We start from the raw sequence: 288,358 nt of genomic DNA, 5'->3' as shown, positions 1-288,358 counted from the left end.
TGGGTATTAGGTAAAAATGGACTATGGTTGTATTGACCTGCACTCAGGAATGGCATTGAAAGGCCGTGGCTAGAACACATCCTCCTGGGATGAACATCCAGCAAAGTTTTTCTGCTTTGTGTGCAATGAGAAGCTGCCTTCTCTTTATACAGGTTATAGGTGTAGGTTATAATACAGTTAAGGAACTCCAGAGTAGTGGCAAATGGCCAGAAAAAAGATTGGAAGATTGCAACTCACTTTGCTTTCTTTATACCAATAGAAAAATTTGAACACTTGTTTAATTGTTTCATCATGGAGTCAACACAACTCAAAACTCTGTTTTACCTAAAATCATTTCAGTTGAAAAAGACTTACAGTGGTGTTGGTAGTAATCCCAGGATTACTACCAAATTTGTTTTTAGCCAGATTACTATACTTGTGACGAATAAATATTGATAAAATGAGCTAATTTGCACTTAGTGCCTCATTGCATCAGATATCCATGGAGCTTTACAATCTCCTTTGCTCTTTTCATTAACAAGGTTATGCATGTATTGAGAGAAGACTTCTGCTTATCCCCCAAAGTCCTCTGGCTAGCCTCTGGACACAGAGGATGTCTCGTTTATTTCTTTGTCTAGGTAAATAATCTAATCAAGTACCAGGGCACTCAAATGTTGTCAGATGGCTTTTTAAGCGATGTGTCCGAAATTTTACTTACAAAACAGATACATTCATCTTTGACTTATATAGATTTGGGAAGCTAGAATTTAAAATAATCATATGTTCTTTAAAACAACACTCAGTGTTTCATATTTTTCTAATAAAAGATTACTTTGACCTTTTGATTGGTAACTGATAGTTTAATGCTGATATTTAATGCTTGCATCAAGAACTCTTCTTAGTCTTGTGCTGTCCAGTATGGAACCCACTAGTGACACATGTCTATTGAGTGCTTGAAATGTAACTCATCCAGATTGAATTGGGCTGTAAGTAAAAATTATGAATTGGATTTCAATGACAAAGTATACAAAATGTAAAATATTTTATTAATAATTTTTGTTTTAATTATGTGTGAGATGATAATATAATATTGGGGGTATATTGAGTTAATTAAGTAAGTATAAACTCCTATAACTACCAATTGTTTAGGGTAAGGTACAAAATATCTGCACACGCTGGGCTTCAAATTGTGATCCTATCATTTATTTCATCATATTTCCTACCATTATTAAGTATTAAACCCCAAATTTTATACTGATTGTGATTTGTATCCTCTTTACTCCTTGATCCTCATGCTAGACCCACAGATGTGTTAAGTGAAATTTATGGGAAGGGCTGAGGGATCGTCCATGAATGGAACAACAGTGACAACAGAAAAAGTATTGAGATGTGGTTCTACCTCGACTATAGTGATAACATAAAGGCATAAATACCACTCAGGCATCCATTCCAGAGAACTCCATCCATTCCAGGATTCTCCTCTACTTTTTCCCTTCCCCACTTTCCCCCCTAGCCAACCATTCCCACCATTCTGCCTCCCAAGTAACTCTCAAATGTGTGCTTTACCCTCACATCTGTTGCTACTATCTTGGCAAAACCCCTTATTATCTTTCCCGGGATTATTTCAGTGTCCATGGCTTGGGTCCAGAATTCCGAGTCCCTTTGTCCTACTATTTATTCTTCAAAAGTGGACCAACTGTTTTTCTCCTAAAATGCCAATCTGTTCAACTTTTTAATTGAGTCCTGCAAAAAGCTGACTGCCCACACGATAAAGTACACACTGCTTAGAGAACATTCCCTTGTGCCGTCTCTCACCATATCATCCCCCGTGTCAGCCATGTTGGACTGGTGTACATCCCCGACAGGCTGTTGCTGCCAGAGACTTTCAACCTATGCTCACTGGCATATTTAATCAGCCTTTAGGAAGTAATGAGGTCATAAGAATGGGGCCCTGATCCCATAGGATTAGTGTCCTTATGAGAGGAGACACCAGAGAGCTCTCCCTTTCTCCCTGCCTCGTGACAGGGACGAAGTCAGAAGGCAGCCATCTGAAAACAGGAAGAGAGCTCTTGCCAGAAACCAGCTTTATTGGCACCCCGATCTCTGACTTTCAGCCTCAAGAACTGTGAAAAAATAAATGTCTGTTGTGTAAGCCATGTGGTCTATGGTAATTTTTTGTGGCAGCCTAAGCTGACTGATAAAAAAGGCTCTGCTCAAACTGCGTCCCTGGAGAGTGTGCTCCAGGATCCAGGCTAGGTGTCTTTCCTCTGCTTCCATACAGCCCCTAGCCTCTGTCATCAGAGCCCCACATCCTTCTGTGGTTATTGTCATTTTCATCTTCTGTCCTACCTTGTGAATTCCGTGAAGGCAGAGTACAAGTCTTTTATTCATCTTTGCATCAAAATCCTTGGCACATAATTGTTCATTTTAATGTTGAAAGAGGTACAGAACAGATATGATGTTTTGCTGGTTGAGCATTTAGGAATATTTTGTAAACATCTTCCAAGGCAAATAAAGAGTGTTTGGGGGAATACATTTCATGCAGAGTTCTCACAAGTAACTTCCACCTTGAGGCCACCTGGACAGAGGGAGCAACAGGGATCCCGAGCTGGTCAGCTGGTGTGTCTGGGGAGGTCTTGGGGAGCTGTGTTTCTTGGGAAAGGTACCAACCACACAGTTAATGCTCACAACAGGTGGAGTTATCTCCATGAGACATCCGTGTTAAAGGGATTTGCTCACTCCTTCTGTGACCTCAAATGCAAATGGTTAAAGACAAGAGAGTAAGGAAGAATCTTTAGTCATCAGAACACGGTGATCCAATGCCTTCAAGAAGCAAATGGACTGTGTCTTTCGGAGGGCTCCGTTTCTGCAAGCACAAGGAATAAAACAATGCCGTAGCACAGTTGTTCAGTTTTCACACGTTCCCACTGCAAGAATAACGGGGGCGGTTTTCTCAGGCTTCACTAGGGCTGTACTGTTTATTTCTCCCTTCAGATTACTTTGTGAACCCAGTCAATTCTGTGCAATTTTATGAGATCCTGGGTAGTGGAGATATGATATGATATAGTGTGTGTTCATTGATCTTTCACTTCCATTTTTTTATCTGTCTTTGTCAGTTATCTTTCTCTTTTCATTTGTGACCTACTTCTTTGCTGATTTTCCAGGCGTGCCGTGTTACATTGTTTGTACAAATTAGACTTGGCAGGGTTGGGGGATGTCCTGGAGAGCTTTCAGGAGTGGAGGGGTAAGCCTCCAACAGTTACTACTAGCTAGCCTGCTGGAAGAGTGAAAAGGCATGGTTTATCCATGGGGTCACACAGACTTGTTCATAGACAGTCCTGGGTTAGAATGCTGAGTGACATTTATTTGCTGTGTGATCTTTGATAAGCTTCTTGACTTCTCTGAGCCTCAGAATCTGTAAACTGGAAATAACTATGCTTACCTTGCAGTGTCGCAAAGACGAGAGACAGTAGGCACTCAATAAATGTGAACTCTTGTTAATAATGCCCCTTGCTGCCCCCTTGTCCTTGGAAGGTATCTACCTCTGTGGCAAGGAAGAGGTAAAGATGACTAAGGCATATAGGAGACTTGGGACATGGAAGGAGCCTGAGAAATTGCTATTTTCATCTAAAGGGATGTCTAAATCATTCACGATAGATAGTTTTGATTTTCTTTAATATCTCTGGGAAAGAGATTTAACTTCAACACTTCACAGCAAAATTCATTCTAGTGTTTCATCATCATAATGAGTAAGAAGCTCTTCCTTATATTCAGCAGAAATCTGTCTGGTTTTAAAGCAAGCTCATTTCCTCACATTCAGACCCTGGGGGAAAGGGAGAAATCTGTTGAGTCTCTCAGTTGAGAAAATCTTCACATATGGAATCATCGCTCTTTTTCTATTTCTCCCCGAGTCTGAATGAGCACAGGGCTGGGAATGGGTCCTCATGGACACGGGTCCCCATCGCTTTGTCATCTTCCACCTTTCATGTGAGGTGGGTTCATTTTCTTCACATCTGGTTAAACGCGTGTCTGTACTCGGCAGAGTCAAACTACTACAGAATAGAAGGCAAGGATGTCTCCTCAAGGCTGCAAAAAAATACAACTTATTTTGATGGTGTACTACCAAATCCCAGAACTTTTAGAAAAGAGTTTCCTTCATAATCAAGGCCTTTACAGAGGATTCTGGTATCTTTTGTGATGGATCATAATAACAGCGTGGTGGTTAAGATGAGAGTTCTGGAATCACACAGGCACAGTTGCTGTGTGTGTGACCTGTAGCAGTCATTGAACTTGTCCAGCTCAGCTGTCTGCTCTCTACAATGGGACAGCACACCTAGATGCCCCCGGGGTCTGGAGGTGACCGTGTGTTCCAGTTACCAGGACACTGCTCCAGGGTGCTTCCTGCAAGCATCCCTCCTTCACAGTGCGCACCGCAGGGGGGCCCAGAGGAAGGCGGGGAAGCACTCCCTGGGGTGAGGGCTAGGAGCCGAGTGAGCTCTGCCCCAGCCTCGTGCCCAGACCCTCCTCCTGCCTGGTGATCACCCTCCCACCACTCCCTCCGGCGGAGACCAGCATCCTGAGGTCTCCTGCCCACACTGGCGCCCCGACTCCGCCTGCTGGCCCCGTGGGTCTTGCCTATGCCTGGAAAGTTCCTTCTGAGCCACACTCCGTGTGCACCCCCATGGCACCAGTCGCTGATCGCAGGCACCCTGCCTACTCCAGATGGCTGCCCTCTGCTCCCCGCGACAGCAAACAGCAAACTGCCTGTTATCTGAGGAGCTGAGCTATTCCCTCTGCAGAGAGTCTGAGGCCCCAGCCTTGGGGACGGGGTCTTTCCAGTCTGTCCTTCCTTGGTTTCTCTCTGAACCATCTCTCCCCAAGGGCAAAATACAGAGTGTCTTTGTATCTTATAGTAACACTTTGATTAGAGTTTGATTCTTCTTTATGTTAAACCTCCCCCGTTTAACTCACTGTGTGGTTTCTCTCTCCTAATTGGACCCAGGCTGATCAAACATGAAACCGTCCCCCTCAGACCCCTGACTGTAGGAGGTGGTCCTACAGGTGACCCAGCTGCTGTGCTCAGATACCTGTCGATGTACCAGAGCTAAGGAACAGCTTGGTTTTGTTTCCTGGTGAAGAAGTAATAATTATTGTTCTTCTAATTACCATCATTTAGGGACACAGATGTGTTGAGTGGTGACAGCCCTGATTGGTTGTATTTCTAAAACTTTTCATTCATCTTCTTTCTTTACATCTGACCAATAAACACAGAGCCAGCAAAAGCTCCGTTTAGCAAATTGGAATGCTGTATTTCTGTCTCTGGGCTTACTACCATTTTGTTCTGATACATTGAAGAAATATGCAGTAACGTGGTGAGACCTCAGCTTCACATGTTACAACCCACTCTGCTCATCTCAGAAGCCGTTTCTAATTCTTGTTCCTCAGACTAAAACCTAGCAAAACCCAGTATCTAGGTTCTGTCCTCTCTTAGGCTCCCATGGTCCTCATCTGGCATCCCTAGATGATTAGGTATTAGTTTACCTTTTTTTATTGGTAGAAAAAACATGTGAGTTGTTCACAGTGTTTTTAAAATTAACTATAAAATCATTTGCTTTCGTGGTTGTAATTCAGAGTTAACAATGGGACTTTCTTCATCTCTGGAAATAGTATACAGATCCGAGCATGTGATGGACGTTTGTCCTACCTCATGGAAGGAAAAATAGACAAGAAATTGGAGACAGTTGGTCTGATCCTGTTTAATGTGACTTCGATACATGACACTGACTAGTTTATTATTCCCAAGACTTCCCCTCCTTCGGCTCTAAAATATTCTTCAAGGACCCAGGCTACTGAGGGATGTGCAGTAGCTCTCCTGGCCCCATTCTGACATGATTTGTTATATTTCCATCTGTGCAATATTCGGCATCCAGTGCCTTGGTGGCCCGTGTGTGTGATGTATGGTGTCCTATGAATAACTGGTGCCCATTTTCCACTAAGGAGCTGATTGCAAGAGATTTTGCTGTAAGTGAATAAGAATAATTTCATAAGGTTTGATTCTCCAGGGAGCCCCACTGGATGCATTTGGGACTTTCTAAATTAATTCAGAGCCAGAGCCAGAGAAGGTGGCTAAACATTTTGGCTGATTCAATCACGGCCTGAGTGTTGTGACAGGCAGTGTTCAGAGAGCAACAATTTAACCTCAGCAAGGTAACCTGGATGAGGTGTGCTATTATGGTAGTTTATTGGTTCGGTCATATTCTCGTTGCAGGAGAAGAGATAATTTTGGTAATTGGGAATATTTCCAGACTTATATGCTCAGCCACATACACCATTAACATAAATGCTTCTTTCGCTCAGGCCCTGGAAATAGTAGCTGTGATTAATATGCTCATCCATATGCTTTTTTACACCCTTTAAAAGAGAAAGATGAGTTTTAAGGAATTAAACATGGACTGGAATTCATTCTGTAATCGCTCTAACAAATGGCATTTTAAAGGATCTAACAGGAGAACGTTTGTGCTGAGAAGAAATGGCAGCTAAGAAATTGATTTCTTATGACAAAGAGAAGCTTTTGCCGTCTCATTTTCAATGGAATAGAAAGAGAATTCTAAAATATGCAATATAATCAGGCTCGCTCTTGCCTTTGGCTGAAAGCCAAATCTCAATTTTATACCGTCATTCTGGATTCTCTTTTCTGCCTATGCTCCCTTCCTACCCTGGCCTGAGCCTAACCCACAGAGACTCCCTCTTTCCCCGGCAGGAGCATGCTGGGATTTGCAGAGATGTTCCCCTCATCGTGCCTTTACACGACCAACATAGATCTCCAGATGTTTCCAAGTCACAAAGGGAGCTGGGCGCCCTGGAAATATAAACTCACCTCACCCAGTGGGTCGAGGATGGACTCAGGGTTACTTAAATGCCTCTTGAAAGCCCACGAATAGACTTATGCTGAAGCAAAGTTCAGGTGGGCAAACCACACTTTAAAAATTGAAGTAACAGTCAATCAGTAATATATTCCTGAATATATTTTTTTATGCTTTCTTTTATGCTCTGGTAAGCCTTGTGTGCCCATCTGCTGCTAGTGTGATTCTTTGCCAACGAGCCCATATCTAGTAGACTGTCTTTGATAAAGGGCATGTGTGCTTAGAAAGGTGTATATTAGAGGAAAAAATATTCAATTTAAATGAATAATACACTACAGATAGGGAATGTGTGTATAAGAGATATTATTTTTGTCATGTCCTGACATGAGAGTGGCCTGTGATTTATTACTGCAGAGAGTGGGAGAGGACAGGCCAGAACAGCACATGATGCAGCTTCAAATGTTGCAAATTCCAGTCTGATGTGCAAATGGCAGTGTCACCCAAAAGTTTGTCAGTTGGCCTTGGCTGACCTCTGCTCCCTGGTCTAGATCAGCTCTTCATGTCCTGTGGCCCTCATTTTAGGGCAGTCCTCAAATTTGTCATCCGTGTCCACTGCTGGTGGCACAGGACAGGCTGTGAGCCTCACGATGGCAGGGCTCTGATTTGCTTGTTGCCAGATGCTCATAACTGACACGTGCCTGCCTCTCTAAGTGCTCAATCCATGCTGAATAAGTGCCATTAATAAAGGTGCAGAGACCTAGTAGGCAGCGATCCATGGGGAGGAATGTGGAAGGTCAGAGTAGAGGCAGGTCATGTGTCCCAGGCTGGGGACGAGACTCTGCATCAGTCGCTGAGAGGGAGCTGCCCACGGCATGGCCAGGAGGACTCAGCTTGGGGATCACGGGGATCGGAGACCAAGGCAACGGCCAACCCTGGGCTGATGGCAATGTGATGATCCAGGGCAAGGGCAAGTTTCTAAGTGGAGTTTAAGGAGGCCCAGCTGTGAGAGAACAAGGGATGTAGGAGCTGAGATCCAGGCTCAGCCTGATGCTCTGCCTGTAATGAAAACCTGTACCAACATAGATGTGGCCATGCTAATTCTCAACTGGTAGCAAGAGGGATGCCCTCATCACCAGATTCTTTGCCTCCCAGTCCTGGCTCCATCAGTAACTAACCACAAGTGGGTCAGTTAGCCATGCCTAGTCTCAAGTTGCTCCTCAGAAAAATGGTTCCAGTAAAGCGCTTCTTACCAAATGAAATAATAGCTTATGCCTGTTTTCAAGACTCTGTAAAAATTAAAAGGGAAAATTACATTATAAGAAAATATTTTACAATATTAATCACGATGCACTCAATCATCCTCTCAAAGCCACAAATGGCTCAGAGGTCAGTTCTTGCCTAGTCCTATTGGAAAAGCTGCCTTGACCCTTCAGTGCCTCTGTAGCTCACCTTCAAGCACAAGGATAAACCTTGGACGTGTGCTCAGAGCCTGGTGGGGTAGAGAAGCAGGATGGAGGGAGGGTGTACAACCCATGCCTGAGCCGTATTCCCAAAGACCAGTGGAGAGGAGTCAGGGGGCCCTGGGCAGGAGGGTCTTCCTGTGTTGCCTCAGCTGGCTTCCCCCCTGCACCTCTGCCATTCTGTGGGCAGCGAGGCATGCGAGCATGTGAAGATGCAGACTTCCCCAGGGGTCAGGACTCATCTGTCCAGTCATCTGTTCACTTGCTTAGGCACAGATATTTGTGAACTCCTGCTACGTGCCAGGCTGGATGGTGAGCCCCGGTCCCAGGCCCAGGAAGCACCACAAATACTCCTTGTGAACCTTCACCAGTGGGCAGATGGTGGGCTTCTGTCTTCTCTGGAGAGATCATCCCATTCGTGCTTCCATTTTGGGTTCTGTCATCAACTCAAGTTATTTCATGGAACGCTTTACCTCTCTTACATATTTATATACATTTTAATCCTACCCCTCTTTTCCAATTCGTGCCCTTACCTGAGGAAAATCTCTTTTTTTCCCACAACCTTAACTATAGCTGGTAAATATAAGGCTATCAGTGATGATCCACCTATGTGAGGGACAGGGAAACCATATAAAATTAAAGTCCCTGTAATTGACTAAATAGATCTCCATCATTTTCGTACTGATCTGTTTTACTACTTCTGATTAATTTATTTCTATCTCAAGAACCAGCCTTTAAGATAATCTATCTCAAATACAAATTTAATTTTTGTTTTGTCCTACTTTTGTTTCATTTAAAATGTACAGTATTTTGGCAACTCAATGATTGATCAAGGGTTTTAGGGCTCCCCTGAGGTCCCAGGCATCATTTATTACATTAGTTGAATGGAAAAATGTGTTTTAAATTTGAAATACATGCCAGTAGGAAGCAGGAGTTTAAACTCATTGTAGACTAAATTGTGAAATTTATTTGCAAATTCATGGTTATAAATCTATAAAATACTGGCACTTTCAGGCTGTTTTAAAACAGATCTCTCTTTTATGTATTAATTCTGTTTTCACATTCCTTGGGCCCCAACAGACTCCTCATCCTAACAGCTGGGGCAACAGTAGCTCCAGGACTACATGATACCCTGGGATAGAAAGTTTAAAAAATTTCAAAATGCAATCTGCCAAAGAATGTCCCCAGTGTCCTCCAGAAAGAAACAGCTGGTTGATTCTAACCTGGATCCAACAAACCCAGAGTGCACAATTTTCTGACTTTCTTTTGTGCTCAAATAGATATTTAAGTACTCTATGGATTTTTGTTCATTCAACACTGAAAGTATAAGTTTCTGAGTCTCATAATACACATTGTATATACTTTTTATTTAACAAACACTTCAAATAGCATGTTGAAGCAAGAAAAGCTTATCTTCTGGAGTTTTCATCATTCCCTCTCTCCAGATGGATCCCAAAATACTTGCCAGGAACACTGCCTTATTCATAACTTAGAATAGAAATACATAGAGAACCATAACAATTGTCCCCACTAAAACTATTTTCTGCAATTATCAACGGAAATAACAAAAATGCTAGGAAAACACATTTTCATCAAAATAGCAGATTTTTTTTTTCTTTGTGAGCTGTAATTAGTTTCTGGGCCAATTTCCATTCTCTGAATTGCATACTTGATGATAGGCATTTTTATTTTTATTTATTTATTTTTTTGCGAGAGAAAAATGAATGTATTAATTCATAAGCACATCCTGACCAGATTACAAATTTGTTTCTCTGGAATGCCTCAGCAATAAACAAAGTCTTTCTGAAAGAGAAGTCCTCTTTCCTAGAAATGTTTATTTGGAAACATTAATTGCCATTCTTCACGTATCACTGCATTTTTTGGTGTATGTTAGTCCCTACAATGTCAGAGAAGAATACAATACACATGCATTGCATGTTGATAGCAGTCATTTCAGGGTAAAATAAGAATTATTTTATTGCAGTAGCCCCTTCCTACTTTGCTCCCCGCTTGGCTTTCACGCCAGTAAATAGAGTGTATAATGAATATGGAAATTTTGGTTCTGTTTTACAATAAAAATTACTGAGCATTTCCCATTTGCTATGCACTCTCCTAGGAGAGTAAAAAATAAACACAGTAAAATCCCTGCCTCAAGAGCCCCTAGTTTAGAAGGTTCCTGCAACCAACTCCTTCCAGACCCTCCAGGGTTGGGCTCCCCCCAGAAGGACAAGCATTTCCCAGGGGGCTTCAGCCTGTGACTTATGTCCACCTGCAGAGTGAGAATAGGGTAGGTCTGGTAGTGCTAAGCTGCATTTCTCTTATTAAAAGTGCAGCTGAACACATTCTCATGCTTTTGTTTTAAGAGGATTCGTGTTTACTTTTTTTGTGAACCGACACTGTATTGGCCCATTTTCTATTATACCGTTGGTTGTTCTCTTGACATATTAAAGAAATTAGCCCCTTGTTCAATCTGAAGCTGAAACCCCCTTCAGAGCCTTCTCTCAAGGTTCTTCCCCCAGAGTCTTCTCTCCCTGATGGCATCTGAGTGGAGGAGGGGTTTATGGTGGCAGCAGAAGGGGTCTCTGCACAGCGCGCTGCCTTTTCTGGGCATCCTGCGCCAGTGCCCCCTGAGGAGCCCTGCTCTGGCGCCCCTGCCGACCATGTGCCCTCAGCATCTCAGGTGGTGAGGGTCCTGCACTCTGCAGCCTTCCCACTTACTCCAGGCCTCTGCCAGCGGCATCTGTTCCTCCTCTCTTGGGGAGGGAGTAGGTTTCTGTTCTCCCTGCAAGAGTGGGTGGCACCCTCTAGCCACCCCCAGGTGTCTCTACAAGCTCACCTTCCTTTGGCTCTGCTTGTTGGGCACGGCCTACGCCGGGGCCTTGACAGCCTCTCCGAGTTTGGCCCAGAGGATGCCTGGGCTGTTCCTGGATTCCTTTTATGTCAAGGCTCCTTCATTCCGTGACCTTGTCAACTGACTTAACTTCCTGTGCCTCTGTTTCCTCAGCTGTACAACAGGTGTGAACATAGTACCTAAATCATCATGCCATTCTGAAGAGTAAATATAAGCACTCCCTAGATATTTGCTGTTTGGAAAATTGTTCCACTCTGCTTCCACCTTGAGGATTAGAGAAGCTTCACCTCCCAGACACTTATTGATTGACTGGGCATCTTTAGTGATTTCTTTCAGCAAGTGAACAAGATAGCTTCCTTAACTCCTTCCTTCTGGTACATTTAGATTTAAAAGTGTTTTTAAAAAAATACTTATAATTGAAGCTTTTCATCTGGGTGCAAAATTATTTTAAAAATAAACTTAGGCAGAAACTTCCCCTTCTGGGTCTGACAGACTAAGACCCTCCCTGCAGGATTCCCTCTCTTGGCAGAAAACAACCATGAAAGCTGGAAATAACAGCCTGAGGTTCTAGATAGTGAACAGAAGCAGACAGACCCTGCTGGCTAGTGCACGTGTGCTTGCAGGAGAAGAGACGTGGATCTATAGAAGTAAGTTTCCATCTCCATGGCTTTTGGTCTGGGGCTTAAGTGTAGTCTGCCTGGCTCGCATAGTGGTGGCAGGGGCACATATAGAAAACTCAGTTTTTCTGGCCTGAGAAAGTATAGTGAAGCGAGGAAACTGAATGCTGGAGAGAGTAGGGGTAGTCCTGGAAGGAAAAGAGGCAGAGAATGGATCCCCAATCTCTGTCCACATCTCTGATGGACCCCAGAAATATGTGTGCATGGGAACAGACTCAAAGCACCTCAGCTAAAGACAAGAGATCCAAGCTGAGACTGAACTTCCACCCAGGAAACAATTTTCACTTCAAGACCAGCCAAGAAAATTATCTGCTAAAACAAAGAAAACAGCACTATCAGAGAAAATAACAGTATCCAGGATCTGTTAACATTCATAATGTCTAAGTTATAGTCAAAATTATCCAACTTTGTATCGTTGTATAGATACAACTTTGTATCTTTCTTGGATACAAAGATCCAAGAAAATGGAACACATTCTCAGGAGAAAAGAAAATGAATTGTATCTGACCAGGAGATGAACCAGATGTTGGAACTAACAGATAAGGATATTAAAGCAGCTATTATAGCAATAGCCAATGAAGTAAAACAGAACATGTTTTCACGGAACGAGAACCTCAGGAGAGAAATGGGAAATCTCATCAGAGAAGTAAAAACAACAAAATGAGAACAAATGGAAGTCATAGAAGTGAAAATTAGAATTATGATAAAAATATTCACTGGAAAAACTTAATAGTCAAATAGACATGACAGAGGAAAGAGTGAGTGAACACAAAGATAAAGCAATAGAAATTGTCCAAGGTGAGAACCAGAAGAAAGATTTTGGAAAATGGATGATGTCTTGTTAGATTGGATAAAATAATCAAACATATAATAGGAATATCAGAAGGAGAAGAGAAAGAGAGAACAGAGCAGAAAAAAATATTTGAAGAAATAATAGCTGAATATTTTCCAAATTTGATGAAAGTTAGAAATGTTTAGATACAAGATGCCATACAAACCAAACCACAGTGAACACAGCAAATCCAAGGCTAAGTTACATCATGGTAAATTGTTAAAAGCCAAGGATAAAGAATAAATCTTGAACACTGACACATTGTATATAGAGGAACAATGATGATAAATAGCCACCTTCTCATCAGAAACCATGAAGGACAGAGAAGAATGGAATAACCTTTTGAAAATGCTGAAGGAAAAACAACTGTCAACCCAGAATTCTATATCCTTTGAAAGAGTCATTTAAGAATGAAGGCAACTTCCCAGAACAACGATATATTCACTCAAATCTCTTTGCAAAGCCTTGCACCTGGGATCAGAGCCAGACGTTGTTTCAAGGAGAATCGGAAAGTGTTCTGGAACTGTCTCGAAGAGTTTCCAATTCTGTTGGAGATTCTGTTTATTCAGATTGTCATGGGTGAAGGACCAAATGCAAATTCAGTACTAACTCTCTAAAAGAAGGGAAGAGATAAGACCATATATGTAAATATAGGAAAGATAGATCTGCAAAGACCTCATGGTGACAGCAATGGGAAATCACATGAAAAATTCATTTGTTAAGGAGGTCACATAATTGGATCAATAAACAAAAATGTAGTTGCATGCTGAAATTCTAAGTGGAGGGTAAATGGAATCGAAAGTAAAAAGAAATGTTCAAATACGACTTGCTGTCACTTAGGACATCCTTACCACCTGAGCTTGTGGTTTGTTCTTTTTCTTCTTGAGATTTAATATATATTCTATAAATATGAAGACTAAGAAAATAGCACTACTCTGGCTAGCACCGTGAGCAGAACAGCGAGCTCTTCTTCAGATAATAAAGGAAAACTTCACAGTAGAGATATCTGATATTGTCTATCAAAGTATGAGGATAACATTTCCACTCAAAGGAGGGGAGGAGAGAGGAGAAAACACTTATCATATAGGAAAGAAAACATATGCAAAGCACAATATCATTTTAATTAAGCACTCTACCTCATTAAGAAGTTTAGAAAGTCCTTAAAGTGAAGGCTTCAGGTTTCACCTTATTCTGTATTCCTCACACATGGTATTTTTCAAAAATGAGAGCAAAAAATACACTTTCAGATAAAAGAAAATTAAAATAATTTGTCACCAGAAGACCTGCATTACAATAAATGCTAAAGGATGTTCTCCAGGCTGAAGGAAAGCGACAGCAGATGGAAACTTGGATCCTCAGAGGAGAAAAGGAAGAGCATTGGAAATGATGAATATCTGGGTGATGCAAAAGACTAGTGTTTGCCCCCTTTCCTTCCAATTTCTTTGCAAACAATTGAACTGTGTAAAATCATAGTTTTGTCTTGTAGCGTTATAACATATGCAGCTGTAACACAGATAACAACTATGACTGTACTCCAGTGCCCTTCTTGTGGTGCCCACCCCACCCCCTGCCATGCACCTGGTGAAATCAGACAGTGGTTTTGCAGAATCATACTCTCAGGTCATTGTACCACCAAGAGAAATATGTTGCTGTACATGCCTCAAGGTGAACCCAGAAGCTGGCCATGCTAAGACTGCAGAGAAGCCATCTGGACCCACAGCAGAAAAACCATCTGTATGCACCTTCCAAGTCCTCTTTGCTGCTAGGCCATTAAGAGGAAATGTGGCCCAGGAAATACTGCAGTAATACAAGCACAAAATAATCTCATAATGGCCTTCTCCTTTGCACGAGAACAATTCTTTCCCCGTATGTAATGTTTGTATATAGGTATATATGTGTGTATGTATATATGTACATATATATGTATGTGTATGTATGTTTACATACATATAATTATGTACGTATGTATTTTTATACATAGTTACATGCACACAGATTTCACTATCCATCAGTCTAAGCCAGTTAATACTGACTGAACATTTGCTATGGGTGAAGCACTGTTCTAGTACTTTGTATCTATTAACTCATTTCACCCTCACAAAAACCATATGACATGGTACTGCATTCACACCCATTTTACAGCCGAAACAGGCTGCTTCTCAACTAGGTACACTGGGCTCCAAACACCATTCAGGATTGTATATGGGAGTTTAACCTTGTCTCACTGAAAATTGCTCTGCATAAAAAATAAATTTAAATGTATAAAGCAAAGTAATACCTGTTCTACAAGTAATTTTTAACTCTTGAATACATCCATATACTATGTCCTGGTATGGCAAACACTTGTTTTTTCCCCATACCATCCTCCTCCATCATGTGTTTCCATGAAAAAGGACCCCAGCTTGGGCTAAATGGATGGAACATCTGAGTCAGGTTGGGCCAAAACAAAATCTGATTCACTCCATATTCTTCTCCAGGACTTCTGTAATCATAAGTGGTAAGGAGAGGGTGTCTCTCCCAGTTAGGGAAAGAATGTGGGACTTGTGAGCCAGAGACAGCCATGTTTTCTTCCATGTGTTGGAATTCAATGTTCTTTGGGGGAAAAAAGTGAAACCAACGCCCATTGGTGTCAGAGAGATACAGAGGTCTAGCTGTTGTCAAGACGCCGTTTCCCGCTCTTCTTGAAGACCAGATGTGTGTCTACCCCGTCTGTAACTGAGTTGTTCATCCTTTTCTTTGATTATATGGCATGCCCCCATATAGTCTCTTTTAGCAAATTCCCCTTTTTTGCCAAACTACATTAAGCTGTTTTTGTCACTGGGTACACATAGTAAATTGCATTGTTGTCACAAATCTTCACGGCTCCCTTGAAAAAAATAATTAAGCATATATATCCTTTGCTATGTGACTTGTGTTGCTCCTGCTGGGGATATCTATCCCTGCCCCACTGACTTTGTGCTTGGCCATGTGAACCACATGGGCCAGATATAATGTGAGAAGCGACAGGGGTCGTATTTCACCACTACTCTTTTTTTTTTTTTTTTTTTTCTCTGCGGTACGCGGGCCTCTCACTGCTGTGGCCTCTCCCGCCGCGGAGCACAGGCTCCAGACGCGCAGGCTCAGCGGCCATGGCTCACGGGCCCAGCTGCTCCGCGGCATGTGGGATCCTCCCGGACCGGGGCACGAACCCGTGTCCCCTGCATCAGCAGGCGGACTCTCAACCACTGCGCCACCAGGGAAGCCCTCACCACTACTCTTGAGTCTCTGCCCTTCACCGTGTGGACGTCAGGCGTCAAATAGGGGCCACTTCTCGAGCCTGGCTCCCAGCGTAAGCAGACGTGTAGAGCTGACCCATCATCCACCTGTTGCCTGCAACATAGCCTCAGGCTCACAGAGCAGTAGTCAGCCAGTTCCGGAAGCGTAACCTGAGTGACAAATAAGCCTTTGTTTTCTGTAAATCTCTCAGATTTTAAAGTTGTTACATGGCATTGTTGCAGCAAGAACTGACTGATATGGGACCTTTTCAGTCTTGATCAATTTGCCTGGTGCAAAGTGCTTTTATCATATGCCTTAAATCTTTCAGGATAGGACTGTTACTATCTCCCATTTTGCAGTTGGGGAAACTGAGTCTTAGAATGTATAAGCAATTTCCCCAAGACTCCTCAAAGAGGTAGGAATTAAATATAGCTAACTCCAGAGCCTGTGCTCTTAAAGATTTTTATACTGCTTCGATCTGTATCACATTTTCCCAATCTGTATACATAGTACATTTAGTTTCTATGTGTGGGGAATATATCTGTGTGACTTGGAATATATCTAAATGAGTGTACTTAATTACGAGATTCTAATAAGTGACTATATGCAATACATACATGCATCCTTATAAGGTCATGCTATTTTATATAGGTGTAACTAGCTTTAAGAAATTCTAAAGAGTAAAATACTGAGAAAATAAAATGGGAAATTTTTATGTGGAATATTACTTTCTTGCTCCTCCTTTCAAATGGACTCAGCATGGACTTTTTTTTCCGATAGCTCTCCAAGCCCATTTAAAATATTATACAGTTTACAAAATAAAATTAATATGCTTTTCCCCAAAACTTACGTAAAAATTATGTTACATCTGTAACAGACTGAATAACTGCAACAAGTTACGTCAACAGAGAAGGTTTTATGGCAGTTAACAGGTGGCTTTAAAAAAAATAATTGATGACTCACTAGCATTCCCAACTATTATTTTTGAAAGAGTTTTAGACATTTTAACAAGCAATTTCCGGGGTAATTGTTACTGTTGTTATTTTTAGAAACATGGCAGAGTCTAAGTACCAATTTGTTCTGCTGTCTACATATTTGCCTAATTTCTACAAGTGATGAAGCGTCTCTGTCCTCACAGGAGTTGTCCTTTGGCAGCATGCTGAGATTTCATTCAGGAGGAGGAGAGGAAGGGAAAAATTTGTCCAGGGCAAAGCCTAGCTCTCTACGAATCCATTCATCTATGCACTTTTTGGGATGAAAGCACACCATGTCAAACAGCTTTATAGTGTGCTGATGGAAGGGTGGAATTCTGAAACCACATTTAGAATCCTCCACTCTTAAAAACTTGTCCCCAGAATGTTAGTTCTTTTCAGAGTATCTTGGAAGATTGCCAGAGGCTCTCTACTCAAACTTGTTCTTCCTCTAGGTCAGTAGGATGTTGACTCAAGGACACCAAATCAGTATTTTTTTAATGTGCATTTTTTTACTTGCTGTTGACTGTGTTGATAACTCTTGACTGCCTTTCAAGTTCTTTGAGCCATTAGGGATAAAGTCTTTACTACATGTAAGGGAAGAGTTAATACTTGGTGATAAAACACAACAAACAAGTGAAGGTCTTGAGGCAAGGATCAGAAGGGCTCTGCAGATGGGTTGGACACTAGAAATGTTGGAGCTGGGAGTTCTGATTCTATTATCTATCTGTCATCTATCTATCTATCTATCTATCTATCTATCTATCTATCTATCATTTATCTATCTGCTGTCTATCTATCCTCTATCTATCTATCTATCTACCTACCTACCTACATACCTACCTACCTATCTATCATCTATCTTTGCAGTTGGTGAAATATCTTTGCAGCTGGTGAATCAGGTGGATCTGGGAAAGGCATTCTTCTCAGATGGGTCTCTGCACAATCAGAGTTACTTGCTGTGGTCTTTGATCCAATTTTAGGCAAACATCAGACAATGGAAACCAGTGCAGACGTGATTGCTGGGCTACAGAAACAGAATGAGGCTAATATTTGATTAAAGACTGGAGGAATCTAGTTGCAACCACAAATGCAAATGGTAGCAGGTGAAAGATATTAGCAAAGCATGCATGAATTTGAATAAGATATAGTTGGGAGATGGAACTTAGGCATTAACACAAAGCCTCCTTATCCGTCCTGGCATCACTATTTAGGCCACTTTAGGACTGTGCCAGTTTTTCTCAATGGAGCTTTTCAGGATCACACACAATTTTCAGTTCAAACAACCAAACAAGCACTTGTAATTTTCCATTTTTCACGGTCACCTATAGAATGTATTTGGATTTTTCTTTTAGTTGAAGCGAGCTTTGTATCTCTGTTATCTGTTTCATAAGATTTGCCACATCTAATTACTACTTAGAGTTGGGTTTTAGAGAAGGAATAAAAAGATTTTGAAACCATTCTCTTCATTGTCAGTAATATGTTGAAAACATATTGAACATATATATTGAGAAATATATTGAACATCAATTTTAAATGGCAAATTTTCCACAGGTTTGGCCATAAGCTTATTTTCTCAAAACAAAGGAAAATGTTATTATTGTTATACTTAAGCCCTGGCATTTTATCTTAAAAGAAACCAAGACCATTCTGTGTCTACTCCTTCAGTCTGGAGCCCATGAGTCTCGCTTTCTAATGTTTTCTAGAAGACTTTGTTTGAATCCACATTTATATTGAGCTAAACTGTGGTCTCACATATCTTTAGTCTTTTATTGACAGTACCAGGCTCCAGGAAAAGTGATCACTTATCACATACACAGAACAACAGCTTAACTGAAGCTGACATAGAAAATATGCAAGGAAACTAGTCAGAGTACAGACAAGCTCATGCCTGTTCTAGTAATCGGTGACATTTTAAACAATAGAGCTGTCAGACCCTCCTGCGAATAAAGGGGCTTAATCATAGCAGGAATTAGTACACATGACAGGTGATTATGTGTTGGAGGCATGCCAGGACCAGCTGTGATGCTTCACATTATTTGTAATCTCAGTAAATGCAGCTTTGGAAAAAAAATTATTGGAGATTGGAGAACCCAAGGTTGGGGGGAGAAGGAAACAAAAACCACATACAACCCATTTATTTCCACTATAAAGGTCTCTACAAATGGGAAAAGTTCAACCCACATTATAAATTTAAGTCCATCCCCTTTCTCTCCAATTCAACAACATTGCAATATAATCATGTCTTTTCCCCCCCTTTTTCAAGTCCAGTTTTAGTGGCTCCTTGCAAATAAAATAATCCTGCTATAATTTATTGACTAATTTGAGATGAGAATTCCTTCTAATATTATTTAGGCTACAATATCTAAAGACACCCAGGAAAACAGGGGACCCAGTTGAGAAAGCATTTTCCCATGAGGAATGTTCTGCTATTTAGCTATGATAAATATTTGATTTCTTTCTGTTGGGGTTTATACAAAGAGATAATTCTTTAACTCTGAAATCATTTGTAGAAAATGATCCAGTTGGAACCTGTGATTTGGAGAGTTACAGACATGAGAGGCTGGAAAGCAAAGCAGAAACATGGAAAAAAGGTAAGTAACGAATTTTTACAAGATTAGGAAACAAAATTCCAGTTTCATGTTCTAGTTAACCTGGAAGGACAAGGCAGAGTGTAAAAAGCAGCTTTGTCTTAGCTGTTTATCTTTAGTCTAATTTGTTGATTGCTTTTCAGTGGAAATAATACCTAAAGCCTTTTTATTTTCTTTATACCCATGTGGTTATTACTACAAATGTGATCTTGGAACTACAGCTTTCCTTTACATATGTTTTGTTTTCTTTTTGTAACTTTTAGATTTTATGATAATTTCAAACTTTCAGACAGGTTGCAAGAATAGTGTTAGGAACTCCCTTATCCTGTTACCCAAATTCACCAATTGTTCACGTTTTGTCCCATTTGATTTATCATTCTCTCAGTGTGTATTTATTGACATCTGCATATTTTTTCTGAGCCTTTGCTAATGTGAAGACATTGAGTCTTTTTGCTTCTAAACATTTCAAAGTGTTGGTTATATTTCCCAAGAGCAAGGATATTATCCTATAGAACCACAGTCCAATTTTAAAAAATTGGGAAATTTAACGTTGGTACACTACTATCATCTGATCCACAGACAAAACTGTCAGTTATCCCAATAATGTCCTTTATAGCTAATTTTATTTTCTCTTGTAGGATGTAATCCAGAATTACAAATACTTTGTTGTCATGCTAATTTACTCTTTTATCCCCAAACAATCCATCAGCCTTTTAAAAATCTTTTGGACATTGCCATTTTAAAAGAAAACAGGCATTATTTTACAGAATCTCCTTCATTTGGGGTTTGGCTATTTCTCCTTGATTAGATTCTAGTTATGTATATTGTCAGGTTTACCACAGAAGTGATGCTATGTCCCTCTGAGTGCGTTTTGTCAAGAGGCACTTGGTTTGTCCCAGTATTGATGGTGTTGACTTTGATCCTTCAATTTAGATGATGCGGTTCATTGTAAAGTTACTATATTTCTCTATAATTAATAATCCCTGGGGAGATACTTGGAGACTAGACTGTAAATATCCTGTTCCTCACCAACTTTTATATCCGTTGATGTTGTAGTCATCAGTTTGAGCATCCATCAAGGATTTTCTACCTACACTATTTCTTTTACATTTGTTAGTTGGCATTCTACTGCAAGGACAATCATTCTTAACTTCACACTTCCTTGTATTTATTTATTTACCTATTTATTTATTTATTATGTTAGTATAGTCACATAGATTTTTACTTTCTTCAGTGAGTTTTAACCCATTATTTGTTTTGATGCCCTGAATTCCCATCTGGGTAAGTAGAAGCCTCTTCAAGCCAGCTGCTATGTCTTTTTGATATGTTGCCATCATTTTGTACTCTGTTACCGTATCAATTAGGGTTCCACCAGAGAAACAGACTCAGTAGAAGACAGGTAGATGATAGATAGATAGATAGATAGATAGATAGATAGATAGATAATGTATTGCTAAGAATTGACTTAACACTGCTGTAGGGCTGCCTAGGCAAATCTGAAATCTGTAAGACACTCTGGAAAAGTAGAAACTCTTGTGCAGGAGCTAAAACAGCAGTCCATAGGAAAATTTCTTTCTTTTCAGGGAAACCTCAGTTTGGCTCTTAAATCCTTTTAACTGATTGGATCATGTCCATGCAAATTATCCTGGATAATCTCCTTTACTTAAAAGTTAATCACGTCTACAAAATGCCCTTTCCATGACACTTAGACTATCATTTGATTAAGTAACTGGGGCTAGAGTCTAGCCAAGTCGATACATAAAACTGATCATCACACTTATTTTCTGACAGAAGATCTTCCAATTTCAGCTTGTTTTTTCTCTGCCAATCCTGGAATCAGATTTTTCTTGAAGAAGGCTGGCTTCTTGAAGTGGGCAAGGGTACTTAGAAACCAAGATCTAGGTGTCAGATGTGCTCGTTGTCTTCATATTATAATTGCTTATAGATTTCCTGAGCAAATAGAGCTAGGAAATATGCGTGTGTGTGTGGGGGGGTGTGTCTACATATTCAGAGAGAGAGAGAGAGAGAGGAAAGAAGAAGTAGGAGGAGGAGAAGGCAGAGACAGAGATGAAGCAAGAGGAAAAGGAAAGAGACAAAGTTCTTTTTCTTTCTTTCTTTCTTTCTTTATTTTGGCCGTGCTGGGTCTTAGCTGTGGCACGTGGTATCCTCGTTGCGGCATGTGGGACCCTTAGTTGCAGCATGTGGACTCTTAGCTGCGGCATTCAAACTCCTAGTTGTGGCATGTTGGATCTAGTTCCCCATCCAGGGATTGAACCTGGGCCCCCTGCATCGGGAGAGCAGAGTCCTACCCACTGGATCACCAGGGAAGTCCCGACAAAGTTTTACAAGAAGTTAGGAGTACAAGTTAATACTGATACATCCAATTCCGTGAGAACAATAAAACACCAGAGGATAAATTCTAGTCCTTACCTTCCTGCACTTGTAACTCTCTTCTTCAGCAGGGGGAACATGACCCCCCCACCATTATATGTAGCTGCTCGTTTGCTCATTCCTATAATAAACACAAAGTAGTTTCCAAATTGCTAACAATACTATTGTGCAAAGCAGACTTACTAACTAGAGTTTAATTTTTGCTTAGAGAGTTTTCTTTAACATAAAATTTATAGATAATGATACACACAAGTCTTAAGTGCACAATTTGATGCGTTTAATTAATACATACACCTGCCTAATACTTTATCCAGAAATGGAACATTTCCATCACCCTAGAAAGTTCTGTCATGTCACCTCCAGGTGAATTCCTCCCCCTGCTCCCCCCGCAGAGGCAACAGTTTTTCTGATATTTTTTAGACACAAATGAGTTTTGTCTGTTCTAGAACATTCTGTAAACTGAGCCACATCTGGGAGTGAAATTTCTAGTTGATAGGGTAGGTAAACGTTTAACTTCATAATAGGCTGCCAAACCTTTCTCCAAAAGGGGTCACAGGAAGTTTTCAGAGATATTGTGGGTTTCATCCCAGACAACCACAATCAAGCGAATATCAAAGTAAAGCGAGTCACATGACTTTTTTGGTTTCCTAGCACATATAAAAGTTAGGTTTATACGATACTGTAGTCTACTGAGTGTGCAATAGCATTATGTCTAAAAAATGCACATACCTTAATTTAAAAATACTTGGTTGCTAAAAAATGCTAACCATCATCTGAGCCTTCAGCAAGTCCTAATCTTTTTGCTGGTGGAGGGTCTTGCCTCGATGTTGATGGCTGCTGATGGATCAGGATGGTGGGTGCTGAAGTTGGGGTGGCCATGGCTGTTTCTTAAAATAAGACAACTGAAGTTTGCTACATTGATTGACTCTTCTTTTCACGAATGATTTCTCTGTAGCCTGCAATGCTGTTTGATAGCATTTTACCCACAGTAGACCTTCTTTCAAAATTGGACTCAACCGCCTCAAACCCTGGGCTGCTTTATCAACTACGTGTATGTAATGTTCTAAATCCCTGGTTGTATTTCCACAATCTTCACAGCATCTTCACCAGGAGTAGATTCCACTTCAAGAAACCGCCTTCTTTGCTCACCATTCATTAAATGAACTCCTCATTTGTTAAACTTTTATTCTGAGGTTATAGTAATTCAGGCTCCACTTTTAATTCTAGTTCTCTTGCTGTTTCCACCACATCTGCAGTCCTTCCTCCAATGAAGTCTTGAACCCCTCAAAGTCATCCATGAGGGTTGGAATCAACTTCTTCCAAACTTCTGTTGATATTGATATTTTGATCTCTTCCCACAAATCATGAATGTCTTTTTTTTTTTTTTTGTGGTACGCGGGCCTCTCCCTGTTGTGGCCTCTCCCATTGCGGAGCACAGGCTCCGGACATGCAGGCTCAGCGGCCATGGTTCACGGGCCCAGCCGCTCCGCGGCATGTGGGATCTTCCCGGACCGGGGCATGAACCCGCGTCCCCTGCATCGGCAGGCGGACTCCCAACCACTGCGCCACCAGGGAAGCCCATGAATGTCTTAATGGCATCTAGAATGGTGAATCCCTTCCAGAATGTTTTCAATTGATTTTGTCCAGATCCATCAGAGGAATCACTCCGTATGGCAGCTACAGCCTTACAAAATGTATTTCTTAAATCATAAGATATGAAAGTCAAAATTACTCCTTGATCCATGGACAGCAGAATAGATGTTGTGTTAGCAGGCATGAAAGCAACTTTAATCTCATTGTCCATCTCCAGCAGAGCTCTTGGGAGACCAGGTGCACTGTCCATGAGCAGTAATATTTTGAAAGGAATCTTTTTTTCTGAGTGGTAGGTCTCAACAGCGGGCTTAAAATATTTAGTAAACCATATTATAAACAGATATGCTGTTATCCAGGCTTTGTTGTTCCATTTATAGAGCTCAGACAGAATAGATTTAGCATAATTCTTAAGGACCCTAGGATTTTCAGAATAGTAAATGAGCCTTGGCTTCTTCTTAAAGTCACCAGCTGCACTGGCCTCTAGCAAGAGAGCCTGTCCTTTGAAGCTTTGAAGCTAGACACTGACTTCTCCCCTCTAGCTATGAAAGGCCTAGATGGCATCTTCTTCCAATAAAAGACTGTTTCTTCTACATTGAAAATCTGTTGTTTAGTGTAGCCACCTTCATGAATATCTTAGCTAGATCTTCTGGATAACTTGCTGCAGCTTCTGCATCAGCACTTGCTGCTTCACTCTGCACTTAGATGTTATGAAGACGGCTTCTTCCCTTAAACCTCATGAACCAACCTCTGCTGGCTCCAGACTTTTCTTCTGCAGCTTCCTTACCTCTCTCAGCCTTCATAGTATTGAAGAGAGTTAGGGCCTTGCTCTGGATTAGGCTTTAGTTTAAGGGAATGTTGTGGCTGGTTTGATCCTCTGTCCAGACCCCTGAGACTTTCTCCATATCAAGAATAAGGCTGTTTTGCTTTCTTATCATTTGTGTGTTCCCTGGAGGAGCACTTTTAACTTCCTTCAGGAACTTTGCATCCACAACTTGGCTAACTGGCACAAGAGGCCTAGCTTTTGGCCTGTCTTGACTTTCCAGCCTCCCACATTGTGCTTAATCATTTCTAGCTTTGACTTTAAAGTGAGAGATGTGCGACTCTTCCTTTCACTTAAATGCTTAGAGGCCACTGTAGGTTTATTGATTGGCCTAATTTCAATACTGTTGTGTCGCAGGGAACAGGGGGGCCTGGGGAGAGGGAGAAAGACAGGGAACAGCTGGTCTGTAGGGGAGTCAGAACACACACCACATTTATCAATTAAGTTCGCTGTCTAATACGGGTGCGGTTTGTGATGCCCCAAAACAATTACGATAGTAACATCAAAGATCACAGGTCACCATAACAAATACGTTAACAATGAAAAAATTTGAAATATTGTGTGCATTACCAAAATGTGACACAGAGACACGAAGTGAGCAAATGCTTGATGCATGGCTGCCACAAACATTCAATTGGTAACAAATACGGTACCTGTGATGCACAATAAAGAGAAGCACAGGGCTTCCCTGGTGGCGCAGTGGTTGAGAGTCCGCCTGCTGATGCAGGGGACACGGGTTCGTGCCCCGGTCCGGGAAGACCCCACATGCTGCGGAGCGGCTGGGCCCGTGAGCCATGGCCGCTGAGCCTGCGCGTCCGGAGCCTGTGCTCCACTACGGGAGAGGCCACAACAGTGAGAGGCCCGCATACTGCAAAAAAAAAAAAAAGAGAAGCACAATAAGAGGAGGTCTGGTCTGTCTGGACTATGCCACCAGTGAGGTATTTGATTTCCAGTCACTCCACATCTTACCTACATTTGGAGTTGAACTCAAGGGTTTTGTTTTTGTTTTTAAAATTTTAGCCATCACAGTGGGTGTTAGTGGTAATAATTTGCATTTCTCCTTTGGCTAACAGTGTGGAACACTTTTTCATGTGCTTATTGGCCTTTTTAAAATACATTCCATTTTAAAGTGTCTTTCTTTAAAATTAATTAATTAATTTATTATTATTTGTTTTTTTATTGGGGTAGAGTTGTTTTACAATGTTGTGTTAGTTTCTACTGTACAGTGAAGTGGGGTTCCCTGTGCTATACAGCAGGTTCTTGTTAGTTATCTATTTTATACATATTAATGTATATATGTCAACCCAATCTCCCAATTCATAACCCCCCAGCCTGCTTTTCCCCCTTGGTGTCCATACGTTTGTTGTTGTTTCAAGTTTATTTTTCCCCCTTATTTTTTTGGAGTTGTTTGTCTTTTCATTGTAGAGTGGTAAGAATACTTTAAATATTCTGGATATCTTATAACTATTATAATACATAATGTAATGTTTTTTTTTCTGGTGTGACCTGTCTAGTCATATTCTGATAGTGTCTTCTGATGAGCAGAATTTTTAATTTTGATGAAATACATTTTACCAATATTTCCTTACATGGAGAATGCTTTCTGAATCCTAAGGAATTTTCTCCTACCCCAAGTGTTTGGAGATATTTCTCTATGTTTTCTTCTAGATGTTCCTTTGGAGTTTTAGGTTTACTTTTAGCTCTATGACCCAAATTAAATTACTTTCAGCCAGTTTTTCCATCATAATTTGTTGAAAAAGACTTTCCTTTTCCCACTATATTAATTTGGTCCCTTGGCTAAAGAATCAATTGATCTAAGAATGGGTCTGTTCTATTAGGCTATTTATCAATCGTATATCACTGCCATACTATCCTGATTAACATAACTTTGTAGTAATTCTTGAAATCTGGTTGTGAAAGTCTTCCGAATTTTTTTTTTAAGACTATTTGGCTATTTTAGGTCCTGAGCATTTCCATATAAATTTTGGAGTTAACTTGTGATTATTTACAAAAAATATCCTGCTGGGACTTTAATTGTAATTGCATTGACTCTATAGATCACTTTTGAGAGAACTGGTATTTTAATAGTATTGACTGATCTAATCTGTGAGTATGGATGTTAGTTGTTCCATTGAATTCTGTCAAGGTTGCTTTGTATATTTTTAAGCTCTTCAACTATTGCATAGACTTGATAATCATTATGTCTTTCTGGTGCATTCAGCTTTTATCACGATGAGCTGTCTCTCTTAATCTGTGGTAATAATCCTTGTGAAGACGTCATTTTTCTCCACGTATTAATACAGCCACTCAGGTCACTCTGCATGGTATATCACTTTCCATCCTTTTACTTCCAGCCTACTCAGGCCTTTATATTTCAGGTGTCGCTCTCATAGATGGCTTTTTAAATTCAGGCTGATACTTTCTGCTTCTTATTGGGAGTGCTTAATTCATTTATATTTAATGATTATTGATATGCTTTGATTTAGGTCCATAAATTTTGTTATTCATTTCTCTTTGTCCCATCAGCTTTATGTTCACTTATTTCACCCTTTCTGCCTTCTTGGATTTACCGAATACTTTTTAGTGTTTCAGTATAAGTCCTCTATTGACTTTGTAGCTATGCTCCTTTGCAGTGTGTGTGTGTGTGTGTGTGTGTGTGTGTGTGTGTGTGTTTGCCCTAGGGATTACAGTATAGATATTTAATTTATCACAATGTACTTAGTGCTAATAGTGTAGCCTTTCATGTAAAATGTAAGAACCATGCAGCAGTTTAGCACAATTTATTGCCCCACCCTAAGTGCTATTGTTGTTGTGTGTCTTACCTCAAGTACGTTATAAATTCCACAATACAGTATTAGTACTTCTATTTTTGCTTTAAACATTCACATGACTTCTGAATATGTTAAAAAAAGCAAAAAATACCTGGAGAGATACACACATACATGCACAAAAAGAGCAAGAGTTTTATATATGTACCCGTCTCAAACACTCTATTTCTTCCTGTAGATCCTAGTTTTCATCTGGTGTCATTTACCTTCCAAGAAAAGAATTTCTGTTAGGATTTCTTATACTGCAGGTTTGCTGGTGGAAATTTCTCTTAACTTCCTTTTATCTAAAAATGATTTTCTTCCAATGTCACTTTGTATTTTTGCCTGACATAGTGTAACTGAAAGTAAGGTCCGGCTGCTCACCATTCAAAAGCCAATAAAGAGGCAAGGTTGGTGGAAAGGAAAGTTTGCTTTATTTTGGATGCCGGCAGTGGGGGTGGGGGGGGAGGGAAGATTTCTGTCCAAAGGCCGACTCCCTCCACTGACAACCAGTGGGCAAGAGATTTTATAGATGGAGGGAGGGGGCTCCATGCAGAAACAGCACAGTCAACTCTGACCATCATCTTGAAATTGATCCTCGGTGGTCCGACCAGCATCGTCTTGATTTATTTTAAGTACAGTTAATCTTCAGTTCCAGGGCTGGTTTGCTCCCATTTCCTTAAGGCCAATTCTTAGAACTGTGGCAGCTTATGTCATGGCTACAGTCTGCTCATCATGTAGTTAACTTCTTCCACCCGGTGAGGGTATCAGTACCTATAAGACAGCTCACAGGATACGGCTCAGAATATTATCTATAGCCCTTGAGAAGGAACTAAAGGTCCTTGACTTTGCTTACTGACTGAACTATTATTATTTAGTCTTGTTGGACTGTTTTCCTTTGTTTCTGCATTTTCTCACTTCTCTGATTAAACTTATTCTTTGGCTGAAGTTTTTCCACAGACAAAAGTCAGGCGGAGGACATGGTAGGGAAGGTCCATAAGGTCTTGCTGTGGTTCAGTAGCATGCTGGGCATTATTGTTTCTGATGAGAAGTCCACCATTAGTTATGTTATTACTTACTTACACATAACAGGACATTTTTCTCTGACTGCTTTCTAGAGTTTCTATTTACTCTTCAATGTTCAGCAGTTTAACTGATGTGTTTCATATTTACTTCCTCCCTTATTCTCTTTCCTTCCTTCTTTCTTTCTCTTTTCTAAAAATGCTTGGGGTTTTCAGAGCTTCTTGAGATCTATGCCTTGCTGTTTTCAGTACAATTGAAAATCTGTTGGTCATTATTTCTTCACGTTTGTTTTGCCCCACTTCCTCTGTCCTCTCCTCTGGTACTCCAACTGTACATATGCTAATCATTTGCTGTTGTACAGCTAGGCTCGTTCACACTCCTTTCACACTCTTTTTCTCCTTTTTTCACTTTTGATTGATCTTCAGGCTCACTACCATTTTCTTTGGCTATCTCTGATAAGTTGATAAGTGTATACAATAAATATTTTTAATTCTATATGTCTTACTTTTTCTCTTCTAAAGTTTCCATTTGGTTCTCTTTTTATAGTTTCCATTGCTCTGAAGATTTTCTCCTTGTGTTCATTTATAAGGATCATGTACTCCTTTAAGTCCTTGACATATTTATTACACCAACTCTAAAACCCTTGCCTACTAATTACAACATCTGTGTTATCTTGAAGTCTGTTACTATACGCTACCTTTCTTTTAGCAGTTGTTCACGTTTTCCTATCTCTTTCCATGTTTGTAGGGCACTGCCCATTTTCAGTGGTACATCCATTTGTAAAGGTAGAGATTCTGGATATTTTGGTCCTTCTCATATAACTGTCGATCTTTGCTCTAGCAGTAACTTAACTTTGTCAGTATTATTGGACTCAAACCCTAATCTCTATCTCCCCTGGAACTGATAACAGCTGAAAATGCTCAGTTCTTCCAACTTCCAGCTGTGGCTTTTCACAGGGAATCTTGGTGTTGCTCCATTGCATACACAGTTCAGGGCTCAGCCAAGGTTTGGACAGAGATCATATGCAGTTCTGAAGGTTCCTCTTCTGTGGCTCCCTAATTTCTGGGATTTCTTACTTATTCCCTATGCGCTCTAGCCTCTCCCAACTCCATACCTTGACTTCTTAAGCCAGTGAGACCAGGTTTCTGCTGTAGTTCTTCTGCCTCGTGACACACAGATGGGGGTGTGCCCTTCAGAAAATGTCATACGAGCACAAAGTTTTATCCAGCAAACTTATTGTCTTTCAAGGACAGACTCCCCTCCAGGTCCTGTGTGCTTTTGGTCAGTCCCCACTGCCTACATATAGTTTATTTTTTAAAACACTTTGTCCAGAGTTTATCATTGTTGTCTGCAGGAGGGTTAGTTCCAATAATACTCCAATAATACTCCCAAAATACTTTGCCATTACCAGAAGTGGAACTCACCAGAAGTGGAGCTCCCATTATATAACTTTTAAAGATGGTATTTTTGGAGGTTAGATAATGTATTCAACTAAACATATAGATCAAAAATGATGCTATTACCTTTTAATGAATATCTGTCACCCATCCAATTATAAGCCCACTGAGGGTTGACTCTTGGTCTTCTAGCTTTTTGTGGTCTTATTCCCTATCACTGGTACTCAACCAAGGTTTTGTGATAATGAAGAATGTTTATATTCTTCGTTATATTGCTAAAGAGGCCAAGTGAAGAGTTTTAGTTTTATTATATTCTATAACCAGAAAAAGAGATCTCAGTTTTGAAAATGTGTGTCAGATTTTACTTATAGGATTAGAGATTTCATAGCTCTAGTTTACAAATCAGCAAACTGTAGCCCACAGGCCAAATCTGGCCCACTGACTGTTTTTGTTTAGGGATTTTTATTGGAATGCAGCCACGCTCATTCGTTTATGTATTGTCAGTGCTTGCTTTCACACTACGATAGCAGAATCGAGTAGTTGTAACAGAGACTGAATGGTTGGCAAAGCCAAATATATATAGGGTTTGCTCCTTACCGAAAAGGTTTGCTGACCTCTACTTTAAATCAATGTGAAATAATCACCAATATGTAAAAGAAGCAGTTCAAAGTGCATGCTCTATTGCATATCAATATTTTGAGAAGCATCTTCTTTTTTTGTCAATGTGCCAGACAATAGCCTCATTGCAGCAGGCAGTATAGTGGCCCTTTAAAGACCTACGTGGCCTAATCGCTGAAACAGCTGAATGAATATGTTACCTTACATGGCCAAAGGGACTTTGCAGATGTGGTTAAGAGTATGGCCTTGAGATGGGGAGATTATTATGGATTATCCAGGCAGCCCCAATATAATCAGAAGAGTCTTTAAAAGCAAGAATCTCTACTGGCTGTGAAGTGATGGTGGAGGAAGGACTGGGGAGATGTGATGTTGCTTAAAAAAGGGATGAGGGGGTACTGAGCCAAGGAATGCAGGTGTCTTCTAGAAACCGAAAAAGGAAAGACAATGGATTTTCCCTTAGAGCTTCCAGGGCAGTATGCAGTCCTGTTGACACCTTATTTTAGTCCAGTAAGACATGTATCAGACTTCTAACCTGCAGAACTGTAAGATAATAAATGTTTGTTATTTTAAGCCACTAAGTTTGTGATGATTTATTATGGCAGTAATAAAACTAATACATTCACATACTGTAATGCACAAAGGAATGAATTCACTTCATAATTATTGAGAAATTGTATACTAAAATTAGGAATATATTAGCTAACCACAGAACACAGCAGAGTATCTCTCGCTGAATCAGCTTTATTTTTGCAGCGACACTGTTGGAACAGGTACTTTTGTAGCTGTTTCTGCCATCTGTGATATCTGAAGTAATTAGAAAAGAATTCATGTGCAAAAGAAAGGCAGTTCTCTGGGCTTTCATTGAGTTATGGTTGCTGGAGAAACCATTTTACTTAGTGATCAGTATGTCCAGTATGTCTCTATTGCTTTGTGCTTAACTCCCAAAGATACCAATGCAGAGGGGGGGGTGGGTCCATGGAAAACATTGGGGAAGAAGAAAGGAAAACCTTGAAATATTAACTTCAGTGAAAGAAAATCTGGATAACTTATTCCCATGAAAGTAAAATAAAAAAATTGAGAAAATTAATGGCTTTGACTTTTGTACAAATTGAATAGGAATGGGATTTATTTTTCTATAGCAAATTGGCAGGTCCTTGGGATTCTCTTGTAATGCCATGAAAGCAAAGGTGCAGCTCACCCAGCAGCAAGCCAAGCCCTTTCCAACATTTTTTTTCTCTGAATTGTCTTTCAATTTAGAAATATGAAAAAATGAAATGGACTTGTAGTTTTGAAGGACTCTGATCAATACAGGATATTAAATTCTGTTCACGGTCCCTTGAATCATAGACTGCTTTATACAGCCAAGGAACTGGAGCCCTAGAGAGACAGAGTAACTTCCTGGAACTAGAGAAAATCAAAGAAATGCTTAGCGAGGGACTCTGAGCACCAAGGGACTGTTTCATGTACTATGTTTTGAGGTCATTAAAGTATTTTTGCTTAAAAAACATGAAGTTGGCTCTTGTCTGCTTGATCACAGCCAGACAATTTCAGGTTGGTGGATAGCAATTTGAGAAGAGAGGAGAAGCATGATAGAATGACACAGTGACCCTTTTATGCAAACACTTTACAGATTAGCAAAGGCTATTTCTTGAGACATAGTCCAAGTCTTGGAACCTAAGGGATTTAACATTTGCACATCAGTGCAGTTGCTTTTACTTTTTGCATGTAAGTCATGTTGAAATACATTATTGTAAGAATGATTAAATTTGAAATTATCTTGGTCAGAGTGACAGGCAGGCAAAAAAAAAAAGACACAAAATGATGAAGTAATAGAAGAACAAACATAAAAGAGATTTTCAAAATCCCTCTAAGGAAAGTGGAGAATTAACAAGTTCATAAATACATGTATTAGTATCTATGTTTATCCACTTCAATAAAAATTTTACTTTCACATTACTTTTTTTTTTTGAGCGCAGTGAAATTCTTGAGCTATGTTGTTATGAAAGATAACAGGGTAAAATAAATTGATCTAATTTCTCTTTCAAAAGACGACAGCTAATAAATATAAAAGGTGGAATTTAGATCTGTACCTAATTTTAAGATGGCCCAAAAAGGATGTCAGAGACAGTTTAAATGGGGACACACTAGTAATAAGATTTCTGCACTGTTTAAAATAAAGAGGATAAAAATTGCTTACAAGATATTATATATAGGTACTTAAAAGTTACTTAAAAATGTATAGTTATGTAGATATATAGTTCCCACATGAGTGTCCCCTGGGGTCTTGCTTTTTAATGTCAGCATCCTCTGTCTTTTAATTGGTGTATTTAGACCATTCATATTTAAAGTGATTATTGATTCTGATGAGAAGACCGCTGTCATCCCCATCCTTGTTTCTCTATAGGTAAAGTGTTCCATTTACCCTAGCTTCTTTCAGGCTTTTTTCTTTGTCTTTGGTTTTCTGCAGTGTGACTATGATACGCTTAGGTGTAGCTTTTTGGTATTTATCTTTCTGGGTGTTCTCTGAGCTTGCTGACGTTTTGATTTGTTGTCTATCATTAATTTTGTAAAATTCTTGGCCATTTATTAGTTAAAATATTTCCTTTGCTCCATTTCCTCTTTCTACTAGTTCTGATATTTCCATTGCATGTAAGTTATACTTTTTAAAAACTGTCCTACAGTAATTAGATGTCCTGTTTTTGTCATTCTTTTTTTCTATTTTCATTTCAGTTTAGGAAATTTCTATTGACCTATCTTTAAGTTCACTGATTCTTTCTTTGCTGGTGTCCAGTCACCAATGAGCCCATCTAAGGCAATTTTCATTAATTACAGTGTTTTTGACCTGTAGTATTTCCTTTTGATTCTTAAAGTTCCATTTTTTTCTGCTTACATAACGATCTTATCTTGTTGCCTACTTCTTTCATTAGAGCCCTCATAATCTTGATCATGGTTATTTTAAATTCCTTATGTGATAATTCCAAACTTTATGTCCTATCTGAGCCTGGTTTTTATGTTTGCTTTTTGCCTTCAGACTGTGTTCCTTCTGGAACTTTAGCATGTCTTGTAATTTTTGGTTGTTGAAAACTAGATGTGCTGTATCAGGTCATAGGAGCTGAGGTAAATGGCACTTTAATGTGAGGTTTTATGTTAATCTAGCCAGGATTTGGGCTATGTTTAATGTTTGTTGTAGCTGTAGTCCAGGGGCTTTAAATGACTCTATTGTTCTTGTCTTTGTCTCCCTGTTGTCTTCGGGCTTCCCTAAGTCCTCTTCCTCAGACACGTGCACCTTCCAGTAATGCTGTATCACACAGGAGCTCTATAGTGTGGTGGTAACGTGGAGGAGGGGCAAAGCTCTATAATCGTATGATTAAATTTTAGGTTTTCAGTGAGCTTGTGTCTGTGGGCTAATACCTTCACAAGTGTTTCTAAAATTACAAAAAGAAAAAGATTTCCCCTTAGGTGAGACAGGAAGACCAGAAGAGGGCTGGGGTTGGGTGATTCCCTTTCAGCTTCCAATAAGACAAGGCCCTGGTGATGTCCTTTCCCTGGAGAGGAGGCTTTGTTATCAAGGAGACTTTTTTTTTTTTTTGTGGTACGCGGGCCTCTCACTGTTGTGGCCTCTCCCATTGCGGAGCACAGGCTCCGGACGCGCAGGCTCAGTGGCCATGGCTCACGGGCCCAGCCGCTCCGCGGCATGTGGGATCTTCCCGGACCAGGACACGAACCCGCGTCCCCTGCCTCGGCAGGCAGACTCTCAACCACTGCGCCACCAGGGAAGGGAAGCCCTCATGGAGCCTTTTGACATTTCACAGTGGTGACTCCTCCCCTCCCTCTGCATTGTTGCTGGGTCTGCACCAGGGGATCCTGGTGAGATTCCGGAGTTAAGCCCGCAGAGTGGTTCCGTCTCACACTCACCCATGCTCTACCTCCAGTAACTCGTCAGAGTTGCCGTTTAGCTGCCCCTCACCAGCTCGTGACCCCTGAAGCTTCTGATCCAGGCAAGCGTGACTCTCTGGATTCTCTGTTTCTCCAGATTTCAGGGTGGGGCTTGCTCTGAAATCTCAGTTCTCAGATGAGCCCAAGCAAAGTCATTCCTTTTCTGTTTGTCTTTATATTAAGAGCAGGAGTGACAAACTTCTAAGCTCATTTCATGTCAGAGCTGAAACCAAAGTGGCTTCCTATCTATTTGGTTAAACCTAATCTTTAGTTCAAGGTTGCACCTATTGAATAAAATTAAAAAGAGAAAAAGATACTACACAGCCAATTATAAGCCGCTATTTTCAGTATTTTTTGGTGGGGACACAGGCCAGCTCACAATCACATTCTCCTCTTTTCTTTAGGGAAACAGCCTACTGTATAAATTGAAAAATTGTTCTTAAGCATTTCCCCTTTTTTCTTTGCCCCTTTTCCATCTCGTGCCTTTGGTCTCTGGTTCACTGGAATTTGAATTTAGAAAACTGACATTTTACTAGATTTTATTCTCACGTTCACAGATTACCAAAGGAGTCTCTATCAGTCTCTATGATTCTTTCTCAAGAAAAGTCCTCTTTTGCTGTAGCTGGCCCATTGCAGACTCTGCCAGGAGTTCAGAGAAGGCAATTTTCAACGGCCCTCGGTCATTTCGCCTTCAGAGCACCTTGACCTTTATCACTGCTTGTACATTTTCCTCTTAAATTTGGATGGAAATTTTAAACAGTGAACTTGTTAAAGCAAACTTGTTAAAGACCCTGTGTGCAGCTTTGAGTAAAGACCTCTAATCTTCACCTTCACAATGAGATTTTCTTTGTGAGATGAAGTTTCTACTTTTTCACAGAAGCCCCTATTTTTTATGCCAAAAAAAAAAAAAAAACTAAAGAAATGTCACAGCTAAGGAAAAGCCTTAGTATGACACCGTTTTCCCTTATATGATGTAGTGTCACTTAATGCTTCAGCCCATTTCATATCTCAGATAAACAATATCCCGTCTTTCAACTTTTCATCTCTTTGTTCAACCTGGTCTGGCCCACTGATACCGTGTGAGAGAATCTGGCTACAAAATGAGCTGAAAGAAAACTGCTTATGGCAGAATTTGCGTTTTCCTACAGCAAAAATGAGAAATGGAAAAAGCTGTAATAAAATTAATTGTATGTGCGTATTGCTAAGAATCTTGATGCTGAAGTGCTTAGCATTAGAAATTCTTCAGAAAGCTCAGCTCTATGAGGAAAAGGGATTTTTCCCTCACATAGCTTTAAATATAATTCAGTCCCCATCAACCCTCTGAAGCTTCCAAAAGCACATTAAAAATTGAAAGTTTTTGAAACCTCAACTCCGTGTTGTCAAATGCTAGACTCTGCATCAGAGCCTTTAGAGTACAGTCAGGTTAGGGGAACTCATTATGGAAAGGTTAAATAGGTTACAAAGTTTTAAAGGTGATGGAAAAGGGAGAGGGGTACAAAAAAGTGACCAATGATATGCTAGGATTATTCATAAAGAACTTTTCAAAGATGACTATGTCTCTCTCTATAAAAGGTAAATGTGGTGGCATTAAATATGAGTGACTAGCCTCACGACTAAAATAGGACCTTTCTCTATCCCGGTGATTTAAGGCCTTCCAGCCATTACCACGTGTGTCTTCCCAGTGTTTCTGCGAGGGGAACACGGGAGGTTCTACCCCCTTCTTAAAGCTGGAGAAGTGAAATTCACCCCACAGGTCTGCTTGTCGATCCATATTTTGGCTCTCACAGTTAAATCTGTTGTAGCCCTGTATTTCCTAATCACTGGTTTGCAAGCAGCACTGGTCTAAGATAGTTTCCTCAAGACCTTGAAAGAAAAGAGTTTTCATAAAGCCAAATTCATTCCACTTGGAAAACTGACCTCTAAGTTGCACTTATGTCCTTTTCCTACTTACTTGGTTCTAGGAAACAAACAAACAAAATCTCTAAACATTAAAAAAAAAAATTACCAGTCCTGAAATCCCAAAGACTATTTATTGATGCCTAATCTCCAAATTGGAATAGCAATACTGACTTACCTGACAATCAGAAGTAAATAATGAAACACATAGAAGAATACCCACACGTATTACCATAGGTAATGCTTTTCCTACTGATGTTTCTAAGGGCCTGGTCGTTACCTAGTGGACTCTTCTGCTGCTTGTGGCTACTGTATGCTAAGTCAGGTTGTGCCCCTGCTCAGAGAACTCCAGGCCCCAGGTACTCTCCCCAACTTCTCCTGTTACTCTGCCCATCTCTCTCTGCGCCTGCCCACTGCATCCCCACCCTCTTCCCCGTTGGTCCACGCATGCTCCTGTATTTGCTGTTCCTCCTTCTGGAAGCTTCCTCCCCTGCGAGCTTCAGGGCTTGTTCCTTCTATGTTTGAGGTCTCCACTCAAATGTCACATTCCTAACTGTTCTGTCTAAAACCCCAGCTGCCCTCCCAATGTGTCCGAGGCACTTGCCTTGCTCTATATTTCTCCTTGGCACTTACCCCTATCTGATTCGCTTGCATTTTCCTTATTCATTTTCTAGCACCACAGTAGGATGTAAGCTTTCTGAGGGCAGGGAATTGGGTTTCACTAGTGGGATGCCTGGGGTGTAATAGCACCAATCAAATATCTGTTCAGTAAATTAGTATATGAACACTCTGTGTGGAATATTACAAGTAGCATGAAAACACGAGCAAAATAAATGCATAGTGAACAGATAAATTAGGAACTGTCGGGCTTCCCTGGTGGCTCAGTGGTTGAGAGTCCGCCTGCCGATGCAGGGGACACGGGTTCGTGCCCCGGTCCGGGAGGATCCCACGTGCCACGGAGCGGCTGGGCCCGTGAGCCATGGACGCTGAGCCTGCGCGTCCAGAGCCTGTGCTCCGCAACGGGAGAGGCCACAACAGTGAGAGGCCCGCGAACCGCCACCCACAAAAAAGAACTGTCATTGAAAAGGTCAACAGAACTAAGGTATAATTATCATGTGAACAACATGATGATTACAAATAAGATTACAAATTGGGCTTTCACTTTAAGAAAGATCTTTGTGCCTCCCACTTGATATAAAGCCTTCACTTTCAGTATTTCACGTGTCTTCAGAATGTCTCTGGGAGGTGGACCAGGAGCTTTTTTCTTATTTCCTTTATTTAATTGTCAGAGTTCCTTAAAATGCTAATTGAGTCATCCAGATTGTGACCTTGATTTTTCCCTTTGTTTCTGTTGCGGACACAGGCCAGCTGGTTCTTAGTAAATTGAAAAGTGGCCTCTTCAGGGACCCAGGTGATCTTTACAACCTCTTGATCAGAAACTTGGATTCCTGTCTCAGGGTGCAAGGATGGTTTTCCTCTGCTGGGGCTTTCCACATCATATCACTGCATCCTCTGACATCAGGCTGATCCTCTCCGCCGGATATAAAGTTAGTAAAAGTCTCTTTGTCGACAGAAACCAGCTTCCGTTTCAGTTTTACAAAGGCCAAAGTCAGAACGAAAAAGTACAGAGGCATGTGAATGAATATTATGACAGAAACAGAGTCTTCTGAAGGTAGAAGGGTGAAAATAACACTAAAGCCAAGGTGCAGACGACACTGTTAGTGGACACTTCCTTGGTGACCGTGCTAAGTGCACGTGGTCAGAGAGGGACTGAAGCAGTGTGGGGATCCCAGGCCAATGACAGCACAGCTGCGGAGTCTCCAGACCAGAGGGAATGACTTCACCTTTGATGCTGCTAAACAGCTTTGCTATCCGAGCATCCTTTCTGGGGCCTGTTTTCTAAAATACCTACGTGAGGCCCTGGCGACTAGAGTAAAACTGAAGTCATTTGACGTCGCTATGTTCTATCAGAAGACTATTTTTTTCCCAACTCGATACACATTTTCTCCTGTATTTGTTGGGTTTGTGGGACTAAAGGGTTCATTCCAAGCCCCGGACCCATCAGAAGGCAAACTGGACTGTCTGCTTCCATTTTGCACATTTGCTCACATTTTGAGGGTTTACAAGCAACTCTTTCTTTCCCAATGGACCTTTGGTTATTAGATATTAGAATAAATAGAGCTGGATTGAATGTAAATGATTTAATGTTCTGGGACATTATGACCTGTTACAAAGAAAGCAAGTTGGTAAGCTCCTAAAGGGCACGAAGTGTATGCGATGCAGGCTTGTCTCCCAGGGCGCAAAAACAAATAATAAAGGTGTGTTTTCAGTGAAGAATGAATGTGATTCCCTGTGAGAACAGTGAGTGTGAGGATGGAGACTTGGAGGGAGGGAGGGTGGGAGGATATGGGGAAAACAGCCAGAGCGGAGAGGCCTGTGTCCAGGCCGGGGCTGGCCCGCCTTAGGGAGGCTGGTCCGGCAGCAGCAAGATTCGACCTGATGGAATTCCATCGCCCTACATGAGTCAGGGGACAGTGCCACCTGCCACCTGGGCAGGCACGTCCTGGACCTGTTGTGTCCTGTTAGAGGAGGAACCAGAAGCTCCAGTCTGTTTCACTCATCACTGGGGCTATTCTGGGAACCACCGGCCTCGAGGAGCCCCAAGATGAGCTTTAATTCCAAGAGTCGGGACTTAGTGTTTTCAAGGTTACCAAAGGCAACTCTTTCTCCGTCAGGAAGGCATAGCCCTGGTCAGAGGGGCCTGAGTGGGAGGTAATGGTGCCCATACTCAGGCTTCGTCTATAGCGAAGTTGATGAGGGGAAAGACACATGCAGAACATGACCCACAAACGTAGAGACCTGAGCGAGTGCATTTGTGCGTGTGTGTGTGTGTGTGTGTGTGTGTGTGAGATCGACAGAGTCAGAGTCAGAGATGAAAACAGAGACACCCGTAGTGCTTAAGATTTGGTTTTCGATAAACTCAAGTGTTTCAGGTTCCTGCTTCTCAGTGGTACTCAGACCAGAAGTAAGACTCAGATGCGAAGCTGCCTCCAGAGGTTTACCTGTCATTGCCCAGGGGGCTGATGTCTTCTCACTTCACGCATTCATTGTCTTCCCTTGGTAGAAAAAGCAGGGCAACCAAACTGGCTTGACCAAAAGCTAAACAATGAGTTACCTGGTCACCTACAGCGGGAGGCCCAGTTTTCCTTTATCGCAGTGCTTATCACTGAGGGAAACAGTGCAGATGGGCCCCTGAGAGTTTCGCATTCTATGAATCACCACTCACAGACATTTTACTAAGTGCCAAACTCTTCTCTAACTGCTTTACGTATGCATCCCATGATGTAGAGCCCAGGACGACTCCAGGAGCTCTGCTTTATTATCCCTTCATTGAGGAATTTGGGATCAAATGTGGGGGACTGCCTTGTCCAAAGTTCCACAGGTGGTAACTGGAGGGTCCAGACAGTGGGGCCCCAGACACCATGCTCTTAGCCACCATGCTGAAGGGCTTCTCCATCTTAGTAGTGTTTAAAAAATCAGAAGGCATAACTTTTGAAAGTAAAACAACCTTGGAGTGTGTAAAGAAAATGCCAGTGTTATCCCCCAGCTATTCTAAGTTAACCTGTGACAATAGATTGGTCTGTCTCTTTCCACACTATTGTCGATGAAAAATTAATCAGTCAATCTAAGAAAGAAAAGGAAAATTATATTTGAGCCAAATGTGAGGATTATAACCCGGGAAAAGCATCTGAGAAAGCTGTAAGAACTGTTCTGCCCATTAGAAGTCAAGGCACAGTTTTTTGAGATGGAGGGCTGTACAGTAAATGACGTATTGTTGACAGTTTACGCAATCCAGATCTAAGCGTTATTGTGGCCCCTTACAAGATCAAGAAGGAAAGTCATTTTTTTCCCTTGACTTAAATATCACTAATGTTTTTGTCAAATTTGCTTTTCTTTACTTTCTTTTATTTTTTTAAAATTGAAGTATAGCTGATTTACAATATTGTGCCAATCTCTGCTGTGCAGCAAAGGGACTCAGTTATATACATATAGACATTCTGTTTTGTATATTCTTTTCCATTGTGGTTTATCATAGGACATTGAATATAGTTCCCTGTACTATACAGTAGGACCTTGTTGTCTATCCATTCTATGTATAATAGTTTACATCTGCTAATCACACACTCTCAGTCCTTCCCTCCCCCATCTCCCTCCCTGTTGGCAACCACAAGTCTGTTCTCTATATCTGTGAGTCTGTTTCTGTTTTGTAAGTAGGTTCATTTGTGCCATATTTTATTTATTTATTTTTAAAAATAAATTTATTTATTTATTTATTTTTGGCTGCTACTCTTTTTTTTTTTAATAAATTTATTTATTTTTATTTTTGGCTGTGTTGGGTCTTCATTGCTGTGCGCAGGCTTTCTCTAGTTGCCGTGAGCGGGGGCTACTCTTGGTTGTGGTGTGCGGGCTTCTCACTGTGGTAGCTTCTCTTGTTGCAGAGCACAGGCTCTAGAGTGTGCAGGCTTCAGTAGATGTGGCGCGTGGGCTCAGTAGTTGTGGCTCGCGGGCTTTAGAGCACAGGCTCAGTAGTTGTGGCGCACGGGCTTAGTTGCTCCGCGGCATGTGGGATCTTCCCGGACCAGGGCTTGAACCCGTGTCCCCTGCATTGGCAGGCGGATTCTTAACCACTGCGCCACCAGGGAAGCCCTGGCTGCTACTCTTCGTTGCGGTGCATGGGCTTCTCATTGCAGTGGCTTCTCTTGTTGGGAGCATGGGCTCTAGGCGCGTGGGCTTCAGTAGTTGTGGCACGTGGCCTCAGTAGTTGTGGCTCGCGGGCTCTAGAGCACAGGCTCAGTAGTTGTGGCGCACGGGCTTAGTTGCTCCGTGACATGTGGGATCGTCCCAGATCAGGGCTCGAACCTGTGTCCCCTGCACTGGCAGGCAGATTCTTAACCACTGCACCACCAGGGAACTCCCTGCCATATTTTAGATTCCACATGTAAGTGATATCTTATGGTATTTGTCTTTTTCTTTCTGACTTCATTTAGTATGATAATCTTTAGTTGCATCCATGTTGCTGCAAATGGCATTATTTTGTTAGTTTTTGTGGCTAATATACCATTGTATATATGTACCCCATCTTCTTTATCCATTCATCTGTTGATTGACACTTAGGTTGTTTCCATAGCTTGGCTATTGTGAATAGTGCTGCTAAAAATATGAAACTCTTCGTGAATTTGTGTGTCATCCTTGCACAGCAGCCATGCCAATCTTCTCTGTGTCATTCCAATTTTAGTATATGTGCTGTCGAAGCTGGCACAGGAATGTTATGTTTTAAGGAGTTGTCTTGTTGATGCTGGGAGAACGTTGGCAGTTGAGCAGGTTATTTCTGCCGATGGAGGAGTTTGGTCGATGTATAATATGCAGATACATAATGCATAGCTGGAGAGAGAGAAGAGGCCAGAGGGCAGAGAAAAATACTTATGTTTAAATTTTTCTTGTCTTGCCATAAAATATGAATTTTATTTCACACCATCTTTACTCCATTTCTTTCTGCAGATGCCCAAATGTAAGAATTTTGTTTTCTGTCTTTGATTTTACAGAATGAGATGACATGATACACATTAAATCAATATTTGCTTTTTGACTTAGCAGAAATAATATGGATATTATTTCTAGTCAATAATCATAGATCCAATTCATTCTTTTGGATAGCTGAGGAGCATTTTTTTAAGGACAGAGGTGTGTCATAGTATATTCAATCACTCTTCTACTAATAGAGATTAAGGTGTGCGAGTTGTTTTTTTTTTGGTGGGGGTTGGCTTTTTTTAAAAACCATTGGAAACAATACTGAAAAAAATTCTTTGTACATGTGTCCATAAGTACTGAAATATTTGTTTCTATATGTGGAGCCCACAAATTGAAATCATTAGGTCAAATAGTAAGAAATTTTAAGGTAAAATTTTAATAGATATTGACAAATTTATGGTAATGATGTCTATTTATTTTAGTCTTTGTACAACTCTTTTTTCTATTTCAAAAGGTAACTGAAAGAAGTTTTGATTCTAGAAGACTCTCCCATCTTGTTCTTGGGAAATGAGCAAACAGATATGCTATTGTGAAAATATTTGGAGTATAAATATTAGTAAGGGTTGGCTAACTCCTATACAAGCAACCCCAAACCTCAAAGACTTAACCAAGCACTTTTATTTCTTACTCATGTCACAATCCAATGCCACTCAGTAGGGGACGGGAGGAAGGGAGATGTGACATGTCGTGCCCCATGTAGTCACTCAGGACCCAGGCTCCTTCGATCTAAGGCTCCACCCACTTCTAGGTCCTCTGAATTGTCTCCATTTAGTCAGTGAATAGAAAACAATAAGAATTGGGAGTAGGAGGACTTACTTGATGTGCTAGGCTTGGAAGTGGAACACATCCTATTCCATTGGGTAAGAGTCCATTGTCCCAGGGCAGCTGGAAAAGTACCCCAGCTGAGTGCCCAGAAAAAAAAGGGTGCAACATGGGTATTGTACTTCATTTTCAACCTCGATGGGAGTGAAAAGAGTAGTTGTGAGAACAGGATGGAGAGTTATCATGGTAATCAGTAATGAAACTTGCAATAGGATATAATTTACTAGTGGTCGAAGACAACAGAGGAGATTTTTTGTGTTGGCTGATTTAGGTGAAGATGAAAGGGAAGGTGGGCTAGATGGTGCTAGTGTTGAGCTGAAAATCTAGACATAAGCTCTTCATCTTGGCTCCACCATGAGTTCTCTGGGCAAATCACTCCACTTCTTTGGGTCTCGAGTTCTTCAGCTGGATATAGACTTGGAACAGAAATAGGTAAACTCTAAGATGTCTCACTACGCTTAACAGATTGACTGCTAAAATATGTCCTTTTTACCCATTTAGGTTGTGATATTATTAGCTTTTTGAACAGATTTAGAGACATACACTCCAAAGTTACAAATAACAGTAAACAGTCCAGTGTGCCATGTTTACTTCTTGTCGTTTGTAAATTTAAAACACATTAGTTCAAGGCTTAAAAGGACATTGTCTTTTCAATTTAGCTTTCTACTTTGGTTTCTGATCATAATACCTACCATTTATTGAGCACTCACTCTGGGCCAAGCCCTTTACTTAGGATGTATCCTTACAAAAACCATCGGAGGTAAGTGCTGTTGCCCCCATCCTCAAGATGAGGGAATTGAGGAGGGGAGATTGAGGGGCTTGACTTAGTGTGCCACAGAGCAGGGTTAAGGAACAGGCATGTCTAGACTCCCCTTGACTTGGAAAGAGTTTCAGCAGCTAACGCAGAGTTACTGAAGGTTCAAGGTGGCCTTTCCATTTCTGAGCATATTTTCTCATACATGTGTTTATTGTTGCTTGTATTTTTCATTAGTATTTTTTAAATCTAAAAATGTTGCTATTCTTGATGCTATTGTTTATAGATGTTTATCAAGCTCCTCACTCTTATTCATGTAATATCCAATATCAATCAATTTCAGGGATGCAAATAATAATCTTACTTAAATCATTACTCTAAATGCAAATTTGAGAACCCTTTATAAAATCAGAACTGTCTAAATGAAATTGGAACTGATTATCTTAATAGTTTAGCAGACAAAAATTCTTGAGATAGGAATATAGATTCCATTGCTTTGCTTTTCCTAACCAAGTCATTTTTTTTTAGTACTGGTTTATTTAGTCTGATAACATTTCCAGAGGAAAAATGATCCTAAAGAAAGTGGAGGCTTTGGTCCTTTTTTTTTTTTTAAGTTTTTTTTGTTTTTATGTGGATGATTTTTTTTAAGTCTTTATCAAATTTGTTACAACACTGCTTCTGTTTTACGTTTTGATTTTTTGGCCACGAGACATGTGGGGGTCTTAGCTCCCCAACCAGGGATTGAACCCGCACCCCCTGCATTGGAACGTGAAGTCTTAACCACTGGACTGCTAGCGAAGTCCTGAAGCTTTGGTCTTTATAGTTATGATTCTTTTGAGATATTCCCCACGTACATTTAAGATTGTTCTGTAGGGAAAGTGAAAGTGTAGTTGAATATTTCCAATAAGTAAGAAAATGTTAGATGCTTTTTAAAGGAGTCAGTGGATTTTGCATAACCAACTAACTAGCTTTTATTTGTATAGTTGGATAATAATATATTGGTATTTTGAATTCTGTTGAAACAGAGTAGCCAATATATTCATTCTGTCTAAAGAAGACCCTTGCTCATACTTTACCACATTTAAGAGGTAAATTTATGGCTAATTTTCTGTGTAACTAATTGCTTTGGCTTATTTAATTATTGATGCACAAAAGAAATGTTCATTTTTCTGCCTTTAGAGACACCCCAAGTAAATTACTCTATAAATATTGAATTGCCCAATTATTTATTATACGTTTTTTGTATGTTTACTTAAAATATAAATATTAGCTACAGGAAGATGTATAGTTGACCCGTATACCCTTGAGCTCACATGTGAAGTTCATTTTCTAAAACTTTCAGAGGTTGCAGATTTAATCAGCCTTCCGCTATAACATTTTCTATGGAGATTCATAATCGGCAGTACCATAAAGTACATCACATAGTTCTTGAAACTAGGCAGAGTAAGAACAGCTTAAATTGGAATTATGTCTTTAGTTGAAATATAGTCTCCAGAGTCTAATTAGTGTCATTAGAATGTGGGGTTGGGATAAGCAGTACGACCACTGTCTGTTGTTGGTGCCCAGACTTGCTTTCCAGGTCATACATCCCTTTGATTCAATCTCTTTCTTGACCGAAAAGGGAGCTGGCCAAGGAGCTGTTTTTACTGTCTATTTTCCATTATCACAATCACACAACCGTAAAAAACTAAGATAAGAAACATTTCAACCCTAACAGTGTCTCAACAATGAGCTACTAAATTGCCATGTTCATTTGTTACCTGGCATGAGACCTTCAGATTACTTTACTATCCTTTCAAACTAGTAAGGATTGTGTTTTTGAAGAAAAAAGGGGGTCTTGTACATTTTGTTTCCCCCTTGGTTAAAAGCATCAATATCAGCAATTTGTATCAGTCAGGAAAGAGAAGATTAAAATTATCTGGGGTCATGGAGGAAACAAAATCAGCTTACAATTGAAATGGCAAATTCATGCTTCTCTCCACACATTTGTGAGGTGCCTCATTCCCAGACTTCTAGTCATCACCTCACTGCTCTCTGATGCCCACTTGGCTTCACGCTGAGGTCTGACGGGTATTTGTAAATACAGATTTAAAAACATGAATGAAGTTCTGGGTCCAATGAGAGGCAGTATAAAACCTGCCACCATGTGTTAGAAGAAATCTGAAAGGCTGATAGGATAGTAGAAATGTCTTCTTCCACATCACTTGGGGAAGCCTACACTTGTCATCAGAAAAAAAAACAAAATAGCCCCCTTCTGGGCTTCCCTGGTGGCACAGTGGTTGAGAGTCCGCCTGCCCATGCAGGGGACACGGGTTTGTGCCCTGGTCTGGGAAGATCCCACATGCCGCGGAGCGGCTGGGCCCGTGAGCAATGGCCGCTGAGCCTGCGCGTCCGGAGCCTGTGCTCCACAACGGGAGAGGCCACAGCAGTGAGAGGCCCGCGTACAGCAAAAAAAAAAAAAAAAAAAAAAAAAATAGCCCCCTTCTTCAACAAGAAATCTTGGTAAGAATCTTTCTAAATACAGCATTTTTCTTCAGCTCACCTCAGAGTGACAACTTTTGTACTCTTTTAAAATAGCATTTACTAGAAGAAGAAGAAATAATCAGGGATAGAGTTTTTGTTTGTTTGTTCTTGTCCTTCTCTTGGTCTTTGGTTTTGGAAGAGCCAAGACTTTGAGAGTTAAGTAGAGATGGTCAGGTGAATTGGGGTGATTTGCTAGAGCCTACGTAGGGCATCTGATAGGCGCAGTTTTCAGCCGTCTGAGAAGTGGAGGGAAGCGGGAATTATAAGCACAGTGGTTACAGAATGTCGTCTCCCCTTGAGCTAGAGCCGGCCTGGAATCACCGAACTCTCTCATGCTGAGTGTCCAGAAGCTGCCGGCAGGATGAGGCCGGGAAAGCACAGCCGCAGTGCCAGCTCCCTGTGACCACCTATGAGATGGGGGCGCAGAACGCACTTTGCATCAAAGACCTTAATGCGGTCTGTGTCACCAGCAAGAAGAATACATGGGCCCGGGAAGCAGGTGGAGGAGAGTTGGCCCTGCTTACCGTCACTTCCAGTGAGCCGCTCTGGAAATTTGTGCTTCCTGTTCCCACAACTCCAGGTTATAGAAATTTAGAGAGCTTGGTTCTTAAAATTGGATTATTTCCACTGGAGGATACAGCCTATGTCCATTGAATTGTAAGCTGCTTCTGCCTCCTGGACACTTCAGACTCCTGTACCAAGGGACCAACAGGCAAGAAGATGCGTCAGTGTCCTTGGTCACCAGGAGGAGGGAGGGCTGCCATTACACAGCAGAACACAGAGAGACACATTTGCATCAGGTGGTCCCCTTGGGTGCCCTTTTGTACTGTTGCTCAGCTTTGATGGTAAACGGACAAGTGCACAGCCCTGGCCTGAGAAGTGCGTGGTACCCAGGGGCCGAGGCCTCTCAGGGATGAGAGTCTTGGTCACGCCATCAGGTAAGCTACCGAGACTAGCAGAAGTTCTAGTTGAAGGTGATGGAGTCCAGAATGGAGGGCGGAAGAGGGAAGAGGATGAGGTTCAGTTGCAGCCCTGAGACCAGTGGTCCCGGCAGGGGCTGCGGTTCATGCAGCTGCCCTTCCTCTTCCTCCAAAACCCTGAAGGAGCTGCTTCTCAAGCTGGTATGAAGCAGTAGATCTAATGGGGCATGTACTGCAGAGGACCTGACGGGACACCACCCGGATTGCTTCTGGAGGGAGGACTTGCCAGCCCGTGGTCAGCACACAGCCTCCGGCTGCCAGCTCCTCCAGAGTTTGCTCAGCTCTAGAGGCGCCTCCTTCTTCTGCTTGATTCTGCTTCCCCGCCCTCCCACCTCCGGGTGACGATCCCCAGTAAACATCCTGCATGCCTGTCTCCATCGCAGCATCTGCCTCTGGCGACTCCGCCAGTGGCATTTAGCATATCCAAATGCTTTTAAATGTCTCTGGGGAGGAGTTTGATTTCAAATGGCACCTGATCATTGAGCCATTCACACTTCCATGGAAATAACCATGCAGACAAAGCAAAGAATAAAAGTGCACAACATTGATAAACAAACTCTTACCATGTTAGGAACTTTTACTGACTGTAAGGCCAGTGAGACTGGATTGAAATGTTGGGTTGGTACAGTTGAAAAACCTCACGCGGTTTCCTTGGGTAGGTATGGCAGTGGCCGATGCACGTGATGCACTAGCATGGTCCTGGCACAGCGGTGTGGCTCACTAACATCTCAGCCAACTGTTCAGGTAAATTACTAAACTATGAAAATGAGTACCTTGCTAAGCCTTGCATTGCTGGACACTGAGGGCTAGTCCTGCTGCAGACTTTAGGGAAGGTCCATGGAGTGGGTCATTGGGTCCTAGTAAAGGCTTCTTACTGGGGGGAGGGGTGTTGTTGCAGATCCTTTTGAAGGTTTAATAAATGCTTTTGACCTCAGCCATGGACAAATGTACACACTCACCTACTTTTACATAAAACTGAAGTTTGTCTATGATTCTGCCAGGGATCCACGGATCCTTGCTTAAAGAATGCCTGCAATAGGAATTTGACCATTTTTAAGTGTAATTTTCCAATAACAGATATTAATAAAAACTGATCCTGAATTAAGGAATAATCTATTAGATGCTATTTTTCATTTGATATTTTTCTTGGATTCAAATCCTGACTCTGCCATTTACTTATGGTATGACCTTGGGCAAGTCAGTTAACCTCTCAATGCCTCCGTTTCCTCAGCTATAAAATAGGGGTGATAATCATTCCTGCTTCACAGGGAGAGTGTAAAAATAAATGACAATACAAGCTTAAAACAACGTGGGCTCACAAGCTCTCCCAGGCTGTCGCCCCCGTTGTGGCTGGCGGTGGGTTGTGTAACCTGCTGCCACTCCTTCTTTGTCCAAGTGAAGATAAAATGCACTTGTAAATTCCTCGTATGTGACAATTTGTAGAGAAAAGGCAATTCTCAATTCCATACTTCACTGCGGTGTTCTGTTATTCAGGACAGCATAGTAAATAGGACCTGGTTTCCATGGACACTGTGCAGGGAGGTTCTGCAAGACGGTACACGTGGTGCCATCAACTACCTCGATGCAATACCAGAAAGTCCAGATTTATTGCACTCCACTCGCCACGATGCAAGTTAAGTGGGTTTACACAGTGATGTGGCAGGTTTTCTGACATCAAACTGAAGGTAGGAATTAGCCATTTACTAAGTCTTCAAAGGTTATATGAGGCATTAGAAGGGATTTAGGTGGTGGCTTGTTTATTTAATATAACTTCTAAGAAAAAGAAGCCCCTTCTTAAATTTGTCCTTGGGATAATGTGGAAGGAAGCTATCACAATACAGATCTTTTGATTGAAGAAAATCAAACAGAACCCAGTTGGTAAATGGAAAGAGGTGGAGATTAGCTATGATATTAATAAGATGTTCTTTGATTTTAATTATTTATTTAGTTCTCTTCCCCCTGAAAAGGCTTAACTAGACATGGTCTATATAGAAACATTTAGAAATAAAATGAGAGTTTCCAAGGCCTTCAAGATTGTCCAAGAGCACAGAGAAAGAAACGGCAACGAATATCATACCCACATTTACCTCCAGAGGGAAATGGAAAAGACAAAATTTCTCTAATTGGATTTTCTCCAGAACACGTTAGGAGTACTTGCTTTTGCAGAAATGTTCATGGGCCATTAATCGTAACCTGAGAACTGTATCTCACCTGAAAACCAAAAGATCCTCCTTTGGCCGTGGCCCAAATGAATTCCAAACAGCATAGAACGTTTTGTTTTCAATTCCCCACGTGCTTATTATCGACACAGCTCTGAACATCTCCAAAAATAAATCCCATTTACCCACACGGCAAGCACTTTCACCCTAGAACATTTTTTTCCTTGGCATCAATAGCAAAACCACACTCTCTTCAAATGTTCCCAACAGATAGATCCCTTGGGACATGAAACATCAGAAGTGGACCAAGCCCTTCCAGAATGTTCTAGCACTAAGGCCCTGAGTGCCCAGAACCATGGCAAAATGTCAGCTGGAAGACACCCTTCCCTACCTTCTAAGGTCCTGAGAGCATCCTGTTGCTTTCTGAAGAGCTGTGCCTGCATGTTAGGCTCTCCAAGGACCCCTCCAGAATGTTTATCCTATTCTACAAAGACATCATCTAAGCCATGGGGAGTTTGGCTCTGACCCTTTATTCCATACCCCTCCCAAGGGGCCGGGATTTGGTAGAGGCAGAGGTATTTGAACCTTCCCTTGACAAGCCTGTGTATCCTGTAGAGTAGCAGCTTCTTACAGTCACATTTTGTGTATTTTTAAAGCCACATATTTTAAGCTTGTTTCCCCAAGTTTTGTCTGAGATGGTGCCTACACTCTTAAGATGGATATAAAATAAATTACATGGAACATGAAAGTGTATAGTTTAGAGAGACTTTTATATTTTATAGTAAGAGCATAGTTTTGTAGTATTATCTTGAACTTCTAGAACCTTCTATAGCTATTTTATAATCATAAATATTTTACAATCATCTTAATTAGTAATTCCTCTTAATAGTTTGACAAACCACTTATCATCTGCATCTTGTCCTTGTGCAAACCGCATGTAGAACCAGAAGTAGAAGTTGTGCCTTTAAGCTTTCTCCTTGCAATTTATTCCGTTATGCAGGGGTACCTCAGTGTGTCGCGTCTGCCCACAGATCATCACAAAGAAGGTCTCTTCATTCCCCCAAACCAGATTCCCCTATAGGGAGGCAGTGATGAGGGAAAATGTCAGGACTGCCCATTTATGTTTAAATATTATCTTTACAGGAGCCTGTAAACGAAACCTCCTGGGGTTTCTGGCTGCAAGCAGCTGGAATTTACAATGCTTGAGTTCAGGTCTCTTGATAAACAAGAACTAGGTATGTGGGGCAGTCTGGCTACACTGATTTGTAAGATCAGAAAACACCTAGCCCTGCAATTTGAAAAATGATGAAATGCTGTTCCTCCAGACAAGGGTTGTGGGTTTATGGCCTATGCTGTCTGTGCTCAGGGTATTTTCACAGATGGTACAAAGCAGCGAATGAGGTTTCTTCTCTCCAGCCCAGACACACAGAAGTGATTCCTTTCTCCTTTCTTGTTGGTAACCTAATTACTTTACGTCAGACCCGTCTTTAGCCTAGCATGTTTCACAGCCTTCCGTGTGAGGATGACAAACAGCACTTATTTCACTTCCCAAGTAAATGTGAATCGCCCCCTAGTCCCATCAAGGGAGATGTTGCACTTTTGTGCCCAGTCTTATTTAAATGAGCCTTAAAATCCTCAGCTGCGTAGCTAATATGGGTCACGATATTGATTCCCTTGGTTTTGGCTGTGAGTGGCTTTTTTATGAAAAGCATTGACTCAGCTGTTCAACTCAGCTGAGCTACTTTACATGCTCTGAATGTGTTGCTATTGCTGCTGAGTAGTGAAAATCAAAGCGGATCCTCTAGTCACTGCAAGTCTCTTCAGATTACTGTGGAGGTTTGAGTTCTGGGAAGATAAAAATGATTGCTTTCATCACCCTGGGGTCTGGCTTCTCCACTGCAGAAGCACATATTTTGAGGAAAGATTTTGCCATATGTGATTTATTATAAGCTTTCAGGCAGGGTGTTTATAAACCTTTCACTGACCACGTTGGGACCACCATTCTCTTGCACAGATAGCCAGCTCAGCCGTGAAGATGAGCTGCTGTGACTTTCTTTGGTTGTCGCTTTTTGATAAAAAAGTTGATCAAAAATTACTGATTAGTCAGGGTGCAGAGATCTTGATAAACATGATTCCACAGTGTGAATAAACAAACAAAAAAACACCAAACTATTCACTTTGGGGATGCAGATGGTAAATTCCTTGGGGTCAGAGATGGCTGGGTCAATAATAGTTCGGTGGATACCGGAGGATTCAATAAGCATCTTTATCATTGACATCATGATCAAGCTCTTAAGTACTAGTCTTGGGACCACTAGTGCTAGTGCTCTCGGAGACACTAGTTACCATTAACCATTCTTTGGGAATCAAGCAAGGGCAGTGACTTCTTGCAAAACATTAAATGTAGATGGTGTAATTGACTAAATGATATCAGGTCCTCTGGGAATTCATTCATCTCCCTTGGCTGAGCACTGGCCTTAGGTCCTCAGGGACTTAACAATAAGGTAAATAGCTGGTCTTGGAGAGGCTCATTTGCTCTTTCTTATTATGGAGATCACATCCTTGAATGCCAAAAGGTTTCCCACTGACAGTTCCCAATAAAGGTTCAGAAAAGTCCAATCTCAAAAATATATACACGTTTCAAAACCTACACAGAAGTGATATGCTTCAAATTGCCACAGGGCTGGACGACACAGCCTGGCATAGGTCTAGGAATGCCTTCACTTTATCTGGAATATAGCAGATGCTCCAGCGTTAGGATAATTGTTTCTAACCGACTTAAAAACAATAGCTGTACTACAGTAATCTACCCTGCTGCGTTCCAAATATTAGCAGCCATTTATTGGAATGACCACAGGACAGGCACTGTGGACAGTTTCACATACAGTGTTTATTTTAATTGTCACAAAACTCCGGGAGTTAGATGTTATTCACACCATTTTATAGAAAAAAAAAAAAAGAGAGAAAGAAAAGTTAAGTCTCTGGCCTAAGGCCACATAGCTAATATGTATACAGTCATGTTCTGAATAAAAATTGATCTGATTCCAAAAATAGGACTTTTATGCTAAACCTGTGCTGTCTGATGTGGAAGCTATGTGACCAATAGCCACCAGTGGCGGCTGAGCCCTTGAACTGGGAAACGTGGCTGGTCCAAGTTCAAATGTGCTGTACACACTGGATTCAAAGACTTAGTATGAGAAATCTATATGTAGTATCTCAATAATTTTATGAGTTGACATTTACTAATGTTGACATGATAATATTTTGGATATATTAGGTTAAACAAAATGCATTATTAAAATTAATTTCATGATAATCAGGGGACTTCTACGCTTTTCAGCCCTCTCCCTGACGGTGCTTTATTGTGGTAAACTGAGTGTTTACTCCTTAAGACTGAATCTGAACCACCATTTTAAGGCATCTTCAAAAACCTCAGCAAATTTTTCAGATCAGACACCCTGCTCCGTTCAAAAAACCATAATCCTGAACCCTTGCTGATACCACCCGGGGAGACAGGCAATAAAGATCAGTGAGACATGTTCGCTTATCTCTGAGTTGGACATTCTATCTTCAGAAGCATCTTTAACCTGATTCTTAGAGAAAAAGACATGCCCAGGATAAGGCACGGCAAAAAAGCATCACTCTCCAGATTCCAGGCCAGTTGTGTATCTGTCTTCTATCATTGATTTTATTGTGCGAGGAGTTTGAGTTTCTTTATTGTCATAATGCATATTTTTGCATGTTGTTTATTATTGTTGATCAGATAATTTAATCTTGTTCCACATTCAATCACAGAGGATGAATCCAAGACTTCCAATAATAATGAATCCCCCAAGTTCTGTAATGGATTATTTTCTCTTTACTAACAAGTAATGTGGATGAGGCAACTGAATCTGTCTTATTGCAAACCAATCCAGACCAGAGACTCACCAGCGTGGTCTGGTACAAAGGACTAAAGTGCTAGGTGACTTTCTAAGTCCATGCATAGTAATCAACTATTTTCTAAATAGGAACAAGCCAGCTACCAGAAAATTGAGATTTATTGCCTATAATCCAGGAATATAGAATAAAATCTATATTTTCTAATACAGACTAGTGTCCAAGCTAAGGTTCTGTGTGGGGTTTTTTCAGTCTGAATGTATGATTACTAGCGTGAATTTTTTTTCCCAGAGAAATATTGGTTTATAAAATGCTTTCAACTAACTAAATGGTCAGGCAGCTCCTAAAACAGTTGCTTTGTCCAGCAAGTGCTCATATGATGCTCTCCCTCCAGAGGGTTTACTTCTGAAAAGGAGTCCCATAGAAACATTAAACAACCTATTGACTCTAATCTGCAATTAACAATTCCTATGATAAATGATAAATATAAGTGCAATCCCCTTAATTAATTCTTATCACAAAATCTACAGATGATGGGATAGAATATATGAATATTTAACAAGCAGTTCTTGTGGTTGAGGGTTGGAGGCTTGGAGTGATTTGCAGTGTTTAGCTATGTTCTTGGTGTAAATAAACCCACCATGGCTGATTCCAAGCTACCGACATGACCTCACAGATGGTGGAGCTGGGGAGAGATGTACAGTGGCCACCATTAAATAGTATTTCTACCATCTAGATGCAAGTAAAAAGTAAAGAACCTCAAGAGGATAGAGCAGAGTAAAATGACATTAAATAATTAGAAAACGTTGAGTTTTAAGTGTTTGTACCTTTTTATAGAATATAACAATGTAATATTATGTAATCATACAAATTACGTGACTTTTAATGATGGCCATGTCTAACAACCAGTTTGAAAATTTCCTAAAGATTTAGTGGTCGGTTCTTGTGCCCTAGAGTGAGCTGGCTCCAGCGTATCATGACTTTCAGAACTAAGTAATATTCTTCTTACGAAAATAAGGTTTCATTTTTAAACGATGAAAATGTAAAGGGTCTTCGGTTAACGTCCATTGCTGCGTCTAGATTAGTACTTTCTAGACACACTGTTTCACTCAGCAACCCCTTCATTGTTCTTATGGCACCTTTAACACACATCTTCAGTGAATGGGATCCAGTGAGGAAGGACATGATGCCATGAACAAATGCTTGATCCTCAGTCCTTGGTATTTCGGTATCACCGGCCCTCCCCTGCAGGTTGTACCTACCATGTGACAAACGTGTCCAGTCCCTGTACTGTTCCATTTGCCCTGCCCCATCCATACCACACCCCCGAGGCTGCCCTAGCTGTCCAGACCAGGGGTGCTTCCCCTTCCAACCCGGGACGTCATGTTCAAAACAGAGACTTCATGAGCTGCTGTAACTTACCTATCCTTTCTCCTCCTCCTTTTTTTTGACAAAAGGGCAAATATAAAATAAATTTCTAATTATTAAATGGAGCATTTAACTCTAGGTTTGCCAAAGCCTCTTAAACATCTTTGGGAAACTTCCCAGGATGTAACCTAACACGGCGTCTCTGGAAACACAATTTTATGAAATATTTCATTGGGTGGGTATGGCCATTCGTCTGCTACTCCTCTTTTTCCACATGCTCCCTTAATAGTTTTATACTGTCTTACAAAGCCAACTATGAAGATGGTGTGGATGTTTATAACTCAGAGTCACCATCCATTGTGGTTTGCCTGAATTAGCTCCAATGTATGTTTATTGTCCTGGGGTAAGTATTAATCATGTCCAGCACACTCTCAGCGGGGTCCTGGTTTGGATGAAAAGTTATCTACCTGGTCACTCTTTCCCTAACCCAGCCATGATTCCTTTTTCTGACCCCTGACCCTCTTATATGTCTCAAAAGACCTCAAACTCAGTTTACCTTAATCTTAACCCAAATTGTTCTCCAGAATCCTACATTTGCAGGATGCTGTTTGTGTTGATGGTATCTCTAATTTACCAATCAAATTACTGAGGTCCTTTTTTAAAATTTCCCCTTCTTTTCAACACATAGTGATTTATCAACTTCCATCAGCTTTCCATAGATTTACATATCAAACCTGGACCAATGGCTCAATCCCTTTTCCTACCGCTACTAACTCAGCTTAGGTTTTCTCTCCCGAACTGCCCTCATCATGTTGCTTCTCCAATTCATCCTATGCAGTCTCACTAGACTAACACATCTGGAAGGAAAGGACCATATGAAAGTTGCTGTGTTGCCAGTGTTTAGGGTATACCCAGTACATTGTAGGAACTCAACAGCGTTTGTTGAATAAATGAATGAGTAACCATGCGTTAGAGTAATCTCTCTAAACAAGTCACTGTTTGTGCCTAAGACTTATTTAAAAATATTCTTTCAATAGCCCCCTCTATTGCCTAAGAAGAAAAGTCCTTCTTTCTCTACATCCAGGAGCCTCCCTGGCTTGGCTGATCCTCTGCCCATGATGTCTGACCATCTGGGCTCCTGTGCAAGGGTCCTGCCTACAGGAGTGCATGCCCTTCCCTGAATGTCTCCCACGCTCTTCTGTCTTAATATTCTCGGTCCTGCCAATCATCTTCCTCCTTAACTTTCCCCACCCCATCTCCCAAGGGTGTTATGAATCACTAAATTAAGGGAGTGATTATTGTGGCCTGCACTTAATGTTGATGCAAACCACAGTGTTCGCGTCTAAGCTTTGCTGAGACCCGTTTTCTGTTTCCGTAGGTAATCTAACTGTGCCTTTGGGGAGTGGGTGGAAACCCAGTGTTTCTATTGATACAAACACTGCATCTCATCTTTCTAAAATGAAACTAGATTTAAAAAATGTGATTTTCAAAACAATGATTTATTAACTCAGAAAATCCTCCTTTGCAGTAGCTTTTTTTTTTTTTTTTTTTTTTTTTTTTTTGCGGTACGCGGGCCTCTCACTGCTGTGGCCTCTCCCGTTGCGGAGCACAGGCTCCGGACGCGCAGGCTCAGCAGCCATGGCTCACGGGCCCAGCCGCTCCGCGGCATGTGGGATCCTCCCGGACCGGGGCACGAACCGGTGTCCCCTGCATCGGCAGGCGGACTCTCAACCACTGCGCCACCAGGGAAGCCCGCAGTAGCTTTTAATCGTAAGCTTAATATAAAATACTCCACGTGATATGTTTTATGTATTTTTTATGGTTCCATCACTTTATAATAGATACCATAAAGAAAGTCATCACCAAAACATAAGGTTAATATTCATAGGTAAGGCTCCTAATATTAGAATATGGGACAAATTCAAGAGGGCTTTTGTGCCTGAAGTTTTGGAATCAGGAGTCTAGATAATAAAGAAGTAGGAACAAATATCAATAATATTTTAAACAAATGGAATACTAGCAAATATAGAATTGCTGTACTTGTGTACTTCACACATATCTTTTAGAGTTATTTAAGAAATATTAATAATTTTAGTTCCATTTATAATTATTTTGTAGGCTTTGAGAGATTGATTTTATTCCCAATATTTTTTTTTTTTAACTTCTTTTCTAAAAACAGGAATTTTAATAATTTTAGTAGTAAGTATAAATCTGAATTTGAAAGGGCCAATTGTAGTTCAGGATTTGGAAGATAAAATGTTTAAATGAGCCTTAAGCTTAGTGTAACACATATGCTGCTTTGATCCGTTTTGCAGTAATACCTCAGAGCAAATAAAACCAGCTGTATAAATGGAAAATTCAAATTAGATACGTTTCGAACAGCTGCTAGAAACAAAGAATCCATTTGCAACTCTATTCTGTTCCTTCTGTTACTGAATACAAGCAAATGGACTGGCAAATAAAGCTTCATGAGTATCTGAAGTCAGGACACCTCTAATTTATGACAAACACTAATATAATACAAAGGTTATTATTTAGCAGAGCTAAAGGGTATCAAAAAACAAGTTGATATAGATAGATAGATAGATATCACGGGTTATTGTATAATATTATGAATATAAAATATTATCCTGAGATATACAGTAAACTACAAAGAATTTTTAAAATTGTATATCTGTTTATTGTTTATATATACCTGTATGTGCATGAAAAGTATTTTGACAGTTCATTTAACATTGGCCTAAGAAGTCTTGTAATTGTTTACTAGCTAAATTGCAAATTTTATTCATTAATTCTAGCTAAATAATCTGGCTATAACAAGTAACGGCAGGGTTAACTTAAGATTAGTACTATAATTACAGAATGATATATTTCCCTATGAAACATAGAATGTTTGAGAGATTAGTCTACACCCTTATCTTTGAGGAAGTCTGCATACAAGGTCACTCCTCAAAGTAGATGAGCTGTCTTGATACAGGGGAGGTCATGGGTCACAGTTGGCCCCAGGCCTGCAGGAACCCCTTTCCAGCTCACACAAAGATACATGGAGCCAACCCCAGAGAAGCCCCTACTCTGGCATGATCCCCTATCGTACCATTTCCATGGCACAATGGATTGCTCCCAGTCTCGACCTTGTCACAAATCTCAGCCTATGATGGGTAGGCTGGTCACTCTGTTACTTGATAGCCCATTATCAAGTGCTCAGTCTCTACTAGGGCCCAGCGGCACATGGGAGTAGCTAGTCAAACAGTTCCTGCTGCAGAGGGTGGGCCTCACTTCAGAACTCTAGGGCTCTAGGCTGCAACACTTTACCTGGGTGCTGCTACACACAGGCTTCTCCAGCGCTGCTGGGTCTGCTGGGCCACAGAGCCTGAGTGTCAGAACCTAAACCTACAGCAGAGGTCTCCCTTGCTTTGGGCCTCACTCAAAATAGGCCCCCTTCAAGTCATCTGATAAAGGGTGGGAGCAGCAGTCCCAAGTAAGGGGTATGTTGCCTACAGATCCAAGTGATACGGGTGCAGGATGCACAACATCTTGTCCTTTACCATAAGGAGGATGATCCGGTTTGCCCAGAACATTACACCCCTTAAAACTTTACAATGCTGCCGGCCACTCTGTAGTAATAAGTTTTATCTCCTACTCTTTGGCACCCTCTTGCTTACTAGGGCACCCAGAGAACTTGGCCCTTCCTGTTTACCATGTTCCATCAGCACAGCGCCCTCATTGTAGAGGACTAACATGCCACAGAAATGCACCTTAATATTAATTATGCTAGGTGCTAGTACAATTAACAAGATTTATAACTCAATAGGGTTATAAATACGTTTATAAATATATATTATAATATATTATATATAATATATAATATTATATATATTTATAACAAGATTTATAACCCAATAGTTTATGATGTAAGCTGCCTCAAGAGAATAAGAAAACAATCACTGAATTATAACTACCTAATTTATGATTTTTAAGAACTTTGTGTTTTTCAAAACATTTTTCATCTACTACATACATAGTTGTCTTCCACTCTCAAAAAATAAATGGCAGTACATGTTTTTGACATCTTATTTCTCTTGCCAAGCGAAAACAATGTTGCATATTAATTCTTTTGTCAGAAATGGAATTCTAGCCTGTATCAATACAGCTGGCACATCAGAAAAGCTACTCACTTAAAATATAAGAAATATTTTTTTAGGAAGTATTTTGAAATGAATACTTACATAAGACACATGAAGCTCCAGAGACCTCATGTCTGATTATAGTTCCCAGGCTTGGAGGGAAACTGACACGGCAAAATATAATTGATGCTTTCTATGAAACTGTGGACCATTACTACATATTCTTCTTGAATTGTTCCTATGAACAAATCTCAATAGCCATTTGGGAAAACTTGATTTTTTTCTTCCAGGAAATATTTGAAGACAGTCGGTCCATTTAAAAATGCTTGCATTCACATGTGCCAGGGACCGGGTAAGCAGTGGGAAATCATTTCGAGAATACCCTCACTACTTTGCATGTCTGAGAACACACCATTTCCTCCGTAGTCCTCACTAACTCCCCAATTAATCTATAAATATAATAGAATTCTAATCAGAATCACTGGGAGATTTTTGGAGAATGGAACAGAATTCTGAAATTCAACTAAAATAATACATGCTCAAGAAGTGAAGAAGGTTTAGAAAATAAAAGTGTGAGCTTGTCTATCAGATACTGAAATGTGAACTTGTAATCACCAGCTGCCGTTTATTAGACACGTACTCTAGTCAACTGGCTGCTGAACTGCAGGGGCGTTGACCACTGTGAGTCCCGATGGACTGACACATCTTGGGTGGGCCAGCCAGTTGTCTGTGCCTGCCATGGAGGAGCAGCAGTTTGTCCCCAGTGGAATACACACAGGTGTTCTGTATTTGGAGTTTTCTTCATTCCCTGTTTATGCCGATACCACTGTCCCTGATTTGCTGAAGACTTTATTTTCTATCATGGTAGCCCGGACAACATGATTTTTGACCAAAGAACCTACTCTACTTCAGTAAGATGACTGTTGATGTCCACGTGATTTACCAGTCTTACCACAGACCCTATGACCCAGAAGCCTATTATTGACAGGGTGGCCATATGTCCCATTTTGCGTAGGATGACCCTGGTTTATGCCTGTTGTTCCAGAATAATTCTTCAAAGTGCTCTCAAAATGTCCTGCTTTGGATGATAAATTATCCAATCACTCTTCTTATTGACATTTCCATCATAGCTTTGTTTGGGAAACCACTGTTGCAAGTTTGTGGTGCTGTCCTTCAGGATTCAGTGTTAGGTCTGAACCCAGGTCCACATATGGTGCTGTTCTTCCTATCAGTAGAATGCCAGGGTCCAGGAACCCGTGGATGGAAGGAGGTGTGGCATCTCTCACGATTATACTCTGTGACCCTCTTGCATCATTGTTTTGCTTCCCATACCCAAGACTTGGACTCTGCTGGTTGGAGATCTTCTTGTTCAGGGGACATGGATTAGTTACCTCTTGCTGTAGAAAAAGAATTCACTCCAGTACTTAGTGGTTTAAAAAAGTAATCATCATTTATTATCTAACATGACTTCTTTGGGTAAAAAGATGGGGTGTATTTGACTGGGAGATTGTAGCTTGGGATTGCTGTCAGATGGTAGCTGGGGCTGGCTCATCTCTAGAATGTCTTCCTTCACAAGTCTGGTGCCTGGAGTGGGAAGACTAGAACATCTGGGGGCCAGAACAGCTGGGGCTCCTTGGGCATCTCACTGCCCATCATATCTTCATGTGATCTTTCCAGCATGGCAGCTTCAGGGCAGCTCAGAGTTACCAGAGTACATGGGAGGAGGGCGGAAGGGAAGGAGGGAGGGAGGGCAGAAGGGAAGGAGGGAGGGAGGGAGGAGGGAGGAGGGAGGGAAGGAGGGAGGGAGGGAAGGAGGGAGGGAGGGAGGAGGGAGGAGGGAGGGAGGAAGGGAGGGAGGGCGGAAGGGAAGGGGGGAGGGAAGGAGGGAGGGAGGAAGGGAGGGAGGGAGGAAGGCAAGGAGGGAGGGAAGGAGGGAGGGAGGTTCAAGGCAAAGAAACATAGACCTCTCCTCTCAGTGGGGGAGTGTTAATGGCACATTGGCAGATGAGCATGTGGAATGGAAGACATGCTGATGCAGCAGTAAAATACAGTCTACCATAGGACACAATGCTTGTTCCACTGAATTCAAAACTGAGACTTGGGGCTGGATCATGGACAGGTGGCCACTACAGTCACGCAGGGCCCCTCGCTTAGAAGGGCCCCATGTCTGGTTCACTGCTCTGCTATTGCCATCTTGGAAGTCTTAATACATTTTTTTAAAGTTCTTTTTGATGTGGACCATTTTTAAAGTCTTTATTGAATTTGTTACAACATTGTTTCTGTTTTTATGTTTTGGTTTTTTGGCTGCGAGGCATCTGGGATCTTAGCTCCCAACCAGGGATCGAACCTGCATCCCCTGCATTGGACAGCGAACTCTTAACCAGTGGACCACCTGCGAGGTCCCATTGAAATTCTTAATACATTTTTAACAGGGTCTCACATTTCATTTTGCACTAGGCTCTGCAAATTACATAACTGGTCATGCTGAGATTGTTAACCGGCTATTTCAGACTCTTCATTCACTGGACAAACAGGTAAGAAAAAAGGGTTATGAAGTCTAGGGATTAGTTTAGAAACAAGAACTTGAGCATGTAATTGCATTTTATTCCTGGTATTTTCATGCATATATTTATTAACTACTATTCTTCTGTCTTCTCCTTTTATCCATTGTGTGTGTGTGTATGTGTGTATTTTTGTTATTGTTTATTGTCATTGTACCATTTAGTCCATAGGCTACAGAATAAAAAGACAGGATTATGACAGAACTAAGGGAAGAATGAACATAACTTTGACACATTCTGAATCATGATGACTGCAGTAATTAATGAGAGTTTGGATTGATCACTTTCGGGGAAGTGGTGAGCATATTTTCAGAGGGTTAGTTGCATTATAGTTGCATTTTGTGTGTGTGTGTGTGTGTCTTAAGAGTGAGCTGTAGGGCTTCCCTGGTGGTGCAGTGGTTGAGAGTCTGCCTGCCGATGCAGGGGACGCGGGTTCGTGCCCCGGTCCGGGAAGATCCCACATGCCGCGGAGCGGCTGGGCCCGTGAGCCATGGCCGCTGAGCCTGCGCGTCCGGAGCCTGTGCTCCGCAACGGGAGAGGCCACAACAGTGAGAGGCCCGCGTACCGCAGAGAAAAACCCCCCAAAACCAAAAAACAACAAAAAAACCCCTGTAAACCATCAGCACATCGTCGGGGCCGAATGAGGAGACACAGCAGAGGAGAGAAATGGGCTCCAAAGTCAGCTCTGAGGCGCCCCACCAATTTTTAAGTTTTGGCCAAGGAAACTGAGAAAGAGTGGCCGACAAAGCAGGAAAGTGTGATGCCTTGAAGTGCAAGTAGCCAAAGGCATCGGAGAAGGAGGGGTAGGAGGAACGGCAGGAATGTGCCAATTGCTGCTGCAAGCTGAGGAGGAGGAGGGAGGGCTGAGAAATGCCCCTTGCACCCCGCAACCCGGGGGGGCCATGGGCAACGCTGACGGGCCAGATTCAGTGACCCGAAGGTGGATGCAGGTGTGAAAGGGACAGGAGAAAGCAGAAGCAGAGAACGTGGGCAAATCTGAGAAGTTTGGCTCTGGGTAGACAGAGAACGAGACAGGGTGTCTGGCAGGCTCTGGATCATTCTTGTGTGGTGGTATTTTTAACTTCAGGGATTCCACAGCACGATGAAGGGCTGAGAGGTGGGACCACACAGAAGGCAGGGCCTGAAGCTGCACGGACGTGGGCCCCCGGCGGCGGCAACCACATCCTCAGGCAATGGGAGGAGCGTGGGGCCAGCTGGAGGCAGCAGAGGCAGCGCAGCACGTGCCTGGCCTGCCTGCGTCACTTCCCGCGTCCGCAGAGATGTGGACTTGTTCTTTCAGCCCCGCCCGAAAAGTCACCGGAGGGACTAATTGCCAATATCTTTGTCAACTAATTTGGGAAGCCACTCGGAAGAAATGGATTGCTTCGGAGGGAGAAGGGAAGAGAATATCACTGAAAAAGGGAGGTACAGCCAACATGGACACGTCCAGTGATGTTGGGAACCAGTGGGCCGACTAGTGTCAGTACACAATAAAATAAGGTATCTTGAGCAACATGGAAGAAGATAACATTCCTTTATAATGTGTGCCATATAAATAATCAGGGAAAAAGGGGTTGGCATAAGATTTTTTCACCTCCTCCATCCTAAGGAATAAATAATTTTTTCTTAGAAAGGACCTATCATGCCTTATTTTTTTTTAAAGAAGATGTTGGGGGTAGGAGTTTATTAATTAATTAATTTATTTTTGCTCTGTTGGGTCTTCGTTTCTGTGCGAGGGCTTTCTCCAGTTGCGGCAAGCGGGGGCCACTATTCATCGCGGTGCGCGGGCCTCTCACTATCGCGGCCTCTCTTGTTGCGGGGCACAGGCTCCAGATGCGCAGGCTCAGTAGTTGTGGCTCACGGGCCTAGTTACTCCGCGGCATGTGGGATCCTCCCAGACCAGGGCTCGAACCCATGTCCCCTGCATTGGCAGGCAGGTTCTCAACCACTGCGCCACCAGGGAAGCCCCTATGCCTTATTTCTTAACTTTTCCATGATTGTGATTTCATTAGTTCATCTAGGTACAGAATTTAAACATCTAATCAAGGTGGAAAGAATTATGCACTTTAAAACATTCAAATACTCAATTTGGTATTAAAAATAAACCAGATGACCTGGGATTCAGATGCTTTAATAAGTTCCAAGGTATTATACTATTAGCCGTCTGCTTATGCAGCAGACAAATGAAAACGTGGGAATATGGATACATCAAATATTCATGGAAATCAAATAGAAATACATTCTTTAGAAAAAAAATGATTGATACTTCTAGATGGTCTACACCAGGCAAATCTGCATGTTTGTCATCAGGTTTGTGTCTGTTGAGGGGACACCACATGCTACTTTGTTTTAGATGTAACCTATGTATGCTGACAGTTTTGACTGATCTGTTCAAAATACTGTCTATTGTCCTTCTGTGGGAGCCACCAGGAGCAAGGGGGCATTTTCAGGTAAATATAATTTTTATTCATGAGCTCTCTGAGTTTTTCTTAGTCTCTTGCTTTAGATCTTTTTGTACGTGGCAGGTTCAGAGGTTCGGTCTTGATAAGCATGAGAAAGTTTGGATGTTTATTTAAACCTCTTGCATCTGCAAAAACTCCAGCCAGGATTTTTTGAGAGCAGCCTTTTTTTTGGGGAAGTTTGCCAGCACTGCTGGCTTTCTTTCACACTGACAATCCTAGGTACATTATCTACCTCATGACATTTCATCACTTCTCCTTTGAGCCCTGGCTGCAAAGGAGAGATGCAGGTACTGAGTCAACATCCCTGTTTTGAGAGAGAAAGGAAGGACTGTACTTTCACCATTGGCTTCATGTGACATCAGTGGATGTACAGGACAAAGGGACAGCTGTGACCATCTCAGATTTGAGACACTGAACTGTGATGAAACTTAAGGACACTGTGCTTTTAAGTTGTAAATTTTAGTAGTTTTAACTTTAATCCTTTAGATTAAAAAGTCTTTTCTAGCTCATATACATCACTTTATATGAATCTACGCTTTTGGATTTCATTCATCTAATTGATGTTAATCCCCCACTTGGTGCTGGGCGCTGGATGAAGCACTGGGGATTGATCCATTCTTGGATAAGCTTGCATAAATAACTAACTCAAGGAAGCGCTCCCCTGGGAGGATTCCTTTCTTTCCCCTTCCACTGAGTCAGTACCTTTTTCTATGCCCCCAAGGCACCAGCTTCATTATTCAACAAATATTTCTTGAACATTCTGATCATGAGGTATTGCTGCAAAATGACCAGTCACAATTATAAAGCCTCATAACAGACAACAATAAGCTTTTATTTCTTATTCACCCATCTGCCTGTTAGGTGGGTGTAGGCTGACGCAGGCTGGCTGTGCTGAGCTCGGTTCTCAACTGTGAAATGGATCTGGGTCCGCTCCATTTACTTTCCATCTTCCTTAGATCACTGGATACCCAAGACTGGCAGAAGCACAAGAGGGGCAGGACGAAACATGTGCTGCTCTTGTGATCAGAGCTGGCACGCCGGCACATTCTATTAGCCAAACTAGTCACAGGGCCACGCTCACCATCAGTGGTGTGGGGATGGAGGTACACATCTTCCTTGGAGTCTGGTTGGGGAGGGAGGGGATGAGTATCTGCTAAACAATGGTCTCCTCTGTGCCAACCACTGTAAGCTGCTAAAGAGGCAGTGCCTTCCAGAAGTTCAGGGTCTTTCTCCCCCACTGCCCACCCACTACACAGGCAAAGACAACGGGATCAATCAAAGGCAGTAGAGTTGGGGTTAAGAATTTGAGCTCTGAAGTCAGGCAATCTGTGAACTCTGGTTGCTCCATTTATTAAATCTATGATCCTGAACAAGATTTATTAGCCTCTCTGAGCCCCAGTTTCCACATCTGTAAATTCAAAGTGACAATAAGGTACCCAATCCAGAGGGTTCTTGTGGGGATTAAATAAATTATGCATATAGGGAATTCCCTGGCGGTCCAGTAGTTGGGAATCCTCGCTTTCAGTGCCAGGGCCCAGGTTCAATCCCTGATTGGGGAACTAAGATCCCGCAAGCCTCGTGGCATGGCCAATAATAATAATAATGCATGTAAAGTTTTAAATGTAGAGTCTGCCACCATGTAAGTGCTCAATAAACTGTCATCATCGACACCAGGCATCCCAAATGGCCAAGAAGACCATCCTTGCTTTGGAGGTGCTGGGCGGTAAACCCTAAGAGTAAGCTCTGTCCTAGTGTCTGTCCAGTTGGGTTCCGGGCATCGGTTGACCCGTCTGCTTTCCCGGCTGCACTTGAGAACTCTTCAAGGACAGCACTGAGCCCTCCTTCCCCGGCTGCCGCCACACAGCTGGCACTCAAAACAAGTTGATGACAAGCCACTGAAGTCCAGTCCCCTCCCCACTGTGCTTTCCACAGCACCGCTGTTCAACCGAGCTGCAGTGAAGGATCCCTTTGGCTTTTTGTGTGCATTGTTGTTGCTTTCGTTTCCAGTCTGTCGCAGACCAGTGTTTTATCTGCCCAGTGAGACGGAACTCTGGATCAGATGCTTGGATATTGCAGCCACGTCAAGTCGCTGGAAATGTTTCTGAACACGGACTCATTGTTTCCGAATGTATCTCTTTGTGAACTAGTAACAAGCATCCTGTAAGCCAGCACCGGTTCCCAGACCACTCCCCGTCCCCCTTTGAATAGGGCCGCTGGACATTCTGTGAGTGTCCTCCTGATGTCCTTGCCAGGTAAAGTATGCAGGTCAGCAGACACACCCTCTGAGAGCCGTCCAGGTACTTAGAGCCAAGGGGCAACACCGTCATTTATCTCGTCAATGGTTTTCTCTCAGATAATTTGGCCTTGCTCTTCTCCATAGCCTGGTTTCCCTCTAGAAACACAACAGAAGCTGGTACACATTCAGGTACGTGAGTCTAGGGTTAGGCCAACTCCAAAGAAATCTCCGATGTGCAGCGGGGGAGCTTCCGAGAATGCTTCAAGCCTGGACGCATTTCCAGCAAGGGACCGTGACCACCAGGAAAAGAGCCTGGCCTGAGCCCGGAACGCGCGAGTACTTCCTCAGCGGCTCCCAGGACTGTTGATAGAATTCGCTGAGAACCCAGGCAGGAGCTTCTGCCTGCGCATCAGGTATTTATGGGCTCTTTCAGCTCCTGTCTGCTTCTGGGTTTTTCTCACGTAGCTCCTGCACAACCTGAGTGGATCGTCTCAGCTGTGACTTTAGCCTCAGCTCTTTCTAACCAGCCCGGGCAGGAATGGGGAGCTCCAGGCCTGGAACAGGTGTCCAAGACCCAACAGAGAGTTTCATAAAACCTCCAGTCCAGCCTGCCTTCTGCGCCACACCATGGCCCTCACCGCTTCTGCCCGGTTCTGGAGCTGCTCTTATCTGCCAGGGAGGGGTCAGCACCGCAGCTTGGGTCCCCCCAGCCTCCAGCGGCTAGTGGAGGGGTGCGTAACAGGGTCACCTCCCTCCCGCTCCTCCCCCCTCCCCCCAGGGGGAGGGGAGCCTCTCTCGTTCCCCATCAGACTGGATGTGCCTTTATCCTCCAAGGCCCCGATCTCGCCCTGAACACCCCGTTCTCCGCCTGTGGATGCGGGGTGCTCCCTGACCCACCCAGATTCGAGAGCTCAAGGGGACTCCCCCACTCTCCATCTTCCCATCCTGTGCCCCCTTTCTGGGGCCTTATCACTGTGGAAGACAGAGATAGTAAGGGTATAAGTGGATGGGGGTGTGGGGAAGACTTTGGAGAAGAAGCAGGGGTGTGTACGGGGGCTGGTGACGAGGTCCCCCAAGAGGGAAACCAGCCTTGTCTGGTGGCTGAGAAGCCTTGTGCATTTTTCACTGTATAGTATTTTAAAAGAGAATAAAAATTTAAATGGAAAAGAAACCCTGAGGCCCCTCCAACTCACTGTGCTTCAAGCACCCATTCCAATCAGAGGTTTCATTTCTGCTGCCTGGTCTGGGCTCCAGCTCCCTCCCGTGGCCTGTACTTTACAGGGGACATTCCAGACATTCCAGCATCATTTAAACAAACAAACAAAACAACTCCTGAAGCGTGGAGCTTCTGTTAAAAAAATGATCATTCTTAAGGAATCCTAAATGGCTACAAAGCAGAGTTCAACTTCCTTAACCCTTATCTACCTTTTCCACACTGATATTCATACACCGGGGCAGGTAACTGAACTGAACGACCAGCGGTCCTTTGTATAAGCCCCATCCTTCCCACCCCTTGTATGTGCTTGTAGGGCCCCTACCTTCCAAATCCCCATGCACAAAGTCTACCAGTCCTTTATCCCCCCACCCATTCGTGTCCTACATTAAACCTTCCTTGATATCCCAGAGCAGAATGCCTTGGGCACGATAGATGTTCATTACATGTCCCACGATGAAGACATTTAAGCAAGAACTCTTTCCTCTTCGGGATGGGGGCAGAGTCATTTTGTTGTTTAGTTCAGCAAATCAAGACTTAGGTTTCTGAGTGCTAGAAGATTTTTATATAATGAAGATTTTTTTGTTAGAGATGTGGCTTTGGAAAGTATGGTTCAACTAGTAAATGATTCAACGAATGAATGAATGATTTTGACCTGTTGTTGGGGGACAATGGGAGATTTGCTTGATTTTTTATCGTACTTGGAAGGGTTTGCCTAGTGGGCAAAGGCAAAGAAGTAGGTTCCTTTCTTTTTTCCTGTCTCAAATCTAAGATAATGTAGTCACTTTGTCAAAACATCTGACTCTGAAGGAAATTGCTTCTCTTACAACATTCGTAGCACGTTTCCAAATCACACTACAAAGGAGTGGTTGTGAAGTCTGTGAAACAAACGTTTGGACAGAAGGATCTACTTCGTAGAATCATAGATGAGGCAGGAACTGTCTTTTCCAGATGGCGACCTAGGGCTGCAGAGGATGCCTCCTGTGCATTCCCACCGACGGCTGGTGGCCGAGGCAGCGCAGGAAGGGGCTTGAGTCGGCAGCATGCCTCTCCGTGCACTCACCACTAGGCCTCCTTCCCCTTGTTGGAGCCACTCATTAACCTTTCTTGTGTGTCTGAGGCCTGAGAGAGGCAGCAGGGAGTGGAGGGGAGACTTCGGCTGCAGCTGGACGTCCTGCTGAGACTTTGTAGCCTTGATCGTTGCCAAGTCATCAAATTGCACTGAATCGACTTCCTCGTTGATTCTATAGGAATGAGCCTTTCCTATAATCACAAGGTTCCTATGTCACTGGGCTTGTCATGAGAGCAGCGAAAAATCTTTCTGCTCCTTCCGTATTTCAATTCCTATCCCACACAGTCTCTACACAGATGATGCTCTGTGCTTTTGGAGCATCTTCTCAGGTACCAAGTGCAATTGGTTTGTCCCAACATTACTGATGTCAACTTGGGTCCACTGGTTAAGGTGGTCTCCACTAGGCTCTCCACTATAAGGTTACTATTTGTCCCTTTATAATGAGCTAGGAATTTGTGGGGCGATTCTTGGAGGCTATGTAAATATCCCTGTTCCTCACCAAGCCTGCACCCATCAGTTTTAGCATCCTCTGATGACTCTTGCCTGAATCCATTATTGCTGTGTTGGTGGTAAAATGGTAAAATCCGAATCCATCATTGCTTCAGCATTCATTCATTGCCTGAATTGAACTCTGATAGTATAACAGTGAATAAGACAAAGACTTTGCTTCAAGGAATTTACATAGTTTGTTTATTCTTTCAATAAATGTTTGTTATTAACTCTTAGCTACGTCCTGGGAACTGCGGTTAAGCACTGCGGGTACAACAGACAATAAGGCATCACTGCCCCCTCCCCATGGAGCTTACTGTCTAATGCCAGAGGTAAGATGATCAATGCGTGCACAAATGATCGAGAGGAGACAAATCTGCAAAAAGTGCTGTGGGGTCCTGAGGGGTGTCAGGGAAGGCTGTGTAATCGCTGTAAGTAGTTTTTAATCTGAGGCGTGAGCAGGGAGCGGGCATTTGCTAGTGAGGGGCTGGGGAGATGAAAAGCACATCCTAGGCCGAGGGGCCCTCGTGGGCAGAGACCGACACAGGCAGCTTTGAGGGAGCCCTTCTAACCCTGGGATGCTTTCCCTCCAACACTGTCCCAGCCACCCACCTCCAGCGGGGCTCACATGGGACCAAAGGACACTGTGCCTGAATTCCTGTCACCATGAGAGGACCCTTTGGTTAGCCTGGCCTCTGTGGAGGGAAACAGTGCTTGACCTTCCGCCTCCCGTCCCAGACAGGCCCTGTCAGAGAGATGTGCTTCTGTCTTAGAGGGAGAAGAATAAACAACACACCTCCCTTCAAGTACTGATTGGGTTAGACTTCAACATCCCATGGATTTTACCCCCAGAACTAAGGCCCTGAGATAACACTCTAGATTGAACATGCAGAATCAAAATCCTGCCCAGTGGCCTGTCTCAGTTTCCCCAGCCGGGCAGAGGGGGAATCATACTCTTTTCTCTCAATGTTTCTTCGAGAATTCAGTGCCTACACCTAACTAATAAGATGAATGTACTAAAGGCTGGTTCCCGCTTTTATTTTGTGTTTTTTTTTATCATTAGAGACAGGGTATATTTTGATGATTGTTATTAATATGGCATAACTGGCCAACAATTAATATAATACAGTATGGCTGATTACCGAATGCCATGAATATATAATATATCATCACATAATATATTTTATTTCAATGTAGTATTCATTAAAATAGCTATTTGATATAATTTTACATCATGTAGAAAGAAGACTAACATGGTTGTTGAACTCTGTTTAATTTCCAAAAAAGAATTTTAAGAGCTGAGTTTGAATTTAACATAAAAAACTGATGAATACGACAGATGAATGGATAAAGAAGATGTGGCACATATATACAATGGAATATTACTCGGCCATAAAAAGAAATGAAATTGAGTTATTTGTAGTGAGGTGGATGGACCTAGAGTCTGTCATACAGAGTGAAGTAAGTCAGAAAGAGAAAAACAAATACCGTATGCTAACACATATATATGGAATCTAAAAAAAAAAAAAAAAAAAGGTTCTGATGAACCTAGGGGCAGGACAGGAATAAAGACGCAGACAAAGAGAATAGACTTGAGGACACAGGGAGGGGGAAAGGTAAGCTGGGACGAAGTGAGAGAGTGGCATGGACATATATACACTACCAAATGTAAAATCGATAGCTAGTGGAAGCAGCCGCATAGCACAGGGAGATCAGCTCGGTGCTTTGTGACCACCTAGAGGGGTGGGATAGGGAGGGTGGGAGGGAGACACAAGAGGGAGGGCATATGGGGATATATGTATATGTATAGCTGATTCACTTTGTTATACAGCAGAAACTAACACACTATTGCAAAGCAGTTATACTCCAATAAAGATGTTAGAAAAAACCCCTGATGAATATAAAAATTGAAGGATAACCTTGCCCCTCATTGCTAATGATTCCAGTTGGGCTTTTCATCAAAGCCTAAGCATTGTCCCTTGTAGCGCCTTCCACACCTGGGGCTGAACGGGGTCACCAGGCTCTTTCTGGGTCGGGGCAAGACAAGCCCCATATTTATTGGGTACGTGCCCCCAAGGCTCTTAGACAATAAATCTCTGTGACGGGGGAGGGACCCGACTCCAGATAAACAATATGTTACATGTTCCCAAGCTAAGGTGACTGGGTGTTTGTGGAGAGATTGAAGTTGTGTGGTGTTACAATGGGGACGGTTGCTTCTCAGTAAACTGGCTGGAACTCGTACATCTAAGTGAGGCTTAACTTCAGAGCAGTCATTGTGGGATATGCTCTATGCATTCTCACAGAGGTGTCATTTCTAAAAATACTCTGGAGCTCTGTGTTTGGAATGATTCTAAAGATACATTTTGAAAAACCTCCTAAGGTTTTTCAATGTATCATTTATTCTATAATTATTCTATAATTATATCTTATTCTAAAATGAAAAATAAAGTTTGATTGCTCCTATTATTTTCCTTCTGTTTCCCAAAATGAATCCAATTTATAAACAGGAGGAGGATCCACCCAAAAGGAGATGTGTCCAATTTCAGATTTGTGAGCCCAGGTTCAAGCTCATACACCAAGGAGGACCCTCCCTGTCTCGGAATGAGGGCCAAGGAAAGCCACTGTGCAGCTGAGCTTCGATCCTTTGGGTGGAAGGAAGACCCCATCTTGGGCGTCTTGCGAGAACAGAACCCAGTGGATGAGACCACTGCCTCGGACATTTATTGAAACTCAAAAGCCTAGTGAGTCTCTGAGCCAAGACTGAACGCAAATCTGACTCCAAAGTCAAGTGCAGTGCAGAACTACACCTGAGCTTCCCCCAACTGTATCCTGAGATGTACCTGAGACAGATGGCCAAGCAGGGCTCGGGCATCCAAGGAGGCCTAGCTTTCTGTGTCCAGCAGCCAGTAGCCCCCTTTATCCCTGCGTGCCTTGCGTATATGATGTTTTGTGGAGGCTTGGACGGTCTGGAAGCACTGCCTTGTGCTCCACCACTGCATTCCGTACTCACTCACTATTTTAATTGATTACTATCCTTACTGTGACGCAGGCACAGCGCTAGATCTTGGAATTATAAGAGCGAAAAAGACACAGCGCCTTCTGTGTGTTTAAAGGGCATTGGAGGGAGAGACCAGAATTAGCACCCTCTTTACCTACGCGTACAGTGAGAATTAGGGAGAAATGTTACTTTGTTTCTTTTTATCTTATCAGCTTTTTCCAGTTTTTCTATAACTTTGTATCACTTGCATGATCAGAACAAACAAGTTTATGTTTGAAAGGGCCCATTATGTCAGAGGGCAGATCACCTCCTGGGGAGGGGGCCCCCTGACTTGGGGAGCCGAGTGGTACCCTTCCGCCCAGACCCTCTTAACACCGGCTGATCCCTTCCCTCTGGACAGTTCTGCTCTGATGCTCTAAGAAGTCTTAATGTGGACAGTTCTGCTCTGATGCTCTAAGAAGTCTTCATGTGGACAGTTCTGCTCTGATGCTCTAAGCAGTCTTCATATGGACAAATTCCAAGGAGAGCAGGAGTCTAAGAAACTGCCTCCTGTTCTGAGCAAGCATTCACTGTCCTTAAACTAACACACTCTCTCAAAAGACACCATACAGAGGCCGGTAGTCAGAACCTCTCTGAAAGCCACAGAAAACCCCACTCAAACTGATGCAAAAAGGCGGGGGCGATTTTCTTTATTCTTTGCCCACGGAACTGAAAGTGCTGGGTGTGGCTGGACAGCAACCTCCCCCTGGGGGATGGCCCAGCAGCTCCAGGCCCCCCAGGGGTTCCTCCCCCCACTTCTCACTGGGGGACCTCGGGCTGGGTCAAGTGGCCCAGGAGTTGGGACCCTGAGTCACATACGAACCCTCTGCTGAGAGTGGATGGGGGAAGGCGCAGGGGGTAGCTCGGCGTCTGAAGGAAGGTAGGGGCACGTGTACTGCCGCTGCCGCGACACCAGGCGCGGCCTGTGAGGCACGTGGGCCAGGAGCGTGGCTCACACGGACCGTTTCTAGTTCCCTCTGAGTGAGTGAAGCTGGGGACAGGACACCGGGGCCCCGTGTGTGTCCTGGATCCGAGGCCGTGCTCCGAGGCAGGTACCGGGGAGCCGTGCGGTCCCCGCAGGCCAGCTGCCCCTGCGCTGTGGAGACGCACTCGGTGCTGTCCTGCTGGAGCATCAGACATAATCAACAGCACCTCTGCTGGACAAAACACCGAGGTATTAATTTCGAGAGAGAAGAACACTTGTTAGAGGTTAACCTGCTCTGAGCACTTACGAATCAGAACAACAGCAACAAGATCAAGGCCAAGATCATTACCTGACCCGCTTGGACCTTCGGTCCTGGAAGCGGCCTGGGCTCGCTGCTCTTCCCTTTCTCTGTCTCTAAAGTTCTCGGGTGGGTGTGGGGTCTCTGCTCGCTCCTTCTGCCCCCGACCTCGGGACAGACGACTCTCCCCTCTGTCCTGCGGGGAGCGCAGCGCCCCGTTGTCAGCCTCCTCGGGATGTACCCGCCTCCACCGAATTCACAAACTGCCGTCATTTAAGAGATGCCACCTCACACAGAGGTCAGTGATGCTGGAGGCTTAACGGGCTCTGCTGGACACCGTGTGCTCTTTGGAGAGAAAAGGCCATTGTTTTTTGCTGGTCTCTGACTGGCCAGTGTGTAGGGAACCGTCTCGGGGAGGGTGTCTGCAGCTCCCCAGGCAGCCTTGTCTTATCTGCAAGGTCTCAGGGTGGAAATGAGATCAGCATGCCTAAAATATCAGCTCAGATAGAGCAAGAAGCAGCAAACAAAGCCCACGGCGCAGAGGCTTGCACCCTCCAGGCACACTTCCCAATCCCTAAATTACAGAGCAGAACTTCTCTGATGAAAGTATAAACACACACACACACACACACACACACACTCACACACCCCTAGAAAAGCATTCACACAGAATCCTTTGGCTGTACCGCTTCTAAGCCTTCCAGTGTTCACTTTCCAACAGTATCTAGAACATCATTCGATCTCGTCTGGTGCTCTTGCAGCCCCTCAGCCCTCCCGGGCCGGCCGTAGAAGGATCTCAGGCGAGCTCTGTAAATGTGGTTTTCACTCAGTTGCCACTCTTGGTCTGTTTTCCAGCCAGCTGCCTCCTTCTACTTCACGTCCAGGGCCGTAACACCGTGCTGTACAGCTGAGCTCCGAGCCACGGTGAGTAGGTATAAATGCTTGTCTGCTAGGTAAGGTATGGCGTGCTGCAGAGTTTTAATAACAAATGAGTTCTACAGAAAAAGCTTTATTGCAGCAAGTCCAGCTCACAACTGTATACAGCGCTCAGGGAAACTTCTCTCTCTCTGTCCTTGGTTTCCCTCCCTCCCTACCCCCCAACTGAAGTTCCTATTACTGTACCAATGCAGCACAATGGAAAACAGAATTTAAAGCAATTAAATGATATTGGACTGCAGGCATTCACAATGATGCACAATGAAAGGAATGGCAACGTTCAATTCAGAGCCTGGATCGTCTATCTAGGTCTTTAATTAACTGCACGTGTGTATGCCTCTACACCCCATTGGAACCACAATTATTTTTAGAACTACAGTTACTTGTTTTTCTTTTTGGTGGTACATGGGCCTCTCCCGCTGTGGAGCACAGGCTCCAGACGCGCAGGCTCAGCAGCCATGGCTCACGGGGCCAGCCGCTCTGCGGCACGTGGGATCCTCCCGGACCGGGGCACGAACCCGTGTCCCCTGCATCGGCAGGCGGACTCTCAACCACTGTGCCACCAGGGAAGCCCTACAGTTACTTTTATAGATAAACCCACACCGGAAAGTCTTAGGAAGTCAATTTGCATTTGAGTTAATGTCAGGGCAGCGCGTATGCAAAGTGGGTTTTCCCAGGTGAAGCCGCAGTGTGAAAATTTCCATGGGTGGGTTTTCCCATCACCTTCCCAGTGGGAAAAGTTAAATAGACTAAGGTAAGATTTAAACAACAATTTCCAACAACAAATTGAAACACTACAGAAGACATGCCACAAGGCCACCCATGATTTACTGCCAAATGTTCTGTGCAATGAATAACTGTCATAAGCAGAAGCAAGGCTGCTTCCTGCTGGGAAAGCAAGTGTGGCGGGGGGGTGGGCGGAGCTCCAGACGCGGATGCCCCGCCCTCTCCTCTGCTCACCTGTTTGACTCCTTTCCGGGTTCCAGACTCACGCCTGCAGTGATAATTCTTATGTAAGTGAATGAAAGCCATTTTCCCGTGGCTAATCCTGTCCTAAAGTTCACCCCCTTTGTGGTGACAATATGTTTGGTCCATCCTGCAAGGAAAGAGCACAGCAGGAAGGAGGCGGGGAGGAACCGACCCCCAAATTTAACCCTCGCACCTACTGAGGAGGCAACAGTGTACCCCCTTCACAGACGAGGAGACTGAGGCTCAGCCAATGAGAGTGTGTTGATGAAGGTGCGTGGCCGGAAGGGAAGGCGCTGCGAGGGGGCTCCTCCAGCCCCTCTGCTGCCTCTGCTGGGGGTAGGGGAGGGGCCTGGCCCTGCCCAGGAGCAGGTTGGAGGGTGGAGATGTCTCCGTGGGCAGGAGCTGGGAGGCTTGAGCTCTCGGAAGTGCCCCAGCCCCTGTGGTCGGCTCAGCCTAGGTCACTGCCTTTCTGGCTCTAGGAGATTTCACCCTGCTGATCGCTGGTCTCCATGGTTTTGATGGTTCCTGTTGTCTTTCTTCTCCATGTTGGGCTGGTGCCTAATGCCTCCCCCAGCTCACCGCTGAGCTCTGAGCTCAAGCGGGGGGGACCGGCTTGTACATATACATATACAAACACACATGCACGTATAGGTACATGTACACACACACATGTACGTACACACATACAGACATGCACAGATACACATGCACGTACATATACATGGTATATGTATATACTATATATACATATATTGATAAATATATTTCTAGTACATGTGTGTATATTATATATGTACATTTAGCATAGGTTATATATGTTATATATGTATAATATGTTTATGTATAGTATATGTATGTATGTTACATACATATATAGGTATAGTATGTACTCATGTATATATATATATACTCGCGTATATTTAAGGAAATGTATGTTATATATGTATATATAGTGTATGCTCACTATATATATATATACAATTATACACATATGTGTTATTGCTTTATTATAAAGATATGAATAAGGTGTCTATTTGAATTTATATTATTCTGTATTATTTACTTTTCTGTTACACAAATGCTATTAATAAAGAAAATAAAAATAGGACTGGCCAGGGACTTCCCTGGTGGTGCAGTGGTTAAGAATCCACCTGCCAATGCGGAGGACACAGGTTTGAGCCCTGGTCCAGGAAGATCCCACATGCCGCGGAGCAACTAAGCCCGTGCGCCACAACTACTGAGCCTGCGCTCTAGAGCCCGCGAGCCACAACTACTGAGCCCATGCACCACAACTACTGAAGCCCACATGCCACAACTAATGAAGCCCGTGCACAGCAATGAAGACCCAACGCAGCCAAATATAAAAAGATAAATAAATAAATTTATTTAAAAAAAATAGGACTGACCAACAGTACCTATTGGTAGTGAGGAATAGTGGGACTTAGTTCTATTCCTGTGTGTAAGGAAAATGTAATATTTTTATGATGCTCTTTCTGTAGCCTGACACAGCAGCTCCCTCCAGCCCTCCCCCTCTTTCTCTGATGGTTGAATGTCTCAGGCTGGTTAGGGAATGCTGGGGACACAGCTGGGGGCCCTCAAGTCAGCCCGCACAGCCACCCATCCACCCTCCTGTCCCTCAGCTTGCTCTGTGATCTCTACAGAACTGAGTTTCCCCAAAAGTGGTTCTGGACTCACATTCGCTTAGGAAACAGTTTGCACTAAACCTGCCTTTTGGAGATTAATGGCTCGATAAAGATCCCAGAGAACCAGCTTACGTTTGCTTAACCTGGACTTTTCCCTGAGTGGCATCTGATTTCTAGAACATTTTTCTTTCTTAGACACTTACCACTAAACAGCTAACAGGCCCTACCTGACTGATCCCCATGCATTCCCGTTCAGCCCTGTGGGCCAGCTTCCCACCGTGTATTTGCTGCGTCTGCAGCCTGGATCGCTCTTCCCAGGTCTCTGCAAGCGTCCTCCCTCCCTTCCTTCAGTCTTTGCTCAGCTGTCACCCTGAGTAAGGCCACTTCCTATCACTCGCCACTTCCTATCACTCATCCCTGTTTTACTCCTTTCTCCTAAGCATGGGTCATTGTCTAACATTCTATGTAACTGACTTATTTAACTTACTTTCCAAGGGGACCAGAACTCGTTGTGGGTGGGCGTTCTGTCTGGTCGGCTCGCTGCTGTAGCGCCAGGCCTTGAGCCTAGAGCAAACCAGCGACTCACGGCAGGGGAACGAGATGGAGGCGGCCGCAGGGGAGGACAGATGGCACGTGTGTTTGCAGCCCGGTGAAGGGACTGGGCACAGCTGATGGAGCCCCCTGCTGAGCCTTTCTGGTCTCTCCTCTCAGATTACACCCCTAAAGTGATCCTGGCTTCTCCCCACCACACGTTCCTCCAACAAGCATCAAGCACCTACACCCAATACGCACCTGACAGTTAACCAGACAGCGGTGACCCAATCAGTAGTGGGGAAAAAAGCGCCTGCCCATGGGGAGGGAACCTACTGGCGGCACGTGTGCAGGGACAGGAGGAAAATCTGGCAGGACCGCATCCACTGCGTCCACGGGAGGTCTGCCTTCTCACTAAGCAAGGCGTTTGCTCTCCACTTTCTTCTTTCCCCTAAAACTGAAGGTGTGAAATGCAGCTCAATCACCAGGAAAAAGGGTTCAGAGCAAATCAGCACTAAAGAAGAGACGATGCTTAATATTTCCTTTTCACCTTGAAATCAGCCTTCCTATCTGCTGGGCTGCATAGAACTTCAAATCCCTCTGAACAGACCTCCCCCAATCACTAGGATTGTAATTTAAAGAAATAACGGTGATGTAATGTGACCCTCCACACACTGGTCTGGAATAAATTCTTTAAGAAATCCAACGTGTGCATGCACGTGAACACATAATCATTTAAGTGCAGGAAGCACAAAAATCCATTTCAGCTATTAAACTGTATTTAAAAGGCATCAGGTGGTGAAGCTGGGGGTGAAAACAAAACCTCGGGAACCTGAAATGCCGTCCAAATCTCAATTCTCAAATTCTTTCAAGCAAAGAATTCTTAGCAGATGGACGCAAATCCATAAACTCAGAGCAAGGCGCCTTTAGGGGAGAAGGTTGGTTTTATATCACACGCTTGTACACCGAGATGCTCTGGGAAATTCGAAAGGTGGACGGAACACATCAAGCCTTTGCCCAGACCAGGTGGAGTGATTTTCCTGCCGCCACAGACACGAGCCCCGCATTCCTAAACCAGGTGCAGCCGTCCGTTCACTGGGAGAAAATAGGAAGAACCTTCAGTGAAATAACCACATGCCCTTGAAGTTACTAAATGAATGTTTCACCTTTTTCCACCAAAATAAAGTGCTCAGTAGTTCAAGTCCTTAAAACGGCCTAGAACTCAATAGAGGAAAGGCATGTGACTGAAGCATTTGGAAGCCTGTCTGCTGGAAGGTGAGCTCGTGATGCACGTAAAGAACTCACCTGGCTGCTCTTCTTCATCTATTACAAAAGAGAAGAAAAAACTGGAAAAGATTAAGGATGCCTAGAAATCCTCGAAAGCTTCAACCTTATTTACACTTACGAAGGTGAGACCTGTGAAGCCAGGCATTGTCCGACTTTCCTTCCCCAGCTGAAATTCCGTATGTTCTCAATTACGAGCCACCCCAGTTTCACTCAGTGGAGGAAGCAGTTGCACTCATGCGTGGCTTGCCTTTTTTTTTCTCTACCCCAGTGAGCAGAACTGCCAGAGAACAGGACGGTGAACCCATGGCTGAGAGGTCAGCACACACACATTGAAAAGTGGGAGGTGTTTCTATGCCTTGGAGACAGTTCGCTAGGAGGCCTTCAATGGTTACTACCCAGCAGCGCCACGTTGACTATGTATTTTCATGTAAGGGGTAAGCTTTTGTATTTTGGCAAAGAAAAGGTATGTATGCTACTCCTTGACCTTTGGGACAAATGAGGGAGTCAAGTTGAAAATCATGTCTGCAGACTTAGATTTTTGTTCCCCTTCCCCTGCCCATCCCAATCGGTAGAGTTTTGAACTATAGTCATTAGTCCTGTTTATGGCAGGTAGTCTTGATTGTATTTTTCATTTCTGAAAATTAGACTCCAAAAGGCTAGCGCTTGTAACTATGATTCTAAAATGTAACAAAGGTATTTTCAAGTATCTGGCAACTGTAACATTTTCACCGGTTTCCTAGTTAGTAACACTGAAAGTGGATTATTTGTGAAAGTAGAGACTCTGGAATTTCAACGCCTAAGACTCTTTTGGAGGGCACTTGTAAAAAAAGAAAGCAGATTCCTAGACCTGGTGTGGTGCTCCGGAATTTGCTTTTTACTGAGAACCTCAAGGAATTCAAATGTGTTTTGGGGGCACGCTTTGAGAAATAATGTGTTAAGCCTGGCCATTTGATTTTGCCCCCTGCTGGAATACCATGGTGGTCTTTCATGTATTTGCTGCCATGTCTGTACTGGTTTTCCCCTGAGGCAACAGTCAGGATGGGCTAGGTTGTGCTGCAGAAAACAAAAAAACAATCCTCAAACTCTCAGTGGTCAAAGTTCATCCCCTGGGCTGTGGGCAGAGCGTTCTGTTCCACGTTGTCTCCATTCAGGGTCCTGATGGCAGCTCTGCTCTCGGGAACTTTGTTGGCTGCCATGTTTGGGGGAAGAGAAGATGGCAAAGCTGGGACTGGCTCTCCCAGCTATAACAGGTGTCACTTCCATTCATGATTCATTGGCCACACCTAAAGCGGTGGGGTGTGACCATGCAACCTTCTTGTGAGCCCAGAGGAGAGGTATATGGATATTGGAAACGGTGGCACCGTCTGCCCCAAGGGATACAGGAGGCAGAGGCATCAGGCCTGGAAAGATGGTTCCTAAGCTTTTGTTTTCCAAATTAATTAACTTTAATTCATTTATTTTTGGCTGCATTGGGTCTTCGTTGCTGCACACGGGCTTTCTGTAGCTGCGGCGAGCAGGGGGCTACTCTTCGTTGCGGCGCGCGGGCTTCTCGTTGCAGTGGCTTCTCTTGTTGCAGAGCACGGGCTCTAGGCACACGGGCTTCAGTAGTTGTGGCATGCAGGCTCAGTAGTTGTGGCTTGCAGGCTCTAGAGCGCAGGCTCAGTGGTTGTGGTGCATGGGCTTACTTGCTCCGCGGCATGTGGGATCTTCCCTGACCAGGGTTCGAACCCGTGTCCCCTGCATTGGCAGGTGGAGTCTTAACCACTGCACCACCAGGGAAGTCCGATGGTTCCTAAGCTCTTGGGGAACACAGGGCATCAGTGGAGGGTGAGGCACTACCCTAATATCAAAATAGTGGTAATTATTTCCAAAATTGCCCATAACGTCCCTGGAGATATTTCTTAATCTTTTAATAGTATTTTATATCTGCTAGGATGAATTAATAAATAGTTAATGTATGTTAACAGAAAGCCTCCTAATTGAACTTTCTTTAAATAGCTGATAGTTTTTGAGACAAGGAACACAGCGTAGGAACAACAGAGTTTATGGTAATCACGTCGCATGATGGAATTGTTAGTGGTGCCCAGTCCTGCTGCTCCTTGAGCCTGGTACTTAGCGGAGGTGCCAGGGCACCAGGTCCCTCTGCTCTACCCCCATCTGCCACCTAACTGCTCTTCAGCCCTGGCTGAGACCCACCACCTTATTTCTCTGCATCTGTTTCTTCCTCTGCGAACTGAGTTGGAGAGAGACAGTGGATCACTAACGTCTCTCAGAAGAACCCAGAAGCTTCAGTCCTGATGTGATCAAATATGATGAAGAGTTCTGAGTCACTCCCTGTATGGAAAATCACAAACCAGGATATGCAATGGTATTTTAAGCTTCTGAGAAATATTCTCCAAGGTGACTTACTGCAAAGGAGCAAAAATGGCTCCTGCCACCCTAGATGCTAAAAATTCATTGTGGAATGAGTCTTAGGGCGTGCTTTATTAACCTGGATTTTCATTTCACTTTTCCCACTTACTGGATGTGTGCCTTCGAGAAGCTGGTTAATCCTCAGATCTCGCATCAGCAAAATGGATTCTAATTTATTTCCGAAGTTCTTGTGAGAGTAACAGAAATGATGTGACAATGGGCTTAGCCCTGCGTCGAAGGCATCCTGACAGCTGTTTCACGAATGTGCGAAATGAATGGAATGCCCAGCTAGTGAAAGACTGTATCATTATTGTTATCATGCTTGGAGCTTTGTACATGGTGTATACCTGGCCACACTGAATTCTGCCAGCTTCTGACAACCTGAAAGTTTGCAGGAGATTCCTTCCATTCAGAGAAGAATCCTTTTATAGACTTTATTTCTTTCCCCAGCTAAAACTCGCTCGGGCAGCTGGTGCATGAAATGCCCGTCAGTGACGTGTTTGGCCCCCACCAGGCCTTGCCTGCTGCCCTGCTTGCCAGGACAAGAGCAGCCTAGTCTTCTCTGAATTTTCACTCCTCACACCTCATCCTGATGCTCCCCAAACAGCCCCTAAGAGAACACACACATCAGCTGGTTTCCTCGAATTTCACAGATGAGGGAATGGAGGCAAGCTTTCAGGCAGATGGGTCTCAGGGACTGAAGGAAGGGGGTTCCAAGGGGCTGTGGAGGTGCCTCTCCCTCTGGACTTTCCTTCTGCTGGGTTTCTGCCAAAGCAAGGGCGTGAGATGAACACCCGAGAAACCCTCTGTGCACCTGACTTGTCCAGAGCCAAATGTGTAGCTGCCGAGCCTCTGGCCCCTGGCGGGGCAGCTTATGGACAGCAGAGTGGAAGCCGGCAGGACTCTCTGTCATCTTCTAGGGCTAAGTGGACAAGAAGGGTGGACATTTCACAAATCACGGTGAGGGCTTCCCTGGTGGCACAGTGGTTAAGAACCCGCTTGCCAATGCAAGGGACACAGGTTCGAGCCCTGGTCCGGGAAGATCCCACATGGGGTGGAGCAACTAAGCCCATGCACCACAACTGTTGAGCCCGCGAGCCACAACTACTAAAGCCTGTGTGCTACATCTACTGAAGCCCATGCGCCTAGAGCCTGTGCTCCACAACAAGAGAAGCCACCACAGTGAGAAGCCCGTGAACCACAACAAAGAGTAGCCCCCATTCGCCACAACTAGAGAAAGCCCACGCGCAGCAACGAAGACCCCAATGCAGCCATAAATAAATAAATAAATTTATATTAAAAAAAATCGTGGTGAGGTGAGTCATCTTTTCTCAGTGAAGAATCTCTTCCGTTCCTCTGGAGCACCCTTCACCCATTTATTCCTTCCCCAGTGCATCTTCTGGTCAGTACACACTGTGTACATCCCCAAGGCTGGGACAGGGGAGCGATGCTGATTCACCGAATCGTCAAAACGTGTTTCCTGATTGCTGGATCGTGGCCAGACCTTTTCCTCCACTGTTTGCCCTTCTCAAAGTCCTTGATCAAAAAAGAAAGGACCAGGCTTCAAAATGGCTCGCTCAAGAATGAAAGAATGCGATTCTATAGCCTTGTCTCTTTGAACTCAGTGGGCTGAAGTCTTTGTTAAAATTTTATTGGTTACCATTTGGGTAAGAGTGAAATTGCTGAAAATCTGACTGTTTGAGACATGCTTATATACACAGGCGGCAGATAAAATTATCCAGATGAGTTTAAGGGCGCTTTGGTTTTTAGTACAACGCACTCAGTCCGCCTGTGCTTGCCTTGAGTTGGGCTGTAGGTAGTGCAGAGCAGGAACCACAGAATTGAGTTCAAGTTCCCTTCTGCCACTTACTTCCCCTGGGATCTTAGTTAAGGGGCTTAATCTCTATGGAACTGAGGTTCTTCATCTCTAAAATGGGTCGGTAATGATCACCTTGGGTTCCTTGTGATAACATTTATAGTGTAACTAGTATAGGACTTAAATGTGAGAGCTTAAAAATATCAACACTTATTAAGCATCTACTATACACCTTGGGCTTCTGTGCCCGACTCTCGGGCCATAGTTCACATTGTAACCATCAGAGATTTGTGCATTTATTAGGACAGTTTCCCCCCTTCCTCCCTGGGGCAGAAGATAAAATGTTTTGAGGAAAGTATACTGTATCAAAATTCACACAAAGGCACCCATGCAGTCTAGCAAAGCCTGGGTCCATGGTGATCATGACAAAAATGATCATCTAACTGGAAAAGGCAATGTTGAAACTCAAAAATATCGCAGTGGTTGATAGTCGAGTCTGTGAGGCCAAGGAGGGAGAAGAAAGCATTCCTCACAGAATGAAAAGCTACGGCAACTCAGCAGTAATGGTGATATTAAAACAAGTCCACAAATTCTTCGATCTTTCTTCCTTTAAAAGGTGGCGCCTCATTCTCCTCTCCATGAGTGTGGCTGCATTTACACTCTCCTGATGAACTGAGCACAGTGCAGGTGTGTGACTTAGGATGCCAGATCACCGAAGGCACTGTGGCTTCCTCCCTGCCTTCTCGGGTCACTCCCTCTGGGGGAAGCCAGCTGCCATGTTGCAAGGACTCTTGCCAACACCGTGTGAGCCGTCTTGGAAGCAGATCTTCTAGCCTTGGTCAAGCCTTCAGATGATGCAGCCCTGGCTGACATCTTGTCTGCAGTCTAACCAGACACCCTGAGCCAGAACCAACTGGCTAAGCCACTCCAGGATTCCTGATCCACAGAAACCAAGAAGTAAATATTTATTGCCTTAAGTTGCCGAGTACTGGGGAAATTTGTTACGCAGCCATAGATCACTGATGCAGTGGTAAAAAGTCCCCAGTGGAAACTTCTCTTTGGTTGGAGCCTGGAGGCCTAGGCTGGGTGGCTGAAGGGGACACAGAAGATGAGGTCTGAGAGGGAAATGCCCGACTTTCTCTGTCAAAAAGTTAGGATATATCCTATCAGCAACTTATTCAAGCTGGAGGATGTTTTTGCATAGAGGAGTGACATCATCAGAGTTGATTATGATATCCCTGGCATGAAATGGGTTGGGAAGAGGCCGGTTGTGGGGAGGGAGAATTCCAGTTAGAGAGTTCTAGGAACAACAGTCCAGTTACGAGAAGATGAGAGCCTGAACTATGGCAATGGCAGAGGCAGTGGATATGGGAGGACTGTCTTAAGACATGGTGGTTTGAAAAAAGAAACGACCAGTCTCCAGAGCCATCTAGTGCAATCCTGTGTCACTCTGCATTGTGTGGGGTAATAAAAGTGGGCTGAACTATATTACAGCCATATATTCACACCAACACACTCAAGATACTTAATCCCATGAGCTACAAAAGTGAGCATTTTTCAAAGAGGACTTCACAATTAGGAAATGTCTTACTCTCAGGATTTAACGTTAAGCATTTGAAATTGTCCTTTATAGAAACTCTAATTTCAAGAACAAAAAGAAAATAATGAACTCCCATCTTCCATAGGAACCCAAAGCCTCACATTTGTCCATGGTATAAAGAGGCCCCAGAAGATTAGACTGAACTATAGTGGGGTGATTTATAGATCTGTTGGAACACAGATTAAAGGTGGTTTTGAAGTGTTGGGAGATTCAAACAAAATCAGCATAGGCAGGGATATTAAATTCGCCAAGTACTCATCTCCCCCCCAAAACCAGTTACCTTAGGAAAATACCATCTATCTTAGGTATTTCAATAGCCCCAGAAAGAGATGGATATATAAATGCTAAGCCATGAATATTTTAAATGGCCACATTTCTATCCAAACGGTGAGGGAAGAAAACATGTGTATATAAAAATATAAAACTTTCATCCTATTATCTTGAATGCATTGTACTATCACCACTCATAGCAGTATTTCAAAGTCTTTCTTATGGAAAGTAGAGCTCTAGTTGAACTAGAAGTTAAGCAGAGAACCAGAAAAATTCAAAGCTAGTGGAAAGTCAAGGAACCAAATTTGATTTTCAAAAGGAAAACGTTTGTGAATGGTAAGAGTTGGGAATCAGCGTTTCTGTTTCTGAAACTTTAAAAATAATCCTTTCTTTTACTTTTACATGATATATGGAACTTTAAAAGAAATGTTAATCTTCAAATAACTTGATTCATTAAATACCTGTTGAATACTCAATGTCCTAATAACAGGAGGTAAGACATGTCCATTGAGAGGAATGATTCTTCTCTTAAAGTAAAAGTGAAAATCTAAGTTCCTTGAGGCAAACACTGTGCTGTTGACCACAGCAGTCCCGGGTCAACGGTGAGGCCTGAAAAGGGGATCACTCAACGAACGCCCTTTTGAAAGAGGAATGGGTGAATGAATGAATGAGTGGACCAGTGTCTGAACACATGTAATGTGAATGACACTGGACTTGTACAAATAAGAACAAGGCTATAAATTTCAAAAGTACGTCTCTACCGTCAGAACTCACAAATATTTACAACTGAAGAGTTTGGTGGAAGATGTGAAAAATTCTGATATTTAAGAAAAGATGAAAATGCTGAAAGTGTGATCTAAGTAAAGCAGCAGCAGCATATTTTAGGAACCTCGATGAAACTAGTTTAGCAAAAAGCACACTGCTCTAACTACAATGAAGGACACGGCTGTTCAGAATAATTGTGTCATGGCGAAAATACCTTAATGAAATGCTGCTCCTTCAAGACCATCAAAAATCTGCTTCTGGCTCACGGTCCAAGGTGAAAGTTCCATGGAGCGAGCAAAGGAAAGGACAAAGAAACCACCACCGTGAGTGCCTGCACCAGCGCTATTTATTAGAGTAACTTTTCCTTTTTTTCTTCTTAAAGATTTCATAACAATCGAAGTATGTACAAAGTCTTACAGCATTTACACCATAGAAAGTGTCCTATTAGCTGATGAAGCCTAAGGCAGTGCTGCTGGGAGCTCCAGAGTGTGTCTACAAGAGCAAGGAAGCTGGGCACTGTAGGTGGACCTCTCTGCTACAGCAGCTGATGGACACCTAACTAGACCACCTGGAGGACAGGTTATGGGGGAAAAGGAACAAGCTGATATGCAGCTCTAGGGACCACAGGCTGTTAAAGCTACCTAGAGTTGTGTTTCTAGTTACCTAGAGCATAACAAAGGTCCACAGCCTGACAGATTAACATATGCGCCAGGGCACAGTCACGCTGCTCAGATCTGGTTCAGCTACCAAAGGTATTGACTTGTGAATGGGAGGCTCTATACCGATATGGCTGCTATTTCCGTTTGTGTTCATGTCTTCAGAAAGCTCCCACCTGCCCAAGCCCCACTCCCCTCTCCCTTTATCAAGAACAACAACAAAGGGAGGTAAGAGAATCTGCATGGGATTAGTTCTTGACCAAAAAGCCAACTTAAAAAAAAAAAAAAGACATTCAGTATCAGCTCTAGGGTGGCCATTCTGTCAAAAGATTAACAGTGGAAATTTCTGAATCAACCTAAATCGGAACAGTATCAACAAACCCCACTAACACCCAACCTCCGGATTTAATCACCTTCATTGTATCTGATTGTCTTTCCTTGGGGTCAGCATTACACAGAACCACCAACATGTACACACCGAATCGGACACAAAACGTACATAGCACCGTCGCCCCAACCCTTACTTGAGTACGTGGCGAGCGGATGTCAATACCTACATGATTGACACCGGGGTCCCCACTTTCTTCCTCAGAAAGCCCAGCCCGGTTCTCTCTCGGGTCAGTCACTATCTGTCTGGTAAGCAGACCCCATTTATTTTCCCACTGTTTCGGTCTCCAGTGTAGGCAGATTGGCTTTTTGTTTTTTTTTAATTTCAAAAAGATGCTACTCCCAACTTAAAAGCCAGTGGATAAAACTTTTAATTAAGACACCATAGCGCGGGATATAAAAACACAGGAACCACATAAATATTGAAGACGTTGTATATACCGTTTTCCTTGTAAACAGTTTTGCTGAAGATCGAAGCCCTAGTGTGAATCTGGCCTGGAACTTTTGGCGGATGGCGAGCGATCGGCCAGGCTCTGCAGCGATGGTGGCCGAGGACGCCAGGTCAGTCCCCACGTTGGCGGGCATGCAACTTGAAAGACATTGCACAACAAGCAACACAAAGAGAGTGGAGAAGCTCACAACACCGCAAGGAGACCTCACAACCTCCATAACTGCCGAGGCACGGACAGAGACCCCACCTCCCTCCGCTGCGCGCGCTTCCTCTTACACGTGGGACACCTTCTGCGACTCTCTGGCTTGTTTGATGCTATACAACCACTTGATGATGCGAGCGTTTCTCTCGATCGCGGAGATGCCATAGGGCACCCGGTCATTGGCACTGTCATCGTTTCTAAGGTCACTGTTACTGTCCTGAGACTGTTCACAGTCCGAGCTGATCATGCTGGCGCTGCGGAAGTTGAGGGAGATGATGTCGGAGTTGGCGCGGGCGAAGTTCTCCATGCCCAGGGTTTCCAGCTCCTCGGGGTCCAGTCCGCAGTAGTTGAAGAAGCGCTCCACGTCGGCGTCCACCCGGAAGTACCTGTCGCTCAGGTCCGACTTGGACCGCTGGAGCGAGGGTCTCCGGCCCACCCCGCAGGCCGGCTCGGCCGCCTCGGCCTCGGGGGACCTGACCGCGGCCGGGGCGACGACCTTGGGCTTGGGGGGCAGCGGCGGGGCGGAGCTGCTGCAGGCGATGGCCTTCAGGGGCTTGGCGCCCGTCACCTTGCGGATGTCCGAGGAGCTGTGCGACACGTGCAGGAAGGAGTCGGGGGCGGGCTCGAGCGGCCGCCGGCCCACGTGCGAGCCGCCCTCCTGCGGGCTGCCGCGGCCGGGCGTGGGGCGCACGCGCAGCGACTCGGCGAACGAGTGCCGGTGCAGCTCGGCCGCGTCGGCGCGCGGCGCCGGCCAGTTCCGCGCGCCGTGCTTGTGGCCCGAGCCCGCGCTCGAGCCCTCCGAGCTGTTGAGGATGTTCTTGAGGATCTCGAGCTTCAGGGTCTCGCGCGGCGCGCCGCCCTCGCTCTTGGCGCCGCCGCCGAAGCCCTTGAGCGTGGGGCTGCCGAGCGCGCGCTTGGCGCCCGGGCACACGGGGGGCTTGGCCAGCACGGCCGGCTTCACGGGCTCCTGCTTGGCGTTGATGACCTCCTGGCTCTTGACGTACTTGGCCTTGTCGGCCTCCAGCCGCTCCACGGCGCTGAGTCGCTTGGGGTTGGGCTCCGCCTGCCGGCGAAAGTAGTCGGGCCCCTTGTTGAGGATGCGCAGGGGCACGGCCGACGTGAAGGTGCCGGCGGGGCTGACCGGCTTCACCATGCTACCTGTCTGTAGGCTCTCCGTGGGCATGGCGGGCGCTCTCTCCCCGGCGGCCGTGGTGGATGCTCGTCTGCGCGCCTCCGGATGCGCCGGGCAGACACATGTGCGGGCGGCACAAAGGGCAGCGGACGGTCCGGAACCGAGTGTCAGCGGCGGCGGCGGCGGCAGCAGCAGCGGCGGCAGCGCCTCATCTCCCGGCTCGTTCACCGCCCCGTGGCTTTCGTTTCCTCGCCGCCTCGCCGGCCGCCCGGTGCGGAAAGGCCCCAAGCCCCCAAGTTCCTTTCAGCTGCTTCGCCGCCTCCTTTCTCCTCCCCGAAGGATGTGGGAGTCTCCGCCAGGTCTTTGTGTTCGACTGCAGGCAGAGCTGAAACACACAACAACCAACCGCGGGTTAGGATGGGCGAGTGACATCACGGCTGCAGCAACAGCGGAGCCGCGCGCCCCCGCCCCAGGGCACCCCGCCGCCCGCCCGGGCGGGAGGCGATCCCGGCGGCCGCACGAGGCCCGCGCCCCGCGCTCGGAGAAAGAGCGGCAGAGGGTTCCCACGCGCCAACTCCTCCCGCCGCCTTCCCAGCGGGGAGACCCGCCTCCCGATCACGCCCGGCTGGCATCGCTTGTACCCAAACCCCGGAAACGCTAGACGAGTGCAGAAATGCGGGTCGTTCCCAGTTCCTGAAATGCCAGTGGGTTCCTGAGAATCCCTTTGCTGCTTTAGGCTACAGCATCGGTGACGTCTAATATGCCTCCTTTGCAATGAAGCAAACCTTCAGACTTCTGTCAATCTCTCCTAACACTTCAACAAGCACCCAACTCTTCAAAAACTGAAAAGGTGGGCGAGAAACGGCAGTAAACACGAAAATATTTTTTTAAAAGTCAACATTTTTATCTTATTTTTGCCAACCAATATATTTGAAAACACATTCACCTGCTAATGGAATGTGTATGAAGTTCAACCCATTAAACACAAGCTTATTTTTTAACTAAAACAAACAAAAACCAAACAGAAAGCCTAGAAATACTTCTAGATCAACCATATAAATAGATACTCTGATTATCAATGCTCCACACATTTTTCACACAATGAGCAGAATCAAGTTGCTTTGTGCTATGTATTTTCCCAGATCCCCTAGAGAACTAAGAACACAATCTTGAGGTGTCAATCATACCTAAATATGTTACTTTATGGAAAAGTTGTATAATGGGTAAGCATTCATGGGGCTTATTTATGGCTTTCTGAACCACTTGACTCCCTCACGCCCCCACCCAAGCCCACTATAAGGAAACACTCATCAATACTCCCAATATAAATCTTGAGGGAGGCTTTCTACTTAGAGCATAACAGTGAAACATTTATCTCTGCAGCCCTCTGAAGTCCAACCACCTCTCTGCCTGTCACTGCTGGCAGAGAGCACTGATGAACGCATCAGCCTTCCAAAGCACTGGTGAAAGACCTTTTCAGCATCTTTGGTTGTAATTAGGAGTATTAAGAGAATAATGTAGTCAACTAACTTGTCAAATAACTAATTTACAAAATAAAGCGGTATTACTATAAAATGATCTGCTTTCACCGGAAGAAAATGAAGTGTCTTAAAATAAGCTTGGGGCGGGGGGCTGATATTTTTCCTTAACATCTTTTAAAACTCTTAATCTCTAAGTACACCCATCGTCCTGTTTCGTTAGAGACCATTTTGGTAATCTGCAAAAGGATTCGTTCTCATAAAAAGATTTTCCTATGCAAGATGTAAGAAGCCCCAAGGCAATTCCTCCGTAATGATTTCCTTTAATTGTGCGGTTCTATTATGGTACTTCAATTTAGTTTAAAAAATCACCTCCTCTCATGAAGATGAAGTAAGATTGTTTCTTTGAACATATTCTGAATGAAATACCAGAGAAGGAGTGCGGATTCCTCTGCGGATCCTCAGGTCTGCTCATCCACCACCCTGGGTACCTCTCACCCCGAGGACGAGCCTGGTCCTCCAGGAGGGGGCTGGAGCCAGGGCAGGCAGCGGAGCCCAGGCCCCGAGGCAACCCCGCTGGATCTCCCCCAGGGCACCTGAGAGCCCCCAGGATGGGCCTTGTTTCTCCCGAGCGCATATAACATCTTCACTGGTTACCTTTGCGCTTCCAAAATGTGTCCATGGAGGGGACAGTGCCAGCAGGTTCAGGGGCAGAGTGAAGGACACCACGGAAATCTGTGCCGGTAACCGTTGTGCCCAAGGACCGGGGCACACCCCCAGCAAGTGGGAAGATGGCCCAGCGGGTGGCAGGAGGTAGAGCCTCCGCCCCTTCCGCTGGGGCCTTCGCTCCTCACCTGTGACATGAGTGCTTGGACGAGATTCCCACTAGTCCTCCTCCCTCTAAAAGCACGTGGCCCTGAGGGGCTAAGGACCAGTGAGTTATTTCCAGTTTCAAAAAGGGCCCACGGGAATACTGGCCTGTGAACTCTTCTATGCTTCCGGCATTCACTGTTCTTAGGAGAAGGTTCTTCACATGATGAGTTGTAGTTATCACGTGACGGTCACTAGCGGTAAAGCGCACGCTGGCCCGCACGACTGTGTTATTTTCTAATTCCATCATAGTCGGACCGGAAGCCCCAAACGGCCACCGCTACTGACCGACTTTCCAGTGTGCCGAGCTGTCTGTCCAGGGGGACTTTGGTGCCGCTCAGAACTCAATGAAAGTCATCTCTCTGCACTCTTAGGACTGAGGACTCCCAGGCTACTTTCTAGGAAGCATTTCCCGGGAAGCTCGTCTTCCTTCCGCCCTGCTTTCCGTCTTCACGGAAAAGAAGGCCTGAGAATGGGTGAACAGAGGCCAGAGCCAGAGGACGGCCCCTCCAAGCACCCCCACTGTGCACGCCATCCACCTGAGGAAGCAGTTACTAGACACAGAACCAGCATGACAGTTTATGTTAGAAAAACAGTAATCATTTGTAACTAATTTTATTTTATTATTTTTTTTTTGTGGTACGCGGGCCTTTCACTGTTGTGGCCTCTCCCGTTGCGGAGCACAGGCTCCGGACACACAGGCTCAGCAGCCATGGCTCACGGAGCCAGCCGCTCCGCGGCATGTGGGATCTTCCCGGACCGGGGCACGAACCCGTGTCCCCTGCATCGGCAGGCAGACCCCCAACCACTGCGCCACCGGGGAAGCCCAGAAAAACCGTAATCATTTGTAACTAATTTACACTCCATTTCCTTTCTGTTTCTACCCCTCTTCCGTCTGTCTTTCCTTTGTCATTCCCAATTTCCCTAATAACTGTCAACACACTGATGATGTTTAGAAATGACCGTGGTCACAGCTGAAACGTTCTAATTTAAACTCCCGGAGGTGGGAAGGAAAGCGTCTTATTAGAAGGCTGGAAAGCCACGGAAAAAGCTGTAGGAACTGGTTGGGTGCTACAGGATAATAACACGGTACAGTTGATGTTTTCTACCTGTTTTAGCCAATGCACTACTTCAAAAATAATGAAGGTGGCAAAGGCTGCTCCTTCTCTTAATTGTGACATAATCCTTAACTTCTGCTCTTTTACGTTTTGATGTTCAAACAGTGTTGGCTGGGACGGAGCTGTACAGACCCACCCGGAGTTTTGGAGCGTAGACTTTGGTGTGATGCAGACCAGGTACATTCAAGACATCTGGAAACCTGGAGCTACATCGTGATGTCACAAATATGATAACCATGGCCTGTGTTCAGGGAGCACCAGGCACATGGTCCTCTGCTGATGGCAGCCTTGCCCAGGCCCCTGACATCAGGACAGCCCTGGGCATTGGTGGGAGCAGGCCTGAAGGGGCCTCTATGCCTCTTCATCTTGTTTCAGAAAAATGCGACCTCAGCCACGTGAGGTTTCATCCACAGAAGTAATTATCCGGCCCTGCTTGATCCCTGATGGAGGGCTAAGGAGAGAGAACACAAGCCTGAGGGGAGCTTCCATTCACAGACCTTTTTGCCTACATCCTACCCCACTGAATATCCATTTAAAAATTTCATGAAAGCATAAAATGGAGAAAAAAATGTGGCAGAACCGAGGGACAGAGTTGCCCTCCGAGTCAGGGCAACGTGAACTCAACAGCAGCCCGGGCGGGGGTCACCGTGGGCAGAGCTCCCACAGCAGCTCCTTCCCGATGGAGGACCAGGGCCAGAGGGGTCATGTTATCTGCGTGGGGAGGGCGGATGGGGCCCAGAGCCAGCCAGGGGCAGAGGACACGGGGGCAAAGACATGGTGACTCCTGCTGGCTCTAGGGATGCCTCTCAAACTTGAATGTGCCTGTGCATCCGGGGATCTGCTGGGCACCCCAGACTCTGCATTTCTCACCAGACCCCAGGTGATGCCCGGGGAGCTGGTCCAGCCTTTGAGTGGCAAGAGGAAATGGGAAGAATCTCACTCTTGTTCCAGCGGGCATCAGAGTCGGTGCTAGAAGCTGGCACGGAGAACATGAGCCAGGCTTTCTTGTCTCTTACATGAGTAAAAGTCTGGGGCTTTGGGGACATGGAAACAGCAATCCCAGAGAACTGAAACTTCCAAAACCAAAGTGGCCTGGATCCGTCTAACTTCAAATCTGCCAGCTGCTCATGGGGGCAGTTAGGTAGAGACCAGGACCTGGGCCGGTGGGCGACACTGGGGAGACCCAGCACGCTGGTCTCAGAGCATTGACAACCCTGGGGGCAGTGAGGGATAGAAAGTGAGCCACCGTACACACAGTTTATGTGAAAGAGGCTTAAAGCCAATTTCCTGTAACCCAGGCAACGTGAGCCTCGGTGCCTCCGAGGTCAGTCGGATCACGGTGACTGTGGCCTGCGTGAAGGGGCCTCCAGCTACGGGGCTGCCGCGGGGAATGGCTTTCACAGTTGACACAGCAAACCCAGATTTCTGTGTGGTGTCTCTTGATTTTAAGATTCAATCATAGAAAACACCGTGGGCCATGTGCTTCTGGTAAAGAGAAACGGACAATTAACTCCTAATTGATCTTTACATTCCAGGCAGGAAGAGAGTCCTGCAGTTACAGCAAGCACCCTGGGAATGAACAGATTCACCTGTAGAAGTTTCTCAAATATGTGAAAACTGGTCATTTCTCATGTGTTATGGCAGAAAAAAGGTGAAATACTGCTTTAAAGAGGGAGTCTGACTAATTCCACTCTGAGTCACCTAAAATCTCGGTGCCTAGATCTCATCTATGAAAGTGAATGTGTTGAATCCGGTGAGCTTGAAAATGCTTTCTGCTCAAACATTTTTTTTTTTTTTTTTTTTTGGCTGCATTGGGTCTTCGTTGCTGCTCATGGGCTTTTCTCTAGTTGTGGCGAGCGGGGGCTACTCTTCGTTGCGGCTCTAATGGCGGTGGCTTCTCTTGTTGTGGAGCACGGGCTCTAGGCATGTGGGCTTCAGTAGCTGTGGCTCGTGGGCTTCAGTAGTTGTGCCTTGTGGGCTCTAGAGCGCAGGCTCAGTAGTTGTGGCCTGCGGGCTCAGTAGTTGTGGCACACGGGCTTAGTTGCTCCGCGGCATGTCAGATCTTCCCAGACCATGACCTGAACCCGTGTCCCGTGCATTGGCAGGTGGATTCTTAACCACTGCACCACCAGGGAAGCCCCGCTCAAACACTCTTGGAGACAAAGAGCAAAAGAAGCAATTTACCTTTGAGGTTAGTAAGAGCTCTGGAAGAACCGATTCTTCTAGTTTCAGACCACAAAACATTTACAATCTGGGCAAACTTGTCCCATGTTGCTTTCTAATTTTGGGGGGAACAGCATCTGTGCTTACTGACTTTAGCCGTAAGATTCCAACTTGACTGGGTCCACCTTCATAACTGTATTCTTGGTTTTTCCCATTTAAGAGCAGAGAAACCTCCTTATAATTGAAGTAAGGATGAAGTCTCAGATGACACCATTAGCTTTTGAATTCTTTACAAATGTAAGAGAAAAGCACTCAAAATCGAAGAGCGCTGAATCTAATTCAGCTTACTGAGGTGTGGGCTGGGTTGAATCAATTGATTAGTACCTAGTGACTGAGCAATTACGTGTAAGATGTAAAGAAACAGAAAAGTCATGGCAATTTAGAAAAAAATATTCAAAATACATACAGTGAATATTAATTAAATAATGTTGATCAGTGTGGCAGGACTGTCACAATGCACTTCCCCACCAACCACTTCTCGGGAGTCAGATGGCAGAGCGGGAGGGAAGAACCCGAGTAAAGGCACGGACGCGGGGCCTCCGTCCTCAGGGAAGCCCTCCACTGAGTTCGTGGTTCATTCAGGAAACCTGAAACACACCTGACAGCCGTGCTGGTGGCGGGGGGACGGGGACAGACCTACTGGGGTGAGGGTGGAGCAGGTGGACTTTGGATTTCATGCAGAGCAATGGGGGAGCCCTGGAGGGTGATCATGCATCAGTGCAGGGCCAGGTCTGGAGTTGTAAGAGCTCCCCTGGCTGTGGGGAGGGACCAGGACGAGAGGGGGAGAAGAAACAGCTGCAGAGAGGCTGGGCAGAGCTGCCCAGGGGAGGGAGAGGCAGTGGGCACTGAGCGGAGGCCCCCCGGGCACGGCCCGTGGGTCCGAATCCTGGCTCTGCGCCGTAAGGGCTGAGTAGCCTTGGGCAGGTCACTTCTCCACCCTGGGCCTCAGGTTTCCCATCTCTAAAATGGGGATAATGATACCACCTACCTATTCAGGGCACTTGAGAAAGTTAAATAAGGGCACAGAGGCACTTCTCACTCACGTCACCCTAATGAGGAGGGGGTCTCTGGGGATGGAGAGAAGTGTGGACAATTTCAAGAGATGCTTAAGACCTGCACTGGGCCGAACTTGGTGTCGGTCTGGTTGTGGAGGGATTCCGGGCTTCCTGCTTGACTGCTGACACGTGGTGTGTGGGCAAGAAGCACACACTCTAGTCTCATCTTCCCTCGCTTCCTCCTCTGCAGCCCAGGCTTGAGCCAAACGGAACAACGGCGGCCCCCCCCGAACCAGCTGTGCACGTTCACACATCTGCCCTCCCTCTGCCCGAGACGACTGTAACCAGCAGGGTTTCAGAAGGAAACTCATCCTCTCCTTAATACGCATCGCAAATAGCTAACAATGTTGTGGCCATCGTGAAAAGTATATTTAGAAGCAAGGTGTGTTCCTAAATTAAATGCTTAGTTCTGTAGGTTAAAGGAAGTAATGGCACTGCATTTGGAAGACGTTAACTTATCCATTTTAATTAATACGCCATGTTTTTCACCATTTTCCCTTTTCCTTCCCTTCCTAACGCCATTCACTTTATTAACTCCTTTTATGCTGTGAAAATAACTTATAAAGAGTGCAAAAGGAGAAGAACAAAAGTGCAAAGGTAAATGGGGGAGTACCAAAAGCATGTATCCAAAAAGGACTAAATTTGCACACGATAAATTGAACAGAAACTAAGAAATGAGAGGCCCACACATCTGGAAGCGTTAAGTCAAAACCACCGCCCTTTCAGGACCTGTTGTTTGTTTCATTTACTGAATGACGTGCCTCCTCGCTTATTGGCTGGTGAAATCCCTCAACATCTATAATCCTGACGGCTGGATCTTCTCTTTTCTGACCTCAGTGTTGCCATCAGCAATCAGCTCCAAGCTGGAAATGAAATAATCCCATTGCCAACAACACTCTCACTTTGTATATTCTTGGAAACCATGGACTTGTCCTAACAACATTTAAACTTTTGATTCTGGTATCCTAGTCATTTTTTAGCTTACTCTTTCAGTTGGCTAGAGTAGGTCTTCAAATGTTACATAATAGAAAAATCCTTGCCCTGGGTTTTCATTTTCCACCTGTTGGAAAATGTTCCACCATCTGTCCACTTTTTTTTTTTTTTTTTTTTTTTTGCGGTACACGGGCCTCTCACTGTTGTGGCCTCTCCCGTTGCGGAGCACAGGCTCCGGACACGCAAGCTCAGCGGCCATGGCTCACGGGCCCAGCCGCTCCGCGGCATGTGGGATCCTCCCGGACCAGGACAAGAACCCGTGTCCCCTGTATCAGCAGGTGGACTCTCAACCACTGCGCCACCAGGGAAGCCCCATCTGTCCACTTTTCAGCAGGTCCTTTAAGCCTTGTTTCTTTTGACACATCCATTCTATGCAGCCGGAGGAGAGAAATAGATGTTGGAACAGCGAAGAGATGCCGAGAGGCCAACTTTACCTTCTAGGCCTTCGTGGATACGGACCAAGGAGTGATGCCCTCCCAGGGCTCTCCTAGGGTGTGCCGGACACACGGGTGAGCAGCACACACTTGCACAGGCGTTTTGATAAACGCGAGGAAATTCCTGACAGTCGTGTACTGTATTACGGCAGCAGCCTCCAGGTGGCACTGTGAACTGAGCAAATCTGCAGGGAAGCACGGAGGGGGTACAACTCGTTACCCGCAGCACATCGCCGTGATGTCAGGGAGCAGAGAAGGCGTGGGAGACAATGCCACCCAAGGAGCCGGTATCGGGGCTGACTCAGCTCTTTGCTCAGAGCTGTGGTTTGGACCTTGGCGTGCGGCGACCCGCACCCCAGACAGAAGGCTGGATTCAGGAACCCTTCCCACCTCCAGAGGGCCTGACCCAGGTCTCCTGGAGCTGACGGAGGCTGGCTGTAGCTGGAGTCTGAGAGGTCTAAAGAAAGAGTCTGTGCTGGACCCTCCACCCAGGACATGGGCCAGAGGAAGCTGCGTTTCCACGAGTACAAGGGTTTCCTAGGCCACACGTGAACTTGGGGAGAAGTGGTCTAGGGTTATCTTAAAAGGAACTGAGCCCAAAGAGGCGCCCACCTCTAGAAAGCCAAGAGCCCTGCACTGAGGGGGAGGCCATGAGCACCCCCAGCAGTGAGAGATGTGTGGCTGCCCCCAGGGAACCCGAAAGCTCCCAAAGAGAACGAGCTCCGGACTCCCCCATGCCCAGGGAATGACAGGTGTCAGGGCCGAGAAGAGGACCCCTGTCATCGTCCCCCCACACGTCCACAGACCCCCATGGACCTGCCCCCAGGTTAGAAGCGATGCCTAATACAGAGCCGGGAAGGAGCTGGGAGACCCACAAGGTTTATTCAGCCCCCTCCTCCACCGGGGTTTCGAAGCCAACACAGGCCTGAGCTGGGAGAGCGGGCAGCCCAGCTGAAACAGGGTGAGAGGCTGGAGGTTTTCAGTCGTTCATGCATGAAACTGACCCGGGGACTTTGAATTATTTAAGATGAACCTGAAGAGGCTACGGGTCGTGTCGAGAGGAGAATTCAGGGTGCGTTCTTAGGGCCTGAGAAGAGAGGTCACTCGCTTCCTGTTCATCCCCGAATGAATCCAGGCCAGACAGTAGAACCGGTCCAGGTGGCATCCTTCGGGGTTTCTGTCTGTCCGCCTGCTGACGCGGAGCCCCTCAGTCCAGAGCCAGGTCCAGGGTTCAAGGTCAAACGCGTTTACTCCGGAGCCCGGCCACTCACAGCTCTGCGACCCTGGGCACGTTCCCTGAGCTCGGTGTGCCTCAGTTTCCTCCTGACGGTACGCTCACCGTAATGACGCCTCCGTGTGCTGGGGCTGCCATGAGAATTCCGCGAGGGAGCGCGTTGAAGGGCCGGTGTGTAGCATCGCGTCTGGTCTGGCGACGTGAGCTGTTGTTACATTTCATCCCCCGTCATCAGGTTTCAAGCTTAACGGTCACTGAATGATCTTTTGTCTTAAAATGATTCCACTGGTCTCAGGTGAGAGCGTGTGTGCTATTTCTGTCAAAGTGGGTCGACCAGGCAGTTTCTATCTACAAGGTCACTTGTGTGACCCCGTTTTTATTTGAGCTACAACAAAAATATGTGGTTTCAAATTTCAAAGCAAACAGTTGTGCGAGTGAAACAGCCTAGAGAAAATAATAAAGCCATTATTAAAAATGAAATCAAACCTAAGGTTGATAGGAGAAAAAGCGCCGGTCAAATCGCAATCTGCGATGGAGTCTTGACTTGGATGTCATTCTCCAAGGTCATTTAGAAAACTCGTTCACAGGCTTCATTTTCATTTGTAAGTAAGTCCATTCTAAAAAGAAATGTCATGGGTTTCTTTTAAAATGCCCTACTCTTATTTAAGACAATTACAGGTAAAATGAAATCGAGAATCAGAAAAAAAAAAAATCACATTTCTGGTTCAACAGTCTTCCGTGGCCAAAGGCAGAGAAAGTTTTGCTATAACAGGGCCACCAGCTTGTGTCAATGTTGGGGAGCCCTGCCCTGCACCCGAGATCTCAGAAGCCAGCACCAAAAATCGTTTGGAAATACGATGGCTTGCTTGATGGAAATAACGACAAGTAATGAAGAGCAGGGTGACTAGAATTCCTAATGACAGAGTTCCAATAGGACTGCTTGCCTTGTCCAAACAAACATAAGTGATCCCATTTACGGCCTCTTTGGCCTCTCCTGGAGGGGGCTTCACTCGGCTCTGTGTTCGGCTGTGAGAACGTGCGAGGCACAGCCAAACTCTCAGTGAGCGCCCCGGCCCTTTGCACAGGCTAGCCCATTCAGGTCCCAGGCTTTGGGAGAACTGCTCGTTAACGTGAGGCTAAGAGTTAGCTGGCTCCCCAGTTAGGGTGACCAGGAGTACCTTCTAGCAGCAGCAATGACATCTCAGCAAACTCGAGGATTGTGAACTTTAGTAGCAGCTCACGGAGACACCGTGCAGGGCTCACACGCCCCATCTCATCCATCCTCACAATTACTCCCTTACAAGGGTTCTGATCCCCCTGTACCAGCAAGAGGGTAAGTACTTGCGAGTGGTACCCCAAACAGAATCCGGGGCTGCGTGGATCTGGGGACCCGGCATCTGGCTGTCCCACTGACATGGGTTGTAGGCACCCGCAATTTGCATTTTTCTTTGGCTGTGTAAACTTGTACATACTCTATGGCAGCCGTAGCAGGGTGGCAATATAGACAGAACCTTTATTTGTGAAAATATTTTCAATTTCTAGTGAAATAAGTATGTATTAAATATGTGTGTGAATACATGTGTAAATACATATGTGTGTAAATACTCTGAAATAAATATATGTTAAAACGGTGACATGGGCTTCCCTGGTGGCGCAGTGGTTGAGAGTCCGCCTGCCGATGCAGGGGACGCGGGTTCGTGCCCTGGTCCGGGAAGATCCCACACGCCGCGGAGCGGCTGGGCCCATGAGCCATGGCCACTGAGCCTGCGCGTCCGGAGCCTGTGCCCCGCAACGGGAGAGGCCACAACAGTGAGAGGCCCGTGTACCGCCAAAAAAAAAAAAATTAACCTGTTCATAATGACCATTTCCTGTTAAGCACATATGATGTACTAAATGCACAGAGAACTGTACTAATGCATTTTAAAGGTTTTACGATTCAATCCCACCAACATCTCTAAAGCAAGTGTTATTATCCCAACTTTACAGATGAGGAAAGTCATGTCCAAAGACACCAACAAAGTTGTCTAAGATACTTGGCTACCAGGTGGCTGAGGGCTCCACACCTGATCTGCATACCTACCCCTTGGTCCACCTCTCCATGTCACACCCTCATTCCAGCTCTTAAAAAGATGGGTGTGATGTAGTTCTAAATGGTTTACATTTAAATAATGTAAGTGCATTTACATTAGGAAGCCACACTACTTGTAGTTTAGTCCCGAAGCTCTAAGATCTACTCTCTTGGCCATTCACTGCTGAGTACCGGCTTCTCCTAGCAGGAAGAGGAGGACAAGAAATCGCTTAAACTTTTTCTTACATCAAATAATCATGTTACTTGCTTACAGCTTAAATGCACAAGCAGAGAAGGTGAAATGTTTATCAACTCAGTTCCATTAATTTACTTTTCTTTCTTGACACCAGCGACTGCAGATCCATCAAAGTTAGCTGAGCTCTGATGAAAATCATGAGAGATTAAAAAGAACAACAAGCAACAGAGACTGTGTTTCATTCTGTCTACAACACGGAGCACTTGGAGAGTAGGGAGAGCTCACTTTTTACTGCCATTCCTACTGAAGCCCCCCGCCGTGTACACAGTAGGCACGCACTAAAATGGGCACCCAGCTGAACTAAAATGTAAAACGCAAAAGCCTCAGTAGACTACCTAGCACATTATTTTATATTATAATAGCTCAATGATGCCCTCAGATAAAAAACCCAGGAAGCGAACCTCAGGATGCACTGTTTATAAATTTGAAACAACACTCCAAGTGCCTCCTTTTGATTGGAGAGCTTGGGGCACCGGCACACAAATGCACAGAAACTGTTTATTCACAGCTTGACGGACACATTAGCCCTGAACTGTGCTTAGAACACAAATACGGTCCAAAGGGAAATCAATACAAGGTAGAATTTTAAAGCAGAACCAGTAGGTTCTGCTTTCAAAAAAAAGAATACTGTTGATGTTATTTGCCGAGCAGCACCTAGAATTATTTTCCATCTCTGGAATTAATCTTAGTGCTGGAGAAGTTCAGCAGTTGTTAACACAACGAGTTCCTTGCCTCAAGTGTACTCAGAAAAGACAAACAGTATTTTTTCACTTTTAAGAATTCAGACTGAATTCTGGGACAATTCAAAGTAAGACAGGCAAGTCTGTAGGCACCTATTTTTGTAGCACATATTTTAATCTTTAGCACTTAACACGTCTCACATAAACCATTTTCAAGCCTAGAACGGCATGAGGTAAGGCTTCACCACAGTCTACGCTGGAAACGTCATTCTGGGGTCCAAGCGACAAGGAGCTCGGGAGCGGCTGACACGGTCCCTGCGCCTTTGCCCAGGCCCGTTCCATCTCTGCTCCAAGCTGGCCGGAGCGAACGCAGCGGGCAGGTGGCCAAACTGCTGTGCTCTGCGGCCACAGGCCCTCCCCGCCTGTCCGTCCTCCCCTGCCCCCAGGGCCCCCTCCTCCCGGGCACGCTCTCCGATGCCGGCACCTCCTTATTCTGCTCCCTGCCCTGGCATCCCCCAGCCCTCCTTGGCCTGGCCTGGACCAGAGCCTTCCAAGTGTCCCCAGACGCACTGCGAAGTCTTTTCTGACCTCTCGTTCTGCATCCCATCCCTCCTGCCCGGCACTGCCTTTCCCCAGCCACGGACACCTGGTCAGTCCAGCGTAGCACCGGACCCTGCGGGACAGCAGAGCTCTGAATCTCTTGTAGGGACCCTTGTCTGACATGTGTCCAGCACAGGATGTGTGCTTGCCCCAATGCAAAAGAATAAAAAGCTAAAACTATCACAAAGGCTTTGCTTACTTCCCCACCTTCCTACTCCTGCTGCCCAAACAAACAAACAAAGCCAGCTCACTGAAGAGTCTCTCTAAGGATGATGATAATAAAAAAACCTATATTAAAATAATCTTGATAAATACTTTAAAAGCTACAGGCACTGCTGGATGGACAAAGCAGACCTTCCGTGAGATCTGAAAACTCTGCTTCCATATCCATTCCAACACAGAACGCTTTTTTACCTATCCCTTCACGCTTGTCTTTTAAAATGAAACTATCTGCCTCTATATCTTGATTAACTGTTTCTCGTTCCTGTTTACTAAAAAAAAAAAAATGACTCATCCAAAGTGAAAAAAGGGAGTTGGCTTTTAGAAATAGTTTTATTTTTCCTCAGTCTCTATCATTGTTTAAATTTGTTTAGTGAGAAATGAAATTTTCTATTATTTTTTTAAGAAGAAAGAGGATTATTTTGCTTGGGGTGAGAGGTAGTTGTTGATGTTTACAGCTTCCTGGTATCTGAAGCTTTTGATTCTGGGCGCATCACTTAACGGCTCAGGAGAGAAACGCAGCGGCAACCACTTATGGGGACTCTTCCTTCTGCAACACCTCTGGCCAGATGGGATGGACACCTTAGAATCAACAAGTATCACCTGTCCTACTTAGCAGATGGGGAAACTGAAGCTCGGAAGGTTTAAGTGAGTAGCCTGAAGCTGGTCAGTTGAAGAACCAACCCCAGGTCCTTCTGTTTTCTAAACCTGTGCCCTGGTACAGCGCTCAAAAGTCATGGAAACGTCCCAGGTACAGCCCTCAACAGTCATGGAAACGTCCCAGGTACAGCCTTCAACAGGCATGGAAACGTCCCATGTACAGCCCTCAACAGGCATGGAAACGTCCCAGGTACAGCCCTCAACAGGCCTGGAAGCGTCCCAGGTACAGCCCTCAACAGTCATTGAAACGTCCCAGGTACAGCCCTCAACAGTCATGGAAACGTCCCAGGAACAGCCCTTAACAGTCATGGAAACGTCCCAGGTACAGCCCTGAACAGTCATGGAAACATCCCAGGTACAGCCCTCAACAGGCCTGGAAGCGTCCCGGGCTGCCAGGGGTGAGAGGGGCTGGATATGGATGGGAGCCTGGAAGGGAGGGAGGAAAGCACATTAGCTGGCGCCTCCTCCCCACGCCTAACTGGAGGCTGCCAGGCCTTAGGCTGCTTCCAGAACAAAGCCCCTTTCCTGCTGTGGTGGCAGAATCTGTGTGCCCACTACCAGAGAAGCTGGAGTTCGCAGTACTTGCTGTGCCAGAGGAGAAAGCAGTGAGCGGGAGTTAAGAGGCAGGAAGATGCTCTGGAAACTCTGCGGGGAGACAGCATTCCTAAAATACAAAGAATCGGCCCACTAAATCCAATTTGCGGCAGTGACAATAAAAGCCCTTCGGTAAGATTCTCTAAGGAGCTCTGAAAATTTCACTGCTCCCTCTGTGGGAGGAAAGAATTATTCTAACACCTTGCTAAGGAAATGAGAATATCTTCTGAACAGCAGAAAAATAACAATCTAGTCATCACCTGATTCGATAAAAATCAGACTTCCCTGCACTTGCCGGGAGGATTGGACCTGAATCCTCCAGGCCACGGAGACCCACCCAATACGACAAAGACCACTTCCTGTGATCCTCCCACCCTCAAGGGACAGACCCCCAAGGGGGCATGTTTATACAGACAGAAGATCTAGAACGCGCAAAGCACCAGTTACGTATCTGTGCCTTCAGAAAATAATGTTTACCGAGCATCTACTCATGCCAGGCAGTGAACACAATATGGATGGAGCGCACAACTATGGCAGAAATAAATGCAATATGCAGCATGATAAGTCCAGGCGCTAAAAAGAAGGGGAGAACCCGGGTTCAGTGAGGTGGAAAGGGCTGCTGGTGTGTCCCAGGAGCTTCGAGAGGAGGTGAGGGCTGGTGGAGGTGTCAGCAGGATGAACAGAGGGGGTTTTTCTTTAAGACGGTAGAAACAACAGCACATCTGTATGTTGACAGGAGCGGTACAGTGGAAAGAGAAAAACCATCGCACAGGTTGCAGGAGAGAGATTTCATACGGAGGCACTGAAAACAGCGAAATAAAAATGAGAAGCAGAGACCTTAGCACAGGGGTAAGTTCTGGCTTACAGGCATCAGGAGGCTCTCCGGGACTTTTCACACCTGGCCCGGGACATCGGAGGAGACCTCTGGAGACGATGACAGTGCTCCAGCAGTGGCAGGGGCCAGCACTCCTGGGGGTGAGGGCAGTACCTGTACGGACCCTCCCCGGAGCCTGAGCTGGGCTCGGGGCAAAGAGCACCTGCCGGGGCCGACGGACAAGAAGACGGGCAGTGATGCTGCTGCGGGGACACAGACCCGGTGAGCCAGCAGGTACCTTCTAGTACAGATGCTGAGCTGTCACAGGAGCAACACTTAACAGTGCTGGGAAGCAGCAAGTCCCCATTTGCTTCTCCTCCTGCCAAAAGCAAATCATCGGATGAATTATAATTCTATCTCCGAGCAGAGAGAGGAAGAATGTACTGCTTTTGCACATTTAAGGTTTAACCACGGGGAATCAGAGACCCCAGGGAAAAACAACTAAGTCGTAGAGTATATAATAGCCAAGGAAGGGAATGCAATCCTTCAACAAAGACCACTCAGTGCCTACCATGGGCCAGGAGAGGCCGATGTGCCTGAGACGGAAGCAGCGTGGCCATCACAACATGCACAGTGTGCCAGCTGCAGCCTGCACAGTGCAGTGTCAGGGCGGGGAGATTCCAGGGGACAAGGGCCGGGGAGCACCCGAGTGGAAATGAGCGGACGGTAACCCATAACCATTCCGATGGTGAGACGGGGAAAGGCATCTGGGAAACAGAAGACAGAGGACCTAGCGGGGTAAGAAAACAGCAAGGAGAAAGGGGCCCAGAGAGCAGGTGTGACCCTGGAGGACAGCGTCCTGGCAGAGAAGGGGCTGGCGGGCCCCATCCTCCAGGGTCGGGGGTCAGAATACGAGCTCCGCACTCCCAGCTCCACTCTTTACTCCCATGTGACCTCGGGTCTCTGTAACCTTCGGGTTCCTCACCTGCACCACGAGGATGACCGCAGGAGCCCTTCCTGGTGTGTTGGGGGTAATACACGTTAGCCACTGTCCTTTGTAATGAGCTAGAGACAATGCCATCAGAATGTCACAGACTGTAGAGGCAATTTGTAGATCGATTTAAGGAATTTTTTTTTTTTTTTTTTTGCGGTACGCGGGCCTCTTACTGTTGTGGCCTCTCCCGTTGCGGAGCACAGGCTCTGGACGTGCAGGCTCAGTGGCCATGGCTCACGGGCCCAGCCACTCCGCGGCATGTGAGATCTTCCCAGACCGGGGCACGAAACCGCGTCCCTTGCATCGGCAGGCAGACTCTCAACCACTGCGCCACCAGGGAAGCCCTAAGAGAATTTTTAAACAATTAAAACTGTCCCAAACTGGTATTAACTCCTTTGTAAAGAGTGAGCTTTTCATCCCAGAATGGGCCTGTGCAGACGAAGCCTTGCCATCAGCCCAAGAAACTTTAGAGGGGATTCCTGCAGTGGATGAGGGGTGGCAGATGAACAATAAGTCCTGTGATTCTTTGAAACTTTTTCTCACTGTTGATATTTAATTTACTGTGTTCAAAGCAAGAAGACAGGAACACGGGGACAGAGAAAGCATGCAGACAGAAGGAAGGTTTGAAGATAAACTGTATGTAAGGTATTGATCACTGAGCGAAGAATTAAATGGAATATATTAAGAGCGTGAAGTGGATTAAATCTCCCAAGAAACAGAGAGTAAAGAGGAGGAAGGCATGAGCGAGGTGGGGTGGAGGGACAGACAGCAGGACCCGACTGTGCTCGGAACGTGGTGGACCTTTCCTTCCTCTCTGTTCTAGTCGTCCCGGATCTGCAACACGGATGATCTCTTATATCCTTTATGGCCTTGAAATTCTCATACTTCTTATGCAGCCTGTTTCTCTATATAGAACGTGCGGAGTTCTTTAAGCAGCGCACAGACTCTGAAACTGCCCATGAGTTTACAGCCTGATGGAGGGAATCACTGCCAGGAACCATTTATGGGGCTGAGGGGTGATGACCAGGGCTGAGGCAGCCTCTCCTGTTACCGAGGGCTGGATGGTCCCTGTAGTAAACATGCTAACAGCAGTTATACTGGCGTGTAACGTGTCAGCCTGTGTTTGCGATCACGTCACCCCAAATTCTTCAGAAAACATTTAGCCGGCAACTGCAGTTTAGTAACGGACTTATGAAATTCTGCAGTCAGGACCTGGTCTGTGTGCAAAAGGAAGCCACGGGCTCCTAACTGGGAGATGTTGCCAGAAACCACTTTGGATGCGATGCCGAAGTCTCCAGTCAAATGTATTTGTGTAATTTCTCCTCCATTAGCTTAGAGGGGATCCAACACTTCTGTGACATTGTTTATTCTTTACTGATTGCTACAGAGAGGGGATTGGACTTTTCTCTTTTGTTTAACAGCCTTAAAGGTAGATGGAGGCTTTTAAACATTCATGTTCATCTATTATACTATTTTACTTACTAAGGGCCTCTAGATCACTCCAGTCGCTGTTTCTAGAACTCAAGGAGGTTAGAGCTTTCCTGTGTTTATATCTAGAAAGACGTTGCAATAAATGAAGCCAATGTATATACCATAAAGACTAAATTGCTCCCTTTATCAAGCTACAATTGACCATTAAAATAAAACTTACCTTAGGGAGACACTGGAAAAAAGAAACTATATAAAAAAGCTATGGTCTATCTCAGAAAATATTTCAGCAGTCCATTTCTAGTCTTTGCTCAGAGAACTACTCAATATTCAACTTCTCATTTTTCAATGCCAGCTTTTCTCAAATATTATGATAAACACTCTAAAGTGACCTACTTCCCCTGACACCTAAGAAAAGTGATGTGTCATTTCAAAATCCATTTCTCCCACTTGCAAGTCAAGCAACAATACTTCTAGAGTCATCCTTCTCTGCCAGATGGGAGAGTCTCTTTTAAATAAAAATTTCAAGAAAAAAAGTTATTCTGAAACGTATCAAATGTTCCCTTCTAGCCGGTAATTTGGAACAGTCCTTGGGTGCAGCTCTCTAGCTGGAACCGGAGTGTAGACTGGGGATCCTCATGACAGAGCCTGGCAGGGAACTAGGCAGTAAAGTGATGTAAGGAGTACAGAGATTCTCAAAAAGCAGGGTTATCTAAGAGGGCACTTGGCCTGAGACCCCTACAGGGACAGGAACACTGAGTGCAGAGCAGATTTTGGACCCAAGTGGGTCTACGTTTGAATCTTGCTTCTGTATCCTCTAGCTTTGTGGCCTGGGGCAAGTAAATTCTCTCTAGGTACTTCCATTTTCCTGTCTGTAAAGTGAGGATCCTAACAGCACCTTCCCCACAGGGTGGCTGTGAGATGACGGGGCACAGAGAACAGAAGGCACTCAGCATGGGGCCTGGCTCACAGAAGGCAGGCACTGAATTTTTACAGTAAACGTGATTGAAAGCACTGAAAGTCCCTACAGGTATCACAGGAAAACCATTTCCCTGGTCAATTTATTGTTTTCAAATCACATAGAAGTTCCAGATGTTCTTGTAAAAAAGAAATGCATCAAAACAGAATCTGTATCTACAAAAGATCTTTCTGGGATTTGGAGAGGCATTGCACTAAATCCGTTTAGCAATGGGGGAGGAATTGACATCTTTCCTGGATTGAGTCTCCCAGTTCTTTAACATGGTATGTCTCTCCATTGATTTAGACCTTCTCTGATTTCTTTCATCAGAGTTCTAGAGTTTTCAGCACATGAGTCCTATATGGGTTTTGTTAGGTTTACACTTAAGTATTTCATTTTTTTGAGCCATTGTAAATAGTTCTGTATTTTTTTTTTTTTTTGCGGTACGCGGGCCTCTCACTGCTGTGGCCTCTCCCGTTGCGGAGCACAGGCTCCGGACATGCAGGCTCAGCGGCCATGGCTCACGGGCCCAGCCGCTCTGCGGCACATGGGATCTTCCCGGACCGGGGCACGAACCCGTGTCCCCTGCATCGGCAGGCGGACTCTCAACCACTGCCCCACCAGGGAAGCCCCAGTTCGGTATTTTTAACTTTGGCTCCCACCTGCTCATCACTACTATACAGAAATACAACTGATGTTCGCATGTTGATGTTGTATCCTGTGATCTTGCCAAATCACTTTTTTAGTTCTAGGGGTTTTTTGTTTTTTGTCATCTCTTACTATCGAGAAAACAACCTACGGTGCAAACTTTGGCCTCAAAATCAGAAAGACCGGGACTAAGTTTCCTAAATTGCTCCAAAATTCTAAAAAGAAACTTTGCTTTGAAAAAAAGTGTTTTTCCCTTATTATGGTTCCGAAGATGGCCTGGGTTGGAATATGTCATTTAAACAGTACTGAAGACAGTAAGGCACTATCATATGAACTTACTCTTGCCCAGGCAATACCAAGGGGAAGGGGTACGAGCAGATGAGACCAGAAACCAAAGAAAATTAATACATTCCTGGCGCTTCTGAAACAGTTTCTCAAAAGTATTTTCACATAAGGATTCCATCATTCCAACAGAACAATTCCAGATTTCAATAGTTTCCTACTCCAAACTGAAGTGCTTTCCACTTGTTTTGATAAGAGCTTAAGAGGTACAAGCTTCCAGTTATACAATAAATAAGCCATGGGGATGCAATATACAGCATGATAAATATAGTCAATAATATTGTGGTAACTTTGTATGGCGACAGATGGTTACTAGACTTATCTTTGGGACCATCTTGTAATGTATGTAGATGTCCAATCACTACCTAGCACACCTGAAACTAACATAATATTGCATGTCAGCTATATTTGTTAAAAAGTCAGCATCAAAGAACAGGATTTGGGGCAGAACTGACTGGTTGGTCAAACTTAAAAGGAATAAATCATTTTTCTTTTAAAAGTCCTCAGTTTCTCTATAGTCTACTAAGAAGAATAAGATTCAGAAACATACTTGACCTTTCCTAAATCTTCTTCATTAATTCTACATTTTAAAGGACCATGCTAATAGAGATGTGTATAAAGTGATTGGCAAAGTTTTAAAAACAACACTCGTTTTGTAAACTTGAGTTCTATTTCAATGTGGAAACCTGTTCTAGAATTAGTGATGCGAAATGAATAAATAAGCAAACAGGTTTCTTATCCTTTGGTAGGTCTCAAAAATGCCCCAGATCAGTTCAGGATGCATCCCTCTTTTTTTTTTTTTTTTTTTTTTTTTTGCGGTACGTGGGCCTCTCACTGTTGTGGTCTCTCCCGTTGCGGAGCACAGGCTCCGGATGCGCAGGTCCAGCGGCCACGGCTCACAGGCCCAGCCGCTCCGCGGCATGCGGGACCCTCCCGGACCGGGGCACGAACCTGTGTCCCCTGCATCGGCAGGTGGACTCTCAACCACTGCGCCACCAGGGAAGCCCTGGATGCATCCCTCTTGTTTTCTACCTCCCCTGACACACGTCACTAGGATATGGGCTATTACACTTTTCTGGGGTTTAAAGAGTGTAAGCAAAGTTAATAAAAAGGTGTAAGGAAAAACGGACTTGTGCAGTGTAATATGGAATCCCAATCTCTGTTTAAAGCTAGCCTGTTAGGTCTGTTTGGCTTTGAGGATAAATTTTTCTGGTAGACAGAGCAACCCAAGAACTGATCTATTACAAGTCCACTATGCCTCGCTATCAAGGAAGCAGAGGGTTTCACAGATTTCATAGTCAGAAGGGACTTAAAAGACCCCTCGAGTCCAATTCATCATACTGCAGGGTGACTGAATAATCCAGTTCTGAAGGTTCTGCCAGTATATATGGCCTCTAATCTGTAGAATAAGCTTAAATCTAATTATTAGCCCTGTGGCCAAGAAGATGTCACTTGGGAACCCAGTCCTTTTTTTTTAGGGCTGAATGCTTCCATTTTCAATTTCTCTAGGTTGACACTTTTATTAATTAACCAGGGAGCACCCCACCCCCTCCCCAAAATAAAAAACTGAAATAGATACAAGAGAGATAAGATAAAGCAGATTAACAGAGATATAAAAGAAGATACAAAATTAAAAACCCTTTTCCTATATGGCTATCAAATCCTCCTCATTTGTAAGAAGTCAGAATAACACATTTTCCACGGAAATAGAACAAAATCGAATCCCTGTCGCAAACACTATTAATTAACTTAGAAATCCGCTTTTATTCTGTCTTCCAAAGGGCGTCTGTACACAAGGAAACTGTATCTCAGAATCTATAATCAGGACAGCAACAAAACCAAGTCTGGCACAACTGACAAATTCTCTCTCAATTAATCTTTATAAAGCAGAAGTCATGTGAATAATCAAATAATTTATAATTACTAACTGTATAAAATCTTTACCATATCATGTTGATGGGTTACACGATTTAGTGTTTTCTGCACAATGGTTTCTAAAGATGGAAGTATCCTAGGGGGTCTATTATTAGCTCACACAACAGATGTATATAATTTGAATAATGTGAAATATACATAAAGAAAGTGAAAAAAAATCCCAAACATTACTTTTGGTTCAAAACAGTAGTGTGGGGCTTCCCTGGTGGCGCAGTGGTTGAGAGTCCGCCTGCCGATGCAGAGGACACGGGTTCGTGCCCCGGTCCGGGAAGATCCCACGTGCCGCAGAGCGGCTGGGCCCGTGAGCCATGGCCGCTGAGCCTGCGCGTCCGGAGCCTGTGCTCCGCAACGGGAGAGGCCACAACAGTGAGAGACCCGAGTACCGAAAAAAAAAAAAAAAAAAGAGGGAATCTTTGGAGTTTTTAACCGAAGTGGCCTGGAAGATGTTTGCAACTGAAGCTGCTGCAGAGCTTGCTGATTTGCAGCTGAAAGTAAGAGCGTGTTGAGTCAAAATCTCCTTAGTGCAGCCTCTCTGGAAGCTTCTTGGCTCCTTGTAGCATGGCCATACATGTCTCCCTGAGGACCCCCTGCTTAGAAGGAATCATCCGCGATGAAGTTTTTCATCCCAGCCAGCCACCTACTAAACCTCCCAGCACAGACCTTCTGATACAGCGCCCTGGTGTCCCATTCGGTCCTGCAAAACAAGACGGCCAGTTTCAGGATGGGAAGAGTGCTTGAAATCTGAACACCCTGGAACGTGAGGCCGGTTTTATCAACCTGCATGGCCCGCGCTAGTGGGATAGGCATTTCCACGACAGAATGAGCTCATTCATCAAAGGCGTGGAAATGATGTCACAGAACAAGGTCGGTGCAGAGAGGAGGAAAGAGAAAAGGAACATGTCCAATTAAGTCCCTCGGGATTATGGAAAAGGCATTATTATCAGTAAAGAGATTGATGATAACTGGGAAACATTTTAAAAACTTAATGACACCTGTGCACGCGGGATATATCATTTTCATACCTAAGGATCTCACTCTAGCGTCTTTCTGACACTCGCATGTTGGAGGACAAGAGATTTCCCAATATGGCATAAGTACTTATAAAGACAGATACTTTTTGACTTATTTTTTAAAAATGCTGTCCTGTACTTAATCTCTTTGTGTTTTCTAATGAAAGAGGAAACCTGAGTCTCTATTAAATTTAATGCAGATTAAATAAGGACATTGCAAAGATGCCTTCTGGTTATAAAGACAGACCGTGTTTATTGATGTAAATATTCATTAGGTACCTACTACATGCAGCAATGATCAGAGAAATCACCCCTGGCTGGTATCACTGTGCATCAGGTCAGCTGGAAGGGGCTTTACAAATATTCACACATCAACTCCCCCCAGCAGTTCTATTAAGCAGGAGCTATCATGAGCCTTCATTTTACAAATGAAGAAACCGAGGCCCCAAGATGTTAAGATGCTCAAGAATTTGCCCAAGAAAATGCTCGCTGCCCCTCAGCTAGAAAGAAGTGGAGCTGGAACATGAATGGGACCATGCAGGGCCATGATCACATCTGCCTGATGAAGAAACCAAGGTCCCGAGAGGCTAAGGACACCCCCAAACTTGCTCACCCCCCACTTCTGGCAATAGCTTTGTCTCTCTGGGCTTACACGTAAGACCGAGACCCCTGCACCTTTCCTCTCTCTAAGTTTCCCCAGCTCTTTTCCTGACTGTTGGTCCACGGGTTGTCCCGCTGGGGAGTGGACTTGAACAAACGGCCCTTTGTTCCTGACTCTGCGTCCAGCTGCCACTAGGAAAGCCCAGCGTAAACCCTATCGACTCTTCTCATGGAGTCGGCTTGCTTCCTGCTTTGTTAGACTCAGAGAAGTGACTTCACTTAGATTCCCTAATTGGTTTACCTACTATCGATTCTGTTTTATTTTATTTTTCCTGCTTAAGGGATTCTGGACAGAGCTGCACAAAAACGCTATAAAATAAACCTGTTACAAAAGAGGCTCTTTGCTTTAAGCCATCCCATGGGGTCATGAGCCATGTGCTTTCTGGACTTCTCAATTGCTTTTTTTTAGGTCTTGAGGGAGCTGCTAGGCTTAGACTCCTAGAGGCAGCCCCCAAATGCCGTGTGCATCGCATTAAGGAGAAGCTCGAAATGGTTTTGAGTTAACAAACTATTCCGGATGCTTTCCGGTTTGTTATATCCTCCAGCCTCTGGAATCCAGAATCACAAGCCTGAAATGGAACAAATTCCGTTCTGGACAAGAATAAGGTCATTTACTTGTCTCTTCCATATCTCTTCCTAAGAGGTTGAATGTTCACTCTTTCATAATCTCTGGGTTAACTGTCATGACACATCCAAATCTCAGTGTCTGCGAGGAAGAGGACTCCCAAGACCTTTGAAACGGGCTGATTTATTATTCTACGGCCAGGTCACAGAACGACCAGAAGTGTGAAGGCACACACATCTGGTCTGAATTTTAGGGCGGGCATGTTTGTATGTTCAACGGCTAAGTCAGTTCCTCCTATGTTCCGGCAAGGTTCTACATGTCAGACAGAAGGGCCTCCCTGGAAAGGGGACATCTCGGCGAAGCTGTGAAGGAGGTGAGGGAGGGATCACAGAGACGCAGGGGGAAGACGAGTGCGGAGGCCCCCGCGTGGCTGGCAAGAGAGTAAGGAGGCGGGCGCCAGGGGCTGCTGCAGGACCACGACTCTCCCTGCACACAGCCGGCGCCACTGGAGTGAGGGCTTGGACTCAGGAGTCGGAGGGGCCCCTCCGATGCTCTGCTGAGAAGAGGCTGCAGGGGCCAGGATGGAAGCAGGGAGCAGCAAACCGGCTCTCACAATGGTCCCAGGGGTTTGGAGCTCGGTGACAGTAGTGGGGTGGGGAGAAGTGGTCAATTTCTGGATATATAGTAAAGGTGGAGCCGACAGGATTATCGTACAGTTAAGTCCCCTACGTACGAATGAGTTCCGTTCGGAGAGCGCTTTGTTTAGGTCCAACAAAGTTAGCCTAGGTACCCAGCTAACACCATTGGCTATATAGTACTCTACTGTAATAGGTTTATAATACTTTTCACACAGATCATACATAAAACACGAACACAAAAAATAAAACATTTTTAATCTTACAGTACAGTACCTTGAAAAGTACAGTACAGGACCAGCTACATCACCGTTGCTTTTACGCTTGCTTCCGGACATCCTGGGCTTGAAATAAAGATACTGTACTACTGTGCTCTACACAGTACCGCACAGTAAAGTACACAAAAGCACAACCACTTAAAGAGGATGCACGCACGTGGCAATGAACGCCAGACACGTGAACTAACTTACGTGATTGGACCTGAGAACGCATATTTGCATCTTTGAAAGTTTGCAACTTGAAGGTTCGTATGTAGGGGACTTGCTGTATCCTCCTTTGTTCACTGTCTGTCTCCTACACTAGTATTCAGTTCCACTGGAGCAGCCTTTGTCTGTTCTCTGTGTCTCCAGAGCCCAGAGCAGTGCCTGGGACACACACGTCTACAGATACCTGTAGGTGAACCTACCCAAGTTCCAAGCGCAGCCAAATGGCCAAACTAGGATTCCAGCCCAGGCTCATCTCACTTCCAAATTCCAGTTCATAATCACTGTGTTGTTTTGCTTCTGCTAACATTACATGCAGAACATTACAAGGACATGCAGGGGAATTCCCTTCTGGAGTCCTAAAGAAAATGGAAAATGAGCCAGGAAAGTCACTTTAAGAAACTGGCTGGGATAGGGTGTGGGGATGGGCACGAGTAGGTGAGCAATGGAATAGTTCAGAAAATAGTGTTCGTCAAGGTGAGTCACAGGTTCTGAGGAAGGTGAAGTTCCCCAGAATTTACAGTGATGCAGCTACAAATTAAAACAGCAACAACAGCACTCGGCCTCTCTGGGGTCTGATACCAGCTAAGACTGTCTCTTGTGCTGCCTGAAACCCGAGGACAGCACAGCACAGAGTCTGGAGAGGCACCTGCTGGGTTTAGATATGGCCTCTACCTGACCAGCTAAATGTCCTTCAGCAAGATACTTCAATTCCCTGTGTCTCAGTCGCCTCATCTGTAAAAAGAGATATGACCCGTCTCCTAGGAACATGAAATCGGGATGAAAGAAATTAACACGTGCAAAACGTTTAGAACAGTGCCTGACTCATACGGATAATTAACGCTTACTGAACGCTGGTTACTTCACCTGTGGGTTTGTCTCTCACCCCAGTGCCAGCAAATGCATCTAACACCTCCCCGACCCATCCAGGTAACTAAGAAACCCTCTTTGTTGTGTGAGTCCCCGAGGAGAAGGCTTGCATCCCACTCCTGAGGTTCAAGAGAGATCGGTGTGAAGTCTCATTTGCAAGAACGGAAACCAGGAAGGCAGTGTAAGGTTCACTGTGATGAGGGAGGCCCCGGGGCTTGTGGGAGGGAGGGAGACGCAAGAGGGAAGAGATATGGGAACATATGTATATGTATAACTGATTCACTTTGTTTAAAGCAGAAACTAATACACCATTGTAAAGCAATTATACTCCAATAAGGATGTAAAAAAAAAAAAAAGAAAGTCCCGAGAATTCCTGGAAATGTGTAATTTATTCTTGTCTCGTTACCAGAATACAAATCTATTTTACTTTAGGGACAGCAACTATGGCTTCTGGGAGAATCCTCCTGGGCTAATACTATCCCTTATCATGGAAAGGCGGCCAGTCATAGACAGAATCTGTCAGGACTTCTGAGTCCATCTCACATCACGGCAATAATCTGGGAAAACGGTGTCTCCCTGTACAAATATTAGCCTTGGAGTTAGTAGTGAGTCCTTCCCTTCTTAAGGGACAGGACCTGCTCATTAAAGACCCAGAGGGCAGGCTAGAGCAAACTTATTAATTTCGTGGATGACTTTGAAGGCAGGGCAGGATGTGAGTTACTTTAAAACATAGAATACCAAAACAAAGAGGCTAGGAGTGAGTGGGAGCCTTTTAAAAAATGCTGGAGAAGTCACTTATACTCTCCTCTGACATTTACCTTCTTCCTTTGCTTGCTGAGTTTTAGCCAAGACCTGAGTCCAGAGCAATTGTGGATATAGATACCTAAGAAACACCGTCAAAGATCTGTACCCAGAGGACCGTGCTTTACCAACGAATCACTCTCAGTCAGAGATTTGTTTTCTTCTTTTGCAGGAAACTTTAAAAGATCCCTTAAAGCCATAACGCCAGATGATATTTCCTCTGGGGATGTTCCTGGGAACACATTGCTAGAAATTGTTTCCAGGCTGGATGGGAATCAGCACTCATCTAGAATCAGGCTGGATCAGGCAGTCCCAGCAGTGAGGTGTGGCTTCAGGATGCATGGGGGTCCTTATGAGCGATACAAACAAATGTTCAAAGACAGACTGGGGCACTCAGACTTTGGAAGTCTAGCTTACACAAGGTGACCTTACACAAGGTCATCATTTTTCAAGCAAAAGTGAATTAGAACTTACTTGTAAAAATGACTAAGTAAGCTACTGATGGGAAGATGCTAATTTTAAACTTTAATATTGTTATAATTGTACTAAAAACAACCCAAAACAGAGTTATATTTTTTTTTACCCATGGCCTTTTGCTGTAAGTGTAACTAGTCCGAGCTATGGCTATCTGGATATCCATGGGTGAATCTGTTTCTTAGTTAGATAAGACACAGAAAATGCAGAGCACAAGGCCAGGGACAAACCTGGCTTCAGTGAATGGCTGAGAGGATGCAATTTTAGGCCCTCCAGTAGCTCCTGGAGTCAGGGAATGAGGGGCCTGTGCGGGGACACAGAAAAGAGAAGCCCTTCGACTGACTCACCACATGTTTATTTAAGGGTCTAAACAGTTTGCTTAAAGAAGCATTTGTGATGGGATCTTTTAGAAGTAGTTTATACACTTCTACACCTGTTTATTGATAATTCACGGTGTACTACATGAGTGCAGTACATGTAAACACTGTCTGTAGGTGTCCGCTTTTCCAGATTTCTGGTACTTCTCACGGAACCAGGCCATTAGTTATGAACTGTCTTGTCATTACTCTTGTGTCCAGAAGTCTCCCAACCCCTTCACAATTCCTTCCTCTAATCTACTTAAGTTCAAATTTTAAAAATCCGCATCAAATATAAGTCAATTAGGCACTGGAGGGACAGTTCAGGAGTGAAGAGTGTATTTTCATGGCATTATATTGAGAGGGCCATTTTCTGAGCACAGAATTCTTTTGGTAGATGGGGGTTGGGTCTGGCACAAAATCAATGTGTGCATTTAGAATGTTGCTTTCTGTTTGCAAAAGAGATGCAGAGAATTGCAAATAAACATAAAATTATTTTTATAAGGATTAATAAATTCACATAATTCAAAAGTCCAACATTTTTCCTAACATAAAATGTACAAATTGCTATAATCAAGTAACATTATCCAATCAAATCCATTTTAGAGAATTAGAAATAAAGCTATCTTCAGAAAAGTAAAGTTCCAAAATAACATTTAGAAGAGATTTTCTATTTGGCCTAGTATAATTTGGAATCTATTTTCCCATAACATCTTTCAGAGCTATTTAAAGAGGAACCTTTGATTTGGGGAACAGTAACCACCAGTGTTTCCCCTTCTGTGTCATTCCTTAAAGTGTTTTGGCACAATTTACAGCACTGTTCAAGTGACATATGCAAATGCTTAATACGTAACTGACTTTCTGTGGAAATTTTCACAAAAACTGAAAAAAAATGCACTTGTTTTAATCTGATTTTCTTCCCTCTGTTGGTCTGCATTTGAAATAAAAAAGGATGTTTAATACTTGGCCAATAACACAGTCCACATCAAGTTTTGATATAATTTTTCCAGAATAAAAAGAATCCTTGGTCCAGGGGCTCTGATTTATGCTAAAGAAAGAAATTATGAGAAAAATAATGCTGCCAGGTAAAATATACTTGCAATACTGTTATCTTTACTTAAAACTGAATTACATTTTCATTTTACGTAAATCAGTATAACATTTCCAACTGTGATCATTTATTTATTATTTATTTCTTCACTGATTCTCCATAGGAGAAATTTACATCTTAATTGTCTTAACCTGTTCCTTTCCTTTTTGTCCTCTGCAAATTAAAGTGCATCATAATGTCATAAGTACATTTCATAAAGAAATAAAGATAAATTTCTTTTTTCTAATCATAGCATTTAGTGGTACTTTCTGGTTTGGGGCAAATTAGACCGGTAAGTACATTTCCTCCTCCAAACAAGTAGGTATGATAACATGATCGCCTGTGTGGAAGAGTTTCTTGAATAAATACTTCTAAACCATCCAAATGTAAACAATGGATATTAAGAAGATAGCAAGTTCAGGGCTTCCCTGGTGGCGCAGTGGTTGAGAGTCCGCCTGCCGATGCAGGGGACGCGGGTTCGTGCCCCGGTCCGGGAGGATCCCACATGCTGCAGAGCGGCTGGGTCCGTGAGCCATGGCTGCTGAGCCTGCACGTCCGGAGCCTGTGCTCCGCAACTGGAGAGGCCACAACAGTGAGAGGCCCGCGTACCGAAGAAAAAAAAAAAAAGACGATAGCAAGTCCAATTCCTTCTGCATCAGTGTCTGGGCACCTTGCCACTGTCCAGGATCACTGACCTCGTTTTCCTGTCTGTCCTTCAGCCGTGGCGGTGGAGGAGTAGAAAAGCTACTCAAGACACCGACAAGCCGTCCTCCCCAAACTGCCCTCATGTACCACCCGGCCAGTAACCAGAAAAGGGGTCCCACCCAGGCTTCGTACTGCGGAAAACGAAATCAGCAATTTTTAGCGCCCTTAACAGAAACAGCTACCATGACTTTGTTTGAGATCGATAAGTAAATTTAGCCCTGGGGTCTGTAACATTTCTGTTTACAAGACTCTCACAAGGACCAATCCTGACTAGCAGAAAATTATTCCTGCACGTATTAGGTTACTTTCGTTAACGTGGATTTTAGTCTTTCTTGCTGATTCTGTTCCGACCATGTGGCTCCTTGGGAACTGACTCAAACTTCCATTCAATCCCTCATCTGGTCCTTTGACAAACTTTATTTATAGAACGAGGGCTTTGGGCCAGTCACGGGGCTGGAGGTTTAGGGTGGAGGCGGAAGTGAGAGTAAACAGATAAGACAGAGGACTTTACAGTCTAGGGGGGAAGATAAAAATGAAGCCGGCAGACTACAGTCCTGCCATGGGCACTGTGCTATAAAAGAGGACAGTGCCGCGATTCAAATGCCACTCTACTGGCAGCATCCAGAGCGGAGGAGTTGTTTCCACCTCTGGGAGCGTTTGTCAGAGCTGAATGGGGTCACTGGGTAGTGGAGATGCTGCATATCAGGTGCCTTGGGGCCTAACGGGCACCCAATAAACAGGAGGTATCAACGTGGGAGGATTAAGTTACTTCCGGCTGGACCCCGGGGAGGAAGTAATGAAGTTCCTGGGAAGGGTGAGGAAGAATCCCTCAGCATTTTCACTGGGGTTCACAGAGTGACAAAGCAGGAAAAGGGGCAGGTGCCCCTGGCAGCAGTCATGACCCACCAAAAGCCAAACCAGGGGGGGTGGGAGTCGCTGCTGTTGGGGCGGGGGGCGGGGCGGTGAGGTGGAGCCAGGGCCGGAGCTGGAGGCCTCCTGGGTACCTGGGCTCCTGGGATCTGTGGGGCTTCCTGGGGCAGCAATGTCCCCAGGAGGGGACACTGTAGTCCAGGAGGCCGACGAGGACCAGCAGCCGATTCCAAGTCGCCCATTTTCCTGAGTGTGCCAGAAAGCCTCACACAGGACTCAAGCCAGAGGAGAGGCTTCCTGGAATTTTTCAGATCAAGTCTGAAGTTAAGGCCTGCCCGGAGGTGGCATCAGGGCTGCCTTCTGGGGTCCTGCACCCACTCTGAAGGTCTCCCTGTGTCAGTGCTGGTTCAGGTTCAAATAGCCCCCATTTCCCTGTTCCTGAAATTGCCCTTCGACTTCCCTGGTAGCGCAGTGGTTAACGATCTGCCTGCCAATGCAGGGGACATGGGTTCGAGCTCTGGTCCAGGAAGATCCCACATGCCGCGGAACAACTAAGCCCGTGTGCCACAACTACTGAGACCGTGCTCTAGAGCCTGTGAGCCACAACTACTGAGCCCATGTGCCACAACTACTGAGCCCACATGCCACAACTACTGAGCCCACGTGCCTAGAGCCCGTGCTCCACAACAAGAGAAGCCACCGCAATGAGACGCCCATGCACCGCAACGAAGAGTAGCCCCCGCTCGCCGCAACTAGAGAAAGCCCGCGCGCAGCAACGAAGACCCAACGCAGCCAAAAATAAATAAATTTATTTTAAAGAAAAAAGAAAGAAATTGCCCTTGTTTATGGATGTTAGTAAAAAAATAAATAAACGTCCACAGTCTAAGAATTAGTGAAGGATCTTCAAAATCTTCAAAATCACCGTTTCTGATGCCTTTCTTTACTGATACCGGCAGCTTCATGCTGCTCCTCATGGGAATCTTCACCTCAGGTTCAGGCAAAAGTGTTTTGGAGTAAAAATTTTTGGTTTTTTCTCTATAGAGCTGATGAATAGGATAAAATAAATCACACAAAACATTCTATGAACGTTCGGGTGTATGAGAAGGGCTGACCCCTAAAAGAATGAAATCAGTGAGTTCCTTTGCCACACACGGCCACTGAGGAGGTTACTTTAGCAACAAGTTGGAAAAGGCAGCACAGAAGTCAGTTTTCCCACCCTCAGATTGACTCTGAGCTGTGTTTAAATCAGCTTTGCTCCCTGAACACAATTAAACCAATCTTTTTTTTTTTTAACATCTTTACTGGAGTATAATTGCTTTACACTGTTGTGTTAGTTTCTGCTGTATAACAAAGTGAATCAGCTATACGTATACATATATCCCACATCCCCTCCCTCTTGTGTCTCCCTCCCACCCTCCCTATCCCACCCCTCTAGGTGGTCACAAAGCACCAAGCTAATCTCCCTGTGCTATGCGGCTGCTTCCCACTAGCTATCTGTTTTACATTTGGTAGTGTATCTATGTCCATGCCACTCTCTCACTTCGTCCCAGCTTACCCTTCCCCCTCCCCGTGTCCTCAAGTCCACTCTCTACATCTGCATCTTTATTCCTGTCCTGCCCCTAGGTTCATCAGAACCTTTTTTTTTTTTTTTAGATTCCATATATATGTGTCAGCATACAGTATTTGGTTTTCTCTTTCTGACTTACTTCACTCTGTATGACAGATTCTAGGTCCATCCACCTCACTACAATAACTCAATTTCGTTTCTTTTTATGGCTGAGTAATATTCCATTGTATATATGTGCCACATCTCCTTTATCCATTCATCTGTCGATGGACACTTAGGCTGCTTCCATGTCCTGGTTATTGTAAATAGTGCTGCAATCTTTAAATGTGCAAACCTTCACCACCCAAGGCTTTTCATGACCGTCTGTGACCCAACACGCTGTCGGCATGCAGCCCCACAGGGACCAGCACAACGTCTTGGGCAGGCTGGTGGCACTGGGGACTTTCTCCAAAACTGTAATCAAGGCCCCTTTCTCTTGTACAGACCATAGCACAGGATCTGACTCATTCAAACAACCCAGAGGCTCTTATTATTATTCATTATACTAACATCTCCCCAAAGTAAACAATTTGGAGGCTTTAAATTATAGGTATTCTTTACAAGGTTAATGATACAAGACAGTTTTAATTATTTTAGGCATTTTTAAAGTCAGGAGATTCTGCCTGCATACCACAAAACACACAATGAAGGGCTTCCCTGGTGGCGCAGTGGTTAAGAGTCCGCCTGCCGATGCAGGGGACACGGGTTCGTGCCCCGATCCCGGAAGATCCCACATGCCGCGGAGCGGCTGGGCCCGCGAGCCATGGCCGCGGAGCCTGTGTGTCCGGAGCCTGTGCTCCGCAACGGGAGAGGCTACAGCAGTGAGAGGCCCGCGTACAGCAAAAAACAAAAAAAAAAAACAAAAAAAAAAACAAACAAAAAAAAACACACAATGAAGCCCCACAGACAGCTTGTTGATTCAACAAGAAAACAAGACTGCATCTCTCACCCCCAAAGAGACGGCAGATATGAACGGTAAATCTAGCGATCATTCTGGAACTGTCAGTATGACTCGCTATGTGTAATCCAGCAACTTGGCAGTCTGCCTATGGAGCATACCAGCAGGGCCTTCTTTTACAATGAAAACAAACAAACAAAACTTTTATAGTACAAAAATATTTCACTAAAAGCACCACGAAAATACACATCTCTCAATATTAACTTCTGGACTCTGATAATTAAAAGTAACAAATAATAGAAAGTCAGAGAAGTTCTATAATCACTAAGGCATCTATGACGACATGAATTGCCTTTAAAAGGCTAGGAAAATACTTGCAAATACTTGCAAAAATAGTTGACAATATTAAAATGGATGTGTGAAAAAATTTTTCAGTGACAGACATTCCAAATAGCAACAGGATTTGTTTGACTATTTTTCACTACAGATGGTCCCTCGCTTTAAAAGGTTAGGACTGTTGGAAGAACCAAATACACTGAAACCGGGCAATGTGTACTCAACAATCAATAGCAAAAAATGATGGCTCTGTGTGCTCTACCAATTCTTTGTCAAAACTTTAAGACTCTTTTATTGTTGGTTATAAATGCATAGGGAAAGGAACACTATAACTTAATATATTTGATTTAGCAACATAAACACACTGGGGATTTGTTGTTTCTTCGTAAGAGCTTATTAAGAGCAGTTTGAATGCTCCACGTTTGCCTTCCTCATTTCATCCCACAGCATACGAACGGGGCGCGCGTCTTCTCTATGCTCCCAAGAACTGTCACTCTCCTAAGTTTGGATCAGCTTCCAACATTTAGTACTTCATGCTTTCAAAGTCGGAACATCTCTGAGAATTCCTTTAAAGTGAAGTTTTGAATGGTGTCATTTGCTCTGGGATATCTTTGTTCTTGCTGTCACAATCACTTTCCTCACTTCTCTTCGCTTGGCTTCGGTCTGCATCTCTAGAGCCTCTGGGATGACAGCGGTGTCGACCTCCCCAAAGTCAGCACAGCCTCTACAGACGTCTGATGGGAATCTCACTTCCAGCATCATCACTTTCACTGCTCTGCTGCATTTCCATCTTGGTGGATGGAAGCTCCCTTTTTAAGTATCCATGTTTATAAAATGTCACAAGTTATCACCTTGGGACAAGGAGGAAACACAACTCCATGCTTCCCTGTCTCTGGGTGAACTGACTAGTAACTGTGCAGTGACCCATCACTGTCAGATTCTGAATAAAGTGATGTGACCGGTCATTGGTCAAGATGCACACCTGCTGTTTACTTAGTGATTTATGGGCTGAAGAGCTAGCTATGAGGTTTGTACTTCATGCAACTAAAGCTAATACACTGCAGTACCTGAAATTTGGACAGTGGCTTTAAGCAACTGGTTTTATTCAGCTAAAACGTGTAACAGAAATTGATGCAGATTGGAACTCCAAAAAGCAAAGAGAAATGATGGGGCGGCATTCAAATGCATCAGACAGTTTTCTTCCAACTCCACGGGCTACAACGGACTATTTCCTAGTTGTTTAAGCTGGGGCAGCAATCAAGTTCCTAAGGTTTGCATGAACATTCAGAGTTGAAAGATATCCGAATCTAGGAAAAATGAAACATTCTAAAAAATAACAACCCATCAGGTACTACAGCTATGATGAAACCCAGGTGGATCCAGCTCCAGAACTTGTTCTCCAACCTTAGGTAACATGCAGCCCAAAGCGACTTTACTGAAATGGCCAAAGTCTTTGAAACAAGCTCCTCCTCGCCCCCATACCAGAGCACCTAGTTCTACTGCTGGTTACAGCTCTTGGCTGCAACGTGTTTGGTTACCCATTCGAGGAAGCTCTCATCTCGCAGGAAAGGCAAAGACAAGACAGAATTCTTTTTCTGTACAGAACTACTGGTACCCACTGCCTAATACGTGCCAATAATAGGACAATAATGTTTTCTCCCAGAATGACTGACTTTTCTAAAGCACAAGTCTGATCACGTTACGCTCTTCTTGAACCTCCTTAATAGTTTTGAAGTTTCTAGCCTGAGTGATCAATGTCCATCCTGGTTCATGGGATGCCCAACGTATGAGAAGCAGTGTGTGTGTGGGAAGGCAGTGGACTGTGTGGAGGTAAGCAGGGCGGGGTGGGGACTTGGGGAAGTTGAGATGCACCACTGAAAACACACGTGGAATGAGAACAGACAAAAGCACAGCCCGTACTGGGGGTAGCGACGAAGGCACAGCAGCAGGAAGGGAAAACAGAAGCTGAGGGCGGAGGTAGAGGAGGGAGCCGCGAGGCACCTGTATTGCCAGGACCCTGGTGGAAATCAACTCATTTAGGCAACGAATGTAACAAGCTATTTATAGTCATCTTTGCCCAAAGAAGTACCTTTCCATAACTGAAATCATGTATTCTAGGTTTAAAGTCGTTGGCTACATTTAAAAAAAATTGTTAATTAGTTAATTCAGATATAATCTGAAGCAAAAGTCAGACGTGAGGAATATATAATTTTATTGAAGATCAAATTATGTAAACAATGGTAAACCTCTAGCATTACAATCATATTACACAATAAGAAATTAGTACACTGTAGATAGATCATTTCCTATGTTTTTTGCTCTAAAACAGAAGTGAATTGATTTGTGGGAATATGCTTTTGCTGCTCTGTGTCATCTTTTCCAAGTTCTGTTGATCAGAGGTCCTCTTTCTGTCACTGAGGCAGGGTGCCTCACTCTGAATTCCACTGAAACGGTGGCACCGTTATCTGCAAGCTGCTTCTGTTAACATCCTCTCTCTGCTTTAATGTAACCATGTTACTGAAAAGTGTTGGTGAATAAGTCAGCATTGTTGAAAGAAAGGAAAAGTAAGATGGGCTGGTCTAGAAAATAACTACAAGCAGCGTTAATACAGAAGATTTCCTTTCCTTTCAAGTTTTAGATACAGGGCCTGAGCACCATTTAAACAGAATAAATACAAGTCAGCAAACGGTATAGCTCCAGCTTTCGGCTTTCGTGTCTCCCCTGGGGAATAAACAAAGCACGTGGCCTGGGCCTCAAACTAAGACAGTGATTACTGCCTCCTGGCTGGTGGGCACAGACCTGCAGGATCAAGGAAACAGGTACCAAGGGGTACAAATGATGGTGGGCGGCCAGATGCCATTCGCCATTTAGAACCTGGCCGTCTTGCTGGCTGGTGATGTAAATACACCACGATTAAATTACAGTGCAGTAATGCACCATCGAGAAATTAACTCTTGAAACATGAAAAATATTTGATTTTGGAGGGAGTCAGTTTACCTAGATTGGAAATCAATACAGCTCTTAATTAATGATACCCTGTGGTTAATTCTAACTAAATACTCATTAGAGTCAAGGTTATTTGGGGATTAAAATGAAATTATCATTTGATGAAAAGGTTAGAAAGATGTTTAGAGATTTCATTGCCATTGGGGAGTAACAGTTGCTGGCGCAAGTTTAGACACCAATTAATTTACTCTTTAAACGAGGTTAAGCTGGTATGATTAAGAATAAATGGACCCTCCTAGGTCATGAACAAGCAGAGTGTTCAGTGGAGCTGGCCAAGGCATGAATGCTCAGGACTCCGCTTACTAAAGGCATCCACACTAACTGTGTTTGATTTGTATTGTGATCCAAACACAAGATCTGATTGTTGTAAAACTGCTGAACAGACTTAGGATATAAAACAAGTTTTATTGTAACGATAGGTGTTATGGGTGGAATTGTGTCCCTCTAAAATTCCTATATTGCAGCCCTCAACCCCAGGACCTCAGCATGTGACCTTACTTGGAAACAGGGTTGTGCAGATGTAATTGGTTAAGTTAAGATGATACAGAGGTGGGAGGGCTCCTAATCCAATATGACTGGTGTCCTTATATAAAGGGGAAATTTGGACACAGACACATACACAGGGAGAGCACCATGTGAAGACGAAGGCAGAGATCAGGGTGATGCTTCCACAAGCCAAGGAACACCAAGAACTGCAGCAGACCATAGAAGCCGGGCGAGAGGCATGGAACAAGGAATGCACCCTGGCACCCTGACCTAGACTTCTAGCCTCCTAAACCGTGAGGCAATACATTTCTGCTGTTTGCGCCACTCAGCTTGTGGTACCACATTAAGGCAGCCCTAGGAAACGAATACAGTATGTGAAAGGTACTCAACTGAGAACAGAATCAACACATAACACCTGCAGGTTGCCCTCTGTGAAGGAGTCTACCCCCCTTCAAAGGGAATAATAATCTTATGGGACTAAACGAAAAGCCCCCCAAATTGAACTAATGACTATTTTCAAAGTTACAGAGGAAGAGTCAGATTAAGTGTAATAAGTGCCATTTCACTATTTGCAGCCTGTGAATGTGTGTGTGATGGGTATTACACAGAACCAGGAGAAGAGAGTTTATACTCCCTGAATTCCAAAAGATTTTCCTAGAATCTAAGACACAAGAGGGAAAAAAGGGACAAAGAACAGAGATCGGGGCAGGGAGAAGTTTAGCCAGACAGCATTGCCAGAGCACTTGCGGATGCAGAAAGCCTGGACAAATTCACAAAATGCAACTAGGACACTGAACAAAAGGGCGGTATTCTGAATGCTTAGAAATTAGGTAACAGGAAAGAGAATGGAGGGGCGGACAGAAATCAACAAAAAGTGTTTAAATGAAAATACGCATGTAAAACATACAGCCTTCATTAGGCCCACCTCCATGTAACACCATACACTACATGATAGAAAAAAAAAACACCACACATTAAGAAATGTTATAAAAAATACCTACTTTTCTCAGGGTTTCAAAACTATATTTAAACACTGAAAATTACTCGTGTTTAAGTTTTAAACTTATTAAGTATTCATTTTAAAAACTACATTTAAATATTTAAGTATATCACAGTTAACTACTGTATAACCTTGAATATTTCCGTACATTCCTTTAGATGTTACTCCCAGTTTAAACTAAGAAATTAGCAGGAATATAGACACCTCACACAAAATCTACTGTCCAGGAGGAACAGTGAACAATTATTCACCCTGTCTGGGTAGGGACGGTGGGCACGTCTCCGTAAGGAAGTTGAGATTTAAAAGACAGAAATAGTACATAAACAGCAAAGTATGATTAAATAACATTATGTTCCCCAGATCAATCTAAAGCCAAGCCCAAAGCGATGGAAAAGGAAGGCTCGATTAGCAGCGAGAGAACCTGCCGTGTCCTAGCAGGCGTCACTCTGCTTATGTGAAGTATGATTATTAGTAACATCAAATGTAATACTTCTCAGATGAGAAGACTCTATTAGTAATTTGAAATGAATGCTTTCCTTTCAATCACTGTAACTATTCAAAAGCCAGATATTAATCTTAGATACTTTTTTTTTTTTTTTAATACTAGTAGAGAGTTAATGTTCCTGGAACTACCCGGAAGGGCTTAGAGACTAGTAAGCGCGTTTCCATGGTAACAGACTGCTTCACCAGGGAGCGATCATTTCACGCATTCCCTAAAACACAACGACCACAAGGGGAGAAGAGAGATCTGCATTTTCGCTTTTCAGGGTCATCACCCATGGTGATTTTTGGTAGAATTTCTATTTTTATGAGCGTGCACACGGCATTCAGGCTCAGAAGTTGCCTAGGCTTCCATTTTTCCTCTCCTCCAGTGTGTGGACGACCTGGGATGTGTGCTCTGATGGGGGCCCCGGGGGTGACAAAGTCACCCACAGATTTCCCTCTGCTTCCTGCTGTGAGTTACAGCACCCTGCTTATCCAGTCCTGACGCCGTGTCCCCAGAGACAAGATGGGCTGAGCTGAAACACGGGACCTTCGCAACAGCCTTCAAGTAGATGGAGCGCACGGTGGCCGCTGTCTAGCAGAGGCTCACGAACACCAGCTGGACAACTGAGCCGTGACCAATGGCCAAGGGGTCACGAGAAGGAGCGAGCAGAAGGCATGGACGAGGGCAGGCTTACACCCCAACTGCACACAGGTGCAGCGATGCTCGTGACCGCACGCTGACGGTCACCAGTCCCTGAACTAGGGTGTCTCCACCAGGGATGCTGCTGGAAGGAAATGCTCCCATTCTGCTTTGCTTCACCGGCAATTCTGGCTGGAGAGGTGAGTGTGACAATGCCCTTCTCTTTTGTCTTACAGAGTTCACCTCTAGAGGGCATTGTTCTGACCCTCTACAGAGACCTGTGGTCCACCAAAGGGCAGCATTTATTAGGGGGACAAGGGCCCGGCCAGACCTGCAGTCATGGACCTAAGTGGAGAGCAGTCCCATGGGGACGGGACTCGTGTGCTTCAGTTTCCTCCAGGTACAAGGATCTGGACCATGTTGAGGATCAAGTGAGAAAATTCAGGTAAATGCTCAAAAGGGGGCGGAGTGCATAGCATGCATCCAATAAATGTCAGCTGCCGTAACTATTACTGTTCAAGTTATTAGTGCTGTTAATATTAAAAATCAGGCAGAGTCCTTTGTGAGGCCATGTGGAGAAAGACTCAAGTCAATCTTTATAAATGATGAGAGGAAAACACTGACATTCTTTCAGAGTGTGCACAGACCTTAGCCTTTATTTTTAACAAAACTAATTAACTGGAACTGAATCTTGCTAACGGGTGACACATTTGGGGAGAAGGACAGAATCATACTTCAGGTGCAACAAAGAACAAAATTTTCTAAAAGATGCCATAATGACAAAAATACGTTTTTAAAGTAAAAATTAGTTTTCAATGGTATTTTACTTCTATGAAATGCTTTTTTTCCCTAAACGATGATCTCCCAATCTGAAAATAAAGAAGAGCCATACGAACTTTGAAAATTAATAACTTTAACTTAGAAGTAAAATTTATCATCAATGCCCCCATATTACATCTACTTCTCAAATTCTCTGTCATATCATTACAATGTTAGGATGTTTATGGTGTTGCTCCAAGTGAGTGTCTTTTCAAATTGTCATATTATTTTGGTCCTTATTTGGGTCGTAATCCATTTATCACACCCAATTGAATAATTGCAAAGTGAAACCACAGGTGTTGATAACAACAACAAAAAAATGACCAGGGAAAGAAATGTACTTTGAGTAGTAGAAGGTCATGGCTTTGAGTTCAGATTCTATTATGTCTTTTTTTGTGGAAAGCAAAAACCATAAAACTAAGGCACCCACAAGTATATCAAATCACAGAACTAAATTACTGTGAGTCTAAGGCACCATGTTTTGAGCACCACAGCTGAGGGAAGTAGCAGTCAAATAGAAGCATTAAACAACTAAATAGATCCCCCAATGCAAAGGATAAGGTTGAGAGAGATCGCTCATGTTCTCAGAACTGAAGAAATGACAGCTTAGCCACTGATGGCCTTCAAGTGACGAAATACTTTATGATCCTTGCCCAGTGAAGTTCACAGCTTCACGGGGCCGATGAAGAGAGGCGGCCTATGACGGGCAGCATCGAGACCACGGAGTTGCTGTGAAATAAAACCACTCGTCTGTGAAGGTTTTATTTCAGCTTGTCCCTGCCCTGTGTGGACCACTTGACTGTCATCCTAAAACCTCAAAGCTTTATTGCAGAGTTTCCACCACTGCTAAAGGAAGATTCATGGCTCCGGGCTCTGCACCTGTCAAAGACAGCATTTATGCCCAAGAGAAGATAAAACTGTTGTAACAAGGGAAAATGTGGCAGATTTACAAGGGATCAAATTTACAAGGTAACAAGTGGAAGGGCCTGGGTTTCACCTTGGGAGCCCTCTGATAGAAAAGCAAGCGTCAAGGCCGCAAAGTCTGTCCTTGATGGGTTTTGGACACAATGTCACTTCCCCTCTTGCACCACCCCGCCCTCTCACTCCGAGGATGAGGGCCTAACTCTGCATTGGTGTTCAGTGTTTTCAAAACGTCCACACAAATTCTAGGGCACGCAATCAACCGAGAACCCTAAACGTTTCTAAAGTTTGGGAAATGGGAGAAATAGAAAGTGGTTTATTAAACCAAGTGTTCATGGTCATAGTATCCCATAAAAAGAAGCATATACAATCGTTCCTCAAACCTCTTCCAAGAACGAAGAGAACACAACCCATTATGGAAAGAAAGGAATATTTCACTGAATTCAGCACTTAACTGTGAAGGGTGGAGCATTCTGTCTGGAAACGTCATTTTACTGCAGGAGTTCTAAACTCGACATATGACTTGAAAACATCATTTGGGCCCTGGGAATTCAGCAAGTCAGTAAAATAATGAGGACAGCTGTGGAGTGACTGGGGCGGTGAGGAAATTCAGTGTTTCATACGGACTCACTGAATATGAGTGGAGTAAAATGAGTTTTAACGGAAAAACTGAAAGTTGTGATTATTGTTTACAATTAATTATGACATTATCTGTCATCCTAGCATACTATACCAGGTGTCAAGCAATTACAGGTTTTATATTCTGTGCATTGCTTGAAACAGATACCATAATACAATTTTACTTTTTCATTTAATTTCATTTTGGCACAACAGTTACTGGGCTGCTCCTAGGAGCCAGGTGCTATTCTGACCACAACAGATACAAAAATGACTGCAATCTGTGCCGTCGCTGAGATCACAGACCAGAGAGAAGAGACTCCATTTGAATGGAAAGGGTCTGTTTCAGGGCAGAAAGAAGGCACACGAGGGGCCATGAAACCACCTGCAAGGGGCGGGCGAGGCTAAGTCACAGGCTCAAGGAAAACAATAAGCCGTCCCGGAAGAAAGGAGGCCCGGAGCAGGCCGCTGAGGCTGTGCCAGGAGCAGGGACAGCACAAGCCCAAGGCCAAGGGCAGAGAGAGCCTGGCATTCACGGGGGCCGTGGGTCCCTTACCCATCCGGGGGGAAACCCTGTGAGGGAGGAAGACAGAGCAGGAGAGGTGGACAGACGGTCTCAGGGAATCTTGTATCCAAGTGAGGGGGCCTGAACTTGACCTTGAGAGTGATGGGAGCCAGTGAGCAGGGAGCAACCTGATGCTTTAAATCTGGCTGGTGCTCTGTGGAGTGTGCAGAGCAGATCCAAGAGGGCGAGGAGGGCAGCAAAACTCCGGGGAAGGAGCGACTTGGGTTTGAACGAGGTGCCCCGTACTGAGCTGTGCAGGAGGGAGTTTTCCTTTGAGGGGCATCTCTTGGCCTCAGTCAACAGACACATTTTTGGAAAGCTGCAAACAAATTTTGTAAGCCAAATAATATTTCCCCACTGACAATTTACTCATGTTTATATTAATTTCATTGATTAAAAAAAAAAACTGTCACCGGGCCCGAGTGTGGTAAGAACCTTGGGGTTCAGCCGTCTTTGGAGCATGTTCCAGCTGCAGACGCTTCAGCTCAAGTCGAGCTCACTGGGACATCCGTGTGTAAAATAGGCCGACGCAGAGGGCCTGGGCTGGAGCAGTGCCTCAAATCTCAATGCCCCTCAGCCTTGAAGTCCCTAGTGCTTGAGAGGACAGAGCTGGAAAATTATCGACGAAGGTGAAGTCATCCGTTCTACAGATTGGCCCACGAGGTGCCGGCCCCAGCAGAGGTCTCCTTTCGGAGCCGGGATGTAGCAGGACACAGAAGGGCTCGTATCCTGGCTCTTCCTGTGTGAACCACACAACTTGGAAAAGTCACCGTCTCCCAGGCATCTGCTGCCTCATCTGCCAAGCTGAGATGACCGGTCCCCCACCCCTCACGGCTGCTGAAGTGAAAACACGTTGTGAAATGTGTAAGTCTGTGATCAAAGAGCCAATCGCTACTGCTGACAGGTAGCCTCAAAGCAGAGGGCTGGGAGCGAAGCCTGTGACCTGAGCCCCCGGTGACGAGGAGAACCGTCACGGCCCCCAGATGAGGACAGAGGTGACGGACACCACTGGTCTCTCCGGGGCCACCATGTGATAAACCCGCCGGAAGGGGAACCTTGGGTTGGCACCTGCAGCAATTCCTGTGGTTCCGAGAAACCTTCAGTAAATCTAATCTGTCGAAAGAATACAGTTTCTAAATAGGAAAAAAAAAAAACCCCAAAACAAAACATTTTCCTCCAAAGTCTGAAAAACACCGGGCGGACCAAACCATCACACTCGACGCACTTTGGCAAGGTGGGTAAGGATGTATCTGCAGCCAGACAGACAAGGGCTCGAATCTCACCCCGTGATTACCTGCTTTGTTCAACAACTACCCACGGTGAGAACTACTGGAGGTGACACACATAAAGGACTCAGCGCCACCCCTGGCCCCTGAGAAGGTGCCCAGCAAATGCCAAGCAAAGCCCCAGCTCCACAATCTCCTACTGGTGCCACATCACGTGCATCCTTACCCTCTGGAGCTCTCCGTCCGTTACCACGCCAGTGCCTTCACTGGGAAATGCACAAGCCCTGAAATGCACTGTAGAGCATCACCCTCCGGTATTGACCTGGGAGGAGACTGGGAACTAAAGGAGGCGGTCTGTAAAGGATTTCACACATCACGGCAATAATGCACATGTCGAAAACAGAAGTAGCACCCTACGACATATCCTCAGAAGCACACAGCCGTCCTACTTATGCATGAGGCTAAGTGCCAATAAAGTGGCTACGTATTAGTTTAAAATTTAAGAACACTTCACACAGCACTTCAAAACCAGGTTTCAATAGTCTTAAAAATAAGAGATCGATTGGATGCGAATGTCTAATTATCAAAAAGTGCTTTGAAACATAGTCGTTGTATTTAAGATTAATGAGATACGCTGCAAACACACATAATGTCAAGTGTCACTAATAAAGTACAATGAGAAACCCTAAAACGCTGCAGATCTGGCATAAAATGTCTTCTTAATTTCCTGGTTCTTAATGGGAGCTTTAAAGTCACAGGTTTATATAGTTTTTCTTAGTTGTACTGAGCATCTCTTATTTGAATGCTTAGTGACCAAAGGGTGTTAAGAGTAAGAGGTTCTCTCCAAGGCTCTGAAGGAGGCACCTGACTCTGGCTGGCCCTCCTGAAGGCCACTCAGATAAGCTGAACGCCCAGCTGTGAAGTGAGCCCAGTACACAGCTGATGGACACCAATGCTGCATGTGCAAACCGGTGGCGCTGAAGGAATGCAGCGAGGAATAAACAGCTCCACAAAAGCAGAATGCAGCACATTGCATAATGGAGACAGGTCCTGGGCTGCTGGCCCTCTTAACCCCCGCGTGGCCATGTCCTGTATCCGCAGACATTGCTGTCACACTTGCATGACAGCGGACGTGAAACCCACAACGGTCCTTTTCGCGTACAGGATGTCCTTCAGTCCTGTTAAAGCCCACAGACTGTTCTCAGGCCTCTGTCATGTTAGAGTCCGTGCTGGATTCTAAAGACACAGAATTAAAACATAATTCCTACCCTCACATCGCTTACAATCGACTAGAAACAGGCGCAGCAACTTCCCGTAACAGAAACCAGACTAATTAGCGCCCTTTATATCCTCAGAGAATGAAAAGAGGACCGGACTGCACGCATAGCCCGAAGGGACCACGAGTACATGGAATCTGTAAATTCTGAATAGACGCAGATTTGGGGATAAGAAGAGTCTCCACGCAGGAGAGGAAGTCTGAACTGAGCCCCCCAACTGAGGGGGATTTTGACTGAGTTTCTACTTGTGCTTCTTGCTGTCAGTGGGTCTGTTCCACCTTCCGGAGGAGATGCTGTTACTTTCCTCTTGATTTTGTTAGTACATGTCTATTTAGATGTTACTAGATTATGGACATTTAAGAACTGGCAACAGGGCTTCCCTGCTGGCACAGTGGTTAAGAATCTGCCTGCCAATGCTGGGGACACGGGTTCGAGCCCTGGCCCAGGAAGATCCCACATGCCATGAAGCAACTAAGCCCGCATGCCACAACTACTGAGCCCGCGTGCCACAACTACTGAAGCCCGTGTGCCTAGAGCCCGTGCTCCAAAACAGGAGAAGCCACCGCAATGAGAAGCCCGCGCACCGCAACAAAGAGTAGCCCCCGCTCGCCGCAACCAGAGAAAGCCCGCGCGCAGCAACGAAGACCCAACGCAGCCAAAAATAAAAATAAATAAAATAAATAAATTAAAAAAAAAAAAAGAACTGATAACAGCTTTGCAGTCTGGGTTGTTGAATAAAATTGTTATTTTTGTGGAGGGCTTCCCAGGGTGATAAATAGCTTCAACCCTCTCCAGGAACTTAATCAGTCCTCAGAACTCTGCTAATGCAGCAAAATGCTCCGCAGCTTCCTCTCGGATTTCACCTCCAGCCCACCTTCTCCTCCTGCGCCGTGTGGACGGCCGGGGTGGCTTGCGTAGTGCTGCTTCTTTATTCATGCTCTCAGACAACTGAGAGCCCGAGCAGTCTTTGCACTAAGGGAAAAATTTTACATCAACTTACCATGTAACTTGAGAATCATATAAACGCTTAAAGCAAAAAATAATTTCAAGACTACTTATAAATGTACCTAGTATGTATTGAATTGTGAAAAAATTTGAAGGAATGAAAGGTAAAAATTCTTGGATTTTGCTCAAAAGACTTTTTTTTTTGGCCATGCAGTATAGCTTGCGGGATCTTGGTTCCCCAAGACTTTTGTTTTAAAAGGAAAAAGTAACTTTTGAAATGGGCCTCAAAGGAACTCCCAGACTCTGAGAGACAGGAATTGATAAGGAATTCCAGGCAAGGAAAAGCTCGTACACTCTGATGAGACAGGTATGTGAAAAACAGGAGGAGAGAAATGGATATTTGTGTTTTTTGGGTTTTTTTTTGTTTGTGTGGGTGTTTAATTTTGGCGGGGGGGCATGCTGCACGGCATGTGGGATCTTAGTTCCCCAACCAGGGATGGAACCCGTGCCCCCTGCAGTGGAAGCTCAGAGTCCTAACCACTGGACCACCAGGGAAGTCCCTGGATACTGACTTGATGAGGGTGGGGATCCCAGTTGAGAGGTGGCTTTAACTGCCAGGCTCTGGAATTTAAATCTGATCCATAGGTAACTGGGAGGAAGCAGGATTTTGGAGCAGGGAAGTAACAAGATGAATACAGTGCTTGCAAAAGACTTTTCTGCTTACCAAGTGGACTGGTTTGAGAGCAAAGACTAAGGCAGGCTCATGAACAGATGGCGAAGTCAGGAATGGAGCTGTCTGGTGACAGAGATGACAGTGCCGATGCACGGGACACATGGAGGGTCCGCAAAGCCTGACGCCTATACAGGCACGTGGGGTACAGTCACGCCATGGGGCGTCCTTCCAGAGGAAGGTCCTTCCGCTGACCGTCCTGGTCAAAGCTGCCTCTCTTTGACCAAGGATGATGTTGAGCTCAGCTTTAAGTGTGTCCTACAGAGAATCACACCCACAAGACTCAAGTAACGGCACGAGATCAATACTTCTGGTCACCGATGGACCAGTGCTCCGTGCAGCATGTCCAAACACAACCCAAAGACCAGGGGCAGAGAAAGTGGCTTCTCCTCCTCAGCTAAACAGGAGGAATTTCCCAAAGAAGAAACGCAGATTAGGAGGATTCTCAGGTTTCTGTTATATCTATGAACACAGGTACGTAACAAAATAACAGAACTGAATATTTAACATACTTTTATCCTAGGGGTCTTTGTTATGTTCAGGCTGCTATAACAAAATGCCACAGACTAGGTGGCTTATGAACAACAGACGTTTAGTTTCCACAATTTTGGAGGCTGGACGTCCAAGATCACGGTGCCGGCACGGTCGTGTTCTGGTGAAGCCTCCCCTCTGGGCTGCAGACTCCTTGCCCCATCCTCATGTGGTGGAAGGGGTAAGGCATCTCCCCGGAGCCTCTTCTGTAAAGGGCACTAATCCCTCCCCCATTCATGAGGGGCCACCCTCAGGACTTCAGCACCTACCAGAGGCCCCATCTCCTAATTACCTCCCCATTGGCCACCAGGAGTTCAACATATGAATTTGGGAGGGGAGACACACACACTGAGACCACAGCACTGGGCTATCGTGCGTGGACCAGCGTGGAGAGGACACTCCATGTTTCTGAACTTCGCTGAGTATTCAGAACGCATAAACGCTTTCTCAATCCGCAGGGATGCAGCAGACACGCAGCAGACTGGAGAATGAATGTGAAGGTCTAATCCCTCAGCAGGCGTCCTCCTCTCTCTCGAATGGCCATGCTCTTATGGGGCCCTCAACCAACTTTCTTGTTCCATTTATGACCCCATCACTATAAAGAAGTCAACTGGTGTGAAAGGTCTGGGGTCTTATAGAAGAGGTGGACCTGGGTTCTACACCCAGTGTGTGTCTGGTCACATGGTTGCCCTTTATATGAGGTTAACCTCTTTGACTCTTGTACCCCTGTCTACACCATGAAGACTCACACCTTCTCTGCAGGCATGTGACGCTTCCAGCAGTGGGGTCCCAGAGCAGGCCTTCCACAGATGACAGCCTTACCTTTTCTGCTGGTCTTTGTAGAAAAGCAATGCCTCCGTTGACAATGAACTGACTTAAAGTGTAACAGCCATTAATAATGAACAACAACAAAGGACGCACACACCGCAACCTACAGAATTTGTCTTTCATTTGATTTCAAAAAACAGCATTTTAAATATGCCAAATAACTTAAACGGTCATTTAGTAATTTAACTTGTAATCAACAGTGGCTTCTTGAACTTCATAATAAATGTGTGTTCAATCCTCACAAACAGAATCTGTGTACAGGGGTATTTATTTTATTTTATTTTTTAAATTATTTTTTTTGAATATTTTCTGATGTGGACCATTTTTAAAGTCTTTATTGAGTTTGTTACAATATTGCTTCTGTTTTTTCTTTTGCTTTATTTTGGCCCCGAGCCTTGTGGGATCTTAGCTCCCCAACCAGGGATCGAACCTGCACCCCCTGCATTGGAAGGTGAAGTCTTAATCATTGGACCACCAGGGAAGTCCCGTGGGGAGGGGTATTTATTTTAGAGAGGGAAATATCCTTATATCTATCCTTCCAGAAGCCTATAGGATCTTTGTGAACAAAGGGAATAAAACAACTGAAATCCCAGCTGCTTTTCCCCAAGGATGCCCCCTCCTCTCCCTCTTCTTTTTTAAAAGGCAGCGAGCCCGGGGTCAGGGGGTCTCGGCAGCGGCCAGCTCTCCCCGGCCCCAGGAGACCTGCTCAAGGTCAGCCGAGCCGGCTTCGAGGAGCCACCTGATGGTTCTGGTGGAACCTGAGCTCTGAGTCATTCGCTTGGCAAAGAACTGATGTGGGAAAAGTCAGAAGTCAGAGATGCTGGCGTGAAAGGTAGATGAGTCATGGAGGGGAAACAGATCCCTCGCTGTGGAGGACCAGCTTCAGGAAACGCTGAGATGGAGAAAAGGTGTTTGTGGCAAGCTAGCAGGTATTCTTGGTCAGGACCATTTACCACACAAACAAAACTGCAAGCCTGCTTTTGCTCCCAGCAATCTCAAGTCCCCAGCACTCACACTATAAAAGAACAAAACTCCATCCCAGAGAAGTTTTGAAAATGGCAACTTTCTGGGAGAAACTGACTTTATCAATTATTTCAGTTTGATTAAGATAATGGGCAACTAAAAACAAGGGAAACATTGTAACTTACTTCCTGAAACTGCAATCACCTGAATAAGGCACAGAGGTTGGTAGTTGTGTGTCCCTTGAAAGGTGACTTACATGTACACTACATAGGAGGACTGAGGTTCTAGGTTGAAAAAACTCAAAAGTTTGATTCAAAGCACATTACAAGGTCATTTTACGCCTGCATTTTCTTTTTTAGTTCCCTAAAAGAAGGGATCACTTTTTTTTTTTTTTAACGGTACGCAGGCCTCTCACTGCCGTGGCCTCTCCCGTTGCGAAGCACAGGCTCCGGATGCGCAGGCTCAGCGGCCGTGGCTCACGGGCCCAGCCACTCCGCGGCATGTGGGATCTTCCTGGACCGGGGCACGAACCCACGTCCCCTGCATCGGCAGGCGGACTCTCAACCACTGCGCCACCAGGAAAGCCCCAGGGATCACTTTAAAAAAAAGACCCATCTTATACTTTTAAAACATAGTAACCTTAAATACACGTATTGAGGAGTGGTGAAAAATGTTGATGACAATAATAATACATATTCTTTATAAGGAGACTTATCTGTCATTTATAAACTCAGAAAAGAACAAGTTTTAAAGAACTTTGAATGTGAAAATAGCCTAAAACAATTGAAAACATTTGGATAACAAGACAAAAACTATGCTTTTCACAACAATCTTTAGAGCACCTTTTTGTTTGTTTCTATCTTCTTTAGGGGAAACTGGTATAAAAACGATTTAAAGTAACCAGCACACAGAGACCTGGCATTACTTGGGAATCACACATAGGAGTCCAGATTTAGAGTCTACCTAATCCAGGTGACACTGCGTTAATGAGTGACAGGGCTGAATCCTTTCTAATCTTCCTGATGCAGGGCCTGGCCAAATAATAATATTGACAAAGCTCAAGACGATTATGCCTGTGAAGGCAACTCACTCTCTGGTCCAGGAGGGAGGAAGGAGGGGCCCCAGCTTCTCCAGGCCTACCCTCTCCCCGGCACTTCCTGTGGTCATGTGACCTTCCCCAAATCCCTAGGAGCGTGTTGGTATTCTTGCTTGGCACGTGGGAAACTGAGGCTTAGAGGTGAAGTCCAATGGCAGGGTTAGTACGCAGTGGAGCTGAGTATACACTCATGTCTGCTCAACCTTGCAGTTCTTTCTGGCCACTAGGGCTGCCAATTCACCTGCTGCCAGGAGCCAGCTGGGTGGGAGGAGGGGCGCAGGGAATCCTGAGAGGGAACAAGAGGCCCCTGATTGCTGGGGACTTGTCCTACTTTTAGCACTTGAAAGTCCCATGTTCCAGAAAACCTCTCAATTGTGGGCAAATCAAGATGGGTGGGCTCCTAGAACGAGCAAAGTGGGGAAGACAGCCCTGTTGGAGACGACCCCCATTAAACCCACCTGTGTGGAGGTGCAATTCTACGAGCTGGGGGCTGGGGATGGGAGATGCTGAGTTCCCTCCAGCCAAGAGGAGCCCAAGGCTTTCATATCAGAACTTCTTATATCTGTGATAAGGGAACACGGTGATAAGATTGATGCATTTCAGTGTGTCTCACTGAAATGTGCTGTTGGCTTTTTCTTTAATCCCTCTTTCCACGGACTGCAGAATTCCGCCTGGCAGAGGCTGATTCTTACTTGTCAGCCTAAGTTAGATGCTAAGATTCCAGGAGACCAACAACGTCTACCCAACAAAGTTCTTCATGATGGAATGATAAGCAGCTATAAAATGCATGGCGTGCTATCCAGGGAATGGTACGTTACATATGGATGCTGGAAGAGAGGCTCGAGGATAGCTGTCAATCAAACCAAAGCATGTGGTCACGTGGGAACATGGGCCCCGAGGCTAAGACTTGGTGACCTCACAAGGGCTGCTCTTTACCACGTGTCAGGTCCTTGCACACATGAGTTAACTGGAGAGCTAGCTGTCTGTCAATTTCCTAAACATTCTCAACTTCCTCATTTGGTGACACTGAGCTCTCAGCCCCTCTGTCAAAGGGGAGGAACCATCTGGACCTTGGCCACTGCTCATCCACTTCCTCAGCTCCTTCATGGGAAGATGGGTCTGGCTAAAGGATGTCTCCAGGCTCACCATCAGGAAGGAAGCCGGTGGCGTGGACGTGGGACAAAGCACCCAGCAATGTCCTTTACAGACACATACATTCCCACGTCTGCTGACTGTCCTCCAACACCTGCCCCACCCTCTCGGTCTGTCCCTTGGCTGACACCTAGGTTCTGCCCTCCTGACAGGACCTCCCTAGGGAGGCCATCCTGCAAACATCTCTGTGCCCCAAGCTCCCAGGCATTTGCTGTTGGCCCTACAGCATTAGGGCTGCCAGAAAACACCACCTCACTCCCCAAGCACAGACAGTGTACTTCGCACTGGAGGGTAAAAACGTTCATTTTTTAGATACTGTTTTCAAATCCATGCACTTCTAGATACCAGGGAGATTATGAGTAAATATTACACAGCCCTTAAAAGATCAGAACTGCTGGGAGACACATAGGCAACATGTCACGGAAACCCCTGGGGAAGGAAATCATCGTCACTGTTAGTTTGGTCCTGCAGGCCCTCAAAGGTGGGACTCCTCTTTTTTTGCTTGTTTTGGTATATGGATCCACCTGAAGATCTGGAAAATTCCAAGATCTCTGACCTGAGCCTTTCTTTAGCGAAATGTTACAGTATGAGAGGTATATTGTTAAAATACTTTTATCACAAGTGCCATCATCATATGCTTCCCTTGGTGTTGAGGACGCCTCTCCTATGTTGGCTTTTGCCAGGGAAGCTGTGACCAATCTCTGTGGACATGAAGAAAAGGGCTTAGTTTGGTGGCAGTGAGTAACCCCTAAACCGAGCGGCCACTGGGAACCAGACCTCCCTGTGGGGAGTGTGCTTCTACGTGGACATCCATTCACACTGTATTTCACAGCAAACAATAAAAACAAGATGGTTATCTCAAAAAAAAAATAGCAAAATATCTGAAACTTCAGCCTCTTTGTCTTAGTGTAATATGACATAGGTTTTCAGAGAGAATCAATATCTTCTGCTCAGAATGGATCAAAGCAAAGCAATACACTTACTTGAAAGAGGACTGAGTATTTTACGGATTGCAGGCAGAAGTCACAGGGAATCCTTCCTCTCTTTAAATACTCTCTGCTGCACGAAATATCTAAAAAAAGAAAAGATCGCTATTGCTTTTTTATTTGACAAACATAGGCAGGCTATTAAATATATACAACAACAGAAAATGAAAATTCTTTTAAAAATTGGTCAATAAAGTTAAAAAAACAGATAACGAACACGGAGGTAAACCAAACTGTGCTAGTTTTTACATACACATTTCAGTTAGAAGCTAAGTGTTCTGTTCACCTTGACTAGTTTTTGAAGGAGCCATTTAACTGCAGATAGCAAGTATAAAGATAGAAGAATATCAACACCAAGTTGTGGGAAGTCACACAAATGAAGGTTGACAGGGCGTCATCTCATCCTCAGAACTGCTGCTCTACACACGGGAGTCCGCGTGTGTGCAGGGAGTGACAGGCTGTCAGAGTCTCAAAGGGCCTTAGAGCCCACCTGGGACAAACCGCACTTCAGTCCAGGACACAGAGCCCACTCAGGGCGAGGGCTCAGCACAGACCCCCCAGCTGGCCGGGGCAGAGCTCCTGACTGCCACAGGGGCAGCCTTCAAGCACTGCAGCCTTCACAGCACTGCAGCCTTCACAGCACTGCAGCCTGCCACGCCAGTAGCCATTCATTCATTCATTCACTCTCCAGGACTGACTGAGCACTTTCTATGGACCAAGTTCTGTTCTAGGCTCTGGGGGTTAAGACCAAGTCTCTGACCTCCAGAGAGGGGAGACTAAATACAACAGATACTGTCTTAGACTGTCCCACTGGAATGGCAGTTGGGGACACTTGAGCATAATCCCGAAGACACTGAGGGAACAAGCCTGGGGTCTACTGGGGGAAGCACCCTCCGAGCAGGGGGGCAGCCGGGGCCCCGAGCAGGGGGAGCAAGGAGGCCGATGTGGCTGGAGTGGGGGCCCTGCGGACACGCAGGAAGGCGGCTGAGTCTCTGTGGCCATTGGATGAACCAACCGATGGAATGCAAGTAACAGGGGGGCTAACGGAGGGCAGAACCTTGGAGAACATCTGTTTAAAATGGGGGCAGAAAAGGCAGCTGGGAAGGAACAGCCAGGGACGGGAAGCCAGCAGGGTTGGCTGCCGGCTCTGCAATCAGCTCTGACGGAGAATACTTCCAGCTCAGCGAGGAGGGCGGGGTAAGGACACAGGGAAAGACAGAGGCTGCTCTTCTGACGGGCTGTGCAAACGTCGGTGTGCAAGCCTGACAGGGCAGAGAACTAGAGCATTTGGAGGGTGTTCTGCCTGCAGGCCCCAAAGTATCGGAGATGCAGGGCCTGGTTCCATGTAGACATTTTCCTGGTGGCAAGAGCTAATGCAAGTGTGAGACCCTTAAGGGGGACTTCCCCTCCAAACCCGGCAAGATTGAAAATGTCTAAATTCCATCAAATATATAAGGAGAGCAGAAGGCCTTAATCATAGGAGGGTCAAATGCAAGTGTTATATTCCAAGCCCAGAATTTACAAGCTTGTCTTTAATGAGCACATACAAAACAAGTGACTGAAATAAATAAAAGAGCTAATTAAATAAATAAAACAGTCAACCGGCATCCCATCGCAAATGATAACTCCTGGCAATTCAAGCAGTTCCAAAAGCCATCCCTAAATTACTTAGGAGTGCAACAGTGAGGAAGGTGTTTTGTGATGCCTTTAAGATGCATCTTTACATTACTGAATGCATGTAAAAATTTTTTTCGAATCCCACATGATATAAATCTATTGCAATAAAAATACTTCCAGGCAGGGCTTCCCTGATGGCGCAGTGGTTGAGAGTCCGCCTGCCGATGCAGGGGACACAGGTTCGTGCCCCGGTCCGGGAAGATCCCACGTGCCGCGCAGCAGCTGGGCCCGTGAGCCACAACTACTGAGCCTACGCGTCTGGAGCCTGTGCTCCGCAATGGGAGAGGCTACAACAGTGAGAGGCCTGCGTACCACAAAAAAAAAAAAAAAAAAAAAGAAAAAAGAAAAAATACTTCCAGGCAGCAATCTAGTGTGCATTCTGAGGAGGGCTGGGAGGAGGAAGAGAAGGCACGACAGTTCCTGTGTATGACATTTACTATTACAGGTCACACATAAGGCAACAGGGAGACTGAGAGTCCCTGTCAGAGAGGAACCAGGTCTGTGGCCCACCCTGACTCCTACCTGACACTAAGAGTGGTGCACGTGGTGCAGAAACCTTCTAGATCAGGCACTACTGCCCTTGCCCTGAAGTCTTCACACCCCACCCCTGGTCACTCCTCCTCAGGATCCCCAAGCTGGCCGCCTCCCTCTGCTCCCTGCACCCCATTATTATTTATCTCACGGCCTCTCCTCCACAATCTGCCACTTCCTGCTGAGAGGGCTGCGCCTTCTTTCCTTTTTTAAGGCTTAGCACAGAACCTAGCACATGGTAGGTGCCCATAATTACAGAATAAATAATGAAAGAAAAACTAGACACACTTAGATGAGGCCTAATGGCTCCTCAAACCTTTTTCCAACCCAGGCAGGTTCTGGAGGATCGACCCTGAAATACTTATCAATTGTGTATAACTAGCCTCCCTCAGTGCTTTTGATGCCACAGATGCCAGGGGACCAGCCAGAGAGCCGCCTGCAGGCACCACCTGGCAACTCTTCACCCCATGCCCTGGACTGTCCCCCACTCCTTCCTTTTTACTGTAACTTTCAGGCCCTGTGCAGCCCAGTTGCTTTGTGGCACATCATATTCTACGTGGAAGGGCTTTTCGTTTTTAGACTGATTATCATTTTTCCTGCTGTCATTATAAGCCCCTAGAAGAAAAAGTGAGAAAGTATCTCTTAGAGCAAACAGTGTTTTAATTTTAAAATATTATGTGCTTTATACTCTAGTTCATGCTAATAGACCTATTTTTGATTGGTCAGAAATGTCATTCATCAATAAAGAGTTATGGAAGTATAAGGATGAGAGAGAACAAAATTTTAAAGTGCCCAAGACATTTGTTTTTACTTTCTTATCTCAGAAATACATAAAGATTCCCCTTCGTGTAGGTAAAAAAAATGTTAAGATGTGATTCATCTGAAGATAAAAGTGCAGATTTTGTTACTTTGCAAAAACATAAATAACATTTTACTTAGTGCTATTAGAAAAATGCCCCTTTAATGCATGTTAAAAGGCCCTCCAGGATATCATAGTAAATTACTACACAATATTCACACATGGTTATATTTATATTTACCTTTTTAAGAAGTTCCTTCTAGACCCAGAAAGTCTTTTAAGGTCCAACCCTGAGAATCAGCATCAGCCAGAACCACTTCCCACGGCTTCCCGTGACGCACAGCCTAACAACGACGCTTGTAGGGGAGAGTCACACAGCTTGCGTTTGAACAATAATTTACTTTTAAGGCAGCCGACTTCTCAGAATGTTCTAAGACCAGGGTAATTTAGGAAGCGTTTCACGAGATTAAGAAAAGGGAGAGGGACAGACAACGATGGGATCGCATCAGTTTATTCTTCCCCAAGTGAGGGTCTCAGCCCGTCTGTGGATAGGAGGTTATTTTCCACGTCTGCACAGGGAGCACCTCAGGCAAAGAATGAAGAAGCAGGAGGGCTCTGGGCAGGTGAGGAAGAGCAAAGCCCAGAACTGAGCTGCGCCCTCCGCTCCCCACCACGCAACCTTGTGAAATGTGACTGGGGCGTGGTTTGCGTCATCGGGGCGTCCAAAGAGGAAGTCAGCGTCCCCCACAGGGTGACCCCTCCAGTGCCCATTTCACCAGACACGGCATCTCAAAACCCAGATGCTGGATGACAATGAACCACACTCAACTTTTGTATTACAGGCAACACCCTATCACAATAAAGGACAAACTTTCAGAATATTCCTTGTTGTTTTCTTCAAACTGTTATTTGGGAGAAACAGTACACCCCAGGAATGGACGAGGGAGGAAATTCGCAGGGGCTGAGGGTGTGGATGGGGAGGGAAGCACAGATAGGGTTCTGAAGTTTTCCTCGACCAAAGAACACGACGAACCCCTTGAACCAGATTATAGCTTCAAATCAAAGCAGCTACTTTAACCAAATTCTGAAATGGCAATGTCTGGCTTTTCACGAGCAGGGAGATAATTCCTGACAGCCTTCAGATACCAGCAGAGCTCTCCACGGATCCCAGACGCATGGTGGCAGCCAGCCAGCCGTGTGACTGGTGACTCAATACACAAGTTTCTGTAGTCTCCACCGTCTCATACAGTGAGGACATCAATATTGAAGTTTGAGGGCTAAATGGTGGCAAGGGGCTCTTCCTGAATAAAACAGAACTCTACGGAGAAGGTACGCTAAGAAGCAGACGCTCGCATTGCATTTGTTTGCATTTCTCTAAGCTCAGCCTTGGCCGTTTAAATATTTTTCCTTCTGAATGTATCACCTTTATCACAGAATTCAAGATTATTTGCTATTTGATTTGGAAAATCATCCAGGCAACCATGAATAGAAATTTTAAAATGTTGTCAAACATAAGTCAAAGTGGTGAGAACCCCACCTTCTGTGATTTCAACTCCCAAAACAACATCCTTGTTAAACAAAGCCCGAGTCAAAAATTCTGTTCAGCACAGGCCGAATACACACCTAGAAGTGTTTCTGGTAGAACGTGATACGCTAACATCCTCTGTATGAAAAAAGCTTCATGAAAACTACAGAAGGGGAAACAAAGAGAACCATCCAAAATGAAGGCTGCACACATCTTTGAAGAAACAATGGATATTACTTCGGCTGAGACCCTGCGTTGGCACCAGGAGACCCGCTGCTGTCCTAATTAAAGTGTGTTTCTCCAAACTCTCCTCCACGGCTCATTATTCAGGAGAGTCCGGACCCCATGCGAACAAAGTCGACAGGGCACTGAAACGCACCTCCAAAGACACCTAAATGGATGCAACATCGGGCTTTCCTAAAACAGCAGAGAACCAATAAGAAGCGCTCCCCGGCACATGCACCCTTGAATCCAGGTAAAAACAAGATTCCTACATGAAGACGGTAGCTGTCTACCAGCCCAGCCTTCTCCGGGAGGACATATTTTACATGGAACGCCGGAGAGCGTGTGATACTAACAAAAGCTAGATCAAATTAAACAGATGTAATGATGCACACACTTCATTTCATGCATGGCCGTGTCTTTCAGGCGAGATAAAGACTCAAAGTAATTACCATGAACTGAAACTTCTTCCTTGATCTCCTCTGGCAGCCGGCAGTCGGTGACTGCCTCGCTCTCTCAACAAAGACGATCGCCTCCTCCTCGGTGCCTGATTCCTCCTGTAACGTTACCAGCTAAGCACCTCCACCGTGGCCAGAACGCAGCAGAGTATCTCTGTATCCGTGTCTCCAATGCAGCATAAAGAGTACTGTGGAAACCTATCAAACCGGCGAGCAGCTAGGCTGGCAGCCAATGAGGAGCGGCTCGGGCGGAATCCGGCACATGCTCTCTGAGGCTCAGGCTGTCACCAGCGTTTAGCAGGCTGCTAATCTAATTATAGCTAGTTTGCTAGCACAGAGCGATTGGAGCTGAGCACAGGAGCAAATTAAATTTTAATAAATGAAACCCCGCAGACAGAATCATCTTGATTTCCTGTCATTTTGAGGATTAATGTGTCACCTTATAAACCAGAAGTGGTTTTTAAAGTGCATTCTTGTTTTTCTTCCGATCTAAAGAAACAAAGAGTGGTTAAATCAATGTATGGTATAGCCAGTTTCCTTAAACTTAACAGGTTCCAAAGAATATGAAAAATAATGTATATATATGTATAACTGAATAACTTTGCTGTACAGTAGAAATTAATACAACATTGCAAATGAACTATACTTCTCTAAAATAAATTAAAAAAAACAAACTTCACAGATTCCAGCACTGAAGAATAAATAATAAAGTCAATAGTAGGAAGGTATTAGTGGTGGTGCTATAAAATCTGAGACTTCACTTTATTCACCCTGATTAGCAATTTGCCACTTATTTGTCCTAAAGTTCTAATTAGTCTCTCAATATAGTTTGAAATACCCATCGTGGAAATGTACCAATTTCCACCCATCGTGGAAATGTACTTATCAAGGTGTCAAAAATCATCACCTTGACTACACCGATGAATAATAATTCAGAGGTACAAGAGATGGAAAAGGAATATCAGAAGTCATTGTAAAGGAAAAATTAAGGAAATCTGCCCACAGCACAATTCAATGGTAACAATAGTTCTAGAAGCTGAATCTCGCAAGAGGCACAGGAGAAAACCATGCATTCCAATAGCCAGGCTGCCTGGATCAGCCATTCCCTCCTGGGTGACTTGGGGCAAGAGACTGGATGTCTCTGAGTCTCAGAGGCAGTCGTGGAAGGCACCTTGCAGCATCACTGCCAGAAGCAATGGGCACTCAGCTCTCAGCGCAGCGCCTGGTGCAGAGTGAGTTCTAAATTAAGCTATTATTAATAGCAGCAATCTTTACACAATACCATAGTGTCTCCCTTCTTTTCTGGTATCAGACTACTCAAAAAAGAAGTATCTAAACTTCTCCAGTGTGCAGCTTTGTCAGAAATACCCTTTAGAAGTAATGAATGGTGACAAGCCAAGAGCAGACTTGATTAATCATGCAGAACCATTATTGGTATTCACTGTAGTAACAAACATTATTTCACCTACTTCTTTCTGGATATGCATTAGTCACTAATTTCAGTTTATTCTATATGAACCAATCTCAGAAGGAACTTTCAGGAAATTGGGGTTTAAAATTGCATTTCGTTAATGATTTGCAATATAGATTAAATGCCACTATACATTTGAGAAAGTGTTTTAGATGGAATATAAATTGGGGCAAGTCTGTAACGAGGAGGTTGATTAAATTTAAAATGACGCATTTATGTGAAAAGGGGAGAGGAGAGAGGTCAGCTAGTCAAATGCAACGTTTGTCCCCGTATCCATTTATTTATTTGGTTTCCCTTCAAGTCATTTATTCAATAGGTTCTACAAAATTAACAGTCCTCCAATGATATTAATCAAATCTGTTAATCTGTTAAACTTCTTTTCTGTAATTCCCCCAAATTGGTATGTTCTACCAGTCAAGTTCCAATCCAATGATAACATGCAAACTCTCATTTCTGTAGTTATGCTGTGCTTTGGTGTTTCTTTGAAAACCTTTACAAAAAGCTGACATGCTCAACAGGCATTATGATTTGCTCTGAGGAACCAAATACTCTCAGGGGTTAACTAGTAGCTGTGGAAAAAAATACTGACTAAGCGGCATCCTTCATCCTTCCATCTTCGGGTACCACAAAGTGGATGGGATATAAACTAAGGAAAGGAACAGCATGGCCCATAAACGTCAGGGGAAAGCACAGAAACTCATGGTCTACACATCCAAGAGTGAAAAAGTGTGTAGAAATGTAGACACAGATACCAACTGTGAGAAAATATGATAGACACAAACTTCCTAAAATGACCCTCACATGCTACCTTGAAGCAGTGTCCGTGTGCATTATCAAACCGCCATCACCATTACCAGGAGCTAAAACTTCAAGAGGAATTGGCTTCAGTGCTTTGGCCTAGGGCACCGCTCCCTGGAGGCTGCCAGGATACAGCCTGGTGCCACTCGCAGGCATTCTTCTGGGAAACGCTAACAGCTCTTCCTCTTCATGGAACAGACTGCCTGCTCAAAAAGGGGGCACTTTTAAAAAGCTGTTTGATTAATTTGTCTCGTTCCTGTTTTGTATAAGACATTTAAACAGACACTTTGTAAGAGAAAGAAGCAACTGCTCCTTTCTTAGGTCTCAAGCTGAGAGCCCCTACATTAGTGTGAAACTGAGTAACAGTTAATTGCTGATCCTTCTTACTGCCCCTCTGCCGGGGGAGCCTAGATTTTTTTTTTTTTTTAACCTCTGGAATGAGGGCTTTTGTCTTTGAACTTCAGTCAACTCTGCCTTGATTCTGAAAAATCAAAACTCAATGAAGAGTTTGAGGCACCTACTCTGTGTAAGGACCGTGCTGGACATTGGGGACCCTGCAGGGAGTTGGCTGGGGCCCCGGATTCTCAGTGGAGCTTCCATTCTAATGAGGGATAAACAGTAAGTGATGCATCAACACAGGGGTTAATTATGATGGGGGGCGAAGTGCTGCGAAAGGATACAAGTTGGGGTGAGAGTCTGGTCTGCAGTTGAAGGATGCTTTTGGCTGGAGGGTGGGTGTGACCAAGAGAGCTATGAAGTCCCAGAGAGGCGGATGGAGCCAGGGGACCCAGACGGAAGGTAGAGGCACAGCTGCCAACAGCAGACTCGGGGCGAGGAAAGGGTTTGGTCCGAGCCTCTGGAAAGCTGCGCGCTGAATGTATCCTCAACAGGAAGGATGTATCCTCCAGCTCCCCTTCTTTCTGGTTATCGTCCAAGTCCCACCCTCATTACCCTTCTCTGCACGAGGCGTGAAAACACGAATGTTTCGCACTGGCTGCCCGGGGTGGGGGGGGGCGGGGGGGGGAAGGCAGGTGATAGTCACCCAGAAACATCCACCCCACTGAATGGGGTTCTGCAAGTTCTGTTTTGATTCTCTAACCTTGGAGGACGAGGAGAGGAAAGCCTGTGTATCAAGAAGGGCCACGTACAGAAGTTGAGACACAGATGTAGAGAACAAACGTATGGACACCAAGGGGGGAAAACCGTGGTGGAGTGGGGGTGGTGGTGTGCTGAATCGGGCGATTGGGACTGACATGTATTCACTGATGTGCATAAAATGGATGACTAGTAAGAACCTGCAGTATAAAAAAACAAACAAACGAAAAAAACAACTAATAGTAAACTTTCTTTGGGTTATTTGTATGGAAATATGTTAATATAAATGTTTCAGACATTACATGAAATTTCTAAAAATCATATATGTTCTGGTATAATGTTAAGTCATAATTCTAGTTATTACTTTAAAATGTATATCAGAAATAACTAAATAATAATAATAATAATAAAAAGAAGGGCCATGCAGAGCGCCGTGACAGTCTTCTTCCCTTGGGAAAGAAATGAGAGTTCACGTACGCAGAACGGCTCTAAGCCCACGGCTCCAAGATAACCGTAGACTGGTCAGAATATTCCCGCCAGAACCGGCTCAGTTTTGGTTGTTGGTCAAGCTCCGTCTTGCCGGAAGGGACCCAGAGATCTGTCTCTGCTCGGAGCCCCGACCGCGCGCTGGGCCCCCAGGGCTGGCGTGCAGCTCGGCCGAGGCAGGAAGGAGGGACCAGCACCCAGGGGGGTCCCAGGCGAGCCAGAGAGACCCCCCGTGAAGCGGGGTGGGCCGGCGACCGCGGCATTTCCACGGTGATGGTTCAGGCCACCAGCGGGAAGTCGCTGCCCGTGGAACCGGGCAGCGATGCCAACACGCGGCTCCCCAGCCCACGCGAGGGGCTCCGGGCCGCCACGGACCCCCCTTCAAGGGCGAGATGGGAGGGCCCGGGCTGCAGCAGGCTCCTCCGGCCGTCCGGGCGGGACGACAGGTGAGAAAGCACCGGGGCGTCGGCGTCGGGTGCCCCTTCCTTCTCTGTTCATAACACCCGCACTTCCGTCCGCTTTCCTTCTGTTTTCTTTCTCTTTCTTTAGCAGAATGTGGCCTAAGGGGATCTCGATGCCGTTGTACCTACCGTGGCCGGGCTGGGCAAGGCTGAGTCAGGCTGGCTGCCTCCCCGGCAGGGCAGCCCTCAGCTCCCTCCCCTTTCAGGTGCTCAGCGTCCTGCTCCGTTGACCAGGACGTGTCCCCACTGCCTGAACGGGGCCTCGCCTGGGACCCTGTGGAGTGAGTCCCTTCCGGGGCCTCTGGGGAGCCCCCTGCTGAGAGAGGTGACTGTGTTTGGACCATCCTCTTGCCGGGCTCTGTGGGGCTTGGTGTATAATCCAGGTGCACATCTTGTAGCATCTTCTCAAGCCTGGCCCACTCTGTCACCTTTTTTTTTTTTTTTTTTTTTTTGCTGCATCACTTGGCTTGTAGGACCCTAGTTCCCCGGACCAGGGATTGAACCCATGCCCCCTGCAGTGGAAGCTCGGAGTCTTCTAACCACTGGACAGCCAGGAATTCCCTCTTTTGTTTTCTTCTAAGGATTCACATTTCCTAGTACTGGTGAAGTACTGGGAATGATTTTAAATAACCAGTAAGATTCATCCTTAACATCCTCACTTGAAGCTCTTAAGAAATGGAAGTTTAGAATAAAGAAGAGAGAGTTGAGAACCTAAAATACGAAGGGGACACTGCTTCATTAATTCAAGAAATACATACTGAGCACCTGTGACGTGACCATGGCTTGGGATGTGGCCCCTCCCTGAACAGAGCTCACCAGTGAGGGAGACACTGGAGGGGAATGGGCTTCAGAAAAGGAGCCACCACACTAGGACAACACTGAAATGCTGTCTCAGGCCTTCCTGGCAGGCTTTGTCTTCAAATGTGGAATTCTGTCTTTACAGGTCCACTGTGTTCACCACCCCGCTTGGCCAATGACAAAGCTGAGACCTCAGAGACGCGGGCCTGGGGAAACACAGCAAGACAGAAGGTTGGAAGTCAGGTCGAGACCCAACTGGGGACAGTCCTGGAGCCTCACAGTGGGAAGAGCAGAGACCGCATCTTTGTTTTCGGAAGACTTACTGACGTCATCCTCTATATATGCACATAGAAGCATATGGATTTCTCTCCACAAACTATAAAAAATGACTCTTTTATATCTTCACCTCAGACTTTTCACAGAAAATGGGCCATCTTGATATGAATGTTATTCAATGTGGTGTGTAAAGGCTCTTGGCCAAAAAGAAAAAAAATTATGTAAAACAGAAAGGATTTCCTTAATTTATTCGGCAAACATTGGTGCTGTTTTTTGCGGGGCACTGAAACATGAAGATAAGTAGAACGGCCTTGGCCTCAAAGTGCTGAGAAGGCGGGTCCGGAGGTGGGCAGCCCTGCAGTTAGACACACTCGGAATCAAACTAGGGGCATCCAGCTCCAACACTCACGGGCACTGTGACCGCGGTCAAGTTACTGAGCCTCATGGGTGTCACACTGTCCTCATCCAGCAAGTAAACCAGCGTTCTCCCCAAGGTTTCTGTGATGATTCGATGTGAACTCACATGGAAAGCACTGAGAAGGCTGCCAGTCACCGGGCAACACCCGGAGTTGAGAAGTTACTATTCCTCTTCCGCTGGGGCCTGGAACTTACTCGGTTCTCAAATGGGGTTCCTTGGTATCTAGGCTCTTCCTGCATCTCGTCATAATGACGCTTAACTCGTATTTATTTAGCTCCTATCATTTTTCAGGTGCTGTGCTAGGATGAGGACATGGACCCTCCAAACCAGGGAAGGAGGCAAATAAAACAACACCAATGATCTGAACCAAGTTTTCAAACTGGCAAGGAAATTTCACATTCACTTTTGCTTTGAGTCTCTCCTAAATGCTGTCAGGGAGGTGTTCTTACAGTTTTTCTCATTTTCGAGATGAGGAAACCAGCCCAGGGCAGTTACAGGTTTGCTCAGGACTCCAGACTCAATTCCTTCCTATTTTGCTTGTCTTTTCACTAAAACCATGTTTGTTCCAACACACACAAAATGAATTATTATAACTCATGGGTATAGATTAAACATTATTAAATATTATTAAGTAATCTGATATATAATTATTATAATCTAATAATTAGATATAATAATATTTAGATATCATTATCTAGTAAGAGCTATGAAATTAGGCGGCAGAAGTTCTCCTGAGCTTATTAGCTTCTCTTCTGTTCTCAAACCGTACCATGTCTTCTGAATGCTGCCAGGCATCTTCTAGGACGTGAAAGTGTTTACCTCATGGGTAATCTCTGTACTACCAAAAGGACCAGGATTAGACTCTCTCTATTGACCATCGGATAATTCCTACAAAACCTTGAATTATAATAAGTGGATTAATGTCCTAAATTTCAGCTCTGTCTTCTAAAGTGGAATGCCTACACATTTCAGTTAAATGCCGTTTCCTATAGTTCTAAACAGTTCTGTAAAGCATCAGTACCAGTTCTGGAATGTAACTCTACTACATGTATTGTCCAAAATCAGGGCATATAATCTTGCATGGGTAACGTCTGTAAAGCATCAGTACCAGTTCTGGAATGCAACTCTACATGTATGGTCCAAAATCAAGGCATATAATCTTGCATGGGTAATGCATGCTGCTATTTTAAGTAAAAACTTCATAGAAGAACTTCAAGTATGCATGGCATGAATGTTCATAATTATGTTTTAACAGTACTAATTTTGAAAGATTAGGCTCTTATCCAAACAAATATGTAACTACAGAACATAATTTGGTATGAAATTCATCTGGGGTCCTTATGAAACTTTTAAAGTCAGTAGAGGCCAAAGAATAGCTGTCTTGAAAAATGTCATATCAGAACTTCAGAGGTTACAGTCTGAAGGACACTACTTGAGATAATCACGTTGCTAGAACAATATCATCATACACTTCTCATCTTCTATCCCATTACTTTTTATACCAATCTAGCCACTTTCCAGCTGGTAACCTTGGGTAGATTACTTAACTTCCTCATGCTTGAATTTTCTCATCTGTAACATGAGTATGATGATGATGTATAATTAAATGAGTTAATGTATATAGAAAGCATTTAGGGAGTGCTCAGCATTTTGTAAATGTTATCTAAGTTCTCTCCACTTGGCTGATGGCAAAATTAAAACATCCAGGCCAAATGATTTTAATGTAATTAGAAAAACTGACCCTCTGTAGAAAAAGAACTAGATAATAAAAATAAATAACTATCATGCCCTGAGCACAACCCAGATGGGAAATGCTATACTGTTTGTTAATAACATCTAGAAATTCTGAAACTTATATAAGCGTGACTTTTTTTCTGGGACAATTTGGAAAAACTTCTTGAAAATTTTACAAATATGTATACCTTTCCCCCTGGCCACTCACTTAGGGAAAATCATCCCCAGGAAATAGTTGGGATCATGTGCTAAATTAGAAATGATTAAGGACATGTGCAAAAAAAATACAAGTAAGGAATTTATCACAGTATCCTTTATAGAGCCAAAAGAAAAGAAACAAAAAAAGAAACAAAAATCTTATTCAACAATAGCTACTACATACATGATGGCGTATAAATAAAATGAATGGAATAGTATGCAGCTATTCAAAAGTGATACTATAGAATATTTATTAAATGGAAATATAGCTGAATATTAAGTGAGAGTCAAATTGATGTATATTATGATTCTATTTTTGTTAAAATTATCTCTCTGTGTATACATGCACATATCTCTGTGACTATATATGGAGAAAACGTCTAGGGGCAAAAGTCACCATGTGAATGGTTTTTATCTTTGCATGGTCAACTTGTCCAAATTGTTTAATTTTTCTACTGTGCTACTCATGCTGAACATAAATTTTTAATTAAAACTTGATATTTTTCTCACTCCCACCCAAGGAAAAGAAAAAATAAGGGGTGGCAAGTTTTTAATGAGTGGCCCCTCTAAAGTCTCAGACTTGGAGGTTCCTGCTGCCTTCCCTGGTCATCGGTTGTGGCCTCCAGCTAGTCTACAGGATGCAGCTCAGCTTTTCTAACCAGCTAGGAAGCAGCAGCCTCAGCAAACACAATTTTGATGTACTAATAGATCCCAGCCAGAACTCAAACCAACAGGGTGGGAACCGTAAGTTCAGCCTGGATTGTCAGTCAATCTGCTGATGACTATTAGGCATTAGGGCCTCTGCTGACACTAGAGCAAGTCCTCACTGTAAAGTACTGTACGGCCCAGACATTCCTTCCCTGATATATTTGGGTAATTCTCTCCTTTTATCTAAAGGCGCTCTTATGCACTTAAAAGATATGTCCAGGTTCCAACGCCTGGAAAGACACCAGTAAGTTTAAGTGATGGAGAAAGAAAGGAAAATAATGTCTTTGGATATAAAGTTAGAAACATTAGCGTCACTGAAGACTGACTGGAACCTTGGCAAGTTTCGGAAGCTTATGGATTGTTACCTACTCTGGTAGGAATCAAGTTTAAAATAAGGTAAAGAAAGCAATCACCTTTCAGTGTGTCTGCCTATACTGACTCTGCTTTGGCTTTCACAGTTTGCAAAGTCTTGTGAACCATAGCTCAGTATCATTAACAGATAATGGTTCCAAGGTTTTGTTAGAAAGATATTTCCATTTATATGTGTATATTTTAAAGGTAATTTTATTATATCTAGGGACCAATTTTTAAAGTTCTACAATAGAAAATAATGTGCAAATGGGATTTATTTAACAGAAATTTGCCTTGAAGCAAACTGAGCTCTGTTCTATCTATACTGTTAAGTGTGTAATTACCTGTAAAGCCAAAAGCCAAGAATTTTTTTTTCTTACTGAAAATAATCACCCCCCAGTTGCTTTTTTGAATGTTAAGTTTTTCATAAATGGTTTTCTGAATCTGGATTCCCTAGATTTCTCCTGTTTCTGTTTTCATATGTAGAGATCCTTTTCTACGTTTTCTTTTACAGCAAAGAGACGATTTTTCATTATGTAATCCTGCTCAAGGCAGGGACAATAATTAGGGAAGTTTTTTCATTTAACAAATGTTATTCTCCTGGAAAGTTTACCACTCAGTGATTTGAACAGAAAAAATACTGTGTCCTTCAAGAATGAGGAAGAACTTACTGAAGAGAAAGAATCCTTTGAAAATATGAACATCTGAATAGTTTCTAAATAAAGAAGAAAATCTGTGTCACTTATTTAAAGTTCTTTCTTGGGTTAACAATGTATGCTTTATGGACAAAATAAAGAAAAAAGTTGTCCCTCTAAATGGAACTGAAACAGTTTGTAAATCTCTGGTGATGTTTGCAAGTTATTTCTGCAGATGTGGGTTCTCTCTATGTAGGGCACCTTTCCTAAGCCCAGTATCAGTGTATCAGGGAGAACAAGCACATAGAAAAGATAAGCTTCACTGCATATTACTTTTATTGTGTGTACATTATTAGCTTTGAAACTGGAAGTGATTTGAAGGACGTTAATTCACCTTAAAGGAAACTTTCTTGGGCTTCTCTTTTACTTTATTTTCAAAGTCAGATTACAAGCTAATTTAAATTTCAAGTATTCGATTACATTCCTCTTGAATGACTGCTCCTGATCTTTGCCAAGTCAGTGTTCCCATTCAGGGCGAAGCTATTTTAATTCCACTGCAGGCAGGTCTCCTAATGAAGAGGAGAGTTTAAATTCCTCTTACATGGAAGTGCACATGATGAAGGTTTTTCATCATAAAGTCTGAGTCAAGCCTACACAAGTGGGTTTTCTTGTACTAAATTATATAGGAGGCTTTTAAAAGAATATCCCAGAGATGTTCTGCCATGGGAATAAATGGCATTTAGGACCTGACAGGTTAGTGTAAAAGCACTACAGGAGTCGGCAGGGCAGCGACAGAACCTGCCCACCTGACGTCTTGATGGTATTTTGAACCTTTTATAGAGTAAAGAAGCTTTTGAAGTTTTAATCATCTTCCTCCAAAGGTGTAAACATAATCTTCCCATTTGTTTTTAGTGTTGTTTAAGAACAAAAATAATTTGAATATGTGATGTAAGTCAGTACCAGGCTTTAGAAAGATGGTACCTCACCAGGTTGTCCTGAGAGTGGGGATGGGGGAGAAGTGGGTGGTTCTTAGTTAATTTTATTTTGTCTACAATGGGCACAGCTCATTCACATAGAAGAGTGGATCCTGGCTTCCCTGCATGAAGTAATTAGAAAATCTGATTGCTCCTCCAACGTTAGTGATGGGTGGTCCCACTGATGAGAATCAATACTCCAACCCTTGGAGATGCTCTCAGTGACAGCCAGGGTGCTGCAGAGATGAAGCAAGGGCCTCTTGCCCCAAGCCCTAGCCTGGGACAGGCCAGGGGAGGAAGGAGAGTGAAAAAAAGTCTTTTTTGATTTGTAATTACAACTTTCCTTAAAATGTCCTCATTTTCAGCAATGGAACTTATACAGAATTTTTTCTATTTTTTTTTTCTTTTTTGAAAAATAACAATTTCTGTCTTCCCCAAAGATGCTGATGCTGTGTACTTTCTGGAAGGATGAAACAAAAAAACCCTGTGTTGGCAACCAAGAGAAAGCAATCGTAAAGCACGGATATTTTAAACACTGGTGAGTCTTAGTTGTGTGAAATTAACTGGAATTTCAATCAACCTATGGTCCTTTTTGATTTACTAGTTTGGAGGCTGTTCTGTAGTCTGTGCTCACTCATGCCTCCATACATGTTTCTTTTCAGCATGACTCTCTGACCTAAATTGCAGTGAAATGGACTGTATGACACCAAATTTTTCATATCTGAACAAACTGAAGTCATCCAACTGCAAAACACAGTTCACCTGCAAAATTCCTGTCAGAGTCATCCACTAGCGATGTTCTGCATTTAGGGGAAATGTGTGCCACACTGAGGAACCCAGACGGTGGTTCCCCTGAGTTCCCATGGATAAGACAGGATTGTCCTCCCAGAAAAGGATGGGAAGCTGTTCCATGAAGACACTGAAATTCCAACACTGTGGTTTAATAAGGATAAACAAGTTAGATCAATGAGGCAGAAGGGAGAGAGAGCTCAGAAACAGATCCACAGACTTACAACTGACTTTTCACAAAGGAACCCAGACAATTCAATGAAGAATGAAAAGCCCTTTCAACACATGATGATGAACAATTGGATACCCATTTGGAAAAAATAGTAAACTTTGATCCCTACCTCACACCTAAAATATCAACCTGAGATAGATCAGAGACCTAAAAGTTAAAAACAAAAACTATAATGCTTCTAGAAAAAAAAAACAGAGGAGAATAGTTTTGCAACCTTGGAGTAGGTAAAGATTCCCTAGAGTCACAAAAACACTAAATGTAAAAGAAAAAACTGACAAAATGGTGTTTAAAAAAAATTTCAGCTTCTGCTCACCAAGACACTGTGAAGAAAATGAAAAGACAAACCACTAAATGAGAGAAGATATATCCTATACATACATATGAAAAAGAACTTATAGCCAGAAAAATTGAAGAGTGACTAATCAATAACAAAAGGACATACAATTCAACTTTAAAAAAGGGCAAAAAGTTGAACAAACACTTTGCAAAGGAAGATACACAAAAGACCTGTGAGTATATGTAAAGACAGTCAACGTCATTCGTCATGAGGGAAATACAAATTAAACCCACAATAATACACTATTCCGTAGCCACTTAAATCACTAAAGATAAGAGACAATAGCAAACGTTAGCAAGAATATGGAACAAATGGACTCTCACACACTGCTAACAAGGAAGTCTGAGTTAATCAAACATTGACCCCGTTATCTGGCAATTCCACTAAGGGGTATTATCCAAGGTGGAGGAAAACGTATATCCATAAAAAGACTCATTCAACAATGTTCATAGCAACTTTTGTTCACAATGCCCAACTGGAAACGATCCAAATGCCCAATAACAGAAGAATAAACAAATTGCAGTACATGCACATAATGAAATAAATATTACTCAGCTACTGATACAACAACAAGGATGAATCTCAAAGACACGATGAATCTCGAAGACATGATATGGTATGAAAGGAACCAGTACAAAGGGTATTCACTGGATGATTCCATCCATATAAATTTAAAAACACATAAGACTAATTTATGGTGATAGAATAATAATTTTTCCCTGGGTGGAAAAGGGGGATTTGACTAGAAAGTGGCAAGAGAGAATTTGCTGGGGTGATAGAAATGCTCCATATCTTTATTAGGGTGGTTATATAAGTGCATGTATTCGTTAGAATTTACCAAATTGTACATCTAAGATCTGTAAATTTTACCTCAAAAAAAAAAACCCATACTGTATTAAAAAACAGTAATACCAATATAGTCTTGCTACGAAGTTTTGAAGAAGGTTTTATTACTGATTTGACATCCTAATGAAATTATTTATATCTCAAATTCTTCTGAACCTTTCAATCTCTTATTTATATGTAGTATGCTGTGTATACCTAGAGAAAAAAAGTATAACTCAATTCTACGTGATTTTAAACAACAGTTAAAGTTTACTCATTTGAATGTCATATTGTGCCTTTATATTATTACTTTATCAGAACCTTAGAATATTTTTTTTGATTCATAGGCCCTCAGTTCATTTTAAACCATGAACCGCTGTTAACATCCACTTAAAACACCTTTCTTTTAAGTTATTTTTACCTCTTCAGCTTTTACCAATTTTTGGTAAGGGAGGTCAGCTTTGACCAATTTTTCTTTTATTTGTTTCATGTTTGTCAGAAAGCAGTTTTCCAGAAGATATTAGTATATATTTTATATGAATATAATTATACAGTAGCCTTTTTTTCCCCCAGACTGACTTGTATATCACTCATAAAAGAAACTCACAACTAAGCATCTTCAGGCCAAAGGAGGCTTTAATAACAGTCTTGAGTTTGAATATCCTGTTTTTTCACGAGTTATATGAATTTAGGTTAAATTATTTAATTTCCTTAAGACAGTTTCTTCTTAAATAAAAATGGTTGTACCAATAGCTATTTCATAGCTTCATAAAAAGGAGGGGGGGCTGGGAGCTGAACCCTTGCAGCTACTGAGGAGGTGCCCTGTCTGCAGAGATGTAAACAATAATCATAAAGCCCCTTGCAGACAATTCTAAAGCAGATTGGGAATAAAATACCTGTCCCCATGGGGCAAGCCGTCCCCAAAGTCACAGAGCCTGGCAGCCCCTCTGAGGGCCCAGAACAGCTTACCTTCCTTGAACACTTCCCACGAGCCTGGCCCTGAACTAAAGCCCATTAATCATTTGATCCTTGCGACGGTTCAGTGAAGCAGATACCACTGTCACCACTTTTCAGTGGAGGAAACTGGCTGAGAGGTCGGGAACCTCCTGGAGGCTACTCGGGTGGGTGGGGGGATGCGGGTGGGGCTGGCAGTCAGTCCAACACCCGCCTTTGTGCCAGGAAGCCGCACTCTTATTTCTGAGCTTCCAGGCATTCACCCTTACGGTGATGGCGAGGGAGCCGGGGTCAGAAGGGGGGGATCTCGATTAAAACAGTTTTGAAGAATTTGGATCCTCAGGCGTGATGCGCAGCAGAACGAGAAAGCAGCACAGTTAAGAGGGCAGAGCCTCCAGTTCTGCTCCTACGCTCTGATCCCCCAACATCAGGAAACCGAGGAGAGCAGCCTTGCCCCAAATGGTGCGCTTAGCTACCTAAATGTGCCTCGTGTGTGTGTGTGTGTATGTAGGTGTGCACATGTGTACATGTATGCCTGTATATGTGCATGTGTGTGCATGTGTGTATGTATGTGTGTATATGTGCATGGATTTATGTGTCTCTGTGTGTGGATATATGTGTGCATATGTATGTGTACGTGTGTGTATGCATGTTATGTGTTTATGTGAGTGTATGTTTGTATTGTGTATGTGTACATGTGTATATGTGTATGGATGTATGTGTATGTACGCATGTGTGTATTGTGTATGTATTATGTATGTGTATGTGTGTATGTGCACGTGTGTAAGTATGGGTGCATGTGTGTATGTATATGTGTATGTGTGTACATGTGTATCTATGGATACATGTATATATGTGCACATGTGCATGTGTATATGCATGCATGTAAGCATGTGTGTGTGTGTATGTACGTTGTGTGTATATATGTGTGTTTGCGCACATGTGTAAGCATGTGTGCATGTGTATATGTGTGTGCACATGTGCGCATGTGTATATATGTGTGTAAGTATGCGTGCATGTGTGTATGTGTATTGTGTATGTATATGTGTGTATGTATATGTATGTATGTATGTGTATGTGTGTATCTGTACATGTGTGTACATGTGTGTGTACATGTGTGTGCGTGGGCACCCCCAGCCCCTCTCAGGTGCTGTACCAGCAGGCCGAGCCTTTCCTCAGCCTCAATGCTGGGCTCATGGCAGGGGGCCTGCGAGCCGGCCGGTGCTCTCACTGAGGAGAGCCATGACCAACCGAGGGGCCAACAGAGGAGCGCAGAGCCCTCCGGGCAGCCCACAGCCGTCAGAGTGTGTTTTCAAGGTGGTGAACTCGGCCCTCAGCCATGGTGTGTACGTGGCTATAAATCAAGAGGTAATTAGATTTTGCAGCATTTAACCCAACCCTTCTGTTGCCCTCATTTAGTGGCCCGGGGTGGAAAAGAAAGGCTGACCCTTCCCACTGAAAACGTAGGCCTCTTCACTCTGGCTTGTGCTCCGCCTTGGCCCCCAGAGCACCAGACAGCCCTGGAAAGCACATTGTCTCAGGGTTCAGGTTCAGTGACAACACCCTGCAAATGCACCAGGGACGGGGATGAAAAGAGTACTGGGAGAAAGGGGTCTGAACTCATCGTACTGGAGCCCACATTAACAACCACAAGCTGGAAAATGCAACAGCGGTTCACATAAACTACGCATCAGTGTGAAAATTTAATTAACCTATCAGAAAAGCACCGAAACCTTCACAGACATGCATACACACAGGAATCTATGCAAAAGAAGCTCTCATTTGATTTTAGTCAAAGCAAACGCAGCCTTCAGTGTAAGCTATAAACATATCATCTTGGGCAATTTATAAGGGAGCCCTCGGGAGACGTGTGAATTTTGCCTTCCCAAAGATCTTAGTTTTAAAAGTGATCAAGCCCAGTGAAAATGTAATCTGATACTTAGGCTCACACAGAAATGTCAGTGTTCTCTTTTAGTGTGACCTGATGTTTTTATTTTACATTTCCACACATTATGCTTCTTATGTTAAATAAGTTTTGGTAACCTGTAGAAATTGAAATGGTATTAAAAAACATGACAACACTTAAATTTCATTTATTTTAAACCACTGGCTATTTTTCAGACAGCCTTGTCCTGAGAACTTTAAAAAGCTAGAGATATCCATTATTCCAAAATTATTTTATGACTGAACATTTTCAGTTTAAAAAACAGTTATATATTTTAGACCAGAGCTTGGCAATTTTTTTTTGTAAGGGCCAGAGCGTGAATATTTGAGGCTCTGCAGGCCACACAGTCCTCACCTCACCCCGCTACAGCTTGAAATCAGCCGCAGTCAACACTTCAATGCAGGAGTATGACTGTGTCCCAATAAAACTTTATTTACAGAACACCGACAGCTGGACGGATTTGGCCCATGGGCCATCTTTGCCAGCCTCTGATCAAGGCTAGACTAAAATAGTGTGGAATCTGGTCTCTAATGTGTACTGGAAACTGATACTTCAGAGCAAAAAAGAACTATAGAAAGCAACCCCTTGTATCCAGCTGTATAATGTTAGATGCGGCAAATGCTTCTTGAGTTTCTGGATGTTACTAATTTACAAGATTTGAAAGTCCACACAGCACATTAATGGGTGTTAATGCTGATCACAGCTGGAAACAGCGTGTCCTGGGTATGATTCAAGATGGCAAAGAAAGGGTTCTACTCACAAGGGAAGGCTTCATCTGACTGGGGTTGGATCTCAACAGGCCCAAGGCACCTGAAAAAGAAAAAGTCACTTCTGTCACTTAAGAGCACAACTGAATCCCTCCGCTCCCAAAGGGCACTGGAAATGCCAGGCTTTGAAAGACACACAAAACACGGAGGAGTCGAGAAGAGCATGACGTGTCCTCAGATGACACAAAAGAATTTGTGTCCACGGGTCTAAGGACAATTAACGAAAATGTAATATTTAGATCAGGAATGGTGACTATTTAAATGCCAAAAAAGGAACATAACCCCCAGTGGGGAAAAAGAGACAAAAAGGCTGAAGTAGAGAACTGGGAGAAGAATGCCTATTCAAATGAAGTGGGCTAACACAAGACCCTCGGCAGTGCACCCACAACCAGAGGTCAGCAAAGGCTCCCGGCAGGTAGAGGCGCGGCCCTGCTGGACTCCTAACATGGTAAACCACGGTGCCCATGCTAAAATGCTCACTCTCCCGGGTGACAGGGGCTTCCCTGGGCTGGCACCCTCACTATGGAAGGCAAACCACTCAAAACCCAAACTCTCAAAGTTTGCCGTCTGAGTCCTTTCTGGACAAATATCTCGGTAAATGCAGGTTAAAGTATGGTCCACAGACTCCTCTCAACTGCTCTGATCTTCACAGTCTCCTTCTTTTCCTATTGACTAAATCCCCGGAGTATACCCTCCTCTTCTTTATCTATTTGTTCAGTTATGTCTAAAGAAATACAGCAACTAAACCCAGCTAGCAGTGGGTCTTCTGCAAATCCTGTTTTGGAAAACCACAGTGATCGCTACTGATTCTTCAGTCATGCAGTTGAGGACCAGGGCAAGTTACAGAAACGATCTGCTTCCTCTTGTCAGCTGGGGATGAAGAAGACTTGAGACGTACACATCCGTTTGCCTTCAGGAGGAAGGGATCTGGGTGTACACTGCTCCTGGCTGAAGCTAGAATCTTCCTATCAGGACGTGGCAGGAGGACTTTCACACCCAGCTTCACTGCCCCACCTGCCAGGGTGTCATATCTAATACTGTACATTGAAACCAAACAGAAAAGACTTTAAACTGAGCTGCAGTTCCAGAGAGGGAGAGAAAAATATTGTAAGTCAGGCCAAATATTGAACAAAAGCTTAGAAAAAGACATAAGTCACTGAGACACAATAACTGAAGACATCTTCCTGGAGCACCAAGGCCCAGGTCTGAACCCCTTTTCCTGCCTCTCTGCAATCACTGTTCTCGGGACCACGTGGCTCTATGTCCCATCTATGTGTTCCCGGCTCCCACACGTCCATCTCCAGTCCATCTTCTCCCCCGACCTCCAGACTGGTATGTCCAACAGCACCTCAAGGTCTCCATGTGTCTCTCTGCTCCTAGTGAGGCCCTCCCTGGCCCCCCATCTGCATTAATTTCTGTTGCTGTGTAACAAGCACCCCACTCGCTTACTATCGCAGTCTCTGTCGAGGCCCGGGCATGGCTTGGCTGGCTCCAACCTAGGCCCAGGTCTCACAAGGCTGCCATCACGGTGTGGTCTGGATGGCCTTCCTCTAAGAATCTCAGGGGCCTCCTTCCAGTTCCCATGGTTGTTAGCAGAATTCAGCCCCTTAAGGCTGGAGCACTGAGGCCCCAGTTTTCCTGCTGGCTGTGAGTGAGGGTGCCACCCTCCTCTCCTAGGGGCAGCTCACAGCTCCTTTCTCCAAGGCCAGCAGGAGAATCTCCACTCCCGTCTGCTGAGACGGAGTCTTACGCGAGGTAACCTGGTAATCACAGCAGTGCTATCCATCACCCTCACCAGACGCTATTAGCCCTACCCACCCAACACAGGGGGCACCTCAGAACTCTTCCAGCCATGCCTCTAAAATGCTGTCCCCGACTCCCACAACATGCATATATACCGCCCCCTACCCCGCTTTATTTTCCTCTACAGTGCTTTTTACCATTTGAAATAACAAATACCTTATACACTTCCACATTTCTGCTTCATCTCACTGAAATATAAGCCTCACCAGGACAGAACATTTTGCCTGTTTTTGTTTACTGCTATAACCCCAGCCTGTAAAAGAATCCTGCCTGGCTCAGAGCACTTACCCACAAATATTTATTGAATGAATGAATGAGTCACTACCTAGGTTTGCCTAAAAACACATCAGCATCTCAACATCCTCAATTCCACTGCTAAGCACAGACTTCTGCGACCTCTTTCCACTGTAGTTAGTTGCCTTACATCAGAACTTTGTTTAGTCACAGAAGATCAAGCTAAATGTTATCCTTTCCATGGTCGCAAAGCTATATAGTTTTAGTTTATTTATAGTTTTATCAGCCAACTATGTAGTGAGAATGCCACACTGAATATTTGCAAAACCACCATTTTTAAGCATACGTGAAAACAGATATGTTTAATGTCCGGTTCCCAGGCCCTGAGATGACTTCTGTTTGTTTTTTAATCTTAAAAATAATCTTCAGTCAAACAGTGGAGAAAGTAGGAAGTAAAAGCCAAGCTCCCTTTGAACAATGACTCCAAGAAAACCACGAGTATGTGACTAAGTCGGTGACTGAAAGAAGAGAGAAGTATGGTTTTCAGAGGCAGCGAACGTAACTGTGAAATACACGCACTGGGTATCTGTTTTACCCCATGCGCCTGTGGTTAGCAACGTTTTTTTAGGCGATAAAAAAATGTATGCACATAAAACAATACTCATAAACCCAACTGCAAGTTCTATAACAAATTGATGACTTACCTGACGTCCGGACTAAAAACCACGCACACGTGGCCTCCGCTAAAAGTAACCGAATGCCACTCAGGTGATCGCAGGTTGTAAGAGGCAGGTTGATTGTCTGTTTCATCTTGTTGACTTTCCCCACTCTTGTTTATTTTACTAGCGCTACTACTACTAATGCAATTCAAGGAACACAATAAATTTCTAAATCTCCCTTACCAAAGATAAATGAGCATTCATTTCTGCATTCCTGGATGGTTTCTGCTTCTGGCTTCTCTCCTCTAACCATATGTACAGTTTCCAGGTTAATCTGCCAAAAACAGTGATTCTGGGAAGTTGCTCCTCTGGTTATGAACTCAGGGTGGCTCCCTATGGCCTCGCTCCTCAAGTTCACAGCCCTCTCTGGGGTCTCGCTTGTCAAGTTCCTAACCTCGGTTAGGCCTGTAGCCTGGGTCAGTCTGGTTTCTATGTTAACAGCAAGACTCTGACCACTTGACTCCATCCTCACCTGGCCACCACTGGCCTCAGAGTGACTGGCTAAAAGAACACAGATCAATGAATGAAAATCACAAACATCAAACCCTAAGCCCCACTGACTGCAGAGACATTCTTTACAGGGAGGACAGACTGCTTCTCTTTCCCTTAGAAACACAGTAAGGCTAAGAAAGAAGAATGTCCATAAAACATGGTCTTCAGCATCTCAAAGTGAAGCACGATAAAGGTAAATTGAAAGTATTACGGAAGTAAATTTGGCATTTCCCAAGCATCTTTTTTTTTTTTAGTTGTAGTTTCATTTTTTAGAAATAAGTTTATTTATTTATTTTTGGCTGTGTTGGGTCTTCATTGCTGCACGCGGGCTTTCTCTAGTTGCGGTGAGTGGGCTCTTCGTTGCGGTGCGCGGGCTTCTCATTGTAGTGGCTCCTCTTGTTGCAGAGCACGGGCTCTAGGTGCGCAGGCTCAGTAGTTGTGGCGCACAGGCTTAGTTGCTCCACAGCATGTGGGATCTTCCCAGACCAGGGCTCGAACCCATGTCCCCTGCATTGGCAGGTGCATTCTTAACCACTGTGCCACCAGGGAAGTCCTCCCAAGCATCTTAACTGAGCTTTCTGTGGAGGCAGAATTCCAACAGGGGCCCCAGAAATTCCCAACCCCATGGGGCACAGGTCTGCACAGTCCCAGGACAGTAAACACAGTGGATCTCACTCCTGTGATTAGGAATGTTACATGTCACATTAACCTCAGCTAGGGGGTCTGTCCAGATGGATCCTTCACTCTCATGCATCCTTTAAAAGCAGAGTTTTCTCTGGCAGGTCACAAAAGAGAAAACGAAGCGACTAAGAGCTGAGGGGTCCAAGGCGATGCTGCTGTGACGTTATGACAGGGCCCGGGGCAAGGAACGGCGAGTGGTTTCTAGAAACTTCTAGGAACTGATGGCAGCCTCGGCCTCAGTCTTGCTTACAACCTGAATGAGCTTAGAAACTGATTCCTCCCCAGGGCCTCGATCTAGACCACGGCCTGGCCAACATCTTGACTGTGAGGCCCTGAGCAGATCCAAGTCCAACCAGGAAGGACTTGTGACCACAGGACTCATAGGAGCTGAGAAACAGCTGTTGTTTGTGGAAATGTCATGCAGAAAACCAACACGCTTTCCTCTAAGTGCAGCCTCTGCTCACATGAAACGACATCCTAAAAGCACCTCTAGGACTGTCAACTGTCCTCATGGGTAGGAAGGTATAGCCAAAAAGACAAAGAGAAAGAAAAGCATAAGAGACGTCCAAGGAAATCTCTATCCTTCTTACAAAACCATGAAACCTGGGAACAAGAAGAGTATACAAATCTGTAACGACAGACAGTGCCTGCTCTAAAGATCTTCACGTATAAGCAATACTTCTCAGAAATGTTAAAATAGGAATCGTCCCTTCCACGATATTTTACTAACATTAACATCAATAATGGCCGCATGAACATTATAATTTATTCAGGTTCCTATGACGTATATTAGGAAAGGTGTTCATCTTTTATTCATCAAAAGAATAACTGATTACCTACTATATACAGTATCCTTTGTAAGTGCTTATTGACTAATTCCAGGGAAGGCTAAGAAAAACATGCTGTCTACATATTATTACAAGAAAAAGTAAATATTAGAGGATGTTTGCCCACTGTTTTTCTTAACAGTAACCATTAATCACTAAAATACAAATGTTCTGTATTTCATTTTGCTTTTATTAGCAATCTTAATTATTTTAATTTATAGATACTTGTTTCATTTCTACTCCATGCTAGGCTCTCTGCTAGGCACTAAGAAACATAGATAGTAAGTCAGCCCCTGATTTCCAGGTACCCAGAGTCTATTAAGAGAGAAACAAGGCTATTAAGAATTGAAACGAGCAATTTCAATCAGTACAATATTAGTGGTATGGGGATTACGTAAGATGCAGTGCAGCCTGGGAATTATGTAATGTTCAATGCAATGGTGCTGAGTAGTCAATTAAGAAAGTGTGAATCTCCACCCATCCATCCATCCGTCTGCCCGTCCGTCCATCCATCCATCCATCCATCCATCCATCTAAGACTCTTACAAGTTAAACAGAAACATCTGCCCGAATTAAGGGCCGTTCTGACATTTGCTGTGTGCCTAAGGATTGTGATCAACTATATTTTTTTAATGAAGGAAAACCAGCTTTTCATGAAATACGTCTACGCACTGTCGTCCACTCAAATATGAAAGGCAGCTGCCAGTTCTTAATCTGTCACAATTGAGTTTACACATTTCTCATACAACAGTCTTAGTACAACAAAACTTTACCCACCCCTGGAAAGGGAACACCATTTTATTCGCTAACCTCTAAAGTTCTGATAGAAAGTGGTATTAAAACCACACTGATTCCCCATAAGAAGAGTATATGAGAGTTTGGGACCTAAATCTAACCAAACATTTCACCCCTGACTCAGCAATGTAAAATGACAGTAATTGTATTCTTGGAGGGGTAGAGTCATTAAAGTAGAAAATACCGAGTGTTATCGTTTATGAACACACACACACACACACGTGCATGCCTGCGCACACACGCACGCACACACAGTATCTATTATACCAGTCCTGCTGGGAGGAAATGAAAATCTCAATCCCCATCACTCTACCAAGGTTTTTCTTAAGTGAGAAATTTCCCCGTGATAATGCTTGTCTTATTTGGTGTTTATTTTTAAAAGGATGAGCCGTGACTTTTCATACAAGCTGTTTTCAAATTCCACCCCTTAAAATTATTCCTTAAAGAACTTTCTTAGACTCAGTCGTCAGATGTTTAACATCTGCTGTGCGCTTGACAAAGTCAGGGATGCAAAACACAGTGCTTAGCAATCACAGGCATGGAAAGAACATGCTGACGGGATACAGCGCAATAGGCAGTACGTGACCCCGAGCCATCACGGAGTTTATACGCCGGCTGTAGAGATTCGGTTAATAAACACACAAGACATTAAAAAGCAATAATACATGAAGCCACAAGAGAAGCAGAAGGGGGTACTTGCAACAGATGACCCCTGCTCTGTCCCAAAGGGCAGGCAACCCACCTGCCACGAGGTCCCACAGCTGCTCTGTTGTGCGACTTCCCACAGGGGGTGAGAGATGGGGCCTCTTCAGTTTATGAATACCAAATTTTAGTTACTTTAACTTAGTGACTAAGGAGTAACCATTGATTCCCAACTGAAAACAAAAGTCTAAAGGCTGCTCAAAGAAGGCGCTCAGAGCCAGGCTTGGGGAGATGCCGGCACAGCACAGGGGAGCCTGGAGCCATGGTCCCACACGACGCGCCCCCAGGCCCACCACAGACATTGCATCTGGGTGTCCTGTCTGCCCGAGGGGGATAATGAAAGGGACAGTGACCGTCTGTGGGAAGGGCACCTCGGGCCCAGCGCTGCACTAAGCGCTTGTGAGGAGTGTTACATGTAATTCTCACCAGAACCTTTCGAAGCAGGTGCCAGGAGAACAATCTAGAAATAATAACAGAATGGGGCCAGCAGGACAGGGTCGTTGTGAGGATTAAGTGACAACAATATTTTATGATCATGAGCATTCTGCCGGGCACGCGGTACTTCAAAAACGACATGTATCACCATTACTTGGCTGAGTGAAGAAACGGGTCAGGGATCTCAAGCAAAGGAAAAGAGCAGGTTTTGCAGAAACCCTTCGAGAAGAAAGCCTTTGAGACGCCAAGTAGATCCGTACAGCTGAGAAGAGTTCCAAGGAGGAGAGCGGGAATGGCCGGGGAGGTAAATCTGAACTCGACTACGGCTGCAGCTGAGCGCCCAGGGTCCACATGCGTACCTTTTACCCCCATGGTCCAGGGCGGTTAGCACAAGGCTTCTAAAAATGAAGGTGACATGGGATACTATTTCACTGAGATCCACCTACAGGCAACACGGAGGGAAGACTGAAAAGGGAACAGCTAAGGACAGAGGGACTGATCGGAGGCAAAACTACGTGGTAAGAGACGATGGGGGTTCCCTTGGAATGGGAAAGGTAGAAAGCAAAGGGCAAACGTGAAAGAACAAAAATACTTAATGAGCGGATGCTCCAGGGTTTTCCGAAGATGGTTTCTTGGCAATGGAAGCTCAGTCGTACTAGAAGAACAGTGAGAGGATGCTGGCTCCGCAGAAAGATCAGGGAGCCATTCGTGACGTCGCGAATCTGAGTCTGGACTGGAATGTTGATGACGTGGGTCTAGCAAGGGGCATAAAGGTAGGGATAATCAATGGGAAAGCACAGGTGTGGTGTGATGTTCCTGGGCATAGGGTGAACCACTGGCCAAGCCTGAGTCCTGGGGGATGCACACCCTTAGGTCACAGGAAGTGAATGGACAGAGAGGGCAGGGAGGAGGCGAGAGACTGACCTGGGAGGACCGAGCGGCACGTCCCAAGGTCCTGAGGTGAGGGGGAGAGGAATGAACCAAACGCGTTCCTGATTTCTAAATCAGATCAAGAGCCTCGAGAGGGCAGAGCTGAGGGAGGGCAGGAGGGGAAGGGAAGGAAGTGGGAGGAGGACCACGGACAGGACAGGGCGCGGAGAAGAAACACTTCTCCATGATGGGAGGGCGAGGGCGTCAGGGCTCAGAGGGTGAGAGGAGTGAAATTAACACGGAACCTGACGTCAATATCCCCTTATAACAAAAAATATTTAGCGCCACCGAAATATTCCCCACCAAACCTGCACTAAAGGAACACTTATGCTTCTATTTTTATCCTCAAACTATGAACAGAAAATTTTCCTGAAAAGAACTTACAGGTGCTTCCGAAAGGGACAAAGAGAAAAACCACTGCAAAGTGCTGTTTGCGAAACAACCCACTGCTGACTGACTCGGTGATAACGAACTGTGCTCAAGCACTCGAGAGCCTCAGACTGGGTTGAAGGATTATTAGGCAAGTATTTAGAATCAACACTGAATTTCAACAGCACATATGTCATCCAAGGAATGTGAATCCATTAAGCTTTTATGCTAATAACTGTTCTGGAGAAGTTGAAAGAGAGGTAAGCTAAAGTTTAAATTAAGTCCTACTTTGACGTTAAAACTATTTCTTTTCAAAATTCTCACATGGGTCGCCAAGCACACTAACCTCCTCCCTGAAGAATCTACTTTTAAAAACACTAAAATCTCAATATTCATTACGCACATTAAATAGTCTCTCAAGTTTTACAAGAGAGCGGTCATTTACCAAAACAAGTATAAACTGTACAGAGACAGACTTCCTCTATTACTGTTTGATTGGAAGTTACCTCTTCACATACTTACTAAGTATCTTGCTTGATTAATGTCAATTTTGAAAGCAAAGAGAGAGAAAGGAAAAGAGGACAATCTTTACCTGCAGTCCCATGAGGTCTCCGATGTGTCTCACCAACCACTGGGACTCCGTGCCTGGAACCACATCCCAAGGCCCACAGCCTCCAGGCATAACACGAGGGGATGAGAGAGAAAAGTGCAGCCTCCAGGTCCACCCACACGAGGTTCCAGCCCATGAGTACACTCCCTCGTCCTCAAACGTCACTACGAGCGTCCTATCCAAACACAGACCATGACGCCAAAGCTCAGGTCGTTCATATTTACCTCTTCCCTACAGATCGGCTGGCACGCCTGGGCTAAGGCATGAGAATGACGTCACCACTTGGAATCCTGCAGAACGTTCAGGTCGCTGCTTCCCCAAAACGTAAAGGAGCTCATTCTTCTTGTATGGTCTTCAGTTCTCATAGCAGGGAAGTCTACCGAGTTCCCACTTTCCACCTAATTAGGTTCCCACGGGGAACACTCTTTCAGTATATTGTCTGAAAACACTCCTTGCCATCACCAATATTTTCTCTTCATGACGTCCATCCAACTTTCTTGTGCTTTGAAAGTGTGCTAACATGATGGTCGTCACCAATGTCAGCTCTAGAAATCTAAACAGGCTCCTTGGTTCAAGCCATAAGAGCTAAGACCCTACGTACTACTCTCTCCGGCACGTGTAAGGCCACTTGGTGTTGTATATTCAATTGGACCATGATCAATCCAGGATGACCCACAGCCATCCTCTGACACACAGCACACACCCAGCGCAGTCCAGCATAAGCAAGGAGATGGAGAGTTTAAAACTTACAACTAGTGCCTGCCTGACTTGGCATCAATCACTTTTTTACAAAAGTGAATGTGAGCAGGTGATACACGTTGAAGACTAAGAAACGGTAAGATGTGCACACACATCTCCTTCAAATCCCTGACCTAAGGGGTTCCCAAAGATGAGCCAGACAGGAAGAAATTATACATGTAGAAGTGGTACTGAGACATTCTGTTCATCTCAGATTCCTTAAAGGGTAACTTGCACTTAGTGAGGATTTTTGGTATATACAGTATAACAGGAAGAACACAATGCATGGAATGACAAGGCTTCAGGTTATATCTGACAGTTAATGTCTGGGCTCCTACAACCTCTCTGTGCCTCAGTTTCCTCATCTACGAAATGGGCACTCCAGAATTGCCACAAAACAACAAATGACTTCTGAGAATCTTGAAGACTGAATTACTAATATTTTATTTTAAAGTCTACATTGTGTATTAATATATAGTAGAGACTAGTTCTGATAATTTAATTGCATAAAATATAAAAATTCAACTATAGTTGATGTGATAATGCTAATTTGGTCATCATGCCCAGGGGGTATCACATTTTACTTTTCTGATGTGAATAAGTGCTCTTAGCTGAAAGAAAAATTCTCCTTAAAGAAACCGCCTGCCTTTTGGTATGACAATCTTAATACAATTTCTTTCTTTTTTCAAAAATTTTATTTATTTATTTTTGGCTGTGTTGGGTCTTTGTTGCTGTGCGTGGGCTTTCTCTAGTTGCGGCGAGCGGGGTCTACTCTTTGTTGCGGTGCGCGGGCTTGTCATTGCGGTGGCTTCTCTTGTTGCGGAGCACGTGCTCTAGGTGCACGGGCTTCAGTAGTTGTGGCACGTGGGTTCAGTAGTTGTGGCTCACAGGCTCTAGAGCACAGGCTCAGTAGTTGTGGCGTACGGGCTTAGTTGCTCCGCGGCACGTGGGATCTTCCCGGACCAGGGCTCGAACCTGTGTCCCCTGCATCGGCAGGTGGATTCTTAACCACTGTGCCACTAGGGAAGTCCCTCTTTTTGTTTTATAAGATGAAAATACTCCTTGGTTTGTGTGCTCCACCATTGCAATGGTTTGCACAGGTGGTTATTGAATAGATGAATAAATGAATAGATGAAACTGGAATTGCATTAAAAGGCAGCATATGAAGTACAGCTGGTCATGGAAACATGCAAGACCCAGGCCTCCTGAGCACAGAGGGTACCCGGGCAAGGCAGCAAGTGGGTCAGTTCATACACTGGAGCACCCACTGGGGTCAGGCACTGCTCCAGACCCTGGGGACAGAGCTGTCAACAAACATACAAAATGCCCTCACAGCACTTATTACCTCCCAGCTGTACTTGTCAACTTCCTAACTGAACAGCAACACAGCAGCCAGGGAGAGTGTGATCACAGTGTCAGAGATGGGGACACACTGCACCCGTGATGATGTGACACACTGAGTGCTGCTCTGAGGGGCCAAGAGAGCACAATTCCATGGATTAACAACAAGGTCCTACTGTAGAGCACAGGGAACTACATTCAGTATCCTGGGATAAACCATAATGGAAAAGAATATAAAAAATAATGTATATGTATGTATAACTGAATCACTTTGTATACAGCAGAACTAACACAAACATTGCAAATCAACTATACTTCAATAAAAAAAATTACCACCAACATATGGAAAAAGAACACATTTAAAAAAAGAGAGAGAGAGACAGAACGCAGTTCTAGTGCCCTGAACCACACATGTGGGAGACCCAGTGCTGGGTCTCCTCCTGCAACAAACGTGGCAACAGACGGCCCGCTGCACAGACCTGCACTCACCCACTTACTGTCAGATGACGATTAATGTCACCTCACTAATTTTTAAAACAACTCTTTAACAGACTATTAAACTTTGACTTTTAATGAATTAAAGCTGCTTTTAAAAAAAGAGCTTTTTATTTTAGCCAGTTAACTCATTATTTCCTAGAACTAAGGAGTATACATGCTATACATCCTATTTAATGTTGAACATATTTAATTCACAAAGCAGCTTGCAGGCTTCAGTTCAATTCATCCACACAGTCTTTTGTCCTTGTTTTATGAGAATTTCCAAGTGCTGCCAGATTTTAACCACAGCTGGCACTTTCCTAAAGAGTATCCGTGAATCCCTAAATTCCAACGAGTAAGTGAGTTTTGTTGGCCTGCAGCTAAACGACGGCCAAATTATTTCACACTGGCTTTTATTTTGTGATTCTATTGCGCGAGGTCTATAATTTGCAAAATTACTAAGCTGATTATTTTGTAAGTGTAATATCCACAGCCTGGCCAACTCCATCTACTTTAGAAATTAGCACAGGGATTTATTTTGATTCTTCTATTGCAGTCCTAGCAGTTTTACTTTCCTAGTAGCTGCTGCTTTCATATAGGAGTTTTAGTGTATGGAAGTTTGCTACATAAAATATTTATTTTTTTCATTCACACATTTTTAACTGAAAGGGAGCTTTGATGAACTAAGATGAGTTTATAAAGCATGGACTCTCTTCATAGGTACAGTATATTCATTTTCTTTCTGTTTTCTTTCTGTTTTTTTTTTTGCGGTACGCGGGCCTCTCACTGTTGTGGCCTCTCCCGTTGCGGAGCACAGGCTCCAGACGCGCAGGCTCAGCGGCCATGGCTCACGGGTCTAGCCGCTCCACGGCATGTGGGATCTTTCTGGACCGGGGCACAAACCCGTGTCCCCCGCATCAGCAGGCGGACTCTCAACCACTGTGCCACCACGGAAGCCCTCATTTTCTCTATGTTCATGAAAGTTTTCTAAACAAAGCAGACAGTGGTACAAGCTGTGTTATACTACTCATCCTTGGAGATGTCATGACCACTGTGGTCCATGTGAGTGGCACCCTAGGACCACATGCCATTCACTTGGTAAGTGTACATGGTGCCTCTGACCACCCAAATGTCTCCATGTGTACCCGTGCTGCTACAGAAAGCAATTCCCAAGTAGCACAGACAGGGCTTTATGCAAGCCCCCCAAAGGTATGTCAGAACTGGACGAAGAGTAGTCATATTCATCAGTTCAAATACCTCCGATGAAAGGGTTCATGTATATTCGCACAATCAAACCAAACACAAAGGAATCAGGTAGCAGTATATGAATTTTTTTTTTGGAAAGACAGAGAGGCATGTCATTTGAGAACGGAATTCTAGAGCCAGTCTGATTGGGTTCAAATCCTATTTCACTACTTATCAGCTGTGTAACCTGGACAAACTATTTCACCTCTCTATGCCTCAGTTTCTTCATCTATAAAATGGGGATAAAGCAGAACTGAACCCAGAGCTGGGATGAGGATTGAATGAGGCGAAACATATAAAGTAGCTAGAACAGGGCCTGGCAATAGTAACCACTATTTAACTATTCAGATTTGGTGTTAGTATTATTGGGTAAGAAAATCAAAGCAGGAAGAGATTAAATAACTTGTCATGGGTTTCAGAATTAGTCAGTGATTTATTCCAGAATGAAAATGAAAGCTCTTGGTTTACAAGAGTTTCCCTGAGACCACGTTTTACATTCCAACTTTTTGAAAAGGTAAAACCTACGACTTGAAGTAACACTTAGGTCTGAAAAGCAAACTCCCATGCACTTCATGGCTTTGATGATGACACAGGTCATCCCTAACGGGCCACCTGGGCTGACATTTACTGGCTGCCTCTCCTCGTGGGGAGGGGCACAGCCAGTGGACAAACAAGTCCAGGGTACGTTATCAGCCGTCGACGAGACTTCAAATCCTAGAGGAGAATCATTCTCAAAAAGCTCTTGCGTCTTGGCCGGGTGAGGCGCCTACTGTTTTCATTCATGTTTTTTAAATATCAGCCAATCCCCAGTGCGTTCAGCTCGCACCTTGGAAAATCATCTCATTCATTTCAGTGCAAACAGTGTCCCTTCCTGGCGTCCCAAGGGAGCCAGGCTTATTTCCACAATGTGAAGTGGGACAGCTAGAAATCAGAAAAGGTCCGGGTGTGTTAACCAGCGGATGCTTTTTATCTATTTCAAATTTGAAACAAGGGTCCAGGGAGATTTGATCACTGATTTTGATGCAGATTACAGCTCTTAGATAATGGAAAACAACATGCACAGGAAAGCAGCTCTTCCCTGGCACCTCCATCTAGTGCACGAGAAAAGTGCAGTCTTGCCTAGAGCACTGCACACGGGCCATGCACACACTGCCCAGCTGTTCCAAAATCGTCCAGAACACCCTCCTCTTGGACTGTTCTCCAGGGGCTGCGTTAACAGCAGCTAACTAACTCCCCTCTCTTAAGAAATGAGATCGGGAGATGGCACTGAGCAAAATTTAAATTTGTAGAGTAAAAAATCCAGATAAACCAGAAGTCTAAATAAGCCAGGAACAGGTATGCTGGGTAAGACAATCTGTGTAAAAGGGCCAAAACCCAAATGGGTCACATGACATCATCTCTGAGTGACATTAGCATTTTCACCCACAGTTCTCATTACTGTTGCATTGAGCTAGAAAATGAGGAAAAAGCACCCAAACCCTGTTTCTCAACAGCTTAATAAGGATGCATATGTTCTTTTTTTTTTTTTTTTGCGGTCCGCGGGCTTCTCACTGTTGTGGCCTCTCCCGTTGCGGAGCACAGGCTCCAGATGCGCAGGCTCAGCGGCCATGGCTCATGGGCCCAGCCGCTCCACGGCATGTGGGATCTTCCCGGACTGGGGCACGAACCCGTGTCTCCTGCATCGGCAGGCGGACTCTCAACCACTGCGCCACCAGGGAAGCCCCAAATGTTCTATTTTTAAACCAACGAACATCTGTGATTTTCAAATGTCTTCATCATAAATGTAATTAGTGTAATATCCTGGATCAAACATAGAGTATGGTATCTAAAAAGAAGGAATAACATTATTTTCAGTCTAATAGCATCACCTGTTCTAACTTACTGCTTTATTATAACAGTCAAATAAAAAATGATGTCTTATGGAAGCAGAGAAATCCGAATCAATCTCTCTTCAAGATAAATATGAGGAAACTAAGGCTTGGAGAGTTTATACAGCTTATCTGAGGCCAAATCCTGCCAAGGGCTGAAGCCAGACCCCTGCTTATTCTAAACAAGAAAGACCTGGGTACCGGGAAATAAGGTCAATGGTTAGTGCTGCTTCCTGACTTACAGCAGCACTGTAAGTGCTGGTGGTCAGGTCCCTACAGGTTCGTCGAGTCCTGTAGCTGAAAGTGAGAGAGGGGTGATGTGTGCACACTTACCGGTCGGGTCACACCAGGAAGTGTTGTCTACCTGAAGTCCTTCCTCCACCAAAACCCCAATGCCACATGTTTGTGACAGTCGGTGAGCACCCTGATGAGTGAATTTCCCTACCTGGCAGCAATACTCCCCAGCTCACGGCTCACCTACTGGGACTTCCTCTGACTGTGGCTTCCCCCCCACACAGGCAGAAGTGACAGAGCAGTGTCAAGTCACTCTGGGGGGCGGGGAGACACCGCATCCTGAAAGAACACTTTCATGTGTTCTGTGGTTGTTGGTTGAAATGTTACCACCAGTTAAGTGACGGGGAACACCAAAATACATAATCAGGACAGGACGTTTTAAGTTTGAGTGAAAGGGTAGAATAGGAGAAGAGTGGGAAACAGCACCATGGTTTAGAATTAAAGGGTGGTCCTGTTTCTTGCTAAAATGACCATTTCCACTTAATGTTTATTCACATGGTTAAGTTATTGTGTGGTGCCCTAGCAACTAAGATTTTCCCATTTCTAAACCTCTCTTTAGAAAAACAAAACCAAAACCATGTGCATTTGTCACTAAAATTTATTTTAGCAATAAATCCTGTGCCAACAAAGTTGCTGAAATAAGGATGACAGAGAAAGGAAAAATTGTTAAGTGGACATTTAAAGCCTCATTAAAACTGAGTTTACGAAATGCTGGTCCTGATCTGAGGGAGACACTAGAGCACCTAGGGCCCGGGAGCACCTGGTCTGGGCCTCTGAGTGTGTGTCCATCAGTTTCTCTTTGAGTGTATCATTTTGGATATTGGTAAAATGAAATGCTCAGAGAAAAGCAAACTGCTTCTGCTTGCTAGACAGTCAATAAATTGTCACAGAACACAGATGAATTCACTCTGGGGACAATAATTTGTGCCCCAATCAAGAGTAAGAAAAGGTAAATGTTTTGCAGGAAAAAAAAAAAAAAAGGAAAGGGACAACCCAAGGAGAGCTGAGGCAAGTCAAAGAAGACGTGACCTTCAGAGAAGGAGACAGACTTCTCTCCAGGCTGCTTGGACCACGGTTAGAGGGCAGAGCAGGACCCAGTTCTGAAATCCCTGGTGTGCTTCCCTCGGCCCAGCAGACAGGCCTGGCTGCGCAGAGTCCATGACATAGAAGTAACTTAATTACTATTTTAAAAATTGTGCAGAAAGAGTTCCAGGTAGTAAAATGCAAGACCAAGCAAACTCAACGTGAGCCCACATTGACAAGGCTTTCTCCAGGGATGGCGGGAAGTTTGAAAGGGAACAAGGAGCTGGTGACAAAGACTTCTGTGCTCATGGGGACACTGCCCGAGGTTCCCTGGGCACCCTCGACCACTGCCAACCCACAAAGCAGGTGTTGAACACATCACATTCACTCAAATTGAGAATGACGAAAGCCTCTGCATTTTTAACCCGCCCCACTCGCAGGCGGCTCTCACAAGGAGTCATCCTCCAACCATTCCCAGGGCTCATCTTCCCTTCCTAAAGCCAGGCCAGTGGGGAGGGGTCCTGGGATCGTTAACTGTTAACACAGCCAGGTGAACTGTGCCACCAAACTGAACGTGGGTCCACTTGCCCAAGGAGCAGCAAAGCCAGTCTACTGACACCAGGGTGTGATGAAGGAAAGTACAGCACTTGTTGTAGAGCCAAGCAAGGAGAACGGGCAGCCAGTGCTTAAAAGCCCTAAAATCCCTGACAGCTTTCAGGGAAGAGTTTTCAATGACAGGGTGAGGGAGACAGTCACAGGGTGTGTGATCAGCTCATGCTCAATTCTCTGAATGGTTGGTGGTGAGGTAACAGGGAGGTGTTTTGGGAAACTCAACCTTCTGGTTCCAACTGGTCTGGGGTTTGGGTGTTGGTGGTCAGCATGCAGTTACTTCTTCCACCTGGTGGGAGTTTTAGTATCTGAAAAACAACTCAAGAATATGGCTCAGGATATTATCTATAAGCCCTTGAGGAGGAACTAAAGGTCCCTGACTTTGTTTTATGGCTAAACTATTATTATTTTGTCTTGCTTGACTGCTTTCCTTTGTTTCTGCATTTTTTAAACTTTCTGATTAAATGTGTTCTTTGGAACTCAGGGAAGGCCTAGGAGGCTAAAGCTTTTTTACAAATAAGAGACAGGGGGCATGGGGGGTTCTGCCCCTGGGAAGGCCCTGCAGGGTCCTGCTCGGTTTCAACTGGACCCTAATCCCAGACCCTGCAGGCAACACCCTGCAGGATTACCCCAGAAGGACACAGGGAAAATGCCAGTTCGTCAACACTAATGCAGGGCTGGTATGCTTTTTTCAGCTCCATCAGGGAACTTCTATCAGAAAACCTTAGTGGCTCTGTCGAATGTTAAATTTATAGAAATATGGGATCAGGTAACAACCCTGGCAGCTTAGATTAACTGTGCACTTCTTAAGAGCAGGAGCCCTGCCTTCTCACATGGTACTGTGGGTGCCCAGGACACGTCTGCTAAGGGAACTATTAAAGGAGCAGATGCAACCACACGGCCACTTAGGAAACTCCTGGGTGTCAGCCCTGCTCCCAGAGCCCCCAGGTGAAGCACAGCTGTCCCTTACTGGGGTGCATATTGAAGGCTGAGCACTTTCAGTATGACTTAATGCACTAGTTACTTTCCGTAAATATTTTAATTACATGAAGAATACCTATATTAATAACAACAGAAAAACACATCTTTGCTGCATTCTTATAAATACATTAAATGGGGGCAACTGTCAAATGGTCTCAGTTTTCTCCCCTGTAAAATAAGGTGTTAAAGTTAAACCTGCAACATCTTAAACACTCCAGGGTTTCATATGGAAAATACAACACAGCTCTGAGTAAACAGCATAGACATCAGTGATGTCCTCGGGTTGATGGAGGCAGTGATGGCAGCTGTGCCACCTGATCCAGAGTGAGCAAGACCTGAAACTTAAAATTTAAGTGAGAAGTGTTGACTCCGTTAGTGTTGACTCCGTGCTTCCACTGCAGGGGGCCCGGGTTCGATGCCTGGTCGGGTAACTAAGATCCTGCAAGCTGTGCAGTATGACCGAAAAAAAAAAATTAAAAAATAAAATTTAAGTGAGAAAAAGCTATGACACATTTATGTGTCATCAGCAATCACAGAAAGAAGAATGACACGCTTTTTCAATACAATCACCCTCCTAAAAGGACCTTTTGAAGATTAAGGAGCAAAAATTGGGTGAGTTACTAGGTCAGAACAATCTAGAATTCATTGGGTCCCATACAGCCTGCATCTCAAACCCAGACAGTCCCTGTCTGTGTCATGTTTTGGTGATGCCTATCTGCTCAGACAGAGACCAAAGAAAGAAGCATCCTTTGAGATAAAATGCAAACTGCAGGGTGGACACAGGGGAGGAAAATCAAGATAATGACACTTGGTGGCCCTGAATGACAGTGAAAAAGAGAGAAAAGAAATGTCTGCTTTCCAATTCTAATTAACTTAGGAAACAAGTCAGAACACGTAGCCAAGAACAGTACTCATTGAAAAGAGACGTTACTAAAAAAATTTAAAAGACTATAAACTGCACTCCTCCTTAAAATGGAACATCATCTTTATGAATGAAGTGTGCATCTTAAATTGGAAACATTTTCGGTCAATAAAATAAACAAATTTTCCTTCAGAGAAGGAAAGCCAAATTACACATTTGTGTACAAAAACCTGAAAAAGAGCTAAGTATTGTGTTTCTTTACAAAGTATCATATGTACCAATTAGAAACATTTAATGTAGATAACAGGCTTTGCAGAAGGTTAATCAGAGCCTAGGATTAGAGACCAAGTTGGAAAAAAATTTTTTAACATACTTGTACCTTTATGCCGTGAATACATGAGAGGTCTTTCAATTAAAATTAGCTTAATGATCTCAAAAAACCCTCAGAAACCAAAACCTACCATCAGATGTTTTTCTCCTTTAACTCAACAGTAAAACAAGGTAAAAATAAATAAATAAAAGTATGGTTGGATATTAATCAGGGAAATCCAGTCAAGGAAAATCTAAATTTATATTACAGAAATCAAAAAGACAGGACACTCAGTACTTGGAGAAAAAAAATTCAAAGTCTTAGGGTTTGAAGAACCGTATATAACTACATATTGAAATATACTCCTGCTTAAATGGTTTGCTTTTTGATGGTACTCAGGTCAGATCAATGCCAAAAGCAACTAAGGAGGCAAACTCAATGCGAGTTTAAACCAAATGTCACCTCTGGGGGTTGTGTGTCTGCAGGGGAGAGACCCACTCATTTATGCCATTCAGAGCAGCAACTCAACTACTCCAAGATTTGTAGAAACTTTCATTAAGCACTGCTACAAATTTTGAGAAGTAGCTGTATTGTTTTTACTTGTTTATTCTCAGGACAAATCATAACCTATGTGCAACCATGTAACCAAGTCGAATTTTTTTTTTTTTTTTTTTTGCGGTACACGGGCCTCTCACTGTTGTACCCTCTCCCGTTGTGGAGCACAGGCTCCAGATGCGCAGGCTCAGCGGCCATGGCTCACGGGCCCAGCCGCTCTGCGGCATGAGGGATCTTCCTGGACCGGGGCACGAACCCGTGTCCCCTGCATCGGCAGGCGGACTCTCAATCACTGCGCCACCAAGGAAGCCCCCAAGTCGAATTTTTTAAGTTGTGCAAATTTTGAAAAAAAAAAAAAAACCAACCAACCTAATCAAAGAGGTTAATGTGTGCTGTTGGGAAGCGCACTAAGTCACATCAGAAGTCACAGTGCGAGATTTCTATCGTAGGAATGAGCACTGCAGATAAAAGACTAAGTCTTGATTTCAAAGAGAACATAAAACTTCTGCCTGAACCTGGGTCTCTACTGCTAAACACAATGGTTAGACTGTTCACTGCCACAAAGCAGTGATGCTAATAGCGCAGAATGTTTTCCTCCCAAGTTAGCTGAGAAAAGATAGAGCAAAGAACATTGACAAAACCCTCAGAGAGGTGGGTCTGAGTCAATATCAGGGATGCCCCACCACGGATCGGAACGGAGAGGCACATTGCGCCCTCCCCTGGGTGTGTCACGTATGGAGAGGGGCATCTATCAGAATACAAGTCAGCAGAGAAACGGCAGGGGTGGCATTACTGCTCCAGCCTCCTTACTGCTGGTAGCTGGACTTCTCATCAGGACCTCGGAAGAAGCCCAGGCCACTGCTCGGGAGCTGCCGAGAGAGAGAGCAGGGACTGATGGGGCCTCAGTCAAGGTCTTTCTCCTAAGCAGGCAGGAGGCGGGGGTAGGGGAGAGGGCAGATGGGGAAGGAGGGGGGTGGGGAGGGAGGGCAGAAAGAAAGAAGAGACAGTCTCCAGCCCACCAGCATCCTAAGCTCAGGACAGGACACGTGCTAGTTCCACTGCATTCAGAAACACACAGAATATCACCCCCGCCCCCACGGAAACGTCTCTATTTACAGTTTAAACTGTATCACAGTAACACTTGAGGTAAATTGAAAAGTCATCATATTCTCAGCATCCTAACAAAGCAGTTTCTGTGCTCCGATCAATCCCCTTGCCACTCCCAGCTTCACTGAGCAAGCCGATGTCAGGCACAGGTGCGAAGATAACAAGGCAGGTCTCCACTTCCAGAAGGGCTCAAAAACCTTTGCTTTCTGAGGTGACTCAGCGTCACCTGAATTATGTTCTCTTTTCTTTAAAAGATATTCTTAAGCCAAGTAATAGCACTTGTTTCAAGTGTACAGAAAGCAAACGTGTAAAACAAATGGTAAGCAATTCTCTAATACACCATGGCTCAATGTTTTTTGGGTTCAAAGTACAGGGAAAAGAATGTCAAAGTGTTTCCTACAAGCATCATTTAATTTAGATAGAGTAGAATCAAATGTTATTAGATTTCCATTGGCTTCCCTTTTTATAGTCTTGGAAGAACCATATAGCATGGCTGATAAAACATTAGTATTCTTCACATTTAAGAGTGATGGAAGAAAGGCACCATCTAAAGAGAGAAACCAAAACAACTACACGTATGTATCATGATCACAGGCAGGTGCTAATGGATTCTAATGCTATTCAACATCTATCATCTTCATTCTTAAGTTACTTTTAAAATTTCATATAAACCCCCAAAACACTGCCCTTTATTTATTTTTATTTATTTATTTATATTTTTGTGGTACATGGGCCTCTCACTGTTGTGGCCTCCCCCATTGTGGAGCACAGACTCCGGACGCGCAGGCTCAGCGGCCATGGCTCACGGGCCCAGCTGCTCTGCGGCATGTGGGATCCTCGCAGACCGGGGCACGAACCCGTGTCCCCTGCATCAGCAGGCGGACTCTCAACAACTGCGCCACCAGGGAAGCCCACTGCCCTTTATATTTAAAAGATAAGAATATTGCTAAGAATAAAAGGATTATGGGAGTATGTAACTCTTAACTACTCACTCCAATGGCCAATCACAACCAAAACATTTATGAATTAACTTTTGTGACCAAAGTGTAGACAATGGTCTAATAAACTAAGGTTGAGATTTTAGTTAATAACATAACTTGAGGGCTTCCCTGGTGGCGCAGTGGTTGAGAGTCCGCCTGCCGATGCAGGGGACACAGGTTCGTGCCCCGGTCCGGGAGGATCCCACGTGCCGTGGAGCAGCTGGGCCCGTGAGCCATGGCCGCTGAGCCTACGCGTCCGGAGCCTGTGCTCCGCAATGGGAGAGGCCACAGCAGTGAGAGGCCCGCGTACCGCAAGAAAAAAAAAACACATAACTTGTTAATACATGCACTGCCTGGTTGACAAGCTGAACGGACAGCCGTTTGGGCCCACCTCTACCCTTAGATGTTCGCCACACTTGGGGTCACAACGTCTGCCCTGTTCTGATCACATCTGCTGACAATGTTGTTGCTCTTTTACCTTATCACTGAGGACTGCCACAGGCGGAGGGTGCTGTGCGCCCAGCACCGCCTATTTCACACGCACCCCCTCATTTAATGCTTATAGTAACCACGAGAGATAGATATTATCACGTCTGTTCTGCAGAAGCTGATAGAACAGGAGCTACTAACATGTATTCACCATTCCCCACGCGCCACTCTGCACAGCAACTCATCCTCAGTGCTTGCGACGATCCCACGATGTGGGCACTGCTAGCATCCTGATGTGGCAAGTGGAGAAACCGAGGCACGGACAGTGAACAGCTTTCCAGCATCACGTACCTGACACACGGCCCAGTCCAGACGCGGACCCAGAGCCTCCTGTCACCAAAGCCACCAGCCCCAGGGAGTCTGGCTGTGTCCCACCTATGAGAAGAGCTCCAACAGCAGGCAGGAAGGGGCAAGGGGTGGGTTGGCCAGAGCTGGACTCCCCCACACCCACAAGCCAACTCGTAAATCTGGCTGGGACCGTCCCCCCAAGTTTCCCCGGAAAAACTCACTGTAAGGAAAACATGCCTGCCTCAAAGCGGGCACAGCTCCACTGTCCCTGGAGCTTCTGAGCAGCGTGCAAGGTGTCCCAGGATAAAGAGTCCTGGTCTGCACGATACCCTATGTCCACCCAACGCGCATCCATCGCTTAGCTCCCACGGCCCACCAGGTGCCGGACCTCCCCAGGCTCTGAGTTATTGAGCAGAACAGGCCATGCATTTCAGCAGAAGTGCACGTGTTTCACAGACCGGGGGGGCGCTCTGGGGACAGCAAGGGGACAGGCGGAAGCCAGGCCAGCCTCAGCCAGGCCTGCAGGCACAGAGCTGGCAGGGACGGCCCTTTTCAGAGGTGGTCCCTCCCATTCCTTGAACAGTGACCCCGCAGGGCAGACTCCACAAACGTTTGCTGAGTGAATACATGCAAATAAGGGGGAGGAGGGAGGGGGTACACAGGAGAGAAACGGTGGGAAAATGAGGGAGGGGGACACCCGAATTCCGCTCAACAAATAACGGGTTGTTGTTACTTTATGATCATCAGATGTATACACGAATGTAATAATATACTTTTTAACATGTAATTACCTTTGATTTCCCTGTCAGGCCGTAGAGCCTTGTTAACTTCCAAGTGAAGACTCAGAAAGAACAGGAGAGGTGCCCTGGATGTCCCGTTGGAGATGGCTAAAATAAAAGAGCACAGAGTGTTATTATCATTCTGGAGAAGAGAAGTGATGAATTTTTCAAGTATCCTTAAAAAGAAACCGATTTTCACTGAGTAACAGGGACAGGGTATTTCCTAACATACCTGGGAAAAAACTGGGTCCAAAGCTTCTGTGCACTATAGCTGCTCTAGTAAACTTTAAATCGATTCAGAGAGAAGACAAAAATCAACTATAAGGTAGGCCATGTGTGTGCATTTAATGGAAAACAACCAAACGAGCCTGTGGGCTGCCACTAGCCCGGAGACCCCGGCAAGCCTCCACCTCACTCCAAACTCCACATCCCCAGTGCAGCAGGGCATCCTTCCAATTCACAAAACCGTGCAGGAAATGATGCAGCCCCCTCACAAGCAACTGCACAACTGCAGTGGCAAAGAATATATTGTTTGTATTGCAGAAACTTTGTTCATGTTTGCAAGGGAATAAAATGTTACAAGTCAGCATTTTCTCTTATCATGTCCTCCAAATGCAGTTCCTACCCGAGCTCACAGAAACGTGCCTTGTTGTCCCGACTTTCTTTCTCCTGAAGCAAGGACAGCCCTGGGAGGTGACACTGCCCTACTCTTTGAGTATTTCATTTTTAGGAAGGAAATAATTAACATTGACTGGACACATACTCAGGTCCAGAAACAATGTGACTCCACTTTACAAAGGGGGCAAGAAACTGAGGTTTTTTGAAGAAGGTAGTGTCCCCAGGTCTGAGTGACACGTAGGTGTTCTCACTCTATTTGGCGATACTTGGATGAATCATGAAAGTGAATGTTACCTGGACATCTGGCAACTCAAGGAAAATATGTTGGAAAACTTAACGTGTTCTCCGCTAGCATCTGCTTTCATTGGATGCCACGAGCCCAGATAACAACATCTTTTTCTACTTCACAGTGCGAGCCAGCAGACAGGGATGGGAGTTGCTCTGACTGCAATAGTTACGTGTTTTGTTGAGATTTACTCATGTTTTGCATGGGTGTAGGAGTAACCAACAGTACAATTTTTAAGGAGGCACTTGGGACTTCAACAGATGACGCCTGAGAACCCCTTCATTAAGGTCACCGCCAGCTTCCCAACCATCATTAGCTCCTTTCTGGAGAGATGTGTAATGAACAGTGTGCCAGGAGTTTATGAGTAAGGCTGCAAATCTTGACCTAGATTTTGAATAGCTTCAAAAAAATAAAAAGCAAGCCTGAAAATGTCTATTTAAATAACAACTAAGACTGATATTTCCCGCTCTCATGTTTAAAACTTTCAAAGTAATCTACTTTCTCTTATTACCTAACAATGTCCAGCAAGAACATAAAGCCAGAATTCGTACTAAATTAAAATGAAATATAAACTCCAAGTTCTACGGCTCTTTTTGATTGTTTACTGCCTGCAATTTAAGATTGTATTTTATTTGCCTGCTGAAATATATGGCATTCCAGGAATTCAAATGAATAACATCATAGACATTTATAAGGACATTAATTTTAATCCAAAATATCTCTGGGCCCCATTTAAGTTGATTGTGACCCATAATAACAAAGTAACAGTTTTGTATTTTACTACCTTGAAAACAGTATTTTTTGTTTTGTCCTAAAATTGTATGAAAAATTCCTTTTCATCTTTATCATTATTTTTGTCTTTTCCTTCTCATACTTTGGAAGAGACAAAGTAACAAAGCGCTGAACTTTTACCCTAACAATTCAGAGACAGAAAAGTTACACAGTTATGATTGGGATGGGGAATAACACCATATATGAAGAACTTCAGGACTGGAATTATCTTCAAAGTTGTCATGTGACCTCAAAGCCATCCTAATAGAAATAATTCATAGCACATATTCTTTCAGTTGACTCATTTCAGAGCTGAAATGAAATGAAACCCCAGAGTGGTCAAGTGACCTCTCCAAAATCACACAGCGAAGCTGGTCCTAGATCTCAGATCTGCTGGGTGCCAATCCAGTGCTCTATTAGATCATAGTTTCCATATATAACTTCTTAAGAGCTCATAATTTCATCTATCTTTCTACACATCCATTATCCTACACAGCATGGACCCCCCTTGATGAACCAACTCAACTTTATATTAATACAAGACGTGGCTCAAAATGATCAAGAAATTACCCTGCCTTTGGCTCTATGGAAACAGCTAGGTTAAACCATTAAGGCCCATGAGAAATCTGAAACCAAATTTGGGATTCTCTCAGGATATCTAACCTAGAAACATCTACTCTACAAATAGATTTACCCCATCTTATTCATAGCCAAATCATAATCATAGCTTCGTTACAATACATGTTTTCAAGTGGATTTTATAGATAGCTCTCAAGCAAAATGTAGGTATTCTACAGCTTACATTAGCAGTTTCTAAAGTAAGGATTTCAAGATAATTTACTATTAGATCCATCAGTTTAGACAGACTCTTATTCTCTAAAACTCTGGAATCATTCAGGAGCCCTGAATTTACCCAGATCAGCAGCTTATCATCACCAACAGTCACTTGTTGACTCCCCAATAATTTACAGTGTACAGTGGTAGGTGCAAGGGAACCGAAAAGCACGGAAGGATGTCCTTGCCTACTACAGGCTGCCGACTGTGGTCAATTAAGGGGCCTTCACAGTGTCACGGGAGTCAAGGCTTACACATGATGGAAGCACACGTGTGAGAATACGTTTAGAGAGGCAGTTAGTACCTTCACATGTGGTTTTCCCAGAGATTATGAGTTGACAGAATCAGTAAAAAGTACATGTAGCAAAGCAGGCAAGAGAAATTAAAATAGGCCAACAGATGACAAGAGATTTCCCTCTACACGCCCAAAAGAAGAAAGAAAAATGGTGCAGGAAACAAAATATCCATTAAAAAGATTCCTTTCCTGAAAATATGTCAGCAACAAAATACCTCTCTTACAATTTTTCGTATTAACTCATTAATGGTATTAAAACTCAGTGCCCCAAAACGACGTCATGAAAAAAAAGACAATCTAAATGAACACTTTCAACAAAGAAAACAAACAAATGCCAAGTAAGCACAAGGGCTCATCAACATAATTAGTCAGTAGGGAAATGCAAAATAAAACCTTAATGAGGTGCCACTGTATACGTAGTAGAATGGCTAAATTTAAAAGGGCAAAAACATCAGGTGATGGCATGGATCTGGAGCAACTGGGAGCCTCATTATAATGCTGGCGGAAAATTCAAAATGTTGCAGGCACTTTGAAAAATAATTTGGCAGTTTCTTGTAAAGTTAAACATACACTTACCATACGATCCAGCAATTCCACTCCTACGTGTTTACCCAAGAGAAATGTAAAGATACAAATTCCACTCAAAGACTTGTACAAGAATGTTCACAGGAGTCTTATTTATAATGCCCCAAACTTGGAAGAACTAAAATGTCCATCGACTGGTGAATGGCTAAACAAATTGTGGTGTATGGCACAGGGGCTGTACTTAGTAATACAAATATTACTGAACTACCGATGATACAACAAATAAGTGAATCTCAAAAACATTATACTATGGGAAAGAAGCCAAACGCAAAAGACTAAATACATAAATCCACTTATAGGTAATTTTAGAGAAGGCAAACTATAGCACTAGAAAGCAGATCAATTGTTGCCAGGGGTCAGGGTGGCAGTAAAGGCTGACTGCAAAGAGGCATAACAGACCACACTGGGGAATGGAAAGGTTCTATTTCATGACTGTAGTGGTGAGTAATGATTGTGCTTATTTGTGAAAATTCACTGAATTATTCATTAAAATTAGTTAACTTAATGCATTATATACCTCAACAAAACTGATTAAAAACAAACAAAATGAAATTCAGTGCCACCATCATTTAATTTGAAAATCATTAACTTTATCAATAAGATCTGAAACTCCTTCAGTATCTTCAAATACTTAACCAGGATTAGAGCAATCGGTGATGGCTAAGTAACTGGACACCACCAAGAGAGAAAAGGAAAAACCGAGAGTCAATAATACTGCTTACAGGAAAACTAAACTATCCCCTTGTTCTACAACTTCCTACAACCTCTTGGTTGTGGGCTTTTAATAGATTCCCAAAAAGTGGCCTTATAACGATTAGTCTAAGATAAACCTCCTCAATGTAAAAGGATAACTTTCTTAAAACGATTGATGATCCATGGAGGGTATAAGAGATAGAAGAACAACCAAGAAATGTGTAGAAAAAAAACAAGTGTGGAAACTTAAATAAATGTGGGCCAGATTATAAATCAACTCTAAAACTATTCTTTAAAGCTCTTTGATACATTAATTGGGAAATACTTCTTAAACATCTACAAGACTATCTCCTAGTGCACTGGACATGCTTAGATATGATGTAAATAAAGATATAAAACAGGCTTATCACAATTACAGCTAATCCGAGGTTTAAAATGACTAAAATGTTATATAAAAGAATCATGACTCCAAACGTGTGACAATGGAAAAATTTCCTAACACTAATGTCAAATATAAGTCAAAAAAACCCAAATCGCATTCATTCAACAACTATTTCCTGAAGGGCTACCATGTATTAGTCACTAAGCTAGATGGAAAAAGGCACCAGGATTAAGTAGGAAAGAGCCCTTGACCTTACAAAGTTCATCATCCAAAAAATGTAAGTAATGCACTCCACGGAAGTTATGAACTAATCAGTCTGGAAAAGACCTACCAGTTTATTTTTCAGCTCTTAGCTACAGCATAAATACTAGTGAAGTTACAGGCTGAACGAAGAGAAGTATTGAATTCAGTGCAAATATACACAAGTACTACTCCGCTCTAAACTGGTTGGCTGGTGTAGGGGTGTGGGTAATGTTCTATTGTGCTCTGGACGTACTCCTCACAAGCCCCCTTCCGAAGGCCAGCTTAGGTGCCTGAATCTTCTGTAGTGTTGCCACCCACCCCAGAACCCCACCACATGTCTAAGACGATGCCTGAGCCTGGAACTACCCAGTACCCATGACACAATCCAGGCTGGTAAGAGTGTTGAGGACTCCCAGACCTTGACAACTGAGGCTCAAACAGTTAGGGAGGGGACCTAGAAATATTTCAATTAACTGAGGAAGTGCCTGGTTGGGGGGATGGGTGGAAGGTAGACCGTCCTATAGGAGAAGAGACATCATTCTGAGTGGCAGGAGTTACAGAGGCAAATGTGGTTCATGATCAAAGCATTCCAGCCTTGAACAACCTCAAATCTGAACAGAGTGCCTCCTAAGGTAGGGAGACCCGGCAGCAGCAAGTTTGCTGAACTGAAAATGTAGCCACACTCTCGTCCTCATATTTCATCATAATGAGGCACCTGGATCGTTACCAGCACCTCCCAACCCGTCTCCCAAAGCCCAGATGGTCAGCCTTCCACGTGGCAGCAAAAATGATCTTTTTATATCGGATTATGACCATGCCCTGCCATCCTCCCACCCCTGCCCACTCCCTCAGTGGCTCTCCATCACCCCTGCTCAGCCTCAGCAGCTCAGACCATCCCTCCTTCGAGAAGCATCTCCTCGACCTCTCCATGCTTTCACCACTTTGTCCTCTCCATGGCCATGGTGCCTCACCCAACTGCATGCAAACATTCACCCCAGGTAGAAAGATTAGTCAAGGCTGTATCTCCTTGATAAACCATAAACCCCGCCTGGTTATCTCAATCCCTAAGACTTAAACCCTAGGCTCCCAGGATGTGACACTTCATAGGTATTTCTGAATGAGTCAGCGATTCTAAGGTAATCCAGTTCTGCATGTCCTGTCTGATCTTATACCCATTGGCAGCGCATCAATGTGGGTTATTCCGCTGGTATAGAATAAGTCAGGGCCAATGTTCCATCATCTTGAGGCTACAGAAGATGGAGATGGGCACCTCTCTAAGGAATCCAGGCAGCCTTAGTTGGGATACAACAGTGGAACCAAAGTGATTACCTGACGGATTCTCTTGAGTATTCTTCCATTGGCTGGGTTCAATCCTGCTTTCACACCTTCAGTAACCATGTGACCTTGAGTAAGTAAACCTCTCAAAGCCCAGATTTCCTGGTCTGAAAATGGAGATAACTATCGCCCTTACCTCAAAGGGTCACTGCAAAGATTAAATGCCAGTGTATTACAGAGCAGTTAGCAAAGGAATCAGTACATGGCGCTCACCTCACTAAATGGGGGCTGATCGCTAAGCAACCTCTTTCTGCCCACTTTTCGTCAACAATGGAAATAATACCTACTTCGGAGTAAGGTGTTTCAGCAAAAATGTGTAAAAACGCCAGGCACAGAGGAGTCACTTGATTATGAATCACTGATTTTGAAACATTCTAGAAATTTACCTTTTACTTCCAAAAAGGCAGGGTTATACAACTAGAGACATCTTCTTGAGGTTCAAACTAAAACGACCACAATCACCTCACTATCATGCTCTTCACATGCTGTGAATTCACCTTGAAAAGAGGACTTTTATGTGCTCCAATAATTCATTTATTTGGACTGAGTTGAAACAGATCCTCTATTTCTCTAGGCTTTTTTTTTTTTTTTAAAAAGAAGTATACTGAAAAGTTTCATTAAATTCACTCAGACGTATCCCATCACTTTTGTTCATTGATTCTTTAGACACAATAACACTTAGCAAACCCACATATATCCAAGACAGAAATTTCTGAAGAATGTCATAATGGAAAAACCTGTAAAACACTTACGTCAGTGCCATGATTTTTTTATTTTCAAGGATAAATGCACCTGGTTCTAAATAATACATTTTTTAAAAAGAGTGTTGCACACCTCAAATGTTCATTTTTAACACTCTTCAAAATGGGACTCTGACACACAGCTTATCATACAAATACATGGTTTATTTTTAAATTTTGGATTATATTGTACATACTGGGTTTTTTATTTTATTTATTTTTGGCAGTGTTGGGTCTTCGTTGCTGCGTGCGGGCTTTCTCTAGTTGCAGCAAGCAGGGTCTACTCTTCATTGCAGTGCACAGGCTTTCCATTGCAGTGGCTTCTCTTTGTTGCAGAGCACAGGCTCTAGGCGCGCGGGCTTCAGTAGTTGTGGCACGTGGGCTCAGCAGTTGTGGCTCGAGGGCTCTAGAGTGCAGGCTCAGTAGTTGTGGAGCACGGGCTTAGTTGCTCCGTGGCACATGGGACCTTCCTGGGCCAGGGCTTGAACCCGTGTCCCCTGCATTGGCAGGCGGACTCTTAAGCACTGCACCACCAGAGAAGCACCAAATACATGTTTTTAAACCTAGTATGGTATTAACTGGTTACAACCCGATTACGAGTATTGTCATTTTCCAGGGTTTTAATGATTCTGAGTCAGTAGCTGGAAATAATATCTCATTTAGAAAAGATTAGTAAAATAACAAAGCAAACAGAGTTTATAGTGGTTCCTGACTAAACACCAGCAGCAGCTGGGTGGGACTGTTATTTAGATGCAGGAACCTGAACGTAAACAAGAGTGATCTTGCCATACTCTGTGGGACTAGTATAGAACAGAGGAGCTTCCTTCCTTAAACATTTTCAAACTTGCACAACACCAGAGATTTCCCAAATCCAAACTATATTAAGAGAGATTTTCTGTTTGGTCAGCACGGTTCTTCCAAAGTCACTGTACTTCTCATACCATTTACAGAAACAAACTCAAATTGGATTAAAGACCTAAATGCAAGACCGGACACCATAAAACTCCTGGAAGAAACTCTAAGCAGCACACTCACTGACATGAGTTGTAGCAATACGTTTTGATCTGTCTCCTTGGGCAAAGGAAACAAAAGCAAAACTAAACAAATGAGACCTAATCAAATTTAAAAGCTTTTGCATAGCAAAGGAAACCACCAAAAAACCAAAAAAGACAACTTCCTGAATGGGAGATAATATTTGCAAATGATAGTCTGATAAGGGGTTAATATCCAAAATATATAAATAGCTCATACAACTCAATATCAAAATAACAGACAACCCAATTAAACAGTGGGTAGAGGATGTGAATAAACATTTTTCCAAAGAAGACATACAGATGGTCAACAGGTACATGAAAAGGTGCTCAACAGCACTGATCAACAGGGAAAGACAAAGCAAAACCACAATGAGATACCACCTCACACCTGTCAGAGTGGCTACCATCAAACAGACCATAAATAACAAATGTTGGTGAGGATGTGGAAAAAAGGGAACCCTTGTGCACTGCTGGTGGGAATGTAAACTGGTGCAGCCATTATGGAAAACAGTATGGAGGTTGCTCAAAAAACTAAAAAAGCAAAGTTACTATTCTTCTTTACCCAGCAGACACCATTGTACAAAACATGTATTTTCTAGTTACTCAAATTTTTATGTGCAAAATCCCTTACTAACCTACATTATGAAAAATATTTCTTTCAAGAAAAAAAACATAGGAATAAGGAACTCATTACAACCTAAGGCAGAAAGCATTTATCTTATCTGGAGGCTGATCTTTAATTTTTTTTTCAATTTTTCTATTGTGCTAAATACATATAATACAAAATTTACCATCTTAACCTTTTTTTTTTTTTTTTTTTTTTTTTGCAGTATGCCGGACTCTCACTGCTGTGGCCTCTCCCGTTGCGGAGCACAGGCTCCGGACGCGCAGGCTCAGCGGCCATGGCTCACGGGCCCAGCCGCTCCGTGGCATGTGGGATATTCCCAGACCAGGGCATGAACCCGAGTCCCCTGCATCGGCAGGCGGACTCTCAACCACTGCGCCACCAGGGAAGCCCAACCATTTTTAAGTGTACAGTTCAGTGGTATTAAATACATCACAGTGCTATACAACTATCACCACCATCCATTTCCAGAACACTTTTTTTTTTTTTTTTTTGCTGTACGCGGGCCTCTCACTGTTGTGGCCTCTCCCATTGCGGAGCACAGGCTCTGGACGCGCAGGCCCAGCGGCCACGGCTTACGGACCCAGCCGCTCCGTGGCATGTGGGACCTTCCCGGACCAGGGCACGAAGCCACGTCCGCTGCATCAGCAGGCGGACTCTCAACCACTGCGCCACCAGGGAAGCCCTCCAGAACACTTTTTATCTTGCAGAACTGAAACTCTAGACCCATTAAACAATAACTCCCCATTCCCTCTCCCCCAGCCCCTGGCAACCACCATTCTAATTTCTGTCTCCATGAATTTGCCTAAGTATTTCATATTAGTGGAATCATATGGTATGTCTTTTTGTGACTGGCTTATTTCACTTAGCATAAAGTCTTCAAGGTTCATCCATGTTGTAGCATGGGTCAGAATTTCTTTCCTTTTTAAGGTTAAATATTATTGCATCATGTGTATCGACCACATTTTGATTAGTCATTCATCCTTTGGTGGACACTTGAGTTGCCTCCATATTTTAGCTATTGTGAATAATGCTGCTATGAATGTGGGTGTACAAATATTTCTTCAAGACCCTGCTTTAGATTCTTTTGGGTATATACCCAGCAGTGGCATTACTGGGTCATATGATAATTCTACTTCTATAAATTATATTTTTTAAATGACTATCTATTAAATAAGTCACTATGTTCCTTGAAAAACAAAAATAGAAATTATGTAATATTATTTAATAACCCTAGAATATCTTGCCAAGAAATTTTGTCAACAAATTTCTGTTTTTCTGCTATGATTATAAACTGGCAATTTTCCATCCTCCTGGGCATCTCTAAATACCAAATAAGAGAGAGCGTTGATGAGATTAAAGTCTCCTCTTTTTTTTTCTTAAAATATTAGTCTCCATGGTATAGTCAGTGTTGGACTATAGGGGCTCCAAGTATCACTTAAGCTGTTTGAAAGACAGTTTATGCTCATTGAGCACATGAGCACAGCTTTCCTACATTATTTTTTGGTCCTCAAGAGAACAAACCTGTTTCACAACCCTGAGGTTTGGGGCTCTCCTGTCTAGGTGAGAAATGTAACTGGTGTCCCCTTCAAGTGCTTTCCAGAGCAGGTGGCAATGATTTCAGGCCGAAGCTTCTCTGCTTTTAGCTTTCTCTAAACACAAAGCTATTCATCTCATTAACAAGCAAGTGGAGAACAGTGCCAACATCAGCACTGGTATCTTCTGCTCTCCTACAAAAATTCAGCATAATAGCAATAAAATGTAACACAATCTATGGGGTGCTTTTTTGTGAACACTTAAGCAGGGCTTTATTGAGGCATCCTGGTTTATAGTATTACACACTTTTAGTCTGGGAAAATACATATAACATAAAATTTGCCATTGTAACCATTTTTAAGGATACAGTTCAGTGGCATTAGGTACCTTCACACTGCTGTGTGACCATCACATCCGTCTCCAGAGCCCTTCATCTCGAAAAACGGAAATTCTGTACCGGTTAAGCATTAACTTCCCTTTCCCCTCTCCCCCAGCCCCTAGCAACCACCACTCTACTTTCTGCCCCTAGGAACTGGACTCTTCTAAGTACCTCCTGAAAGCGGGATGGTACAGTAATGGTCCTTCTGTGACCTGCTCACTCCAGTCAGCACCATATCATCCGGGTTCATCCGTGGGGTAGCAGGTGTCTAATGGGCACCGCTCTACTTTTCAGGTCACAGGAAAACAGCTTCAGGATAGAAACGTGGAGCCAGGTGCTCTTCACCTGTGAAGCCCTAAGAATGGAAGGGCGAAATATGCACCACTGTGGTGAGGACAAGAAGAGCCTGACTGCAAAGGCCTCCTCCAGAACGACGAGTGTCGCCAGCCCTGCAGAAGGTTGCTGTCAGCCCCCTTCTCCCTGGTGCAACCCTCAAACCTTCAGCGCTGCCCCCCAGCATGTGAGCAAGGGGAGGTGTGAGCCAGGCTACTGGCACGCCTGTAAAATAAGTCAGGGTGAAGTTTCACCGAGGACCGAACGTTTCATCTTCAGTGTCTGCTATAGGCTACCTTTAGGGCTTTGAGAAATGAATGTCAATAGGAAGCACTGGCAGGGAAAGAGGGACGCTATGAGTAAACATCAAATTAATGGCCCCGTTACATTTAAGGCAGTTCTGCTATCTTAATGGCACTACTAAATGGCATGGTAAGAAATACGGCTTGCTCCATAAAATAGGGCATTTAGTATATGATCGTTTGTGGCATTTTTTGGCTGTTTGGCTCTTTTATGTAACCCTTACTTTTCTAACTAAATTGTATGTTTCACAGTCTTTGAAGTCTTTTATGTCCATCATGTTCTACTCTCAAATCAATGCCCAAAATAAAGTAGGTGTTAGATTAAAATATTATGGGTTGATCAAAAGGGATTGATAGGACAATGTAAAACATAGAAAATAAATTGATTAATCATCAAATAAAGTGGTTAAACCAGGTAGTATTTATATCTTGGTGGTTAAAGGTATACTTGTTCTGGGGGCTTCCCTGGTGGCGCAGTGGTTGAGAGTCCGCCTGCCGATGCAGGGGACGTGGGTGCGTGCCCCAGTCCAGGAAGATCCCACATGCCGCGGAGCGGCTGGGCCCGTGAGCCATGGCCGCTGAGCCTGCGCATCCAGAGCCTGTGCTCCGCAATGGGAGAGGCCACAACAGTGAGAGGCCCGCGCACCGCAAAAAAAAAAAAAAAAAAAGGTATACTTGTTCTGAATTAAATGACAATACATTTAACACCACTGACTTGGAACCTGAAACATGGTAAATAATCCATTACCTTTAAACCATTAGTAGTAGGACCGTTATTGCAATGGACTGAATGTGTTCCCCCCAAATTAATATGTTAAAATCCTAAGCCCCAATGTGATGGTACTGGCATGTGATTAGGTCGTGAGGATGGAGCCCTCAGGAATGGGATTAGTGCCCTTATACAAGAGACCCCAGAGAGCTTCCTTGCCCCTTCTGCCAATAAAGGACTCAGAAACAAGATTGTTGTCTATGAACGAGGAAGCCAGACTTCATGATACATGGAATCTTCCTGCACCTTGATCTTGGACTTCCCGGTTGCCAGAACTGTGAGAAGTAAATGTCTGCTGGGCAAGCCACCCAGTCTGGGGAGCCACCCAAAGAGACCACGACAGCTATGAATGCACTTTATGCCCATATGTTTAACTCTTCCTGTTCTCTGACCTACATTTGATTAGGCAATTTCATAACTGAAAAGGAGTTTGTCTCGGGGCAAGTCCTAGAGAACAATGCTTGATTTTATTTTTTATTCCCTTTCAGATATCCTGTTCTGTTGGCAGTTATCAGTAACCAGTGGTGGCCCATTAGAATAACACAGATATCACAAATTTTAGTCTTGAGAAAAGGAAAAATTAGAAGAATGTCACTCAATACATTCAATTGGGTACTGATCTTCTGCCACTGCTCTCCATGGGCCAACCCAGGGCCACAGGGCAAGGGAACTCACTGATGGACTTCATACTTTCAGGCATTTACAGCCATAAAAGGAAATTGAGTTATTTGTAGTGAGGTGGCTGGACCTAAAGTCTATCATACACAATGAAGTAAGTCAGAAAGAGAAAAACAAACACCATATGCTAACACATATATATGGAATCTGAAAAAAAAAAGGTTCTGAAGAACCTAGAGGCAGGACAGGAATAAAGAAACAGACATAGAGAATGGACTTGAGGACACAGGGAGGGGGAAAGGTAAGCTGGGACAAAGTGAGAGAGTGGCATGGACATATATACACTACCAAACATAAAATAGATAGCTAGTGGGAAGCAGCTGCATAGCACAGGGAGATCAGCTTGGTGATTTGTGACCACCTAGAGGGGTGGGATAGGGAGGGTGGGAGGGAGACGCAAGAGGGAGGATCTATGGGGATATATGTATACGTATAACTGATTCACTTTGTTATAAAGCAGAAACTAACATACCCCTGTAAAGCAATTATACTCCAATAAAGATGTTAAAAAAAAATGCATGTACAACTTCCATTTCCAGTTAAGATACAGGGCACATGAAAGGCCTTTGATCTCATGGTAACAAGAAATTTCACCTGGACAAAATGAAAACATACTTTTCTATGAGCCTAGGAAAGAGGAATAAATACAAAGGAGCCTTAATGATCCTAATTTCAACAAGAAAAAAGGCCTGTGCAGGTGAGCTGAAAGCCCATGGAGGTTCCATATCTGAGGGCTGTGCCCTGCCAGCCTGGATCAGGGGAGGAGGAGCCCTCAGAGAGACTCGGCAGGTACGGGAGGGACAGACAAGCCTGACACAACAGTGGGAACTGGTAGAAGAGACTGGAATCTGCAAGAACAACAAGTGAAAAGCAAAACACCTTTCCTAGAAAGTCTGCCCCAACCCCCAAAATTATCTGAGAAAGTAACGGTATAAAGTTTAGAAAACAGAAAGAAATCACACAGCCTATACATTCTTATGATGCTTCCATCTCTGAAACCAAAGGCAAATCAAAAATAGCTAAAACTGTAGTCCTACCCTCTCCAAGCTGAAATACTGACAAAGATGAAAAAGGCAGATTAGGTGAACTCAAACTAGTTAGAAGTGTAACTCTGACTTTAGCTCGATTCTGAGGGATCTGAATGTCCACATCTCACTCCACCCTTGCACTCTCCGACAAGTGAAACAAAATATTATACTTCAATCTAGTACATTATTCACAACCCCGGTCATACAATTTTTAAAATTACAAAACATATAAGTAAATAGGAAACTGTGATCGATGATTAAGAATTAACACAGTTAATGAGAACAGAATCTCAGATGACCCCATTAATGAAATTAATAGTTAGTACTTTAAAAGGACTATAATAAATATGTTAAAGGATTTATAGGAAAATAAGTATATAATGGGAAAAGAGATTGATTATTTTAGGATACAAAAGAAACTCTAACATAGAACTAAATAAAAATCTAGGAGTAAAAATACAATATTTGAAATTAAAAATGTACTGGATAGACTTGCTAATTGGACATTGCAAAAGAACAAGTCAGTAACCTTACATTTTCCAAATTAAACAGAGAAAAAGAACAGGAAAAAACGAACTAAGTATCAGTGACTTGGGAATTAGTATCATTTATTGTGATTAAAAATATGGTAATTAGAGAAGAGGAAAGAGAACAAGAGGATTAAAAATATTTGAAGAAATGTGAATAAAATGTACCAAATTTGATAAAATCATCCCACCAACCCAAGAAGCTCAATGAATCCCAGGTAAATACAAGGAAAACCAGACCTAGGTACATCATAGTCTAATTGCTGAAAATAAAACATAGAAAGAAAAAACTTTTAAAAAGTGGCGGGGGTGGGGGAAGACACACTAGGAACAAATATAATGATGGCCAACTTCTCATCAGGGACAAGGGAAGCAGAATGCAACAGCATAGTTAAAATGCGAAGAGGAAAAAAACAGCTACCATCCTAGAATCCTATATGTGGCAGAATTACCCCCCAAAAATGAAGGCAAATTAAAGAAGTTTCCTGTTAAATGAAAGCTGAACACTTTGTTACTAGCAGACCCACATTACAATAAATGATTGAAAAAGTTCTTCAGGTTGAAGGGAAATAGTACCAAATAGAAAAACTCACATATACAGGAAGGAATGAAGAACACAGAAATGATAAATGTGGGGATAAATGTAAAAAGGTATCTTTTTTAAAAAAAAAGGTAATTGGCTGTAAAGCAAAGCATAATAATATATTGTGGAGTTTATAGCATATGTAGAAGTAAAATATATAACAACAGCACAAAGTATGGGAAGAAAGTAAATGGAAATACATAGTAGCAATATTCTTAGATTAAATGTTAAGTAGTAATATTAATTCAGTGTAGACAATGATTTTACATGTTTGTATAAATATCCCTTGAGCAGCCAGTAAAATATAAAACCAAACCTTGGCTAAAAAGCCAAGGAGGTAAAATAAAATACTAAAAAATACTTGATTAATTCAAAATGAGGCAGGAAAGAAGAAAAAAACACATCAGACAAACAGAATACAAATAACAAGAGAGCAGACTTAAAATCAGCCACATCAATAATTATATTAAATGTAAATGGAGAAAATCCTCAATTAAAAGGGAGAGTTTGTCAAGACTGGATAAAAAAGCAACATCTAACTATATGCAATTTATAAGAAACATCCTTTAAGTGTAAAAACCAGGTAAGTCAAAACTAAAAGAATACAACATATATATATGTTTATAAAATATAGTAATACGATATATACTATATCATGCTATATATCATGGTGCATGACTGTGTGTATATCCATAGGTATCTGTGTCTATATATCTAGAGATACACAGATAGATATAGATAGATATCATGCACCACGAATCATAAAAACTGGTATGGCTACATTACGATCAGAAAAAGTAGACTCCAAGACAAGAAGTCTCCCCAGAGATAAGGAGGGCACGTTACATAATGATGAGTCAATTCAACGCAAAGACATTAAGATTTCTAAATGTATATGCACCTAATATAGAACCTCAAACTAAATAAAGCAAAAATTTACAGAACTAAGGAGAGAAATAGACAAATCCACCATCATAGTTGGATAGCTGGAGATTTTCAGCTCTTCATACAATGACTGATAGAAGTAGACAAAAAAAATTGATAAGGATATAACAAATATGAATATATTGGTTTGAGCATTTAAAAACATAATAATTAACTAGTGTTCTTTTCTAAATAAACTTGAAATACAGAGCAATCCTTAACACCAAAGTACCTTTTTAAAATAATTCTTAGGAATTTACTCTTTACGGTTTTCTCTAGTTCTAAGGAAACCCAGGACATTAATACTGGTCTGGGCTCTTGTTTTCAGGTATTTCTCAGCTTTTGGTTCCAGTATACGTATCAAATACCTCATTAGCACCTTTCAGCTATTCACTCAAATGAAATATCAAATCAAACCAAACGACAAATACCAAATCAAATCAATTATCAAAAATCAAATGGTGTGTTGCTTTCCACGATACTGAAGCTTATGGGTATCTTCTTTCACAATTTATGTTTTAGAAACTTTGGAAATCTTTTAGAAGAAAATACTCCTGTAATGTCACTCAGAATTTTCCCAATAAACCCTTTGGTCTCCATGCCTCTCAACCCATATATAACCTCCCCTCTCCCCCAATTCTCCCACCCACACTGAGACAAAGTCCCAGCCTAAAGCAAAGCTAGGCTCTCAACTCCACCAATTCTCAGTACCCCCGAGGCCTTTCCCCTACAGATAAATAACTCTAAGGTAGAGCTGGAACTCTTTGTTTTAAATATGTGCCTCGGGTGATTCTTATGAAAATCTAGTTTGCATTTAACTCTACATTTTCACATGGAGGCATATAAACCCTCAGCCGGTGCTCACCAGCCACATGAACTGGCGCAAGTCAATTCACCTCCCTCAACCAGTCTCTCCTCTGCAAGATGGAGACATGTCCACCTCGAGGGAGTAAGGGGCACGGTGCAAAGCCTTAAACCTTGTAGGCGCTCAGTCGTTAGTCAAAGGAATGATGAGACAATGCACACAATGAACAATGTGACCACGCATCCACACTGTGTGTCTCGGAAGCGCGGAATTACAGGATGAGGTGCAAGCCCTGCACCTGCCGTGCTAGGTTTCTCCATTCCCCGACTCCTTCTGCAGCTCAAGCATTTCACCTCACACAGCAAATCTAGACTACCAGAAGCACCTCAGGCTTGCTCTGCCATTTCACGCCTTAATCCCTTGACTTGGTCCTACCTACCTGGCTAGAATTTCCCTCTGAATCTCTCCCACACCAACAGCCTTCCGCCAGCCCATCCCTTCACCTACCGAACACCCACCTTTCCCTAAGAGGTAGGAAGATCTCACTGGGCCCAGATGGGACCCGCTTCAGGAAAGCCTCCCTGGGCTGGATCCCTCCCACACCTGCGCATCTGCTCAGGGCATCGTCTCACTGGGGGCACGGAACATGGTGCCTGGCACTTCCTGGCACAAGGTGGCACCTCAGGACAAATATGTGAAGCTGGGTAGCGAGCCAGTCTGGGACACTGCGAAGGATCACCCGTCTGGTGCTTCCCTGGCCAAGAAGTTGACCTCTAACCAAAACAGTTCAGAGAGTGCCAGGAAAGGTCCCAGGTGAGGGTGAACCCAGCTCTCCTGACCCACCTAGAGCAGCATCAACCCACCTGCCACCCAGCTGGGCCACCTCGGATGCAGCTCCTCCAGGCCCGTCCCACCTCCAGGTGACTGTGGACCCAGCAACCCCCTAGACACCCGAATGCCACAGAAATGTGAAGATGGGAAACCTTTATCATTTGGGGATACTACGTTTTGGGGTCACTCATTATGCAACAGTAGATAATACAGATTTTACTTCAACTCCTAGTGTTCTTTTTGCCCAGTGTAATCATTTATCTAAAAGTTTCTATTTCATAGATAAAAAGATCATCAAAGGGACACAGAGAATACATGTTCTGGTTCCCTCTGGCCACACTCACCAAAGAGACAGCTGATTGTTCAGATTCTAAAATAGTTTAAAAGATACCCTAGTTTCTGTTTTGTGAGGTACTCAGATTAAATGGGTCAACTACATAATTAAACCATAAAAATAGAATGCATTGAATGATATAATAAGAAATAGTTCAACCTTCTACCTATGAGTCAAATTTGTTTCCAAATGGGACTTATTTTAATTATAGAATATACATCTCACTAGATGTCACTTTAAATCCCTGTAACTAAAAAAAAAAAAAAAAAAGTTTCAGCTCACTGAGGGCAATTTTACTTAAGGACCTAAGACTAAATTTAGAAATTATCTTCACTATATTCATTTAAAGATAATCAATTTAATAGTACCTACATTAATTTTTGTTGAAATAAGAAAAAGTGTTCCAAGAATGTAAATTTTATGTACTCTAAAACAATTTAAAAAGAACCAAGGTGTCTGAAAGCAGGAACAGCACTAACTCAGCTAAAAAAATTAAAATTCCCAAGACAAGGATATTATCAGAAAAACATTTTTTTAATCTAAGGAAATAAAGTACATTTTCACAGTCCAAAGTCTTGATGTTAATTAACAAAGATATCTTACACTCACTTCATTTAAACATATTTTATAAAAGCTGAATATACTCCAAGAACAGATTTCCATTAAAATTCTTTTCTTTTAAAATAGAATATGAAGCTCATAGTTTTGCTTCCAGATGTCTTAACATGCTTAATACATGGTACCCCCCCCCAAAGCAAACCATAAAGGAACTGATATTTTAACTATGAAAATGCACACGGACTAAAGACAAATGCAAAGTGGCTACAGAAAAACATACACATCCCTGGCTTATTAAGCAGAAGTGTTACATTAAAAATTATCCACTCTGTTTCAGATTCTTGGTGAGAAAGTTAAAACCTGTGACACACAGCTCATCTCCTCGGGGTGAGCTTATAACCCTTTCTGTCTTCCCAACATTCTCCCTATAAGACATCCACCCTCAATCACCCTCCCTCCAGCCCAGGATCCTGCAAAGTCTTCTGGTGCCTGGGGGCTCTCAAATCAAGCACCACGCATCTTTAAGAATGAGGACTTCCCCCATATCAGGTTCAACATCGCCAGGGAATCCATGAAACATGCCAAGTCTCAGGCCCTCCAGGACCCAGTGAATCAGAAACTCTGGGAAGAGACCAGCAATTCGTGTTTAACCCTGCAGGTTAACTCTGATGTGCTACACTCTGGGAGTCACCGGCCCAGATCCAGGGCTCCTCAAGCCCCCTGTGCATCACCGACACCCCCAGAGGCAACCTGGGTGCTCCCCCAGTTCCCACTCGGATGCTACAGAATCCCAGGTATCCTTAAGGGGTCCACGGTGGGGACCACTGGAGCAGGTAATCTTTTTTTTTTTTTTTTTTTTTTGTTTAGTTTCTGCTTTATAACAAAGTGAATCAGTCATACATACACGTCTGTTCCCACATCCCTTCCCTCATGCGTCTCCCTCCCTCCCACCCTCCCCATCCCACCCCTGCAGGCGGTCGGAGCAGGTAATCTTGAAGGGCCTTTCGAGGAAGAACTGTGACACCAAGTTCACCCTAAGAGTCCCCATTTTGCTTGGCCCTTTGCCAAGCCAGAGAGAACAGAGGGCAAAAGCATAACCCTGCACACAAGAGGCCCAGATCTCAGTGCACAGAAAACCCCCGTCCCCAGGAGACACAGGTCCCGGCCTCCTTCCCAGCACGGGAACAAACACTCCAGAGCTGAAGGCCGCTCCTTCGCTCCTCTTATAAGCATTTATCAGTTTGTCTTGGTGTTAAAGAGAGAGGTGACCTTGTTTTCCAGCAATGTGCCCCTGAGACAGCGCCCTGAATAGACTCTGTTAAATCTACTGTGGAGCCGACTCAGGGCTTCTAAACGAGATGGAATAAACCCAAAATGAGAAGTAAAAAAAAGATGGTGCTAGAAATGGCAACAGCAACAGCAGGTTATGGGTGAAGCTGACACGTGTCAGGACGGAAATCATCTGGGCCTCGGCGTGGGAGACAGACAGCTGACTGTCCAGCCCCTTCTGGACCCCAGCCCTGCCATCCCATCAACAGCCCCTCTAGGCCTGGGGAGGGCGGGTGGGCAGAAGAGACAGCCCAGGGTAGAGTGGACCTCAGGGCCTCTGGGAGCAGCCCCGGGCAGGGAGCTCCACCGGGGAAGACAAAGGTGGGGATGTTTACTCCACCCTGCCAGCCCAGGTCGGGGGTGGTGAGATGCATGACCCCAGGAAAGGGAAGGCCAGGCCAGGAGGGCAGTGAGGGCCTCTCTTTCCGCTCACGGCCAAGGCCACAGCCCTGGCTCCCTGAGTGCGGGCACTAGACCAGCTCTGCCCCTCGCCAGCACCTTGAAGATTCCACCTCAGCTCTCGGCACCGAGTTAGGTGGGACAGTAGAAACACCAACCCTGCAGGCTATTCTGAGAAAGGTATGGGATAACCCCAGGGGACCCCGAGCATCCCCACGCAAGCACAGGAGCCCAGAAGCCTGCCTGCCAGGTACTGCGATCACCCAAACATGCCCAGAGAGGGCCCCGTTCATGGCCCAGAAACATAACCAAACTTCTCTTTGAGATTTTCTACCCAAGAGATAATTAAGTTGTAAGAATCCTGCCCCTCCCTTCCTCCACACAAAGGTAACAATAAGTCTTGTACTTTTGAATGGAAAAAAAAATGTAACCTCTAAATATTTTTCTCATCTACAAAAAAAATATATAAATAAAAAATTGGAAAGCTGCCCACTGCTGACCTAAATAGGTAATATGAAAGTCTTGATACAGTCAAATATAAAACTCCTACCTTCCCAATGTAAAGAGTTTAAATAACCATTAAGAAAGTGTCTAGTTTTACTTTACGCCTTGCTTTCTTTCACAAAAAGATGTGAGATACCTTCAAGAAAAAAGAAAATAAAATCAGAGACAAACAGAAAATTAAAATTTCAGGACTTAGAGAAAATTAAAGCATAGAAACAGGACAAGATAGAGAAGAAACCGGCCATAATTTCCTACTAAGTTGTTATAGTCGAGCTTCAATTTTGCCTAAAGTTTACCATTTATCATCAAATGACTTGCCTTGCATGTTTCTGACAAATTGGTAAGTGTGTAAGTTGTTGAGCACACTGAGTGATAACAATGCAGGACATGCTGACAACATCTCCACCAAAGTACAGGCAAAGGTGTCATGTGGCCGCTTCTGGAACCACATATCCTCCAACCACAGTGGAGGGCAGGATGGACCAGAGGGCTGCTCGGTCAGGAAGGCCATTCCAGGAGGGTCTACGATAACTCCTTGTCACCTAAACTCTGCCTACAGCTACTTCCTACACACATGGAAGATGAACGTTGAGGGAAAGAGAGCAGTGGATGGGCTGCATAAACGTGAGAAAGAACTTCCCACAAGCTTCAGATTGTGAAGAGCTCAGAAGGTCCACACCTTTCAACTAAAGTTCTAAAACCCTGACCAGATGCAGAACCATCCACTTCTGTACGGATGCAGCCAAACAGGCACCTAGTGGGCAAAGCCAGAATGTTCTTTCAGAAACAACAGTTTGAAGGTCACTCTAGAGGTCAAGGACAATACATCATTAGTCCTCACTCCCAGCACCCAACCAGCGAGGTGCCTGGGCACACGTATCCTCAACACACATGCTCAGTGAATGAGTTCCAGACCACAGCTGGCACGGGTAACCTTTTCCAGACTACCCAAACCTGGTCAAACTTGACATCTTCATAAATGACCTTCGTTTATGAAACAAGCTCTTTGGGAAGCCTGAGAGCTTCCCCCAGCCTGTTCCCGACACCACCATCAATATATACGACCTTCTGGGAACTGAGTTCAATCAGCCACAGACACAGCCATGGCATCAACCACAACTCCACGTTCCCTAAATCGCCCTCGAGCTCATCAGAGGAAGTGTTTCAAATATGAATCTACAGAACTGTTCTGATCTTCTAGCCTCGTAACCTTACGAAAAACAAATGAGGTTGGCTTGGCATGATTTGTTCTTCGGGAAACTATCCTGCTTTTAGCTCTGACTACTTCCTTTCCTACAAGTGCTCAGCCATCTGTTCCACACTGTGCTGTAGGATGTTGCCAAGGATGTGAAGGAAAGGCAATGAATCGTAGAGTCGAAAACAGCACCCTCCCAGGGAAACAGAATGCAAGCCACAAATGTGAACCGTGTACGTTCTTTTAAGTTTTCTTGTAGCTGTAGTAAAAACTTAAAAAACAGGTGAAATTATCTTGATGATATATTTTACTCAAAAACTTGATAATATATTTTACCCAATCCGTCCAAAATAGCATCATGTCAACATGCAACGTAAAAAATTATTCAGGAGCTATTTTACATTCTCTTTTCAAGCAAATCTTCAATATCTGGTACTTCAGGCTTAGAGGATATAGCAATTGAGGCCAGTCACATGGCCAGCGGCCAGCCCACTGGACAGTGCAGGGCTAGGATCTCTTGGCGTCTTCTGAAAATTCAGGGCATTTATTTTAATTCTGGCACCCCCTGTCTTCTCCACGATCTCTCAGGATATTATCAACAGTGCAACCTTGATCCCATCTGCAAACTCCCTCCGCAACTGAGAGGCCCTTGACCTCAATCTTGAGATGCAAACCACTCTCAGGGTAGCACAGTGGACTAAGACTGAAGCAGATTCTCACGAGAGGCTACTGGGTTGGATATGATTCCCGTCCCTCGATAGAGGGACGAGGCAGAGACATACTTTCACGCCTTTGCATTCACCTTACTTGAGCATCACAAAAGGCGTGATTGTTTCCTCTGTTCTTTCTATTCAGACCACAGAAGTCAAGGAAAAGCATCAGAGAGGAGGCGTGACAGAGCCGTTTAGGATGACCGGGACTTCAGGAAGCAGAGAGAGAGGGAACGCCAGGCGCAGCGGGGACGGGAGGCGCCCAGGGAAGGGGCTGGAGGGGCCCCGGTGCCAAGTCAGGGAGGCCTGGGCGGTGGGTTGACAAGACTTTGTCCTGGGCACCTGGGGTGGGGGTGCCTGGAACAGCTGAGCAATGTGACAGGCGGGCGACGCAGCTGATTCCGGAGAAAGTGCCCCAGAGGCAGGAGAGGGACGAAGGCTGAGGCGGGGGGTCAGCCAGAAAAGAAGAGAGGATGGAGGCCTGGGGGTCGGGGAAGGCACACCAGGAACGCAGAGCTGGGCCGGGCAGGAGAGACATTTCAGAATCAGATGGAGGGCAAAACCCAGAGAGGATGTCCAAGGGGATGAGGGTCCTCCTTTCAGGATGGGGTGACGGTGAGCCGCTAAGCCTCAGCTGGCAGGAGCACAGGCTGGAGAACATCGACCTGCCTCCTGCCATCAGCCCGGAGGCTTCTCCCACTCACAGGGTGGCAGCGTCCGTTCAGATGCAGGGGCGGGTGGAGAAGTCACCCCTTCCCAAAGGCAAGCTTTCCATGGCTCCTACACTGTTACCTCATTAGACCACAAAGCATTTAACATCTACGAGCACAGACAAAAGTTGTCTTGCTTGCTACTAGGTCTGCTATTTTAGGTTTGAGGAATTCACGCTCTTATCAGTAGAAGGCAGTTTCTTACAGGAGCTTTGCTGCTACTTCTCCAAATGCAAGGAAAAACTACTTTCTGAAATAATATTCTCTCGGTACTTTTTGTTCAAAGAGTGGTTAGAGGGGCCAGAAAGTAACGGTAAAAAGAAAAAGGGCCGAAGCTGTATTTTTCTCGTAGAATAAAAAGACGAACCTTCGCTTCACGGATGCTGCAGTCCCCACGTCAAGTGGGCAACACTGTGAATCACGGGACCCCACTCACAAGGAACGCTGACAATTTCAACAAGAGCAACAGGACATTTCAGAGGATGGACGCGTTTGGAAGCACCCTGAGGTCACGTCAATTCTCCATGACAGGCAGGAACTTGGGGTCAGAACTGAGGAAATGAAGTTCTAAGAGATGGCTGAGATGAGGCTGAAGTTCTAAGGGAGGAGGCCCATAGGCTCGGAGCCACCCAGAGCTTCATGATGAGTGAAGACGCGACGTCCACCCAACCCAGTAGCAGCACGGTCCCTGGCAAACAGCAGGCACTCAAGCACATATGTGTTGAAATGGAAGTGGTGCCAGTGGCCAGTGACACCACTAGTCCCTGCATCAGCTGACCAAAATCTGAACACTGGTTTTGGAAAACAGCTCAGTGAAGTATGACATCCATGTCCTAATGGTGAAACGTGGCAGGTGAGAAGATTTTAGCTCTAGGTACCTTGGCCTCAGCCAGTTTTATCTAAGGAGATCAGGATACGAGATAAAACTCTCCTCTGGGGTCTAGTAAAGACCTGAAAGTCAGCCTATTGGAACCTGCCAAGGTCGCCCACCATTGTCAAGGTCACCAGGCCCTGTACCAAAGCCCAGACCATTCTAAACAAGTCAATCTAAAAGTGACCTCTGGGGGGCTTCCCTGGTGGCGCAGTGGTTGAGAGTCCGCCTGCCGATGCACGGGACACGGGTTCATGCCCTGGTCCGGGAAGATCCCACATGCCACGGAGCAGCTGGGCCCGTGAGCCATGGCCACGGAGCCTGCGCATCCGGAGCCTGTGCATCCGGAGCCTGTGCTGTGCAACGGGACAGGCCACAACGGCCACAACGGTGAGAGGCCCGCGTACCATAAAAGTGACCTCGGGGAGAAATTAAAGTTTTAGTTATAGGCAACTGATCAGTTACTTACCTCTTAAAGCTCAATGTCACTGAAAAACATAAGCATAAATGCATCAACTATTTCAACCAGAAGACAGCAGAGCCATCACGCAAATACAAAGAATATAGGTAAAGCGCTGAAAAGAGTGATGGGATGTACTAAACACTGTATGAGGGTCTGACTTGATATCGTATCATTATCACTGACTACACAGGCTAAGGCAGGGAAAAATCAGAGGTATGAATAATCCTATAAAAAACCAATATTGCACTCAATTCCTTCCTATATTCACTAGGTTATGCAACAATAAATAGTATCTACCATCAAATCTAAAAACTACCTTCTGCTGAAACCAGAAAAATGTATGTTTTCAAGTTTCTTCTTTCAATTTTTTTTTAATTGGAGTACAGCTGCTTTACAATGGTGTGTGAGCTTCTGCTGTACAACGAAGTGAATCAGCTCTGCATGTACATACGTCCCCTCCCATCTCGGACCTCCTTCCCCCCAGCCTCCCACCCCCATCCTACCAATCGCGCTCATCACAGAGCACCAAGTTTTGAGACATTTCCCTAACAGGTTGAAATCTTAAGACCAAATAAGAGTGAGGGGAACTCTCTTAACAAAAGGCACCTATCTTTCATTCGAAAAAAAAAAAAAAAAAAGGGAGGCAGTCTCCTGGTGGCCTAGTGGTTAGGATTCCAGGCTTGCACTGCTGTGGCCTGGGTTCAGTCCCTGGTTGGGGAACTGAGATCTCGCAAGCCGCGGCCCAAAAGAAACAAACTGGAAATCAGACATAATTACACAAGGTAACTGCTTTAAACTTGGACGTAAATTGTGTCGGGGATCAACCATAAGGTGGAGACTTAGGCCTCTGTGCTCACGGCTGTGAAGGGCATCTCCATGGGTGTGGGCTACACCGGGACCACACAGAGTAGGGAGGAGAAGGGGTGTCAGCAACACGACCGTGTTTCCCTCGCGCAGGCGACACTCATGCGGAGAAATACACACAGTGCCTCCATCCCTGATGAACTCACTGTCTCACTAAAGGAACCAGGAACCAAGAACACATCGTAAAATACAGCGATCAACTGAATGAGTGCAGGAAGTGCTGGCCGGCAAGGCACAGGCGCAGCGTTGCAGGTCCTTCTGGGAGAGCCTTCATGGAGGCGGGTCCCTGGCCTTAGCACTCCGGGGGGCAGTTCACTGAACAGGCTTGGGAAACAGAAGTTCTACAAAATGTTTTCACCACAGCTCATCTAGTTCCTGAAATGCTTTGGTTATACTGGCCACGTGTCGGGGTCAATTTTACGCATCAACTGGACTGGGATTCGAGGTGCCCAGGTATTTGGTGAAACGTGGTGCTGGGTGTGTCTGTAAGGACGTTTCTGGATGCGATTAACATTCAAATTGGTGCACTGAGTAAAGCAGGTGGCCCTCCCCAGTGTGGGCGGCCTCGTCTCATCTGTGGAGGACCTGAACCCAACAAGAGGTGGGAGAGGGAGAGGGAGATCTCTCTGCCCGGCTGAGCTGAGACCCGGGTCTCCACCCGCCCTCACACTGGAGCTGAGCCCTCGTCTCTCTGGGGTCTCCCGCCTGCAGACGACAGGTCCTGGGGCTTCTCAGCCTCCAAAACTGCACGCGCCCATCAACTCCTTATAATAAACTTCCTGGAGATCAAGACCGAGATCCTATTGGTTCTGCTTCTCTGGAGAACCCTGACTAACACTAGGTATATGTGAATAATAAATACTACCTGGTAAAATGAAAAATCCAAGTTAAAATGAAGATCCTTAAGTATTTCCGACACAAAACGTCTGAGGATGTTTGATAACGTCTTGGCGCGCTGAATTAAAAGGCTTTGGGATGCAGTCTCTTTATCATTAACTGAACTCACCTAAACACTTTTGAGGAAAGATCCAAAGAAAGGACAGAGCTTTTCAACAGCTGAATGCCTCATGCTGAAATTACTCTGGAAAAAGCATGTGGAAATAGCAATGGGGAATTAAGAACCAAAGCGGTTCGGTCCCGTGCCAGTGGATTCTGAAAGGAAAAATACCTGTGGGAGAAACCCGATAAGCACATCAGGCCACGTGAGCTGGAACCCTTCAATGCTGGAGCAAGGGCAGGGCGGCTTCTAACTGGGGAATCGTGGCCCGTGGGAAGCTCACACTGAACACACGGCTTAGAGCTGGAGAAGTGAAGTTCTCATACACACACACACACACCCCCCAACTATAGGACATGTGTGGGACTCCCATCACTTATATGGAAAGTTCTCTTAAAACCAAATTCCAGACTCTACAGATAAACCACAAATCTCCTCTAGCACGACCTAACAGAATATTCCAACTTCCCACAGAATACAGATTTATATGACTCTATAATACTCTCCCCCTATAAGAACTGCAAATATAAATTCACTAACAAGGATTAGAAAAAAAACTCTGTTAAATTAAATAACTAAGTTACTAGACAGCCAGTCTATCCCCTAAAAGACGGTGGCCACTTTGACCAAAAACTGTCAGAAGGCTTGTAGTCACACACTCCAGTCCTGCTGTAAGTTAAAACAAAGCTTACAGAAGCTGTGAAGAGCACCCAGGACTTGTCAAATTCCAAACCAACACAACGATTTCTCTTCTTCCTTCATGGTCACTGAACAAGAACAAAATTTACTGGGAAGAAAAACATCTGATTCTTAAACATCACAACATTCCAATCAGTGATCATTTGAATGAGCAACGGCCAGGGATAGATGAAAAGGATTTGAAAAATCCCCAACTCGAGTTAAGTGCACAGGGAAACTCCCAGTTCACCTTTTGCTCTAACGATGTAGTCAAAACACAGAACTGCTGTCAGGATTCACCGGTACTTCCCGACACCACTGAGTTTCCCATTTCCACCTGTCCGTTTCTGACCCCCTAGTGGAAACGGTGGCCCCCCGGTAGCCAGGGATCAGAAGATGATAGTTTGCACGTGTGCAAATAAACAGGCTCACACCTCTAGGATGGTGGAGTGTCTGCACAAGGATTTGAAAAGACGTCTTTACATTTCATTCACTAAACTTCACCCAAAGACTACAGCCAATAAGCAAGTACTGGGAAAGATGAAAGCCTGGAGAAGAACATATACATATTCTTATTTCTAAAATGGGTACGATTTCCTTTTGAAAAATACAAAAATATAGAATCAAAATCAGTGCACCAACAAACGTCATTATAATGGGACACAGTTTCATTAGTGACAAGATATGACTTGGAAACGGGGGGGAATAACCCATGGTCCAGGGTGCTGACTAGGCAGGTCCACCAGGTTGCCAGCTCTGGCCCTGGTTTCAGTGCCCGCTTCCGGGGGCAGCGGGGAGGTGGAGCAGTGTGACAAGCATGGTCCCTTTCACAGCGGGTGCACCTCCCCACCATGTTTCCTCCTGTGGTTTATAGAAGGAGGTGGGTGCCTCTAAGCTGGCATCTCAGGTGTTAGGCAAGCCCCCGCTGACATTTATGGATGAAGCAGGTGACACCCTCTGAAGTGCCGGGGTAAGGCCATAAGCATGTCCCACTACCCCAAGAAATCCACGTTTCCAGATACCAATTCTCCCTCTCCTCTGACCCCCGTCCCCAAAATGCTCTCTCAAGACTGGCTTGGAGCCTGCCCACTGGACCCCGGGTTTATACACCTGGGCTGGAAGGCCCATCATCTCAGCACAAAAAACAGAGTCAGAGAAGAACCCTGCCTGAGAACAAGCCTTTCTGCTGCGCCTTTGGCTCCCGTGGGAAGGACCCCATAGTCAGCAGTGTCACCTGCACAGTCGGTTGGTAACTAAGTCCCGGCCCAGGCCCTGTGGATACAGCAGCCGACACGACAGCGACCCTCTCAACCGGGAGAAATGTACTAATAACAACGTGTAAGCAAAGTACACAATTTCCCTTAGGAATGAGGGCTGTGAATAAAATAACATAGGACTGGGGGACACAGAGTGGCTGGAGGAGGGGCAACCTTAGCTTCAGCAGTCAGGGTGAGTCTCTGAAAAAGTGCCTTTCAGCCTGTTACCCGTGTGATAAGAATATACAAGACAGATGGAGGGATGGGTGACATCCACGAGACAGTAACACCCACAGCAACCAAACTCCGTGGAGTGCCCGGTACTTTGCAAGCATCATCCTCCTAAAACCTCACAAGGATCCCATGAAGTAGTTCCTGCAGTTTTCCCTATTTTACAGATCGGGACACTGAGGTGCCAGAAGCCTGGGTAACCTGTTCAACCTACAGAGCCGATCTTTGTGCCCAGACAGGCTCAACTAGAAATGCGTCCCCTCCCAGGCCCTTGGGCACTGACTTAACCTATTTGCTGGGACAGCTAAGTGTTTGGCCTGGAATCCCCGCAGAGGTGCTCAAGCCCTCACCCTGCCCCGCCCCCAATGGGGTAACAGAGACAAACAAAGCTCAGAACTCCCAAGGGATCTGCCACCCATTCTGAATGTGCTCACGGTGTCTGTGACTCCCCTTGAACCTGACAAATCGTGGCTGTCCCAGTCTGCTTAATCTCTGACACCATCAGCCTTCAGTGCACCTAGAAGCAACGGCATCTGCGAATACCTTCTCATGTGGTTTGTAAGAATCAGTAAGACCACCTGCACAGGACGCAGGTTTCCACTGCAGCTTCCAATCCAGAGGTGGCCTACAAGGGAGGCCCTGCTGACCTGGCTCTTCTGCCACTGTCTCCTGTTCCTCACAAAGGCCACAGGGCCTTTGCACAGGCTGTCTGTCCTCTCTGCCCAGAGGCCTTCCAGAGGTTGCCTCTTTCTTTCACATATGTCTCAGCTCAAACATCCTCCATGAGGCCCTCCCAGACCACCCAGCCCAGATGAGAACACCACCCTCACTCTTGACTGCAATTATTACTGCTTCGAGTTAGCTTTTCATTTGCTTGTTTACTTTATCATCTATTTTGCCCCACTTGACACTAGGATGCCTTAGAGAGGCAGGGACCTTGTCTTTCCTGGGCACTGCTTATCCCCAGCACCTGGCACACAATCAATCTATAAATATCTGTTTAATGTAACAATCATCAGGACTTACCTGGTGGCGCAGTGGTTAAGAGTCCACCTGCCAATGTAGGGGACACGGGTCCGAGCCCTGGTCTGGGAAGATCCCACATGCCACAGAGCAACTAAACCCGTGCGCCACAACTACTGAGCCTGCGCTCTAGAGCCCATGAGCCGCAACTACTGAGGCCCACGGGCCTAGAGCCCGTGCTCTGCAACGGGAGAGGCCACCACAATGAGAAGCCCGTGCACCGCAACGAACAGCAGCCCTCGCTCACCGCAGCTAGAGAAAGCCCACGTGCAGCAGCGAAGACCCAACGCAGCCAAAAAATAATAAAGAAAGAAAAAATATATAACAATTAAGAAAAAATATATAACAATCATAATAGAAGAAATTACTAAATTACATTATTTCACATAATTACTTCCTTTTCATCACAGTCCAGTCAATGGGACAAAAAACTTGCTGTCAAGAATGACCATTTTGAAGGATATCAGTGATTCTTCCTGAAAAAGACAAAAAGATGCAACTAACTTCTAAAGGGGCCCTGAGGGGTAAAATGCACTACAACATAACTACTCCAAAATTTCCCATATGCTTCCAAATTGTATTTTGAAAAGCTTTACCCGGAACTGGACAATTTCAAAACCTACTGATCTTGCCCTGCTGTATAAAATACAGCACAGAATTCTTATAATTCTTCCAGAAAGCTCTCTGTCAAATGACGTATTGTTTCCTTCGGCTGGGTATTCACCTTTGAACTTCTCCCTAAAGTGTTTACAATTTTAAAAATCCCATCTTTAGTGCCAGTTCCACTTTAGAATTGTTTAATCATACTGGAAAAAGGAAGTAATTTGTTTCACCTACTAACATTTCCTTAAAAAAATTTTTTTTTAAATTTTTTAAAAAACAAGTCTGATGTCTTCAAATGCTGTGTTCTTATGTGATTCTCCTTGTGAGACTCAAACCACAAAAAGTTAAAAATATGAAAATCCCATGCAGGCCCTTCTCACAAGTAGGAGGGAACCAAACATGTCACAATAGGAGTGAATATGCATGACTTAAGTTCATTAATGTTGTATTACAAAAGATCATCCAGAAACAAACCCCGGTTTAAAAACAGGATGAAAATGTATTCTGCAATACATTTCCTTGCCAGTAACTAATTACCTGCAATTAATTATTTGGACCATGACATCCATGAACAATGAGAAACTAAATTTCTTAACTACTATTCTCCAAAATCTTCCATGCAAATCACCCCGTAACTTATCCTGACAAAGCTCAGAATCAATGTTACATTTAGCTTCTTCGATGAATATTTTTGGGCATAATTTGTGTTCTCCTCTGAACAATTCTCAAGCATTACTTTTGCGTGTTTCTATAACGCTTTCAATACCAAACAAGATCACCATTACAACATGAAATCAGCTTTGCTTCTTCTGAGCTCCGTGACTCAGCCGAGTCACCTGCCTCACCTGCAGCAAGGAGATAAGAGCAAGGACCCCGCGCTGGAGGAGTTAAGGGAACGCACCGTCATCTGTCTGGGACTGGACCGGTCCCCGCGCCAGCCGCAGAGATAACTCCCATCACAATCCACAAAACCCTTCTTCCGAGCGCACCTCCTCTCCTTGGTGCTGTACTAAGTAGAATGAATATATGTTTTCGTGGATGAGTCATGGCTTTGCAGAGCTCCAGAGCCTTCAGCCTGAATTGCAATTCTCACTGCATCATACTTGGAGGCAGAATGGTGGTAAAAACCAGAATAAATGAGAATTCACCCTGGGAAGTTGTTGTCTTAAATAAAGTCAAGAAGCAAGTAGGTTTCTTATCATTTGTTTCTCTCTCCTAGAAGTTAAATACTGAAAAAAAAAAAAAAAGTCCAGGATTGTTGGAGATCCCCAACGCTCAGCACAGTCAATCTTACTCTTTTATGGGCAAATAAGAGTAAAGGGTACAGTCGACTAAATAATATTTTGACAATGTTTGTCTTAACACCTGGAATACTCTGGCTTTCAGAGAGAAAAATCTGGCCAATATTCTTTAAAAGTTGAAAAGACAAAGGACAAACTTTTTAAAAAGTTTATTCCTAAGAATATTGTTAGGAAGTGTCAGTGCAGACAGAGTATATTTTGGGGAGAGGGCAAGCAATGAAATTGCTGAAGGAATCCCTGCAGTTTTTCTTGAGCACACGTCTGTCCACCAGCATTATCCACAGCACCATCTACTGCCCAACTGTCCGCACAGCAGCCCTGGCTCTGCAGGGCCCCCAAGAATTAATGCCAAGCCTCGGCTTAGCTAAATTAACTGTTTAGGAATGAAAAAGATGTCACTTCAAAGTTAAAAGCGGGGGCGACCTCAGAATGAAGGTAAACTCCTGACAATCTTTTCAAATATCTAGACAGCAAACATAATCTTTTGGTTACTAACATACAACAATTAAGTAGTTTTATTTTTTCTTGGCTAGTTACACTATAAACTCTGCTCTGCAGATTTTAAAGCATGGGTAAGATTTATATGTTCTGGTTGATGCATGTGTATACAGTACATATATTTATCTTTTATTACCTTTTGACATGGTAGGAGTTACCTAACCGCTGTTGCTAGCAGCAACGCGGAATGCAAAGTATGATCTTCAACCTATAGAACAAGGGGATTCAGGGAGGGGCTCAGAGCCCAGGTTTCTCCTAATGTCTAGGCTTTTCCTTAGACAGGTAGGCCCTTCAGGATAATGAAGTCTCGCGAAACATACGACCCGATGCAGGGCTGTGTTCTCGTCCTCACAAATCTGCTATACTTCATACAGAAGAACACACAGAACAGCTCGTCCGTCATAAGCAAAACAACAACCTAACCTCAATTCTGATCTAAAATTAAACTGCAGACTTAAAATAGACCATGATTTAAAAGATCTGGGACTTAAAAAACCAAAACAACCATTTTCCAAAGAGAAAAAAAGCACATGAACTGGTAATACAAATTAAAACTAAAACCAGCTGGCACCTAGCACCGTGTTCCGGAGGGAGGGCACTATTCTAAGCTCTTTACGGATTATCAGGTTGTCAAAATACCATCTATAGTAATACCATAAATTAAGTACCATAGGGTAAGTCAGTGGAATGTTAACCCGAGGAAGAAGTCTGGCTTACCATTAACTCACCCTTATGTTAAAAAAAACTATGCTTAATAAATAGCTCATTGGAACGACCAGGGGTGGTGATGTCACAAAACAAGTACAAGTTAATACAGGTATTTTCCATGGAATGACTCTAAGTGTAAATTGGGGGGGAAAGGCTAAATAAATATCTTCACCGCCAACAGGGGAAATGAAGAAAATGGAAGTCATTTACAGTCATTTACTATTTATACTGCAAAAATGCTTAGTCTACTATCATATTCCCCTTCTCAGAATCACACCCGTGTGTAGTCCACACCACGCCAGCCATGCAGTGTTGTCACAGATGTGAGCCAGATTTTGCACAGGACGTGGCCGGGAGGAAAAGCGCAAAGTTAGCTTGCATCTCCTGCGGGAAATAAAGCCTGCTTATTTTTGTGGCTCAATACATCTGAATACCAACTTGAAAGGGTTAAAAAGCCGGGCACCGGGTGTTCGCTTTCCACTCTCCAGAGTGATTTAAGCTTACAGCGAAGTTCTCTCCGCTTCCCTGCCCGGCCTGCAGCTTGCACGGAGGGAGAGCTGTCACCACCGTCTACACCCTGCCGCACGGGTTCTCACCACCAGCGGGGCCCCCGGGCTGGGCAGCGGGCTCGGCGGCTTCCCCCAACCTGCAAGCGCTGGGCGGCCGAGTTCCGAGCTCCGCGGCGTGACGGGGCACGAGTGCGCCAGGGGTCACTTAATTCCATTTCAAATCTGTACGCTTTCAAATAAAGTCGAGACAACGGAGACCACGGATGGAGCTGGAGGGGGCCACCAAAAACAAACTTTCAGAGCCCCTGAATCTGCATTTCTTGCAGGAATTCCCAGTCCGCGACGGGGAGAGCCCGATGCTCCCAAAGCACCCAGCCCCCGAGACGACAGGCCCTGCGAGGAGCCCTGGCCGAGGGGGTCCACTCGCAGCCCCCCGCCCCGCGCACCCCGCCTGCCCGGCCCCAGCCCCGGCCTCCGCCCGGCCTCCCGCCGACCCTGGGCGCGCGGCGAGCTCGCGGCCCGGAACGCCGGCCGGCGTCGGTCCGGGCCATGCGGCCCCCGGGCCCGGCTGGACCGAGCCCCAGGCCGGGCCGGAGCGGCAGAGACGGACCCAGCGGCTCCGCGGCCGCGCGCGGCTTCCGCATTGTCCGCGATCGGGGCGCGGCGCGGCCCCCCGACCCGGCCCCCGGCCCAGCCTTACCTCAGCCGCGCTCCCCGGCCGCGGGCGGTGCGGCCCGAGCCGGGCTCCGGGCTCCGGGGGCTGCTGGGACAAGGAGTCGGGGCCCGCGAGGGACGGGGGCCGGGCCGCCGGGGCCGCAGGAGGGCGGAGCGCGGACGGGGCCGGCCGAGGGGGCCTGGGGCGCGGGGCGGCTGAGGGCCCGGCTGGCGGCGGCGGCCGCGGCGGCTCGGTCTGCGCCGAGTGGGAGGGCTCGGGCAGCCTTCGCCAGGGCGCGAGGGAGGGAACTTGGAGCGAGTCACCGCGGCCCCGAGCGCGTGGCTCCGCCGAGTGTGCACGCCCCCGAGCGCCCCGCCCCGGCCCCGCCCCTCCCCTCGCTCCCGCCCCTAAACCTCCGCCCCGCCTCCAAACCCCCCGCGCTCGACCCCCACTCCCTCCCCGGTGGAGAATCGCCGGACCTCCACCGCCAGGAAACCCCAGATCCGGAGCCTGTTCTGTGAGCGTGATAACCCGCCAGTCAGTCCATCCAGATCCCGGTGCCTGACAACATTCTCTGTTGACTAACTTTCATATACTCAGACGGACCGCCTTAGTATTTGTAGACTAAACTTCTGAAGGCACTTTTAAGGCTCCAGAAAAGATTTGAAGAAGACAGTAGAGAATATAGAAAAAACAATCTCCGAGCACAAGGTACTGGCCCTAGAGAATGGGCCAGCTGATGTTTCAAAGTCAAGTAAGCGTTTTGGGGTGCATCCTTATTCATCTCATATTGCATGGTTTGGTAATGCTTTTTCTTTAGATTTGCTTAATAACTTGATTGGGGTTTTGAGGGTTTTACTGTTTTAGGAAGATTAAACCCATTCAGTTGAGTGTTTGCTACGGGGAATTCTAAAACGCAAAATCTATATTTATCAAAACGGTTGATTTTGAATGCGACACGAATTCACAACATGATTACTTCTCTAAAATATGTAGCAAATATGTATTTTGTATCTTTAGTACGTTTGAAATACAGTTGCATTCATCCCATTTTCTCAGAAAGATCATCTATATTTGAATTGTATGACTCATTTCACTCTAGTTCAGAAATTATCAAATAAATAAAACTCAGGCTCCCATAATAAATTTTTGGCCATTTACAAGAGAACCATTTTAAGGAAGTGACATGATACTGGGTTTTCAATGGAACTTTCCTTTGGCATACTAATGCATTCCATGTGATCACAGATTATGTTGTGGTCTCCTTTAACTCCAAAAGTCCTGTTACAGTAGAATGAAGTTATTTTTCATCATTCCCATAGCAAATGAACCAACTTCTCTCACTCCAAAGTAGTCTATTAAAAAATAATAATAATCACTTCTTTGCCCCAACAAGTTCCTTCTGGGAATTGCTCCGTGCTGTTGTGTGTGACACCCTCCCCCCTGCCATTTCAGGGGCTCATGAACCAGGTCTGCCAACCAGAGTGTATCTCATAGCCCCCCTCCAAGGGGAGAGGGCTGGCACAAGTTCAGAGGCGGGGTGGGGGGTCCTTTTTCTGAACTGATATGGCAGCTTCAGAGACCGTGCCATGTAAGCCTACAGCAGCTGGAGGTAGCCTATTAGAGAAGAAAGCCAAACCAGAAGAAAGCCACCTGCGCCACGGAAACAGGCAGAGTCCTGATGACATTAACAAGCCCCTCCAGGCAGCCATCTCTGAAACCAGTCAAGACTCCTGGACGTCTGAGGAAATGCACCAATAAATTGTCTTTTTAGCTTATTCTGTTTTGAGCTAGGTTGCTTTTCAAAATACTCACTTAAAAAGCCGTGGAAGTTCCTATATGACCCATGCTCTGAAAATCAGGTATGTAACCAGTGAGTTGTAGCTTCCTTGTCACTTAACTTGCGTCTTCATAATAAAGTAGATACCAAGAAGTCCACTTACCAGGAAGCCCTACCTTGTGGCAGGACTAAGGATCTCATTTAGAGAATTACTGTTGCCCAGGGTAGATTTCATATTTTCACATTGTCCTTCCCAAAACCAAAAATTAATAAAAGATGTGGTTAGAAAATGAGAGAGAAGAGAAAAACACATCGAAACTAGAATATCCCAGTAAATGTTTTTGTCTTATCAATTATTCCAATAAAAGTTGTTTTCATAATCCCGAATATTTGCTGATATAAGACCTTTCTTCTTTTCTGGACTCACAATTGTAGGGTCAGCTACAGACTTTTGGGGACTGGTGAGATTGGTTTGTTGTGCTGGAATTTTACTGTTGAGGAGAAGTAGTCCATTGACTTATGCCTGCAATTCTTTTGTCTCACAGAGACTTTTGTCTCTGAAAGTATGTAAAAATATTTGACTAGTACCCTAACGAGCATTCACACACTAATCGGCGTGTTGCTTAACCATTACTCACAGGTCACCGTGAACACTAGGAGTGTTGATGGCAAGGAAGTGGGCTGGATGCACCCAAAGGCATTGTGTTGAGCCTTTGATTCCAAGAGTTTTTTCTTATGGGAACTCTGATCTCAATTCAGAGTTTTCATCAGCGTTTCTTCACATGGATATGTACCCAGTTGTGTGGACAACTAGTGAAATTTCATGTATAAAAGCCCATGAGTCAGGGCTTCCCTGGTGGCGCAGTGGTTGAGAGTCTGCCTGCCGATGCAGGGGATGCGGGTTCGTGCCCTGGTCCGGGAGGATCCCATGTGCCGCGGAGCAGCTGGGCCCGTGAGCCATGGCCGTTGAGCCTGCGCGTCCGGAGCCTGTGCTCCGCAACAGGAGAGGCCACATCAGTGAGAGGCCCACGTACCACAGGAAAAAAAAATAAAGCCCATGAGCCAAATAATAATATATCATAAACAGATCTGAGTCCCAGTAAAGAACAGTACACAGAGGTGAACCATCTCCAGAAACATGACAGGGCAGCCTAGGAGGAAAAGTAAAGAAAAAGTCCTTCTGGAATCCTAGCCCAGCTCTGAATGACACATCCAAATGACTGGCCATGATTCTCCAGCGAAAATGTCTATCAAATATCCAGAGTCTGCCCACATCCCTGTGCCAGATCCAAGTAATGTCTGTGCCATTTCCTTACCCAAGAGTGACAAGAGCAATCTCCCAGTTCACCTGGGCTCCGACAACCTCATCTGTCTGTCCAGAACCCACCCCGGGAACATGGCATACACCACTGGCTTTCGAACCCTGAAACAGAATCACCTGAGTGCTCTTGAATTCCAGGTCTCCAGGTTGAGGGGAGGAGGGACAGACGTGTATTTTTTTTAAAAATTCCCCTAAGAGATTGTGATGATCAGCCAGGATGAAAGTAAATAAGGTCTGTGAATACCTGCTTTTAATTCCACAGGAAGAGACTTGAGAAACCCTCTGATCAGACTGCACTGATTTAGGATTGTATGTAAAATTACAGTTGTTGATTGAACAAGCTCAATTTATCTTTTCCTCTGAACAGCCTTTAGTTCCTCCAAGGTTATAGAAAAAGCAGAGAGGAATGCTCCTTAGGAGGAGGAGGATTTGCTAGAAGCAATCACGCTGAAAAAGGACAGCTCACAGCAAGGAGGAGATAAGAGAATCTCTAAGTAGAAAAGCATGGCCAGTTGCTTCGGGAAGAGGTGACTCCACCAGGGACAGTTGCCTGGGGTATCTCTTATTGCATATTTCATGGTTTATTACATGTTCATGCTAATGACCAGAGGAGTCAAAACAGTTGAGTTATGTTCGTGAATACAGACTCACATCATTTAATACCAGTAATAGCTCTCATTTATTGAATACTTGGTCTGTGCTAGACTGTATACCTGCCTCATTTTCAGCCATCACAATGGCCCTAAACATAAATATTTTGACCACATTTTATAAAGAAGAAATTCAGGCCCAGGGAAGGTGAGTGACACATCCAAGGTCATAGAGTTAGTAATTAGGGGATTTAAAGGCTGGTCCACATGGTGCCAAAGCCTGTGTATCTTTTACTCTAAACCAAACTTGCCTGACTCCTGTGAATCATCTACCCAATAAGACAGTCCCTGACCATGTGAGCTATTTAGATTTAAATAAGTTAAAATTAGATTGGATGAAGACTTCAGTTTCTCAGGCACACTAGCCCCTTTTCAAGTGCCACTAGCCACACAATGGAGGAGCAGATAAAAAACATTATCCCAGAAAGCCCTGTTAGACAGCATTGACACTTCACATGTTTGTCTATTTCATCAATGAAGGCAGTGTTCTCTGTGGTTGGATTTTTCAAGTAAATTATTCCAATTTTATGTTAACTGTTTGGATGGAATTTTTTCTAAAATATGTCATACATTTATGTGCCTGTGTCTATTTGGGCTGCTGTAACACAAATACCATAGATTGGGTTACTTATGGACCATAGAGATTTATTTTCTCACAGTTTTGGAGTCCAGGAAGTCCAAGATAAAGGCACCAGCAGATCTGGTGTCTGTTGAGAGCCCAGCTTCTCCTTGTGCCCTCAAATGCCCTCAGGGAGCTCTCTGGGGTCTCCTTTATGAGGGCACTAATCCCGTTCCTGAGAGTCCCACCCTCATGACCTAATCACCTCCAAAGGCCTCAGCTACAAATATCATCACCTCGGGGGGGACTAGATTTCAATGAATGAATTTGGGGGTACACAAACACTGCAGCTTGCCTTAATCAGCAGAGCACACTGAACAAAATGTCTCTTTGAAGCATTCAGGGCAAGGCACCCACCTCAGTGGACCCAAATGGCCAACCCCAAGCCCATGCTTCTCTGCCCGCTGGCCCCTCTGTTTTCCACCTTTACTCCTTGTTTTTCTCAGACTGTCTACTTGCTTTTGGCCACATTCTGGTGCTCACTGATGTTCCGCCCTCAGCCTGCTTCTACTTTTATCCATGCACGCTTCCTATGGTTTTTTTCCCAATTCCGTATCTCCAACTACCACCAGTTTGCCAGTGACTGCAGAATTTTCATCTCTAACGCCCACCCCAGTTTCTGATCTTCAGACAGTTTCTTTTTCTAGCCCTTTACTGGACTGGTGCTACTCAGAGTGCTGTATCTGGACCACAGCAGTAGTCTGTGACCACAAGATGGGTTTAGAAGGTGAAAGCCTGTGTTCAGACACTTTTCTAGCAATCTGACACTGCTGGGACATGATTTGTCATATTCTGTAGTATATATGTAAATAACAGACCGCCATGGATTGGCAATTTAAAACAAACAGACAAACACTGTACTTGACTCCACATCGTTGTCTCCTGGGCCCCCACTGCTCTTTACCTACACTTGTCAATACTGACGTTATTATTGTCCCCTGAGCATGAGTCAGGATCCAGGCAGGAAACAAGGAAGTGAATAGAGGGAACCACTTACAAAAATGCTGGAGAAGCTGAAAAGACAAACAAGAGAAGGTGAACCAACCTAGATTTTAGCAGGAGCAGGAAATCCTCCCATAAAGAGAGCAGATAAAGGAGAAGGTGGTGTCACTGGGCCCTGGGATTTGGAGCTGATGAACTGATCAGTTACCAGGAATAACAAGGATTGCCCCCAGGAGCTGAGACCGTACAGGGCATGCAGATGCTCTCTGTTTAACTGAACTGAATTGAATTTCCTATTCTGCTCTTGACACTGAACACATATAAAAATTTCCTGGGGACCTCTTTTTTTTTTTTTTTTTTTTTTTTTTTTGCTATACGCGGGCCTCTCACTGTTGTGGCCTCTCCCGTTGTGGAGCACAGGCTCCGGACGCGCAGGCTCAGCGGCCATGGCTCACGGACCCAGCCGCTCCACGGCATGTGGGATCTTCCTGGACCGGGGCATGAACCCGTGTCCCTTGCATCAGCAAGGGGACTCTCAACCACTGCGCCACCAGGGAAGCCCACTGGGGAACTCTTGATTTTTAAATATTGCATATAACAGGTTAGTGATGCAGAAGTTTTGAAGCTGTTCAGGTCCTTTCCAGCTCTAAAACTGATCTAGGCTTCAGCACTGAGATGCTGTGTCTGCTTCTATGAAATAAATTCATGAACTCTTATTTTCATTTGGCTCAGAACTTTCACTTACTTCAAGATTTTCAACTATTTCAAAAGGATTAAATTGTCAGAATTTGCTTGCATAGTACATGGAATATTAGGTTTATTATGTGCCCTCTGTATTCTCATAGACAGGGTGAAATAATGTACTAAGGATAGTTAAACTATGTGTGACAAGGTGAGCTTAGATTGCTTGCCTACTTCATAGAAATATCCATCTATTTTGTGCGGAGCTCACCAATTCTCATTTTCCCCGGAATCAAAAATGGTGACAGGTGACACAAATACCTGGAATCTCTAATTTCATTCCAACCTCTTCCTAATCAAATATTAAACCAGTTCATTAGTAGCCAGAAAAATGAACTAATTTGGATTTTTCTCCTCTTTCTACCATTATATCGTAGAGCAGCTAATGAGCAAAATAGATAATAAGCAGGAGAGAACAAGGAGAAAAGGACAAGTAAGGGAATATGAGGTCTCTGAGCCACAGATGGTAGAGATGCTTAATCACCAGTTTCTTCTCTTTAAAACACATGTGAGTAGGTACACAGACTTCTGAGTCTTAGGGTTCAATGTGTATCTTTTTCCTGAACTCTTTTTAAAATGGGTGTTCTGGTTTCTCAATGTTTGATAAAGATATATTCAGAATTTCCTGTAGGCATTCTATTGTTCAGTCACCTGCTATTAATCGTAAGGGTGAGCAATGCTATAACTGACATGTGTAGAAATCACCTGCAAATTATTGGGAAATTTTAACAAAGTGTCAGAATGCTTTGGGGAGGGATGTGCATTTTAGCTAATCCACCCACTCCTTCTTCCCTCACTTACCTGTCACCGAATCTCTCATTGTCAGTGTTTTCACTTGTGCATCTAATCATTCACATCTTACCTGCCCTTAGCACAATAGCTTCCCTGTTCATTGTGTAATCACACAACCAGTCAGATGGATTCTTTGTTACCTCTTCTATGACTATTCTTCCTTTCTCGAAATTGGTAAAAATAGATCTTTTGAGCAGCCACTCAATGATTCCAACTTGTTTCATTTACTCACAAATTCCACATACCCTTAATTTTCTGCTAGTTTCACCACCAGCAGCCAAGACTTCTAAGTAGATATCCTTTTGGAATATCAACATTTGCAAGTTGCCAGCCAGTTTGTCACAGGAGAGGGATGAGGTAGAGGAATGGAGGAAGGGCGGTTGGAAGGAAACAAAATGGGCTGACGAAGGGGGTGTCTGTACTCCCCAGCTCACCATTCCATCCAATCGGAAAAGCTCTGTCCAAACTCAGCTGGAGAACTAAATCAGAGTCTGTTTTGAAATCTTTTGGGAAAACAAATCAGCGTAGGTCGCCATTTTGGTGCTTCTGACAGAAGTATGGAAACACACACAATCAGCATCGGCTACAAAAATGTCCATGTGTAATTATGGCATTTTATCAGTTTGCACTTGTCTTCCTCTGACAGCCTGTATTTCCTGTTATTTGTTAGCTGAGAGTTTTATGCAAAGTGGTAGGTAGAAAATTTAAATACTAGCCCGATTTTCTCATAATCATAAAGAAGAATAATTCCTTATGAATTTTGCGTTGGCTGCATTCGCAAACTCTTAGGGAACATCTTCCTCATGCTGTTCTTAGAAGGTCTTTCTAAGTTATATTGGATTCGATTGCAGAGTGGAACTCAGATCTCACTACACACTAATAAGTTGTCCAACTCAGCTGATGGTATTCGTGTGTCTCCTCCTTAACCTCTCCAGACTGTGAGCTACGTGAAAACAGGGGATGGAGCTGACCCCACTGGTGCAATTTCTCACACTACTTAGCAAAAGCAGAGGCAACTGGCAGAATTTCATCAGACACTCACGGAGCTAAATAGATGCTCCAATAGTGGCATAATTATGATGTCACTTTATAGTCAACAACTTCCAGTCCCCAGGAACTGGTACAAAGTCTGGACACTGTAGCATTTCTTGCACAGTCCTGAGCACAGGAAGTGTTGTCATCCTGGAGAAGGGCCAAGTCTGAGTGCAGCTACCGAGAGCCAGCAGGACACCTTTCCCAGCTGGCGACACCCATCAGAATCCAGGAGAGAATGAGAATAGGGCATTCCAGGAAGATCTAACTCTTCCTTGGATCTGAAAAGATCCATAAAATCACACATTTAAGAATATGAATTGCAAAATATTCTTGTTAATCTCCTATGAATTTTTCTCTAAAAGTAAATATTATATTTGAGAAAATAGAATTGTGATGCGAGTTCTCGTACCAAACAAGATACGAGACTCACCCAGGCAGGGTTATGGGGGTGACGGAGGGTCTGCAGGAGAACGGGTTTTTCAGAATGTTGGCAACCTGGAGGCAGGGGTATCCTCTGGGCATGCCTGCCTGTCACCTGACTTGGCTTTCTCCCTCTAGGAGCATATGGCTGTGCTAATATTTTCTGTCCTTTCCCCTCAATTTTATTGAGGTATAATTGACATATTGTATAAATTTAAGGTGTACAGCATAAAGATATGGTACATGTATATATTGTGAAGTGATCTCCACACTAGGTTTAGCCAACACATTTAGTCCAGACTTCACAGCATCCATCTCTATACCCTCTGGTTTCTGCAGGGCTGCCACACAAAACCACACAGCTTCCATTGCCCAACTCCACGGGCCACACTCCAGACACTGCCCTACAAAGGGAGTGCACACACCAACTCTGGTGCTAGAAAATGTTATTTTGTTAATTTTTCTGTCTTTCCCCCCCACAGACTCTGATTTCCGCTCTGGCACAACAGACCCAATGTTGTAACTATAAATGTACTATAAATCATTTGGCAAAGTGTTCTGTGACTTACAGTAACATTAGGCAATAAGCTTATGAATAATAAGCTTCCAATGTTCTATGTGTACACTAGCATCTATCTGCCTATCTCTATGTATGTACACATACTAATAATTTCACTAAGAAAGTCTTTGCTGTTCTTAAGGAGAGAATCGTTTAAACAAGGACAAGACTACTTAAGTGTTGGAGGTTATTGTATTTTAAAGGGCATTTTAATAAACCATTGCATGAGGAATAGATTGGTATATACAGGTTGCGATCTTCTGCCCTGTCGCACCAGAATAAAGTGATTACATAATTTACGGAGACGCACCTCATCAGTAATTGTGTTCTGTCATAACAAGAGGTTTTACAATGATCACTCACTAAATTGTAGAACATCCGTTGTGCATATGATGTAGGAGGGCTGGGAGGAGTCATAGCAAATTATAAGATGGGATTTCTATCCATAAGTAATTTTCAATTTCTTTAAGTAACATAATATACCCATGAAAAAAACTGAGCAGACGAGAAAGGTCTAATAAATATAATGCAGGATCAGTTTCAAATAAGTGCAAACAGATGCTTTATAGAGAAATCAGATGGAGGAAGATTATAAAAGTTTCTTTAAGGAAGTGAAGTTTTAATACGACTTTATATAATGAGAGGGTTAAAAAGAGGAGGGTCGTGTTTTTCTTATAGAGAAATTGCAATTATAAATTAAATAAGGCACAAATTAGAAAAAAATTGATAACTACTCTGAAGAGACTATGGTTGGTAGATAGATTTATTAAAGATTTATTAAAGGAAGTTAGTTTGGAAGTAGAGAGTAAGAATCACCAGTGAATGACCAGTAGCACGCCAGCCATTTATTGCTTCTAAACAGTGTTTCCAAAGATTCTAGATAGTCACAAGAGGGTCACTGTTCCTTTATCTCTAACTTTAATATAGAATATTGTTGTTGAGTATTTTTGACCTCTATTGATAGGCATGACTAATTGGTAAAATAAGACTTTCTAATGTACAAATAAAGACAGGATTAGTTGAAGTATACAGTAATATGAATCATAATTATATGATTTACTATTCAACAAATTTTAATATAAAAGAGATGTTTTTTGTTTTTCTCGGTACGTGGGCCTCTCACTGTTGTGGCCTCTCCCGTTGCGGAGCACAGGCTCCGGACGCGCAGGCTCAGCGGCCATGGCTCACGGGCCCAACTGCTCCGCGGCATGTGGGATCTTCCCGGACCGGAGCACGAACCCGTGTCCCCTGCATCGGCAGGCGGACTCTCAACCACTGTACCACCAGGGAAGCCCAAAACAGATGTTTTGAAATTGTACATAAAAAAACAACTGTGAGCATTTGGAATAAGAAAGAGTTTTAGTTTATGCTTTTGAAATCACCTTAATTTTATATTCAGATTAGAATGTCTAAATCAGAATATTACAGATATAGCAAAATAACATTAAGTCCCCATAATTCTCAAGATTGCAATGAAAAATAAAGCAGTAGATCTTGAAGACCCTCTTAATTTTCAAGACTAAATACAGAAAAAAGTGTTTCTTTTTCTTGTTAGTGAAATTGATAACACTATTGAGAGTGTCAGGAACTAAGCCAAATATTTTGATGATTTTACTTTTAAATAGTTCATATTGAAGAATGCAAAACGTGGAACATAACATCTGTAAACACTATACACATTAATTTACACACCCTCCCCAAACGATAGTAGAGAAATGTTGTTATCTGGAATAGAAAAGTTGTCAATTTCCTGTTGTAAGCAAGTCTGGTATGGTTATAACTCAGAATTCTTCCTTTATTTCTTTCTTGATGGACAAATCTTACTTATTCCATATATTCCCATGCATAAATGACTTCAGTAAACCTAAAAACATTTTTTCTCCCACACTTGTGGGGTTGGAACGTTTTCAGTGAAGGTTTTTAGTAAAGGTAAATGTAGAGCAGGCAGAAACATACTTTTTTAAAAAGAGCCTTTATAAATAACAATTATGTTTCTTTAAGTAAGTAGACGTTAATTATTCAGAAAAAACTTCAGCATATTGTGTGTTTATCATAAAATATTTCCAAGAAAGAATAAACCATCTAAGTTACACGATACTCTAAGTACACCCCATACAATGAAGCACTTACTGTATTTTTCCACACATTGAGGTAAACCACGTAATGTACAAGTAGTGGAATAACTCCAGCCACAAATATGCCTGCATATTTCCAGCTTCTGTTCCTTTTAATTTACTTGGACTTTTTCTCTGCAGTGATAAGAAAAGCTTCAAAACTCTTAAAAGAGAAGCTAAGACTAGTATTTTATATAAGAGAACTTCCAGGTATGTATAAGTTTACTTGAACCACAGCAATAGTACGAAGTATCTGTTGCTTCTCCAAATGACAGGCAAAGCCTTCCAATCATTTACAACAGCCTGACCAACCAAAGATTAAAAAATCTAGAACACTTATAAGCTGAAGATAATGGTTGTCTGATTGTATGTAAGTAGACTTATAGAATTCACCAAGCAAGATGAGACCTTAGCAGTTATATACTCTACAAACTATAAACATAAATTACATTATGTTGTTTTTACAATAGCAAGTCAATTAGGAGGAATATAGTAAAGGAAAATACAGAAAGGATGGGTACATCATAAAAAGAGTTCACTCATTCATTTATTCATTAATTCACTTGTTTATTCAACTAACATATATTGCTAAGTTTCTGTCTCTGGTAATACAACAGGAAGCAAGTAGACAAGGTGCTTGTACCGTTTTCTCATGGTGGAAGAGCAAAGATCATCAAATGATAATAAATGAATAAGATAAGTTCAGATGGTGGCGAGTGTGTTTGTTTTAAATAGGATGAAAAGGGAGTGGCTATGGAGGTGTGGAGTTGTTAGACCAGGTAGTCAGGAAGGTCTCACTGGGGAGATGGCATCTGAGCTGAGAGCTAAGGAAATAGAAGGAACCAGCCATGCGAAAATAAGGAGAAAGTGCATTCCAGGCAGAAGGAATAACTATTGCAAATGCCCTGCGGTAGGAAGGAGCTAGCTGTGTTTGAGAAAAAGAAAGCCTAGTATAGCTGGATTTTTATTGAGCAAGGAGGGATTGGAGGTGAGGCTGGGGAAGAGGCAAGGTCACGATAAGGAATGTACGTTTTATTTTGCAGGCGGTGAGAACCCTTGGAAGCTGTATAACTTGCCTGTGTTCCTGCAAGACTAATCTAGCTGAGGTGTCACACATTCCCTGGGGTTGCGGGGGGCGGGTGAGGGGAGGTGGATGGTGTTAAGAATGGAAGCTGAGAGACCAGTCTGGAAGTTTCTCAGGGGTCTAGGGAAGCAGATGGAGGCAGCTTGCTACGTGGTGGCCGTAATGAAGATGGAGGAATGTGTAATGAATGTGTAATGAATCGAACTTGAAGATGGATTGTATAATGTATTGAATTAGGTATAGATACAGAATTTAAAAAAATGGTAACCCTTAATGATAAATACTGACAATAGAAAATACAATATAGGGCTTCCCTGGTGGCACAGTGGTTAAGAATCCACCTGCCAGTGAGGGGACACAGGTTCAAGCCCTGGTCCGGGAAGATCCGGACCAGGACAGAGCAACTAAGCCCATGCACCACAACTACTGAGCCTGCGCTCTACAGCCCACGAGCCATGACTACTGAGCCCGCGTACCTAGAGCCCGTGCTCCACAACAAGAGAAGGCACCGCGATGAGAAGCCCTTGCACAGCAAAGAAGACCCAATACAGCGAAAAATAAAATAAATAAATAAATAAATAAAAGAAATTACAATATAATGCAGGCTAAGGAAGTACTAATAGGAACAGTTTCAGGGGTCAAATAATCTTAGCCTTAGCTCTTATGGGATGTATAGTCCAATCTCAAGCCCCAGCTGCCTACTTCATTGTGGGCGGTGGTCACAGAGCTTCTGCTTAAATACTCCAGTAATGAGACCCCGTCTGGAAACCACGGTTCCATTAGCCTCATTCAGCTGATCATAAGTTGCATATGAGACAATTTTGAGACTTTTTGTTTTACAAAAGTCAGTATGATACTGGAAATGTATATTTGGAAAAAAATGTTAATTTAGAAGTCTGAGAAATAGCCTTTCCCTCACTTTCTGTTTTGTCTAGTTTTTATTATCACATTTTAAAGATAGCAAAGATAATTTTTTCAGGGAATTAGAAGTAGGTCATAGGTGGACTGAGGAGAGAGACGACCCTTAAAATTATGAGAGTTCGAGTAGTGGGGTGGACAGCAGATTGAGCAATTCCGTATTTCTGTAAAGGACTAGGCATGAAAAAGTGACATCAATTAGTAATGGAAAAATATTCCATTTTGAGATCAGGAAGAACTTTGCAGATTTAAGAAACAAAGTATATTTCACAATTCTTTTGAGTCTTGTATCCCTAGGAGACTAAGAAAACAATTAGTTCAGGGTAATTAAGACCATCTATTGAAAGCAGAGGAACATACGATTCTCTAATGTCAAAACCGGGTTATGTGTCTTCTGAGTGAATTAAAACTCTCCCAGTTGCTTGATATGATTGAGGATAAGCCAAAGTACAACAGAAACACTGTTGATTCCATTTTGGGGTCAGCAAGGATTTTAATCTAGTTTATAGAAAAGAACAGAGGGATAGAGATTTTTATCACACAGATGTGAAAATTTCACAATTTGTAAATAATTTTCCTAGGAAAAATGATGATCTGTCTTTTAGTAACTTATAACCTATCGGATTAAAAAATGCACAAAAGAATAATTAAATAACATTTCAACAATTTTATTCAAGACTACCTTGAAAAAAAACAAAGTTGGAGGAATTTTACTGTTAAATACCAAGATTTGTTATAAAGGTATAGTAATTAAAACATAAAAGATGATTGAAATGAACTACATTAAAATTATGAAGTTCAGTTCATCCAAAGGTAAAGCATGAAGTAAGAGAAGACATTTGTAACACACATGACTGACACAAGGCTCATATGCAAAATATGTAAAGAACTCACGGACAACAAAGAAAAATGGGCAAAACATTTGAACAGGATTCACAAACAAGGATGTCCATATGGCCAGAAAACATATAAGAAAAGTGTGTTCAGCCTCATTAATAATCAGGGGAATGCAAATTAAAACCACAATAAATTATCATTACACAACTATCAGAATGGGTAAAATTAAAAAACAAAAAACTGACTAGTTGTGGAAAAACTGCAACTCTGATACATAGCTGAGAGGTGTGTAAGTTTGTACAAGCACTGTGTTAGTGTCTACCAAAGCTGATCATACTCATACGCTAAGACCCAGCAATTCTGCTTTTAGATATATGCCCCAAACAAATATGTACACATATGAAACAAAAGACATGCACAAAAATGTTCATAGTAGTAGTATTTACAAGAGCCAAGCACTGGAAAAGCCAATGTCCTTCAACAAAATGGATAAGTTGATTGTGGTATACTCATACAATGGTATACTATACAGCAGAAAATAATTTAGCTACTGATCTATGCAACCACAAGGGAGAAACTCACAAACACATAATTAAATAAAAGGAGCCAGATACAAGAGAATCAGTACCATATGATTCCATTTATAAAATGTTTAATAATAGGCAAAACTAATTTATTATTTCTTTATTTTTTAAAAAATTGTAGTATAGTTGATTTGCAATGATTCAGTTGTACAGCAAAGTGGTTATATATGTATATAATATATATATATCTCCTTTTTCAGATTCTTTTCCATTATAGGTTATTACAAGATATTGAATATAGTTGCCTGTGCTATACAGTAGGTCCTTGTTGTCTACCTATTTTAGATATAGTAGAATGTATCTGTTAATACCAAATTATCAATTTATCTCTTCCCCCTTTCCCCTTTGGTAACCATAAGTTTGTTTTCTATGTCTATGAGTCTATTTCTGTTTTGTAAATAAGTTCATTTGTATTATTTTTTTAGATTCCATATATAAGTGATATCATATGATATTTGTCTTTCTCTTTCTGACTTACCTCACTTAGTATGATAATCTCTAGGTCCATCCATATTGCTGCAAATGGTATTATTTCATTCTTTTTTTATGGATGAGTGGTCATCCATTCCACATATATATGACATACATATATATATATATGTATATATATATATATATATATATATATGACACATCTTCTTTATCCATTCATCTGTTGATTGACATTTAGGTTCCTTCCATGTCTTGGCTACTGTAAATAGTGTTGTTATGAACATAGGGGTGCATGTATCTTTTCAAATTACAGTTTTCATCTTTTCCAGATATATGCCCAGGAGTAGGATTGCTGGATCATATGGTAATTCTATTTTTAATTTTATAAGGAACATCCATATTGTTCTCCATAGTGGCTGTATCAATTTACATTCCCACCAACAATGCAAGAGGGTTCCCTTTTCTCCACACTCTCTCCAGCACTTATTGTCTGTAGACTTTTTGATGATGGTCATTCTGACCGATGTGAGGTGGTATCTCACCGCAGTTTTGATTTGCATTTCTTTAATAATTAACGATGTTGAGTATCTTTTCATATTAGGCAAAACTAATTTATAGTTTTAGAAGTCAGGATAAAGGTTACTTCTGGGCAACAGGGTGGTGTTAGTAATTTGGAAGCAGCACAAGAGGGGCTTAAGAGTTGATAGTAATTTGATGTTTATTTAATGGGCTGTGGCTACGTGGGGATTCACTTTGTGATAATTCAGCAAGTTTACATTCAAGATTTGTATACTAAGTTATACTCATTAAATATATAGATATGTAAATCTGTATTGTTACATTTTAATTAAATATGTGTAAATAATATTTGCATGTCAGTTATGTTTCAGTTAAAATTGTACTAAAAACGTACAAAGAAAGGAATTAAAATAACACTGATAAATTTCTAACTATGAACATTACCTATTATATCTCAAGAAACACAAAGTTGCATCTAATTAAGGGAACAAACTGACAGAAAGAGATTTTTAAAAGATTGCAACAGGTTGGGACAATAAACCAAATCTACAAGATGGAGCTTAATAGGTATAAGTATGAAGTCATTCTCATCTGTTTAAAAGAACCACAAATAACCTCTTCTTACGCAGTCAACAGAACATGTAAAAGTTGTCCAAGGGGTATGAATGGGGGGTTGAAGTGGTTAAAATGTTGTTTAGATAGTAGCCCCCAAGACCCTGTTAACCCTTCTCTAAAAGAGCAGTAAAGATGCTGATAATAGAATGAAAAGACCAAAATGTCAGTCAACCTATTGCAAAAATCAGACAATTTTCTGGGACAATTTTCCAAAAGATATATTTTTTTTAAAAAAATCAGTGGAGTTTTAAGAATTTCTATAAGGTATTTTTTTAAAAATCAGTGGAGTTTTAAGAATTTCTATCACTAGCCTGAAGCTATGTGGTCAGATAAAATGGAGCAAAGCTCCAAGCAAGAATAAGTGTTGGAATCCAGCAATTCCTTCCCTCGCTTCCTGCCAACCCAAACAGAAAACAAGAGTTGGCCCTATTCAGAGAGAAGACAATGGCCCCCCTATTTGCTCTCCCCACTGTTACCAGTAGCTCTTTTTCTAGCTTGGAGACTGCAGCTCCCTAAAGAGACGATGGAAGGCAGTTGACTGTGGGACCAGCAGCGTCCACTCTGAGTCTAGGCAGAGCCTAGATGTGAAGAGTCCTGGATGCGTAGGATCTTGGATTTGTAAATGCCTCGAAGAATAATCTTGTCAGAGAAATAGGCATTAGACAAAGGGAAGAATCTGCCATATTCCAACTGAGCTTCATGAAATGAAAACCTGTTAGACTTGGATAAATGAAATAACAGCAATGATACAAAATGATAAGATAACTCGCTGGTAGTAAGAGGATATTGTGTCTAAGATGGGGTCAAGGAAGCCACTCCAAAGAGGTGATACTTTGAGCTGCGATCTGAATGACACAGTGGAGCCAGCCAAGTGAGTGGATCATTTCTGGCAAGAAAAAAACTAGCACAAAGGCCGTAATGCAAGAATTAACTCAGCATGTTATCGTGTTTGAAGAATAAAAAGAAAATTTATGCAGGTTTATTCTTTTTTTAAAAAAAAATCTCTGCTAATTGCATCTAATGATCTACCATGACACCATTTTTGCTTCCTTCTTGAATTCTAGTTGGCTATCAAACCTACTTTTTCTCCCAGCTTGATGTCATTTATAAATTTAATAAACTTGTATTCTATTTTTCATTGAAGCTATTACTAATAATTTGAATAGAACCAAATCAAGAATAACCCAAAGAGAGAATCAATTCAAAATCCTATTTCAGGATAACATCCATTAACTAATGGATCAGTTTTGGGGAGGGATTCACAAATTTACATAACTATACATTTCTTCAAGTTGCCATTATTAATAATTGTGATAATAATAACTACCAGTTGTGAGCAATTAATGCACAAGGGCATGGAGTTAAATTTTTCACAGTTCTCCAAACAACCTTCAGAGTATTGTGCATAAGACAAATCTGGGTGTGAGAGAGGTTAAATGAATTAATTGCCTGAGGACCACAACAGGAAATAGGACAGTTAGTACTCAGATAGATATGTGTGTGTCATTGCATGCACTAGCATTTCTCAGGGTTTGATGAAAAAAGTTACTTCTTCCGTAGGGGCTGATGTTCCCCAATATTATCTTGTCCGGGGCCATATTAACAACTCTGTACATATCCTGATAATTCTTAAACTAGATCCCTATCATCAGCTCATTTTTTACCTAGAATTTGATTTTGCCTTTTTCTCATCTCTTTGTTATCTACACATTTTTCTAAGACTCTGTAAGTATTATCTCATCTTTACAATTTCTCTGTTTTTCCTACTCCAATAATACCCCTACCCTCACCCCTAGACTAGGCTAGCATGAGAACTGACCACTACTTCTTTTCTTATCAACTTTTTTGAGGTATACTGACCACCATTTCTTTTAAGCTTATTCAGGAAAAACACATGTCCTCCTCATTTGCAATCTGGTCCACACTGCTCTCAGAGAGACTTCTATGAATACCACAACTCTAATGACATCTGTCATTTTCCATAAGCTTAAATCTCTTCGATAACTCCCTATTATTTTCAGCATAAAGTCCAAACTGCCCAGCCTGACATGCTCTAGAGGTTATGTAAAGAGATGCATGAGTCGATAGCTTCCAGAATTTCTGGGCAGGATTGGTCAATAATTCTTCAACTTCAGTCTTCTGGCATCTTTTCCTTTTTCCTCAATTTCTAAAAAATTAGACACTAGAAGTTCTAAAATAGAATGTGCTTGGTCTTTCAGTAATGTGGACTTGGAGATATGAGCCTGGGTCAGCATGACGGCGAGACAAGTGAGGTGCCTAGAGCACAAGGTTTAAGGAGGTTCTTGCTCTCAGGATAGTGTAAGTGCCAGCCACAAGGGGAAGGGGAGAATGGATAGGCCCGAGGATTGGAAAATAAATGTGAATCTATTTGTGCTCCATGTGAATGCTTACTAAAGGGTGATCTCAGCAGAGGAGGAGTTTAATAATCAGGTGGAGAGGACGACCCATCCTGTAGATACCAGTCAGCCTCATTCCCCAGCCCCTCGTGTCATCACCCAGGGAGCTCATGAACAAAATGGCCCTAGTGGCAGGGATGGAAGTTCTGCCTGGGCTCAGCAACATGGACTTCTACTCACCAAGACCGGTGTGACTACAGCCACTATGAGTGCCCAGCCTGCAGTGGAGACTAACCCTGAGCACCAGCTATGGCACATTCCCCACAGTGGTCAGCCAGTTACCTGGTGGCAGGTTGATTACTTGGACAACTTCCATCATGGAAGGGGCGGTGCTTTGTTCTCACTTCAATAGTCAGTTACTCTGGATAGGGATTTTCCTTCTCTGCCCGCAATGCTTCTGTCAAAACCACCGTCCGTGGACTTACAGAATGCCTTTTGCACCATCATGGTATTTCAGATATCATTGCTTCTGATAAGAAACTCACTTCATAGCAAATGCAGTGCACCTCTGAGCTCCGGTTTTCCTATGTCCCCCAGCATCCTGAAGCAACTGATAAACTGACTTTGGAGACTCATGTATAGCATCATTTATATAGCAGCACTTTGGGGGAGCTGGGGAAATTTCCTCCAGGATACAGTAATACTCCTAATCAGTTGTTTCTCTCATACCCTGGATTCAGGCATCTGGGAATCAGGGATTGGAAATGCCTGACTCTTGGTGATCCATGAGAAAAATATGCACTTCCTGTTCCTTCAAATTTAGACTCTTTATCTGGAGATCTAAATTCCAGTGGGAGGAATGCTTCCACCAGGGAAAACAACAGTAATTCCATGAAAATGGAAGTAGAGATTATCACCTGGCCAATTTGGGATGCTGTAGCCACTGAACCAACAGCAAAAGAAGGTAGTTACTATATTGGCTGGGATGATTAATCATGACCATAAGGAACAATTGGGTTCTACTCTGCAGTGGGATGAGAAGCAGTGTGGCTGGAATGCACACAGTCCCCTGGAGGCACGTCTTAGTACTTTTCTGTCCTGAGAGTAAAGTCAATGGAAACTACAAAAACCCAATTCAGGCAGGATTGCTAATGACCAGACCATTCCGGAATGAAGGTTTGGGTCACCCATGAGAGCCCAACCACCACCAGCTGTGCACTTCCTGAAGGCAAAGGGAATTTTGAATGTGTGGTAGAAGAACTTAGTTATAATTACCACCTATGACCGTGTACCATTTAGAGAACTGAGTATTGTAATAGTTGAGCATTTTTCCTTACTTTAATACGAATGTTTTTTAATACCAATGTTTTTCTCTTCCCCTTTCCCAATCTTCTAACATAAGATATGTTAATAGTGGTTTATTTATGGCTCAGTATTTAAGTATTTAAGTTACAAGATAGCAAATGAGGAGTTAATCTAGAAGAAGAATAAACATCAACCTAAGACAAAGAAGGGTTTTTGCATTCATTTTTGGGCAAAGGCTTACCTTGTTTTTGTTGTATGCCTCGTGTTTTGGAGAAATGTGACTTTGCTATTATTTCTACTTGGAAATGAAGCATGGCTTAAAGACGTGTATGAGTGGCAAGTTGACAAGGTGTGGACTGGTGTGGTTTTGTAATGTGTCAACTTGTCCAAGATCATCGTTTCCAGGAATTCCCTTCCCTGAATATTTCCAGTCCACGAGGGCCACAAGAGATATTTTCTTCTTTTTTAATTAATTAATTTATTTATATTTTTAGTTTTTGGCCGCGTTGGGTCTTCATTGCTGTGCGCGGGCTTTCTCTAACTGCGGCGAGCAGGGGCTACTATTTGCTGGGGTGAGTGGGCTTCTTATTGCAGTGGCTTCTTCTTGCAGAGCACGGGCTCTAGGCACGTGGGCTCAGTAGTTGTGGCTTGCAGGTTTAGTTGCTCTGCAGCATGTGGTATCTTCTGAACCAGGGCATGAACCTGTGTCCCTTGCATTGGCAGGCGGATTCTTAAGCACTGCGCCACCAGGGAAGTCCCTACAAGAGATATTTTTAACTGAGATTTGGAACGCAAAAGTAAAGAAGGAGCCAGTTTGTGTATTTGCTTGAGAAGCTGGAGCAGACACCTTCTGTAGCTCACTCATGCTGGTGTTTATCTGCCGGCTCAGCTTGCTGGTCTGGGGCAATGCCTGGGCCTGCAAATTCTCCACTTTCCCGTGAGTCATCCTTCAGCTTCTGCAGGTGTGTGTTTATCTCCATGACTGAGGGTATCACTTCTACTGCAGGACATGCAGTTCATCAAGGCGAAGGCAGTGAGAACTGACAGGGGCCCAGTATGTCCTTGTGGGTTCCAAGAAGCTCATACTCATAAGTTCCAGTTCGGACTCATGGGTTCCAGCTTGTCTTTGCTGTTCCTCACTTTACAACTATCTTGCATTCAGGATTGCCTGCTCTGTGTCTTCAGGTTTCAGCATTAAACACAAAGACAACAGTTTTAGAGATTCCCACAATTGCATTAGATCAAATTCCTGTTACAAATGTATATATGTATATAATGTCTCTGCTTCTCTGATTGAACTGTAACTGATACAGATACACAGGAATAAATATAACAAAAGAAGTTGAAGCACCCTCCCCTTACACTGTAATCTATAATATATGGCATAGAGGAATTAAAGATGACCTAGGTAAATAAATGAAATGATATATACAATGCTCATGGATTGGAAGACTCAATATTGTGAAAATGCAAGTTTCCCCAAATTGATCTATAAATTTAATATGCTCCCAACATATATTCCATTTATTTCTTATACAAATTTAAAAAGCTGATATTAAAATATATATTAAAATTCAGTGGACCTATGATAGATGAAACAATTTTGAGACAGGTAATCAATCTCTCACAAGTAGGGCTTACTCTATTTGATTTTCAGTCTTACCTTACAGTAAATTGAAATATTTTGAAATTAGTGAAAAGATTAACTACAGATCAGTGGAACAGAATATATAAACAGTGTATCTGGAATGCAGGAGATTTGCTGAGGCACTTATTGCTCCCATTTTCTGTGAATAAACCCACACATATATATCAATTAATTTTAGACAAAGATGCCAAGGAAATTTAATGTGGAAAAGGTAAGACTTTTTAACAAATGGTGGTGGATTAACTGGATATTTGTATTAAAAAAAAGAACCTCACCTCTTCACATAAACAAAAATTAACTTGAAATGGATCATAGAGTTAAATATAAAATGTAAAACTATAAAAAGTTCTAGAAGAAAACATAGGGAGAAAATCTTTGAGACCTTAGATTAGGCAAAAAATATGTTACATAGATCACCAAAAGCATGAAAGACAAAGGAAAAATTGAGAAATTGGACTGTATCATGTGAAAGACACCATTAAGCAAATGAAAAGGCAAGTTTGGGTGTTTTTCAACACCAATAACCAACTCTGATTCTCCAACAACCCTACTGGTTGTTCAGCAATTCAATGCAATTCAGTTCTGATGTTACCTACTCAGGGTTAGCATAGACCCCACAGCTGAAGGGCTCAGCCCCATGAGACCGTCCCCCATCTCAGATGCAGCTGCAGGTCCCAGGCCTCCCACACTTCTGACCACCTGGCTATAAGTTGGAGGTTCCCATGACACCTTCCTAAGGTTTGATAATTTTCTAGAATGGCTCACAGAACTCAGGAAAGCACTTTACTTATGTTTACTGGTTTATTGTGAAGGATACAAATGAATAGCCAGATAAAGAGATACATAAGGCAAGGTCTGGAAGGATCTTGGTTCAGAAGCTTCTCACCTCATGCAGTTGAGGCATGGCACCTCCCAGCACGTGGATGTGTTCACCTCAGAAGCTCCCCAAATCTCCATGTTCAAGAGCTTCTATAGAGCTCAGTTTCCAGGTGACTCCCTCCTCTAAGATAGGTGGGTGGGACTTAAAGTTCCAACAATGCTCTAATTATTTGGTCTTTCTGGGGACCCCATTCTGAGGCTATTTACTGGCCTCACCTTAAGCCACCTCATTAGTAAAACTCAGGTGTGGTTGAAAGGGACCTGTTATGAATAACAAAAGACTTTCGTATCACTCAGGAAATCCCAAGGGTTTTAGGAGCTCTGTGCCAAGAACAGGGTACAAGCACCAAATATTTATTTGTTATTATACCTCAGTAAGCTGTAGACTGGGAGAAAATATTTACAGCATATATATTAGACAAAGAACTTATAAGCAGAACATAAAAAGAACTCTTACAGCTAATAACGAGAAGGGAAACAGCCCAATTTAAAAAGATTTGAGTGTACAGTTCTAAAATGGACAGTATACACATTAAAAGATGCTCACCATCATTAATCATTAGGTTTAAATGCAACTTGAAATAAAAATGAGATACCACTGTAGATCAAATAGAATGGCTAAAATTTAGAAGACCTATTATACTAAGTGCTGGCAAGGATGTAGAGCAACTGGAATGCTCATATCCTGCTGATGGGAAAGGGAGAAGGCACAACCACTTTGGAAACAATTTGGAAGTTCCTTTAAAAGTTAAACATAGGGCTTCCCTGGTGGCGCAGTGGTTGAGAGTCCGCCTGCCGATGCAGGGGATGCGGGTTCGTGCCCCGGTCCAGGAAGATCCCACATGCCGCGGGGCGACTGGGCCCGTGAGCCATGGCTGCTGAGCCTGAGCGTCTGGAGCCTGTGCTCCGCAGTGGGAGAGGCCACAACAGTGAGAGGTCCGCGTACCACGAAAAAAAAAAAGGTTAAACATACATCACCTATATGAGCTAGTCATTCAATTTTTAGGTAATTATGCAAGAAAGACAAAAAAATATGTTCACACAAAGACTTGTACACAAGTATATATAATGTCTTTATTTGTAATAGCCTCCAACTGAAAACAGCTCAAAGGTTTATCAACAGTTGAATGGATAAACAAATTATTGGACTTCCATATAATGGTATACAACTCAGCCATAAAAAGAACACCCCACTGATGTACACAACAATGTTGATGATTCTCAAACACATTATCTTGAGTAAAAGAAGTCAGGCCACAAAAGAGCCTTTACTGTATGATTCTGCTTATGCACGATTCTAGAACATGCCAACTACTCTATCGTAATAGCAAGCAGGTCTGTTGTTGCCTAGGTGAGAGAAGGATAAATTGCAAAGAAGCATGATGGAGTTTTTGTGGGTGATAGAAATGTTCATTATCTTGATTGTGGTGGTGATTTCAAGGGTGTATACATATGTCAAAATTGATCAAATTGTACATTTTAATATGTGAAGTTTAATGTGCTTCAATGATGCTACAATAAAGTTGTGAAAAAAAAAATCTATACCTGGAGAGGAGGTTAGCACTGACCTAGCAAAAATTCCAATGCTTTGCAGGCATTTGCAGGAAAAACATAATGTGAAATTTTCACCCTCTCTTCTAAAGCATTTCCCTTTCCTTCGGGTGACTTCTTTCCTCCCAGTCCAGCCATGGTGATGGGGACATGTGATCCTGGCCATGCTGGTCATGTTACTGTCTCTCCTGTCACGGAGATGGGCCTGTAACCCAAGCCAAGCCTCTCGGTGTCTTTCAAGATTAAAATGGAGCTAACAGGGAAAACACCTTTTCTTTCTGCTGTTAGAGCCCTTGGGATGAGCCCAGGGCTGCTGGAAGCCTGTTTTCCCACTACGTGGAGTTGCCTGTCTGCACTTAGAATAAAGCTGAGATGAAGAAAGGAAAGATGAAGCAAGGGGCAGAGAGAAGAGGGTTGGGAGGAAAGGAGACAGTAAGAGAAGGAGGGAGGGAGGGACTGGGAAGGAAGGAAGGAGGAAGGAAGGAAGGAAGGAAGGGAGAGGGAGGTAAGTAGATGCGGTATCAGGCCTCCCCTGAGGCCAGCTTCACCTCTGCCACTGCTGGAGTTTAGATAAACACTGAGCCAATAAACTTCCCTCTGGCTTAGGATGATTCAGGTTTCTGTCACTGCTAACAGAAAGAGTCTTGACTGATCCAATAGTTATTCAGTACCATCTTTTAGACCGAGGTGAGAGGTGAGATTTGTATTATTCTCTTTTACCCGCTGCCTTCTTATTGCTTAGAAAGCAGTTCTTTTTGTCCGGGCTAGGTACACAAGGGACAAGATCCATTAGCATACATTTCTTTGAAGAATCTTCTCTCTTTTCTTGCCTATAATGTTCTTTTTCTTTCCCCCTTAAAGTTTCTTTGCTTTCCTGGATGCTCTCTGTATTTTGTACTTGAAGTTTCAGTTTCTGGTGGGTGGGAGGGATGGAGGTTTAAAATGAATAGTGAGCAGAAATCGTCATGTTTTCCTTCTCCCAACTATGCTGTACTGGTTTGAGTGTAAGGTGACCCACTATTCTTTTTCTCAGCTGAGCCCTAATACTAGTGAGTAAAAGCTTGTCCTAGAATCTTGGCGTATCATGTTCTGTCATTCTGAGTTTAAGATGCAGATATAAGCTTTCATGGCTTTGTTTGCGTATTGCCTTGGGATATGAATGGAAATTTGGGAAAAGGTGAGTCAAGTGGTGCTCAGATCCTTCCTTGTTCAATGGGAAGCCTGACAACTTGGGCTTTTAACCTATGAGTTATTCCCTTTGTCTATTGGATTTGCTAGTCTTAGAAACATTATTAGCCTTCCAGTGGTGTTTCTTTTTATGGAAACCCAAATAAGTGAAGTTTTCTTTGATGGTGAAATGTCTGTTGTCTTAAGGGGATAAAGGAGAGATATTTCTGGAGAAAGAGCCAGCCTAATATCCCCCAAGGGGCAGTATATATTCAGTCTATTAACTGTGGAGTTGGCCCTGCTTCCAAAAGGTCAGAGAGCAGAGTACAGAGGAATAATATCTGAGGACACTCTGGAAGTCGGGGCACACACCTCAGCAACAGAAAGCTGTGGAAACCTTCCCCAATCTAGACTCGGAGGGTTCCCTCCATGTTTGCTTCTTAGATGCTTTTTGCCAGTTAGCGACCTCCCATGACACAGCTAGTTGGGGAGGCAAGCTATGGTCAGATAGAGGCCAAGAGGCTGGGAGAAAAGTCGTGGAAGAGGTAACTTGCTCTTGGGATATTTATATTTGGGGTCTTAACATACTTTCTCCCCAGAAGTTCTTGGCTTTATAAATTGAACCTCCCAGTAAGACAATATTCTTACCTGAATTTAGAATTGTTGGAGGGGCAGTGTCTATGGTTTACACCATATTTCTGTAAGTGTCTTATATACCTCCCTAAAAGGAGCAAATGGACTTATTTATGGGCAAAGGAACATACAGATGGTGTTCTTGGAGCTCAGCTAGGCAGAGTGAGAAGTGGAAACCGCCTCTGAAAACCTGCTGACATCACACCAACCACAGGGCTCTGAGAATCACGCTAAAATTCCACCCATGGTCTTAAAACTCATAAAGAAAAAAACAATGTCATAAAATTTGAAGTCAGAATAGTTGTGATAAGTGCTGAAATATTTCTCCCATTATATTCTGTCAGAAAAATCTGCTTTTCATAATGGACATTTAGTTCATTGCCCTGCTGCTGGCTGGCTCCCTTGGTCTTTATACCACTAGGAATCTCTTTTATTTATGCTCAGAAAGATGATCCTTGAAGAGCAGATTTCTACGAACAATGTTTACACTCTGTTGAGTTCAGGACATGGAAGAACGCACAGCAAACTTTTACTCTTTGTTTGTTCTCCTTGTTTCCATATACCTTTCAACTGGAGGGGGAGAATATGACATAGTGATTAATAATCTATGGAGAACTTCTTAAACTTTTGAACACATGTGCATAAAATACATCAAGTGGTAATTAAATTCAGGTCAGCAAGATGGAAACCTTCACAGACCTCTAAAATAATTCTAGGTAAATTTACTAGGGAATTTTGAATATAAGTTTTAATTGGTTTAGTAATATTTCCAGTCACTATTTATTATGTAACTTAAACATTATACAGTACCTGGCTGATGTTTTACAAAGCTATTATTAATATGATTTATTTATTAAAGAAAGTGAGAAAATTGTACTGTTAATCTTCATGACTCAGTCATAAATCTTTACCATTTTGCAATAAAATTCTTTTCAAGTAATGCTGAATATACTTTCCATGATATTTCATTCTCTTGGGCTTTGGCCACTCCACGTTCTTAAGGTTATGAAATATGTCCCCAAATGAACCAAATGTTCTTTAGACTCTGAAATAGAAGGTCTCATGAAAATGTGTGTATGTGTGTGTGTGTGTGTGTGTGTTTTCTGCTATATATCAAGAGATTATTTTTTCAAACAGTATAGATACTAAGGATTTTCAATTAGTTATTTAATCATTTGTTTAATCCAAGCAGAGTTCTATGAAGAGTTAGCTCTGGACAAAATAACTGTGAGCAAATCAAACTCTTAGAATGTGCTTCCTCAGTCTTTGTGTACGTTCAAACATCCAGCAACCTATATTATGGGCTGGCTTTAATTTATTTGGTAAAACTTTTGAAAATAATACAAAGGAAAATAGATAAGTATTCTTTGCACTCAGAGTTAACAATGGAGCAATACAAAAAATACAACACATGGGAAAAAAACATAATATATATTTAAAGAAAGCATATATACACATGCAAAAGAATTCAAGAAATTTCACTAAGATTATTCATATTTAAAAATTATTTTATGTAGAAATAAACATAGAATTTTAGCATTACGCACTGTTTGAGTTACCTCCTCATAGATGTTTGATATACATTCAGTTGTTAATAACAGTGAACCAGAGGCTGGATCAAAACATGTTTGTGTAGACTTATTTCCTTTATACAGTGCATATCATTTGAAGTACTTAAGATTCATAATGGATTTTCACCACTTCAAAGAGGTGAAATCTTAATTAGAAATACGTGGCACCTCTTAATATATGTTAACGAGAAAAATCTTTTTTAGTTCTCCAGAATGTATTGACTTCTATAATACTTACTGATAAATATGTATTGACCAAACTTTAAGGAATAGTTTCTTTCATTCATTTAAAAATATTTATAGACAGCTTATTATGTGCCAGACATTCTTCTGGGTGCAGATGACACACGAGTGAATGAAACAAACATCTCTGCCTCTGTAGGGCCATCATTCAAGCGTGGGGAAGTGGACATGAAGCCAAATAAACAGGAATGTGGTCATTTGAGGGGACAGGTGCTATGGGGAGGCATAGAGCAGGGGAGGAGGATAGGAAGGCCCAGCAGCAAGGCCATCAAGACTTGAAGGAAGTGAGGGAGCTGCCCAGGTGGTTTCCAGCCCAAGAGCTTCCTGGACAGAGGGCACAGCAAGAGTCAGGGCCAAATGGCAGGAGTGCCATGTTCAAGGTCCATCAAGATCAGGGTCACATGAGCATGAGACATGGGGGCAGAGAACTGGACACCAGGTGAGGAAGGTAAGTGGGGTGGGGAGGCAGCCCAGGAGGCATGGGCCTCATAAGCCAGGGGAAGACCCTTGGCTTTTACTCTGAATGAGACGGGAAGGCTTCCAGCAGAAGAGAGACATGATGATGATCTGACCTGCATTTTAATAGAATCACTCTGAATTGGCTTCTTCTTTTTTCTTTAAAAACATTTTTTAATTCAAAAACATTTTAAAATATTTATTTTTATGTATATTAAATATTAATTGATACATTATATCTATTAAATATATTATATATTTATTGCTGGATCATATGTTAGTTTTTTAAATATTTTTTACAGCCTAAAAATATACAATTTTTATTTGTCAATCACACCTAAATTAAGCTGAAAGAAATAAAAAATAAAAACATGAAAAAATGAATCAGACATGAAATTAAATCCACACTCTACTATTTACCACCTAGTTGTGTAAACTTGGACCTGTGGATTATATTTTCTAAGTGTTGGCTTCTTTATTTGCAAAGTGTAGATAATAAAGCTTCGCTCATAAGATTTCAGTGAGAAATAAGTGAAAAACTACATAAAAATCTTAGATATTTTGGTTATTATTATTACTAAATTCATATGCCCATATTTCTAGAAAGATAATAAATCTGACCCAAAATAGAAATAGATTAATATTTGTTTCATAAAGAAGTTCATGATTAAATAAAACAAATACCTCAGCAACTATCTGGGCAACTTAGTCATTAAAAAGCAATTTTACTTTCATTATCTGAATTATGAGGCTAGTTACTTTGTAGCCATTCTTTTTTTTTTTTTTTTTTTTTGCGGTACATGGGCCTCTCACTGTTGTGGCCTCTCCAGTTGCTGAGCACAGGTTCCGCATGCGCAGGCTCAGCGGCCATGGCTCACGGGCCCAGCCGCTGCGCGGCATGTGGGATCTTCCCGGACCGGGGCACGAACCCGTATCCCCTGCATCGGCAGGCAGACTCTCAAGCACTGCGCCACCAGGGAAGCCCGGTTCAGAGGTTTAAGAGCAAACAGGTATCAAGTTTTTTGTCTACATCGCAATTATACATGAACATAAAAGTCTGATCAGACAAATGCATTTAGTAGAGTGTTAATAAGAATACAAGACAGCTAAAAGAGAAAACTGAATTTATTACTCTTGCTGGGCAAGAAAGACCTGCATTTGGAAACACCACTCACCAATATAGGAGCAGATCGTACACATACCATGTTGGGTGAATGAACAGGGTGTTGACAGGTTCTAATAGAAGTGGGAAAATTACGATGGGACCTATCAGAGAAGGAAAAGAATTTCATTGTCCCCAGACTGAAGTGAGGCTGTGTCACCATGCTCACCACTCTGATTCGACCCAGCCAACAGCTTATTTATTTTGTTTTTGTAGTCCCTGATATGGTTTTAAACACAAAGTTCTCAAGGTCTTTAACTTTAAAGAATAAGGCTTTTCAGTATAGGTCCTTGAAGCAGACATGACTGAATAGAACAGGGCTTATTAGTGTGCTACTCTAAGACTCATTAACCAGAAGTTGCTACATATTTACATAGCATATACATGTGCCTATACTATCTTGCCCTTAAGTGCAGAAACTTTATCAAAGTATTAAGGAATCACTGAATATGCTGTTGAAGAATGGACATCAAACAATAATGACCCACAAAAGCAAGTTACTTTTTGTTTTTCAGGTTGTAAATGAGAGTAGGTATTCACAAGTGCATGCTTGTACCTATTGTTATTCTTTGATTTAACCTAACACTATTGGAGCTGCATGGTGGTGGAGTCATAATAAATTATTTAGGACACTCTCTACAACTATGTCTGAATTCAGAATATGGCGAGGCCCATCCTGGAGGTTATTCAGCCACTTGGAGGTCATTCATCATTTCCCCATTTCCTAGGGACAGTTCTGAAATGGAAAAATTTGTAACGACCCTTCCCAAGCTGAACTTTAGCTATAGATCGGGGAATCACAGAAGCTCCAAAATTGCACTGAGCTACACAAAGTTTCCTGGGAAAGGTTTGTAAGTTCAAGCTGACATCTGCAGAGTATGTGTACAGTATCCATGTATGAGATCGGATTTAGGACATATCCCTATATTTGAATTCCAAATTTTCACCAGACTATATAAATGACTCGTCAGGTTGAAAAACATTATTTGGTAGATATTAATCAGGCTGTGTTTTTGGCATCCATTTAAAAAATTGCATCATCTTTAAATGCATCAAATTTGAGATTTGTGAAAAGTGACTCTGGAGAGGAATTTAAAACTTTAACCTCACCACAACATGCTTGGTTTGTAAGAGGAAGTCTCATGACTCACTTTTTCATTATCTACTTTTGGTAGGTTTGGAAATGACATTCAGATATGAAAATCAAGATTAAGTCCTGGGAATGCATTATTACCCAGGGAAACTTCTTTCTTCTTTATGTAGAAATATTGATTTGAAGGTCAGCACAATAACAATCATAAAAATGAAGTTAGGTGTTGCAATCTGATACTTCAATTTTTACCCAAGAGTGCTCCCCTGAATTTAATGTTGTTCCATAGACCACTAAGAATATTTTCATAAGTGGATTCTTCTTAGCTAAGAACCAGTACATCAACATTTCTACAAAGAAATCCCTTGAAAATATTTTTTTTCTGTTATTTGAATGTAACTCAAGATATCTCAACTTATTTTTCTTTTCCACTAAATGATTGAAATGAAAACAGAAGAGGAGTGTATGTTTAACTCACTGATATTTCTAGTGAATAGCAATTATTAGCATCATTAAGCAAAGTGACATAGACTTTGTAAGCAAGCAAATTATTGTATTACCGATTCTATCTAATTAAGAAATCCAGATTATTTTTTTAAATGGCATGATTTGAGACAAAAGAATTTGTGACTTCTGTAAGTGAAAATTCATGAATTTGGTTCAACGCGATTTTGGAGACGTCTGCTAAGAATAAGAGCTCTGATTTGAAAATTTTCCAAGTTCCACTGTGCCTGAATTGCTTCCTTGGGGTGAGGAAGTTATTACTAGATGCATTCCTGAGGATGTAGGATAGATGATACTCCCTCTGAACTTTCCAAGTCCTAAATCGTGTGTCCAAGGGGGGTAGGGATTTGGCCAAGGAGGTGTGTGTGGAGGGGGATGATTCTATGTGCAGATAAACTTGCACAGAAGCTACCAGTTCTGCTCGGGGACAAGATTGAGTTTGTCTCTCTCGACGTTCACTGAAAGTTCCTTGCACCAGAATGAGCTTCAGAAGCAGCCTTGGTTTCTGGGGAGAAAATTGGAGCCATGATCTCTCTGTTCATGGGGTGGATGAGAAAGGAAGGAGGAGGAATCCAATGTCCTTCTCTCCTGGCCGAGTCTGGAGGAAGCATGGTGAGCTCCTTAGGGTACTTATGAGAAAGAGACTCCAAAACACTGAGGGAAATGTATAATGACTAAATAATTTAGGAACAAAATACAGTAAGTCCCCTACCTACAAACCTTCAAGATGCCAACTTTCAAAGATTCGAACGTGCATCTGGTTCCAGCAAGGAACCAGAACCTGTGCCATCAGTGTCAGGCGTGAGTGACATTGCAGGTCGCCCTCCATCTCCTACCATCTCCCACCTCCTCTCCCTCCTCCAGTCAGTAACTCCTCCTGCCTGTTCACTCGATGCCAGCCCCTGGATGCCAGCTGTTATACTGTGCTACTGTACTTTCCAAGGTACTGTACTGTAAGATTAAAAATGTTTTCTTTCTTTTTTGTGTTTGTTTTTTTATGTATTATTTGTGTGAAAAGTATTATAAACCTATTACAGTAGAGTACTCTATAGCCAATTGTGTTAGCTGGGTACCTAGGCTGACACTGTTGGACTTCGGAACATATTGGACTTACAAATGCACTCTCGGAACGGAACTCGTTTGTATGTAGGGGACTTACTGTAATTTAGACTTGGGATGGAGTTGGGTAGAGGAGGAGCCAAAGGGCAAGAAGAAGGAAAAGAGAGAGAAAGAGAAATGCAGGAGAAAATGCTGAATGGCTGTTTCAGCTCATGCCCTTATAAACTAAAATTTGACTCTCAAAACAAATTTCACTTCAAGTAAGGAAAAAAAGGAGGGAGAGAATCAGAGAATCTGGAGAACAATCTGAATCAAGTTTCCAATTTATGTACCTTCCTCCTCCTCCCCCAGCCTTTATCTTAAATTCAACTGGAATGAAACCGTTCTTTGATGGTTTTTTCCAGAATTAAGTACTTTTAAAAATGGTAGATTCAAGAGAGTTGCAAAGGTCTGGGATTCGTCAACTGGAGAGCTAAGAATGTGGGGTTTTATTTTGTTTTCCTTTGTTTTTAAGTTTCCACAAACAACTCTCTTCCATTTTTGAGTTCAGATTGTATACAAAGAGGTGCAAAACATTATAGTAAGAGTTTTCCCACTAATTCTTCTATCTTGGTGAAAAATAGGAAATTTTAGAAAGTTAGGAGGAAAACGGGGCAGATTTAAGCTCCCTCCCATAACTTAGTTTCCACTTTTACAGACCAAACTTTGAGAAGATGTTTGGATGAAGGGGTCCAGTAAAGGGGCAGCCTGGGAAGTTTTCATATTTCCCAAATAGGTGGAAACCTGGGTAGACAGTGGTTTGCTTTCTCCCCTGTGTTAAAAATTGTATCCATGAACCAAAGCAGGTACTTGCTGAGCAGGCATCTCTGACCTACTAAAGTACTGTGAACTCAAGGTGGGTCCCACATGAGCCAGAGCCCCCTTCTGTGTCTACTCCATGTACCACTTACAGTTCAAGGGGAAATTCAGTACCACCTGAATTCACCCAGGCTCCTGCTGGCAAAAGTGCTCAACTGGGTTGACTGGTACAAAAGCAGAACCAAGAAATTCTCAGTGAGCAGGGTCACTGGCTGTTTCCAAAAGTTAGGCCCTGAGACAGATTGTCACCAGAGTCCTGAGGCTCTTTAGCCATATCTAACCTTTCCCTTCCTAATAACGAGTGCCAATGGCTCATGGGCCCGGTGGCTCTGTGGCATGTGGGATCCTTCCGGACCGGGGCGCGAACCCGTGTTCCTTGCATTGGCAGGCGGACTCCCAACCACTGCACCACCAGGGAAGCCCGCTCCTTCAGTCTTATACTGAATTAAGAATTTAGGAGGGTAATCTCATTGATCCCACTTAATTAGCGTGTGTCCCTTCTGTGCAGACAAAAGAGCACTGAACTAAAAGGGAAGAACTCACACCAGGTCTCAAAGAGTTCAGGTTAGCAACTGTTTAACTTAACAGCTCCTACTCTTGCCTGTTATACTGATAATAGACTGGGCATGTTAAAAAGCCTGCCCTTTAAGTGAAATAGGACATAACAAGGGAAAGAGGAAAGGTTAGTATTTTTCAAACCTTTGGATTATTTTGTATCTCTCTCCCATTAACCTTCTGTTCAGCCCTGAACACTCATTCACTGAGACTACCCCGTGCAGGGCTCAAGGGTTTATTTCTCCACCAAATATTCCTCTTCATCCTTCACAGATGCTCTTATCAAATACTGAATATGCCAGTGACCTTGCTAGGTCTGCGGCATTTCCAACACCACAGATTTCCCCATTAGAATTAAATCAGTTTTATCGTTTTCTATAAGAACTAAAATAACGGAAAATTATTTAGCAACTGATCTATATGCAACTCCATGAGTCCTACGGAGATGACCATATTTCCTTGTCTTCCTTCTACAGAAAAGTAAACATTTAGAGTCAGGAAGGTGGAACATTATATTGGAGGAGACGCAGAATCCATATAACCACGCCCTCCAGTTAAGCACGTGTGTGGGTCACTTCTCAGGCACCTGGACCAGAGTCTCCACAGCCCAGGGCTCATCACGGCTGTCAGTCCTGTCTGCACCAGTGGCTCAGTGCCACCAGGACTTTGTGCCCTCTGTGAGGCCCCCTGCACATCCCGGGAGCAGAAGCACAGCTGGGCAGGGGTGCAAGTCTCCTGACTACATTCTCTGAAAGTGGCATCTTTTCAGCAATTCTTTGAGATGATTTGTTGACATCGTGGTTAAAAGACTATGATTTAAAAAAACCAACATTAGAGGAAGCACTGCGAAGCAAGATGGTAAGACACATAGGAACGTTTGCCAGCTTGCTGCCTCCTGTCTGGCTGGTTTCCTGGTGTGTTAGAGGTTTACTTCCTCTGCCTGGGGATTCACCCGTTGTCCCTGATTCAATTTCTCAGGTCTGTCACCCCTGCCCAGGGGAACCTCTTGTGCTGTACAGGAGGGACTAGAGACTTTCTTTATCTTCTCTTGGAGGAGGCACAAGCCACAGGGCTGTGACATACACGCAGGCTGCTCTCCCTGCCTGAGGAATGAAAAGGGAAAAAAAAAAAAGATTTCCAGGAGTGAAGGGACCAGGAGGAGGGAACGGCACAAGTGATGCTCCCCACATTGGGGGTGGGGGGAGCCCTCTTACCAGCAGGAAGTGGGCTCAGGGCCAGGGAAAGGCAACAGCCCTGCTCTGGGAGGAGGTTGTCATGTCAGCCAGGGACTCCCTCCAGGGACTGCTACCTGCCTGGGTCTTACAAGGGAAGGAGGGCCTGCCGACACAGGTCAGACACCTGAAATTTGGAGTGGGAAGAGAAAAGACACCTGGCAAAGACCACACCTGAATCAGGCTTCTCTGAGCCCTTCCTCCCCTGGGTCATCTTGAGACCAAGAGCAAGAATCCTGCTAAGTCCGTTTAGTGAGAATCGCTACCCTCGGTATCTGATCAAATTCCTCATCCTCCAGGTCCCCCGGATGATACGTGATCTCAGTTTAGCCAGAATCCCTTTCACTCTTGATGTTTTGTCTTAGTAATTCTCACCCTGCTTCTTGGCTGTAAATCCTCACTTTTCCTTGTTGTCTTTGGAGTTGAGCCTAGTTTTATACTGAGATTTCTTTTCCCCCATTGCAATAGTTCTTGAGTAAAGTCTTTTTTTTTTTTACCGCTTTAATTCCCGCCCATCTCTAGCTTTTCATTGATACACTCTGTAGAACTATAAAACTAGGTGGAGGACAATAGTTAAGAAAGAGAGCATTGATGGAGAAAGTTCTAAATGATTCTCAAGAAGCAGCAGGCCAGGCCGTAGGTATGGATGAACCTAAAGTGAATCTAACACTTCAATTCAATTCACCAGATAGGAAGGGCTGCTGTGCTCAGGCACCTGGACTAGAGTTTCTACAGTTGGATTACGGAGATTAAGAGATGAATAAGCCTGTCCTTGCTCTCATGAGAAGATAAGAAAATTACTCTGGGGGATGAGAAAAACACATACATGGCTTTTCCTTTTTTAATGAATAGATACCATTTTTATTTTAATCTTTTTAAATCACTAACATTATATATAATAGTGGAAATGCTAGATTACACAGAAGAGCAAAATAAAGGGAGTAAAAATCACCCATTATTCCACCACCTAAGTATGTACTTCTGGATTTTTTTTTAAATTTCTGTATGTACACTTTTAAGAAATCAACGTTACTGAGGTATAATTTACATACAATAAAATACATCCATTCTAAGTGTACAGTTCTGACAAGTATATTCAACTGGGTAATTTCCATCATTATTAGGTCTAGGAACATTTCCATCTTGCCCCACCTGTACTGCAAGCCTTAGGAATGCACTGATCTGCTTTCTGTTCCTATACGTTGCTTCCACCTTTCTAGAATTTCATCCAATGAGGTTATACAGCATTCACTCTTTTGTGTCTGATTACTCTTGCTGAGCCTAATTATTTTAGCTTCATCCATGTTGCTGCATTTATCCGCTGTTCTTTGTTTTCACTGCCAAATAGCATTCTGTTGCATAAGTACACCATAATTTGTTTATGCATTCAGGTATTATTGAACAATTTTGGTTATTATAATGAGCTGCTGAACATTCAAGGACAAATCTTTGTGGGAACACACATTTTCATTTCTTTGAGTAAATACCTAGGAATTGAACTGCTGAGTCATGGTGAGTATATGTCAAACTTTTTTGTTTTGTTTTGTTTTGTTTGTTTGCGGTACGCAGACCTCTCACTGTTGTGGCCTCTCCCGTTGCGGAGCACAGGCTCCGGACGCGCAGGCTCAGCGGCCATGGCTCACGGGCCCAGCCGCTCCACGGCATGTGGGATCTTTCCGGACCGGGGCACGAACCCGCGTCCCCTGTGTCAGCAGGCGGACTCTCAACCACTGCGTCACCAGGGAAGCCCCTATGTCAAACTTTTTAAGGAACTGCCAAACTGTTTGCAAAGTGTTTGTACCACTCTGTAGTCCTAACAGAAATGTACAACTGTCCTAATGGCCCCACATCTTTGTCAACACTTGGCAGAGTCAATCTTTTTAATTTTAGCCATTTTAGTGAGTATGTAGTGGTATCTCTTTGTGACTTTAATTTGGATTATCCTGATGACTAATGATTCTGAATGACAAACACCTTGGACTCTGTCATGGTTAACCATCTGCTTCTTTTAGACTAGCTTCCATGAAAAACACTGCTCTAATGCCCAGAGAACCATAAAGTTAGAGTTTCTGAAAATCATGAAAAATATTTTTAATCATTTTAGTTAGTACCCATGATGTCAGCAAAGCATCTGACAATGTTTCTAATGATATAAATGCAGGTAAGATGGAATCACAGAGTCTCAGAATTGGAAGAGATAATTTCCAATGGGTAACATTTGCATAAACAAAGGTATTCAGATTTTTCTACTGCAGGAATTTTCAAAATCTTTCATGTGCTAACATATTGGTAATCTCCAAGAGGGAGAACTTAGTAAAGGATGTTTTACAAACTTGTAGCATTAATTCATTTTTTCTTCCACAGGTCTAATATTCCTTAGAACCCATTTTGAGAGTTCTGAGAATCCCTTAGAATTCCATGTTCCTTAGAATCCCATGCACAGGGTTAGGGAAACCTGTACCCAAATATGTTTCTACAGTGATTCTTTTGTGTTTGAATGTTATCACTACTTAAATGCAAAGCAAAAGGGATTTTCTTATAAGACTATACATTCAGTTTAAGGTCAGCATTAAATTTTAAGTGTTTAACTTATATAATTGATATGTATAATCTAAAAACCATGCAGTTAAGTAGACTTATTGCTCATTGTCTAGTTGTCCTGGTTAATTAATCAATGTCAGCCGACAGGGAGGTTAGTGCCTCACTTAATGGGATTAGATCCAGACTTGTCATATTTAATACGTTTTATCAATAACTTAAAGCAGGGGTTGGCAAACTTCATCTTAAAGGGCCAAAGAGTAAGTATTTTAGGCTTTACAAATCATATGTTCTCTGCTGCAACTGTTCAACTCTGCCATAAACAATATGTAGACAAATGAGCTCCCATGAAACTATTTACAAAAACAGGCAGCAGGCCAGGTTGGGGCCATGGCTGTAGTTTCCCAACCCATGACTTAAATGAAGACAAAGAACATAGCTATCAGATGTGCAGATAACACAGATTTATGAGGGATACATATTACTTTCATCTAGTAGAGTGCTAGATACACATAAAATAGTAGCTCTCTTTATTGTTATTGTCATTTCTACCACATGATTGAGTTTCCAAATTACCTTTAAATGGTGAAAAATGAGCAAAAAAGCACAAGGCTAAAATTTGAAAGTATACATGCCTACCTTTTTTTTTTTCAGGGAGTAGATTGGAACATATAAAATATGGAAAAACTTGTAATGAGAGAAGTTAATATGACAAAGCATATGGGTAGTTTCCAATTAAGATGGAGAATTAGACACACGTGTTTATCCATGCACATTGCCAAAACCCTAATAAATTGGATTATTTAAAAAAATATGTATACTGTCAAGGACAAAGAAAAGGGAGAGAAGATAACTGGAAGCTAGAAAGCAGATGGATGAATTGTTACTGGTCTAGCGGACTTAAGAAAGCAGAATCTCAGTTGGCTGTGGGAAAGCTGGGAAGCACCTGATTTATGTTGGACAAAATCCCTAAAGCTGAGGATTGACAGCACCAGGTACCCCTGGAAGATGGCTGAGAGGGGAGCTAGAAACTGAAAGTCTCCATGAGAGTGTTTTTAAGAAATTGGTACTCCCAGTGTCCCCTCCTGACTCGTGGATCTCTGGCTGAACTGGAGGACTCCTGGTAGAGCTGAAAGCTGGTGTTCTCTATTGAAAACAGGGGGATTATGTGACAGCATGCACTTATTGACACTGAGAACCCTCTACCACCAAGTCTTCTTCCCCCCACTAGACCTAGGATGCTGGCCTCTTCACTCTAGGCATGATGATGAAAACTCAGACTCTGTGCACGGGTGCTGAATTGAATCTTGGAGACAGAGTTTTGGGTGAAGTAGAAAAGAATAGCTTTATTCCTCTGCCAGGCAAAGAGGGACACAGCGAGCTCGAGCTCTTGCCCTCAAAAACTGTGCTTCCCAGCCCAGGAGAATTTGGTGAGGAGTTTTATAGCACTGGTTCAAGGATGGGGTTGCTGATAAGATTAGGGCGTGGGCAAGTCCTGCACTCCTTTAATCTGGCCTCAGGTGATCTTCTCTGGAATGAAGAAGGCTGACATCTTCCATTGTTGGGGATTTTAGTTCTGTAAAGAGCTCAAAGATACTGTTATGTGTATCCCTTGAGGGGGAACCAGGCCTCTGCCCTAAGGCTGCACTATTGTTTCTGGGCTGCTCCTCCCTTGTCTCTTTATCCCCTCCCTTCCCTGATTAGAGGCTGCTCAAATCTGCCCTTTGGGATTCAGGGAAGGTCATGGAGGCTGGAGTCTGTTCCCTACGTACAAGAAATGGGGAACACGGAAAGTCTTCCGTGCCCAGGAGCCCCACAGGGTCCTGCTTGTTTTCAGGCAGAGATTAGAAAATTCTTCTCTGTCAAGCCAAATAACTCTAGGAAAAAAGATCTAAAGGTATGAACATTGGAGATTCTCCAGCTAATTGGCTCAGCCAGATGACCTTACAGTGACACCCATAATTGACAAGCCCTTTTCTCTTTTGTAGAGTTTCCAATCAGCTTTTTGGTATCCAGCCAAGAATCACAGAAAATAAGAGGTCAAAAGAAGGGGGTAGAAAGAAAAGCAATTTGGAAGAAACAGAGACAATACAAAAGGAAGGTGATAATAATAATAAAAAAGAAACTGTTATCAGAGAGATAAGGGAAGCTATTTCATTGATGAGCTAAGAATAGGGTACTACCAAAAAAAAAAAAAAACAAAAACAAAAAGAACATTCACAGATCAAAATAGGTGCTCTTGGAAATTAAAAATGTAATAGCAGAAATGGAAACCTCAATAGAATGACTGGGAGATAAATTTGAACAAAGCTCTCAGAAAGCAGAGCAAAAGGCAAAGTATGGAAAATGGATAGAAAAGATAAGAAAATTAAAGTTCTTCCAGAAGTTTCAACATCTGGATAAGAGAGGACTCAGGAGGAAAGAAGTATGAAAATGGAGGTGAAAAAATTATTAAAGAAAGAATTCAAGACAGTTCCAAAACTGAAGAGCTCAAGATTATCTGTAAAAATTCAAGAATCTAACTGGTATCGGACTTTGCAACACTGGAAACTGGAAGACAGGGAGCAATGCTTTCCAAATTCTGAGAGAAAATGATTCCAGCTTAGAGTTCTATACTTACAGAAATCATCAATTAAGTGAAAAGGTAGAATAAAGACTTTTGGGACATTTGAAATAGCAAAAGAAATGACTTTCCATGCAGCTGTTTAGGAAGCTACAAAGGAATGTGTTCCACCAAAATATGGGAGGAAACATTTCAAGAAGGAGGATGTCACAGGATCCAGGACACAGGTCAACACAAGAGAGAAGTGAAAAGAATACCCAGGATGACAAAAGAGTTCTGAGTGAGCAGCCAGGTCTGATGAGAGACAGGAGCTCTGGGAAAGATTTCTTAAAAAAAAAAAATTGTTAGCCTGATCAATAGAGCATGTATTGAATGAACTGAGAGGAGGTTTATACAACTGGGGATGAGTTTGGGGTTTGTCCAACTGAGGAAGATAAGAATATTGAAAACCAAGGAAATAAAACGGAAACAATTACTAACACCAAGGCAAACAAAAAGGTTTTCAGTGATGAATACTACATGACTCAGCTGTGTTGTATTCTTGTCATGATGATGTAAACACTAAATATTTATAAGCTAAATTGCGATCTTGTGAAGTTGGGAGGACAGGAATGTGCATTGTGTAATAGTGAAAAGAGATAAATCTTTACCTCCTGTAGTGGGAAATCAATAGATAATGCTTCAAGCTACAAGACGAAGCCCTATCCACCTGTTGTTTAGGGAGGCATATACTACAAGAATCAGCAGAAAGGTTTGAAATTTTTGTATCTGGGAAGTGGAAAATAGGGGAAGAGAGGAGCCTGGGGCTTGCTTTTCTCCTACCAAGGCTTTGACAAGACTACTTGACTCTTGATGCCGTTAAATAACTTTGATTTTAAAAACCTAAATTAAAAAAGGTGTGGTTTGAATTCAGCTGATCTTGTATTTCACTTGACTCTTCCCATTTCTTTTCTCACACAGTGTCCTATAGCTGCTTCTACAAACATTGTGCAAAACTGGCTGCATGTGGACTCTATGTAGGAGGCAAGTCACCAGGATCCACAACACATTTAGAGTATTATGTCCACGAGGTCCAATATATTTTTATTTTTAATAATACTTGTATTACAAAATTGTACTCTGCACACATCATTATAGAATAATCTAAAAGCAGAGATGGAAAAGAGGAAGAAAATAAAAATAAACCATATTAAACCTCTGAGAGATGATCTTAATATTTCATTGAAGTCCTTTTCAGATTTTCTAAAAATGTAATTATACAGGTTTGTATCTTATTTTTTTATATTTAGCAAAAAAAATCATAACTGTTTTTCTATCAATACATACATATATCATAAATAACTCAATCTAACTTTGGGTATTTAACTTACTCTGGGCCTTTTTTTTTGCCTATTATAATCATTACTGCTTTAAACATACATTGAGCTAGATTTTGTGCATATTCTTAACTATTTGCTTGGGACAATTTTCTATAAAGTGAATTGTTCAGTCAAAATATATGCATCCACATTTTTAGAGAAAAATGCTAATAACTAACTGGGCACAGATATGAAATATACATTCAGAAAAATGCATACAATGTATATGCACAATTTTTTCCTCTTTTTTTAACATCTTTATTAGAGTATAATTACTTTACAATTGTGTGTCAGTTTCTGCTTTATAACAAAGTGAATCAGTTATACATATAAATTTGTCTTCATATCTCTTCCCTCTTGCATCTCTCTCCCTCCCACCCTCCCTAGCCCACCCCTCTAGGTGGTCGCAAAGCACAAAGCTGATCTCCCTGTGCTATGCAGCTGCTTCCCACTAGCTATCTATTTTACGTTTGGTAGTGTATCTATGTCCATGCCTCTCTCTCACTTTGTCACAGCTTACCCTTCCCCCTCCCCATATCCTCAAGTCCATTCTCTAGTAGGTGTGTGTCTTTATTTCCATCTTGCCCTTAGGTTCTTCTGACCCTCAGAATGGGAGAAAATATTTGCAAATGAAGCAACTGACAAAGGATTAATCTACAAAACATACAAGCAACTCATGCAGCTCAATATCAAAAAAACAAAAAACCCAATCGAAAAATGGGCAGAAGACCTAAACAGACATTTCTCCAAAGAAGATATACAGATTGCCAACAAACACATGAAAGAATGTTCAATATCATTAGTCATTAGAGAAATGCAAATCAAAACTACAATGAGATATCATCTCACACCAGTCAGAATGGCCATCATCAAAAAATCTGCAAACAATAAATGCTGGAGAGGGTGTGGAGAAAAGGGAACCGTCTTGCACTGTTGGTGGGAATGTAAATTGATACAGCCACTATGGAGAACAGTATGGAGGTTCCTTAAAAAACTACAAATAGAACTACCATATGACACAGCAATCCCACTACTGGGCATATACCCTGAGAAAACCATAATTCAAAAAGAGTCATGTACCACAATGTTCATTGCAGCTCTATTTACAATAGCCAGGACATGGAAGCAACCTAAGTGTCCATCAACAGATGAATGGATAAAGAAGATGTGGCACATATATACAATGGAATATTACTCAGCCATAAAAAGGAATGAAACTGAGTTATTTGTAGTGAAGTGGATGAACCTAGAGACTGTCATACAGAGTGAAGTAAGTCAGAAAGAGAAAAACAAAGACCGTGTGCTAACACATATATATGGAATCTAAAAAAAAAGTATATACACAATTAATGAAAGGTGAATATCATGAAATCACCACTAGAGTCAGGAAATAAAGCACTGTTGAGGGGAATTCCCTGGTGGTCCAGTGGTTAGGGATTCCCCAATTCCACTGCTGGGGGCACAGGTGTGACCCCTGGTTGGGGACCTAAGATCCCACAAACTGCACAACATGGTCAAAACCAAAACAAACAAGGAAACAAACAAACAAAAAAAACACTGCTGATACTCTAAAACATTCCCTAAACCCAACCCCATGGGCTTCCCTATTCACACCTCATTCTGTCTCAAGAATTAAACACTATAGTAACTTATATAATAATTGTTAACTGGGTTTTCTTTATAATAATATTATCTATATATGCTACTGTAAACAAGATAGATTTTGAATTTATAAGAATGGAAATATAGTATCTTCTTTTGAGCCTTCCTTATGTTACTGAGTATTCTGTTTTTTAAATGTCAATCATATTTTTGACTGTAACTGTGGGTCACTTATTTCATTTTTTGGATAAGTTTTTAAAAGAGGGGCATTCACAAAATAAAGAGCATACAGAAATTAATAAAATGGATAAGATGAATGTAAGCCATTTCACATGAAGAAATGATAAAGTTTAAATAAACTGTGTAGGGGAACAGGAGACCTCTTCATATAGGTGAACTACTGTGTAAAAGAAAATGCATGAATGCATTCTCATAAGGTCCTGTAGAAATGACAGTCAGATTCCAGTTAAATATAAGAATAACCTTTCTACCCTGTTTGGGAAAAGCATCTTAGGAACTTGTGTATAAATCAGCGATTTTTAGAAGATGGCTGCTCGGCTACCTATGCTGGGCTTCAGCTACAACATTTCCAGCCTCCAGCCAACTCTGCTCGCTTCAGACTGTACCCCACAGTCTGAGTTGGCTCTGGCCAACTATTACTGTTCTGAAATCAGTGGTTTCTGTATACTGACAGACTCCCTGGGTTTGTCTCAAGTCTGAAGTCAAGGGGACATTCTCTCAGCAACCAGGGACCTCTGTTCAGCCCCGAATGGTTTTCCCTCCAATTCCAGGACTTATCCCTATATTTTTTTGTGCTCCTAAGTGTTCCTAAGTGTATAGTTATGCCACCCCCTAGATTGCCTACTTGAATATATTATGCAGTGTTAAGTACATTGCACCCTTAAAGCTGTTTTTCCATTTTAGCTTTATTTTAAAAATCTGAACATATGGCTAGCATGTACTTGAGTTCATTCTTGGTGAAATTTAAATGATAATAAAATAGTATACCCATAAAAAAAAAAGAATAACGTTTCTAACAATTCAAGTCATCTAAACGAGAAATATGTTGCTTTAGGGATCACGAATTTCCTGTTCTGGAAGTGTTTGTGCAGAGGCCAGAGGATGGCTGGGGGATGGAAGTTACAGATGGGACCCCGGCCCTGGGTGGAAATTGGATTACATGATTACAAAGACCACTTTCAACTTCAAAACTCTCCACCTCTGTGACCTCTTCAGGTATTGGAGGTGACCTTAAAGACTTGGTAACCCAATGTACACAGAGAACCTATTATCCAAAGGATTGAGGAGCAGCTGTTTTCAATTTCCACTGTTGACAGGCCAAGAGGAAATGGCCTTTGGTTGCCGCAGTGGAAATGTCAGAGGAGAGGAAACGTGAACACTGAGAGTCTGATGCAGTAGGGTAACTGGGGAGATTTCTGAGAAAGATCGACACTGTCTTTCTGGAATGCTCTAGGCATCCAACACCTAGAGGCTATGTGCCATCAACTCACCAAGATCTTTCCCTATAAGCATCACTGTGCTGCATGTAAAACCTGAAGCAAAATTTAATCATCATGTTGAAATTATTTTTATAGAGAGTTTTATTGATAGTAAACAATCCAAGATATTAATACACATATTCATATATTTCATATCATTCATAGCAATTGGTATATTTACACATCATAAAGGGATGTTATAGAAAGTAATCCATCCACTGGTAAAAACGTCTTTTTATTAGAATTATAACTAAATTCCTTGTTTCAGTGTATTTGTTGTTAACAGGTACCTTTGCTAGTATGTTGGAAAATATGTGGAGTAAAAAAATGAAAACACGGGAATTCCCTGGTGGCACAGTGGTTAAGAATCCGCCTGCCAATGTAGGAGACACGGGTTTGAGCCCTGGTCCAGGAAGATCCCACGTGTCGCGGAGCAACTGAGTCTGTGCGCCACAACTACTGAGCTTGAGATCTAGAGCCTGCAAGTCACAGCTACTGAGCCCACGTGCCTAGAGCCCGTGCGCCGCAACAAGAGAAGCCACCGCAATGAGAAGCCTGCGCACTGCAACGAAGAGTAGCCCCCACTCATGGCAACTAGAGAAAGCCTGCGCACAGAAATGAAGACCCAATGCAGCCCAAAGTAAATAAATTTATTTAAAAAAAAAAAAAAAAAGGAAAACACATGAGCATTCTTAACTTGTGGTCAAGGAAACATTTTCATGTTTACACTTTGAGGGTCAACAAGGTGTGGCTGGCAGAGTTCTAAAGATGCCCCCAGGACTCCTGTCCTCCAGTTATTCAATCAAATGCTAATTTAGATACTGCTGTGAAGGGACTTTTCAGATGGAGTTAAGGTAATTTATCAGTTAATCTTAAAATAGGGAGATTATCCCGGATGATGGGTTTGGGCCCAGTGTAATCGCATGAGACCTTAAATGACAAAAAGGAAAGCAGAGGGTCAGAATGAGGATGTCCAGGGGGAGGTCAGAGAGATTCCAAGTGGGAGAGGGACCCTTTCTGGCTTTCAGATGGAGGAAGGGGGCCGTGAGCTAAGGAGGGTAGAGGCTTCCAGAAGCTGACAGACGTCAGTGCTACAGCTGCAAAAAAACTGCCTTCGGCCAACATCTGAATGAGCCTGAAAACAGATCCATCTCTTGAGCCTCCGTCCAAATAGGGAGGCTGACACCTTGATTTCTGCTCTGTGCAACCTGGAACAGAAAAACAAGCTGAGCCCACCAGGGCTTCTGCCCTACAAACTGTGAGCGAATATTATTTAAGTTCATATGAATTTAAGTTTGTGGTGATTTGTTCAGACAAAGTGCACAAAAATATAACTATTTTGCTACGCTGTAAATAAAAGGAACCAATATGTGAAAAGAAAAAAAAGAAAAATGAAGAAGAAGAAAAGGAACTAAGAAAGTTACCTTTTTTCCTGAGAGCACATATCCATAGCCACACGGACTGGCAACTTTTCTGTCAGGATTGGAGGAAACCAGGACTTGGGTTTAGTCCCAGCCCTGTATTGCTAAGCAAAAGGCAGGCTGCCCCAAGCTTCTATCCCAGGCCCTGGGAGACTGCCAGAATGGAATTAGTATGATAGTAAGTCTTAACACTCAAAATAAATTTGCATTTTATGAGGCTAAAAAGGTTTAGATTTTACACACACACATGCACATGCACACACACACACACCCTAAAAGAATAACTTGTTAAGGGTGTGGAAAAGACTTTAGGAAACTCTCCACGGATGATTTTGGGTAGTTGGTCAAATACAAAATCTAGGCATGTTCAAGTAATGCCATTGTCTAGTGCATGACAGAGGTGAGGTCATTTAGGATGTACCAGCTCCGTAATCTGGGGTGACCTACCTATCAGTTCTGTGTTTCAGTGTCCTCACTTGAAAGATGGGGATCAGAGTACTACCCACATGAGGGCTGCTATGAGAAAAGATGTGAGTTGATAAACACACAGTGCTTAGAACAGTGCCTGGCACACGCTGAGTGCTGCGTATTAGTTACTGTTATGGTTAACTTCCGAAAGGTTGAGAATTCAAATATGAAGAGTCAGTCTTTGTTCTGCATGCACAAGGCTGCTAGGATGTGTGCCAAAAAGTATAGGAAAAAGAGACAACAGCGAACTTTCAGAGTTGGGAAAATTCAGGAAAGTTTTCCTGGGGGAAGTGACATTTAGCTAGACATTCCCAGGGTTCTCAAAGAAATGGAAGGGTTGGGTGAGAAGAGCCTAAAACACAGACCTCCCGGCTTCCTAGAATCTGGCCTCGAGCCTACAAATTCTGATCTCACTTAACTTTGAGCAGGCAATTACCAACAAAGCGTGGTTTCTCAAGAACCTACATCAGGGTACTGAAACAGGAGGGAAAGGGGCAGTGCACAACCTTTAGAAGAATGACGCAGCCTGAGGACATGACATAAACTGATTAGAACCAAATGGGTCCAAGATGGCGGACAAGTCGACTTCCAGTAGACCTTGAGCCTCAGTATATGCTCATTGTAACACATCAGCAAGCGGAATGACACACCCACAGGCACCATGACAGTTCCAAGGCAGACCATAAGGATCAAAAAGTGGGCGGTGGCCCAATTCTTGGAAATCCCCGCCCCTTCCTGAAATAGCAGGAATACTCCTCCCACTCATTAGCCTATGAAATTACCCACCCCTATAAAAGCTGACAACCCCATACCCTGGTGCTGCTCTCGCCTTCTGAGTTGGCCCACACTCAGTCCGTGGAGTGTGTTTCTCTCTAAATAAATCCACTTCTTACCTATCACTTTGTTTCTCACTGAATTCTTTCTGTGATGAGACATCAAGAATCTGAGTTTCATTAAGTTCTGAAACCAGATGTGTGATCTCAGTTGGAAGACTGTGGGTTTTGGCTAGGTTTGAGTCTGGGCACATGGGTTCAAGTCCCAATCTGAGGTGCATGGTTTCAGTACCAGTCCTAATGCTGACTCCTTATAGCATTATTATTATTCCATGACAAATTAGAGATTTAAGGGATCATTTAACATTTTCAGTAGTTTTTACAGCTAATTTTATTAGTCTAGGCAATTGCCTTCACCTGTTTCAACAGTCAAATTGAATTTTTGCTTTACTAAATTAACTCAGTTCTGAGTAAACTTTTAAAAATGCATATATTTTAAGAAGCAAACAGAAAAATTTTGGTGTGTGTCTTCTGTACCATAGAAGCTATTGTGGAAATGTGTGTCAGAATGTTGTCATTAATGCCTTAAATGTGCTATTTCCTTTCCCTCCTCTTCTGGCTCAGTGTGATGGATCTGGGTGGTAGGTTACTGTTGTAATCCTCTTGTTCTTCTCTACACTGTGTCACAGACTCTGTCATTATTTAGTTCCTAATTTATCAGAGGTTTTTTTAAAAAACTGAAGTAATATTTGATTTACAATGTTGAGTTAGTTTCAGGTGTACAGCAAAGTGATTCAGATCTTTTTCAGATTCTTTTCCATTATAGGTTATTACAAGATATTGACTATAGTTCCCTGTGCTATACAGTAGGTCTTTGTTGTTTATCTATTTTATATACAGTAGTGTATATCTATTGTATTAATCCCAAACTCCTAATTTATCCCTCCCCTGGCCTTTACCTTTATGGTAACCATACATTTGTTTTCTATGTCTGTTTGTTATCAGAGTGTTTTTGGTTGGAACATTTTCCCTCACCCACATCTTAGATCTCTTAATGACTAATTTATTTTTCATAATCCATGGGCTCTTCAGAAACCTAAAATCATATTTAACTGGCTTTAGCTGAGAGTCTGTTGACACAGACGGTCTCAAATTGGATTATACTTCAATTCCTTGATCCTCAGTATTCATACGAGATTAATAATAAAGATAAATAAAAATATAATGGTGAAATTTATGAGGCTAATGGATATTAATGTTTTTTAAACACAAATATATATTAGGAATATATATTAGAACACAAGTGTCCTTGAGCTAGAACTTGTGTTGGAGATCTTTGAATACTCTGTTTTTTTGGTAAGGCTAAGAGAATCCAAAAAAGAATCACTTTTTCTTACCAAGGGGAACGAATGTTGTCAAATTATTATATTGATGATCCTAATTCAAAGCTTCAAAGTGGTTTCTAAGTCAAGTGATAAGATACTAAACACACACTCATGCACTGTGTTAGAAAATCCTAACATGCAGTTCCAGAAGTAGCGTTTCCCATCTTCCCTTCATGATGTGCTAAAGCAGACTGACAGCATGGGGCCAGGCTCAAAGCCACAGATTTAAGAAATGTTGGGGAAAAACAGCACTACCATTAAAATTGTGTGCAGAAAGTTTAAATTCATTGCTGCATCTTTAAAAGACATTTCCATCAATTACTGGTTTTATTGATTTTGGACTTTTCCCTTTTAGTTTCTAAGGCTGATAAAAATATAATTGAACACTGAGAGAAACTGGAGTTCTAATTCTCATTCTATTTCTGTGCCATAATTAGTTTTTATTAATTTTTCTCTTCAAATCTGGGTTGCTGTGTGAATAACAATCATGTCTTAATACATATGGGTTTTCATTCTATATTTAAAATAATACGGCTATAGTGTTGGGAAGGAAACAACTGGATGGTAAACCTGAAAAAGTACAAAAGCTATTTCCTTCCTTCTAACCTTCCTTTCTCTACATTCTTTAACTGTATTTCATGATCATTTGTAGTTTGACACTAAAGTTAAGGAGAAAGGGCTTACATATTTAGTCTTGCTCCTGAAATCATTGTTTATACTTAAAATATCTCTACCCGGATGATTTGCTGTTATTTCTAAAGGGTCCCTTTTGGGGGGACTTCCCTGGGGGCGCAGTGGTTAATCGGCCTGCCAATGCAGGGGACACGGGTTCGAGCCCTGGTCCGGGAAGATCCCACATGCCACAGAGCAACTAAGCCCACGAGCTACAACTACTGAAGCCCGCGTGCCTAGAGCCCATGCTCCACAACAAGAGAAGCCACCACAATGAGAATCCTGCGCACCGCAACGAAGAGTAGACCCTGCTTGCTGCAACTAGAGAAAGCCCACATGCAGCAACGAAGACCAAACACAGCCAAAAAATAAATAAATAAAGTGTCCCTTTTTTCTTGCCACTAATGCAACTAAGAAGGAATCACTTTAATTGAAAAATTGTAAACTGGCCTCTAAGTACTACACCAGGCATTCAAAGAGATACCATTTATCTGTAATATTTTTTAAGTGGGATTTGCTGTTCCAAACAGTCTTGTTACCAGGGCACGACTTGAGTCTGGTCACTCATTATCAGTTATTCAACATCAGCCTTGAACAGATGGGATCGACGGCATGAGGCCGCCACCGCAGTTGCCGTGAGGTCGGAGCGCCGGGCTGCACCATGGCCTACTGCCGGCACCAAGGGAAGGATAGAATCACATTGGTGACCAGAGAAGACCGTGAAACTCCAAGCAACGCGGAGCTGGTGGCCGACGACCCCAGTGATCCGTACGAGGAGCACGGACTGATCCTACCCAACCGAGACGACATCAACTGCAACTGTCCGTGCCTGCGGGGATGGCCGGCGGCCCGTGTGGGGGAGCAGTTCAAGGTGGCCTTCTCCTGCTTCCATTGCAGCACAGAGGATGTCAAGGGGTCGGACTGTGTAGACCATTCTGGGCCATGCAGGAGTACATGCAGAAGTACCTGGACCTCTATCCCCAGGAGGAGGAGAAGCCAGCGGATGGATCAGAGGAAACGGTGGTCTCTGAGGCCATCACAACCAAAGAAGAGGAGGGGTCCAGCTAATGAGGGCCCCGGGCACTGGGCTCCAGCCTCCTTCAGAGAGGATGAACCTCTCCTAGAAAGTGTCTCTCCCTCTGTTGTTCTGTGCACTGTAATGTACAAAATAACTTATTGAGCTGACCAGAGGTCTTGGCCTCTTGACATATACACTGAAAAATGGGTTGTATGTATGTGTGTCTCACATGAACCTATCAGCGAATGTAGCTGCCACTTTTGAATTCTCTTCTCAGATTGTCCTGAATTTTGCCACTTTGAAATAATGGGCTGAATAATCTCAGCAAACCAAAATCATTATCTGGGAGTGTCCTGTGAGTGAGCTAATATTTATTCTGATTCATTATATCCCTTTTAGTAGATTTTATACCCAGTTGGAAAGGGAAATAGAAACAAAACATCTTCCTTTAGAAATGCTGGAGGGGGGCCATTCCTTGTAGAAGGGGCAGGATGATCAGACCTTGAGTATTTGACGAAGCGCTCTGTTTCATTTCTGATATATTTTGGTTTCCAGTTTGCACTGAGCTCCAGGTTTTCTACATTTGGAAAACAGAGCTTTGGACCCTCTGAGGGACCCCCTTTGTAAGTGAAGAGAAAGGCTGTTTTTTTCTGTTCTTGCTGTTCCAAGGGCCCTGCTTTGCGGTCTGTGTTCACCATGGCCCTGTCTCAGCCTGTTCAGATGCAGTGTTCTTGAGAGGCGGGCACCTAATCATTACCAAAGTAGCACCCGAGAGAGGAAACCGTGTCAATTAAAAGGAAAACATGATTTAAAAAACAAAAAAAAACAGATGGGACCACACGTCCTACCCCAGAGGCACGCTCATTCTGGTCTAGTTCATCACCAAAACCCAGCTCAAATGCAGCTGTGAAGGGCATTTATTCCCCAAATGCTGGTAAACTACAGATGTCAGACAGTGAAATTTGAAGATCACACACTAAGTGCATCGTGTTCAGTAACCACACAGACACACACAACCGGAGAGAGTTAGGGCTGTTTTGCTGGTTCCAGAGGTGAATCAACTAAAGCCATTGTTAAACTATTGATAGAAGGAATTCCACTATGGTTGACGCGAAGCCAAAATTATAAATGCTTTAAAGGTTTGACTTTGCCAAGGAAAGAAAGTGACGGTAGGCAGGCAGATACACCGTGCAGGCATCCAGCCCCCTGATGCAGTCCCTCCTTGATCTCCCTGTGGGGAATTCAGCCCCTGCCCTGGAAAGGTTCACAGTCTAGTATGAGGAAGGTGGACACATAAAGAGATGATTGCTATGGGATTGAAATAAGAAAGCATTTCTCCTTCCCTGGAAAGAGTGGCCTGGGGGCCAGAAACAAAGCTTTTCCCTTCTCTCCCGGGGCTGACCTCCAATGCAGATGATTTAGCTGATAGTCATAACTAGAAAAAGCAGACTGAGCTAGAATTTCAAAGCTACACCTGAACCATTACCACTCACCCATTCAACTGGGCTACAGTGCAAATACTATCGCAAGAATTAAGCTGTGTATTGAGTGTGTGTGTGTTCATGTTGCTTAATTCATTATTATCTTTCTAACAGCAGGCATATAGGAATTTCTTATTTTCATTTTTATGGCAGCAGAAGAGAGAAAGAAAAATTGTTTTAGAATCACTTTTAGAAGAGAATATGCTCAACTATTTCCTAAGGCATAGTATTCGAACCGGCAGCTGGGCTAATGCAATGCTGAATTCCGAACTAGTTTCCCTTTTAAGACCCCATTTAGATCATAGTTTGGAGTGTCAGGAAGTGCAGCTTGAAAGTTGATGTCAAGTTGAGTAGCAGTGGGTAGGTGAGTTATCTTGCCCACCTAGGGTGTTTAGAACATATTTAAAATACTCTACAATATATATCTATTATCATAAATGCTTCTGCCAGTTCAAGAATTGGCTACAGATTGGCCTCTTCCGGGAAGCTTTATTCACTAATGTTCCCACTCCTGGCCCACATGCGTATGATCCCATTCCAGTACTTTGCATTTCCCTCTTTCCACTCTACCTGGGCTGGTGGTTTCGGTGTGTTTACTTAGGACTGTGATGCTTGACTAGATCAGAACTTCTTGAAAACCAGGTCAGCTTCCACGTCCTTCGGTTTACTCAGTAGCACAAAGTGTTGCCTGCTAATTAATTCTAGGTTTTAAGAATCCTAATTTATTTTTTATTTTTATTTTTTTCAGTATGTGGGCCTCTCACTGTTGTGGCCTCTCCCGTTGCGGAGCACAGGCTCTGGACGCGCAGGCTCAGCAGCCATGGCCTACGGGCCCAGCCGCTCCACGGCATGTGGGATCTTCCCGGACCGGGGCACGAACCCATGTCCCCTGCATCGGCAGGCGGACTCCCAACCACTGCGCCACCAGGGAAGCCCTTAAGAATCCTAATTTTTAAAAAGATTCTTAGTTTACCTTTTTCCTGAGAAAACTGCTTTTTTTTGGATGAGCATACACTGACTTGTCCCTAATTTTCAATTAACAGGTAATGGCACAATTCTAAATAATGAAGTACTGTATTCTCTTGGACCCAGGACTAAAGCTTTGAATAAAACTAGTTGTAATTTCCAACCCAGTATGAGCTGCATAAAGAGAACTGGAGGGACTTCCTTGGTGGTCCAGTGGTTGAGAATCCACCTTCCAACGGAGGGGACGTGGGTTCGATCCCTGGTCGGGGAACTAAGATCCCACATGCCGCGGGGAAACTAAACCCATGCGCGGCAACCAGAGAGAAGCCCGCAACGAAGACTCAGCGTGGCCAAAAAAAAAAAAAAAAAAAGAGGAGGAGAAATTGGTTTGTGATTCAGTGAAATGAGCATCAAAAAAGATCAGTGTTTCAGAGAATAAAGTCCTTCATCACCTGGATTTGACAAAACTAGTTGACAAAAATTCAAATGAGTTATTTATAGAGTTGCTATCATGAAAAAATATGATACCTAATAGGCTTTTTTTTTTTTGACAACTTTTTTTTTTAGAGCAGTTTTGCTCTTACAGCAAAATTGAGAGGAAGGCACAACGATTTCCCATATAACCTTTGCCCCAGTACGTGTATTATCTTGTAGGATTTTTGCCTTTTGTATTTTAGGTACTTTCAGAAACAGGCTAGGCAGAACCTTGTAAAAGTGGGAGAAAAAACCCCCAACAACTTTACAAATGTCAAAACCTTCAGAGGTTTAAAATAGTGCTGAGTGTGGTTATGGGAGAGGGTTCACTGTAATCTATATTGAAACCAGGCCAATGTCCTTATTTATAACTTATGGTTGCTGAAATAACATTCTTTGTTAGCACTAGAATTTCCCTGAGTGTTTTATGTAGGAAAAATGACACTTGCAGTCATCTTCTGATTTAATTGCTTCTTCATACTTTTTTTTGGGAGAAAAGCTTATTTTTTAAGAAATGAGGAGCCTCTATAGAAAATTGCATTTCCCAAGAAATCAATTTATTAACCCAATAAACTTAAGTCTTTGGAAATAAATCAAGTTGGATTTCTATAATAACAAATAGAAGCAGGACTCCAAATACCTGCAAAATATAAATTAGGATAAAACGTGGCTCAGAGTTAAATGTGAAAGAGTGAATAAACCAACGGACAATGGACAGGACAATGGATCTCTGACCCACAGTCTCTGCAGCAAGTGGCCCAGAAAGGTCAGAACTTGGTCAGTGACTGCCAGCTTTCCTAGTTTTGTCCATCCCACCTCCATGTCAACTCAGGGCCAAACACAGAAAGGTACATATGCTCCCCAAACCAATCACATGAGATATCCTCTCTGGTTGGCTCAACTCCACGTCCCTCAGGCCAACCACTTCCAATCAGGGTGCTCCTGAAGCCTTGCCTTGTTACAACATAAAGCTTTCCCACTTCCCTGCTGCCTGCCAAACACAAGTGATGGTGGCTGACTCCCGTTGCTATTACAAGCTCTGAATAAATAGCCTCCTTTTGTTCTCATCTGGGTAGTCTTTGTGCATTTCCCCAAATGGAAAATGTGTAGTAGAACTCCAAGGTTTTGCAAATAAGCTGAAAAAATTCTCAGTGGTGTTGGAAAATGTAGTCATGTGCTCTCTTAATCACTGAAATATTAAAAGCTTATTAGGCTAATTACATGACTTTTTCCTATAGTCAATCAACCAACGAGTATTTACTGAGATTTGAGACTCTGCTCTGCCCTGTTCAGTGGTGGGGAAATTATTCAAGTTGTATACATTAGGGCAAGCGGGTATTAAAGATCAATCACCAGTTAACTTTGTGTTCAGTACGTGCCACAGTCAAGACTCAGGCATCAGTTATTCCCGGAATTAACTCGTGGTTTTGCTGTTTAGTAGCTCTGTGACCTTGGGCAAATAACTTTGTTTTCAAATCTCAGAATATTTATCTTTATAATAAATATCTACCATATAGGATTGCTGTTATATTAAGTTAAATAATTCAGCTAGGGCTTCCCTGGTGGCGCAGTGGTTGAGAGTCCACCTGCCAATGCAGGGGACATGCGTTCGTGCCCCGGTCCAGGAAGATCCCACATGCCGCGGAGCAACTAAGCCCGTGCGCTACAACTACTGAGCCTGCGCTCTAGAGCCCATGCTCCGCAACGAGAGAAGCCACCGCAATGAGAAGCCCGCGCACCGCAATGAAGAGTAGCCCCCGCTCGCCGCAACTAGAGAAAGCCCGCGTGCAGCAACGAAGACCCAAAGCAGCCAAAAATAAATAAATTAAATAAATTTTTAAAAAAGTAATAATTCAGCTAAAATGCCTCGTAATTTGCTCATAGTAATTACTGTATACTATGTGATAACTCATTATATTACATGCTCTCACTATTTTAAAATGCAGGAGCTGAATAAAGCATACTTTCCATCCTTGGGGAAATTATCTATTGGAAAGGAAATGATGATTTACAGGAAGTTTATACGGAGTGGTTCAAGAACTTTGTGAGACAATGCATCATTAATGTATTATTTATACAGTGTTGAATTGGGTGGCACAGTATTTAAGTGCTTTGAGGGTTGGCTGATGGGAAACGAAAGTGGGCTAGAGTGGTTTGGAAAGAACATTCGGAAGAGGAGGCAGAGAGTGTGGGTCTTGATGGGCGAGACTGGGAGAGCTGGAGGGAAGATCTCCACCTATCTACAATTAAAGCTCCACCTACTCCCCACTCCCAGATTCCCAATAGACCTTGTGAATCTGTGAAGAGCTTGGCTTGCTGGGAAGGGGGAATTTTTATCAACGAACTGTGGGAATTAAGGATAGCTGGATAGGAAGGGCAGATTACAGAGGGTGGTCTTAAGAATCAGACACATCAATGTGTTTAGATTTAGATATCTTAAGAAAGTGAATGCTACTATCAAGTGCTATTTCAGGGAGTTTGATTTAGCTGTAGGGTGCATTAGCAGAAGGGGCAGGGAGCCTAAAGTTAGTAGGAAAGTATCCAACTGTGAGATGATGCCAGCCTGGGTTAAGGTGGTTATGGTAGAAGTGGAGAGAGAGAAACTTTTTGGAGGAAGAATATCTAGGACTTGGCAAGCGAATGGTTACGGGGAATTAAATAACAGTAATAATGACTACTTATTAGCACTTGTATGTGGGAGGTATTATATAAAAGAAATATCCTTTACATAAGTATCTGGTAACAAAACGGAGATTGGCACTTTCTTGAGAATTGTAGGCATTTGAACTCTATGAGTGTGCATGGTGTGGACTTTACAATTCATAAACAAATGGGTGCACTCACTGTATGCATGAATATTTATGAATAGGAACAACGAAGAATATTAATCTTTAACAACTCACGTAGTAGGTTACTAATACAGAGCCTGCAGTGAAATGTGAAATTAAAAACACTGTGGGCGTGGACATTTCATTTCCCTGAGAGCCTTTCACTGCCCACTGGTTGGTCCTTCACAACCAGCCAGTTGCCCCCAAACGTCCTACTTTGAGAAATTCTGCTCTGGGTCATGTAATCATTTCTCCTCTCAGCCTGGTTGACCAGAAGGTAGTGGGTATAAACCAAGCTGTTTTCTTGTTGCTGAGTGTTTCTGTTGAGTCCTTCCTCTGTTAGTTTCCATTGTTCTGTGGCAGCTTACTGGTGCAATTTCAAATTGGCTTACTAACCCCATGGCTTGGTTAAGAAAGCAGGCAATGTTTTCAATAGCCCCTTTTTTCTATCTTTAAGAATGAGAACTTAAATATACTACTTTGGACTCTTAATATGCATCAGGTCCTGATGTTCTATTTACTTCATCTCATTTAACCCTCACAATAGTGCTGAAAGGCCGACTTTTATGTTCCTGGTATTACCAAGGAGTAAACCAAAGGGGAAATTGGTTAAAATAACTTGGTCAGTGGCATGTAACCAACAGGAGGTGGACTCAGGATAGGAACGCAGGTTGATCTGACTTCAAGGTCCAGTTGCTCAGCACTGTACTTCCTCTTAAAGAAGATGTAAAACTGGAGATGACTCCAAGTTCAACATGAGAATGGTAAGGCTGTTGCCAGGGCAAGGTAACCCAAGGAAGAGAAATGGCCAGAGGCAAAATGGGAGAAGGGAACTAGTAAGTTCAGTTTAGAACATGATTAGTTTGGGGTGATGAGTAAACATCCAAGTAACAACTTACTCTGGAATGTTACTTCCATAACACCAAGTTTCAAATAATATGTATCAAGACAATGGCAATATTCACTGACAATCACTATCATGAGATTTTGCATAACTCCGTGTTAAGATCCTAAGGGGGACATGTATATACCTGGAAGGGTTTCTTTTCTTGTCAGACAGACTTAATTTGCAATTAACCACAAAGGAGGTCTGCCTACTTCTTCCCTCTTTGCTTTAGTGCTACAGCTCTTTCTACCTTGGCTTCTGTTACCTACATTGGAGGTACTTATTACTGTGCTAAGTCACATGGGCTTCGAAGGTTTTGTCCAAATCCAAGAATGATGTAGATCTCATTAGATGGGCTATTCTCATCTGAAAAGAACCAAGGGAGTCAGAAGAGAGGTGCAGTTCAATACTTGCTATAAGGAAATAAGCCGACTGGAGAAGTTCTCAGATTAAATCTAATTCAACATTATTTAGAAAAAAACCCAGTGGAGACATAATTCATCAGTAAAGCTCAGACTAGGATGCCTTGCTATGCCAGATGAATTCAAGGTACAGTGCCACTTTGAAAAGAAAGAATTGTTGCCCAGACTCATGCATAATCACACGGATCAGGGCTGGTTTTATACAGATTGTAGAAAACCTTTCTTCTTACTCACATACTTAGGATGAGTCCATCAAGATAAGATAGATGAAAATTCCTTTTGTGAGGAGAGAGTTTTATGGGAGGATGGGGCTCACTCCTCAGTTTTAAAGGTAAAGACTCATCATGGAGAAATAAAACATGTGAAGCCAGCTTTGGAGCTAGTAAAACAAATAAAAATCGCTTGATCGTAAACTGTAAAACGAAGTATCTTATTAGCTGGTATGTGGTTACAGGAGAATTATCATGGGCTTGAGTGTTAGAAAAATCTGGCTTCAACCCTGTGTTTGCCACTTAGTAGCTGTGGAACACTGAGCAGGATGCAAAAACAGAACAACTCGAGTAAGAAATAAGTAATGATACTTTTGGATTATAGACCCAAAATATTTATTTCTATCAATATGAACTCATGGATATCTGTTTTATCTTTGTCCCATAATATGAAATTATTGTTTTTGATTTGTTGCTTAAGTTGTTCTAATGTTGGCCATCGGAAGCTCTTTCAGGTTGGTTCCTATGACTTTTGCAAAGTCCCCATCTTTTCTTTCTTTTCCTTCTTTTTTTCCCTTCTTTCCTTCCCTCCTTCCTCCCTTCCTTCCCTCTTCCCTCCCTCCATTCTTTCCTTCCTTCCCTCCTTCCTTCCTTCTCTTCTTTCTCCCTGCCATTTTCTTTTTCTCTCTTTTTCAGTTCTTTCTTACTTACTGTAACCATAAGCTGCTCCAGGCTCACCTTGTATTTTTCCAGCCTCATCCCTGGAATGAACCATTTCTCCAAGAATCCCTGGTTTCTTTTATTGGAGAATCAACTTATCTGTGTGTGTGTGTGTGTGTGTGTGTGTGAAGGTAATAAACTATGACTCCATATCAAGATGTCAAATCTGGTACCACAGGGTTCATTCTAGCCTTTCCTCTTTCCTTATTTGTGTCTTCTTTCTCTAACAATAAGAATCTGGTTCTCCTTATGTACATGGTATTTACTTATTAGTTCAAACTTTGTATGCAAATAAAGAAGTTTCAGAATTCTTAACGCATTCTTTTTGAGAACAAAATTTACCAGTTCAACTAAAATGCTTGTGTACAATTCCATTTATGTACACTATTCAGACAAAGTGCCCCTTTTCAGGTTACCTTCTTTCTTCCCTGTCCTCGTTAGTGTGATTGTGTGATTGATTTGTAATATTTTTAGAGCCATTTATCACAGTCTGTATTTCCTCTTTATTCACATCCTTGTTGAATTTTCTATTAACCTGCAATAAAAATTGTTTATTTTTGTGCTGTATGTGTCTGTAGAGTTTGCAAATGTATAGAGTCATGTACTCATCCTTACAGTTCTATATCAAACAATTTTATCCTTGCCCCAAATTGCCCTGTGCTACTTCCTTATAGAAAACTCTTCTGCCCAACTCTTCTAGGATCATTGACTTATTTTCTGCCTATAGTTTTCCTTTTTGCAGAATGTCATATAAATGGAATCATACAGCACGTAGCCTTTTTGGGTCTGAGTTCTTTCATTTAGCAAAATGCATTTCAGATTCATGCATGTTATTGCATAAATCTTTAGACCATCCCTTTTTATAGCTGCACAGTATTCCATTGTATGGATGGTCCTCAGTTTATCTAGTCCCCAGTTGAATGATATTTACGGTTTTCCAATTTTTACCTACTGTTAATAAAGCTGCTATAAATATTCATGTATAGGTTTCTGTGTGGGTCATATGGTAAGTACATGTTTAACTTAATAAGAAACTATCATACTGATTTCTAAAATGGTTGTACTGCCACCATACATTGCCACCAGCAGTGGATGAGAATTCCAACTGCTCTACTTCCATGTGAACATTTGGTATTGCCATTAAAAAGTGTTTTTGATAGAACTACCATATGACCCAGTAATACCACTACTGGGCATATATCCTGAGAAAACCATAATTCAAAAAGAGACATGGGGCTTCCCTGGTGGCGCAGTGGTTGAGAGTCCGCCTGCCGATGCAGGGGACACGGGTTCGTGCCCCGGTCTGGGAAGATCCCACATGCCGCGGAGCGGCTGGGCCCGTGAGCCATGGCCGCTGAGCCTGTGTGTCCGGAGCCTGTGCTCCGCAACAGGAGAGGCCACAACAGTGAGAGGCCTGCGTACCGCAAAAAAAAAAAAAAAAAAAAAAAAAAGAGACATGTACCACAATGTTCATTGAAGCACTATTTACAATAGCCAGCACATGGAAACAACTTTCCAACCTTCCAAGCAACCATGGAAGTGTCCATTGACAGATGAATGGATAAAGAAGATGTGGCATATATACAATGGAATATTACTCAGCCATAAAAAGAAATGAAATTGAGTTATTTGTAGTGAGGTGGATGGACCTAGAGTCTGTCATACAGAGTGAAGTAAGTCAGAAAGAGAAAAACAAATACCGTATGCTAATGCATATATATGGAATCTAAAGAAACCCCTCAAAACAAAAAACGGTTCTGATGAACCTAGGGGCAGGACAGGAATAAGACGCAGACAGAGAGAATGGACTTGAGGACACAGGGAGGGGGAAGGGTAAGCTGGGACGAAGTGAGAGAGTGGTATGGACATATGTATACTACCAAATATAAAATAGATAGCTAGTGGGAAGCAGCCGCATAGCACAGGGAGATCAGCTCGGTGCTTTGTGACCACCTAGAGGGGTGGGATAGGGAGGGTGGGAGGGAGACGCAAGAGGGAGGGGATATGGGGATATATGTATGAATATAGCTGATTCACTTTGCTATACAGCAGAAACTAACACAATATTATAAAGCAATTATACTCCAATAAAGATGTTAAAAAATTTTTTTTGGATCTTTAGGCATGTAGCAGTACCTTCTTTTTGTTTTAATTAGCATTTTACTAATAATCAGTGATTTTAGCACCTTTTTATATGCTTATTTTCTCTCCATACATTTTATTTGATAAAGTGTCTGCTCAGATCTTCCCCTGGCCCCTTTCCTCTTTTGGGTCGTTTGTTTTCTTCTTTCTCTCTCTTTTTTTTTTTTCCAGCTGTCTACTTGTCTTTATTTTATTTTATTTATTTATTTTTTGTTGGAGTATAGTTGCTTTACAATATTGTGTTAGTTAATACTGTACAGCAAAGTGAATCAGCTATATGCATACATATATCCCCTCTTTCCTGGATTTCCTTCTCATTTAGGTCACCATGGAACACTGAGTAGAGTTCCCTGTGCTATACAGTAGGTTCTCATTAGTTATACAATTTCATACATAGTATCAATAGTGATATATGTAAATCCCAATCTCCCAATTCATCCCCCTCACCTCCCCCTCCTCCCCCCCCTTTCCCCCTTGGTATCCATATGTTTGTTCTCTTTGTTCTCTACGTTTGTCTCTATTTCTGCTTTGTAAATAAGATCATCTATACCAATTTTTTCAGATTCCATATATATGCGTTAATATATGATATTTGTTTTTCTCTTTCAAACTTACTTCACTCTGTACGACAGTCTCTAGGTCCACATTTGTTTTCTTACTGTTAAGTTTTGACAATTCTTTGTATATACTGGATATAAGCTCTTTGTCAGAATTGTGATTGCAAATATTTTCTCCCAGACTGTGGCTGTGTTTTCTTTCCCTTAATGGTACCTTTTGCAAAACAAAAGTTTTTAATTTTAATGAAGCCCAACTTATTAATTTTTTTCTTTATCAATTGTTTTTTTTGGCATCAATCTAAAAACCCTTTACATAGCCCCAAATCATACAGATTTACTCATATAGTTTTTTTCTGGGAATTATATATATATATATATATATATATTTATTTATTTATTTATATTAATTTTTTAATTTTTTAATTTTTTTGTGGTACGCGGGCCTCTCACTGTTGTGGCCTCTCCCGTTGCGGAGCACAGGCTCCAGACACGCAGGCTCAGCGGCCATGGCTCACGGGCCCAGCCACTCCGTGGCATGTGGGATCTTCGCAGACCGAGGCATGAACCCGCGTCCCCTGCATTGGCAGGTGGACTCTCAACCACTGTGCCACCAGGGAAGCCCCTATAATTTTATATTTTACACTTAGGTCTATGATCCTTTTTGAATCAAGTTTAGTATAAAGTATAAGGTATGGTTTGAGGGTTTTTAAAAATGCATATAGATATTCAAATGTTCTATAGTTTGTTGAAGTGATTATTCTTTTTTATCAAATTGCCTTTGCAACTTTGTTAAAAACTATTTGACTACATTTGTGAGGATTTATTTCTGTGCTCTTGTTCTATTTCATTGATGTATGTTTCTATTATTTCACCAATACCACACTGTCTTGGTTATTGTATCTTGAATATGCATAGTAGGAGTTTTCCATCTTATTTCCCTCTTTTCCAAATTTGTCATGTATATTCTAGTTCATTTGTCTCATTAAGATTGTACAGATGGTATTTTTTTTTCTTAAATGTTTGATAGAATTCAGCATTGAAGTCATCTGGGACTGTAGTTTTCTTGGAAGTTCTTAAAGCAGGAATTTAATTACTTTCATAGATCCAGGACTATTGGAGGTATCTATCTCTTCTGGTAATTTGTGTTTCTCAAGGATTGGTCTATTTCATCTAAGATTTCAAATTTATGTTCATTGAGTATTGTAATAGGCCCATATTCTTCTTTTAATATTTCCGGGGCTTGTACTGATATCCACTTTTCATGATATTGGTTATTTGTATCATATATCTTTTTTTCCTTGGTCAATATGACTAGAGATTTATCAATTTTCTTGATGTTTCCAAAGTATTAACTTTGGTTTCATAGATTTTCTTTACTGATTTTTGGTTTTAATTTCATCAGTTTGTGTACTTGTCTTTATTTCCTTTTTTTGTAATTTTTTTTTTTCGGTACACGGACCTCTCACTGCTGCGGCCTCTCCCGTTGCGGAGCACAGGCTCCGGACGCGCAGGCTCAGTGGCCATGGCTCACAGGCCCAGCCACTCCATGGCATGTGGGATCCTTCCAGACCGGGGCACGAACCCATGTCCTCTGCATCGGCAGGCGGACTCTCAACCACTGCACCACCAGGGAAACCCTTTCCTTTTTTCTACTTACTTTGAGTTTCGTTTGCTCTTCTAATTTTTTAAGGTAAGAGCTTAGATTATTGACTTGTGATTTTTTTCTAATACAAGCATTTGAATGCTATACATTTTTCTCTAAGTACTGCTTTATCTGCATGCCACAAATTTTGATATGTTTTATTTTCCTTTGAATTCAGTTAAACGTATTTCTTAACTTTCCTGAGACTTCCTTTTCCACCCATGGATTATTTAGAACTATGATTTTAATATCCAGCCATTTTGAGATTTTCCATGTATCCTGTTACTGATTTTCAGTTTAACTCCGTTCAGATCTGAGAACGTATTTTGTGTGATTTCTATTTTTAAAAATTTGTTGAGGTTTGTTTTGTGGAACAGGATGAGATTGCCTGGGTGTGAGCTTTGTCTTTACCAACTAACTTTGTCTTTACTTTGTCTTTACCAGCTTTGTCTTTACCAACTAACAGTATGCCATATGCTCCAAGGCGTATTTTTTGTTTGGGGCGGGTGTCTATCTGCTGAATTCTGAGATTGGGTCTTCCCTTGGCACTGTGCCTCAAGGAAGATGGCTTAAATGCTCTTCTTCTCCTGTTCCCTCCCATCAGGATTCTGCAGTTATTTACTGTTCAAGCTTCTTAGCTTGGAGCTGGCATTGGCGTTGATCACTGTTGTTTTTATTAATGCTTCGTTTTAGGCATGCATTATTTATCTGGGTCTTGGGGATGTGGACTTCTCCTTCCCCTCCCCTGGCTATAGTTGTGAGGTCAGTGTAATCTATTTTCTTCTCTATGCATAGGGTTTCTCTCTGTTGCTTTCCCCCAGCTGCCTTGTTTCCAAAGATGCCCTGGGGCAGCAGTATTTTCTAGCCTCTCCTGCTCTTTTGCTCTTTTCCCTCACTTCTGCACCACAGTGGTTGCTTCTTAGGGCTCTTTCTGATCTTTTCTGTGAGCAGCCAATGGGGTTTGCAGAGAATCAGTCTTCAAGTGGGTGCAAACTCATTTTCTGCAGCTCCTAGGGGTTTCACACTCTCTGAGTGGTCCACACTTGGTTTTCAACCATTTTTCAGCTATTCTATTCTGACACTTCACCTGGTGTCTGGTTACACCTGCCACATCCAGCTGAGTGTTTCATCTCCTCTCCCTGCCTGTGTCATCTCTCCTTAGATTTCGTACCAGTTGCTGCCCTGCAACCACAGTTCTCCAGTGGGTTCAAAAGCAGTCATGAATTTGAAGTGACTTCAGCTGATTTTACTGTAAGGGTGGGAACCAGGCCCTTCCAGCGATCTGCATTCCCTGGAGAGAATACAGGAACCCTTTGCTTTTTAGTTTTTGGCATTTTGCACTTATCTTTTATTCTTTCAGCTTATTTTGCCCAAACTCAAAGATGGTCTGTGCCTCTCTAGATAATCAAACCAAAGTAAATGAGACCAGCCTTACTCTGTAATCATGAGTAATTCTTCTGTGATAGTATTTTTGATTATAAAGAGGGTGACCATAAGGCAAAATGTGTGGTTTCATGGAACACTATATATTGACTACACCCTTCTGGTTTATCTGATTCTATTTCTGTCTTTGAGCTATTTTGTAATATGCCAGTAACTGATAGCAACACAAAATAAGTCTTGTCTACAAGACATACAGATCCTGCCCTGTCTGGTAGAAGTTCATCTGAATTCCTTCCTCTTTGTGGAAAAACCAATTTTACTTCCATAAGTGCATTCTTTTCAATATTCCAGTTGTTGAATGCAATATTCTCTATATACTCACTAGGTAAAGCAAACTTTTCTTTCTAAATCTTTTATTCCTAATTTTATTCTCTGCTTTATCTATTGATTACTGAAAGAAGTATTAAATATTCCACTAGGATGGTGGAGTTGTTAATATCTTGTAGTTCTCTGAAGATATACAAGTGTAGAATCGAAGTCTATATAAGTTTAAAATTACTGTATCTATAATTGAGGCAAATGAACCTTTTTTCCTTATGACCCTTCTGATCCCTTTTTGTTCTAAAGTCTATTTTGTCTGATATTATTATAGGTATATGGCTTTGTTTTAGTTGACATTTACTTGATGTATCAGTCGGAATACAGGCTGTTACAGTAACAAAGAACTTCACCCAACAATGACTTAAATGAAAAAGAAATCTATTTCTACCTGACCTGTAATGAGCTGGAGGTGGGCAGTATAGGGATTATCTAATACCTCTGTTTCCATAAATTGTCTGGGGACTCAGGTTCCTATCGCATTGCTTTGCTAGCCTCCAAGTAATAACCTCATCCACATAATCAAAGATGGCTCACTTCACCCCTGGCAGCCTTTTCTCTCTTCTACAGGAAGGAGAGAAAGTAGACTGAGAGGCAGTCTACTTTATAAAGATTTGACCTGGAAGTTGTATAAATCACTGCAGTTCACATCCTCTTGGCCACACCTTCCTACAAGGAAGGCTAATAATCGTGCCAACGTGTGCACAATCCAGCTAACATTTGGATAGTGGGCAAAACCCAGACTATGTTCAAAATCTGTCCCCATGAAAGCTGTCTCCATCCTGTCTCCACTCTGGATCTTATGATTTTATATTTTGATTAATTAGTTAATTTTTTTATGTATCAGTAAGAGAGCTTTCAAAAAACATCAAACAAAACTGGTAAAACTGAAAGGATAAATAAAAAATTCACAACTAGAGTAGATTTCAAAACTTTCAACAATTGATAGAATGAGTTGACAAAAAATTAGTAAGGACACAAAAGACTTGAAGAACACTATCTACTGATTTGACCTAATTGATATTTGGGTTTTTTAAAGACATAATATTTGTTTACTTATTATTTATACATATACATGTATCTATTCTTCTTCAAATTCTTTTCCAATTTAGGTTATTACAGAATATTGAGCAGAGTTCCCTGTGCTATACAGTAGGTCCTTGTTGGTTATATACTTTATATATAGTAGCGTGTACATGCCATTCCCAAATTCCTAATCTATTCCTACCTCCCACCTTCTCCCTGGTAACCATAAATTTGTTCTCAATAATCTAATGATTTTATGTTTTAAAACAAATGTTGGCAAACTTTTTCTGTAAAGAGCCAGATAATAAATATCTTAGCCACATGTGGTTGCTGTCACATATCTGTCTTCTTTTTTTCCCAGTCATTTAAAATTGTAAAAACCTTTCTTAGCCTAAGACCATATAAAAATAGGTGGGATATGGGGTGGAGCATGGCCTGTGGGCTGTAGTTTGCCAACTCTGTTTTAGCCTTACTTATAAACAACGTGTAGTAACTTAAAAGATAATTTCTAGATTAATTTTTGTCCTTTAACTCAGTGGTTTAATCCATTTACTTCTGTGAATTGTGATTTCTCATACATTTATGTTTATTTTCCATTATTACATATTTTTCTGTTTCTTTTTTTCTCTGCTGTCCACCCCCCCCCACTTGTATTTGCCTTTTTAAAAAGAAATTACAGTTATTGTTTGTTTCTGGTCACACTGCAGGGCTTGCAGGATCTTAGTTCCCCGACCAGGGATTGAATCCAGCCCTCCACAGTGAGAGCACATAGTCCTAACCACTGGACAACCAGGAAATTCCCTGCCTTCTTTTGGACTGAGATGTTTTTACTTTTTTTTTTAATCAACACCTGCTGGGAAATTATACACTTTATGTGTATGTAGTTGTTATTCTAGCTACTTTTAACATGCATTCACTCTGTTACACTATCACATTATAGGTCAGGCTCACTGAATGGATACAAAAACAAGACCTATATATATGCAGTCTGCAGGAGACCCACATCAGATCTACGGACACATACAGACTGAAAGTGAGGGGATGGAAAAAGATATTCTATGCAAATGGAAATCAAAAGAAAGCTGGAGTAGCAATACTCATATTAGATAAAATAGACTTTAAAATGAAGAATGTTACAAGAGACAAGGAAGGACACTACATAATGATCAAGGGATCAAAACAAGAAGAAGATATAGCAATTATAAATATATATGCACCTAATATAGGAGCACCTCAATACACAAGGGAAATGCTAACATCTATAAAAGAGGAAACTGACAGTAACACAATAATAGTGGGGGACTTTAACACCTCACTTACACCAATGGATAGATCATCCAGACAGAAAATTAAAAAGGAAACACAGCTTTAAATGACACAATAGACCAGGTAGATTTAACAGATATTTACAGGACATTCCATCCAAAACCAGCAGATTACACTTTCTTCTCAAGTACACACAGAACATTCTCCAGGACAGATCACATCGTGGGTCACAAATCAGGACTCAGTAAATTTAAGAAAATGGAAATCATATCAAGCATCTTTTCTGACCACAACGTTATGAGATTAGAAATCAATTACAGGGAAAAAAACCATAAAAAACACAAACACATGGAAACTAATCAATACGTTACTAAATAACCAAGAAATCATTGAAAAAATCAAAGGGGAATTAAAAAAATACCTAGAGACAAATGACAACAAAAACACGATGATCCAAAACCTATGGGATGCAGCAAAAGCAGTTCTAAGAGGGTAGTTTATGGCAATACAATCCTACCTCAAGATACAAGAAAAATCTGAAATAAATAATCTAACCTTACACCTAAAGGAACTAGAGAAAGAAGAACAAACAAAATCCAGTTAGTAGAAGGAAAGAAATCATGAAGATCAGAGCAGAAATAAATGAAATAGAAACAAAGAAAACAGTAGAAAGGATCAATAAAACTAAAAGCTGGTTCTTTGAGAAGACAAACAAAATTGATAAACCTTTAGCCAGACTCATCAAGAAAAAGAGGGAGAGGACTCAAATCAGTAAAATTAGAAATGAAAAAGGAGAAGTTACAATGGACACCACAGAAATACAAAGCATCCTAAGACTACTACAAGCAACTGTATGCCAATAAAATGGACAGCCTGGAAGGAATGAACAAATTCTTAGAAAGGTATAACCTTCCAAGATTGAACCAGGAAGAAATAGAAGATATGAACAGACCAATTACAAGTAATGAAATTGAAACTGTGATTAAAAATCTTCCAACAAACAAAAGTCCAGGACCAGATGGCTTCACAGGTGAATTCTATCAAACATTTAGAGAAGAGCTAAGACCAGTCCTTCTGAAACTCTTCCAAAAAATTGCAGATGAAGGAACACTCCCAAACTCATTCTATGAGGCCACCTTCACCCTGATGCCAAAACCAGAGAGAGATACTACAAAAAAGAGAAAATTACAGACCAGTATCACTGATGAATATAGATGCAAAAATCTCCAACAGAATACTAGCAAACAGAATCCAACAACATGCTAAAAGGATCATACACCATGATCAAGTGGGATTTATCCCAGGGATGCAAGGATTCTCCAATATATGCAAATCAATCAATGTGATACACCAGATTAACAAATTGAAGAATAAAAACCATATGATCATCTCAATAGATGCAGAAAAAGCTTTTGACAAAATTCAAAGCCCATTTATGACAAAAAACTCTCCAGAAAGTGGGCATAGAGGGAACCTGTCTGAACATAATAAAGTCCATATATGACAAACCCACAGCAAACATCATTCTCAGTGGTGAAGAACTGAAAGCATTTCCTCTAAGATCAGGAACAAGACAAGATGCCCCCTCTCACCACTATTATTCAACCTAGTTTTGGAATTCCTAGCCACGGCAAACAGAGAAAAAAAGAAATAAAAGGAATACAAATTGGAAAAGAAGTAAAACTGTCACTGTTTGCAGATGACATGATACTATAGAGAATCCTAAAGATGCCACCAGAAAAATACTAGAGTTAATCAATGAATTTGGTAAAGTTGCAGGATACAAAATTAATGCACAGAAATCTCTTGCATTCCTGTACACTAACAATGAAAGATCAGAAAGAGAAATTAAGGAAACAATCCCATTCACCATTGCAACAAAAAGAATAAAATACCTAGGAATAAACCTACCTAGGGAGGTAAAAGACCTGTACTCAGAAAACTATAAGACACTGATGAAAGAAATCAAAGATGACACAAAAAGATGGAGAGATATACCATGTTCCTGGATTGGAAGAATCAATATTGTGAAAATGACTATACTACCCAAAGCAATCTACAGATTGCAATCCTTATTAAATTACCAATGGCATTTTTTACAGAACTAGAACAAAAAATCTTAAAATTTGTATGGAGACACAAAGGACCCCAAATAGCAAAAACAATCTTGAGGGAAAAAATCAGAGCTGGAGGAATCAGACTCCATGACTTCACACTATACTACAAAGCTACAGTAATCAAGACAGTATGGTACTGGCACAAAAACAGAAATATAGATTAATGGGACAAGATGGAAAGCCCAGAGATAAACCCACACACCTATGGTTAATTAATCTATGACAAACGAGGCAAGGATATACAATGGAGAAAAGACAGTCTCTTCAATAAGTGGTGCTGGGAAAACTGGACAGCTACCTGTAAAAGAATGATATAGGAACAGTCCCTAACACCACACATAAAAATAAACTCAAAATGGATTAAAGACCTCAATGTAAAACTGGACACTATAAAACTCTTAGAGGAAAATATAGGAAGAACACCCTTTGACATAAATCACAAGATCTTTTTTGACCCACCTCCTAGAGTAATGGAAATAAAAATAAAAATAAGCAAATAGGATCTAATGAAAATTAAAAGCTTTTGCACAGCAAAGGAAACTATAAACAAGACAAAAGGACAACCCTCAGAATGGGAGAAAATATTTGCAAATCAAAAGATTAATCTCCAAAATATATAAACAGCTCATGCAGCTGAGTATAAATAAACAACCCAATCCAAAAATGGACAGAAGACCTAAATAGACATCTCTTCAAAGAAGACATACAGATGGCCAAGAGGCACATGAAAAGCTGCTCAACATCACTAATTATTAGAGACATGCAATCAAAACTACAGTGAGGTATCACCTTACGCTGGTCAGAATGGGCATCATGAGAAAATCTACAAACAACAAATGCTAGAGAGGGTGTGGAGAAAAGGGAACCCTCATGCACTGTTGGTGGGAATGTAAATTGATACAGCCACTATGTAGAACAGTATGGGGATTCCTTAAAAAAACTAAAAATAGAATTACCATATGACCCAGCAATCCCACTACTGGGCATAAACCCAGAGAAAACCATAATTCAAAAAGACACATGCACACCAATGTTCATTGTAGCACTATTTACAATAGCCAGGTCATGGAAGCCACCTAAGTGTCCATCGACAGATGAATGGTTAAAGAAGATATATAAATATATATATAAATGGATATATTCAATGGACTATTACTCAGCCATAAAAAGGAATGAAATTGGGTCATTTGTAGAGATGTGGATGGACTTAGAGATTGTCCTACAGAGTGATGTCAGAAAGAGAAAAACAAATATCATATGTTAACGCATATTTGTGGAATTTAGAAAAATGGTACAGATGAACCGGTTTGAAAGGCAGAAATAAAGACACGGATGTAGAGAACAAATGTGTGGACACCAGGGGGGGAAAGTGGGGGTGGTGGTGGTGGGATGAATTGGGAGATTGGGATTGACATGTATACACCAATATGTATAAAATAGATAACGAATAAGAACCTGCTGTATAATAAATAAATAAAATAAATTTTTTTAAAAATTAAAAACAAACAAACAAACAGAGGGGCCTGAAGTGGGAGACAAAGGGCTCCCTTTTGCTTCTTCATTGTTTCCCTTAGCATTGATCTTTCTGATCTGCTCCTCTCTTCAATGTCATCCTCGTTCCCTTCCAGACTCTACCAACTGCTGTGCTAGACCCTTTATAAAATTTCAGTTCAGGGCTCCAGATAATCTGTATTAAAAGAAAAAAAAGCAGGTAAAAATTCTGATTACTTAAGAGAAATAACAGTCTCAGACCGAGTCATGCTGGTAGGAATGAGCCTGCCTGCGCTCTAGTTTCAAAATGATGATTTGTTTACATAAAAGTTCAGCTTCGTACAACACATAAGTGATGAATGGATTGCTGACTTTTGTCAGTGGAAGTCAATATCTTTGACTTAAAGAATAATTCTTTAATTACTAAAGCCAAGTTTAAGTCATGAAAGGTCTCTGAAGTCACTTTGTCTTTTAAAAATATGGGCATATGGTATCTGAAAACATCAGTCTGTTGGATATTTATGTACAAGGCAAGCTGTTGGCTGAGATTTTTACATTCAGTTGTCTTTTAAGCAAACATATACCCTAGCTAAACACATGGTTTTCTCACAAGAAGTCTTACTATTCAAAATTACTGTGTGTGATTATCTCTAAAAAAACGATAAAGCCTTGATTTTTATGGTTGATTAACTAGGTTATTGCAAATCACATCAGCTTGGAGTTTGGCATGCCTCCCAGAAAGCAAACTTCCCAGGCTAAACTCAAAGTTCCTTTTTCCATAACAAAGATCTGACTCCATAAAATCCCTTGAGATTTCTTGCATCCAAAACAGACATTTCCCAGGGTTTCATCTGGTTTTCTGGAAAGCTCTTGACCCAACAAGTAGTTCCATATGGAGGCATCTGAGTTAATGAAGGTTCATTTCCTGTGAATTCATCTTACTTTAGGTGTTCTATTCAAGTCATTCCTTCAGCCGTCATTGGTCCTTCTGCTTCGGTCCCAGTCTGTGTTTTGCTGAGGGAAGCCACAGTCACATTAGTGACCTGACAAAATATGTTCCTTATTTTTTTTTAGCAATCAAGTTAGCAGGACTTGTTATTTTATCTTTTGGGATTTATTAGGTGTCTTTGGTAGCCTTGTAACAGAGGCTGCACAGAATGCGTGGCAATTAGGTCTTCGGTATATGCCATGATAGGAATATCAAGAATGTTCTGAAAAAATGTGATTTTTAGACAATGGAAGACTCAATGCAGTAGTGATATTTTAAATTTGAAGATCTATTTTTAATTTCAAGTTTGCCTGGGAAAATCACTTAGGCTTTTGGTAGCCGATTCTGTCAATGTTATACCCAAATCCCTTGGAATCCTTTTGACCATATCTTGCGCTCAACCCCTAGCATCTGTGAGCTTTTGCTTCTAATGGTTGGCAACTGTGGCTGTCTTTGCATAACTGTAATCGGGCTCCTGGACACGATTTGCCCAAAGTGCCTGGGAGTCTGTATTCCTAACCCTCACCACCCATTGCCCAGGGGCAGCTCACTGCCAGGGACAAATCATGGAGGCAAAGGGTGTGATGTGTGGATGTGCAAGGGGTATAAAAGCCTGCTCCCTTGCAGAGTTCTACTGAATCAGGTTAAGGCTGGGACTTTGCCTGAAATCACATCATTGCTCAGTTCTACCCCTTCTAAACTGGGGTACTAATTCTTACCTAACAGTCCTACTGTAAAAATAAGATGAAGTAGCATTTGTAGAAGGATTGATAAATAGTAAAAGGACTTGTCCTGAACCCAAGGCAGGGGTGATACGCACGTGGGGTGACCTGAAGCACTGAGTTGAGAATTTAAACCCTAGTCTGGGCTTCGGGGGCTTAAAGGAAAAGCATGGTCATTTTGGGGACAGATCATCAGTGACTCTTCCACTAAACCTAGAAGAAATGAAAAGCAATAGTGCTTCGTTTTAGAAACTGGGTGTCAATCCAGAGAGAAGGGGATCTTTTTTGGATTCTCACTGTGAGAACCTGGTGGGCTTTCTGAAAAGGAAAAACCCATGAGAGTGAGGGAGTCTCCCTAAGACTATGGCCTCGAAGAGTTTCTCACTCTCATGGTAGCCATGTTCAGGCCCCAACAACCTGTCAACATTACCTAAGTGTTCCTACTTGTTTATGGCTCTAGTAGCTTCTGCTCTGGGTCAGCAGACCTTTGTTTCTGTATCTGTCTAGATGCACCGGACTCAGGATTCCTGGGTAACGGTTTGTACCATGACTTCAGTTCTCTGACAGGTCCAAGCAAATTTATTGATTTTTAGTTTGTCCAGATTTTTCTTGTTGTAAGGACAGTTGTTGCTGACAATTTCCAGGTTCTTTATATTTTGAAGTTGATTAACTATTTACAGAAATGGGGTCAGGTCATCTCATCCTGCGCCATTATCCTTGGTCACTCCCACCAATGTCAATACTGGGTGGCTCCTGTAGGATCTCCCATCCTCTTTTTAAAATTTTTTATTAATTTTTATTTATTTATTTATTTATTTAAATTAATTTATTTATTTTTGCTGTGTTGGGT

The 288,358-nt window shown here is 43.2% G+C and overlaps 1 protein-coding gene and 1 pseudogene across 9 annotated transcripts; one reads left to right on the top strand and one right to left on the bottom strand.

The window, feature by feature from the left end:
• Positions 1-86,070: 86,070 nt before the first annotated feature.
• FAM110B (family with sequence similarity 110 member B) lies at positions 86,071-216,481 on the bottom strand. Of its 8 annotated transcripts, XM_081258878.1 has the most exons (8): positions 216,327-216,481; positions 182,762-182,857; positions 160,200-160,249; positions 138,740-138,828; positions 137,063-137,166; positions 134,469-134,591; positions 102,979-103,183; positions 86,071-87,893 (listed from the first exon to the last, which is right to left on the bottom strand). In XM_081258878.1, the coding sequence occupies exon 8, from the start codon at positions 87,557-87,559 to the stop codon at positions 86,447-86,449; it is 1,113 nt and encodes a 370-aa protein (XP_081115004.1). In that variant the 5' UTR covers positions 87,560-87,893; positions 102,979-103,183; positions 134,469-134,591; positions 137,063-137,166; positions 138,740-138,828; positions 160,200-160,249; positions 182,762-182,857; positions 216,327-216,481; the 3' UTR covers positions 86,071-86,446. The 8 variants fall into 8 exon arrangements, with proteins under 8 accessions (XP_081115004.1, XP_081115003.1, XP_081115005.1 ...); XM_081258877.1 differs by lacking the exon at positions 102,979-103,183; XM_081258879.1 differs by lacking the exon at positions 102,979-103,183 and having other exon boundaries at positions 134,469-134,587.
• Positions 216,482-265,453: 48,972 nt separating this feature from the next.
• LOC308630163 (mitochondrial intermembrane space import and assembly protein 40-like) lies at positions 265,454-265,860 on the top strand (annotated as a pseudogene). Its single transcript has one exon. The product of its transcript is annotated as a mitochondrial intermembrane space import and assembly protein 40-like (transcript).
• Positions 265,861-288,358: the final 22,498 nt, after the last annotated feature.

The sequence above is a fragment of the Mesoplodon bidens genome (assembly GCF_964165515.1).
Source record: "Mesoplodon bidens genome assembly, chromosome: 16".
In the NCBI taxonomy this organism is placed as follows: domain Eukaryota; kingdom Metazoa; phylum Chordata; class Mammalia; order Artiodactyla; family Ziphiidae; genus Mesoplodon; species Mesoplodon bidens.
This window is presented reverse-complemented; position numbering and strand designations above follow the sequence as displayed.

Excerpts from the sequence above, each read along its gene's own strand:
- FAM110B (XM_081258878.1), bottom strand. The coding sequence starts at position 87,559 with ATGCCCACGGAGAGCCTACAGACAGGTAGCATGGTGAAGCCGGTCAGC.